Consider the following 223158-nt stretch of genomic DNA (forward strand, 5'->3'; position numbering starts at 1 on the left):
CGCCGGTGGCCTCGGTGGTACAATGCCCTCCTCAGTTGAGCACGACACAGTTGACCTTGACTGACATGCCCACCGAGAGGGCCTCCCGCCAGCTCCCCTAACAAATGCCCGTCACCAAACATAGCATGAGTGTCCGGATTCCTAACTCTCCCATCACTCCGCTTCCTTGGCCTTCCTTACTGCAAAGCTCCAAAGAGTTCATTAAATCCTCTCCCTCATTTCCCCTCCTCCTTCTCTCTCTCTTTATTTGATGTTAGACTTTCAGCTGTATCTTATTGTGTTAGAGCCCAGAGCTCGGTCCCTGGCCACCTATGCCCAGCTTCACTGCGTCCTTGGTGTCCTCAGCCGTCCCTCCGTGCCTGGGACTCACACGTCCATCTCAGGCCTCGCCTCCCTCCCAAACTGCAGACACTCACATCCACGGCTCCGTGACGTCTCAGGGGAGTCTCTGCAACGCCTTGCACTCAACACATGCAGCAAGTAGCCCCTGGTCGTTTCCCAAGAACCGGCCCTACCTCCTGCCTTCCTGCTCTGCTGAGGGCAGCTCGGGGCAAAGTCCTCAGGGTCAACCTCTCTCTCCCAGATCCCACTTTCCACCTGTGGGAAATCTGGTTGGTTCTACCCTCAAAACACTCAGAAGCAGACCCTTTTCACCTCCTCTGCTATCCCCACCCTGGTCTGAGCCACCTCCCTGTCTCAGAACCTTCCTGAAAGATCCTCTTGCTCCTGTCCTGCGAGCGCCCCACCATCAGACCTCAGCACAGCAGCCAGCGTCCATCAGGTCTCCGCTGCCCCCCAATTCCCCGAGGTTTTCGTTTCACGCAGAGTAGAAGCCAAGTCCCTACGGCAGCCCGCGGGGGTGCCACGTGCCCAACTCGCTGTGACCTTTGACCCGGCTCTGACCTCCTTCCCTCCACTCCCGTTTTGTTCCAGAAACACTGGCCTCCCCCGTTCACCCCGCAGGCCAGACAAGCTCCCGTGGGGAGCTTCCAGCTTCCTGCCTGGAAGGCCCTCCCCGGGGCTTGTTGGCTAATTCTCTCACCCCCCTCCAGTCTGGGCGCGGTGAGGTCCGCCGGGCCACCCCTTCATGCTGCAGCCTGACACCCCCCGTGCCGTCCCGCACTCTGCTTGCCCTTCCGTCCGCCCCACTTCCACCTTCCAACGCAGTGTTCACTAAGTGCCTTACTCGTTCCGTGTCATCTCCCTGTAGGTGTCATGGCTCATCTCATCACTGTGCTGGAACGTAAACCCCAGAGGGAACCCAGGCCGCTTGGGGCTCTGATGTCACCCAGTTCCCGGGACAGCGCCCAGCGCCGGGCCTGCACCTCATAATACTGGTTGAACAAGTAAGCAGAACCCTTCACCCAGGCCACCCACCACTGTCCTCGAGCCCTGCAGAAACACCCTCCCCCGTGGGGACCATCCCCCACTTCTCCACAGCCTGCCCTTGACACTCCTGCCTGGGAGCCCACCCAAGGTCAGACGCACTGCAGCCGACCCTGACAGGCGCGTAACCGCAGTACGTCCTGAAGTCATCTATTAATCTTTTTGAAAACCCTGAGCTGCTTTTAGTCTGTCACTCCGCCCCCCATGCCCATTGGATCAAGTTCAGACTACAGGCCTGCAGGCCTGCCTCCACCTACGGAGGCCCTCCGTCCAGGGGCCGCCCGGAGCGCAGCTGTCCGCACACCTCCGTCGCCGCCGCCTCTCTGCCTGTCACCTGTCCCACTTTTTGCATCCCCCATCCTGCACTCCTCCTCCCAGAATGCTCACACTTTTGGCTAAATTATACTCATCCTTCAAAGCCCAACTCAAACTCTCCTTCACGACCCTTCCCGGGCACTCCAGTCCACATTCACCTGTGCTTTTTCTGAATTCTCATAACCTCAATTGAGGGCGGCTTCTGATTTAAAGCCAGATCAATGCAGCGGCCAATTAAGGACAGCAAACCTTTTCTCGTTTGGAAACCCAGAAGAGGCTTTGATAGAAACCTGGCTTGCTCGCTATCACATACATTGCATTTAAAACTTTCTGTTGACCTCTTAATCGTCCTCGCCCAGCATTTTGCCACTTTATTTATTGCCTTCCTAGCTATTCCTTCTGTCTGTGTTCTGTCTTTCAAACAAGGCAATAAGTTCCTCGAGGGTAAAGGGTGTTTTATAGAGCGATACCTTGATTAGAAATTCCTCAGGAGCAAAGCTCATTTATTCAAAGTCGACTATCTTCAAAAATAAAAACAAAACCTCTTCAGGACTTCCCTGGTGGCTCAGTGGTTAAGAATCCACCTCCCAGTGCAGGGGACATGGGTTGGAGCCCTGGTCCTGGAGGATCCCACATGCTGCGGAGCAACGGAGCCCGTGCACCACAACTACTGAGCCTGCGTGCCACAACTACTGAAGCCCACGCGCCTAGAGCCCGTGCTCCACAACAAGAGAAGCCCGGGCACCGCAACGAAGAGTAGCCCCCGCTCGCAGCAACTAGAGAAAGCCCGTGTGCAGCAACAAAGACCCAATGCAGCCAAAAATAAATAAATAAATTTATTTTTAAAAACCCCAAAACAAAAAACCTCTTCATAAGTCATTCTAAGCAGAGCTGCCTGCTTACAGCTGCATGTCAGAGATACTTCAGTGCTCTTCCTGCTTGTCTCTACCCGTCCTGGAGTCAGCAGGGCCTGCTGAGGGGGTGTGGGAGTCTGGAGGTTCGCCCTGGATGCCTAGAACCGCTCAGTTCTCATCTGCAGCCTCAGCAGCGCCCTCTTCAGGCCTCTCGGGCTGATCTCCGGGACCCACCTTCACCTCCCCACTCCACAGCCCAGTCTGGAGCAGAGGGACCTGGGGGGCTGCCCTTTCTGTTTGGTGATGAATTGAAACCCATTTCCTCTGCCTTGTACACACTACACTAGAAGGTATGAGATTTTTCTGAAGGCAGAGATTTTTCTCTGTGTTCTTCATCCATGTTCCCAGTAATCTAGAATAGAGCTTGGCAGAAAGTGCATAGTCACAAAAGTCTTTGCAGAATGGGTGACTCAGCTCAGTGGGAGTTTATACTTTGAACCCTTTACCCCCCCTTACTCAATGAAATGCTCAGCAATTATCTTCTTGGGGGAGAAATGTGCTCCCTTCCTGTACTCTTTAAGCAAAAATACCCCCAGAAATGACCCCTAGGCCTGTTCACCTGATCCTGTAGCTGGCCTGACCGGGCCGGGGGTGAGCTGATTCCCAGACCAGCTGTGGCCGCCCCCACCACCAGCCGAATCAGCAGTCTGCAGGCTCGTTAGGCCTCTCCCTCCGGCCCTCTTCTCTCCAGGACTACCTCGTCCCTCAACCCTACAGAAGTCAAACCTTTCTTCTGCTCCTTCCTCCTTAACATTGACCCAGCTCTGCCCTCACCTCCTTCCTGGGACCTCTAGACACACCACGGCACGTGTCCAGCACCTTTGGCCTCACTTGGGATCTGATTCGAGAATTACTTTAGTATAACCTCTCTTTTCTGACATTCTGGGACATCCTGGAGTATTTCTCTTCCTGGTTAAGAAGTTTCTAAAAAGACATTCTTCTTGGGGATGAAACATCTCTGCTAACAGAGGTATGGATAATTTAGGTGTTTTGTGTGAACCTCCGAAGGAATTAGATCCAGAGCAAAAAAATGCTGTGGAGCTGAGTTTAATCCTTAGCAGCTCGAGAACAGGAACCCCACAGTGTACATTTTTGGTTCCCTTTCACTCTTTAGAGAAGTTCTAAACCCAGCACAGACCTGTGATAAACAAGTGTTGAGTAACTGATTGACAGACAGCCGGATGTTTCTGTCTGGCTGCAACGTGTGAGTTTTTTTCTTCTTTTTTTATTTAAGGAAAAATTGTGATTATTTTCTCTGCAATTATTCTTCAGATTTCCCTTCTTTTTTCTTTATTCTTTTTTTCTCCTGAGTTTTCAGTTTGAACATTTTTAAATAAACAACGTTGAAAGAATAGGATAGTAACCCCATTATGCTCTCCATCTGGATTCAACAATGAACATGTTTCCATATTTGTTTTCTCCCTATATGTTTATAACTCTATATGTTTATAAATACTTCTTCGCTGGGTCATTTGAAAGTAAGTTGCATAAATAAATTTATTTTTAAAAAAAGGAAGAAAGGTGCAGACATCACGACACTTCACCCCTTAAGTACTTCAGCCTGCATCTGCTAAGAATTAGAACATTTGTCGACATAACTACAACGGCATTATCAGAGCTAAAAAGTAATAACCATTTCAAAATATAATCTAATATCCCTTCATTTATTCTTCAATTGGAGACGTTTGCCTTTTGATTACACAATGACTTTGTTTTCCAAAATTGAATTCTACTCACTGTTCCCTACAAATTCACCAGATTTCACAGGGGTGGGAAAGACCTATAGTTCATTGCAGTCTCTGGTTCTGGGGTGATAACGGGTTAGTCAAGCCCAAAGGATGGGTTGTTTCTGGAACAGGCCATGTCCATCCTCAAGTACGAGCAGGAGTGTTGTTTTGGGCCACTGGGGGCTGCCTGGATCCCACATGGCTGTCGCAGGCTCTGAGCCCTACAGCTGTAAGTGTACGACCTCGCTCTCTCTTCAATCTGTTACGAGTGTCCTTTACCTACTTGCCTTGCAGAATTTAAACACTGTAAACGAGCCAGCTCCCCTCTTGCCAATTCTGATTTGGTAGGTGTGGGGTGGGAATCTCAGGACATCTTATTTTTACAAAGCTCTCCAGGATTAGAAGTCTGGCGGGGGGAGAGGGGGGATGGAAAACCCCCATGACACGGTCTGCCCACACAACACTTCTCTCTACATCTTACGTGTATGTGTTTGTGGGTTTTGTAAGATGATTCCAATTATCTTCGGATGTGAGTGGTGTATAAACTATAAATAAATGAGAGACTTTCCCAGCACACCATGCACACGTTCCAGTCTTGGGACTCTGCAGCTGAAGCAGGGAGGGGGCGTTGCTGTGAGCTTAGAGTGAACGACCTGGTTCTGCACTTGGCCCTGCTAGGTCGTAGTTGCATGGACGATTTGGAAAACTTACCTGAACTCTCTGAGCCTCAGGTGGTCCTCCAAGATGAGCAGAGTAATACCTCATGAGGATTCAGTGCCATGTGTCTGTGAAAGCACTTTATCAAAGATGCAGTAGGAGTCCAGTCGAGCTGGAGGTCTACTCACCCAGACCCCAGCTGTATGCAGGGGACCGCTAGGGCAAGTGTGCCAGGGGTTCAGGTACCCCAGGAACCGAGCCCTCCTGGGAAGAAGCCCGTCGTAAAGGAGGGCAGCAACCGTGGGCTGGAGGGGAGGAGGGAGAAGAGTACTTCTGAGGTTAGGGGAGTATAGCTGCTGGCCACCAGAAGGTTCTCCCCCAAGCCCCCGCTCAGGATGTGCAATACAAGCGTGTACAACAACTCGTCAGCTCTGCGGAGCGTGGACAGGGCAAGGCCCGCAGTGCTTGCTCGGCAGCTCTCGGGCTCACTCTAACCACGGGCAGCCCGCCCTGCACACGCTCCAGCAGAGAGGGCACTGCGGGGAGCGCCGGTGGCATCGCCACCCCCGGGACGGGTTTTCTGGGAGCCCTGGGTGAGAGGATTCACATGGGCGGGAGGCGGGCGAGAAGAACACCCTGGGCTGACAACAGGGCTGTCGTGGCGATGTTCTCCTTGTCCCAGGCACTCAGTGGGGGAAGAGCCATCTGGAACGAAAGGGGCCATTGTGCTGACTCCCCAGCTCTAGGCTGGACCAGGAGAGGCTGGGGTGACTCCCGGCAGAACGATCCAGAATGAAGAGCAGGGATAAGGCGTGTAGCCTCCCCATGGCTTGATGTTCCCCTAACGTGGGACGAGGAGGCCGTGTGGACGCTTCCGGGATGCTCTGTTCCCAGAGGGTGGGTTGTGATGGCTGTTGAGGACGGGAAGTGGTGACGGGGGCGGCGAAGCTGCCAGGGTTCTGGACGGAGGCTGATGAGCGAGGCTGAGTTTCACTGACGTGTTACAGAGACTGAAAGGGAGGCAGTGATTCCTCATCCTTTCTGATTATGTTACTAAAGCATAACTTACATATAGCAAGTGCATCTGTCATAGGTGTCCAGTCCATTGGACTTTTTCACAAACTCAGCACATCCGGTAACCAGTGCCCAGACCCAAACCCAAAAGGTCCTCAATTTCCCCAAAGACTCTCCTGTGCGCTGAGCTGGCTTGGGCACGTAATACAACAGCGCTGGGCCGCACGATAAAACTGGAATAATAATAGTGTTTATTTCATCAGGCTGTTGTGAAGATTAATAATAATCACGGAAAGTAATACACGAACAGCACTTGGAACAACGCCTGGCGTGTAGTAAGCACGTCGTTAATGTTTACATCTTCAGGGCAATTGAATTCTTTAACCTAAATGACATCGATGAATTATTTCTCAGTCTCAATTCAAGTCAGGAAATTTCTGGGAAGATTATAGCAGGTGGTCAGTGTATGTATCCACTGGGTATGGGAGGGACAGCAGTCCTCGACTCGTCGTGGGTGGGACTGTTGTACTTCAAAGTGTCCCCTCGCATTAAAGCCAGCTCATGGGAGGACCCAGGCAGCACTCTTTAGTATCTTCTTTTTACAATAGCCTCTGTATAAACACACTTCAAATTTTGCGGGGGAAAGAGTTCAGATTATCCAATTTCAGTGTATAATATTTTAGTCCTATTTAAGCAGTTAAAAGTTTGTTTTTCTTTTCTCTCCTAATTTCTCTCCTTATTTTCCTCCTATTAAAATATGTTAGAAAAAGGAAAATTGAACAATCAGATGACAAAAAAGGTTCTTGTTGCGTAAAGACACAATATACCAGCAAATTGTACAGGGCTCCTGACATCTCTACCAATAACAACTGGGACGATGAACGGCTGCAGAAGTACCTCTGCCGCACTGATGTGTTGCTCTGAGTAAGCGCTGTTCCTGCTGTATCATACACTCAAGAAAAATGCCTGAGGGCTTCCAGCAGAAAAAGATGACCCGGAAGAATGACAGCCACAGAGCCGCCCAGGCTGAGCAGAGGACAAGGCAGCACTTAAGGAGAGTTTGCACTCGGCCCATCACCGAGAAAAACACAGGACCTGCGCACAAGCAAGTGTGTGTGGAGGTGTGTCGGGAAGGTAAACAGGCAAAAGAAACGGAAAGGAGAGTTCTATGTGTGCGAGCTGCCTAGGGAACCAAGACGCAGTGAAGTTTAGAGGCCTGAGTTGGGTAGCTTTACCCAAATGCTGTCAGGGTTCTGCATCTTTCCTAATTTGTAAAATGCAACCAATCATCAGGCTCAACCACACTGTCAGTTAAATCACTTTTTAAAGAAAATAAATCAGACTTGCAGGAAATTTGCCAGAACAATTCCTACACATTCCTTACCCAGACTTATCACCTTTAAAAATTTTGCCGTAGCTGTTTTGTTATCCTCTGTCTATATTTTTCCTGAGGGTGGCTCGTGTTTATCATGTCACTTTAACCTTTGATACTTCAGTTCCTATTTCCTAAGAACAAGAGTCTCCGATGTAATCCTGTTACAGCTATCACAACCAGAATACGTAACCCTCTACGTGAGCCGGCACGTGCTATAGCATTGAGCTATGCTATCGCCTATTCTGCATTTCTCATCCACTTTTGGTTTTTTTGTGTTTTTTTGGTAACTTAATTTTGTCGGCATTCTTGAATAAGCTAAGGACGTCTAGGTGTATATCTTTGAATTTTACAAAGAGAAAGACAAAGGTGAATAAGACAAACCAAGATTTGACTAAACTTTACTTTGTTTTCATCCATTTTAAAACCACAGCATTCTTTCACATTTCCAAGAAAATTCCTGTTCCAAAGCCATATTATCTCATTCCAGAACCCCAAAAAGATGCAAGGATTTTTCAAATCGTACTACACAGTACCAAAACTCTTACTCTTAAACCTGATAAACAACAAATATGTGATCCATGTCATTTATAAACTTGGATTGTGAATCTAAATAAACATTCTAGTAAAAGAAACAACATTTGAAAGATACTAGTGTAACACAGGAACGCAAAGAAGATATATATTATGATCTTTCCAGCCCAGCTTAGCCTCTCACTACTGAAAGGGTTGGCAGCGTTGGTCAAACACAAAGTGAAGAAGCTGCCTCAGACCTCACTAAGGGTGGGAGGAACTGCTAGACATGACCTTGGAACGCGCACTGGTCTCATCCACTTTTGTAAATTGTCCTCGTCACGTTTTCAGCCCCTTGTAGGGCATCACGTACTCATGCAGTTATCCCGTCTCCTTAGGTCCACTAGTCTGGACCAGCTCCTAACCCTTTCCTTGTCTTGCATCATAGTGACATTTCTGAAGAATACAAGCCAATTATTTTACAGACTGTTCTTCAATTTTGTTTTTTTTTTCAGTGTTTATTCGCTATGAGATTCAAGTTATGCATCCTTGGCCAGAATACCCAAATGGTGTGTCGTGTCCTTCTCAGGGTATTTCTGCAGACACAGGATGTCCACCTGACCCTCGTGAGTGAGTCATTTGATCACCTGGCCAGGGTGCTGCCCAGTCTCTCCACTGTACAGTTACCGGTTTCCCTCTGTAACTAATAAGTATTCTGATGAAAGACATTTGCAGCCCTTGTAAATGTCCTCCCTCTCATCACACTCCCCTGTTCCTCCCCTGCAAGCCCTGCCCCCCCCCACACACACACTTTAGAATCTATTGATGAGTCTTCTCCAATCATTACTATGATGGTTGCAAAACAATGATTTTCATCTTCACCTTCCCTTCACCTTTATCAGTTGGCATTCTACTGAAAGAAAGAGCCCTCCCATCTCCTCTATTTATTTATCTATTAATTATCAGCATGTACTCATAGATTTCTATTTTATTCAATATTTATTGTGACACATATATGTCCTAGATTTAGCCAATGGGTGCCCTTCAAGCTGGCTCCTGTGACCTTTTAACCAGCCCCTCCCCCTTTCTTTTGGGCTGCATGCGGGCTTTCTCTAGTTGCGGCAAGCGGGGTCTACTCTTCTTTGCGGTGCGCGGGCCTCTCACTGCTGTGGCCTCCCCCACTGCGGAGCACAGGCTCCGGACGCGCAGGCTCAGCGGCCATGGCTCACGGGCCCAGCCGCTCCGCGGCATGTGGGATCCCTCCGGACCGGGGCACGAACCCAAGTCCTCTACATCGGCAGGCGGACTCCCAACCACTGCGCCACCAGGGAAGCCCTTACTTTACTTTCGAATATGTAGGACATTAACATGTTTTCAGAAGTCAAGCCTAGAAGTAAGGTGACAGGTGTCAGTCCTCCTGTCCCTTCTGCCTCTTCCTACCACTCCTTACAGGTAACTCATTTCATTGTTTTCTGGTTTATCATTGGTGTGTGTGTTGCCCAAATAAACAGATATTTGTATGTTTTCTTATTTTCCCTTCTTTCTTACACAAAAAGTAGCACGCAATATATAAGCTATTGCACTTTGCATTTAATATTTCATTTCATATTTAATAATATATCCTTGAAATCACTCCATATCTGTTCACAAAAGTCTTCCTTAGTCTTTTTTATACCCCTCCCAATACAGTATCTGGTCAAGTTTTCAAATTTTTGCCAGTTTGTTGGGGGGGATAACCAGTACCTCTGTAGTTTTAATTTGCAACTCTTTTATGAGTAAAGTTTAACCTCTTTTCACATATTTATGAACTCATAAATCTTTACTGTGAATTGTCTGTTTATGTGTTTTGCCCATCTCAATGTTTAACTTCTTTATATATTAGTGATATAACCTTACCCCTTTATCTATGATAGGTGTGGAAACAATTTCTTCCAATTTGTCATGTCGTTTTATTGTGGTAAAATATACATAACATAAAATTTACCATTTGAATCATTTTTTTAAAATTAATTAATTAATTTATTTTTGGCTGCCTTGGTCTTCGTTGCTGCGCACGGGCTTTCTCTAGTTGCAGCGAGCGGGGACTACTCTTCGTTGCGGTGCTCAGGCTTCTCATTGTGGTGGCTTATCTTATTGCGGAGCATGGGCTCTAGGCACTTGGGCTTCAGTAATTGTGGCATGTGGGCTCAGTAGCTGTGGCTTGCGAGCTCTAGAGCACAGGTTCAGTAGTTGTGGTGTACAGGCTTAGTTGCTCTGTGGTGTGTGGGATCTTCCTGGACCAGGGCTCGAACCCATGCCCCCTGCATCGGCAGGCAGATTCTTAACCACTGTGCCACCAGGGAAGTCCCTGAATCATTGTTAAGTGTACATTTCAGGGACTTTAAGCATACTCACATAGTTCTGCACCAGAGTCTATCTCCAGAACTTTGTCATCTCCCCAAACCGGAACTCTGTACCAATTAAACAATCACTCCCCCTTCCTCCCTCCCGCCCCTGGCAACCACCCTTCTACTTTCTGTCTGTGAATTTGACTCCTCTAGGTACTTCATGTAACTGGGCTCATAGTTTTTGTTCTTTTATGCCTGGCTTATTTCACTTAGTATCATGTTATAACTTACGTCAGAATTTCCTTTCCTTTCTTTCTTTTTTTAGACATTAAAAATTATTTAATTATAAAACTTTGAAAAACAGAATCCAAACTTGAATTTAACTGAAAACATAGTTCCAGTCACAAATTATTCATGAAGAATTGATCATAAAACCTGTAAAGACAGAAAGTAGGTCTCTCATTATGTAGGGCTAGGGGCAGGAAGAGGGAGTCACTATAAATGGGTACAAGGTTTCTTTTTTGGAAGGTTAGAAATGCTTAAAAACAGATTTTGGTGATGTTTGCACAATCCTGTTAATGTACTAAAAATCACTGAACGTTACACTTAAAATGAATCAATTATATCTCAATGAAGCTGTTAATAAAAAATCAGAGCATTTTAAACAGAGGCAACTTGTCTTCTAAAGGGGTGTGTGGCCATTGAGCTCTTCTAATGGCATGCATTACTTTTTTTTTTAACATCTTTATTGGAGTATAATTGCTTTACAATGTTGTATTAGTTTCTGCTGTATAACAAAGTGAATCAGCTATATGTATACATATATCCTCATATCCCCTCCCTCTTATGTCTCCCTCCCACCCTCCCTATCCCACCCCTCTAGGTGGTCACAAAGCATCGAGCTGATCTCCCTGTGCTATGCGGCTGCTTCCCACTAGCTATCTATCTTACATTTGGTAGTGTATATACGTCCATGCCACTCTCTCACTTCGTCCCAGCTTGCCCTTCCCCCTCCCCTTGTCCTCAAGTCCATTCTCTACGTCTGCGTCTGTATTCCTGTCCTGCCCCTAGGTGCATCAGAACCATGTTTGTTTTTTAAATTTTCTTTCTTTTTAAAGTTGAATAATATTCCATTGTATGTCACATTTCACTGATCCATTCATTTGTTGATGGACACCGGGCTGCTTGCATGTTTTGGCTCTTGTGAATAACGGTGCCATGAACATGGGAGCACATGTTCAAGTCCTTGCTCTCACTTCTTTTAGGTATGTACCCAGAAGTGGCATTGCTGAATCATATGGTAATTCTAGGTTCAAGTTTTTAAGGGACAGCCAAAGTGTTTTCCACAGCAGCTGTACCATTTTGCCTTCCCACCAGCAACACACAAGGGTTCCAATTGCTCCACATCCTTTTCCTCTTTTTTTTTTCACATTCAGTATTTTCATTTAATTTTTTAGCAGACAATTTACATACTTCCCCCACCCCTTCCTTTAAGCTAGTGTGACAATTTTCCATAATATACTACTTAAAGAGAAGCTTTGGTCAAGAATGGAATGAAATAGCAAAACAAAAAAAAAACAAAAAATAAAACCCAAATCACTGCTGCTTTTAAAAAACCGATACTTTCACCAATTATTCTCAAACAAAACACAGAACAAGGTTTGCGCCATATGTGTCTTCAGTGTTTCCTGGCGGCTGGCTCTCCTCCCCATGATGCGAATGGCGGAGCTGCCTGGCGCAGCCTGTCCGTCCTCATGCTGGATCTGGGAGGCTCGCCCTGGATAGAAGACTCTAAGGTCTTGAAATCCCAAAAGGTCATGGCTCCATCGATGCCAGTAGTGCAATATTTGCGACAATCTTGCCTGTCTGCCTCATAAATAGACATTTGAGTGATACTGTCCTGGTGCAGCATCTCCAGGGCCGGGTTGCAGTCCTCGGTCGTGGCCCGCTTGTCCATGTTGCAGAAGCGCTCCGTGGCTGACACGTTGCGGTGGATGCTCTGTTTCGGGATGTCTAGCTTGGAGACAAAGGTCAAGCAGCCGCGGTCGGCGCAGCTAAAGAGCATGGGGCAGCAGTCATGGCCAGCAGCCAGGACGCTGTCCTCCGAGATGAAGGACACACTCAGGAGGGGCAGGAACTCTGTCTTCAGAGTTGAGATCTGCATGCTTTTTGAGGCATCGGCAACGGACACGGTGCCGTCGTGGCTGACCCAGGCCAGGCGGCTCCCGCTGGCGGAGAAGCTGACCTTGCGCACCCAGCCGCCAGGGCCACTGCCACCAAACTCTGACATCAGATGACCAAAAGGCATCTTGCTGCCCCAGGGCGTACTGGCTGGCTTCTCATCCACTTCTTGAATGTAAGCAGAAAACACTCTGCATTTGAAATCACAGGATCCTGCTGCCAGCAAGACGTTGTTGGGATCCAATCCAAGCTGAGGACCGTGGAGCGAATGGGTTTTTTAACGTGCTTGCTTACCCACCGGTCATTTTCAGACTCAGAGTAACAAACAGAAATGAGTCGTGCTCCGCTGCCCACAGCAAATTTGTTCTCTAGGGGGGACCACTTGACAAAAGTGGCCGCACAGTTAATTCTCAGAATCACCAGGGTCGGCTTCCAGACACCATCCTCCTGACCCCAGACGTAGGCATTGCGGTCAACCCCGCAAGTGACGACGCGGTCACTCTTGGGAGCCCAGTCGATACCTGTGATGTGTCTGTTGTGCTCCTTGAGTTCATGAGTTTTCACCCACTGCCTCCCGTTCTTCTCATAGATGTGGATTTCGTGGTTATTGGGGCTAAGGGCAATGGATACGATCCCTGTTCCAGGCATGACAGGTGATTGGCTCTAGCAAAAATTGATGCAGGGACATTATTCTTCGTGTTTTCAAAGGACAGAAAGCTGGGGGTCGGGGCCATCCGGATGGGCTCGGAGTGTTAAATTCCCAGATTCTGGTCAATCAACGTGAACAGGCTCCTGCGGGCTTGGGCAGAAAACCGAGGACCACATCCTTTTCAATATCTGTTATATTCTGGTTTTTCGTTTTCATTTTTGCTTTTTTAAAAAGAATAGCCATGCTACTGGAGAGATCTCATTATGGCGTTTGTTTTGTTTTGTTTTTTGCATTATCGATGTTGGAGGTAGGTTCCAGTTTGCCCTCATGGATTTTAGTGGCTGTCATGAGGTCTACTTTATTCTTGCAGTTTCTTTGTCCTTACGCTTCCCCACGTCACTTCTAGCCTTTCTTCTGACTTCAGATTTACAAACTACAGTGCTTCAGATCCACTGCCATGCACAATGGAGTTGAAGCTTTGGCCATAAATCGTCCTTCTTCACCTCGGATGCTCTTTAGCCTGTCCTACTTTGTTTGATACCAGGATCACAGCTTCTGCTCTTTTAGAGTTGGCTTTTCCTTTATGACCAAATTTGAAAATCTTTGAACAGGCAAATTAAGTGCATTTGTAAATTCATGTACTGGTATGGTTTGGTCTCCACTCTGTCCTGTTATTTTCTGTTATAATTACTGCATGTATTACGGTATACTTATTGTGTTTCTTTCACCACTTGGTGTGTATTCTTTGCTATTTAATATTTTTTTTCTTTTAGGGTTTTGGAACAGGGTTTCCAATATTTATGTTTTGCTTTAGTGGTTAAGTTTTTATATTTTTACATTAATTCTTTTCTTTTTTCTTAACCCTTTAACATTTGGCCTGTCCATTTTACATGGTGTCATTTGATTAGTAACTATGACCTATTTAACAGTCAGTTACATGATTATGTTTCCCCTTTTCGCTCTCCCTTCTCCTTCAGTTTTTTTCAGTTGCACCTGTTCTATTTGATTAGAAAGTATGTGTATCTACTAGTCTTCCCATCCGTCACTTGGCGGTTTCCTCAGTTAGCTCTTGTTTGGGGGAAGCTCATTCCCCAGGAAAGGCATAGGATGCTCTCTAAATTTCTGTACTCAGTCCTCATCTGTTTGTCTATAGCTTTGATCCTTAAAGGCTGGACACAAAAATCCTTGGCTGGTACTTTCTTTCCTTAGTGTCTTGTAAATACTGCTCCAATGTTGCATTGCTCTGTATGTTGCCAGCCTCAATATTTTTATTTCTATAAGTAATTTGCTCTTTTTGCCTTTAAAATCTAATAGTTTTACTAAAACATGTTTTGGAGTTGATTATTCCACTCAGTTTTCCAAGGTACATGGAAGGTACTTTCAATATATAATTTAACTTTTCTCTTATTTCTGGTTTATTTTCTGGGATTATAGTTTCCCCCCTAGTTTTATTGAGATATGATTGACATATAGCACTGTGCACAGCATAATGACTTGACTAACATATATTGTGAAATGAATATCACAATGTTTAGTTAATATTCATCATCTCATTTAGATACAAAAAAAGGAAAGAAAGAAAAAATATTCTTTTCCCGGTAATGAGAACTCTTAGGGCGCACTCTGTTAACAACCTTCAAAAGTACCATACAGCAGTGGTAACCATCGTCATCATGCTGTATGTTACATCTGGGATGATGGTGTTAGTATTAATTTTGCTTCACTGTTTGGTGTTTCTACTTTAGAGACTCCAGTGACATGTATTTTGGTTCTTCTTTCCTGGCTTTCATTTCAACCACCTATCTCTGAAAGCTTTTTACTCCTTTCTTTATTTTATTTTCAACTTCTTGAATATTTTCTTGCCATTCTTCAGTGTCCTTTTACATATCTGTATTTGATATATTCTCCCTTGGGCGTCTTGTAATTCTTCTTTGTTTCTGGGATAGTTTTGTCTTTATTTTCAATTTCTATCCTGAATCTTATCAACTCCTGCTGTATTTTTTCCTAATTTTTGCCTAATATATTCTCAGGTTTTGAATTTCTGATTCTATCTGTGTGTGTGTGTGTGTGTGTGTGTGTGTGTGTGTGTGTGTATGTTGGGGGGGGGGTGTATCCAAATATATGATACTTTGTTCAGCTTGAGAGTTTGACATAAGGTCTTACGATTTTCCTCTGCTTTGTCGTTTTATTGATGGGGGGATTTTCATCAGGTGAAATGTTATGATTCATCTTCTCATCATAAGAAATGTATTTTTTTTCTTTTTGCAGTAGATTTATATGCAGCTATTTTGATGTTTTAGTGCTACTAGACATTTTGACACGGGGTTCATAGTTCAAGAATGTCCTCTTCTCACTGTATACTGAAGTGCACTTTTTAATAGATAACCACACTGAGGGAGGGATTGGTTGTCTTTTATTTCTGCAGATCTATAATTCTCACTTTTCCTTCACCACAAGACCTCCGAAGGGCATTGCCCTTTCTCTATTTATCTGACTTTTCCCAGAAGCAAAGCTTCTTCAAGGCTGCCACCTCCTGTCCCATTCTCTTTCAAACCTCTTCTCTTTTCCACTCAAGTATCCAACCTGTGTTCAGTATTTAGTCCTTGGTGTTGGACTTTCTCTTCATAGAAGGATTTAAGCCTGGGTTTCACTTAAGTCCTTGGCAACAGTGGAGGGAGCTCTGTTGGAATTTGAGGTATTTTCTTTCTTCTACTGAAGAAGTAATTTGAAGTTCAGCTCGTGGCATTTGCTCTCCTAGTAGAGCGGAAGGCTTGTTTGTTTGTGCTTGTGTTTTATTGAGGATGTGAGTAGAGATTCAGACGCAGGCAGCTGCTTCTGTCCCCTGGACTGGTCAGCTTCCGGAATCCCTTTTAAAATATCAAGCTCTAAGTAACATTTCTTTCTTCCCTAGGAACACTGGAAACTTTGCTGTTACAAGGGCATCGTCAAGGTTACACAGATTCTGTTACAAGACAGGTCTGTCTTCTTGCATCTTTAAAGCTGTTTCGTGTGCTGCCTCTTCTTTCTTCTTTTAATACAGCAACCAGTCACAAAGAAAACAATTTAAAAATATATATTGCCTTCCTTCTTCCTCATTTCGTGTTTACTTAAAAACAAAAAAGAAAACCCTGCTATTCAGCACTCCGTACATCCCTGGAAACATGCTCCCCTGAAAAATCACCTCTCGGTTTCTACCTCCAGGCCGCCACCTCTGCCTAAATAAATAAATAAAATGGACACCTGGGGATCCAGCCCCACCAGGGATGTTTTGCTGCAAGATTAGTAAGAAAACTGCAGCGAGCGGCAGCCAAGTCGGGTCCCGGAGGGGGATTTGCACCAAAAAACTCAGGTCGGTGGGCCAATAAGAGAGAGCCTGCCAGGGGGCTGGGGTGGTCCCAAAGACCGAGGACCGCGGAAGTGGCGCTCCCGGCCGGGCAGCGCGCGGCAGCAGCGACCGGGGGTCCCTGGTGCGGGCGCCCGTGTGTGTGCGCACATGTGCGCGCGCCCCGCGGGCGCCCGGCGGCCACCTGTCACTCACGGGGGTGGCGGGGCGGCGGCCGGCGGAGGCCCTCCCCGCGGGGCCGGCGCGCCGCCGCGGTGGAGACGCGGTAATCCCCTCCTCCGCCCGCGCCGGGCCCCCGCAGCCGCCGCCGATTGGTCGCCCTTTGCTCCCTGACCCCCTCGCTGCCTCCGCGGCCGCCGCTTCCTGCTCGGGCGCGGCGCGGCGCTCCCGGCCGGGGCGGAGCTCGGGCGCCGGGCGCGCACCGCCCTCGCCGCCAGCCGCGCCGGAGGAGGAGCCGCCGCGCCCTTCCCCTTCCTCCGCTCCTCCCCGGCCCGCGCCCGCCGCGGCCCCAGGCAGACTCGCGAGCAGCGGCCGCGGCCGGCGGCCGAGTCGGGAGGATGCGGCGGCGCTCGCGGATGCTCCTGTGCTTCGCCTTCCTGTGGGTGCTGGGCATCGCCTACTACATGTACTCGGGGGGCGGCTCCGCGCTGGCCGCGGGCGCGGGCGGCGGCGCCGGCAGGAAGGTGAGTGGGGCGCCCGCCCGCGGCCCGGCCCCGGAACCCCCGGCGCCCACGCGCCCCGGCCGCGCCGCGGGGCACCGAGGGGGGTTCCTGGTCCTTTCTGCCCTTCTCCGCCCGGACCTCCGCTCCGGCCACCTGCCCCGGGTCTCTCGGCCGTGTCCCCGAGGCTGGGGGCGCCCCCGGCCCCTCTGCGCTCGCCTGGTTCGGGAGAGGGCGACCCGGCGCAGCCCCCGGGACTGGGGCCGCCGACGCCTCTTGTCGCCCCCCGCCCCAGCTCTCCGCTCCACGTAATTTGAGTTGAGTTTCGTCTGGCTGCCGGGAGCCTGGTCCCCTGCGGTGGGACATTTGGGGGTGGGGATGTTGGGAAGCACAAAAGCGGGTGGGGGGGGAGGGCGAGAGGCGGCCGCCTTTGCGACGTGTCACGTACCTGGGGAGACAGGAGTCCAAGTTTCTTTTCAGCCCTTTGATACCAGCCGCCGCAATGCCCCCTCCCCCTTGTCGCCGCCTCGCGGGGAGGGGGCAGTTCTGGGTCTCGGCTCGGTACCTCTGGGGACGGGGGCGCCGCCAGCCCCGCGCTCGACGGAACGGACCTCCCCGGTGATGCAGGCGGAGGGCCCCCGCGCCCCTGCGCCCCGGACGAGGCCGGCCACCCACCCACACCCCGAGACCGTCCCCTCCCGGCCCCCGCGCCCGACTCGGCCGGCCCTCCCGCGCGGCCCCCGGCGCCCGCCTGTTCCAGCCCCACGCCCCCGTTCCGCGGGGTGGTCCCTCTGCTGTGTGTGTCCCGGCGGGCTCCAGGGGCCGAGGGGGTGGGCCGTGGGGACCGCGTGAGCCGTTCTGGACGGCCGGGCGCCCTCGGGAGGAAATGGAGCGCCCAGGGCGCCGGGGCCTTGCGATCCCGCTGGGAGAGCGGGGCTCTGGGCTGTGCACTTGCCGCTAGCGGTGTTCGTGGGGTTTGGTGGCAACCAGGCTTTGAAAGCGGCCTCCACACGGTGTAACCCCTCTGCTGTGACATTTGGTGTCACCGCAAACCCAGGAAATTCTGAGTTAATGGAGGTGGACCGTGGGTTGGGCAGGAACCAGGGAATGGTGTCCTGGAACGAGCAAGCCAGAGTAACTGGATGAAAAGACTTTAGCCCTAAAGTCAGACCATAAACGTCAAGGCTGAGGTTCAGCTGCTTCAGAGGTTTCCTTCCTTCCTTCCTCCTTTCATTCATGCTTAGCTGAAGGTGTTAGATTCATGGTAAATTTCGTAGGCTTGCTTTATCTAGAGGGGCAGAAATGAAAAGTCTTTCCGTGTGCAGAATTGGCCTAGCTTATTTCTGAGCTGACATGTGCTGTTAGCCCTGTTTTTTCCCCTATTTTAATCCAGGGAACTGTTGTTCACATGTATGAAGTCTCCGTTCATCCTTGAATGGTAAAGAGCAGTGCGCCCAGCGGAAGCAGTGCAGCCCTTTGAAAACCGTGGCCGTGTTAAACTGGAATTATTTCAAAAGCTTTGCTTCCCAGTAAACTGTGCCTTCGCAGGTCCACGTAGCCTGGTGTGCTGGTGAGACCTGGCAGAGCTTCCTGCCTTTCATGTGAAAGAAAACCGAATACTTAAGCCATGCTTAGTGTTGCCTTTCCTTGGTCTGCTGCTTTCATTAGCACATGTGATTGGAAACAGCAACAGGGTGGCATTAGCATCCGGAAACAGCAACAGGGTGGCATTAGCATCTGGAGAGGTTGGCTTCTCCCTGGTGGGCTTCAGCTGGTGGATGGTTCTTGAGGGGTCTTCCATTTGATCCTTAGTTAAAAAAAAAAAAAAAATTCAAGAACTCCTTGTGGCCTGGTGGCAGTAGGAAGGTACAGAGACCTCGTAGAAAAAAGTGTGCAAAATGAACAATTATACGTGGATTGGTGATTTGTCAGCTGGGGAAGAGGTGTGTACATGCAATAGCTTTTGAAACTGGAGGAGCCTCGTTAACGTAGTGTTGCCCCTGGTATTAAAGTAACCGCCCTGAGACTGTCTCCGGAGGGGGGTCAGTAGAATCTGCTGTCCTGAATTTCCTAGAGTATAAAGCCGCCTAGTCTTTCTTCCTCCTGAGTTGTTTCCATGGATTCAGAGACCAGAAAGTCTCTTCAAATTTAGTTCGTCCTCGTGATAAAAGGAAATATATAGATTTTCTAGCTTGTAAAGTATGGACATAAAAAAGATACGGTAGCATGCGTGTGAAGGCAGAATTTGAATACTAGCTGTCGTTTTTTAGGTGTAAGTGGACTTACATTTCTCCTCTCGTTTCATGCCGTTCGAGTCAAGGGTCTAATTACATATTTAGCCAGTTTCTCTTCGCCCTGATTCTTTTCACAGGGCACCAGGCTTCAGTATTAGGCTTTGGGGGATTGTCTGATGGGAGCCTGACTGGAGTTTCTGCTGCTTCAGCACCTGGCCGGGGGTTGCCACTGTTAAATTACCCTGCCTGTTAGATTACTCCCTTCAGGATGGTTATTTATTCTCTGTTTGGCGAAACTTAGAGAGCCCACTCACCTCACACTGCAGATTTCATAAACTCAACAGGGGCAGGCGCTGCCCTGCTCGGGACTCAGCGCTGAAGTTCGGGGTGTGCGGTCAATCATTTTATGCATAATATTGTTTGAAATTATATTTTATTTACATTGGCAGAGAGCCTTCCCTCGCCCGTATTTCACTCTTTCCCCCTAAATTGATGATTTGCACTTCAAGGATGCCTTTCCTTTGAGCATCCTTAAATGCTTTAAAATTTTAATCATGTTCAGTCTCCCCTGGGCCTTGGTATGTTGGCAGTGGATGGAGCTGCAGAGAGAGGAAGAGATTTCTGTCGAAATAAACCTGCCTCTGGGTGAAGTGTGGCTCTTCAAGTTGGAGAGGGAAGGGTTTTCCAGCATGTGAAGCATGGTCTCTCCTGAGAGAGAGTGTGTGACGCCCAGGACCCCTTGTCTGTGCTCCCACCGCACGCCCTTGGGAGGCAGGGAGAGCATTCCCGAGGGGCACGGCCAGGGCCCGGTTACTCCCCTGCCCTTCCTCGATGAGTGGGTGCTGGAGGCCTTTGGGTAAGACCTGGAGGAGGCCTTCTGGGAGAGCGGGCTGGGCCTCTTCTTGGGGCGGTGGAGGGCCTCGCTTGGCTGGAGCAGGTACGCGTGGAGGATACAGTTGGAGGAGTTTGGGACTAAATCACAGAGGGCCTCGGATGCCAAGCTGACTTGTTGGTTCTTACTTCTGCTGACCACAGGGAAGCACTGGTGTTTTTTGAGCTGGGCGGTGGACACTTACGGGGAATGGTGTGGATACATTTATCGACATTAAGACTAGCTTTCTGCTCCTTCCTGCTTAGTGACCTTTACTGATTTACCGAACCTCTCTGACCCTCAGTTTCCTCATCTTTATAGTGGGGATAGTTCCGGTAGCCAAAGACCAGCTGCCACTAGGAGGTGCTGGCAAATAGTAGGCGCAGAGTAGATGCTGTTTGGAGGGCTGGGGGGAGAGGAAGAAAGCCTGAACATCTGCTTGAAGATGGAGTGAACTGTGACGCCTAACTGTCTTCTTCTTGATCTCTGGAGTTTTTTTAAATCCCTCATCCATTCCTCCCAGATCGATTTGGCTGGTTCATTTGGGCTGGCAGCGTGACCCCGACTCACATCAAGGACTGCCTTTTTGGGAAGTGACCCGGACGTCTTGCCGGCTCTCTTGTCCCCAGCCATGGTGTCAGAGCGGGGTTCCCGTCAGCGGACAGCCAGCGGGAAAGTGGGTGCAGGACACACCGTCGTTTGGTGGCCGTGTGAACCATGGGCGTGTTGCTGGTCACGTCCCTGAGTGGGGCTCCCGCGGTCGGGAGGCCGGCCTGCCGCCCACTCCCTCCAGGCTCTGGGCACCCAGTCGCCCTCTGCCCGCAGCCTTGCCCCTTCTGGTGGGAGAGGAGGTGGCTCTCGTCACCCATGCGCTTTCGTGGGCATCAGCAGATCTGTGAATGTGTCTGCTGGGGGTGGCGGTTGGGAAGGGGGACCCAGGCCGCACCCGGCCAGCTAGAGTCAGTTAAAAAAATTCCAGTTGAAAGGAGAGTTTGAAGTTGAGGTCGGGAGTGCAGGATTGGGGGAAAACCACCGCAGAGCCAGAGAAGCTGACAGACGGCCCTCTGTGAGAAACTTTTCTTTAAAGAAAATGAAAGTTTCGCTCTTCTGGAGTGATGCCATGCTGTCTCCGGGGCTCACACATGGTGGAAGCCGGCTGTGACTGACGGTGCGCAAGTGATGGGCTCACCCCCAGCCCTCTGGTGAGAGTGAGGAACAGCCTGCCGCCTCCTGCCCCCAGCACCGAGGGGGCCAGCTTGCCTGGGCTGCGGCAGACCTCGGGGTGGAGTGCGGGGCACCCAGGGGGCTGTTAGTGGTGTGGGGAGGCTTCAGGCCCCCTGTGACTCTCCCCACCCTAACTTCTGGCGAGTGGTGGGTCCCCTGTTTGGATCAGAGGAAGAGATATTTGAGAGAAGGCCAGAAAAACAATGGGACGGTGAGCGGGGAGATACACACATACATATATAGTTTCATGTGTATAATTTCTCGTTCCTGCCGTCCGTGTTTCTGAGATCTTTGGGGAGAGAGAAGTCACTTCGGGAAGGTGTGAGTTTCAAAGCGGGCAGTGCCCCGCTGCCTAACTTCCAGCAGATCCAGCGGCTGCTGGCTTAGTGGAAGGAGGGGCGTGGTGAGGCTGCCTGGGGCAGAGACCCGGCGCGCACAGGAGCTGACTGCCCAGGTTCTGGCCGAGATCCTGGAAGAGGCAGGGTGTTCCTGGGAGAAATCTGTGAAGTTTCCTCGCTGGCCCAGCAGAAATCATGGGGTGAGACAACAGCCAGACCTGGACGAGCCCACGGCCCCTTTCGGTTCTCCCACTTTCCTCCTCGTGGACCCTCTCCTGGAAGCTCTGCTTGTGTGGGTGATGCTGAGACAGACAAGCCGGGCGGATGTCCAGGTGGAAACACACCCACAGGCACGCTTACACATGCCACAGTGAGAGCCTTCCGTACGGATGTTAAATAAACACCACTCTCTGGGGACCCCCAGCCCCCAGCTGCCCTGTTCATCTTCCCTTGGGACCCCCGCTCCATGGGCTCCGTCCCCACTGCAGGGCCTCCGGGACCTGGCTCCGTGCCCGTGCCACAGTGGTGCTTAGACACGCTGAGCGCGGCTCCTGTAGAGATGCTGCTCGAATCCAAGCAGGTGTTGGCCTGGTCTCACTGGCGTGACCCGAAAGGTGGCCTCCCCCTCGAGGCCACCTTTGCCTCTGTGCTGCCGCCGGGGCCCCTCGTTCCAGTGCTGTGGTCTTGGGCCCTTGCCTCCGCACTGCCCTACGGTGCGGTTTCTCCGGGAGGACCTCCTGGCGCTTCCACAGGCGGACCTCCCAGGTGGCGTCTGGCACAGGCCGGGCCTGGCGAGGAGCCCTTCTCCGTGGAGCGTTGCGCTGAGTGCACTGGTGCAAGCCTCCCGTGGACACGCCTGCCCTCGCAGTAGAACTTGACCTTGCTTTCTAACTGCTGTGAGGACGCTCTGACCTTTGGCCACGTGCTTGAGCTTAAGGGTGAACCCCCAGTGTGGAGGTTCCTGTTTATCTGTCCAGTCGGGAGAGCCTCCCCCATAGGCTCGAGGAGCCAACGAGTCCTCCCCTGGGGGGCACCGCCCCCCCCCCGCGTCCCTTGCCTGAGGCGGGCGGGTCTGGGCCCCTGCTCGCATCTATCTGCCTCCCGCGGGGCAGGCTGAGGCACTTGGCATTTCTGCATTTAGTCATGACCGGTATCGTAGGCCCGGGAAGCATGTGTCATTGTGCACGGATTGAATTTCTTAGCGTGCTGGGACGAAGACGGCAGTGATTCATCGTGGCTGGATTTGAAAAAACCAAACATGGTCACATTGAATCTCACTCCTGGCCTTCCATTTACATAGCTTTCCTCGGCTTTGGGAGTCCTGTGGCCCTTGCTACGGCTCTTACGGGGGCTGCCTGGTCACCCGTGGCTCAGCCTGCCCTTGGGCTGCCCGCCCCGGCCCCCCAGGCCCCTCCTGCTGGCCACCTGGTCCTGCCTGCTGACTCTTTGGGAGGAGGAATGGCCTGGACGGCTGGGGATAGAGTCGCTGAATTCCCAGAGCCCAAATCATGACCAGCGTTTTGGCAGGGACGAGGGTGCTGGGGGGGCAGCGGTCACTCTAGCTCAGGGCCTCTCAACCTCCACACGGCTGACACTTTGCGCCGGGTAATGTTTGTTTTGGGGGCCGGAGGTGCTGCCCCGTGCGCTGTGGCCAGTTAGTAGCTTCCACCGGATGCTAGGGGTACCACCCGCCTCAGTGGCAGCCACCGACATCGTCTGCAGGCGTTGCCGGGTATCCCCAGCGGGCAGGGTCGCCCTCACTTAAGAAGCACTGCCGTGGTCAGTGTTAAGTGTGATTTCTTTTTGTTTTCTGCTGTCTTCCTGGAGCCGGACTGCTTCTCTGTATGGTCTGGGGTGGACCCCTTGGAAAGGGTTTCCACTTTATAAACACACTATTAGCCTCCACTATGTGCCAGGCGTGGTCCTAATACTTTACAGATACTAATTCATCGACTCCACATCACGGTCCTTCTATTCCTCCCACTTTACTGATGAAGGCTGAAGCACAGAAAGGTTCAGTCACTTTCCCAAGGTTGCAGAGCTAGTGGGTGGCACCCCCAGGGTGGTCTGAGCGGGGGGGGGGGCTCGCTCTGGCTTCCCAGGCTTCCCGTGCCCCTTCCGTGCGCCGGCAGTGCCCGTGTCCTGCTGATGGTGGCGGGACATTCCTGGAAGGCGTTCTGGAGCAGATGCGCCCACAGTCATACTCTCATGGGAGGGTCCTTTCTCCGTTTTAACCCTGTGCTCTGTGGAAGGTCTCACGTGTTCTTGTCCTCAGGTCTCTGCCTGTCCTGAAGTCCTCAGCTGCCCCCTGGCAGGAGCAGACATGCAAACAGGCTGGGGTCCCTTTCACGTGTTCTTTCAATGAGTATTATCGAGCGCCTACTATGTGCCAGGCACTGCTTGGTGTTTGGGGTGCAGCAGTGAATAGAACGGAGACAGAATCTCGGCCCCTGGGGAGCTTTCCCCCTGGGTGCAGCTGGACTAAGCACCATAGGTAGTAAGTGACGTAGTGTGAGAAGGGGCTGAGTGGGGGCACGGGAGGGGTCAGGAGCAGGGGAGGGGAAGGTTACAGTGAGTGCAGGGCCCATGGGCGCCGTGGGGAGGGGTGGCTTGAGCAGGTTGCAGCCGAGACCCAGAGCAGGTGAGTCCCTGGCTCACTCTGCCCGGGTGCAGCCCCCGGCTTCAGGGCGTCCAGCCTGTTGGGTGCTCTCTGTGTTCCTTGGTTTCCTTTGCTAAATAAATGAGCCACTTTTCTTTCCGGGAGTCTATCGCCTCTGGTCTCCCAGTGGTGGAGTTTCCTCCATCCCGTGGCAACGTGGGGTCTTACATTCTTGCCCCGCACGGAGTCCTGGGCGAGGAGCGTTCTCATCCTGGTTAATAATGCGGAATGCACAGCCCCAGGCCCAGGCCACCGCCCCCACCTGGGGCCCGGGACTGCTTTAGGTGCCGCAGGTTAACTTGCTGCTTCACTTTGTGGAGTGTGCTTATGGAACGGTCGCGTGGTGTGATTTCTGAGCTGATCTCTGCAGGGCCGGGCTGGACTGGGCGAGCCTCCGTACCCTGTTCACCGTCAGGCCCGCCGTTCAATCACATGGCTCGTGTGCAGGGTGCTTTCCACACACAACACCATTTAATGAGAAGTCCCGCTGGTCCCCACTAGGATGGCATCTCGGCGAGTTGCTGTGGTGATGGGACTTGTGGGTTTCTCATCTGCAGGAAACCGGAGGTCAGGGGCCTGCCCGGTCCCTGGGCTCTGGAGAGGTTGTTCTCGGCAACGGGGTCGTGGTGAAGCACTGCGATTTGTGATGTTTGTGGGAAATAAAATGGACGTGTGACTTCGTTGCCCACGGCCCCTTGAGGGAGTGGGACGGCGGGAAATCGCAGGTCCTCCTGTTTCTCAAGGGCGAACATCCAGCTGCTTTTCATAGTATCCAGCGGTGTTTGTGAGGGGCCATCAGATGCCTTATTGGGGTGTGGTGTGTGCCATGCGTCCAGCGTGTTTCTGGATCAGAAACGAGAACGTGGATGTGGCTGCAGAGAAGAGGTCCTTTTAAAGGCCTCAGGCTCGGGGGCCCTTCGAGGTTTCTTCGTCTCCGCTTCAGGGGCCAGCCCAGAAAGGGAGCACATCTCTTCCTGAAAGGGTCCTGCTCCAGAAGGGGGACACCCTTCCCACGAGTCACCCTGCGGGAGCGTGGAAGCTGATGCACAGTAAAGGCCTGTGTTTCAGCGACGCCCGTAAATTAACACTGACTCTCGTGGGGGGGGCTGTGTGTGACTGTCCTGGATGCGGAACCGGCTGGCCCGGCGTGGCAGCCTTCAAGTCATCGCCCTGGTCCTTCCTGCCTCAAGGGCTTCCCCATTGACCGCGACCCTTGCTCTGTGACCTTGGAGGCTTGTCCCCTTCCTCCTTTCCCTCCGCCCTCCCCCCACCCCCGCCCCAGTTCCTCTGTGCAGTGATGCACTGTTTTTCTTCCTGTCTCACTTTGGGTGATCGCTGACGTCCCCCTGTGTCTGGAATATACCCTTTTTCGTCAAACCTAAGATGCCATTGTTTGTAAAACCATCATTTTATGTACCACTAGGAAAGAAAAAACACTGTTGAACTGTGACGCAGTGGTTTCTTATCAATGTTTTTACTTTCTACTTATTTAAAGAGCTCTTTTAGATTTAATTAGACATCGATTTTTCCATTTATCCCTCTTGTGCACAGATAAAAAGGAAAATATACGTGAAATACATCGGGTAGCGTGTTCCTTAAAATTTTCGAGTGTCTGCTTTTTGCCTCAGAGATATTAGTGCCTGTTTTCCTGAGACAAAGTCTTCCTTCCCCTCTGCCACCAAGCTCTTTGGTGGATGCAGCATTTCCTACGAGCCCTGGGTTCTGGGCTCTCACCATCGCTTGGCATTTGATAGAGTTGGCCACCTTTTGACTCTTCTGGGAATTTTGCCCAGCTCCCCAGTTCACCGTCCACTTCTGTCCCACTTGATTTGCTGTCTGGGATTACTAGTGCTTGAGTGTTGCTTCTGGGATTTTCTTCCAAGGCACCAACATGCATCCCACAGACTCTGCTGCTGGCGTGTTTTGTGTTTGAGGTAGTGCTGGTCGTGACGGTGCGTCATGGCCCAGACCTGGCCACGGCATCAGAAGGTGTCACGAGCTGCACCCCAATTGCATGTCAGACCGTGAAGAAAAAGTGCATCTTAGAATTCGTGAGTTAGGGTCTTTCTTTTTCTCAAGTGTCAGTTACTTCCCTCTCTGAGATCCCAGCTCCAGGCCCCCTGGCCTCGATAAAGGGAAATGGTAGCCTCATCAAAGTGTGTACATTCGCATCTGTTCACTCCCAATCCATGTAAGCAGAAGGACTTCCTGGTTTTTATTGTTGAGAGATTAGCAGCTGATGAGTGTGAACCCGTGTCGAAAGGTTTTTAAGAATTTTCTGGCTACAAGTTACCCTCTTGAGTGCTGGGATCTGCAGAAGTGAGCACGGTGCTCCACCACCCTTTAAGGAGCTCACAATCACTGACCAAACCAACTAGAGAAAGATCTAAAAAAGTAATAATTAGGGGTAAGTTGACTAGGGACTGGATAATAGATGAAATTTAAGGCATTGTTATTAATTTTATTTAGTGGCAGTAATGGCCTTATGCCTATGTTTTTGAAAATCCTTATCTTTTGTATTGCTTGTCCAAAAAGTTTCTTTAGGTTTTTCTGTAAGATGGTATGGGAAAACCCAGATGAACTTTTTGGCCAACCCAATAGATACAGACTGAAGTATTTATGGATGACGCAGTGACGCCGAGCCTGTGGGAGAATTATGAGGGAACAGGATTGGCCGAGTGTGTTGTTGAATGACTGATGGGCGTCTGGAGTTCATCATGCTATTTTATTTTTGCCTACTTAGAAAATTTTATTTAAAAAGCTAAAGAAGTTTATAGATGTATGTAGCTTAAATTAGCAAAGCAGCAGAAAACTAGTATTTTTTTAAAAAGCAAATTTAAGGCTTTGTAATATGGTCAGTGAAAGGTTTCTACTCCCAATTTCCTGTGTGTGTGTGTGTGTGTGTGTGTGTGTGTGTGTGTGTGTGTGTGTGTGTGTGTGTGTGTGTGTGTGTGTGGGGTGGGGCTGGAGGCTTCCCCTACACAACCAGTCAGTGCTCAGACACTAGCTGAGTGTCCTGCAGTTCAAGCCAGTTCTGACACTGTCCACCCAGAGATACATCAGGTCCCACAGGTTAAGGGCTCAGTCCTACAGGACTGCCCCCCCGCCCTCTCCCGCCCCTTCAGATGCCCTTCGCAAGCGCCAGTGGTCACCTCTGCTTCTGACCAACAGGCTATCAATCAGAGGTTCCCATCAACCCCTCCTTGGGTTCGATTAGTTTGCTAGCGTGGCTCAGAGAACTCAGGAAACCAGTTTATTTACTAGATTTCTGAATTGTTACAAAGGATATTCAAGGATACAGATTAACAGTCGGATGAAGAGACATACAGCAGCTTGAGGTACCTCGTGGTGCTTGGGGTCCAGCATGGTGGCACATGGACGTGTTCTGGTTCCCCAACCTGGAAGCTCTCTGAACCCGTCCTTTTGAGTGTTTACAGAGGCTTCACTCCATAGGCATGATTAATCAAGTCATAGGCCATTGGTGATTGAGTCAACCTCCAGCCCCTCTCCTCCCAGGAAATCAGGGGGTGGGACTGAAAGTTGCACCCCTCTGTTTACGGTTGGTTCCCCTGGCAACCAGCCCCCATCCGCAGGTGCATTGACATAAGCCCAGTAGTGGTGGAAAGGGGCTTGTGAGTAACAGGACACCCGTGTCACCTTTGTGGCTCCGAGGACAAGAGACCAAGTAGAACAAAAGATGCTCCTGTGGCTCGTACTGTTCAGGAAATTCCAAGGGTTTTGGGAGCTGCGAGCCAGAATCAGGGAGAAAGACCAAAAACACATATGACAAATATATATTTGGTTACATCTGAATGACCAAATATATATTTCTCATAAATCAAAATGTCACAGTCAGTAAAAACATACACCAGCCTCGATACCGTCTGTAATTTAGGAATATCCAGCGATGATTCTTTTAAAAGGATACTTCACAGGTGACCTAAGATCCTGAATTGTCGGCTGTATCACCAGGAAAATATTCTTACATTTGGTACTGTTTCTTCTCTAAGAATTACCGAAGTTCTTTGGAAATTGCTACTTCTCGTGAACCTTTTGATGGTAGAGCAGCAATTTAGGTAGTTTGTCCGATTGCTTACTTTTGACCAGACCTCTCAGCGGCGCGGAGACCCCGTCGCACAGCAGCGTTTGGTGGGGGTGTTTTATTACATTGCCGACCGCATCTCATGTGACAGGCGTCCGGAGGGCAGAACACACACGCCTGTACCTTCACACATCGCAGGCAGTTTGCCTGCTGTCATACGGGACCCATTCGGGCTGAGGATGCTTTGGGAAGCCACAGTGGGAGACCTGTAATAAACATATATTATTCCTTTCTGTTTCCCCAACCGGATATTAATGTGAAATCCTCCTAGTTTACATTGTATTTGTAAATAAGAGGTTTTCGACAGATATACGGTGCTGCATGTTTTCTGTAAGGTATAAATTCCTGGTGCTGCAAATTTACACCAGCGCCGTCCCCGAGACACCTGATTGGAGCTGCCGCTTATTCACCTCTCCTCCCGGCCCTCTGCACTCACACTGCAGTGTCCTGTGGAACCCGAGGTTCTTAACTTGCTCCACCGGTCATGTGGTAGCAGGGCTGGGGCTGGAATGTGTTTTTTAACATCTTTATTGGAGTATAATTGCTTTACAATGATGTGTTCGTTTCTGCTGTATAACAAAGTGAGTTAACCGGGCTGGAATGTTAACGTTCCCCAAACTGCCTTCGGCCCTGGAGAAAGTCCGGCTGCGGCCATCCTGGTCTCAGAACTGCAGTCCTGAGTCACCATCAGCTTACGAATGGCAGGTTTCTCTCTTGCTGTTGCAGAGCTGCCACTTCAGCTTGGAAGGTGCTGATTACCTGGGCCGGTGATCACTCCTTAACCTTTATATTGCAAAGTGCTGATGTCAGGATCCAGCCCGAGCTGTTCTTGGGTGGTCTGAGCTGTGGGTCTGAGGCTGGGTGGCAGGAAAGGCCACCCAGATGGGCCCCCCAGAGGCAGAGGAGGCCTCACGAAGAGCCCCCTGTGCAGAGGGCTGCTGAGACATGTCCTCTGTCTGTGCTTGGTGAGTTGCAAGGCCCCAGGCCAGTCTGCATCAAGATGTGACTCTTGTTTTCAAAAGAAAAGGAATGTAGGTGAAGTATCCCATCCCTGGGGAGTGAATCCAACGTGGCTGTAAGTGTTTGTACTTGAGGTATAATTTTTAGCTGAAAGCGTTTTTCTCGGTCCCCAGTGGAGAGGATGGGGTGGCATCTTGTCCCAGAGGGAATTCCTGATTCCTGATGACCTAACGCTCCTTCCCGCTGCACGAGGGGTGTTTGAAAGTCAAGCTTTCCTGCTCCTGGGAGAGTTTAGCTGAGGTTTCTGCCGGGGGGGGGGGGGGGGCTGCCTGCGCGGTGAGTCCAATGCCCTAGGCGCCCCCGGGTGCTGAGGGGCAGCTCAGCGCCCCCACGCCGGGCGTTCGGAGACCGTCCGCTGGCTTCTGGCTCCGGTGCAGGGGTCTGCCAGGAAAAGCCCAGGGCGATGCTGCCGGGTGGGTGGCTGGCTCAGGCGATGAGGCCGAAGGGGCCCACAGGATGCGTCGCACAGGGGCCACCGCCTGGGTTTGAACTTGCCTTCTCTATTTGGCTCTGTAAACTCAGGCAAGTTACTCAAGCCATCTGCGCCTCGGTTTCCTCATGTACCCGTCTCCTCACTTTTTTCAACGGGGAATAAATCAGAGCAGGGCCTGGTACCCATGGCGTAAGTGTGGATGTGAAGTCTCCTGGCGTCAGGGCAGGAGGGGCTGGTGCCCCGGCTGGCTGGGCCATCCTCTGGTTGGCATCACCAGCCCAGGGCATCTGGGCCCACTGAGCCAGCCCTCCTTGGCCGCGTTTGAGCCAAGAGCCTCCTTTCCCAGGAAGCACCTCCACCTCTGTGGACCTTGTCCGGGGCTTTTGCCCTGGAACGAGGGTGAGGCCAGGGGGCCTGCAGCCTTTGCCCCTCTAGTGAGGAAACCGAGCCCCAGAGAGGGTGGCTGAATGCCAAGTGGACCCCAGGTCTCTGGAGGGAGAGACAGGAAGCTGCAGGCCAGAACCCTCTCGATGCCCCCCGCCCGCCCCCAGGACATTGTTTCCCAGTTTTACCCCTTAGTCTCTTGTCTTTGAAAATTGTTCCGGGACGTGGTTTTTCACTACGTGGCTGTGTAATTAATTTTTAAAAACTAATTGGCGATTGGTTGCTTTCTGTATCTCGAGCTGTTATTATCTGAATACGGCATGTTATTTGGAAACTTTCCCACAAGGTTTTAATCAGTAAATATTCTTTTAGTTTCATGTGTTCAGTTTCTGACTTGCTTTTGAAACCGTAGGTGAGTGACAAGTGGAAGACAAATTAATAATCGTGGCAACACTGCAAAGCACCCCTGTGAGGGCCTTGGACTAGTTCTGTCAGTTAGATCACTGTTCATGGGATTTCTCTGATGGCCCTGATTAAGACAACTTAGAACTAGATTGCAGGTTAGTAGATACACTGTGTGATGATTTCAAGGGGAGAAATCCACATGAAAACCTGGTGTTTGGTTATGATAATCCAAGGAGCCCGGCTGTGACGTCAGACCCGGATGCAAATGCCGCCGTTGCTGCCTGTGACCCTTCGTGTCTTTGTCTGTGAGAAGGGGGTTGATGGACATGAGTGAGTTGGTGGGGATGATGCCGGTGCAGTGTAATGAGGGCTCCTTTTATTTTCACTGGCGCGTGTACTCACCCTTCTTTCTCACAGATACTTCTGGGGCGACGCTGGGCCCCTCTGGCGGAGCAGGGGCCTGGCTGGGGGCAGACACCCAGGTGGAGCGTAGCTTCGCGGTGTGCCTCGGTGACTAGGATGTAAATCAGGGCAGAACGCTGAGGAAGGAAGCTCTCCCGCCCTCTGTGCTCTCCCTCCCGCTCTCGGGCCTGCCGTGGACCTGGGAAGCTCCCTGTGTTTGTTCAAGTTGAAGCTGTGGTGCTGAGTGGGGCCAGAAATGTCACGTTTGGGGCACGTTTAAGAGAGAGAGACTGTACTTGGCCAGAGTGCAGTGTACGTTCCCAGGGACACCGAGAGCAAAGCAGACCTAATGGGTTAATGGGCGTGATGGAGCAAGCTGGTAGGATGGTAGTTTCCTGGGTGTCTGGCTTCAAGTCCTGCCTTTGCAGTTTGCAGATGTTCCGGCGGGCAGTCTCCTCCCGGGGCCTCAGAGCCGCCCCCCATGGGATCCCCGTGCTCCATGCCCCTCCCCCTTAGTGCTGAGCGGGGGGACAGTCTGGCTCTGGTACCTTCCGTATTTTCTTGGTTACTTATTTATTCCGGGAAGGGAGTGTTGGAGCTGTGAGGAGAGTACTAGTTTCAGAGGTCTGCACACGTAGAAACAGTGGACAAAGCCTAGAAACCTAGCTGTTGCCCCAGCTGACAGTCAGGGGCCTATATGCACAGACCATGCACTTTTTTTTTTTTTTTTTTTTTTTTAAATTTTTGGCTGCGTTGGGTCTTTGCTGCTGTGCGTGGGCTTTCTCTAGTTGCGGAGAGCGGGGGCTACTGTTCCTTGCGGTGCGCGGGCTTCTCATTGCGGTGGCTTCTCTTGTTGCAGAGCACAGGCTCTAGGCGTGCGGACTTTAGTAGTTGTGGCACGTGGGCTCAGTAGTTGTGGCGCACGGGCTTAGTTGCTCCGCGGCATGTGGGATCTTCCAGGACCAGGGCTCGAACCCGTGTCCCCTGCACTGGCAGGTGGATTCTTAACCACTGTGCCACCAGGGACGTCCCCAGACCATGCACTTTTAAGTGCTAATTAGGGACCCGGGATGTTGGAGCCGTGGGTGGGCCTGAGCTCTGCTCCACCAGCCCTCGGATGTTGGGCCAGGTGTGCGTGGGTGGGGGGTCTGCATCTCCGAGATCCTGCTGGTCCAGCAGAGAGCAGGGCTTGCAGGGGCCCCTCGCCAGGCGCCGCTGTTGACCCCCAGGACTCCGCAGGCTGCTGGGCATCTGCATCCACTAGACTGTGAGCGCCTTGGGGGCTGGCACCTGCCCAGCCCCTCCCCTTTCAGCTCTGCTTCCCCACGGAGATTCAGCAGCAGCTGCAGTGATGCTCCTGCCCCAGGGCCGTCAGGGGAGTGAGGCAGATGAGGGCCTGGGAACGTGCGTTCTGGGAGGGGTGAGGGTTGGGGGCCACCAAGGCAGCATTGGGTATCTCTACGTGGAGCTCCAAGGGAGCTCACAGACTCATCACAAAGGACCGAGGAGGGCACCTTTGAGGGAGAGCTCATGACTAGAAGGATCCAGCCATGAGGATGTGGTGGAAGACTGTCCAGGCATGGAGAACGTCATGTGCAAACGTCCTGGGGCCAGAATGAACTTGGTGTGCTTGGACAGTCTAAAGCAAAAAGGTCAGCGAATAGAAGTGTGGTGGGCAGGGGCCACACAGGGTCAGAGGGTGCTCGGGGCATGGTATGCATTTAGGAATTTATTTGTGCATGTCGCCGTGTTCCCTGGGTGTGGCCTGGCACCTGGCACATCGTTGGTGCTCTGGTTGGTGTTCCGTAATATCGGTAAGCGAGACGAGGCTCAGACTGGTGGGGTCGTGGTGGTGAGAAGGGCCGCGAGCCTGGGCTCAGCAGAGGGTCTTCTGCACTGTTGTGAGACGTCCTGGCCCTGCCGTCCCTCCCCCCTGGGCTTTGCTCCTGCCGCTGTTACAGCCTGGGGTTAGAGAGCCACTGTGCCGCAGCCTCCCGTCTGCGACAGCCGTGGTCTGGCAGAAGTGCTCAGCGTAGGGAGTCGCCGTCATTTCTGGGTGCAGATCTGGCTTCTCTGCACTTGCAGCGAGAATGTGGACCTGAAGACAAGGACAGCGTCCCCCTTTCCCTCCAGAGGCGCTGCGTTGATGCTGCAGCTGCGTGGGCCTGGCTCTGTTTGTAGGTTAAGCTTTTAAATCATCGCCCCTTAATTGGTGTTGCTGCCGCTTCACCTTGTCTAAGGACAGGGGGCTGTGCAGGGACTCTGGGGACAGGAGAGAGGTCGCGGGTGATAGGATTTAAATTGTGTTTAAGCAGCCTAGTCCCTTCCGGCTGTGTTTAGAAAAGAGTTTTTCATTGTTAACCCTCCTTCCACTGATTCATCATCGTAAAACGCTTCTACGTTTAGACGGTCATCTCTGGACAGACACCTGGTTACAGTGGGTTCTGAGCAGCCTGGCCTGCCTGTGTGGGGACAGACCGCTAGCCTGGGGGTTAGGCATCTGCTGTTCTTGTGTCATTACATTCCTGAGTGTTTGGAGCGACCCCTGGCTTGTCATTTTAACGCTCTGTGCCTTGGATGAGCACTTGTAAAACTGTGGATATACTGCTGGCTGGTGGTGTAGGGGCTTGGAGCTGCAGGGACATTGGACAGACAAGATGGAGGTGGATTTATGTTTGTGAAATGTTGGGGCACCTCTAGGCAACACTTTGAACCCATGGGGGTGGGCACCCAGTCCGCACTTCAGGCAGCGGGCCCTTCGGTAGCATCTGTCGGAACGCTGCAAGCGACCTGTGGAGGATCTGAAGCCAGCCTCCCAAGTTGAGGGAGGAATGCGGGTGCCGCCAGACGTGCCGAGGGACCGGCGAGATTTGTCCACCTTCGTGGACTGTAGAGAACCAGTGATAGGATTTATCCCGGGACTTGGCGTTCTGAGGTGCGAGAGGAGGAACTGAGGAAATTGTGCCCTCAGTTATTTGGAGGGGGGGGCACAGAGTCCTGTGAGCCGACGGCATCTGGCGTCGTTGGAGCGAGAATTTAGCGAGAGGGCATCATGGCGGTTAGTGGTGCAGCAGCTAAGTGGTCAGCTCGGCCTCTAAGAACTAGCAGGGCTTCTCCTAGCTATTCTCCCAGTCCTTTGGTCGTGGGCATGGGGGTTGGAAAAATGCATAGGTCCAGGGGAGAGAGACGGGAGGACAGCATAGGAGGGGAGGACTTCCTACAGCAAGACAACTCACCCTTCGAACATCAGACTTTCTCTCTCTTACATTTTTTTGGTGGGGGGGGGGTTCTTCATCGGCCGAGGAGGAAAAGAGCTGTAAAATGAGCGGGTTTCTTTGCGTGCTCAGGAGATTTATTTTCCTTTTCACCCCTTGTTCCTCCTCCTTCGTTTCACCCACATACAGCACAGAACTTTTGCAGCAACAAGGATTCAGTTGTAGCCTGGCTCTCTGGGCGGGATCTCTTGGAGCGGGTCATAACTTGTCATTAATAACGGCTTGCTCAGGGCACAGCCCTGTCTTCCCAGCTCTGTGTCTGCCCTGCCCTGGTGCTTGTGGGACACTGAGTGTGCCCTGGGGGAGGGGGCGGAGGGCGCCTGGTCCCTGGATCCCCCTGGATCCAGTCTCAGCCCTCCTTCCTGCTGTGTCCTCGCACAGGTGCCCTTCCAAGACCTTGTCACCTCAGTCTGCGAGGTGGAGACAGGAACAGGGCCTACTTCACGGGGCTGTTACCAGGATTAGGTGAGGTGTTGCCTCTTAACCCTTTGCCCATCGGTAAAAGTGTTCCGGACATTGTGTGTGTGCAGGGGGGTGGGGTGTGTGTGTTGCGCGCGTGTGTGTGCTCGCACCTTAATTCAGCTGCTGGAAAGTTGTTTTGTGTCTGCAGCTAGAGACACGTACACGTGTGCACACAGATGCCGACATGTGCCTACCTCTTTCCTTCTTTCTGGCCAAAAAAGGCGTACACGGCAAGTTTCGTTAGAAATGCAAAGTTGTTTTGTGGAGGTCAGCACGTTTTCTTCCATCCCAGGGAGCCACGTTGTTTCACCTGGGAAGGTGCCGGCAGAGGTGCAGGTGGAGGCCCCCAGCCGGGTCCTGGTTTCCGCGCTCTTCTTTCACGTGCCGGACGCACAGCCCCTTCGAACCCAGCACACAGGCGTGCTTAGGGTTCATATTTTAAGAGCCGTCTCATCTGATGACCAGCCCTAATCACTGAATTTCACATATGAAAAATCTGCAGGGTGAAGGACTTTGCCTGTTGATTGCACTCACATTGCTGCATTAAAGTGAAATCTCAGGACTGCAGTAGCCTCAGACCGGCTGCTGTCACCTTCTCTCTTCTCGCCCTGGTCCTTCTCCCCTGGGTCTTCGTCGGTTTTCCTTGCAGCTTGTGTCTTTCATCCTTTTACCCCCCTTCCCCCGCCCAGCCTGGGTGCTGCGCCCCGCTCCCCCCAATTTACACTGTAGACCAGTGGTTTTCAATCTGGCCACATGTTAGGAACAACTAGGGAGATTTAAAAAATACAGATGCCTAGAACCTACCCCAGGCCAGTTAAATCAGAACATCGGCTCTTGAGCCGTGTTTTTAAAAACTCATGGAGTCCAGGGACTTCCCTGGTGGCCCAGTGGTTAAGACTCCGCCCTTCCACTGCAAGGGGCATGGATTCGATCCTTGGTTGGGGAACTAAGATCCCGCATGCCACTCGGCCAGAGAGGGGAAGAAGAAAACGCATGGAGTCCTCACATATATATTTGGTCTATTTTGTAGGGCTTTGAGCTTGAGTTTGGTCTTTCTTTTGGAAGACTTGGGTGCTTGCTTTTATATTCAGGGATGAATATTGATGGGCATACAGTGAAGTGCCCGTTGGATTACTGAGTGGTGCTCTTGTCATAAGCACGTATTCAGGAGGCTCTGAGAAGCTTACTGTTTACAGTAAAAGTAACGAACAACAGATATGAAAATGACAGTTTGGAGCTTAAAGAAACGACAGCTTCCTTGCTGGACTGAATGAATATCCGGAGTGACCTGAGGTGTTCGGTAGTCGAGCAATCTTGGATTCTGTTTTCCTACCTTACTTTAATCTGGGGTTGCTCTGTTTTCGTTGTTGTTTGCAGGGGGAGGTATGACCCCGTGTGTGAGGGTCAGTGGCCACGTGGATGTAATTCTCAAGGAAAACTCTGGATCAAGTACCAGCTGATTGGAAGGAAGCACTGGGAACTTTTTCATGATTAGAGGACTCTGGTCATTAGTGTCCTGCGAGCCACTCAGGGCAATGAACAGAGCCATCCCTTCCAGTCTGACCTGGAATCGGTGGGTGACACGCAGCGCCCCGCACGGCACCCCGTCTGCTCTCCCCATAGCCCTGCACGTGCCCCCTTGAGTGAAAGTGGAGGCTGTCCAGCAGGGTCCTTTGCCCAGTAGCCGAGACCCTCGCTCGGGAAGGATCAGGTGGTGCGGGCTGGATGTGAGGGGGCGTGTGGAGTACCTGCCCTTCCGAGGTTTCTGACATCCCTGGACTTGGGCTCATTCCTCTGTTGGAGGATAATAAACTGCACAGAATTTACAAATGGCGAGGTAGGTTTTCCAGGGGGAAGTTGGAGTTCCTTGTCTGTTTTCTTTACTTCTGTCTGTACCATTGTGTGTGTGTAACACATTTGTAGAAACAGTCGAGGCTTACGTGATTATTTTCTTCAAAAGACTTCTCTTTACCCACTGGTCCGTTTTCCAGTGGGTAAAGAGAGGCCAGCGAGCTGTTTCAGACAGAACTTAAAGAGAGAATCACCCTGGGTCTCTGGGTTTCATAGGTTTGGAAACTAGATGGTATTAGTTCATCTAGAAGGTTATCAATCAAAGCGCAGGGTTTCCATGAACCAGTATTGTAAAATGTTGGTAAATAAGGATTCTGGGTCATGAATTGCTGATGGGAGCGGAGCCTGGGGGAGAGGGCTCCGGGGTGCGTGTGCTCAGGGAACCAGCGCCGCTGGGCGAGCAGCTGTTCTCCTAGGCATGTTTCCCCTCCCTCTATGGAAGCTGGATCAGCCTTCATTCTGGGGATGTTTCCGTGCATAGAATCAATACCCTCTCCCTAGGGTGCTGATGGAGATCCATTTTTCAAAAACCCAGTGCGTAGCTTGTTAAACTGTTGTCTCAGCTCCAAATCCTTCTAGGCTCCCCTCTGTGCCGCCGGAGCTAGGACTCTGCACAGCACGTCTGTGCCCTCGGGGACGGGCGGCGGTCCAAGCACCAGCCGGGCCGGTAGGCAGGGAAGGGGCTTGGTCCCTCCTCTCTGTTCCCCCGTTCCGGAGCAGCCCCCGGGGACACGCCTCCCCCTTAGCTGCCCCGGAGAACGCGCTGTGCCCTCCTCCCAGCACAGAAAGAAACAGCCTCATCGCCACCCTAGAGACCCCAGCGCCAGCTGAGCAGACCCCCTTCTCGGGGCAGCTCAGGCCCTCCCTCTGCGTTTGTAAGGCTCACTGATTCCACTGATTCCACTTCTTCCCTTGGTTCCCTCCAGCCCAGGGGTGGTGGCTGCTTCCTGCACTCGCTGCCCGCCTGATGCCTCAGAGTTTTCCTCGTGCCCTTTCAGTTACCTAGTTAACAGCTTGATACCGAGTTAACGATTGACGGTGAAGCCTCTGTTTAAAAGCTTGTCCGTTGTCTGAATTCTAGAAATCGGATCCTGACGGACGCATCTGGCATTCTTCTTAACATTCTTCAGTAAGCAGTCAGCAGAACTATTTCCCAAATGCATTATGGTTAGATTACAGCCTACCTTACATTCCTTGGGTGTTTTGCTTCAGTTCTTCTTTGCGATAGAGTGAGCTGTTTCCTGGAAAGATGGCCACAGATGGCGCGCATCATTCATTCTGTGGGTTCTCTTTGGCTGTATTTTTGGAGGGTGACGTCGTACCACCTTATCTCCCACTTCTGTGTCCGTTATGGGACAGCTCTGAAATTTCCTTCCACTTCTAGATGATGGCTGTTGTGTACTTAAGCTACGTATACTTCTGAAAAGATTTGAGGCACTTTATGGGAAAAAAGCATATTATGTGTAAACACAGGTTCATTAGAACAAGAGTCCAAAGATCTAGGGCCGGCCTTGTGGTAGAGGCGTAGAGTTGGTGGGTGGGCTGGGATGAGCCGCGCTCCAGGTGGCGCCTGGGAGCCCAGCGGGAACCACGGCCAGTACGGTGGTAGCAACTGGACTGAGCGTTGCTGCTGCAGGGGTTGCAGGCCGTTACGCTTTGCAAGCCACGAAACACATGGAGCCTCAAGGAAAACAAGTTTTTCAAAGTCTACCGAAATCTGCCTTCAGTGGTGGCTATTACAGAGGTGGGTTTGAACCCCAGATGGCAAAGCGGGAAGCAGCATTAATACTAGGTGTAAGCCCTACTGCTAATAAAGGAAAAGTACGAGATGCTCATCGATGAGTTATGCTTTTAAATCACCCGGACGAGGGAGGATCTCCTTATATAGCAGCCAGAATCAGTGACGCTGAAGATTTACTAGAAGGTCAAGCTAATGAGTGAAGTAAATGTATGATGAATTTTGAGTTCTTATTCATTTATGTATAGGAGTACCAGCTTTTTATAATAAAATAAAACTACAAATTTTAAAAATGATTTAGCACAAGCTAAGTCAAAGCCTTGGTATAAATTTGTTTAAATTTGAGGATTTTAAACTGGATTATAGAATATTGATAGGTTAATACTCAAGAATTATGGATAAATGCATACCAAAAAAAAAAAATCTAGGGCCATATAATGGGGGAGAGGGGTAGGGCAGGCAGAAAAAGGAGAGGAAGAAAAGAAGAGGATGGAGAAGAAAGGGTGAAGGGGCACCGGTACTGAGTGTCTCCCTGGGCAGGTCCTGGGGGTGTTCCTGTCTGTGTTGAGTCTGGTACTCAGCGTAACCCTCGGGGGAAGGTGGTTGTGGTCCCCGTTGACAGAGCAGGAGCCCGGGCCCCAGAGAGCCGGCCGAGCAGGGCTGTGTACACATGCCTCTCAGCGGGCCTGCACCCAAGAGACCAGGGCCGGTTCTTCAGTGCAACGCGAGCTTGTATCTTGGTAGCCGAAGCACGTGGGAACCGTGGTGGCTGCATAGCTTTCATTTTCTAATAAAATGAAGCATTTCTTGTGAACAATGAACATTTTCTTAGCCCTCATACTTGATAAGAATCTCGTAGACTTTAATTAAGATCAGTGAACATCCTAATGGCGTTGGGGAAAAAAATACCAAACACCAGATGGAGAGATGCAGACGTGGCCATTTATTTAAATCAGTACCTATACTGATTTAATAAAATCAGTATTTTATGTTATGTATGTTTTACCACAATTTTTAAAAATTTTTAAATATTTTTAAAAAGAAAATGAAAAAAGGTAAGGAAATCTACTTGGTTGACTGAAAACTGATAATCTCAATATGATAAAAATAAAGAACTCCTTATCAGCTGAGCCGAGGCTGGGAGCATCGGGTCATTGTCGTATGAAGGCAGGTCTGTGGAGGGGAGATGGTGCCTCTGTCAGTGGCCAGACCCGCAGCTCTGACCTGGTCAAGGGCAACGTGGGCTGCATCCCTCAGCCTCCATGTCACTTCACTCCTCACAGGCAGCAAAGCGTGTTGCTAAGAGGGCAGGCTTTTGAGAAGTGGGTTTGAATCCACCCTGCACCATTTATTGGCCACGTGAGGTGCTTCATCTCTCTAACCTTAGCTTCTCCAGTTATTAAATGGGGGCGATCATAGCGTTACGGTTCTTCGGATCGAAATACATGTGCTTTTCCCGAAACATCTGGAGAGCTTATGTTCAAAGGAATATATCTGGTAGAACTAAAAACTATCAGAAGAGACATAAACAGTCAGAGCCTGACAATTTGGGGAGGAGCGATAAAGATGGGGCGGGCGGGGGCTGACCCTGAGTGTGGTTAGGTGCCTGGTACGTGTTATTCCCGCTTTTTAGACGGGAAACAGGCTGAGACATGCAGAATCTAACCCTGCGTCCGGTGTGCTTGCAGCCCCCTTCGTGGTGGCGAGGATTAAATAAAGAGATGCAGGTACGGCTCTCGGGCTGGAGCCCCTCGCAGAGTCCATGGTCCCTGGGTTTTCATGGTGACCTATGCCGGCGCCTCTGTTCCAGATGCTCTGGCTTCTGAATCGCCCCTCCGCCTCTGGTTCCAGGGGTTGGGTAGAGCCTGGCTCTTCCCCAGGCCCCCAGCCGGCGGGGAGCTGCTGCAGCAGGTGGCCCCCGGGTCTGTGGCTGCCCTTGCTGCCCTGGATGGGCTTACAGTGTGACCCCTGCAGCGGCGAATGAAAAGCAGCGCTCACTGCAAGCAGGGCCAGCGCCCGCGTGCTCTTAAAGCTAAAGCTGTGTGTATGCCTGTGTGTGCGCATGTGTGTGCGTGTGCGCGCCTGTGTGTGCGTGAGCACATTTAGTCCTTATGAGACTGCGAGGTGGTGCTGTCATCCCCAGGTTGTGGATGAAGTGTCCGCCGGGTGGAGAAGGCTATATGGGCTGCCTTGGCACTCGCGTGGACGTGGTGGGGTTGGAGCCCACCCGTGCCGGCCCCGGATCGACCCTCTCCACTGCGCTCTGCCCGGCGCCCACTCAGACCAGCCGCCTGCTGGGAGAGATCTGGGGGGAAGTGGCCTGCGGGACACGGCCACGCCAGTGCCCGTGGTGGCAGAGGCCGTCCGGCCCTGTCCCAGCAGCCCCCTCTCCCCCCTGCCTGTGCGCTCTGCCCGCCGCTTCCCCATCCACCAGCCTTCTGGTGTCTTCCTTGCCCAGTGGCTGCGGGGGGGGGGGGCGGGAGGTGGTGTGACCCCAGGCTGGCGTGGCCCCGCCGTGAGAGGCCTGGCAGCCGCCCTTTGCTCTCCTTGAGCCCAGCCGCCGGCCTTGAGCCGTCCAGGCTGCTGCACCAGAGAAGGGAGCCTCCGAGCTGCCCTGGGGCGAGAGGGGCCCCGGGAGGATGGAGCAGAGGCTCCGCCCCCGCCAGGTGCCACCCCAGGAGGACAGGGTGGCCCCAGGGCCCTGAGAGGCAGGAAACCGCGGCTGTTTTCTCGCAGTAGAGTGGCACGCAGCGTGCAGAGCGAGGCCCCTGCTCAGCCTTGTGTCAGAAGGAGTGTTTGCTGGAGTGACTTCTCACTGAGCCGTGCCAGCCCCTGCCCCGCTGGCTGTCCGTTTTAAGAAGAACTACACACCAACTACGTCTGTGGAGTCTGCTCATTCTAGGACCTGCCGATTTAGGTTGAGCCATGGTAGAAAATTATCCCCTTTAAGAAGATTTTAATTACTGAACCAAACATATTAAAAACGTACTTATGTGTGATAATTATGACTAAAGAACTCCTTATCAGTGCAGATCAGTCATTTGCTTCAGTGATTTCATCGTGATGTTTGTTAATATGAGGATCTTGTCAATGTGAATCCCGAGCGGCAGGTAACTGTGAGAAGGGATGGCTGCTTACTGCTGAGGGCGGGGATGGGGCTCGCTCCCCTCCTCCGGCCCTCCGGCCCTCCCTCCCTCCGTCCCTCCCTCCCTCCCTCCGTCCCTCCGTCCCTCCGTCCCTCCGTCCCTCCGTCCCTCCCTCTTGCTCACCAGGACCTCTTAAATGTGTCTGCCTTTGACCCTCATCTTATTTGAAGTTTTTTTTAATCTATTAGGCAAAGTCCTTCTTAATTCCCAATTAATTCCATTTTTCCAGCCTTCCCTGGTAATCCTTAGCAGCCTGGGGGTGCCGGGCTGGGAGCTGCTGTCCCTGTTGAGTCTCCTTAATATCCCTTCTCTTCTCAAAGCTAGACTCGGTTTGGTCTGAAGTATGTACAATCACAGAATCAAAGAGATTTGAAACCTCGAAGGCATTTTTTCTTTTTGGGTCTAATTCATGCAGAGGTCCTCCAGTTCAGTGAAGACTTCCCTTCAGCAGCAGATGGTAAACAGATTCTGTGGGATGAGTAATTCTTTCATTTCTGTCTGAATGGTTTGTTTAGAAGCAAACAGAATGATTCCCTTTTCTCATTAAATATGTTATGAGAACATCAGGATCATACTGAGTTACCGTCCAAAGCTGCGTCTGGGAAGGGGGGAAGGAAAGTAACCAAAAATGAAAGGGCTCGTCTGGCATTTCACAGCTCAGACCCAGGATCACGGGAGACCTTACACACCAAACTCTTAATTTAATGAACCATTGATCCAAATTGTTAAAACACTGTGTACTTGCTCAGGAGATACTTTCTTTTTTTTTTGGCTGAATTAGGTCTTCGTTGCTGTGTGCAGGCTTTCTCTAGTTTCGGCGAGCGGAGGCTACTCATTGTTGTGGTGCACGGGCTTCTCATCGCGGTGGCTTCTTTTGTTGTGGAGCACGGGCTCTAGGCACGCAGGCTTCAGTAGTTGTGGCATGTGGGCTGTAGAGCAGAGACTCAGTACTTGTGGCGCACAGGCTTAGTTGCTCAGCGGCATGTGGGATCTTCCCGGACCAGGGCTCGAACCCATGTCCCCTGTATTGGCAGGTGGATTCTTAACCACTGCGCTGCCAGGGAAGCCCCGAGATACAATTTTTATCATATTGAGATTATCAGTTTTCAGTGAACCAAGTAGATTTCCTTACCTTTTTTCATTTTCTTTTTAAAAATATTTAAAAATTTACAAAAGTTGTGGTAAAACATACATACCATAAAATATTCCTTAACTGTTCTTAAGCGTGCAGTTCAGTGGCATTAAGTAGGTTCACGTTATTGCTGCAGCCATCACTACCATCCGTCTCCAGAACTTTCTCATCTTGTAAAACTGAAACTCTGTCCCCGTTAAACACCAACTCCACATCCCACCCCGGCCCCTGGGAACCACCACTGTACTTTTTGTTCCTATGAATTTGACTATTAAAGGGACCTCATATGAGTGGAATCATAGAATATTTGTCCTTTTGTGATTGGTATATTACTTCATTTAGCATAACGTCTTCAAGGTTTATCCATGATGTAGCATGTGTTAGAATTTCCTTTTTAAGGTTGAATAATATTTCACTGTATGTATCCATTCATCCGTTGGTGGACAGTTGGCGTAGTTCCGCCTTCTGGCTATTGTGAATATTGCGATTTCTTATATTTTAACATGAAAATGAAACATCATAGTTTAATCTCTGCTTGATATCAGCAAAGTTTAGAATATCTTTTTAATAGTGGAAAGTTACAGTAACATTACCAAATGTACATTGTGTCACTGATATTTAACTGGCTGGCAATTTCAGGCGGCTTTTACATTACTGAGTCGTTAGGTTTGGCATCGATAAAACAGATAATGATACTAATTCTACTAAGGTCTCAGGGGTAAAAATGAGTTGATATGTATGAGTGTATCATGTAAAAAGAAGTACATAATTCTTAGTAGTTAATACCGGAGTAAATTCTGAATCTTCTTGTTTGTATTCTGGTGAGCAGATGTTCATAGTAGAGATTTGGAATAACTTCCTTCTTCCAGAAACTTCAAACCCTTACACTCACTCTTTTTAGCACAGACTTGAACTGCATGGGGTAGTTCGTGGGATTGGGAGGTTTGGAGGCCTGTCTGGAGGCAATGTAGGTTCTGTCGAGTCAGCCCCCGCCGAGTCAGTCTTCTTTCTTCCCCGTCACTTGGTCTGTCTGCTTTTATCCAGTGTGCGGCCCCTCCTGTGAGACAGCATCTCTTTAGACTTCGTGGGCGTGAGTTGTGAGTTGTGTAGCTTGTGGATTTGCCGGGGTGTTTCCAGGAATCTGCTTCCTGAGCCCAAGGTGAGGCAGGGCGGTGGGCGGGGTAGCTTTCACTCCAGAATGGGGCTGCAGTTCTAGCTGAGCTGGTGTCTAGACCCAGTCATTAAGCGAGTCCACTCGCCCCGCCCTGGCTCAGATGCCCCCGGCTGTGCCGAATCGCTTCCTCGTCTGAGCCCTCGCCGCAGCCGTCTTCTGACCACGTGCTTGCTTGCTTGCTTTCTGAGAAGAGTTGCGCTCCTGTTGCCCGTATCCACCGGTGGTGGTTCTCTGATGCGGGTGTTTCCATGGAGCGCAGGCGGCCACCGTGTGCTTCCGGGACGGGGGCGGGGTGGGGGGGGAGGGAAGGGGGCTGCCCTGGGCTGCAGCAGTGTCGGTGCCCCCGCATGGCTCACCCGTTTCCTCACCCCTGTCGGCAGGAGTGGGGGCACCCAGGCTGGCTGCCATCCTCGGGAGCCAGCCCGGGGCACCCGGGGCCGGGGTGGAGGGTGCGTGGCCGGGGCCCGGGGTTGGGGCTGCCGTCCTTGGGAGTCTCGGGTCGTCAAGAGGCTAGTGCGTTCATTGCTGCGAGTTTCTCGAAATCATTAACACCCCAGTGTGTTTCCGGAACCTCCAGCGAGTCCACACAGCTCTGGCTTGGCCCTGGGAGGGCTTTCCTCCGCCGTCTGAGCTCTGAAGCCCAGGAGGTGCCGGCTGGAACCGGGCTGGAGGCGCCGCGGCCGCCCAAGGCCCAGCAGAGGGTGCTCGGCTGAATGACATTCTGGCCTTTGTTCCTCGAAGGAGACGTTTTCTTCCTCCTGTTGTGACGGCTGCCAGGGGGGCTCCCCCCAGTCATGTCCTGGAGTCCCCGTGCCTTGGGGCCCTGCAGATGGCCTTGCGCACCCAGGCCCGAGGGCCCGGCCCTCCCCTTGGGCCTGGCCCCTGTAGGAGGGGCCAGTCTGGTTCCCGGCTCTTCTCGGCTTCTGTCCCTTCCAGGGTCTGAGGCGTCCGACCCCCAGGAGCTGCCATACCCGTGGCGTCACCAGTCCTGCACAAGTGAAGACTTAGCGCCTTCCCCGCCACCAGGCCCGCAGCTCCTCGAGGGCCAGGCCCGTGGTTGTCTGCTGGCTCGTCCCAGCTGCCCACACGGTCCATGGAGAAGAGCAAGGGGTTCAGTGTCTTGGTTGTTCAATGAACGATTTAGAAAATGAAGGATTGAGTCCCGGAAGTGGTTTTAATTTGCTACGATTCCAGGCCGCTTGCCCCATCGCTCTGTGCCTCAGGTATCTAAATTCTGAGGTGTGGCTAATACACCTCAAATGGTTCCACAGGGCACGGGAGACGCTTCCTTGTTGTGCACCTACTGTGCGCCTCGTGCTGTGCACAGTGGAGTCACCCAGCGCTCCTTTTCACCATCGACAGTCCTGTGAGGCATAGGTATTACGGACCCAATTCTGCAAATGAGCAGCTATAGGTGCTGAATAACTTACTCAAGGTCACACGCTCGTTCGGCAGAGATGTGTTCCAACGATGAAAATGCAGGGCCGCCTCACTCCACAGCCTGTGTATGTATATGTATAGACACATGTACGTACGTATGTATAGCTACACACTCAAGTGTCTGGGGGAAATATACATGGACACACAAACCTACACACACACACACACACCCATGTAGGACACACTTAGGAAGTGCAGGAGGAAAACATACACATATCTATATACACGTGTGTGTACATACACACGCGTGTATACATCCATACACATGTATGTAGATGTGTGTAGATGTATATTTCCCCTGACAATTCCTAAATGTGTTGTACACATGCATGCATGAGTGTGTATGTGTGTGCGTGTATGTACGTATATATGTATACGCGTGTATGTATATATAATCCACCCCTCCGCTTCCTAAACATGTCACGCCAGGGGTGCCTCCTTGTAATTCCGGCTTTTGCAGTAAATGTTAAATAAGCATCTTCCCCCCGCCCTCTACCCCTGCCCGTTCTTTCCTCCCTGGGAGGGGCTGGGACCCTCGGGCCTTGTGGTCAGCTCCGTCAGGGCTGCCGGGGGCTGGCCGCTCTCGCCCACGCCCTCCCCACTCCCAGGTACGCCAGGTGCCAGCATGTGCTTATGGAACTGAAATTCTTAAGCCTGCGGAATATACTCCCGGTCTGTCAAGACAGACACAAACAACGTGCCTTTTTTAGACTACTTAAAGGCTTCTTGGCATGATCCTGATGGTGTTTTAACAAGTTTTCAGGTCCTGGTCAGCCAAGCTCAGGACCAGGAATAAATGTTTAATAAACAACGTAAGGGCGAGGGAAGAATAAATGTGTCATAAGTGGGACTGTGAGTTCTGTAAATCTGTGATGGGCTATTGTTCCTGCTGTTTTTTGTATGTGATGATTCCTGTTCTGATACTTTCCTCTCTTCCCACATGAAACTCTATAATGTGGACCCCTTTCCTGGTCCTTTGGAGCAGGGTGGCCTGGGGCCGAGGATCGAAGTCCGTAGCAGAGATTTGGGGGACAACTTCCTTATCTCCCGTTCTGCCCCTTTGCCAAACAGAAGTGCAAAGAGTGGATGGAATGAGATGCTGCCTCCTGAGATGAGCTCTCCCCGGTGGTTCCCGATGCTTGCTTGGTTGGCAAGGCACAGTTCGCCCTTCCCCTGAGCCGTCTTCATTGTGTGAAAGTGCAAAGACAAATTGTCTGTCCGAGGAGCTAATTTTAAGTGCTAGTACGTTTTAAGGGCTTACAAGGCTCAAAACTTTTTGGTTCTCTTAGAAGAATCTCTTTTTCTCCTGAAAAACAGGCTCGACTCTTCCTTTTAAAGTCAGGAAAGGGGAGATGAGCTGAAGCCCCTTTGGGGACAGGTATGTTTTGTTTACTGTTGAGTCTCCGGAGCCCGACTGGTCCCCAGCACAGTGGGCACCCCCAACCGTTGGTGGGAGGTCGGATTTTCCATGCTGTAAACGCAGGAGCGAAGAAGCATCATGAAGGGAGCGCCTGCTTGGGACGTAACTGCGGCTTCACAACAAATGCAGCAGTTTTGGTCTCAAGAGTGAAGTTGTGTCTCTCTGGAATTATAAGCCTAAATGGTTGACTTCCTGTTTTAGAATTCCCAGTTTATTTTCTGGAAGAGTTTGCAGCAGATGTGGTTCTATGGAGAAGGTTTATACCTCGGGGTTCCAGTTTGGGGTCTTTGAAGTATTCGTATTTGCAAAAGCCAGGTAGAAGTTGCTTATTGATCTGACGTGAGGCCCCACGGGCTTTGTGACAGCTGCCTCTGCGTCTGGGTAGAATGACACGTACTTAGTGTGATAACTGAGGACAGCTTCTTTTCCCCCCAAGAGAGACAGAGCAAACTAAGGCACTCCCAGTTTTTCCCCTAGGCATTGATGGAAACAGATTCCATAGGGGAAATAACAAAGAGAGTGTTGGGTAGTGGAGAGTGAAAACATCCAGCTGCTGTGACAGTGGAACTCCAAGGCACTCTGTCTTTGGGGGGGGCGGGGGGGCCACAGGAGGAGCATGGACAAGGTGTCATCTGAGGACTCCCTCTGGGGCTGGAAGAAGTGACATTTTGCTTCGATGGGTCTCACTGAGGCTGAGACCGGCATCTGTTGGTCTTCCTGAGATGGTGTTTAGAGCACGACGCTTCAGAGATTCTCATGATCCTAGTCATTTGCTTTGCAGAATTTTTAACAGCCTCAACTTCCTCCGGGGTGAGGCTGTCCAGAAACACAGTTGCTTGAAAGAGCCATTTACGGAGGTAGAGAGACAGCTGTGGTCCTTTTTCCTTTAATAATCTTTCCTTAGGTTTCACGGAGGCCAAAATCCCCTTAATAGATTTTAATAACATTCGTGGAATCTCGGTTTGCGCGGCAGAGACCCTTAGTGTGGCTTTTACTGTCTCCACTGCGGTTTACTTTGTATCCATGAGCGACCCTGCTTTTGTGCGAAGGTGACTATCTTTATTCAGCAAGAACTGGCGCAGGGGTGAGCGTGGAGATGCTCTCCCGCATCCGCGGTCTTTCCTCCAGGACAAGAGTACACCGCCGCGACCACGTTTCCATCCTCAGCCCCCGGGGTTGGGAAGAAATGCCAGTCGGCTCTCCTGCTCGGTTTGAGGCAGGTGTCGGTGGGCTACAAGGCTGCCTGCATCAGTGGGGCTCTCCGAGGACGCATTTCTACTTCCAGGAAAGAGCTCCCTGCAGGATTTTGTGTGTGGCTCTAAGGAAAGGAGTTGGTGGCTTTTAAAAACACCAAAAACCAAAAAACACGTAATTATCGTGTCGGCCCTGTTGCAGTTAACCCTGATTTTGGCCTCAGTTCTGGAATGAGTCAGCCGATGTAGACGAACCCTTTATCAGGTCATGGGTTGTTATTTATTCTTTCCCTTCCCCTAGTCATTTACTTGGCGAGTGATGACCTGACCTTCCCCGACTAACGATTCCCTCCTCCAGCAGCGTTCGCTGCTCAGGGTGGAGGCGCTTACCCCCCAAAGCCACGGGCTTGGTGTCGTGAATTGACTGATTCAGCCGCTGCTCCCTGTACACCCACCGTGCTGGGCGCGCACCCTGCCCCTGCTCAGTAACTAGCGCCTTTTCCCTCTGACTCCCGAGCCTCCTTAAGCTCCTCGTATTCTCTCAGGATGTTGGATGTTGGACCTGCACACACTGGGGGCTCTGGGACTGGAAGGGGCAGCTGGAGCCGGGCGGGGGCCTCTCTCCCCACCCCCTGACCCCCGGTGTCTCCTCCACTCCTTTCTCCAGAGCTTAATGGAACCACTATCTAAAAAGGCTGAAATCCTATTTTCTGGGGGATTTGGGCATAGACAGCCCTGCAATCCTTTCCTATCATGGTAAAATAGGTTATCAGAAGCAGCTGGTGGGCCTCAGAGAGCAGTGGCTGTCGCTGTAGCCTGATCGTCAGGCATTCAGCCCCCTGGCTCTCTAGCCTCAGAAATGGGAAGCTTTAAAACCCCTGCCTAGTTGGATGCCTTGAGTTATAAAATAAGTGAGATGTGTTGAGTGAGGGCGGGAGGAGGGAGACGGGTGGCCGGAGCTGCATCGTGCTCGCTACCCACGGAGGCTCTCCTTTCTTAATAGGCTTCAGAAATCCTGGAGTGCATAATTCACCAGCCACGGAGTCCCACCCGTGTCCCCGTTGCTCAAAATGCAAATGAACTTTGCCGAGCTGGGAAAAAGGAGCTGCGCGCCTGTTCTTTCTCTAGGTCTCTAGGTCTCGGGAGGTGCTGGCGAATGTGCTTTGAGCGTTGATTGGAGCCTGTGATTACTGGTCTTTGCTGCTCGCCGAGCTAATAAAGGGGCAGAAGGCGGCCGCTGTAACGGCGCTTGGGGCTTTGCCAGGCTGAGTCACAGCCAACTTAGGGAAAGGCTGCCTAGCACGCCTCCAGCCCCCCGTTCTAATTGGAGGTCTGCAGCGGCACACTCAGAAGATGAATCAGAATCGGGGAAAGTGTGCAGGAGAGACGAGCCGGGAGTGAGGTGTGGGAGGACCACAGAGCGTGCGGGGTTGGATCCCCACGTCTGTTCTGGTGGGCCTTTCTTCACCAAAGGGGTGTCCTGATGCCGGAGGCCAGGGGGAGAAGGGGGGCTCTGGTGGGCAGACCCTTCCTGTTGGCTTTTCTGGGCTCTGCGCACTGACGGGCACAGGGCGCCATAGGCACAGACACCTTGCACGTTCTCAGCCCAGGGCATGGCAGTGGGCGGGGCATGAGAGGGCTGGCTGGTGGGCGGCAGGAACCCTCTACCGTCTACCCCTTCCAGCGCATAGCGTGTCCCTAGCCCAGATCCACTGAAGGAGAACCTCCATGAGGGACAGGGAGCCTGGAATTCAGACAAGGTCCAGGGTTATTGAAGAGCGGCCCCTGCTGGACGCCATCTCTCCATGGGCTCAAACTGGCCTTGGACGTTGCCCAGTCAGGACTAGACCCTGAGCTCTAGGGCCCCCTGGGCTTCTCCTCGCACCGTGCCTCATTGATTTGAAAATGCACTTCTTCCCGCTCACATTTTACCATCTCTGGAATCAGGTTGCGTCTTGTCATGGATGGTGCCTCCTGGTTTGCTTGCTAACATTTTTCCTCCTGAGCGTTAGGTGAAGTCAACGGCCCTGCAGTTGGTGGGTCTTGGATTCGATGAGCTTTTTGCTGCCTCAGCTCTGGTGGGGACGTGGTCTCTCTCAGCCTCCTTGCCCTCGTGGCGGTCAGCGTGGATGAAGGTACACGGAGAGCAGCGTACAAAAGTGAGGGCTTCTGTGGGTGCCACTGCAGCACGGCTCTACAGGACACTCACCTGTATTTGCATCTGCTTCGGGGTTAGCGTCCTAGGGCTCATAAGTACGATTTCCCCTCTTTTACTCGTTGGGGTGTGGGCAGCAGACTCGTTTAGGATGGACAGCTAGTAAGTGACAGAGACCTAGCTCTGTCTGACGCCAGGTCCAGGCCTGTCACCTGTCAGCGCGCGCACTGTATCTTTCCAGCCTCTCCCACTCACCTTTCTTTCTTCTCAGCCCTGTCGGTGCCTCAGCGGCCGTCACAGCGGATGCAGTAGAGATGATTCATTTCTTTAGGTCAGTCTTCGAACCTGACTTCTCAGAGGCTGGTCTTGTGCGATAGTTGCGTATTAACCACGTGCCAACTCCATGCCAGCTTCTCCTGCTCAGCGCTGCGCACGCATGGTGACTGGGCATCGTCCTCTGTCTGCTGGACTCTTGAGTGATAGCAGAGTTCTGGGCTCTCCCCATGGATGAGGCACGTGCCTCTGGACAGCGTGTTTATTCCTCTCTGTGAGGTTAGCCATGCCTGTGGGGGAGGGGTCCGTCGCCCAGGGAGCTGCGGAGGAGGGGGGGCGCCAGCTGGAGATAACAGCACGGTGCCTGCTGCTGGGGGCTGCAGCATCCTTGGGGCCTGGGTGGGTCCCTGGACACCTGAGGCCCTGCGTCCCTACAGTCTGCTGAAACCAGGGGTCATTTGGCCACTGCCTTGAAACCCAACCACCCCGGAGGTGCTTCAGTGCTTTCGTTTTGTGTTCGGCTCTAGTGCCTGTTCATTTCAGTTGACATCAGGGCTTCTGGGGGGTTGAGGTGGGACGGGATGATGTAACAGGAATGAGTGACCGGTGAGCGTTTCCTGTGTGCCGGGCGTTCGTGAGAGGGCATCTGCTGATAACGCCTATGGCTGGTTTCTTCTGTCCTTGGTCCTCCTGTAACAGTCAGTCTTGCCGAGCACGTGCCAAGTCCTCGGACGGCAGGCGGGCCGTACGCGCTGCTGTCCCAGCACAGTGCCTCCGGCCCTCGGTGGTGGCCAGCGAATGTTCTTCGGCTGACAGAACATGCTAGAGAGTCTTAGTGCTTCACGTGTGAGGGTGATGCGCGGCCTGAGGGTGCCCCCACCAGGTGTGGCCGGAGCTGGGAGCAGCAGGAACGGCATGGGGATGGCGGCCTGTTCAGTGGGGACCGGGAGCTGGTTCCAGAAGTGGTGGTGGAGAGTTCCGTGGGCTGCGAGCCCTGGTCCTGGGGAGGCGGCTCTTGAAAACTCTGCCCGCCACGCCTCTGCAGGCTGCTCGAGCCATTGTCCACTGATGACCTTTGATGTAAAGGGCATTGTCTTTGGGACCCCGTTGCGCTGTGAAACTTTGCTGCTTGGCTCCCAGGCTTGGTCTGGCCCTAGTAGAGAGGATTTGATGATCAGTCAAATCATCCTCCGGGAGGGCGATCCAGAAAGCGTCCCTGGGCGGGGAGCGGCGGGGCCTTCTCTAGTGGGCGCGGGGGGCGGCGGGGCCTTCTCTAGTGGGCGCGGGGGGCGGCGGGGCCTTCTCTAGTGGGCGCGGGGGGCGGCGGGGCCTTCTCTAGTGGGCGCGGGGGGCGGCGGGGCCTTCTCTAGTGGGCGCGGGGGGCGGCGGGGCCTTCTCTAGTGGGCGCGGGGGGCGGCGGGGCCTTCTCTAGTGGGCGGGGGCGGCGGGGCCTTCTCTAGTGGACGCGGGGGGCGGCGGGGCCTTCTCTAGTGGGCGCGGGGGGCGGCGGGGCCTTCTCTAGTGGGCGGGGAGCGGCGGGGCCTTCTCTAGGGGGCGGGGAGCGGCGGGGCCTTCTCTAGTGGGCGGGGGGGGCGGCGGGGCCTTCTCTAGGGGGCGGGGGGCGGCGGGGCCTTCTCTAGTGGGTGGGGGGGGCGGCGGGGCCTTCTCTAGTGGGCGGGGGCGGCGGGGCCTTCTCTAGTGGGCGGGGGCGGCGGGGCCTTCTCTAGTGGGGGGGGGGCGGCGGGCCTTCTCTAGGGGGCGGGGAGCGGCGGGGCCTTCTCTAGTGGGCGGGGGGGGCGGCGGGGCCTTCTCTAGTGGGCGCGGGGAGCGGCGGGGCCTTCTCTAGGGGGCGGGGAGCGGCGGGGCCTTCTCTAGTGGGCGCGGGGGGCGGCGGGGCCTGCTCTAGTGGGCGGGGGGCGGCGGGGCCTGCTCTAGTGGGCGCGCTGCACGGTTCCCAGGGAGGGGCCGGGTGTGTGTGTGGGGGGGCCTTGGAGGTCGGGGCGTTGGATGCAGCAGGAGAGGCTGTGGAGGCAGAGGAGGCCGGCAGGGCTGATGGAGAGGTGGTAGCCGGGAGGAGTCGCAGAGGTGGGATTGGTCTGTGAAGCAGGCCCAACACCACCCCGGGCGAGCTGGAAAGAAGGGCCAGCAGCTGTGGGGTGGGGAGGGGAGGGGGCGCAGTTAGGCGAGCAGGCCAGGAGCCCCGAAGGCAGGAGGCCAGCACGTTCATCTCATGAGTTTGCTATCCTCTGGGTCTTTGGACACGGTGTCCACGTGCCAGGCTTGTTTCTGATTCCTGCACTGGCATCACGGGTGTGGAACAGGACCCCGCGTGCAGCGTGTGGCACCGGCTGGTGGCCTTGCGGGCAGAGCTATGCAGGGACCAGCGCCCTCCCGCTCTGTGCCCGCCCGTGCCGGTGACCGCGACACCCTGACTCAGGGTGGAAGTGTTGGTCTGAGTTGGGTGGCCTCGGGCCCCGCCTCGTCCCCCCCGCATCTGGCTTGCAGCTCTAGGTTCCGGTGCTGCAGGGCTTTCGGTTCTGTGGCCTCCTCCTTCATCCCCTCTTTCGCGTCTTCCTGTGCAGAAGGCTCATCTGGAGGAAGAAAGGTCTCTGTCTCTGAGGATGGGACGGAGACCGTTCTGGGCTGTCCTTGTCTGAGTCACAAACTCTGAGGGCCGGGGCGCCCCCCATGTCCCACGGGCCAGGACTTGTAAAGTGGCTGGAGCGTGGCTCCTTGGGGTGGGGGCCTGACCCTGCCGCCAGGTGCCCTCCCCCTCCTGGGAGATGCCAAGGCGCGTGAGAGGGTGGGTGCGTGAGTGATGGGAGCACGTGGGGCAGTGTGTTGTGCACGGAAGTGACACGGTACGCTGCTCCCTGCTGCTGCCTGCACGTTATTTATCTGTTTCTAACTTCTTTGCCTGAGCCCTGAGGGTCCCTCTCAGCTGTGCTTTCCTGGGTTTTATTTTTTCTCCAGCGGATCGGTCTGGGGACTTTTCTGGTTGAGGTCAGACTGGGAATGCGGGTGCATCGAGTGTGAGTTGAGAGGTTTTGGGCATCAGCCAACCTTCCTGGAGGGTAGCGGGGCTGCTGCAATGGGTGGGGGAGGGGAGGTGCAGGACAGGACCATGCGCGCAGCATCTGCCCTTCCGGCTGAGCTCTGCACAGGCCAGGAGAGCAGGTTACTGGGAGACCGTGGGACCTCGGGGGGGAAATTCACGCTCTTCTCTCCAAATGCAGGAAGCACCACTACCAGGCGAGGCTCATAAAGGATGAGTCGAAGGTGTTGGTCATCCGTGACTTGTGGGAATGTGTGTGTGTGTGTGTGTGTGTGTGTGTGTACCTGTGCGTGTGTGTCTGTACCTGTGTGGAGGCACGTGTGTGTACCTATGTGTCTGTACCTGTGTGTGTGTGTACAGGTGGGTGTGTGCCCATGTATGTATGCTCCCAGGTGACTCTTCCCGGCTCAGTCTGACCACGATGCTCTCAGGTATTCAAAAGCGGCAACCCGAGAAAGCACTGCATCCTCAGGAAAGGAACCCAGGTAGGCTTCCTCTTGCCAGCTGAAATCACGAGGGCTTGTTTCAGAGTTTCAAGTTCTGATTTTCACTCCTTTAAATCCCAGACCCAGCACTTGGATGGAAACGAGTTTGCTGTTGTACCTTTTACTTTGATTAGCTTGTTGCATTGAATTAATTGTCAGGTTGCCTGAACCAGAACTTCTTAAAATGAAGACTGTATCACTCAGATAATTTATGTTAGATCGAAAATGGAAGATTGTGTCATTCAGGAAAGACAAAAGTATCTTGAATACAGAATCTAGAGTTTAGGACCTGAAATTTGGGAGCAAAACGTTTATTGCCCTTTTCCTGTATCACCTGTGCGGAGGCGCCCAGATTCTCATACCAGCAGTCTCTTTGCTCTTCTTTGATTTCTAATGTATTTCCTTTAAAAAGATCTTCTTGGTTACAAGTAAAAGCAGCCTATTGAAGGCTAGCTTCAGCAGAGAAGGGAGTTTATCGTGCGGCTGTTAGGGTGTCTCATGGTACTGAGAGTAGGAGGGCTTTCTGGCCTCAGAGGGCCGGGTGAGAATACGGGCCTGGGAACAGCCCAGACCACGGACGGGGCTGCAGCCCAGACCTTGGTGGCCACACTGCATGCCAGCTCCGCTCCTCCAGGCCTCCTGGCTGCTCTCTCCTCCCCCTGCAGAGGACCCCTGCGTCTGCTCGTTCTGAGCTCAGCCCCCAGCCCAGGTGGAGCCTGCACTTCCTGGGAGGAGCCGACTGGCTTAGCTCGGCGTGGGCGCCCACTCCCGGTGCGTCTGGAGGGGTGTGTGGCGTGCTGTCTGCGCACGCGGGGCAGGTGCTTCACAGAGGAAAGAGGCAGTGCCTCAGGAGGTGCCGGGAGCCCCGCATTTGAACGAGTGTCCGCAACGTCCAGGCGCTTTAGTTGTCCTGGAGTCTGAGGGTCAGGCAGCGCTCCGCCTCCATTTGTGGGTTGTGGGGTGGCCTCTGCTCTTGTGTGGATGGGAGGGCTAGGAGGGGACAGGAGGGAGGGGCGGGCGGGCTGAGAGGAAGCTCCATCGGGCTCCCTGAGCTGCAGGCCACCTTGCGCGGGCTCGCCCGGGAGCTGTCAGCCCTCGAGGTCCAGGTCTGGGCTGTCAGCGGGGCAAAAACCTAACACGGGACAGGTGTCTCTCCCAGGAAACAGTGTCTTCACGCCCCTCCGCAATGCCAGTCACTGTGGTCTGCCCACGGCGTTTTGTATTTTTTTTGCGGTACGCGGGCCTCTCACTGTTGTGGCCTCTCCTGTTGCAGAGCACAGGCTCCGGATGCACAGGCTCAGCGGCCATGGCTCACGGGCCTAGCCGGTCCACGGCATGTGGGGTGTTCCTGGACCGGGGCATGAACCCATGTCCCCTGCATCGGCAGGTGGACTCTCAACCACTGCGCCACCAGGGAAGCCCCGTTTTTTTTTTTTTTAAGGTTTTTTTTTGGATGTGGACCAATTTTAAAGTCTTTATTGAATTTGTTACAATATTGCTTCTGTTTTCTGTTTTGGTTTTTTGGCCGTGAGGCACGTGGGATCTTAGCTTCCCAACCAGGGATCAAACCCGAACCCCCTGCATGGGAAGTGCAGAGTCTTAACCACTGGACGGCCAGCAAAGTTCCCGCCCAGGGTTTTGTTGGGGTCTCTGATGACCGGGAGCGGGACAGGGCCCTGCAGAGACCACGCACGTGCTTGTGTGTTCCCAAGCGCGAGGCTCTCCTCCAGCGCTGCTGGCCTCGCGGGAAGCTCTGCACCCACGTGGCTTGGGCGGCAGCTGGACAGAGACCCACACGGTCCTTCCCCTGCCAGGCTTGAAAGCTGGGTGCGAGAAGGTCGCAGTGCGTGGGGCCCGGCGTCTGGCGGGAGGGAGCCCGAGAGCTGCAGGGTGGCCTGGCCTGGTCCCCTCGCGTGACGCCCAGGGCTCTGACGGGGGCTGCGACAGTCCAGCCTAGAGCCGGGGGGCCGGGGAGGGTGGGCCTCGTTCTCCTGTGGGCCTCAGTTTTCTGTGTGCAGCTTCTTCCTCTCTCTCCTCCCTCGTTCAGCATCTAGTCTGCCCAGCCTCTGTGTCCAGTCTATACTCGGAGCCAAAGGGTGCAGCCATTCTTGCCGGGAGCCCTTGGGAGGGGATGCGGGGGTCCCTCCCTCAAGGACAAGAAGCCTGCACAGAGCAGCTAGAGACCGTCTTGGGGCAAGAGCTGAGCTCTTGTGAAGATGTAGAGAAGCATCCCAGGCAAAGTGCAGAAGAAGGGGCTGGAGACGGGGCCGGCTCATCGCTGAGTGCCGTCTGGGAGCTAGAGGTGCCCGTTGGGACTTTGCCCAGCGCAGACAGCGGTGGGGTTTCAGATGCTCCTCCGGTTGCCTTCAGAGCCCAGGGAGTGCTGGCAACTTCTTTGTGCCTGATGAGGTAGGTAAGAGTCCATGTTCTCCGAGAAGGAGATTCTGGGGGGAGGGGACTGGTGCCTCCAGGCTTGCGGGATGGGGCACTGATTTGGGAGGTGGGGCCTCTCTTCCCGTTGCTGCTGTGACTCGATGCCATGGCGAAGGGCTGGTCACTCATCGCCAGGGCGAAGGGCTGATTTCTTTTTTGCAGAGTAATGTTGACATGTGCGGTGCACCTGGCAGACAGGTGAGGCAGTGGACGAAGGACTTACTCTCTGTGCTTCTCTGTGCAGCACTTGACGTGACAGCACGAAGGCCATTGTGTTACAAGCCTTGGGTGTCAGGAGTCTCATTCTAAGGGAAACCCGTTTTGTCATCTGTTTCCTTTAAGTTCAGAGCTGGCTTCCATTAGCGTTGGAGGTTCCCGTGCACTGAACTGCGTCCCTGGTAATCTGAGGTTTTTGAAATGGGCCACAGTGATTCCTTTTTGACCACATTGAACATCAGGTTTTCTGTTGAGTTTCCTGTTCTTTTCACACCTCATTCCAGTGGGAGGTTTAGTCATTCTTGCCCTTTCTCTGCGGTCACCTGGTAGCTTCAAGCTGTTACTTGTGAAGGAATTTTCCCAAGTGAATCTTCCTTGCTGAAACTCAGGAAGGCATGTGAGGTTAGTAAATTGACAGAGATTTTTCCATGTTATTACCTCTTTAACTTTGAAAGCATTATTTTTGAGTGGTAGTGAGGTGGAGGGATTTCTTAGCCAGAGGAGGGTGAGTGGGCTTAAGCGGCAGCATGATGACCTCAACACTGGTGATGGGGTGGGAGGCGGACGGGCAGGAGTCCACTGAGCTGGTGGTCCTGGACCTGACAGTGAGCTGGCCTGCTGCGGTGGAGTGTGTGCCTGACCTGGGAAACGTGTCCTCAGCCCACCTTCATCTGGTCTAGAACAGGATCGAGCTCTCGATCTCTGTGGTGAATGTGGTGTGGCATTAATAATAGCGGTAAGGACGGGCCACCATCTCCAGCCTGCAGGCCAGCCGTTGACAAGGGGCGTTAGTCATGCGTAGTGGCCGGTGCCACCATCTGCAGGGTCACCACAGTGACCTGCGGTATTTCAGTCATAAATAAGGCCAGTCACCCCATCGCGGAGTCCCAGCTTAACAGCTTGGGAGGAAGGGCCCTGCGTGACCAGGTTTTCCCTGCCCTCCCCAGCCTCAGCGTGGCCTCCCTTCCACCCTGTGAGGACCATGTCTTAGTTTGTTCAGGCTGCTGTGACACAACACTGCAGACCAGGTAAACAGCAGACGTTGGTTTCTCAGGTTCTGGGGGCTGGAAGGCTGAGCTCAGGCCAGCGGGGTGTGTTTTGTGGGCGGCCCTCTTGTGGGCTGCAGGCTTCTGTGTCCTCACAGGGGAGGGGGCAGGACTCTTTCCTTTATAAGGACATTAGCCCCGTTCGTGCCAGCTCCCCCCATGACCTGATCGCCTCCCAAAGGCCCACCTCCTAACACGTTGCGTGCTAGGCTTTCCACCTGTGAATCTGGGGACACAAACGTGCGGATGGCCGTGGGCAGGCTGGTGGTTCTCCTCTCGTGTCGCCCCTCCGGCCCTGCACTCAAGCCCCCTCTGTGAGGATGCCACCCCAGCCTGCAGTTCTGATCTTGCAGGACTTGCTCCAGATCTCACCTCCTCTGGGTGGACCTTGCTCTTAGCCCAGCCTGGCTTAAAAAAAAAAACGTCTTATGGAGAAGTTCAAATAGACGTAAGTAGACAGAATGGTATTATGAACCCCACGCACCTGTTACCCTGCTGCAATCACCAACAGCCTGTGGTCACTCCTGCCCGCCCCCAGGTCCACTCCAGGCAGACCCCAGAAATGACTTTTTCATCCGTAAATATTTTAGTATGTATCTCTCAAATATAAGGACTCTTTAAAAAACCTAATAATGCTGTAGATCATACCGCCAAAATGAACAGATTCCTTAATGTCATCAAATATTCGATTATTGTTCACATTTCCAGTTGGTTCATACATTTATCTTATAGTTTTTCCTTAATTCAAAATTCAGATAGAGAGGGAGATTGGTTCAAGATGGAGTAGACGGATGTGTGCTTACTCCCTCTTGTGAGATCACTGGAATCACAGTTAACTGCTGAACAATCATTGACAGGAAGACAATGGAACTCACCAAAAAAGATACCCCACATCCGAAGACAAAGGAGAAGCTGCAGTGAGATGGTAGGAGGGGCGCAATCACAGTAAAATCAAATCCCGTAACTGCTGGGTGGGTGACTCACAGACTGGAGAACAGTTATACCACAGTAGTCCACACACTGCAGTGAAGGTTCTGAGCCCCATGTCAGGCTTCCCAACATCTGGCAATGGGAGAGGAATTCCCAGAGAATCAGACTTTGAAGGCTAGTGGGATTTGATTGCAGGACTTCGACAGGACTGAGGGAACAGAGACTCCACTCTTGGAGGGCACACACAAAGTAGTGTGCGCATCAGGACCCAGGGGAAGCAGCAGTGACCCCATAGAAGACAGAACAAGACCTACCTGCTAGTGTTGGAGGGTCTCCTCCAGAGGTGGGGGATGGCTGTGGCTTACTGCGGGGACAGGGACACTGGCGGCAGAAGTTCTGAGAAGTACTCCTTGGTGTGAGCCCTCCCGGAGTACACCATTAGCCCCACCAAAGAGCCCAGGTAGGCTCCAGTGATGGGTCGCCTCAGGCCAAACAACCAACAGGGAGGGAACACAGCCCCACCCATCAGCAGTCAAGCGGATTAAAGTTTTACTGAGCTCTGTCCGCCAGAGCAACGGTCAGCTCTACCCACCACCAGTCCCTCCCATCAGGAAACTTGCACAAGCCTCTTAGCCTCATCCACCAGAGTGCAGACAACAGAAGCAAGAAGAACTACAATCCTGCAGCCTGTGGAACAAAAACCACATTCACAGAAAGATAGACAAAATGAAAAGGCAGAGGACTACATACCAGATGAAGGAATAAGATAAAACCCCAGAAAAACAACTAAATGAAGTGGAGGTAGGCAACCTTCCAGAAAAAGAATTCAGAATAATGATAGTGAAGATGATCCAGGACCTCGGAAAAAGAGTGGAGGCAAAGATCGAGAAGATGCAAGAAATGTTTAACAAAGACCTAGAATATTTAAAGAACAAGCACCTCGATGAATTAAAGAACAAACAAACAGAGATGAACAATACAATAACTGAAATGAAAAATACACTAGAAGGAATCAATAGCAGAATTACTGAGGCAGAAGAACAGATAAGTGACCTGGAAGACAGAATGTGGAATTCACTGCTGTGGAACAGAATAAAGAAAAAAGAATGAAAAGAAATTAAGACAGCCTGAGAGACTTCTGGGACAACATTAAACACACCAACATTCACATTAAAAGGGTCCCAGAGGAGAAGAGAGAGAGAAAGGACCTGAGAAAATATTTGAAGAAATTATAGTTGAAAACTGCCCTAACATGGGAAAGGAAGTAGCCATCCAAGTCCAGGAGGTGCAGCGAGTCCCAGGCAGGATAAACCCAAGGAGAAACACGCTGAGACACATAGTTATCAAATTGACAAAAATTAAAGACAAAGAAAAATTATTAAAAGCAACAAGGGAAAAATGACAAATAACATACAAGGGAACTCCCATAAGGTTAACAGCTGATTTCTCAGCAGAAGCTCTGCAAGCCAGAGCTTCTGCTTGTAGCACAATATATTCTGTGGCACGATATATTTAAAGTGATGAAAGGGAAGAACCTCCAACCAAGATTACTCTACCCAGCAAGGATCTCACTCAGATTCGACGGAGAAATCAAAAGCTTTACAGACAAGCAAAAGCTAAAGAGGATCCAGCACTACCAAACCAGCTCTACAGCAAATGCTAAAGAAACTTCTCTAAATGGGAAACACAAGAGTAGAAAAGAACCTACAAAAACAAACCCCAAACAATTAAGAAAATGGTAATAGAAACATGCATATCGATAATTACCTTAAATGTGAATGGATTAAATGCTCCAACCAAAAGACACAGGCTCCCTGAATGGATACAAATACAAGACCCATATATATATATATGTTGTCTTCAGACCTAGGGACACATACAGACTAAAAGTGAGGGGATAGAAAAAGATATTCCATGCAAACGGAAATCAAAAGAAAGCTGTAGTAGCAATACTCATATCAGATACAATAGACTTTAAAGAATGTTACAAGAGACAAGGAAGGACACTACATAATGACCAAGGGATCAATCCAAGAAGAAGATACAACAATTATAAATACATATGCACCCAACACAGGAGCACCTCAATACATAAGGCAGATGCTAACAGCTATAAAAGAGGAAATCGACAGTAGCACAAAAATAGTGGGGGAATTTAACACCTCACTTACACCAATGGACAGATCATCGAAACAGAAAATTACTAAGGAAACACAGCTTTAAATGACACAATAGACCAGATAGATTTAATTGATATTTGTAGAACACTCCAACAGAAAAGAGCAGATTACACTTTCTTCTCAAATGCACATGGAACATTCTCCAGGATAGATCACATCTTGGGTACAAATCAAGCTTAAATTTGGGTACAAATTTAAGCAAATTGAAATCATATCAAGCATCTTTTCCAAACCACAACACTGTGAGATTAGAAATAAATTACAGTGAAAAAAAAAAACGTAAAAACGTAAAAAACACAAACACATGGAGGCTAAGTAGTATGTTAGTAAATAACCAAGAGATCACTGAAGAAACCATAGGAAATCAAAAAATACATAGAGACAAATGACAGTGAAAACACGACAATCCAAAACCTATGGGATGCAGCAAAAGCAGTTCTAAGAGGGAAGATTACAGCAATACAGTCCTACCTCAAGAAACAAGAAAAATCTCAAATAAATAATCTAACCTTACACCTAAAGGAACTAGAGAAAGAAGAACAAACAAAACCCAAATTTAGTAGAAGGAAAGAAATCATAAAGATCAGAGCAGAAGAAATAGAAACAAAGAAAACAATAGCAAAGGTCAATAAAACTAAAGGCTGGTTCTTTGAGAAGATAAAGTTGATAAGCCTTTAGCCAGACTCCTCAAGAAAAAGAGGGAGAGGACTCAAGTCAATAAAATTAGAAATGAAAAAGGAGAAGTTACAACGGACACCGCAGAAATACAAAGCATCCTAAGAGACTAATACAAGCAACTCTAGGCCAGTAAAATGGACAACTTGGAAGAAATGGACAAATTCTTAGAAAGGTATAACCTTCCAACACTGAACCAGGAAGAAATAAACAATATGAACAGACCAATCACAAGTAATGAAATTGAAACTGTGATTAAAACTCTTCCAACAAACAAAAGTCCAGGACCAGATGGCTTCACAGGTGAATTCTATCAAACATTTAGAGAAGAGCTAACACCCATCCTTCTCAAACTCTTCCAAACAATTGCAGAGGAAGGAACACTCCCACACTGATTCTCCGAGGCCACCATCACCCTGATACCAAAACCAGATAAAGATACTACAAAAAAAAGAAAATTACAGACCAGTATCACTGATGAATATGCAAAAATCCTCAACAAAATATTAGCAAAAAGAATCCAGCAACACATTAAAAGGATCATACACCACGTTCAAGTGGGATTTATCCCAGGGGTGTAAGGATTCTTCAATATACGCAAATCAATCAGTGTGCTACACCATATTAACAAATTGCAGAATAAAAAACATATGATCGTCTCAGTAGATGCAGAAAAAGCTTTTGACAAAATTCAACACCCATTTATGACAAAAACTCTCCAGAAAGTGGGTATAGAGGGAACCTACCTCAACGTAATATGACAAACCCACAGCAAACATCATTCTCAAAGGTGAAAAACTGAAAGCATTTCCTCTAAGATCAGGAACAAGACAAGGATGTCCACTCTCGCCACTGTTATTCAACATAGTTTTGGAAGTCATAGCCACGGCAGTCAGAGAAGAAAAAGAAATAAAAGGAATCCAAATTGGAAAAGAAGAAGTAAAACTGTCACTGTTCGCAGATGACATGATACTATACGTAGATAATCCTAAAGATGCCACCAGAAAACTACTAGAGCTCATCAATGAATCTGGTAAAGTTTCAGGATACAAAATTAATGCACAGAAATCTCTTGTATTCCTATACACTGACAATGAAAGATCAGAAAGATATATTAAGGAAACAATCCCATTCACCATTGCAACAAAAAGAATAAAATACTTAGGAATAAACCTACCTAAGGAGGTAAAAGACCTGTACTCAGAAAACTATAAGACACTGATGAAAGAAATCAAAGATGACACAAACAGGTGGAGAGATATACCACGTTCTTGGATTGGAAGAATCAACATTGTGAAAATGACTACACTACCCAAAGCAATCTGCAGATTCAGTGCAATCCCTATCAAGTTACTAATGGCATTTTTGACAGAACTAGAACTAAAAGTCTTAAAGTTTGTATGGAGATACAGAAGAGCCCGAATAGCTAAAGCATTCTTGAGGGGAAAAAATGGAGCTGGAGGAATCAGACTCCCTGACTTCAGACTATACTACAAAGCTACGGTAATCAAGACAATATGGTACTGGCAGAAGAACAGTAATATAGATCAATGGAACAGGATAGAAAGCCCAGAGATAAACCCATGCTCCTATGGTCAACTAACCTATGACAAAGGAGGCACGGATATACAGTGGAGAAAAGACAGTCTCTTCAATAAGTGGTTCTGGGAAAACTGGACAGCTACATGTAAAAGAATGAAATTAGAACACTCCCTAACACCATACACAAAAATAAACTCAAAATGGATTAAAGACCTAAATGTAAGACCGGACAGTATAAAACTCATACAGGAAAGTCATAGGAAGAACACTCTTTGACATAAACCACTGCAAGATCTTTTTTGACCCACCTCCTAGAGTAATGGAAATAAAAACGAAAATAAACAAATGGGACCTAATGATACCTAAAAGCTTTTGCACACCAAAGGAAATTATAAACAAGATGAAAAGATAACCCTCAGAATGGGAGAAAATATTTGCAAACAAACCAGTGGACAAACGATTAATCTCTGAAATATATAAACAGCTCATTCAGCTCAATAGTTAAAAAGCAAAGAACCCAGTCAAAAAATGGGCAGAAGACCTAAATAGACATTTCTCCAAAGAAGACATACAGATGGCCAAGAAGCACATGAAAAGCTGCTCAACATCACTAATCATTAGAGAAATGCAAATCAAAACTGCAATGAGGTATCACCTCACACCAGTTAGAATGGGCCTCATCAGGAAATCTACAAACAAATGCTGGAGAGGGTGTGGAGAAAAGGGAACCTTCTTGCACTGTTGGTGGGAATATAAACTGATACAGCGACTATGGAGAACAGTATGGAGGTTCCTTAAAAAACTAAAAATAGGGCTTCCCTCGTGACTCAGTGGTTAAAAATTCGCCTGCCAACACAGGGGACACGGGTTCGAGCCCTGGTCCTGCAAGATCCCACATGCCGTGGAGCAACTAAGCCAGTGTACCACAAGTACTGAGCCTGCACTCTAGAGCCCACGAGCCAGAACTACTGAGCCCGCGTGCCACAACTACTGAAGCCCACGTGCCTGGAGCCCAGGCTCTGAAACAGTAGAAGCCACCGCAGTGAGAAGCCCGTGTATCGTAACGAAGAGTAGCCCCCGCTCGCTGCAACTAGAGAGAGCCTGTGCGCGGCGACGAAGACCCAACACAGCCGAAAATAAATATGAATAAAATAAATAAATAAATAAAAACACAACTAAAAATAGAATTACAGTATGACCCAGCAATCCCACTACTGGGCATATACCCAGAGAAAACCATAATTCAAAAAGACACATGCACCCCAGTATTCATTGCAGCATTATTTACAATAGCCCAGTCATGGAAGCAACCTAAATGCCCACCGAGAGGTGAATGCATAAAGAAGATGTGGTTCATATGTAAAATGGAAGATTACTCAGCCATGAAAAGCAACGAAAGTGGGTCATTTGTAGAGACGTGGATGGACCTAGAGACTGTCATACAGAGTGAAGTAAGTCAGAAAGAGCAAAACAAGTATGGTGTATTAACGCATATATGTGGAATCTAGAAAAATGGTACAGATGAACCGGTTTGGAAGGCAGAAGTAGAGACAGATGAAGAGAACAAACGTATGGACACCAAGGGGGGAAAGCGGCAGGGGGTGGAGGTGGTGGTGGAATGAATTGGGAGATTGGGATTGACACGTATACGCTGATATGTGTAAAATAGGTAACTCATAAGAACCTGCTGTATAAAAGAAAATAAGTAAAATAAAATGCAAAATTCGGATAGAGTCGCCCTTTACAATTGAAGTGTGTACGTTTCTTTAAATCACAGTTGCCTCTTTTCTCTCCTGTGTTGTGTGTTTTGGGCTTGTTGGTTTGTTTTTGTGATGCGCTTGTTCAGTGAGCTGGGCTTTGCCTACTGTTTTCCGTGGTCTGGGTTTTGCAGGGTGCATTCCCAGGGTGGAGTTTAGCCAGTTCCTCGGTGATCTTTTATGTCCTGCAAATTGGAGCTTGGATCTGAAGTATGGTGAGATTCAGGTTTGGGTTTTATTTTGGTTTTGGAGGGGTAGGCTAGCCGCCCTCGTGGGTGGGGTTGTGCTCGTCAGGCTGGGGTCTCCAGTTGAGCAGCTGTTGGCGTCTGTGCCTGCACCCCCCCTCCCTGGGTTACAGCACCTCATTCTTTAGCCACTTTACTTCCTTGTTAGAGGACGTCTGGAAAGGACAGCTCTCTCTCGTCCGACTGTCTGCTCACCTTGGGGTTCTGCCTGGCTGGGAAAGACCGCACACTTCTGGGTTCTTTCACTCTTATTTATCAGTTTCCAGTCAATGGTGACCAAGTAGGGCTGTGTGTTTGGTTTGGTTTTGTATCATTATGAACTCGTGGATTGAAACATTTGTGTTTCCGTTGATTGCTGTTACTGCTCTTGGTCACGTTAGACTTGTCCCAGCTTTGCTCAGTCGGAGCGTCTTTAGGTGGCCCCTGGGTCCTTTTGCTGTGATCCTTGTGTCTTGCTGTCTGGTACGACAGGGTTTCCAGGGTCACGGTGTGTATTTCCTGCCCCAGACCTGGAATCGGCCTCTTTCAGGGAGTGGCGTTTGCAGCCCCCGTCTGGGCCCTCCTCCCCGGTGCTCTCTGTGCCCCGGCTGATACTTCTGCGGGCAGTGCCGCCATATAACGTGATGATCTCTCATCCCGTGGTCCTTTCCTGAGATGTACGTGTCCGGGCTCAGTGTCAGGTTGGTCCGCCTTTGGGTTCTCAGCACGTCAGTGCTGTCACGCGGTCCCATCCATCGTGCCGGGCGCCGCTCGCTAGCAGCCTTTGAGGTGCTTGGGTCTCACGCCGCCTTGTGGACGAGTGCCTGCGCCCGTATCAGCCCGGCCAGGACTTCTCCTGAGAAGGGTGTGGTCCGTGCCCAGGGCCTGTGTCTGGAGCTGCCAGGCTGCAAATCCTGGTGCCTGAGCCCCATCCGTGTCTCTCCGAGTCTCTGCTCTGCAGAGCGCTGTGTTCTGTGTTAAATGGAGCCTGTGCGCCTCTCCCCTCTGGCGTCACCGGGCCAGCTGGACACACCGTTTAGGCCCTCGTGGCTCAGAGCTGGACACAGCTGCTCCTTCAGCTTCCCCTCTGCGCTTCCCTCCGCAGGACTCAGCACTCACCCTTCCTCCCCTCCCCAGGCTGCCTCTCCCTCACACACACACACACACCCCGTCCACGGTATTGCTCCCCAGTGGCCATGCCCCGGGTCATCAAACGTGGCCAGGCATGGCGAGGCTGTACCAGCACAGCTTCTGCCCGGTGGTTAAAATACGATTTCCAGTCATTTCCTTACTTTTCGGCAGGCCGAGCGCCTCATCAGCAAACTTCGGTGTAGGCGTCAGGCTAGATGTTGATTAACCTTGGTTTACATGTCTCAGCTTTTTGCACGTTCATCAGAAGCCCCCTTAGGATGGGTGCGTGGCAGGTGCCTCTCCGTGGCGCTGCCTTGTGCTGGCCACGCAGTCCCCGTGCAGGGGCGACCTTACAGCAGCTGCAGCCAGTGTCCCCGTGGGACGGAGCCACTTCCCTGTCACCTGGGCGTCCGCTCTGGCTCATCCCTCTTGTCTGCTGGGGTGGTGGTCCTCCGTGCAAGGACGTGAGGGCTCCCAGAGCCCCCTGGAGGAGTGCTGTCTCTGCCCCGGGCCAGGGAGGTGCCCAGCGCTGGAAGAGGCACCAGCAGGGTTTTCGCCCGTGAACAGACAACTCTGTTTGCTTCCTGTGCTCTCCTCTTCATTTTCCTGATTCCCCCCTTATTCTTCTGCTTCTGCCGCAATCCGAGTTTCACTCTCTGGATCTCACCTTCCTTTTGTTCATCAGTTTTCTGATTGGCTGCGTCGCTGACAAGGAGAGCTTTAGCGCTGTCCCAGCATCCTCGGGGCGGGGGTCGGAGAAGAGAGGGTTAGGCAAGTGCGCAGTTAGGCGGCTTGCAAGGCTGTGTGTTTGTTGCAGGGGCCACCAGCGTCAGCCTCGGTTCTGGGCAGAGATCTTTTCTTCATGTTGAGCCTCTTGGAGATGGGTGGTCTGACCTTTGGAACCATTAGTGCTATGTGTCCCCTGGGAGGAGGGCCACACTGGGGGGACTTGTGACATCATCATAAGGACGATGGGTTGGCTGGATCCCAGCTACGTCTTTTCTTGGAGAAGAAAGTGGCATAACTTTCCCTTGAAAAAACTCACTCTCCATTAGATCAGGTTTACAGAATCTGAATCCCAAGCCTTGAGGCTCCCAGATCAGTGACCCCCCCGCTGCCCCTGCCTCTCCCCCAGCCCCATCTTCTCAGTGAAACCCACACAGTTTCACGTTGGGAAGCAGGTGTTCTGGGGAGGTCCTGCATTAGTGTTTGTGTTTGCGCTTTATCTCATGTTTCTTAGTTGCACCTTTTTAATGCAGATTTTTTTCTTCCAGGTGTAGAGAAACCAGAAAACCACAGCCAGTCAGTGTGGAGGGATGTGCAAGGTGGGGCTGCGTGTGTTTTCCTCCCGAGGACTCTAAAGGTCTCAGCTATTATTAACATTGAATTTATTGTCTATATTTAGGATAAACCCACTAAAGATGATTGGGATGAGCTAGGGGTTAAGTCTGTGCAGCGTGTGTGTCTGCCCCCGTGCATAATGCACACCGGGTCTGCACGGGCTCCTGGGCCCTGGCGTACACCCGTGTGGCGCTGGCGTCTGTGCAGCGTTGTGTTTACTGACCTTGATTAGCGGTTCGAGCACTCGGTGTACCCTCGTTAATAACAACTCATTAGGGGTTGCTTTGAGTTGAGGGTGTGCAGTAGTGATTTATCACGGGTGACTGTAAACCGGAGGGCTGGATCTCAGACTCATCAGAATGCGTGGGTGCAGAGAAGGGGCGACCTCCCCCACGTCCTGCTTGGGGAGGAGCCCCCCTCCCCCCGCAGTATCCCTGCCCAGAGCGAGGTTGGAGGGCTGCTCTCGGCGTCACCACCACAGCTGGGTTACGAGCCATGTGAGAACACGCACTGGTTGTTTTCAGCCCACTGTGAGTTTCTGACCAAGAAAGAAATTACTGAGCTGAGTCACCCACCTTCTTCATGACTCTTGGCTCTGAGCGGTCATTAGCTGTTTCCAGAAAAACAAATAAGCCTTAAAGGATGAAAATTATGCTGTGGGCTCTGGGGGCCCCATCTATGAGAGGAGTTCCAGAAACGATCTGAGTCACGGCACCATCCCGGGCGTGCCAGAGGTCTACCCTGGGCCTGTTTGGTTCCCACCACCGGCATACGAGGTCCAGGATCTGAAAGCAGCCCACCTGTACCGACTCTCAGCGTTCAGTGCAGGCTCCCGAGCCTTTCCGGCCCCAGAGGGCTGCGTCCCGCACCACTGTCCATCTTGTCTTTCACTCTGTACCTATTTGAGATGGTCCCGCCTGAGCCCATGTTGGGAAAGACCTTTATTTCATTTTTTGGAGATCTTTTTTGCTTCTTCGTTTTCTGCTGATATGGAAAGGGGGAACATATATAATAGTTATAAGTCAGCAACTGTACTTCACCCTTCTCCTGTATTGTGGGAAACAGAATGTTTCAATTGCCTTCTTTTGTCTCCTTTAGCCCCACGATCATAACCTTTGTTTGTTTCTCGGCATCTGCAGTTTTGAAAATGACCTTAGCAAATGTGTTACAGAAACCACACCCCGAAACCACACTGTGCGAGCGCTCTGAACGTGTGAGAACACCGCAGCGCTGGTTTCTTAGTCTTCTGCTCACTTGGTGAACTTCGGAGGCCCCAGAGCGCAGTTCCCACCGTGTAATTAAAACATGCAGGTGGCAGCTTGCAGGGGAGCTGAGATGCTGGTCCCTGCCCTCTGGACTTCCAGCAGCACTTAAACTAGCCAGGTGCCCGGCTCAAATCTGAAAAGAAAAGATGATGTTGTCATCAGATCTGTACAGTGTAAACAGTATTACCCAGCGTAGCCTCAGAGGGAATTAAACTAAGTCAAAACACTGATAGGTACTTTCTCGGAGTCAATTTGATTATTTCCTTCTCTTTAATTTTGCTGCAAACTTGGAGGTGGGGAGAGGGGACGATGCCAGCTCTGAAGAAGGCAGTGTGATGCTGTGTTGGTGATCATTGCTGAAAGGGCTGTCCCTTGACTGGAAGAGCCCTTCTGAGCCAAGCTGTGGTTGTACTGGGCTGTGGCAGACTGGCATGTCCCCTTGTCACTAGTGTTATTAAACGTTATTAAAGAGCAAAGAAAGTATAATTAGGAATTCTCCCCAAATCTGCCCATGGCGTGAAAAATCTCCCTGCTTGCACTGTGTCCGAAAGTCGCTGAGGCATAGCGTAAAGGGGGTTAATTTCAGGTCTCTGGATGCCTCCCGGGAATAGGTGGCAGTTCTCGTTAGATTGGGTGCTTGCGGTATTCCTGAACACACTGACTGGCTTCAGGTCCTCGGAGAAATAAAGGCCAGGGTCTTGGAACCTTCTGCTTACTTTTGGTCGGAGTCCTTCCCATGAATCCAGCAACCCAAATGGGGGTCATGGGGGAGGGCGAGACCTGCTTTCACGGCCCCGCCTAGGTTCCCCCGTGGCAGGTTAGGGTCCATTTGGTCTGGGAATATGGTCTTTCCCTCCAGAACCCACCTGTGTGGTTATTAAATTCAGGTTACTGCACTCCAGTCAGTGGTCTGAGTGTTGGAAGATGCCAGCTTTTCTGCACCACCTCCCTTCAGATTCTGCTTTATTTGTTGAAGAAGTTGGAAAAACTTGACTCATCATGTAACCTGATTTCCACCAAGTCCTTATTCTCTATTCTTGTCAAACGGGAAGACGTCTTAAGCCTGGTTTAAAGTCAATGGACGGCAAGAGAAGACGGCCAGACGTTTGAAGATGTGATAACCCATCGCAGAATTACAGTGTTGGCTCCCTTTCCCCAAATCAAACAAACTGAAATGGGGCCAAGGATGTTGTACAGGGTGGGGAGAAGGTGCGGAGGAAGAAAGGACATCTGGTAAAAGGTCCCTGTGCTTTTCAGATTCTGCAGTTCGCTGGGCGCCCCTCAGCCTCTTCCTGAGGAGTGTCACGCCAGGCCCGGCTGGAGTTTGATAGCATCACGAGTTTTAAATTAAAGGCAGATCAAATAATGAAAGATGAAAAGTTGACTTACTGCATTTGGCTTGTGAGCCTTCCAGCCAAGATTGTGTCTTAAATTTTGTATCTTGTAATGTCGCACGTATGGAAATGTCAGTAGATTTGAAAATATCCCAAGTTGTATAGCAGGAGGATGGGGGTTTCTCATCAGAGGTCGTAAATTTCGGTGACAGGAGAGCTGTGCATTTGGAGGGGGTTGGTCGCAGCCTTCAGGCACTGAAAACTCTGAGAGTTTCCAACAGTGACGTTCCCGTCTTCCGTTTCCGTGAAAACCTAAGCTCGTTTTAAACACTCTTGTCATGCTTCATGTCATCTTTTCTTCAGGGCTGGAACACACGTGCCCAGCCCTTCTAGAAAGGATTTTCGTCAGAGTTCTGATTTCTCCTCCTGTCTTTCCTCGATTCTGTGTTTCCGTGGCCACAACTTGCCAGACAGTGGGGAAGGGGGTGGCTTCTCCAAGTGCCCAGAGGCTGGCGGAGGCCACATGTGAATAAAGGGACTGATAGGGAGGGAGATGAGGCCACATGTGAATAAAGGGACTGATAGGGAGGGAGATGGGGAAGCCTCTTGGAGAGGGGACCCCGATGAGGGGCATTACCCAGACGGTGGGTGGGGGTGAGATAATCCTGGCTCATGAAGCAGTCCAAGGGAGACCCCGGGATGGGGAACCTCACAGGGCGAGGTGCCTGGGCAGGGGTGGGCGCCCGGAGCTCGTGGTCCAGAGCCCAGAGCGGGGGCACGGTCAGGGAGAGATGGGGGAGGCAGGTACCCCCTGCTCTGCCAGGTGCACAGAGGGGCCTGAGGAAGAGTGTGGTCCAGGACGGGGGTCAGCCTGCGGGCTTTGGAGCTCCCTGGGGCGCTCTGAGGAGGTCAGTGGGACACGGAGGCTGCAGCCCAGGCAGCCCGTGTTGCTCTTGGATTATAAAGGGGCTGCAGTTGAGGACCAATGGATGCTGATGCTGTGAGAAGATTGGGCTGAAGAGGAGAGGACCCCCGATCCCACCCGACAGCAGGAAGAAATCTGTTGGTGCTCCCGGGCCAGAGAGCAGGCGTGAGAGCACAGCCCGGGGTCCGCGCCCTCGGGCAGGCTAACCTGTCAGCTCACGGGCGCACCTGGCCTCCGTGGTGCCCTCCCCTGAGGCCAGGAGAGGGACTCCAGTGGATGACGCCGTCCAGCGCGGGGTGAACAGTGCCCAGGACGGCCCTGCCCTCAGCGTCAGGAGGAAGGAGAGGCGGGGCTGAGTTTGTCCCCAGACCTCAGCCCTTCCCTCCTGTAAACGCACAGCCCCGTTGCTCCTGCTGGGGCTTCTTGTTCCTGGTGGCTGGTCATGGGCATGCCCGGGAGTGTCTCCTCACTCGGAGGATGCTGATCTCTGCACATCAGCAGAGCCCGAACGAGAGGCAGAAAACGCACGCTCCCCCTGCAGGCCGGCAGCACCTGCCCAGGGGCCAGGGCACCCCTGGGAAGAGGGCCCGGAGCAGAGGCTGCCGCTGAGTCCCGCTCTGTGACAGGCTGACCCCTCCTGGGTCCCCTCGGGGGCTCTTCCGGTCGCCTGCTTTGGAGGCCTTAGTGTTTGATTTCAGATTCATTATGAAGTTTTCGAGAGAACGGGCCGTAGGCGCCCTAGCTGCGTGCCCTCCTTGCCGTTGGCCGCCTGCCTGCCCCATCCCCTCATCAGTGCCCTGCAGCCGGTGCGGGGGGCACGGGGCCTCTGACAGGGGTCATCGGGCTGGATGCACTCGTGGTCACAGCGTTGCTTCCGCGGTGTGTGACACAGCGCGTCTTCGCAGGAGCAGACAGGGTGTCCCCGTGCTCCTGCCCCGAAAACGGTGCCGTGACCTCAGTGCTCCTGCAGGCTCCCTGGGCCCCGGACGGCCTCTGCGGGCTGCGCTGGAGGAGCGAGAACAAGTAGGACCCACCGTTGGCCTCAGAGGCGGTTTTTCTGTCCCTTTTCTGGCGTGTCTCATCTTTGCGGGGTTCGTGTCCACGTCCTCTAGGCCGTGGGCGCAGGACTGTCATCCCCACTCATCACGGTCCCAGACTCCTAAGTGCCGGGGTACCCGAGCGGGGCCTCTTGTAGGACCTCAGCGGTCCCAGCGATGACGGGGTTGGGGGCACTCTGTGCTGGCCCGGGCGCCGGGGGTCGACGCCGTGCTGCCCAGAGTGTCCCCCCGCTGGGGCCGTGGAGCCCAGGCGTCTGCGTTCCTGACTGTGCAATAAAAACCCCCAGTTGGTTCTCATGCCCTGGGGTTGGAACCACTGGGTTCCAGTTTGTCTCCAGAGAGCCGCCACTTCTTGGGGGAGGGGAGGAGAGAAACGCGGAAACTGTCTCGGAGCGGAGAAGGGAGTTTGCCAGGACATCCGTGTGGGACTTTGCTCTTTCCCGGGTGTGTCTCCCTGCGTGGTCCAAGTACCTGGGCTTCGGCTAGGAAGCCTCTTTCTCCCAGACCCTTCCGTGCTCAAGTTGCAGTCTCCCCTTCTCTGGAACCCCCTCTTCCCTATGCTGGCGTGCTCCCCTTGTCTCCTGAAGGGGCCCCGCCCAGGACAGCCTTCTCGAACCCCCGTCTTTCCAAATCTGGGCTGGTGCCCCAAACCACAGGGCAGAGCACCTGTGCTCTCCTGTCCCCCCGTGCCTTTCAGGGCCGCTCGGCCCAGGCGTCCTGGGCCCATAGGGTCAGCGGGGTCGGGGGAGACTTTCTGGGGGACCAGCATTACTTCTGCACCTTTTCTCCTGGGCCCCGGGACACGGGTCAAGTGCCGGGTGCATTTTGAGCGCACGTAGTTCCGTGATGAGTTTGCTGTTCGTTTGTAGTCTGTTCTAATCTGGCTCGTTGGGAATTAGCAGACTTGTCTCATGCTCAAAATAGAGTCTGTTGCCAGGGTTTAAAGCCAAATTCTGACTGCAGATATGCTGTGAATTTTTCTATTTCTTACTACTTGTTTTCTTTCCTGTCCTATAGCCTATATGCTATTTGGGGACAAAATCCACACACCTAAATCTTTCGAGAGGAGACAGTGCGCCCGAGTGTCCTTCGGGAGTGGCTGCATGTCTGGTTCCTCCCTCTTGCTCATTCAGCATCAGAGCATTAGGTCTGCGAGCTCCCACAGCTGGGCGCAGTGCAGCCGTTTCCCCCTCGGCCCCCCGAGGACCCTCCTGCTGGAACATTCTGAGCAGGCAGGACCACAGTCCCGTGTCGTCCAGTCTGTGCGGAAAGGTGTGTGTGACCTCAGTCTTCTGAGCTGTAAAGTGCAGGGCTCAGTAGACAGTCCTCTCTGTCTCCGAAGCTTACTGGCTGGCCCACCTCTACCTCCGTGGAACTTTCCGCTCCTAATGCCCATGAAAATGCGCATGAAAATCTCCTGAATGTCTGGAAAGCGCCACCTTCTCCGGACACCCACATCTTCCCTCTGTAAGCTGAACGTCTCTAATTCCTTCACACTTCAGGGTTTGAGAAGTTCTTTCAACAGCCCCTCCACTGCCTACCGCCTGCGTTCACCTGGCGGCTTCTGAGCTGGGGCCAGAGCCCTTTGTATGGGAGTTGCCCATCCGCGCAGAGCACAGGCCACGACGGCCTTCCGTGTTAAGGAAATAACGTGGCCTCAGAGAAGCCTCATGAATTGCCCATTTCTGGCTGCCGCTGTGCGTGGGCTCGGGAGAAGGACGCGCTGTGCTGGGAGCGTGGCTGGAAGGGGTCTGGATGCCTCGTGTGGAGCCCAGATTGGGTGGGGTGCCTCAAGGGGCACCCAGGGGACACAGGCCAGGAGGTTCGGGGTCCACGGGGGAGGCAGCCGGCTCGCGTGGCACTGTGTCTGGAGCACGACGGGCCTCGCTCCTCCCACGTGGGGCGCTCCTGCCCACTTGCCGCGAGGGTCCTCTGCAGACGGGCTGTCTGGAATTTCCGCTTAGCCGGATTGGGAGGTCTGAGCTCTGTGTGTTTAGTCGAGCTTGACTGAGGATGGCTGACCCACTTTGATGAGTTTGTGGGCCACCAGCGGAGCAGCAAACCGGGTCAGGATGGAAGCTGGGGGGATGGGGGCAGAAGCAGCAGAGGGGCTGGCCCCATGCCCCACCCCCAGCTGACTGCTCTGTGTTTCTCAGGGGAGCAGACAGCTGAAGGGTGAGTCTCAGAGAGATAGCGGGGGCTTGGCCGGGCCAGGTGCGGGTCCAGCCCTCTTCTGATCTGGTTTCATAGCCCCAGAGGGGACAGAGATGGGGGGATGCCAGGACCTCCGACCCAAGAACCCGGGGGCTTCTGGGGAAAGAACGTCCCGACTCCTCTCCTGGGAGGGCTAGGTGGCCGTCTGTCCGGCTGATGCTGGCGTCCGCACAGTGGGGCAGGCTGCCTGGTGGGCATCGAAGCTCCTGGAACCCGGGGAAGGCCCCTCCAGCTGGCTCCCAGCGTGGCTGTGGGACGGGAGAGTTGGCTGCCAGCTTGCCCCGCCCCCGTCGCCGGTTTTGCTGCAAGGCTGGGTCCTGCTGATCAATGTGAAAAAGGAGCCTTAAGGAAGGGACTTTGTGAGCCTGGTGACTTGCAGAGTGTCTTGGCGCTAGCTTGGGGAAAAGAAGGAGAAGATGGTGATACTTAATTTAAGAAAAGGGACGTCTGTGCATTTCTTGAAGCAGGTAGAGCCGGTGGTTGAAAGAATTGCGAAGCGGTGATTAAAAATGTTTTGAGCGGTTTGTTGCAAAATAAAGAACGACTATGTTAGATGTTTCTCTTCTTTCTGAATACCACTAAAAATATTCTAGTGTTTGTTGTGACAGCCTCCCTTTGCCTTGGATGAGAAGAGAAGGATATTCGTCCCTTACCCGCACCCCCGTTGTAGAACTGATGCATTTAATTATAAAAATAGGGAAGAGCATCGTAGGACGCAGCAAGAAGTAACGCGTAATCCATACCTCAAAAGCAGCACTGCCATGGCTCCTTCTAAGCTTTATTCTCTTTGTTTCTTAATATCCTTGAGATAATAACATGTACAGTTTTTTTCCTGCCTTGAAAATTTTAACAGTACATCATAAGTAAATTTTCTTGATCTGAAAAGCTATAACAATGTGAGGATATCTCCAGTCTACCCAGCTAGTTCTCTGTCGGTCATTTAACTTACAATGAGCACCTTTTTACACAAACCTTGGCTGCATTTTTCACTGTTTCCTTAGAATAAATTCCTAAGAGTAGAGTTACCGGGTCAGAGAGTTTGAACTCTTCCGAGGTAGATGTTGTCACCTCCTTTTCAGAAAGGTTGTACCAGTTTATCCTTGGACCAGAAGACTCTTTTGTACCTTTGCCACAATAAATGTCAACATTTGCAAATAAAATCTTTGTTCATCGTGTGCATGGTAGTTGACGTGGCCATTTTCAATTCTTTAATCCTGTTGAATGGGACGGCTTCCCACACGTATTAACTGATCTCATAGCCTGTTTTCTCTCATTATTTTGTATTCGCTGTTGAATAAATATTACAGATTAGATCCCTTTGTCTATTTCTAAGGGCTAATATTTCCCCTGACTTTCTTTTTCTTTTTCTTTTTAAACAGGAGGCCTAACTGTGTGTAGTTAAATTCTCATTCTTTTCATTCGTGGTTTCTCCCATTGCCTTCAAGCTCAGAAATGCCTTTCTCGTCTAGAAATCAGGTATCTAGTATTTACTTACACAGTGTTCTGGTGTTTGGTTTCTTTGCTTGCTTTCCATATTTAACTCTTCATCCACCTGCATTTGTTGGGTATTGTGGGAAGGGGAGCTCTAAGTCCACCAGACTCCCAGTAGCTACCCTGTTGTCCACATGTGACAGCCATTCACTCTGTTTCACGGCCCATTTCCAACCTTCCCTCCCCAATCCTCGCATCCTTCCAGGCGGGGGCCAGGTGGAGGGCATCCCAGGCTCGGTGGGGAGATGATTTCCTTGACTCAGCCTCTTTTGAGACCGGCTCTGCACACCCCCTCCCCGCCCCCCGGGTCAGCGCGCAAGACGTCTCTTGGTTTTGATCTTCAGGCGGCACGTGGCACGGGGGTGAGGCAACCGCCAGTCCACCTGCATTTCACCTGCGGCGGTGAGGCAACCGCCAGTCCACCTGCATTTCACCTGCGGCATCTACGCTGAACTTCCAGGCTCCTCCCCACGGGCCCAGCTCAGACAATTTCAGTCCTGTCTTGGTGCTGCTACTTGTTTAAAAATATCCCCGAGCAGTCTGCCTCTGTTTCTCCACTTTTATTTAAGAACAGTGGGAATTAAAAAACCTATTTGACTTACCTCTGGTGAAGCTCCAGTGAGACAGAGTATTTGAGAGGGTTTTGCCTCATCTAAATGTTAAGGAATGAAACATTATATAATTTCAAAGCTATATATTATAACACATAAGTTCAGTCTTAGGTGTGAGGGATTGTAAGCTTCACCCTCATTTTATTATCTCTAAGAAATAGACCATGACACAGTGTCCCACCGGCAGTGTTCAGACACTCGTCTTCATTGCAGAGCTGTTGAGATGGGAACAGTCCTGCATCCAGGAGCAGGTGACACTTGGTGTGTGGCCCTGACTCTCCTGAGGAGGGAGCGATGGTGGAGATCCTGTCCTGGCCGCAGGCGTGGGTCTGGATGCTCGTGTAAGAATTGCAGAGGAGGACAGTCACCGATAAACCCATACTTACAGGATCTTCATTTTGCACCGATTCGTGAGGTTTGACCTTTCTCCTTGTGATGCTACTTGGTGATGCTTGTTTGAGAGGAGAAAGTATTTTCCGTATTTCTTCACCTCACTTCCATTGTGCTGACAGAGAAACTCTGAACTTAGCCCAGGTGCTTTCCCCCTTTCTTCCTTTGAATTGTCAGGCCACAGGTGCCGCCATCGTACCTGCCTTCCCCGTGGAGGGAGGTGTCGGGAAGGTGACGGTGACTCGCCCTTCCTCCTGCCCCCTGCAGGGCGGGGGTGGGGGTGGGGGACGGAGGGGCCTTTTGAGCCTGCTGGGCTGGGCTGGGCTGAGAATGTGTGAAATCTGTCTCTGTCATTTGTTGCTTGAGGGATCTGAGACAAGTGGCATCTTTCTGACCCTCAGTTTTCCCTTCTGTAAAATGAGGATAGAAAGATTTACTCAGGAACCTTGTCAGGAGAGTGGAGTGAGCTGAAGTGTGTAAAACCCTGGGCCTTCGGGAGACACTGCAAAGCATCACTTGCCTCCTCGCCTGTCTTGGGAGTCGGGGGCGACACAGCGGAGAGCAGGGTATGTAAGTCCCACTCTCGTAACCGCTGTTGAGCCCGTACTTACTTTTAACACCGGATCAGAACACGCCTGATCCGTTCGCTCCAGTCTTACTGTCCAGATGTCTGGCCGCCCACCGTCTGCAGATGACCCTGCCGTCGAGCTCCGAGGGAGGTGGGCTCTGTACCGTGTTGATTAGGCGTCGGGGTGTATGCTTTACATTTCACCGAGCATTTCAGGCACGCTGCGGCCCTAAGGCCCGTTTGTCCCGGGTTCCCTGCCCGCTGTGGTTTCTAGGAGGCAGTGTGGCCTCCCGACCGCCACCTGGCCCAGGCCACGGCCTCCCCTCCCTGGGAGAGTATGTCCACCCCGAAGAGGGGGGCGTCTCATCATGGACTTGGGGGTCCTGCTCGCCCTGGAGACCTGGGCACCAGAGCCCCGTGGAGATGATGGGCCGAGTCTGCTGACGCCGGCCTTAGACTCTTCAGAGCACCGCTGGTTTGGAGCCTCCCAGGACTTGGAGCGGACCAGTGGGAGGACGTTCCTGGTCGTGCCCTTTACAGGAAGCCAGGCTGTCAGCATCTGGCCCAGTGTCATCCTGCAAGAGCCTGTGGAAATCACCCTGAGACCCAGAGCCTTTCCTACCGCTCACTGTCTCCTCCCCGCCTTCCCCCGCGTCTGGCTCATTCCTGCGTTAAGACTGTCCTCCAGGCAGAGGACTGGTCCTGCCCCACGGGCTTCTGCTTCACATCCCTCTCCTGGGGCAGAGCTCCTGGCCAGGGGTGCGAGCAGGGAGGAGGCAGGATGCTTGTGCAGATGAGTCGGGGTAGCTGGGATCCCTGCTGTGCAGGGGTGGCCGATGCAACAGGAGGATTTCTCTGGGAGCCGCGTCCAGTTCTGAGTCACACTGTGCTCAGGCGGATGTCACCCTGTGCTGTTACCCAGAAGGTGAACTTGGCCAGGTGCCGGGGCCAGGCCAGGGAGAGGGTCTTGCCTCTCCTCACCTGCTACTGCCCCAGGGGCTACCTGCCCTCAGCTGGGCAGCCTGCAGCAGCTGTCCCAGCAAGCAGGGAAAGAATCACTGTCTCTCCCAAGGCTGAGGGGTGGATGTGAATTAATTATTTGCAGAAAGGCCATTGCTCTCTAGTTAAATTCTCCTGGCTCTGGGGCCCTCCCTGGCCGGAGTGTCAGGAACCCACTGCTGCAGACCCCAGTGTCCTGACACAGCCGAGGGTATCTTCCGGCCTTTCTGGAGGTGTCCAGCTTGGATTGCAACCCAGTTAACTAAACACACTGAAAGGAGGCAGGAACTAGTGATAAAATAAGATTGCCTCAGCGTTGATGTTGTACAGGGTTCAGCTTTTATTTTCTTTCATGAATGAAAATGGAAACACTTTCTTCTTTGACTTCTATTGACTTTATGGAAATGAAGATTTCCTTCAAGTCTTTCAACATCATCGTTGTTTTCCCGTTATTTTAGTTGCGATTTGTTTTACCAAACAAATCGCCTCATTCCAGTCCTTCACTCGTCCCTTTTACCTTTTTCTCCTTGGACTTTGTTCAGTGGCGGCTTGATGGAAAGCCCTTGCCTGTCACTGCTGACACCTTTCCCAAGTCCTCTGGTTGCAGCCCCCCTCCGTGGTACCATCAGCTGTCGGCGATGACCGCCGGCATCCGCCGGTATCCACTCTCCGAGGGACTGTCGCCTGTTGGGACCAAGCAGGAGCCTCGGGCTTTTTCTAGCTGCTCTGTACCATGGACCGTTGCAGTCACCTCACTTCCCTGACCCCTTTCCTCACTGTGTGAAATGGGTGATTCATCCCCATCTCTGTATATTTAAGCAAGGAAATTCAGGTGAGGGCACTGAGGTCTCGTTGCTGCATCTGAAGAATCGTGATTGAGCATTGAAGCCCGAGCGCTTTTTCCTGTCTGTGTGTCTTTCTGATGATGAGGCATGCATCCATCTGTGTCTGCTGCCCCGTCGCCACCCCCAGCTGTGTGGGCTGCACAGAGACGCCTGCTCTGGGCTGTGTATCCCGCTCCCCCCGCCTCGAGGGGAGGATGGTGTGCAGTATTCTGCGCACGGAGGAGGAGATTCATGTACTAGTCCACAGTCCCTGCCAGGGAGGTTTGGCTGAGAACTTGTGTTTGGTTTCTACCCCTGCCGCTTCCTGGCTCTGCCACCTGGGCCGAGCTCCTGACCTTTTTACCACGGTCTGTGTCTGTGTCCGGCAGTGCCCGAGTGGACGCGCCTCGGCCTCTGGGTGCCCATGGGGGTGGAAACACAGTGACCTGTGACGTCCCTTTGAAGCCCACTGCCTGTTGCTATAGCAATTCAGAATTGTAACTGTGAGCGATGCAGCGGTGCTGGGGAAACTTGTCATTTCTTCAGGCTGCATTTCCTGGGCTGGCTCCCTCCCACCGCTGGAGGCTTTTTTGCAAATGTATTATGGTTTCATCCTTCCCCCTCCTACCCTAATTCTTTCTGCACCGGTGTTTAGGTACCATCTTGTTTAGGAACCTCCCCTAAGCCCCGCCTTCCTCTGTTCCTCGGGGAGAGGCTGTGTGGGCCTCAGTGGTAAATGAATTGTCTAAGTGATTTAGTGAAGCGTACAGTAAGGTGGCTCTCAGAGGTATGTGCCTTTATATACCCACTTATACAGTATTTAAATTCAGAGGATCTCCTGTCTGATTACCAAATGGTGGTGTTGAAGGGAAGAAAAATTAAGACTTCTGCTTTCCTGGGGTCTGAAAGAGCTGTATCCTTATTTCTCTGGTTTTGTGTCATCATGGAAGAATTTCAGCATTCCTTGCAAACGTGTATGTTTTGGAGCAAACTACAAACTAAGCAAGAGTGCGTAGCTATGTACATAAAGTTTCTTAACAACATTCTGTTTTTTAGGGGGTGGGGTGGGTGGGTGAATTAGGTCCCGGTACAGGAGAAGAGTAGGAGCTGATATGTTTTGGAAACAGTGTGCCGTGGAGTCTTAACCTTACAGCTGAAAGGAGAGACCTTACCCATCATTCAGGATAGCCTCCAGCTCTGGGTCAAAGCTGCACCCCCTGCATTGGAAGGCGAAGTCTTAACCACTGGACCACCAGGCAAGTCCCCCACCTCCAGAACTTTTTCATCTTCCCGAATTATAACTCTGTCCCCATTGAACATTAACTCTTCATTTCGCGCTCCCCCCAGTCCTGGCAGCCACTCTTCTACTTTCTGTCTCTGTGAATTTGACCACTTTGGTACCTCACATTCATGGAATCATACGGTATTGGTCCTTCTGTGACCGGGTTGTTTCACGGAGCATAATGTCCTCGAGATTCGTCCCTGTCGTAGCAGGTGTCAGAATTTCCTGTCTTTTTAAAGCTGGATAACATTCCATTGTATGGATATATCACATTTTGTTTGTTCATTCCTCCAATCAGAGGACACTTGTGTTGTTCCTGCCTTTAGGGTATTGTGAATGATGCTGCTGTGAACTTGAGCATACGAGTCTCTGCGGGATCGTAGTTCTAATTTTAACTCTCTGAGGACCCTCCATGCTGTTTTCCACAGCGGCTGCGCCATGTTACACTCCCACCAGCAGTGCACAGGTTTCAGTTTCTCCACATCTTTGCCAACACTTACTATTTTCTGGGGGGTTCGGGTGGGCTTACTTTGCTTTTTGACCTTGGGTTGTTGAAAGAAATGAGTTAACACATGTAAAGGGCTCAGAGCCTGGTAAACACTCCAAAGCCTTGCCAAGCAGTTTGTGTTTGAGTTTCAGCCTGTGGACAGGGACGCCGAGGAGAGACCCTGGCTGCACCCCACGTGCCCTCCCTTGTGGCTGCCCGCTGAGGGCCCATGGCAGCGCTGCTGTCACCCCAGGGCCGTGTCCTGCTGGTAGGTGGAGGCAAGTGATTTCAAAGGGTCCGTAAAGGGTTTTCACTTTTCCGTGAGTTGGTTGTTTGGAACTTGGAGAATCATCGTACTTGGTCTTGGTGTCGGTCAGTCCATCCAGAAAAGCCATGCACTGCTTAGCAAGAGACAGGGCTGTGTTTCAGGACCAGGAAGCCCAGCTGAGGCCAGAGCTGGAGGAGACAGAGGCCTTTGTGAGGGGGAGACTGCAGACAGGCGGGGCCTGTGGCCGGGGAGCCCCATCTGCCAGGCTTTGGGGGGGTGGGATGGTGCGCTCCCGGCCAGTCTCCTTTCCACACCTGCAGAAACTCCAGGTGTTTCTTGGGGGTGGTGGGGAGCCGTGTGGTCGGGGTCAAGGCTGGGGTCTGGAGCCAGAGGCTGAGTTTACATTCCACCCTTGGGGAGGTGGCCTAACCTCCCTGTGCCTCTGTTCCTCCTGTGTGAATGGGACTAAAGCAGTCCCTGCCCACGGGGCTGTTGAGGCCCAGCTCAGCTGGTTTAGCTGAAGCACCTGCCGTGCACGGGGGAGCACCATGTAAGCAGGGACTCTGCTGTGGGTGAAGGTAGGCCTGCTTCTGCTGCGCCTGCAAGTCTGGAATTTATAAGCAGAGCGTTGCCTGTCTGTTCACTTCCGTAATAAAATACATTCGCTTATTTGCTGAGTGCTCCCTGGGTACTTACAGGACAGCGACTTGCGACTTCTCTTCCCCCTGCCTTACCTGGGGGCCTGCGTATGCTGGTTTTCCTGAATACTCACTTATCAATTATCCTTTTAATGTGCACAGCGGGGGTCGGCTTGGGTACACCCTGGAGGAGATGCTGCACCCTGGCCGGGGCTGCCCAGCCAGCACCACGTGGGAGGCGTGGGCTGCAGGGCTGCCTGTGTGCCCGTGGCTGCAGGGACAGGGGACGTTCGGCGTGGCCCCGGTATCCAGGAGCCCGGCCTGGAGGCAGGACCCCCAGGGGTCTCTGAGCGGTGGACCCTGGGAATCGGGGGGCCAGACCACTCTGCCTCATTGCCCGGGAGCCTGGTGACCGGGGCAGGGTCCCCACTTTCCTGCTTTTGGTTTCCACCCCTGAAAGCACAAACCAGGCGGGCTCTGTGATGCATAGTTACCTCCTGGTGAGGGATTCGAGGGGCGCCCTGCCCGGGGGTGAAATGCACAGAGCCTGTTCCGGACGTGTGGGTGTGGGTAGCTCCCGCCTTTCTCGGGTGACCCTCCTGCCCCAAAGGCAGCACTTGGGGCCAGCTGGCATCCTGTGAGTGCCAGTGCCACTGTTGCTCTGTAAAGGGTGTGACAGATGCAGAGGGGCCCGCGAAGGAAGGCAGCCCGCAGCCGGGCCCTGCTGTTTGCTCCGGCCTCCCTGCCGCTCGCGTGACTGCAGCGCTGGTTCCCCCAGGCCTCTACTGCGCTCTCGTCATTCAGAGGGTGTCACGCCTGCCTTTATGTGTGGCACCACATAGGGGACGTCCGTGAGGCGCCCAGACTTTCCAGCTGCACCAGCTGTTCACGGATGTTTCTTCGGGCGCATTTGACTGGCGCCGAGCTCGGCAGTAAACAGCTCGTTTTGTTTCTCCCTGGTGATGTCCCTCCGGTCATTTGGGCATTTGTCAGATTCCAAGAGTTTTATTTTTAGTGGCTTTAATTGCTAACCTTTCAATCTTAATCGTATTAGAAACAGCACCCTTTCCAACAGAGGTGGGGCTTTTTAAAACGTTCAGAAATCTGAATGCTCCGAAAGCTGCTGAAATGTACTTGATTTGCAAAAGCACCACCCGTGAACACTTTGCAGCCTGACGCCGGCGGGCGGAGGCGTGTGAGGGAAGACCTGGCCGGCATTTGGACCTGGATCGCTACGTACCTACAGCATTGGGGGGGTGGGTAGACGTTACTGTGCTGCTTTGGGGCCACATTTCAGAGATGACCCTGTTGTTCCCCGGGTTCAGTGTCCGACCAGGTGCTTCTGAGCGTGGAGGCCGTGGGTTGTTAATTACACGAGGACAGTGGCTGGAGGCCAGGACGATGGGGGCCACTTGTCTGTAACCCAATGACCACAGATCCAGTGGCCTCCATCCCCTGCCTGGCATTATAATTATGGCTACAGATTCCTAGCATTTTTTCTTTAAAATATTTTTATAGACTCCTAGCATTTTTTCTTTAAAATATTTTTATTATGGAAAATCCAGAGAAGTTGATACTGTGAACTCCTGTGTAGCCACCACCCCCCTTCGGCAGCCATCAGGATTTGCGGTGCTTGCTTTGTCTTTTCCTGTATATGCTTTTCTTTCCCCTTCGGCCACTGTACTTGCAAGCAAGTCCCAGGCATTGTCTTTCTTCTTGTGATGCTTACTGCACCATTAACGTGTGTCTGAATTCTCATATGGGCCCAGAAGTACGGGAGGATTAGTGAGAGGCCGGAAGGTCTGTTTATGAGGTACTGGAAACTTACGAGAGGACGTGGCTGGGCTGGCAGGGGGTACGCTGAGCATTTCTGAAATGGCGGCTTCCAGACTTATTGTGGGGATGATGTGACTCTGAGTTAATCTTCTGCAACCTTCAGACACCTGCCCTCGGGCCTTTGGGAGAGACCTTTGGGAGTGACGTCGGGCTTGTCTCGCTCAGTAACCTATGGGACCAAGGAGAGGAGGGGCCGAGGCCCCAGCAGCAGCCCTGGCGGCACCCCAGAGCCAGGGCAGCTGTCGTGTGATGGCCAGACTCTCACTCATCCTCCTTCTTCCCCTTGGTACCGGGCTTGTCCTGGGACCACCGTTTCTCAGAGTGTGCCCCGCCCCTCAGCCGTGTTGCCTGAGAACAGGCGGATTCCGGTCCAGGCCCTGGGGTCACAGTCCCTGGGGTCACAGTCCCTGGGAGTAGGCCCAGAAATGTGCATCTGAACCTCACCCTGGGCACCCAAAGCTTGGAGTCTGGGTCTAGCCCAGGCCTGCCAAGGTGCTTTGTCCTGGAAATCTGGTCTTGTCTTCTGCACCCCGTGGTTCCCTGCGTGTCTGGTGTTCGAAGCCAGTCTCCAGCTCCGGTTATCTTCTGTGCTTAGAACGCTCTGGTGCTGGGTGCGAAGATGCAGCCAAGCTGCTGGTCTTCAGCCCGTCAGAATCCCCTGGGGGTCCTCAGACCCAGCTGTCGCATCGCAGGGTTAGGGCTGGGGCGTTGGCCAGTGGATTCTGATCCACAGATAGCGGGACTTTGCTGCATGGTGCCGGGGGGCGGGGAGTGGGTGGGAGCCCCACAGACCATCAGCTGTCGTCCGTGGAAAGGTCACATTAGAAACGTAGACCTTGCCCTGGGTGTGGATGGCTCTCTGCAGTCTTCCCCCTGGCAGCACTGGAGGGAGGGAGGGCATCAGGGAAGCCGGCCTGGGGCCAGGTGAGCCATTGGGAGGGTCTCGCAGAGTCCAGGTAAGACAGCAGATGGGCCTTCCGTGCGGCTGTGAGAATCGGGAGGGAGGGGCCAGAGCTAGAGAAATGGGAGGCCGAGTCCGTCGGGCCAGATGGGGGGTGTGGCATGGGGTCTGGGACTGGGGCTGGGTAGGGGCATCACAGGGCGGGGGGCGGGGAAGCAGTAGGGCTGATCCCACGTGATGTTCTGAGATTTTACACCGTCCTCAGTTTGGAGGAATTGCTGTGCTCCTTCCTGGATGTCGCCGCTGGATGACAAATACAGCAATTAAAACGAACACCCCCAAAACCCTTTCCTCTGGCGTCTCCTTCCCTAGTTTAACTGGCCATGAGTTGTAACGATCTCATTTTATTAAAAACATTCATTATGGTGAAAACATTTCACAGCACGCTACCTACTTCAAGGTGACGGTGTGGTTTTGCCTGTGTGCCCACTTTGCGAATCCTTGACTCCTGGTGGAGATTACTGGAGAGCTCGTCATGCAGGGACGGCCCCGTGATCTGAGGCTGGTTGGGCCTCTCCTTGGGAGGGAGGAGAGGAGCCCCAGGACTTATCCTGCTGTGTGCATCTCCTTCCCTGGCCCTGCCCACCGCTTCCCCTCCCCTGACCACTTCCTCCCCTCCCCCTCCCCCTCCCCCTCCCCTCCCCCTCCCCCTTCCCTTTTAAAAACTCAGACGGAGCTTGCTGGCTGGTGACCTCGCCCACTCCTTTTTGGGGGTTGAGGCTGCCTTCCCCCCTGCCATGCCACGTTCCTCCTTCTGTGGTGGGCTTGTCTCCCGGGAGATGCCTCAGCCTCAGCTGGTGGGTGGGCATGCCATTGGGGGCTGGCGGTAAGCTGGGTTCCGAGGGGCCATTTCTCCTCACCGAGGCTGCCCTGCAAGTGCTCAGGAGCGAGCTTGCAGCCCAGGTCTCCACGGCAAACACTCCCCCGCCCCCCCCAAATCCCGCATCATCCCTCTTTGTTCCTGAAACTGTCCCCACTTGCTGACCCCAGGACGGGTGTTGACAGTAATAAATACAGGTGCGACCTCTTGCACACCTGGCTGGTGTACCCGGCCCAGTGGACACAGGCCTCCTTCCCATTTTTCGGCTTCAGGTCTTAAAAGACAGAGACGCCGTCTGGCCGAGAGGTGGGCGATGGATTGTGTGAAGGCCGCCCGCGAGGAGCGAGGTCACCCGGGAAGCTCATGTGCCGTGCGCTCTGCGGGGGCCGAGTGCTGGCGGGGGCCTTCTTCAGCTCCGGACGTTTCAGCACAGTCTCTGTGACTGTGGAGTCCTCCTTGGAGTCTATGAGCGGGGTAGTGGGACCTCCAGCCCCACAGGACTGGACCAGCCCTTGTCTGGCAGGCTTGTGCTGCCTCCATCCCCACCCTCCTTGCTGCAGAGGCAGCCGGAGGCCTCGTCCTGAAGATGCCCCCCTCCCTCCTTCCTCCAAGCCAGCGCTCGGTGCTCAGCCTCTTACAGGCTCTCCTGTCTGATTCGCAGCCGCCTGGCTGCAAACGCTGCTGCTGCTTTTTTTTTTTTTTTTTTAATTAATTTGTTTTTGGCTGCGTTGGGTCTTCGTTGCTGCGCACGGGCTTTCTCTAGTTGCGGCGAGCGGGGGCTACTCTTCGTGGCAATGTGTGAGCTTCTCACTGCGGTGGCTTCTTCTTTGCAGAGCACGGGCTCTAGGCACGCGGGCTCAGTAGTTGTGGCGCACGGGCTTAGTTGCTCCGCGGCATGCGGGATCTTCCCGGACCAGGGCTCGAACCCGTGTCCCCTGCACTGGCAGGTGGACTCTTAACCACTGCGCCACCAAGGGATCCCAGCTGCTGCGCTTTGACTGAATCTCGTCTCTCCTGGGAGGGGTAGTGCGGGACCACCTAGGGTGTAGGAGCCTCGGTCATGGTGGCTGCCTAGTCACCAGCTCACAGGGTGCTCTTTCATCAGCTGTCTGCAGTGTGTGTAGTTACTGGGGTGGCGCTTGGGTCTGGGTCTCGGGGAGGGAGGTTCCCCCTCCTCCCAGTGGTCCTGCGTGGGCCATGCTGGACTGGACTCCTTTGGTGTACGGGAGTCAGCAGAAGGTTCGAGGACCCTTGCTTGTATTAAGAGGAGTGAGAAAACCACTCGTGTGTGTGTGTGTGTGTGTGTGTGTGTGTGTGTGTGTATCCTGCACACTGTGCTGCCTAGGTCGGCTTAATGAGGCAGGTGGCAGGCTTTGTTTTGGTTTTGTTGTTTTATGTCTCAGCTGTGTAAATATAAACAGATTCATTGAATAATTCCATGTCCAGGGTGGGAGATTGCAGCCAAGCACCCTTCACGCTCAGAACGGCGCAGTGGGATGGAGCCCCCAGGACACCGCCTCCAGTCATGCCCCCTCCAGAGGACTGCCTCGCTGGGGCCGGGCAGTGGCCCTGGGCAGATCGCTGGACTAGCTCCTCAGAACTTCTCTGGAGGCTTCGGAGCAATTGATCCTGACGTGCAGGGTGCCTATTCGGGCCTCCCACCCTCGATTTAGTCCTTAGAAACACTTGGTATCACGCCGGTGTCGTCCCTAATTATGCCACCATGTAGCGTGACGGCTGCACGGTGTGACAGCCCCCAGGGTGAGGATGACTGCCGGGCTCAGAGCCCTGCGGGGCTGCGCCCCATCCCAGGGCTTTGGAGCAGGGAGCATCAGCTCATTTGGTGACTCGTGTGCTGCCTGGCTGGCGGCCCACCTCTGTGCCTCCGTTTCTCTTCCCTCTCGTTCTCATCAAGGAGGCCGGAGATAGGACACCCAGGAGAGACTTCACAGGCAGTATTTCATACATCTCCCAGAAACTTACGTTTGGACAAAACAAACGAAAATCCTCTTTGGAAACTTTTGAACCTATTCCTGAAAGCCACTTTAAGAAGATGCACTAAAACAACTTCAGTTTCCTCTGTCCTTACGGTTTGTTTTTGTCCGCAGCCTTCTCCGAAAAATGCATGTCTGCACTGGCGTTTGAACTGGGGACAGGGAGGGGACGTGTGTCTTATTTTATTCTGAAAGCAAAGTCTCATCCCCTCTCTGGCATGAGCCTTTCTTACAGAGTTCCCTTTTCCCTTTACAGTAGTTTCAGAGCTCTTCGGGGGCTTTTTTGCTTTGTCTTGTTTTGAGACTTCGCGCTCCACTTACCGTTCTGTCCAGGGCGCCTCTGTAGAGGGGCTGCGGGGTCTGGCCGCCCACCAGAGGAGGTTTGGGGACATCCAGCCCTCCCCTCCCCCTTTCGAGGTGGCGCGGGGATACAGGAGCAGCCGTCCAGGCCGTCAGCCTTCTGAGCTGGGGCTCTGCAGCTCATTTCTGACTGTGTGGCTCTGGATGGAAGCCTGCTGTCCTCTGAGCACAGAGGAATCCACCCACCTTTGCTCCTCCTTCCCTGGGGAATCTGTCCTCATGGCCTCAAAGCAACTCCCAGAACCCCCAGGTAGGGCCGCTGATGGCAGCGCTGAGGACCAGGCTGGATGCAGCGGGAGTGCAGGTGTGCTTTTGTGTGTGTCCACTCGGCTTTTCTCCCCTTACGCTACACTACCCGAGTTGCTCCCTGGAGCGGTGGATTCTTTCTCTTGCGAAATATATTCAGGATTTTGTGTGGCCTCGTGGACTGGACTTTGTCAGCATAATGATTACAGGGCGGTTGTGTTACGGAGTCCAAGCTTCCTCTGCTCACTGCACGACAGGCCAATGAATTGGGAGACGAGGTGCTGAGGCAGGGAATGTGGACACTTTATTTGGACAGCCGGCAGACCGAGAGGGTAGCAGACTAGTGTCTCCGGAAAACCATCTTATTGGGGCCTGGTGCCAGTTTCTTGACGAGCATCAGAGAGGGGGAGGCGGTGCGGGGGTGAAGTAAAGGGGCCGTTGGTCTTGCAAAACGTCTCCCGGAGTGACCGGCCTCGGTGAGGGGATGTGTTAGCTTCTCCTTTCTTGCAGCCACCCACAGGTGGACAGGGTCAGATGATCTCCCTGTGAGCTGAACCCCAGAGGGGCGGGCTCCCCGAGGCAGGCCATCATGTATGATTATAGTAACAAAAGCAGCGAAAAGCAAAGGTTAAAGTCTAAGAAACAGATCCAGCGTGGAGTCCCATTTAGCTCTTCCCTGTCACAGGTGGGGATCACCACGGCCTCTGTCTTCTCTCTGCTTCTCCTGTCCCCTGCACCTCACAGGGCCGCCAGGATGTCCCCCTGCGGGGACGAGCCCTGAGGGTGTGTGTCCCAGTAGAACCTCAGTCGTGCGTCTCTTGCTCTGACTGCCGTTTAGATCCAGACCCGGGTGAGAATAAAGGTGATAAAGGGTCTGATCCTCCATATAGGTGCCCCCAGGAAGCCAGGGGGGACGGCCCTGCCAGAAAGGTAAACTGCCTTCAGAGCACAGGGTGCCACAGAGGAGATGATGTGAGGTCCTAAAGCTCTAAGGCCCTGACCCCTGTCCTCTCCACCATGGCCCCCCAGGCGGTGGACTTCCTGTTCTCTAATTAGCTCAGACTTACCCTCCCTGGGGCATCCTCCCTGCTTTGTCAGGGCTTCTAGCGGCAGGCCTGAGGCCGGGCCGAAGGGCCCCTGGAGCTCATCTGTGATCTCAGCTACGGGGGGCACGAAAAGAAGGCTCTCCGAGGGCTCAGACCAATGGCTTCTTCTACCTCTTGGCCTCGGGCGTGGACTCGTGTTGTAAGCGGACAGGCTAGAATCTTGAACGTGAGTTTTCCGAAGACGAGGGCAAGCCCCAAATTGTTAAGTCTCAACCCACTGAGTAGATCATGAAACTGACTTGGGAGTATTTAAAACAAAAAAATAGAGAAGAGAGAAAATACTAGCGCGTCGCACAGTGTAAACGCAGGTAGTATTTTATGAAGCTTGTTACATGCTTATGTATGTGTGTGCATATGTGTGGGTATATACGTATGTATCTGTATATTTATTATATAAATTGTGTGCTGTTTCTCGACATCAGATTTCTCTCTTACTGTGCGTTTTGACAAAAAAGTTTGACGGCTGCTGGGCTGCTGGTGCGTAGCCAGGGGAGCACGTGAGGGCGCTAGCTCATCGTCTAGCTCATCCTCTTGTTTTTGTGCGTGACGAGTGTCATACACCTCCCCAGCCTCGGTCCAACCCTAAGATCCGCCTGTCTTCACGGGGCAGGGCCTGTCTACTGCCCACCTGTCCCCCCACGTCTCCTGGTCCCCAGTACTGGCAGGAGGGGACTTGCCACCTTCCTTACGTCCCCAGGCTCTGGCTTGCTTCCCTGTCACCTGTTCTGTTGTCGTCTTCCTGGCTTTGGCTTCTGGAAAATCACTCCCATCTTCCTGTGCCTCGGGGTCTTTTGTCCACCGCTGTGAGTAAAACTTAATACTTGACTAAATGCATTCAGTCCTTTTAAATATATTTAAATGAGATAAAATTAAATGAGCTAATGAAACCAAATATGCCTGGTGCCCTGCCTGGGACCGCAGATTTTCACTGGTGGTCCCTTCTGTTTTTCTTACATCCAGGAGTATTTCTGTAGTCAGATTTGACAGACACGCTGAAACAGTCATTTATGAGGGCTCACCCTTAAACATTTTAGAGATTTTTCTGTCTTCTTTTAAATCTCGGCCAGTACACTTTAATTCTCTTTGTTAGGGAAAGAGAGGAAAAAAATACCCATAATACTTTCCACAGAGAAGCAAGCATTACAATGACCTTGGTGTTAATTTACCCAGTCCTTTCAAAAAATAATTTGTAGAGAACGTCCAGTTTTGTCTGAGGACGCCTTCTAATTCACCAATCATCAGCCCCCCATGGCGCCCTCCCAGCCCCCAGCCCTGCCGTCTTTTCATAATTCCAGCCCCAGGGTCTCGGTTGTGAACCTTCTTTTGTGAGACACAGTGAGCTCAGCCGTCTCCCCGGCGGCCTGCTCCCCACTCTGGCGAGATGGATTACACCCTTTGTCCCGCAGCCCAGCCCTCCTGGCAGGCCGGCAGCAGCAGGGGGCCAGAGGGCCTGGGGGCTCCCGCCGGGACCCCTTATCGTTCCATTCATTATCATTCAGTCGCTTCCCTTCATGGGGGGGGGAGCTGGTGGAATTGATACGTTAATAAAAGCTACTGGTGCCCCGGCCCTCTTACCAACTTTTATGCAGATTGATTGTGTGGGCCTGTCTGCCTGGGTGTCTGTCTTACAAAGACTCAGAAATGGTTTCTTTTTTCACCCATTATTTGGAGAGAATAATAAGTCTCTGTCAGATTAGCTTCTTGGAGGCTCACAGCTTTTTGAAAAGACCTTGCATAATCAGTGCCTGTTGAGCTGCTTCCCGAGAACTTATCCCTGTTGTGCAAGGAGAATGTGTATTTTGTATGTTTTAAATTTTTGAATGTCCAGTCTCCTCAGAAATCACGCAGCCGCACACCCTGTGCTCGAAGGCAAGCTGCAGCCCGAGTCGCATGGCGGGTGATGACTTTTTTTTTCCGGGTGGGACACTTTCTTAATAGAGAAGAACCTCAGCCCGTTAGCACACTGGCCGCTCCAGCTTCCCTAGGAGATTCAGAGCCCGGGTCACCCACCTTTTTAAGGAACAGTGCTCATTTATTTGTTTGTTTATTTATTTATTTTTGGCTGCGTTGGGTCTTCGTTGCTGCTCATGGGCTTTATCTAGTTGCGGCGAGCGGGGGCTACTCTTCGTTGCGGTGCACGGGCTTCTCATCGCGGTGGCTTCTCTTGTTGCGGAGCACAGGCTCTAGGCGCGTGGGCTTCAGTAGTTGTGGCACATGGGCTCAGTAGTTGTGGTGCACGGGCTTAGCTGCTCCGCAGCATGTGGGATCCTCCCGGACCAGGGCTCGAACCCGTGTCCCCTGCACTGGCAGGCGGATCCTTAACCACTGCACCACCAGGAAAGTCCTAAGGAACAGTCTTGAGTCAGATGGTCCCTGAACAAATAGCCCAGGTCAGTGAGAGAGAGGTATTATCTGTGTTCCCCCAAAAAACAGCCCCAGGACCTCAGAATGTGACCTTATTTGGAAGAAAGGTCTTTACAGAGATAATCAAGTTACAGTGAGGTCATTAGGGAGGGCCCTGCTCCATTGGGACTGGTGTCCTTATAAAAAGGGGACATTTGGACACAGATACAGACACACAGAGGGAAGTCGACATGAAGACTCTGGGGCCCCAGAGCAGACCCTTTCCTCGCGCCTGCAGGGGGAGCGGGCGCTGCCCACACCTTGACTTTGGACTTCTTGCCTGCAGAACTGAGACAGTAAACGTGTTTCTAAGCCCCCCGGTCTGTGGTGTGAACTGCTGGCGGCCCCAGCACACGCATTCAGGTAGTGTTTGTCAGTTTATCATGAATCAGCTTTATGGAAGGTTTTACCATTCGGCATGCTGGTCCAAGACCTCTTGCAGTTACGGTAGTTAACCACTAGTACTTAAAAGGTTGCTGTGACCTCGCGGGGTCTTTGCCAGGTGGGGCCTTGGTTTGGGGCTTTGCCTTCCGAACCAGGGCCCTCGCAGCTAGGGCTGGCCCTCTGCTCGGTTCTCAGTACGTTCTTCAGCTGAAGTGTACCGCCTCCGGACAGTTTTCTCTAGAAGTATTTCCCCAGATCCGTGGGTTCCCTCCTGTCTGAGAGCATCACCACAGGGCAGCAGAGGGCAGTGTCCCCCGCCCCCACGCCCCCAGCCCGGGCTCTGCCTGGGGCTTGTGGAAGCCCCGGTGCCGAGCTGGGCTCTCCTGGCCTCTCCTGCTGCCTCTGGCCTCTAGAGAGGGGCCTCCTCCGCCCACCGAGTCCCACCTCCCCTCTGACTCCAGGCAGCGCTGCAGCTGGGCAGGAGCTTTTTCTAGAACAGCCATTAACTCAGAAATCTAAGGTAAAATTTTAGCTTATTCCAGGACCTTCAGAAACAGGTCGGGAGTTGGGATGCCTTGGGAGAGGTCATTCAGTCCCCTTCCCCCCGAGCGTTATGGGTGGAGGGGTTGACGGCCAAACAGGGTCGCGTCCCAGGGGCCGGTGGCGGCAGTGCAGGACCCTCAGCACAGCCCCACAGGCAGAGCCAGGCTGTGGGGGGGCTGCAGCACGTGTAACCCGAAGACCGTTCCTGAGCTCGCGTGCTCGTAAGCCCAGAGCGGGATTCCCAAGTGAACAGCCAGGTAGAGGAGCTCAAGACTGACCAGAGGAGAGCGATGAGACGAGCGGCCGGGTCCAGGGAAGGCCGCGGGGGTTGCAGAGAAATGAAGCCTCAGCGTGCAGACGGTTGCTTGCGGGATCCCGAGCAGGGCTGAGAGTGTTTCTTCCAGGGGCCTGGTTCCGTAGTGGCTCGCTAGACAAGAGAAGAGGGAACCGTTGAGTCAGGCCGGGGAAAAGCACCGAGTCCACACCGGGGACTGGGGCGCACTGGTCCATGGGGTGGTGAGAGGGAGACCGCCGTGGCACCTGTGGAACGTGGGTCCCTGATCGGGCAGGAGGGGAGGGTGGAGGGAAGGGTGCCGGGGGCTTCTGTGGGTGATGATAGAGGATAAGGCTCTTGTTTCTTTCAGCTGTGAGGGCATGTGTTTGGGGTCGCTGCTTTGAACAGCAAGTAGGCCTGGCCTTGGGGAGGTGACGCCCTGGGGCCTGGCTTGGGAGACGGGGAGGGGCAGAGTCTGGAGAGGTGGGCGTGGAGCAAAGCCCTGGCTCCTGCATCCCGAGGGGAAGAGTGACCTCGTGGGGACAGCACGTGAGGGATCGCTGCGTGCACCATGGGGCTTCCCGTGGGGCTGCTTTCTTTCCATCACCTTCCAGGGACAGGGCTGAGGCCGGCTGTGTTGTCAGAACCATTTCTGGCTTTAGCCCTGGTTTCCATCATCATCCTGGGGTGTCTGCTTGTCCCTGGGAGGATGTTAATTGCTTAATTAACTCTAGGAGGCTCCGTCTGGTGTTTCTTTTGCCTTTAATGTTTGTTTTTAAAACAGTGATTCTTCCCTCATGATGTCAACAGCTGTTTTTACCCTGCACTGTAGACTGGGTATTTTATTACCATTTGTCATGAATCAGTTTATGGTGTTTTCGGGGGTGGGGTGGGGGGGGCTTTACCTTGACCCCAAACCTACCACATTTTCTGCAACTCACCTGCCCTAAACGTCTGACGCCCCTGGCAGGGCAGATGCGACCCGCAAGTTGTGGGACCCCGGGGCCATGGCGCGCAGGTGGGCAGCGCCCGCTTTTTAGAGCACACCTCTGCCCTTGGTCTCCACACACCTTCTACATATTCTGATGCATTTCTGTCAGTCCCTGAAATGCACAAGATGGAAAGGGTAGTGGTGGGGAGACAGGTGCTCTGGCCCCAAGAAGAAGCATCGTGCTTGGGAGACCAGAAGCGTGAGTTATTTTGAGAATACTTTGGTTCTCTATCTAGAGATCAGTGAGGCAAATTAGGGAATTGAATAAGTGCAATAAATGGGAGACTGGGATGTATTATGTTATGATTTGGAGAAACTGTCACACAGGAGGTAGAGTATTAGCCAGAGCACGAAGGAGCGCGGGTACTTCCTGAAAGAATAAATAAGGTCGTCCTGGGAGAGATCTCGCTGGAGACCGTGGATTTTGCAGTCATTTGACCCTGGATCAGGGGTCACCTCAGCGTCCTCATTTGAAAGCACTTAACTGTATAGAGTTCAAATGAGCATTTATTGAGATATGTGTGAGCCACTAACATGGTACTTGGTGTGTACTGAGTACAACTGCAGCAAACAAGAAAACTGCGTTATGTCACGTACACCTATTAGGATGACTTAATAAAAAACCGAAATGGTAACGGCACGTGTGGTGAGGGTAGAGCAGTAGAGCCGTCACTCCCTGCCGTGGGAGTGCAGAACGGCATAGGCGGTTTGGAGGACAGTTTGGCAGTGCTTACAGAGTTAAACACACGCTCCCGGCCACGCGGCAGCCCCACGTAGATACTTACCTGAGGGAAATGGAAATGTATGTGCTCCCAGAATTCACAAGACTTTATTTGCATTTGCCCCAAACTGGAAACTCTTTCACTCGCCCTCCTCCAGGGAGTGGATGACCCAGCCGTGGGCGCCTGTACATGGGACACGGTGGCTGGCGGTGGAGACGGCCTCACAGCTCGAGGGAGCAGCACACGCGGTGGATCCCGGGGCGTCATGCGAGCCGAGGAAGCCAGGGTCAGAGGTCACGTGCGGCCTGATTCCGTCTAGATGACATTCTAGAAAAGGCAGCGCTCTAGAGTCGGCACAGATCGGGCTTGCCTGGGGTGGGGTGAAGGTGCGCGGGGACTTTTTCTGGGTGGTGAACGGCTCTGTACCTTGCTTGTGGTGGTGCTTGTGAACAATCGTCAGAACTCAGAGTTGTACACGAGAGTGAATTTCACTGTATTTTATACCTTACTCTAAAAATGAAAAAGAAAATCTCGAGCCTAGGCAAGGAAGTGAGAACGATCTCGGTGTATCTGGGGTACCTGCGGAAACTGGCCCCTCTTACTGAGGGGTCCGTGAGAAATGAGCTCAGGGGGTGGGGTGGAGTTGGGGTCTGACTGCAGGGACATCGAAGGAGCAGCTCTACCTGATGGGACGTAACACGGTGGGCCCTCCGCACTGCCCGGGCAGCGGGTGGCAGGGTGAGGGTGGCATTGTGTGTTGTGCAAGGACAGATAAGGGCCCAGTCAGGGGCCGGTGTGTTTCTCCAGCACGTGGGTGCGGCCTGAACACAGCGCGTCTAGCAGGGGACCGTAGGGAGGCATGAGGCTGTCGCTCACGTGGACTCCCTTCCTTAGATGGGGAAACTGAGCCGTGAAGTCACCAACTTTCGTTTTGGAAAAACCGCCAGAAACAGGAGTGAAAGCCAGGCCTCCCAGGACACTGTGCTGGACGCTGGGCCAGTGGACGGTCTGCAGGATGATGTGCGCCAGGGACCCCCTGTTGGCCGAGGAGCAGAAGTGGTTGGCTGAAGCCGCAGAGCCCGAGCTCCTCATTAGACGGGCAGCCAGGCCTCCTGCAGGGGTTCCCGTCATTCCTCCCTCCGTGTAAATCACATCAGGTCGCGAACCGCCAGACTCGCGGGGCCTGTCCTTTTCTCTCCCTCCGGAGCTCTCGCGTTTTCCGTCCCAGTCGCGGATGCAGATTCTGCACCGTTAGCCTCCGAGTCAGTTGGACGGATGCTGCCTGGAGGGCGTGTCCGTCCGCAGAGGGCTGTGAGTCTGTGGCGCCGGAGTGTTCTGAGCAGCGCCCCAGCCCCTCGCCGTCCAGGTCTCCACCGCCGGGCGGGGACTTGTTTACTGACAGAGGATGTTTGAAGTGGGTGAAGGGGCAGCTTCCACGTGTCTGGCAAGGCTGCCACACCGCTGTTAGAGGTGGCGGGGAGGGCCAGCAGGTGACGTAGAGCTTCGCACAGAACACCCTCTGACCCACCGTCTGTCAAGTCTGCTCTGTGCTTGCCCAGCCCTGGAAAGGGCACCCTCCATCCTGCACTTGGCCGCTGTGGGCGTGCTGTTGTGTTTACCTCGGGAACTGCCTTTTCTCTCACTAGCTGCCCCTTCCTGCATAGAAACGTGAACTGTCCCATGACACCAAGTCCCTGTATTGCTTTTCTCCCAGCGTGTTTACTGCTCCCTTCAGTTTATTAGGGTCTCCGGGCCCTCAGTGTGAGGCCGGGGTCAACCAGAGAATTTCACCCAACTCCCCTCCTTTATCTGGATCCCTGCTTGGCATTTTGGCCCAGTCTGAAGAAGACCCTGAAAACTAGTCTAGTTTGGGACCAGATGCGCCCGACTTTTCTCTTCGGGGGAGGGAGGGTTCTTTGCTCGTGTTTGGCCCTAGGGCTGTGTGCCGCACGGGACCACACACGGAGCCTTCGGGGACCCTAGGGTGTGCTCTGGCCTCAGGGGCCCAGGTCGCTCAGGGCCTTCTTGGTCCTGCCCAGGCAGGCGGCACCACTGACCTGAGGGGAGGCCTGTGCAGGGTGAAGGCCGCCAGTTGTGGAGCGGGGCCGGCTGAACACTGGTCAGCACAGAGGGAGGCCTCCTCCCGCCAGGCTGGCCACCTCTGGCCACAGCTGCTCCCTCTCTGAGTCCTGGGCCAGCGTCCTAAGTCTTTGCGCCCTCAGCAGACCTTCCTCTCTTTCTCCCCAGGCAGACCACTGCCATCTGCTGACAGCCCCTCCTCACGTCCTCCCTCCTGCAACTTCTCCAGCCCATCTCCGTGTCACAGCGCAACGATGCCACCATTAGTATCAAGATTTTACTTGACGCTACTGGTGATATCGTTAGTATCAATGCTAGGGTTACTGAACATGTAGCACGTGTCATTGGTAACATTAGTATCGATACTAGTGTTATTGCACGTGTAGTGTGTGTCAGACCCTATACCAGGAGCCTGCAGAGATCCTGTGCAGTGGCCATTAACCGCTGTCCCCGGGGAGGGCACAGATGTGCCCAGGATCACACACCAGGTGTCTGATACTCTTGAGGGCAGGGCCTGACCATGTACAATCATCTCTTCATCTCTGCCTCCTAGGAGAGGACCTGGCCTATGGTAAACATTCAAGGAAATACCTGTTAAATGAATAAATTGGTTATATCAGAGACGGCTTCTAAAACTCAAAAGCTCTCTCTCTCCGCTCTCTTTTTTTTTTTTTTTTTAGCCCTGCTGATGCACTGGCTCCCTCAGATGCTTTTTTACATTTTCCAGGGGTGGGGGGTCTAATATTCAAGATGCAGGCTGTTGCTCAAGCTGTGTGTTTGGCACTGGTTTTGCTCCACGCGGAATCCTTTGCCTGAACTGCCCTGGCATGTCTACGCCCAGGGTGTCTGTGGGCAGCAGCCATACCAAGGTGGCTTCCTGATGCCGTGGAGCCGTTGTTGGGGATTTCCTACTTGGGCCTGTCCTGCATCCTTGTGGCCCTTACTTGAGGCTGCCCAGCCCACCCTCCTGAAGCAGGGCTGGTGTATGACTTCCCACAATCCTGTAGGTCGCCGGACAGTTCTTTGCTGGGCTCCCCGAGGCTCACCTGCGTCCCTGCAGTCAGGTGACGGCTGAGTGGTCTGGGTGTTCGAAGACGGCCTCACCCGCGTGTCCTTGCTGCCTGTTGTCTGGGGCGCCTCGGCTCTCCAGGGTCCTCAGCCGGCTTTCTTACGTGTGGGGACCACAGGGCCGTGTTCTGAGGGGCTGACGAGCCCCTCCTTGCTTCCTGGTTTCTGACACACAGTCGGCTACAGCAAGTCACAGGGCCCAGCCCGGGGTCCAGGTGGCTTGGGGCCGTGCACTACAGCTCCTTGGGCGGGGGGAGCAGCGAAGAAATGAGGCCTCAGGACTCCCCTGGTGGCGCAGTGGATAAGAATCGCCTGCCAATGCAGGGGACACGGGTTCGAGCCCTCGTCCGGGAAGATCCCACATGCTGCGGAGCAACTAAGCCCATGCGCCACAACTCCTGAGCCTGCGCTCTAGGGCCCGTGAGCCACAACTACTGAGCCCGCGAGTCACAGCTACTGAAGCCTGCACGCCTAGAGCCCGTGCTCTGCAACAAGAGAAGCCACCGCAATGAGAAGCCCACGCACCGCAACAAAGAGTAGCCCCCGCCCGCCACAACTAGAGAAAGCCTGCGCGCAGCAACAAAGACCCAACACAGCTAAAAATAAATAAATAAATTTATGTAAAAAAAGGAAAGAAACGCGGCCTCTTTCCTCCACCACCACCCGTGATTTCCAAATCCGTTTCGTTCATGACAGATTTTAGGATTTTCCACCAGAAATCCAGTGCGTGTTAAGGTACTTAGCACTTCACGTGTGATGAGAACGTCTGGTCTGAATTGGGCTCTTGCCTGATCATGTCCTGTTCACCTTGGGCAGATTCCTTGCCCTTGACTGGTCCTCATTACATCTTAATTCCCGTTCCTGTTACTTCTTTTACTTCTGTTTCTGGGAAGCTCAGAGTGAGAATTCAGATTTGCTTCCTCCTTCCCTCAATCCTGATGTTCCATTTCTTTTGTGTTTCTATTTAGATCTTTTGGTTTAAGCTACCCAGTCCCTTTTGGAAGAATATGAGCGTTTTGGTGAGGCTCCCTAGCGGAATTTCTTTAAAAACAGATCCTGGCGCTCCCAGTTCATGGGCTTTGCCGGTGGGATGCAGGATTTCGTGCTGTTGCGTAGGCCTGGGTGCACATGAATGAGAGGGAGTTTGCATGTTGTGCTTGATTTCACTCAAGTCGACTCTGCGGTTTCACACCCGTGTAAGGCCCGCCAGCCTCCTAATGAGTTCTTTCCGGCGCGTCATTCATCTGGTCCAGCACATCCTCAAGGTGGTAACATCTACTGTGTTCAAAGTGTTTCCCATTTACTTTCCTTAATCCTCTCAAAATCTAGCATTCTGGGTAATGCTACTGAGAATTTGAAAGATGGATAATTTATACATTTCTGGAACCCAGATTTGAATCTCGTTCTTTCTAGTTTCAAAGCCAATGGACATGTGAATCTTTGGGCTGCAGAGAGTAAATTAACAGGTAAACTGGCTCTTTGAAACTCAACATTTAAAAATACCTGTGTCAGAAGAGGTGGTTCAATTCTCAGACTTTAATTAACATGCATTAGCAGTGAGAGGCAAGCACCGCGTGGAACACACTCCGTGGGGTTGGCATATCTCGCTGATTCCTGAATGCTACAGACTCTGGGTCTGCAGTGGATAGAAGTCTCACGACTGCTCTTTGTAACTGTGGGATCTTGAGTAATTTGGGTGATTTTTTTGTGGTTTACTTTGCTCTGCCCTAAAATGGAGTGCCTTAACCTTCCAAGGCCGTGGTGTGGGACATGGCTTACTTTTTTTTTTTTTTTGTGGTACGCGGGCCTCTCACTGCTGTGGCCTCTCCCGTTGCGGAGCACAGGCTCCGGACGCGCAGGCTCAGCGGCCATGGCTCACGGGCCCAGCCGCACCGCGGCATGTGGGATCCTCCCGGACCGGGGCACGAACCTGTGTCCCCTGCATCGGCAGGCGGACTCTCAACCACTGCGCCACCAGGGAAGCCTCATGGCTTCCTTTTTATTGAGAACCTACTACGTGTCACACTCAGCTAGCATCCTCCGCACACCCTGTCTCACTGAATTCTTGCAGCGTCATCATGGGTAGCCGTCATGATTCCTGCTGCTCTGAGCTCCAGCGCAGGAATCAGAATTGGTCTGTGAACCCTGAGTTCCATGCAGCAAATCACCTCTACCCCATTTCTCCTTGTGATTAAACAAGATAAAGTGTGTGGGCAGGAAAAGCAACCTTGGAAAACAAATATTAGTATAAGATGATAATTTTCTGAAATTGAATAAAAGAAGAGGGAGGGTAGGCTGCCCCCATTTACTGTCTGACCAGCCGGGCACATCAGGCCACGGAACTGGGCTTAGTTATTCTAACTTCCGGGGGGGCCAACAGTCCGCCCAGAGCTGGCCTGGCCTTGTGGACGGAGCATGGACCCTGGGCCGGTCAGACCGGGGTGTGACCCTGTTGCGCTCACTACCCGTTTGTTATGTGCTCTTGATTCAGTCTCTTTGGTTCTCAATTTTCTTGTCTTTTAAATGGAGACGTTAATACTGCCCCTCAAGGATGCCATGAAGAGTGACTGAAATACGTGCACGCAGCTGCCCTAGGGCCCCTGCTCACAGGGAGTGCTCAGTGAATGTCAGGTCTGTGGAGACGGCATCACTGCCATTGTGATCCGCCCCCCTGCGTTCTCTGTCGAGTTAGGGACGGGCCTGGTAGGACAATGGGCTTTGGTCTCTGCACGTAATCACCAGGGAACTTGTGGGAAGGTCTAGCTGCCCCTTAGTTTAATAGGTCAGTGCCAGCCGTGGCCACAAGCCCGCAAGATCAGTTCGGTCTTTCGTTGTCCAGTTTCTTGGAAAAAAATGCTCAGTAGGGAAAGGGTTGGACACAAAGAGCTGGGCCCTTCAACAGGCCTGTCGGGGCAGAGTCCAGCAGTCCCTGCCTGGACAGCAGCCCTCTCTGGGCCCGTCTCCAATTCCAGGGCAGGGGAGACCTCCGCGGGTTCTAGAACAGTGCCTCGACCTCACACCTTAAAAGCAGGGCCAGGCTCACACCTGTTTCTAGACCTTGGGCAGCTTTTGTAGCCTCAGGACATACGTGAGCCTGATGCCTTAATGATATGAAATAGTGTGTAGGTTTGAAATTCCAACCTAAACACGCCTGTGTTAAAATTTATTATTCTTGAAGGTAATTTAAAAATATGATGGAAAGTCTGAGAAGTGGAAGACAACAGTCATCCTTCTCCACTCTCAACACAACCATTTTTATTTTAGTGCATTTCATTCCAGGCTAATCTATATGGATAACCTTTTTTTTATAGTTTGTTTTATTGTGTACATAAAATTTTGTCTCCTGCTTTTCCATTTAATGTATTATATGCATTTTGCATATGGTTGTGTGGTCTTTATAATTCTTAATGGTTGCATAATATTCTTTTGAGGGGCTGTACCGTAATTTGACTCACCTCCTATTGGTGAATGTTTTAAGTTTCTTCTTTTTTTCTTTTATAACCAGTGCTGCAATATCCATGCATAAAATCTGTTTCTTATTTTGGGTTAGTTCATGAGGATAAATTCACAGAAATGACGTTTCTCAGCTTAAAAGTTACGTGTCTTTCTAGTTCTTGGTATGTGGTGTCAGATTGCTTTCCAGTCGAGTTCAACTAATTTACATTCTATCCTTTTGCCTTTTTTTTTTTTTTAAGATGTTGGGAGTAGGAGTTTTAGTAATTTATTTATTTATTTTTGCTGTGTTGGGTCTTCGTTTCAGTGCGAGGGCTTTCTCTAGTTGTGGCAAGCAGGGGACACTCTTCATCGCGGTGCACGGGCCTCTCTCATTGCAGAGCACAGGCTCCAGACGCGCAGGCTCAGTAGTTGTGGCTCACGCGCCTAGTTGCTCCACGGCATGTGGGATCTTCCCAGATCAGGGCTCGAACCCGTGTCCCCTGCATTAGCAGGCAGATTCTCAACCACTGCGCCACCAGGGAAGCCCTGCTTTTTTTTTTTTTAAAACATCTTTATTGGAGTATAATTGCTTTACAGCGGTGTGTTAGTTTCTGCTGTATAACAAAGTGGATCAGCTCTACATATACATATGTTCCCATATCTCTTCCCTCTTGCGTCTCCCTCCCACCCTCCCTATCCCACCCCTCTAGGTGGGCACAAAGCACCGAGCTGATCTCCCTGTGCCATGAGGCTGCTTCCCACTAGCTATTTTACGTTTGGTAGTGTATATATGTCCATGCCACTCTCTCACTTCGTCCCAGCTTACCCTTCATAACCTTTTGCTTTTAAATAAGGGAGTGAGACATCTGTAGCCCGTGTTGTAATAGCACATACTTGGAATCGCGTGGAAAATGCCCCCGGCAGAGAAGGGACATGTAAATAAGCGTGCCAGAGGTGAAGGATCCAGCAGCCTGTCCCTGGCTGGGACCGTGCACCTTGTCCCAGGGCAGAACAAAAGAGGGAGGGGCTTCTGTGCAAACAGCACCCCTGGAACCTGCTGGCGGCCAGTGCCCAGCGGGGCTGGCTTTCCTGCTCATGGGGGCAGGTCTCTCCACACGGAGTCCTGCTCTCGTTAGGGGCTGGTCACTCACGTTAGGGGCTGCATGTGAACGGTCCACCTGGCTTCTGTAATCTGATCTAAACAACCTTGGAGGAAAAGGGCTTGGCACTGTAGAAAAACCAGGGTTTTGGAACAGGCTCAAGTGGAATCCAGGCTCCGGTGGTACCGCCTCAACCCCCTTTCCCAGGTATCACTTCTCTGTGAAATGGGCTAATGGTGCATGAGTGTTCAGTTTGCACAAATCCATCGTGAAAGAGGAATCTGTAATTAATAAAGACCTTATGAGAAAAATAGATTTAGGACAACCCTTCTGGAGTGTGTGGGTAATATTCACCTGGCAAGTAGCCGTTGAACTCTAAATCAAGAGAATGTTGATGAGAACATGTGAATTTTAAATTAATAACAATGCTGAACAGTTCCCATTTACTGTTGCTCATATGCTAGAAATTTCAGAAATTCTCTCCCTGCCATCTCACTGAGATGCTCACGAGTTTATTTCCTTGGTTGCGGTGACATGCATCTTTCAAGATGTACCTCCTACGTGGTGTTTCTGGTACTCTAGGCACACCACTAATTCCCTTTAAAAAAATCCACGTGGTCACCTTCATTTTACCTGCTGACCTTGACGTGAATTATCACAGATCCTTCAAACACCTTCTCCTTCCGCCTTCAGGCTGCCGGGCCTTGCCTGGCCTTGGCCTTGGCCGTGGGCGTGGGCTGGGCCCTCTGCCCTCCCCTCTCCCAGGGCGGCTCTGGGAAAGCTGCCTCCCTCCCCTACTGCACCACGTCTTCCCTTTTCCCGACGCCAGGTCTCTGTGATTCTGGTTGTCTCAGAAGAGAGGTGGATCGACATCCACATCCTGCCTGAACTGAGACTGTTCCCCCAGGACCGGCTGCGTGCACCGTGGTGGGCGGTTACCTGCTCCTGTGCGTTGGGTGTCACTGGGTGATAGGCCTTCCCGCTCATGCTTGGTCAGCTGTTCCTGGGCCACACTTATAGGAATTTATGATTCTGTGAGGGTTTGTGATTAGAGAAGGGGAAAAACACTTACAAATTTTACATTTCATTTGTAACCCTGGGCCCCCTTGGAGCCTTCGCATCTCATTCTAGGACCCACTTTTCCCCTGGAGCCACTCTTCAGAAGACTCAGGATCTGGTGCCCATGGAGGGTCTAGTCTCACCCATCCCTCCCCGGAGCCAGTTCTGACTCAGGTGTTTACCGAGCTGAGCAGGGCAGGGACCTGTGGGATGAGGACCCGAGGCCCCAGTGGAGGGGACGTAGTGCGAGCTGGCGGCACCTACTGGTGACAGGGCGGCGTTGCAGCCGGTTCTGCGAGCCCGCATACACCTGGGAGCCCAAGCAAGTGGGGAAGCCGCTTTGCCAGAGCATCGAAGCCGCCAGGCCGGGCGTGGAGGGGGTCCTGGAGGAGATGAGAATGCGGGGAGTGGGGTGGCGTGGGCGTGGCCTCTGGAGGTGGAAGGGAGGACGTGGTGGTGCAGGGCCGCCGAGGAAGCGCTTGCCTCTCCCTGCAGCTCTGCCTGGCCAGGCGGCTACCTGCTAACCTCTCTCCTGCCACTTTTTTCCTCATCTATTGGGAATTACTGTTTTTCAATATTAAAAAACAATTGACTTTTACATAAGTCATGGGGGAAAGAATTTTCTAAAATACATTGGGGGTTTTTTTTTTTTTTGTAAAAAGACATTTTCTAGTCAAGTTTGCTGCAATTCATCATTTGCCTCAAGCAAGAGAACCTGCTTCAGCTAATGTTGAGAATCCCAGAACATGAGGGGCAGCAGTTAAGAAGGGGCTTTGTCCAAGACTCCTAACAGGAGAAGCCGTTTCTCTGTTTACAGGAAGAAAGAGGTGGAATGAGAGCCCGTGATAAAGGAGGAGGCCATAAATGTCAGGCGCTTAGCCCAGCTGTGGCCTCTCCTTTGTCATCTGCTTTGGGACCCGGAGCGGTCTTGCATCGTAAACTCTTGAGAGGAATAAGGAATGTTAATAGCCCTCCTTGTATTCCCCACCTGCCCACCCCGCAGGGCCACCTGCCGCTCTGCCGTGAGCACAGGCGTTAGGATTGATGGATTGCTCTTGAAAAGGGATTGTGGCGTGAAATAGGTTGCCCCTGGGTGTGTGTCTCATTGCAAAATTGGCTTTAAAATCAGGAAATGCTGACCCACACCTTAGTTCCCTGAAGGGAGAGGGCTTAAAATTGCCATTAAAAATGGAGACACCCTGGAAATACATGGTTGATAGGCGTTGGCTCAGGAGTGTTTAATATGATTATTTTCCTTTTACGTAAATAAGATCTACGGGCACACTTTATCTTTAGAGCTGTTTTAGATTTACAGAAGAAAATGGGAACACAGTGCAGCGTTCCTATGCACCCCTAACCAGTTTCGCTTATTATTAAAGAACCAATGTCGGTAATGTTATTATTAACTATGGTTCTTACTTTATTCTCATTTCCTGAGTTTCTCCCTAATGTCCTTTTTCTGTTCCAACAGCCTATCCAGGTAGCACGTTTCATTTAGTTGTCGCATCTCTTCAGGCTCCTCTGGGCTGTGACAGTTTCCCGCCTTCCTTGTTTTGATGACCTTGACAGTTCTGAGGAGGCCTGGTCAGGGATTTTGTAGAATATCCCTCATCTGGGGTTTGTCTGATGTTCTTGCCAGGAGGCTGGGATGCAGCGGGCGGGGGCAGGACCAGGCCTCGGAGAGACTGGCCTTGCTGTCCTGGCTCGCTGGCCGCGCAGGCCCTGATCCTTTAACCCCCAGCCCGTTGACCGTCGCCTGAGTAAGGGTTGGGACTCTGGCGGGAGCTTGCTGTCGGAAGCTCACCTGAGCTGTTCCAGCTCCTGCAGCCTGTTCTACCAGCTCTGCCCAAAATGATGAGACAGGATGGGCTGGGCCAGGACTCACTGCCACCCACACAGTGTTCAGAAGCGGTGGGGTGCCTGGGCCCAGCACTACCCCTTCCTCTTCCAGTGACGACCAGCAGGGAAGAGGACATTCTTCCTCTTACACCAAGTCACCGTTCCAGCGGGTCTCTTACTTAGAAGCAGCAACCACGCTCTGACTTTATAAATGCAGAGATGTGGGTGTTTGCGGACTGCAGGCTCCCGGTGTTAGGAGACGCCTAGCCTAGCTGAGGGGCCTCCCCAGGCGTTCCGGCCTTCTTTCCTCAGGACCCTTTCCCAGTGAGTTAAAACTACCTTTGTCACTTTGTCAGTGAGTTACATGCCCTAGGTAGAAAGCAGAGGTTTAGATGCTGTCACCTTGTATCAGAGCCTTCCTCACCCTCTGGAGAGAAGACCTCGGGATTGGTCCCCACCCTGACCAGTTAGAAACAAGGATGAGCCTCTGTGGTTCCCCTGTGGTCACTTCAGAGGGAGAATGCTGGGCGGGGAGGGTCTAGGTCTTCAGCCGGAAACTAAAGCCACTCTTGAAAATGTGCTTTCAAGCAAACCCCTTAACTAGTTTTCAGTGTCTTAGCTTGGCAGCGCGCTCTTAAGAAGTGGGCTGTGGAAATAGAAATTATCGCATCTTTTTAACACATCTGGCAACGTGGCTTTCTTTCCCCAACCTGGCATGTTGCTGTACAGATTGGTCATGGTGGTGGTAATCACTGAATAGTCATCAAATAACGGTGAAAAGTAGACAGTTGGTGAGAAAGGAATCAAGTAGTCATTCAGATGGTATTTTTGATAACTTGATCTGCCTCTGAGCATACGGTCTAGTCAGCTGAAGGAATTTGACGGTGACAACATGTATTTCCATGAGCAGAGGGTGAAAGCAACCTGTTTGTTTTCTTTTTTCCTCCCCAGCGGATGTTTTTACCTTTGCTAACAAAGCGTTAGGCATTTAAACTTAATGAAGGCACCCTTTGATGGTTTAGCTGTATACATTTGTTCTTTGTTATCTAGTTTTCCATGTGTAGGCATGTTTATTTTGGTGGTGGTTCGTAATTCAAACACGTTACCATAGGCGGGAATAGTCTTTATATCGGGCGGTGGGTAAGGGGGCAGCGTGAGGTGCAGTGACGTTTTTACCGCACAGACGTGCACACGCGAATCGCCTTCGGGGTGCAGTGGTGTTCCGTCTGCCTGCGGGATACTTTGGCCTCATCGCTGCCATTGTCATGTCTTACGGCGTCGGTGAACGTGGTGGTTTTAGAATCTGTGCACCTCCTCTCGCCAGGGGGTCTAGGCCCCTCCTCTTGGGTGCAGGCTGGACAGGACTGGTGACGCGCCTCTCATGGATGACGCGGAGCTGTGACCGCGTGTGGTTTCCGGGACCGGGCCTGGGGTCCTCCTCTCTCCCTCGACTCCGCCTCCCCTGCCCCTCTTCCCCTCCCAGGTCACTTACTGGGGGAGGCCAGCGGCTGTGGGTGAGTTCTTGGTGAAGAACTGGGCCTCCAGTCAGCAGCCCTGGAGGGACCCGTCCTGGAAGCATCCCTGGGCCCCGTCGGACCTTCAGATGGCGGCGGCCCCAGCTGACTCATGGGCTCACGAGAGACCGTGGGCCGGATCCAGCCAGTTTCTTGACCCTCTGAAGCTGTGCAGGATACTAAGTGCTTTCTGTTTTAAGTTACTCAGTTTTGGGGGCGTTGGTTTGGCAGCAGGTGGGAACACAAGAAGTCACCTGGCCCTTCTGGTTCTCTCCTCATCTGTGACATGAGGGTTGGCCTAGTGCCCTTAACAAGTTGACAGCTGTCTGCCGAGCCTCAGGGGCAGCCCTGCCAGCCGGCTGTGCCCGCCCCTCCCACGGCGCCCTCCCCGCCTCTGTCCCACCCGCTTCCCTCTTGGCCCTGGCTCACCCACTGCCGGGACTGGAACTTTGTCTCTGGCAAAAACCAAGTGCACGGTTTATTTATTTCCTCTTTTTTTTTTTTTTTTTTTTTGGCTGCGTTGGGTCTTCGTTGCTGCGCGCGGGCTTTCTCTAGTTGCAGCGAGCGGGGGCTACTCTTCCGTTGGCGGTGCACGGGCTCAGCAGTTGTGGCTCGCGGGCTTCAGTAGCTGTGGCACACGGGCTTCAATAGTTGGGGCTCGCGGGCTCTAGAGCACAGGCTCAGTAGTTGTGGCACTCGGGCTCAGTAGTTGTGGCTCACGGGCTCTAGAGCACAGGCTCAGTAGTTGTGGTGCACGGGCTTAGTTGCTCCATGGCATGTGGGATCTTCCCAGACCGGGACTCGAACCTGTGTCCCCTGCATTGGCAGGCGGATTCTTAACCACTGTGCCACCAGGGAAGTCCCTTTTTCCTCTTATTTTGAAACAGAGACAGGATCACATTGGGAATAGAGTGGAGAAAACCATTTTAATAACTAAACCTATAGTTACACTTAATTTTCATAACTGTTCAAGAAACCAACCTATCGGATTTACTGTTTCTGAAAATAACGTCATTTTGTTAAAAGTCGTTGCTGCTTTACCTACTTAGAAATAGGATGGATTTTGTCGGCCGAACCCTTTACTTATGGTAGATAAATAGACGTTCCTCAGTCGTTTATTTTCATTTGGTCTCACTCATGGCCTGATTTAATTCCACTTGTGCTTCAGGTAATAGACTGTTTCTGTTGTATGCATCTGTAAGAATAATGCATGCCTTGGGCTCTTGGACTGAAAACTAATCAAATTCAAATATCTAATAACTACCAGCTAGGTAAGTTAGTGAGTAGGGAGAATTAGCGTTTGCAGTATCTGGCCCAAATGCCATCTAACAAGGAAGAGAGGGTCTCAGTGCGCTAGTCGAGGCTCTCTGGGTCTTTCCGGAGGCTGCATGTGGATGTAGCAGCCAAGGCTGTAAAGTCGAGTAGGCGGGCAGCGGAGTCGTCTCAGTCTGGTCGGTAGAGAATCCTAGTTCTCGGGTTACATTTCCTGACAGAATTCAGTTTTCAGTGAGAACCAGCGAGCCTTCCCTGGTCTGCATTTGTCTGCAGCGTCTTCTGTGTGTGGGTGAGTCATTACGTATTCATAGTATCAGCATCCCTCTGAGGGCGGGAGAAGCAAAGCAGAGATGGGTCTGCATCCTGGGAAATAATAGCAGGCTTACGGATCAGATCACAGGCTTTGAATTCTCTGCAACTTTTGACCCAGCATCAAACCACGTCATTACTCCTCTAATCCCAGCAGTTTATGGTTGTCACTAAAAAGAGGACCTGTCTGTCCCTGAGTCTCTGAACACGGAGAAAACCAACAGCTCAGTTGTGGCGCGTCCTGGATACCAGCAGGTACTGGGCGAGAGAGCCTCTCCCTATGTTTGTATTCGGTGCATTTCCATTTGTAAACGGAGCCTCCACTGGTGTAAATTAGTCTTATAACGTATGCAAATGTATGGGAGGGGGATGGTTATAATGAAAAGCTTCCACTGCGAAGTGAGCAAAGCCAGTTAAATCAATCTGAGTGAACAGGATGAGGGTTTTCTTCAGCTGCATTTATTACTGAGCAGTTACCCTAAGACCACCACCACACTTTTGTGGGTGCAAAAGAAATGTGCCCGAGCGCCTACCTTGAAAGGACACCTGCAGTGCTTCTAGATACCGACCCTTAGCGGATTACAAGCAGCAGGAGTGATCAAGTGCTCCTGCGAGGGGCTGCTCCCTGGGACTCCGAGGGGACCTCCAGGCACTTAGCCCCCGTCCCTGCCTTCGAGAAGATAGGCCACTTGCTCAGCCCCCCAGGGTCACCGGCAGAGCCGTGGCCAGAACCCGAGGCTCTGGCTCCCAGGCCGGGGCTCGTCCCAGCGTGCCGTGTGTCCTACTTGTCCCTGAAATGCTGGCCTGTCCTGCCACCCTGGACCCTGTCCTCACTCGGGTCACCCCCGCCACCCCCCCACTCCGGGCCATTCCAGAGCTCCAGTCACCGGTCCCCATCTCTTTTCCGGCTCTTGGTATCTCGCGGTAACCCCAGCATTTCTAGAACAGACCGGTCTTCACTTCCTGGCGCCACCCATCCCCCACCCAAACGACTTCCCCCGTTTCTTGTGGGTGACTGTCACCCCCTGCCAGCTGTGCCGCCCCGCCCTGGCTGCCTCGCCCTTCGGGCCTCCTGGCCCCTCTCCTGTCCCCTCCATCACCCCCTCACCACGACCAGCGTGACGTTTCCAGAACACGAGTCTCAAGTCTCTGAGTGTCTCGCCTCTCCTCCCTGTCGTTCTGTTTCCTTGTTTCTCTTGTGGGGTCCGGTCCGGACTCTCTGCTGAGGGGCGGTGACACGGGCACGGGCCATGCTGTCCCACGGGGGTGTCCCCTGGGCCCTCGGCCCTTCCCTGACGTCCGGCAGAGGCGCGGGGCGGTGACCCGCAGAGCAGGCATGACAGGCGAGTGGCAGGCGGTCGTGCGGGCACCGTCTCAGCCGGTGGATCAGGTGGGCCGGCCCGAACTAGAGGAATTTAGAGTGACCTGACGTGTTCTGACTGGGAAATGCACTGTTTTCCTCTACTTTGGGCTGCCTTGGTGCTGGAGGGGAACTGTATTCTCCGAGGGCGGGGCACTGGGATGATAGAGACCCTGGAGGCCCCGGCACTAAATTTCCTGCAGCTCATCTCTAACCTCACTGTGTGTTCTGTGTGACTCGGTGTTTGGTGCACCAGCTTCCTCAGCTGTAGAATGGGGCAGTACTAGCGCCTTAAGGAGGATGAACTTGTGGGCGGGGTCTAGAATGGGGCTGGGCACCTAGGAAGTGCCCTGTATTAGCGGCAGAGGTGTTCCCCCTCCTCCCCCTGCGCCTCCCTCCTCCCCTCCCTCTCCCCCTCCCCTCCCCCTCCCCTCCTCCCCTCCCCTCCCCCTCCCCTCCCTCCTCCCCTCCCCCTCCCTCCTCCCCTCCTCCTCCCTCCCCCCCTCCCCTTCCTCCCCTCATCTCCCCTCCTCCTCCCCCTCCTCTCCCTCCTCCCGTCATTCTCCTCCTCCCCTCCCCTCCACCCCCTTCCCCTCCCCTCCTCCTCCCCTCCTCTCCTCTCATCCTCCTCCTCCCCCTCCTACTCTGGGAATTGGCAGTGAACATGGTGATTTGCACTATTTGACTTGGAGTCCAGAACAAAACAGTCCTTTGTGGGTGACTCCCTAGAAACGTATTCTTGGATTTTTCTGACATTGTGAGAATCTCGCTCTTGTAACTTGGTTCAAACTGAGCCCTGGGCTGCCATTCCCATCCTGATTTATAAAGGGCCAACTCGAGCTGCTCGCCCGCTGTGTAACCTGGACAATTTGCATAACCTCTCTGATCTTCTATGCCCCCATTGTAAGATAGGAATTATAAAATGGCAGGCTTGTTGCCAGGATGAAAAAGTATCTTTGTACGGTGCCTGGTGCATAGTAGGCATTCATAAATAGCGCATAGCATCATGTCGCCTACTGGGACCTTGCGGTGCCCTCGTTATATAGAAGGTCCTCATCCTCGGCCTTAGTTCTATGGTGGGCTCAATTCATTGTCCCGGGGAGTGGGGGGGGGAGGGGAGACAGGTTAGGGTGTGTTACATATGGACCAGTCAATCTTGTTTGTGGGAAGAGGGAGACATTTATTTTCTAAGAAAACATTGATGATTGACTTACACATGTTGATTTGGTGAATATTACAGTGCGGTGGCCACACCAGCAATGTTCTTATTTTTTTCATTCACTTTCGATTTTATTCGAGTACAAGGTTAAATGGTGTGATCCATTTGCCAGTGTGTGTAGTAGGCCAGATGCCTGAGGGAAAAAGTTGTTAGCCACAAAATGTTACAAGCAAGCTGCAAAATAAAAATTAATAAGCTTAATTAGAAGTCTACCCAGTGTGGCTCTGCTAACTTCATTACTTGCTGGATTTAGTGTTCGCACGTTTCTTTATGTCGTGAAGGCAGAGAGTAGGTCAGATTCTCTCACTCCACTGCAGGTGCCAAGATTGCCTGGAAATCTTTGCCAATAGTAAATTGAAAGTTTATTTATAACCAAGTCATCTCAAAAGCCAAATTACAATTCAAAACATTTTTTTCGCAGCAAAAAGTATTTAAATTGGGATACAGATGCATTTCAATACATTTGTTACAGTGTGGGCTAGGATCTTCAAAAGTCGGAGCACCTGGGCCCCTTGAAAGCCTGAGAAGGCCTTGTGACAGGTTGCCGGGGTGGGCTAGGACCACCCAGGTGCTGGGCGTCGCTGACCTGCGCACTGTGTCTACAGGGAGTCATCCTCCCAGTGCCCCCGCCCATCATCCCCATGGTGGCCTTGAGGGGATAAAGCAGCTTCACTTCACCTCAGAAGCAACTGAAGGAAAAGCTGGCCTCCAGAGGAGGAGACTGAGGCCGTTTGTCTTTAATTACTCTACTTTTTGAGTAAAAATGCAGATTATTGGGAGAGCAAGTTGCCTTTGGGAAAAAGATGTCTGATTTGGCCTAGCCCCTGAGAATTAACGCTTCCTGCAGATCTCGCTTCACGTCTTAAGAGCCAAAATGCCCCCAGCAGTCACGCAGCCCATGCTGGTTGGAGGAATGTTAGTGGAACAGACCTGAGCAGAACTGGTTGGGTCTCCCCTGAGGGAGGGGACCTAAGGCCGCCAACAGCCTAATAGCATCTGCTGGGGAAATGGCCAGTTGACAGGGCTTGGCCCACCGAAGTCTGTGTGGGAAAATTACTAGCTGTGGGGTATTTCTTATCTGGGTTATATACAGAAACCTTTCTTATTGTATTCACAGAAATCAGGTCCCAAGTGGTTGAAAAATATACTTAGCTCTGTGGTCATGGGGTTGTTTGATTCATGTTGGTAGATTAAATTGCTCGTGCGGATGAGTTGAATAAATTCTACCAGAGTCTGTCTTCTTCTGGTTTTACATTAAGCCCTTAGTTTGCAGCTCTTTTCCACTGGCAGCCCTTCTAGAGGAGCGGAGGAAAAGCTCCGCCATCCTTTGCCCTTCCTCCGCTGTTATTCAGTGGGATGAAAGGAATCATTTAACAACCTCTGAGCAGGGCTCAATGGCCCTTAGGGAGACTCTCTGATCCTAAGGTGCCCTTAAGCCATAGAAGACGTCTGGAGAGCTACCCTTATTTTAATGGCTTTGATTTAACCACTATTGAATTCTCTTATTTAATCCAGTTTCCCTATCTCCCTTCCCCACCCTCCCAGATCCTCAAAGCCCAGGGAGTTTCCAGAGTATTTCTTTCCATAGATAAGTGATACACATAGACAATGGAGAGAGAAACACAGGTCCTTCCTTGGAAAGTTCACGCCAAGAACTTGGACAGAGTCACTTCTGTCCTTGGGTCTCCACCACTGAGCAGGTCTGGGGTGCAGTCCTCCGGATGGGAGGACTCATTGTTTATTAACCTGATGAATGAAGGTGGGCTCCAGGAACCTGTCGACTCATTTGGTGTCTTTGCTCCCCCAGGAGGACTGGAATGACATTGACCCAATTAAAAAGAAGGACCTTCATCACAGCAACGGGGATGAGAAAGCACAGAGCATGGAGACCCTCCCTCCAGGTACTGCAGCAGCTCCCAGGGCCAGGCCAGCCTTGGGCTGCTGGTGGGTGGTGGGGGCCTGTCTTGCCCACTAACTGTGAATGAGCTGAGTGTGGCATCTGGAGTGTATCGCCTGTGGGGTAGGGAATGCACTTCTAGGGCAACTGGAGGCACTGCCCTAGAGCAGTGTTTTGCTGTCTTCCTTCAGGCCTTTAGTGGGTGGTAATATGAGTTTACTGGGAGGTGACAAGAATTTCTTGGAAGAAAAAATATCAGTAGAATAAACTAAAAAATACAGGATGGGATGTATTGGTTCACAGAGTTTTGTTTTTTTTAACAGACTTTATTTTTTTAGAGCAGTTTTAGGTTTGCAGCAAAATTGAGCAGAAAGTACATAGGTTTCCATAGACCCCCCACCCCACCCCCACCCCCGCACAGACTCCGCCACTATCAGCATCCCCCACGAGATGGGACATTTGTTATCATCAGTGAACCAACACTGATGCATCGTCATCACCGCAGCGTCCATAGTTTACGTTAGGACTCACTCATGGTGTTGTATATTCAGTGACATGAATTCACCACTACGGTATCCTACAGAGTAGTTTCACTGACCTAAAAATCCTTTGTGCTCTGCCTATTATCCCTTCTTCCCCCAATCCCTGGCAACCACTGATCCTTTTACTGTCTCCCTGGTTTTTGCCTTTTCCAAAATGTCACATAGTTGGAATCAGATCAGACGTAGCCTTTTCAGACTGGCTTCTTCCACTTAGTAACATGCATTGAGCGTTAATCTATGTCTTTTCACGGCTTGGTAGCACTTTTGTTTTTATCGCTGAATTGTATTCTGTTGTCTGGATATATCACAATTTATTTATCCATTCACCTCCAGAGGACATCTTGGTTGCTTCCAAGTTTTGGCAGTTATGAATAAAGCTGCTGTAAACATCTGTGTGCAGTTTTCTTGTGTGGACATAAGTTTTCAATTCATTTGGGTAAATTCAAGGAGTGCCACTGCTGGATCATATGGTTGGAATACATTTATGTTTATAAGAAATCGCCAAACTATCTTCCAAAGTGGCTGCACCATTGTGCGCTCCCACCAGCAATGAATTAGAGTTCGTTTTGCTGCACACCCTCACCAGCAATTGGTGTTGTCACGGTTTTTTTTTTTTTTTATTGTGGCCCTTCCGATAGTTTGGAAGTGGTAGCTTATTGATGTTTTAATTTGCAATTCCCTAATCTGTAAAACTTTGTGGAAGTGTCCGTTCAGGTCTTCTGCCCACATTTTAATCAGGTCGCTCCTTTTCTTATTGTTGACTTTTAAGAGTTCTTTGAGTATTTTGGATAATAGTCCTTTATCAGATGTGTGATTGCAAATATTTTCCCTCAGTCTGTGGCCTGTCTTCTTATTCTCTTGACAGTGTCCTTCCCAGAGCAGAAAGTTTTAATTTAATGAAGTTTAGCTTTATGAGTTCTTTCGTAGATTATACCTTCGACGTATCTAAAAAGTCATCGCTATACCCAAGGTTACCTAGATTTTTTTCCTATGTTGTCTTCTAGGAGTTTTATCATTTTGTGTTTCATATTTATGTCTGTGATCCATTTGGTTGTAAGGTCTGTATCTAGATTTTTTTTTTCCTTGCACGTGGGTATCCAGTTGTTCCAGTATTATTGTTGGAAAGGCCATGGTTGTTTCATTGTGTTGCCGTTGCTCCTTTGTCAAAAGTCAGTTGACTATATTTATGTGGGTCTATTTCTGGGCTCTGTTTTCTCTTCCATAGACTTATTTGTCTGTTCTTTCCACAGTACTATGTTGTCCTGATTACTTTAGATTTATATTTGATCTTGAAGTTGTTGAGTAATGTCAGTCCTCCAACCTTGTTCTTTCCCTTCAGTATTGTGTTGGCTTTTCTGGGTTTTTTTTGTTTGGCTGTTTGTTTTGCCTTTTCATGTAAACTTTGGAATTAGTTTGTTGATACCCATAGAATATAGCTTGCTGAGATTTTGATTTGGATTGTGTTGAATCTACAGATGAAGTTAGTAAGAACTGACCTTGACAATATTGAGTCTTCCTATCCATGAACATGGAATATCTCTCCATTTATTTAGTTCTTTTTAAATTGTTTCATCAGAGTTTTATGGTTTTGGTCATATACATTTTGTGCCAATTTTGTTAGACTTGTACCAAAGTATTTTGATTTGGGGGATGCTAATGTAAATGGTATTGTGCTTTTAATTTTAAATTCCACTTGTTCATTTTTCATATATAGGAAAGCAATTGACTTTTGTATAACTTGTATCCTCCAATTATAACAAGCATTGCTATAATTACTTATCGATTCCAGGAATATTTTTGTTTGTTGATTCTTTCAGATTTTCTACCTAGACAGTCATGTCAAGTTTTGTCTCTTCCTTCGCAATCTATATTATACCTTTCGTTCCCTTTTCTTGTCTTACTGCATTAGCTAGGACTTCTAGTATGATGTTGAAAAGGAGAGATGAGGGAGGACATCCTTGCCTTGTTCCTGATCTTAGCAGGAAAGCTTTTAGTTTCTCACCATTAAATATGGTGTTAGCTGAAGGGGTATTTTTAGATGCTCTTTATCAAGTTGAGGATGTTTCCCCTCTATTCCTAGTTTGCTGAGAGTTTTTATTCATAAATGAGTGTTGAATTTTGTCAGATGCTTTTTCTGCATCTATTAATATGATCATGTGACTTTCCTTCTTTAACTTCTTAATGTGGTAGATTACATTAATTAATTTTCATATTGAACCAGACTTTCATACCTGGGATAAATCCTACTTGGTCATGGTGTACAGTCCTTTTTCATTGTTGGATTCAATTTGCCAATATTTTCTTGAGGATTTTTACATCTGTATTCACAAGAGGTGTTGGTTTATAGTTTTCTTTTCTTGTCTGGTTTTGTTATTAGGGTAATGCTGGCCTAATAGGATAAGGTAGGAAGTGTTCCCTCTGCTTCTATCTTCTGGAAGAGATTGTAGAGAATTAGTATAATTTCTTCCTTCAGTGTTTGGTAGGCTTCACCAAGGAACTCAGCTGGGCCCGGTGCTGTTTGTTTGTGGAGGTTAATAATTGTTGATTCAATTTTTAAAATAAATATAGCCCTGTTGAAATTGTCTATTTTTTCCTGTCCTAGTTATGGAGATGTGTTTCAAGAAATTGGTCCATTCATCTAGGTTGTCAAATTTGCAGGTGTAGAGGTGTTCATAGTATTCCTTTGTTCTCCTTTTAATGTCCATGGGATCTGTATTGATGTCCCCTCTTTCATTTCTGATATTCTAACTTGTGTCTTCTATCTTTTTCTCATAGTTAGCCTGGCTAGAGGCTTATTGATTTTATTAATCTTTTCAAAGAACCAGTTTTCAGGGGTTTTTCCTATTTCTTAGATTTGTAATTTTTATTATTTATTTTCTTTTGTTTACTTAGGGTTTATTCTGCTCTTCTTTTTCTAGTTTTCTGAGGTAGACGCTTAGATGATTGATTTCAAGTCTTTCTTCTTTTCCATATTGTATTCAGTGCTGTCAGTTTCCTGCCAAGCACTGATTTCACTACATTACACAAATTTTGATAAGTTGTATTTTCATTCTTATTTGGTTCAAAATATTTTTAATTTCTTTAAGATTTGTTCTTAACCTGTGCATTCTTTATAAGTATGTTGTTGAATGTCTAAGTAATTTGAGGTTTTCCAATATTGATTTTTAGTTCCACTGTGGTCTTAAAGCAGATATTATATGATTTGTGTTCTTTTAAATGTGTTCAGGTGTGTTTTATGGCCCAGGATGTGGTCTGTCTTGGTGACTGTTCCATGTGAGCTTGGAAGAATGTATTCTGCTGTTGGATGAAGTAGTCTATAGATGTCAGTTATATCACCAGTTGGATGATGGTGTTGTTGAGTTCACCTGTGTCCTTACTGATTTTCTGCCTGCTGGATCTGTCCCTTCCTGAGAGAGAAGTCTCCAGCTGTGATAGTGGCTTCATCTGTTCTGCCTTGCAGGTTTCTCAGTTTTTATCTCATGTGTTTTAATGCTCTTGTTAGGCTCATACACATTAAAGATTGTTATGTCATCTTGGCAAACTGACCTGTTTGTCATTACGTATTGCCCTCCTTTATTCCTGGTAACTTTCCTTGTTGTGAAGTTTGTTCTGTCTGAAGCTAATATAGCTCCTTCTGCCATCCTTTGATTACTATTAGAATGGTATCTCTTTGCCATCCCTTTACTTTTCATCTATGTGTGCCTTTATATTTAAAGTGGATTTCTTGTAGACAGCATGTAGTTAGTTGGGTCTTGTTTTCTGATCCATTCTGACAACCTCTGTCTTTTAATTGGTGTATTTAGACCATTGACAATGTAAAGTGATTATTAATATAGTTGTATTAATGTCTACCATATTTATTATTCTTTTCTATTCCTTGCCCTTGTTCTGTGTTCTTTTTTTCTTCTACTCTTTTTCTGCCTTTTATAGTTTTGTTTTTTGTGTTTTTTTTTGGCGGTACGCGGGCCTCTCACAGCTGTGGCCTCTCCCGTTGCGGAGTACAGGCTCCGGACGCGTAGGCTCAGCGGCCATGGCTCACAGGCCCAGCCGCTCCGCAGCGTGTGGGATCTTCCTGGACCAGGGCACGAACCCGTGTCCCCTACATCGGCAGGCAGACTCCCAACCACTGCGCCACCAGGGAAGCCCTAAATTTTTTTTTTAATATAAATTTTATTTACTTATTTATGGATGCATTGGGTCTTCGTTGCTGCACGTGGGCTTCCTCTAGTTGCGGCGAGTGGGAGCTACTCTTCATTGTGGTGCCTGGGCTTCTCATTGTGGTGGCTTCTCTTGTTGAGGAGCACAGGCTTGTGGGCTTCAGTAGTTGTGGCTCATGGGCTCTAGTGCGCACGCTCAGTCGTTGTGGCGCCGGGGCTTAGTTGTTCTGCGGCACGTGGGATCTTCCCGGACCAGGGATCAAACCCATGTCCCCTGCATTGGCAGGCGGATTCTTAACCACTGCGCCACCAGGGAAGTCCCTGCCTTTGGTAGTTTTAATTGAACATTTTATATGATTCCATTTTCTCCCTTTTTTACCTTTTTTTTTTTTTTTTACAGCTAATCCAAGTCTAACTTCAGACAACACTGTCCTGCTTCACAGTTAGCACAAGTGTATTACAGCAAAATATTATGAATCTCTCCCTCCCATTCTTTGTGTCATTGCTGTCATTCATTCCATACGCCATTCATATATATAAACATGTATAAGCATACAGAATCAATTACACAGTTGCTATTATTATTTTGAGCAAACTGTTATCTGTTAGATCAATTAAGAATAAGAAAAATGGGACTTCCCTGGTGGTACAGTGGTTAAGAATCCGCCTGCCAATGCAGGGAACACGGGTTCGAGCCCTGGTCCGGGAAGATCCCACTTGCTGTGGAGCAACTAAGGCTGTGTGCCACAACTACTGAAGCCTGCGCGCCTAGAGCTTGGGCTCTGCAACAAGAGAAGCCACCACAATGAGAAGCCCGTGCACCGCAATGAAGAGTAGCCCCCGCTCGCCACAGCTAGAGAAAGCCTGCACGCAGCAACAAAGACCCAACGTAGCCAAAGATAAATAAATAAAATAAATTTATTTAAAAAAATAAGAAAAATTATAAATGTAATTTTACTTTCACTTATTCCTTCTCTGATTCTCTTCCTTTCTTTTTTTTTTTTTTTCTTCCTTTCTTTATGGAGAGCTGCATTTCTGACCTAAATCAGTTTCCTCTCTGAAGAGCCTCTTTTAACGTTTCTTGCAAGGCAGATCTACTGGCAACAGATTCCCTCAATTTTTAGAAAGTCCTTATTTCTCCTTCACTCTTAGAGATTAATTTCACAGGGTCCAGAATTCTAGGTTGATGAATTTTTCTCTCAACCCTTGAGTTATTTCATTGCATTCTCTTCTTGCTTGCATTGTTTATGAGGAGTTGGATGTAATTCATACCTTTGTTTCTCTAAAGCGGTATTTTTCCCCTCTGTCTTCTTTCAAGATTTTTTTTTCTTTATCATTAATTTTCTACAGTTTGAATATGCTGTGCCTGGGTGTAGTTTTTTTCGTATTTATCCTGCATGGTGTTCTCTGAGCTTCCTGGATCTGTGGTTTCATGTCTGACATTAACTTGAGGAAATTCTCAGTTATTATCACTGCAAATATTTCTATTCCTTTCTCTCTTCTCCTGGTATTCCCATTACACATGTTTCACCTTTTGTAGTTGTCCCACAGTTCTTAAGTATTCTGTTTTGTTTTGTTTTGGGCTTGTTTTTGTTTTGTTTTTTTTTTTTTAATCTTTAATCTTTGCTTTTTATTTGGGAAGTTTCTATTGTCATAGCCTCAAGCCATGAGGTTCTCACATCAGCCATGGCCAGTCTCCCAATGAGCCCCTCAAACTCATTCTTCATTTCTGTTAGTGTTTTTAACCTCTAGCATTTTTTTATAATCCTTCCTTAGAATTTTCATCTCTTTGCTTACAGTATTCGTTTGTCCTTCCATATTGTCTACTTTTTTCATTAGAGCTCTTAACGTAGTAATCATAGTTGCTTTAAATTCCTGGTCTGATAATCCCAACATCCTGCCATATGTGAGTCTGGTTTTGGTGCTGGCTTGTCTCTTCACGCTATGCTTTTTGCCTTTTAGTGTGCCTTGGAATTTTTTTCTTAGGAACCCAGATACGATGTCCTAGGCAAAAAGAACCCCAGTAACCAGGCCTTTGGTGATGTGCTGATAAGGTGTCGGGGAGGGCAGGCGTGCTGTCCTTATGTGGCAGGTGTCAGTCTCCTAGTGAGCCTGCGCCCCAGGTGTCAGCTTCACAACCGCTTCTCAGCTGTCCTGCCACTCAGGTGGGACAGGATGGTTAGAGTCCCCCGGAGCTGGGCATTCCCCTTCCTCCGGGTTGATTAGCTCTCTCGAGGGCTGGCTTTGTTAACAACGGAGTGCTTCCGCTATTTCAGAACGGCTCCTTCCCCCCACCACTGGATGCCTGAAGGGGTGAAAGTCACGGAACTGTGGGGTCCCTGGGCCTCCCCCGCTGGAGTTCTTACCCGTCAGGCTCGCCCACAGTGAGCCTCCGGTGGTTCATTCTGCTGCTCGGGTCCCTCCCCGGCTCTACCTCCTGCAGAACTTGCTGCCCCGGAAATTTTGACCCTCTGTATTCACCTGCTGGTCTCCCCAGTTCTGGGAGCAGCGGTTTGCCCTGTGAGCTCACTTCTCCGAGGGATCTACGAGGACTTGACTTTTCAGCCTGTTCAGCTTTTTATTTGTTGGAATGGAGTGATGACGTCCAGACTCTTTACATGCAGGACTGGAACAAGGAAGTTAGTTCATGAAATTTTGCTTTGATGGTGACGGAGAATTTGATTGTTAGCGTTTCTTTTTGGGGAGGGACGGCGTCAGCCCAGGGAGTCCAGACCCTCCTGTGTTACACCCTCCACATGTCCCAGCTGCACTAGACTTGGGAGCATGTGTGTACGTTGGATGTCTCCATTAGGTCTGCCGCCTCCTTCCCCCCCGACTGCGAAGCCCCGAGTCACAGTCCCTTCCTGTGTGATAGGCATTACCTGTGCAGTGGAGAGCGTATCTGCATGGAAGAGTTAGCTCTTAAGCGTTTCTTTATTATAATAATAGGATGTACTTCTGCTGTGTGGATTAATGAGAGATTTCCTGTGGGTTGTCTCCTATTAGCAAAGCCAAGTGTTCTCTTGGAATTTTAAGGCATATGTGGGGAGTGGGGGAGAAGTCATGTTCAGGGCATGTCCTAGACGTGACCACTTAGAGTCAGACCCCATAGTTAAAATCAATGTGGCATTGACCCGGGCTTTCATGTCCTTAACTGTTATACAGTTGATTTCCCTATCTTCAAAGGCATAGGAATGTACTGGTTTTCCTCTTTTTTTTTTTTTGCGGTACGCGGGCCTCTCACTGTTGTGGCCTCTCCCGTTGCGGAGCACAGGCTCCAGACGTGCAGGCTCAGCAGCCATGGCTCACGGGCCCAGCCGCTACGCAGCATGTGGGATCTTCCCGGACTGGGGCATGAACCCGTGTCCCCTGCATCGGCAGGCGGACTCTCAACCACTGCACCACCAGGGAAGCCCCTGGTTTTCCTCTTTTTTAAGTTATTACTAATAACCTTTGATGAATGCACCATGTCCTTTTATTTTGCCTTTGAAGGACTTTATCTTCTTTTTTTTGTTGAAACCTTTTTTCTTACTCAGCCATCATACACATGGTTTTTTTTCCTTTAGAAACTATTTTGTTGTGGTTAAGAAATACATTTTCCCCAAGAATCCTGGGCACAGCCAGAATTCTGTGGTCTGCAAGGAACCATGGTCACAGCACTTTCCACTCTGTGAGTAGGCTGTTCAGGAACTCAGCGGCTTCCTGTGTTCTAGGTGTTGGGTATCTGGTATGTGTAGATGGATGGATGGGAGGAGGTAGCACTCAGTCCAGCGTGGGCAGGAAATCCACTGGCAGATGGAGAGCCTGATGTAAGAGCGCAGTAACGCCCCCAGGCAGTGGCCTCCAACCTTTTTTAACCACGCACCCTATGAGGGAAAAGCATTTGCTCCACATTGCAGGTCCAGGGTGGAGGATGTGCCCTTAGATTCCGTGATTATTGTTTCTAACTCAGCATCATGTTTTCTAGCTTGAACCATTGAATTTTTTTTTCAATGCTGATTTTTAAAGTGTTGTTTCAAATAGAGTATTTATTTGTCAGTCTTTTATTTTTGAAAATCTATCTGATGGAGATGAGTTTTATCTTTTTTTTCCTGGGTGCAGAAAAATGCTCTTGGGTCTGAAAATCAGTTTCTCCTCGTAATTCTCCCTCCTGTATCCTCTCCTCTTGTCTCCGCAGCATCTCTGATCTGACTGGTGAGACCAGTTGGCAGGGTAGTGGTGACGCAGAAGGACCGGTGAAGGAACAGGCCAGCCAGGGGTTGAAGGGCCGAGGTCTGGCTTTGAGGACGGCTGTGGGTGGAGGGAGCCAGGGAGCTCCCATCCTTAGAAAACGTGGCCTTTGAGAGCAGATTTTCTTCTGGCCTTTATGAAACCTCAGGGTCACTCTCGTCATGTTCATTGGGAACCTCGTGTGAGGGGGTGAGCCTGAGAGAGCAGGTAGGGAGAGCGTTGAGGAAGGAGAGTCGTGATTAGGTTTTGGGTCTCCGGGAGGTCCCTTCCGCCCTTGGCTGGGTCTTCACCCCGCCCCTCTCCCATCCGCTGCTGCTGCATCACCCATGACAGTTGATGTCTCAAAACAGAAATTGCTCGGGCTTCCCTGGTGGCGCAGTGGTTGAGAGTCTGCCTGCCGATGCAGGGGATACGGGTTCGTGCCCCGGTCCGGGAAGATCCCACATGCCGCGGAGTGGCTGGGCCCGTGAGCCGTGACCGCTGAGCCTGCGCGTCCGGAGCCTGTGCTCCGCAACGGGAGAGGCCACGGCGGGCCCGTGAGCCGTGACCGCTGAGCCTGCGCGTCCGGAGCCTGTGCTCCACAACGGGAGAGGCCACAGCGGTGAGAGGCCCGCGTACCGCAAAAAAAAAAAAACAAAAAAAAAAACAGAAATTGCTCACGTTCATGTAAAGGTGAATGAAATGGGAATGGCGAAGTGTGGAACAGGTCTTCAATCCCGGCTGTGAGTTGCCTCTGATGCTCACCACACTTAACTCTTCGGCTTCCCAGCAGAAGGTGAGGTGAGCCACCTGTGTGTGTATGCAGCCCATATGATAAACTTGACTTGAACCAGTGATGTTTCAGATTAGTTAGAAGACCTTGAATACAATTGGCCAGAATTTCCACTGTACATTTTCTCAAACAGGTTTTCCAATACTAACGCTGCAGGGTTGTGGGGGGGGGGGCGGTGCTCCCCTGACCTCTCGCCCTTCTTGTTACCAAGTGCAAGCTCCCTCTGCTAGCCAGTGAATCGGCGACAAGGTACTGAGGTAGAGAACAGAGAAGCGGGGAGGGGATGAGGAAGTAAAGTAAAAGGGCCATCGATCTTGCAGAACGTCTCCTGGAATGGCCAGCCTCCGAGAGGGGATGTGTTAGTTTCTTTTTCCTTGCAGCCATCCACTGGTGGGCAGGGTTCCCTGAGGCAGGCCATTGTGTATGATTATAATAACGAAAGCAACAAAAAGCAGAGGTTAAAGTCAAAGAAACAGGTAATGCGGAGTCCCAGTTAGCTCTTCCCTGTCACATTCTGAGAGGTTTTGTGGGTTGCAGCATTGTGCTTTTTAAAAATTATGGTAAAATATATATAACATACAATTTACCGAAGTGCACAGTTCAGTGGCATTAAGTGCGTTCACCTTGTCTTGCAACCATCACCGTCATCCCTCTCCAGAACTTTCTCATCTTCCCAAACTGAGACTCTGTCGCCATTAAACACTGACTCCCCGTTCCCCTCCCCAGCCCCTGGCCCACCATCTACTTCCCCGCTCTCCTCCAGGCACCTTGCATACAGGAGAGTCACACGGTATTTGTTCTCCCGTGACTGGCTTCTTTCCATTGGTGCAGCGTCCTCAGGGTTCCTCCGTGTGGTAGGTAGCGTGTGTCAGTGTCTCCTTCCTTCTCAAGGTTGAACACTCTTCCCTTTCGCCCCTGCACCTGGACACTGTGAGCGCATCCTCCTGGGTAGCACGTGTGACGCCCGGGGGCGGCAGGGCAGCTAACACCACACAGCTCCTGCGACCCGGGCCTGAGGCCCCGGGGTCTGCACAGTGTCCTTGCCAGGAAAAGAAGTACCTCTGAGTATCCCAAGAGAAACATCGCAAAAGCAAGCAGTGGACTTCCCTGGTGGCACAGTGGTTAAGAATCCACCTGCCAATGCTGGGGACATGGGTTCAAGCCCTGGTCCGGGAAGATCCCACATGCTGCGGAGCAACTAAGCCCATGCACCACAATTACGGAGCCTGCGCTCTAGAGCCCGCGAGCCACAACTACTGAAGCCTGTGTGCCTACAGCCTGTGAGCCACAACTGCTGAGCCTGCCTGCCACAACTACCAAAGCCCACGCACCTAGAGCCCATGCTCCTCAACAAGAAGCTACCCCAATGAGAAGCGCGTGCACCGCGATGAAGAGTAGTCTCCACTCGCCACAACTAGAGAAAGCCCACGCGCAGCCACGAAGACCCAACGCAGCCAAAAAAATAAATTAACAACAACAACAATAAAAGCAAGCAGTATTCACACATAATTCGATCACCTCTAAATAACCACTCTTCTTCTCCCACTGCAGTTCCTCCGGCCTCGTCCTGAGCGTGCATCTGGGTGCACTCACCCCCGTGTCCGAGGTGAGCTGTCTCTGCAGCCTCTCGGTGCACCGGCCCCAGCACCGGAGGCCCCGAGTCCTAGACACCATCTCTGAGTCAGCTCCTGGGCCTTTGGGTCCCTCTGTCCGCTCGTCCATGTTATCCTGCCTTCAAAGTTCAGTTTTCTCATGGATTCTTAGAAAAAATATACAAGTCGTCTACTAGCTGGGTAACATTGCCAAAGACCTTGGGCATAACTGGGAAGTCTGCCCACACATGCCCCTCTCTCCCGTAGTATCACCTCGGGGTTCTCCCCAAGTCTCGTGGAGCGCCCCCTCCACCTTCCTCCTGAGGCAGCGTGGCGAGGGCTGCAGGCAGCCCCTACCAGCTGCTTACATCGAGATTCTTGCAGCTAAGATACGACACTGTTCTTTACCTGTTTCTTCTTAGGGTAATATGGCATTAACACCTTTTCATGTCCTTAAATATCTCCTACATTTTAAAAAAAATTTTGTTTATTTATTTATTTATGGCTGTGTTGGGTCTTCGCTTCTGTGCGAGGGCTTTCTCTAGTTGTGGCAAGCGGGAGCCACTCTTCATCGCGGTGCGCGGGCCTCTCACTATCGCGGCCTCTCTTGTTGCGGAGCACAGGCTCCAGACGTGCAGGCTCAGTAATTGTGGCTCACGGGCCCAGTTGCTCTGCGGCACGTGGGATTTTCCCAGACCAGGGCTCGAACCCATGTCCTCTGCATCGGCAGGCAGATTCTCAACCACTGCGCCACCAGGGAAGCCCTCTCCTACATTTTGAATGACAGCAATGTATCCATTACTATAAGCTTATGGAACTTTTCCTATAGTATAGGACATATGCAGGGTTTCCAGCCGGTATCTTTATATGTAAGCCTTATAAATCTTTGTGTGTCCCTAATTATTTCCTTGAAACAAATTCCTAAAAGTGAAATTGCAGGGTCAATGGCAACGCATGTGTTTAAGGATTTTTTTATATTAATTGCCAAGTTGTCTTCTGAAGGGCGCCAATCCCTTGCACCATAGCCAACATTAAAAACAAATCTTCCGGGACTTCCCTGGTGGCGCAGTGGTTAAGAATCCGCCCGCTAATGCAGGGGACACGGGTTCGAACCCTGGTCCGGGAAGATCCCACATGCCGCGGAGCAACTAAGCCCGTGCGCCACAACTACTGAGCCTGCGCTCTAAAGCCCGCGAGCCACAACTCCTGAGCCCATGTGCTGCAACTACTGAAGCCCACGTGCCTAGAGCCCGTGCTCCGCAACGAGAAGCCACCGCAATGGGAAGCCCGCGCACCATAACAAAGAGTAGCCCCCGCTCGCCTCAACTAGAGAGAGCCCGCGCAGCAACGAAGACCCAACGCAGCCATTAATTAATTAATTAATTTTAAAAAATCCAAAAAACAAGTATTCTGTTGTCCTTCCCCCATTCCAACGAGTAAGAAAGCAAAACCGAGGACTTAGATCAGGTTGGTAGCCGGAAAACAGGTGGAGCTCTTAAAAGAGCATGATTTTGAGCTGGGTTAGTAGAAATATAGCGCCCAAAACAATTCCCGTAGCGTCCAGTGCCCTCCGTGCTGTCACCCACCCCTCCAATATTTCATTCTGTTCTGGGCACAGGGTGTTCAGAGATGCTCGTAAGTTCGAGTTGGTCCAGATGATGGTGACTCAGATGGGCAGGAGGCTGGAAACAGCATCCAATGAGAGCACTTAAAATAAAATGGATGTTTTTACGGCGGGCCGAGAAGGGCGAAGTGGGATCGTGATGCCCAAATATTTGAAAACGTGCTACAGAAGACGGGCTCGTCGTTTTCCTTTTATTTGAGACTGGAGAGTGGAAGTTGCAGGGAAGCAGCATTGCTGTAGAAGGGAACCAAGGCCGGCCGCTCCAGCTGGCTTCATGTGAGGGGTTTAGTGGGGAGATTTTCACACGTGCATCCCTGGGGCCTTCTGCCTCCAGCGTTCAAGAGAGGCCCCACGCCCTCCATCCAGACTGCACTGGGCCGGGGCGGGGCAGGGGGCGGGTGCGCTGGGGAAGGAGTGGGACCTGCATTGTGGCACTGCTCCTTGGTGCTTGGTTGCAGTCCCACCCACTTCAGAGTGAGTTGTCATCCACAGTGGGAGGAACACGGCTTTGGGAAGAGAGAGACCTGCGTTTGACTTGTGGTTCCATCTTTTTTTTTTTTTTTTTTAAATATTTATCTGGCTGCACTGGGTCTTAATTGTGGCACACGGGATCTTCGTTGCCATGTGAGGGATGTTTTTAGTTGAGGCTCTCAGCTGCGGCATGTGGGATCTAGTTCCCTGACCAGGGATTGAACCCAGGTCCCCTGCGTTGGGAGTGCGGAGTCTTAACCACTGGACCACAAGGGAAGTCCCATGGTTCCATCATTTTAGTTTAACTTCCAAGTCTCACTTGCCCCGTTAGTACAATGGAAACAGTAGCGGTCACATGTACTTTGCAGGGTGATGCTGTACTGCGTTCGGTCTGTATGCAGCACCTGTCCTGTGGGCGCTGGTTAGCAACGCCCTCTTGCTGTCCTCCTGCCTTTCAAGTATCAGCCCCAATTCTGCGTAATAGGTTCACTTTGATATTTTTATTAATATTTGGGATGAAAAACCATGTACAACAAACTAAATTTATTGTGTTTAGACACTATCACACATAGAGGCAGAGAGAGGTGTTTCTATTTAAAATTTGGAAAAGAAGTATGTATAGGAAGATTCCGTCATTTCAAGGCAGGTGTAGATCTCATAATGCAAATCAGACTCTTCCATGGTGGGTTTTAGTTATTTTGACAGCACAAAGAATTTTAAATAAGTTGAGTATTTACCCTATAGCGTCTGATTTTTTTCTTATATTTTCTTCTAACTAGCTTTTAATCACTCCTTTGAATTTTCTATTTTTTCATCCTTAAAAATGAGTTGTGTAGGATCCCTTATTTCAGGAGACAGTTTCTCACAGGTGAACAAGCCTGTCACACCAGCTATCCAGTGACAAATAATAAAGTATTATTTACATATCTTTGTTACCGAAATGGATATATTCGTCTGTAATCCCGGCCTCGCCCTGGTCTTCTCTGTTTTGGTGTAGCATTATGACCTCCTAGAGGAAGAATATGAGGAATTTTTTTCCTTTTAAGCCTAGTAAAATTACATTCAATCTGAGATCAGCTGAGAGGCTCCACTAAATCGGAGAGCTTTGTCCTGTGATTTAGAATTCATTCTCTTTCCCTCCTCAGCCCCTTTCCTGGAAGAGGCTCGCTGTTTCACACAGGCTAGCTTTCAGTTTGTTCAAGCCGTCCTTCCCGGGGAGGACTTGAGTGAAGGTCTGCAGCCTGGCCGTGCTGCCCCGTCCCCTGGCTGGAGGGACCCCAACATCGGGGCCCTCCCTGCCCCTCGTGCACCTGTGGGTGTGGACAACAAGGCTGCTCTCGGCGGGTGTGTCAGCAGAGGGTCCTGGTCCCCCAAAGGACTGTCACACCTGAGCGGTCTCTAATCTGAAGACCACGTGTGTCTTGGTGTTGCCATATGTCTTGTGGGGTTAATCCTCTGAACGTTCACTTTCATAGATTAACATCATTGTTTCTTTAAATACGAGGTTTAGTAAAAATGAAAATATTAAGAAAGAGACGATGGTGTTTGGAAATGTTTAAACTTATTTTAAAGTTAATTGAACAAGTCGTCCAAAGGCAAGCAGTTTCTTGAACATAAAAGCGTCTTTTCTAAGAGGTAATTGGAGGATTGGGTATTAGGAGCCTAGAATGAGCTTTCCCACGGCAGTGATGTCCTGAGTGGTGCCTAGGACCCTGCATGAGCCAGCCTTGCCCTGAACCCACAGGGCACAGAGCTGGGGCCCCCCGACCTCTGCGCCCTGTGCAGGCTCCATGGACCATGCGTGGTGGTGATTCCCGGCTGGCCTCAGCTCCAGGGATGCTGTGCTGTTCTGCAGTCTGGTTAAGAGGGGCAGAAGGGGAAATCCCAAAACTCCACTAGGGAGAAAAAGATTCTGGAAAGACAGATGTAACTCAAGGCCTGGTGGGTGGATAAGGGGAGAGAGAAGAGACTCTGGGTTCCAGAAAGTAAGTGCAAAGGCTTGTGAGGGACAGCAGGGGTGACAGAGGAAGAATGTCAGTGGCCAAGTAAGTCGGAGATGGGAAAGGAAGAAAAGAAGAATTGCTGGGCCAGGGAGCTGCGGGTGGTGAGGGCGGGGCGGCCAGTGGACAGGTGTGTGTCCCGCGGAGGGGGCCACGGCAGGAGTGGCAGGAAGCTGTCTTCCCAGCCCCCCCCTTTCTCCTGGTCCTGGCGCTTTTCTCCCAGAGGCAGCTACCCCGGGCCCCGGCTTCTCCCTGCCTCTGGACGCTGTGTGTCTTGGCTGGAGGGCCGGAGTGGCTGCACCGCGCCCTTTCCTGCTGCCCGCCTGGACGGCTCGGGGCCGCTGGGTGAGGAGCTCCCAGCAGAGACCAGATGAGCAGAAGAGGAGGCCAGAGTGACCGCGGGGCCCTGGGTCTCTGGGTGCGTCCACAGAACTATCGGAGGCTGTATGGGATGCCGAGGTCGGACGTGGGCTTTGCAGGGTGTGGTTTTAAACAGTCATTAAACGTGTGCTGTGCGGCGGGTTCCAGCCCTGTCGGCTCCGGAGAAGCAGAGAGCTGGGGGTGGTTGGTCCCCGAGCAGGTGACCGTGCGGGGGAGGTGCTTGGGGCCAGCAGGGGGGGGCGGGTGGGGGGTGACAGGCTGAGTCGTCGTCCAGCCCGCCCCACCCCCACCCCACCCCCGCCCCCTCCCCCGGCAGGAGGCAGAGGAAGCCGAGCTGATCTCCGGCCTCTCCATCTAGACCTTGATGTCCAGACTGGAAAGCCTACAGCGATTCTGTTAGGAGAATATTGAAGGCTGAGCGGCTGAAGAGACCTCAGATGCTTTAAATGAATGCGTCTCCGAGTCCAGACCGTAAACAGACAGGGCACGTGGTTCCTGGGGACGGCAGAGCAGGGCAAGCAGCAGTTAGAGGTGAGCCTCGGCAGGATTTTGAGTTAGTTATTAGATGGAGGAGTGGTAAACCCTGTGAGGCCCTGCGACAATAGGTGTGTGAGAAAGCCGTTGTGAGGATGGAGCAGCGTGTGAGGAAGGCCCTGGGGAGGGGCTGCAGCTGGGGATGCCAGGGAGGCTTCCTGGAGGAGGTGGCCGCCCTGCGAGGCTGCTGGCAGCTGGCAGAGCGGAGTAAGTGCGTTAAAACCAAACAGCCCTGGGCTTCCCTGGTGGTGCAGTGGTTGAGAGTCCGCCTGCCGATGCGGGGGACACGGGTTCGTGCCCCGGTCCGGGAGGATCCCTCATGCCGCGGAGCGGCTGGGCCCGTGAGCCATGGCCGCTGAGCCTGCGCGTCCGGAGCCTGTGCTCCGCAACGGGAGAGGCCACAGCAGTGAGAGGCCCGCGTACTGCAAAAACCCCCCCAAAAAACAAAAACCAAACGGCCCTGCCTTCTAGTGTCGCAGTTTCGCCTGGGCTCTGCGTGGATGGTGGGTCAGGGAGGGTTTAGTAACAGCTCACAGGCCTCGCTCCATGGAGGGCCGAGGGGCGAGGCTGGCCAGAATGGTGATCAGATCTCTGTCATTAACGTTCACAGAGCCAGAGGTCCTGTCCCTGGGGCCCGGGTTCTGCGGTGGCTCCTGGCCGAGGGGACGGGAGGCCGGCTTGAGAGGGCGCCATTTAGAAAAAGCCTGTAAACCAGTGGAAGGAGGTCTAGGGCCCACGTCCAGCGCGTTCGAGAACAGTCCTCAGGTGTGGGTATCAGCAGCGGGAGACCACGTGTGGGAGCCGGGACTTCTTCCGAGAGATGCGCTTCCCCACGATAAGCCCGGGCCGCGGGCAAAGCAGGAGGCTGGTCCTTGCCCGTCAGAAGCCCCTTCCTGACCCTGGGAGAAATGGAGCCACAGGGCCATCAGGGGACGATCTTGGCCTCGAAGGGTGGTTGGCGGGGGGGACTTGGGCGGCCACGGGTGTCTGTGGAAGGGGCTGGGAGGCTGCCTTAGGGCTGTCACTGGGGCGGGGGTGTCAGCCTGACGGAACCATCAGGAAGCCTCACCTTCGTACAGAACCAGAGGTGTCAACACTCAGGGTCACACAGCCCCTCTTTCAGCTTCACAGACCACGTCTAGGAAGGCCTGTCTTCGGGAAATGAATCTCCTCGCAAAGACCTTCAGAGCCTAGTGTAAGAAGCGAGCGGTTTCCACAGCCCTCCTCAGGGTGAAGGTCCCTTCCTCCCCTCCTGTTGTTTCAGCACCTGTTCTCTTTTCCTGTCATCTCGGTGATGAAGCTGGCTTCTGTCTTCTCATGAGAAGTTTCATATCTGGGGGGTATTTTCCATCCACTGCTTCTGCTTAGCCAAGTCCATTTTCACTAGATTTTCATGTATTTTTTGGAAACTTTTATTCTAATGCTCTTTCTAAGATTTTAAAGAGGTGATAAAAATACAAGATGTTCTATAAGTGTCGTTTTTAAAGAAGTCACTATATTCAGACGCGGTATCTACAGTTTTGATGGTTTCTCTCCAGCCTCTGACTTGCTGCTTCCCTTCCTGCCTGGGGTTGGACCCAGGCATATATTCCCTCCGAGAACCCTGCTCTCGCTGCTTTTTCCTGACTCTGCTCCAACCCTAGCAATTCTGTGTAATACAGAAATAACTGAGATCTATAATGGTTCTTCAGCCCGGTGGGTCTGACCCATTATTAGACTGTGGAGCCAGTTTTATGAGTCACACCCACATAAAACAATAGAATATTATGTGTTCACATGTAGCAAGGGGAAGACCTTCGTTTCAGCTGTGTGTGCGTTTACAGCATGACGTCCGGGCCACGATGTGAGATGTATGTCATAGTCGAACGTTTTTGAAAGTCCCTGCTGCGCTCTAACATATCACTAAGGTATAAAGTCATTTATAATCTGTCTCCAGTAAAATGGTGTGTGCCTTGGGAAATTAACTGTCACTGGGTCAGGCAGGGCCCCCAGGAGTGCTATAGAGGATGTCGTGTCAGAGGGCAGGGGTCACTGTGGGGTGCCTCTGCTGGGGGGGTGCGTCACACCCTCTTTGGAGGTTGAAGAAACATGTGTTTCTGTGAAGTCACAGAGGGCTTCTTCTCCACTGCATTGCTGGCTGCCGAGCTCTCAGCTCAGATGCTCCTTCCCCAGGAGGCTCTCCCCTCCCGGCACCCCCTTTCCGTCCAGCCCGGGCTCCTCTGTTAGGTGCTTCCGTAGAACTACAGTCCTCACCATCTGAGCACTTAGCTCAGGCTTCAGTGGTGCAGTTGTTACCATGGTCATTATCTTCTTGTCTATTGCAGCCCCCCGCAGTCTCCCAGAGCGTGACCTCCACAGGTGGGCATCAGCTCTGTGTTCGCTGTTGTACCCGCAGGAGCCAATGAGATACCTAGCGTGTAGTCGACACTTAGTACACAGCAATGGCTTGGGGCCGAGGCAGGGAAAACCCCAGCCCCAGAGTGGATTGACATGAGGCATCCATGAAACCCCGTGCTGCCTTATTGCAGAAGGGGGTCGGGGGTCTGATGGCACAAAGAGATTGAAGGTCCAGGAGCTCGGCAGAGGCCTTACCCCCCACCCCCACACACAGACGCCCGGCGACCAGCCCTCTTCCTGCTGACCCCAGTTCTCCACGCGAGAAGCAGAACTAGAGACGAGCGTCTCTTGGGTGACGGTCCTTCCTCTGGCCTTGGATGGGGCCACGTAGTTCCAAGCTCTTTGTGGCAGTGAAGAGTTTTCAGGCCATTAAACAAATCCGCGGGAGCCGCTCATCTGGATTCTGTGGTCGGCGCAGCTGGGGTGGATTCTGGCCGAGGCTCCTGCTTCACGTAGCCTGTGAGGGGTGAGGTCACGCAGTGAGAAGGGCTTGGTGTGCTGAGCACAGGGTGAAGGCAGAGAGGTGGGGAGAGTGGATGATCCATAGGTATCTCTAGGGCTGTCAGCGTGGAAAACGTGTGCTGGAAACATTTCATCTTAGATGGAAGAGACTGCGGCAAGCGGGCCAGCTCCCGTCGCCAGACGTTTATCAGGGGCACGGGATCACCCCGGAGCCTGGGAGCTCGTGGGTTTTGGAATTGCTTTCCTATTTGAGAGGCTGGACCTTTGTGACCCTGAGCATCATTTCCATGGCAACCAGCTATGATGAGATGGGGGTTTTGACCTCGCAGGACAGTTGTAACAAGAAAGCGGATGGGCTTTGAGATAGAAAGTTTCCTTACGACCTGGAACAAATCGCAGGTGACTTGGAGCTCAGTTTCTTCATCTCTGAAATAGAGAAAGGAACATGGCATTCTTTTGATGGTGTGCGGAGGGACCTTTGTTGGGCAAGCACGCCTGTAGGTACACACGCTAGTGCCGTGACTCACTGTTGATCTTAACCAAACGCCCAGCATTTGATGTGCTGCAGAAGGGGCCCTGCCCCACCCTGGGGCCTTGGTGCTGCGGCTCCCCGTGCTCTTCCCCAGGGCTACAGGGCCACCCTCCCTCGTGAGGGCATCTCTCAGTCAGACCAGCCCTTGCAGAACAGCAGCCCCCAGCTGACCGCCCCTTGGCCTCCTGTTTCTCTGTTTCGTCACGGCACTGTGACCACTAGAGCGTTACCACTTCAAGGGGACAGGGGTTGTTCTTACTGTTTTTCTTTCCCTTTCTTTTTTTTTTATTTTTTAATTTGGTTTGAGTTTGCACATCTACTGAATTGGCATATTAAATCCTCATGAAAAATCTTTTTTCATTTTATGTATTTATTTATTTTTAGGAAACTTCAGTTTCAAAGAATGAATAACTTGCCCAAGGTCATAGAGGTAGCAAGTGATAAACAGATTTCAACCGGGGGTGGGGCAGGTGGACAGTTAAGTCCCAGCTCTGTTTGGTCTCGAGTCGCTCTTTCCTCCCACTGTTCTCCCTCTGAGTATCGGTGCATTTGCTCGTCTCTCTGCCTTCTCACGCCCGGGCTTGTCCAGGCTCACCCCACCGCGCAGTGCCCTTCCCTCCAGATCCCAGGCTACACCAGCACTGCCCCTACCCAGCCCTGGCGCAAACTTCCCGGCCAGTGCGTGTTCTTGGAGAACCCTGTGCTGGGTCCTGGAGCCGCAACAGCTAATCCAGGCGGTGGAGTCAAGGTAACGTGTGTGTGGCCAGCCCAGACTGCCTCGGTGTCCGTCCCCTCCTGCTGAGGACATGAGTGTGATCAGGGTGAGCGTGCCAGGGTGTGAGGCTGCCGGGGCGTGTGTGTCCCAGGGCATGAGTGTGCAAGGATGTGACCGTGCAGGGGGTGTGTGCCGGGGCGTGTGTGTCCCAGGGCATGAGTGTGCAAGGATGTGACCGTGCAGGATGTGTGTGCCGGGGCGTGTGTGTCCCAGGGCATGAGTGTGCAAGGATGTGACCGTGCAGGATGTGTGTGCCGGGGCGTGTGTGTCCCAGGGCATGAGTGTGCAAGGATGTGACCGTGTAGGGGGTGTGTGCCGGGGCGTGTGTGTCCCAGGGCATGAGTGTGCAAGGATGTGACCGTGTAGGGGGTGTGCCGGGGCGTGTGTGTCCCAGGGCATGAGTGTGCAAGGATGTGACCGTGTAGGGGGTGTGCCGGGGCGTGTGTGTCCCAGGGCATGAGTGTGCAAGGATGTGACCGTGCAGGGGGTGTGCCGGGGCGTGTGTGTCCCAGGGCATGAGTGTACAAGGATGTGACCGTGCAGGGGGTGTGCCGGGGCGTGTGGGTCCCAGGGCATGAGTGTGCAAGGATGTGACCGTGTAGGGGGTGTGCCGGGGCGTGTGTGTCCCAGGAAAGGCTTCACGTCCCATGTCATGGGGTCGATGTCATGGAAGTACCTCTGAGGAGGTCTCTCCGGGGTTGTTTTGGTGTCCTGTGCTTTGCGGGTGTTAGTTTTGCGTAAACACTTACTTTGTGCCGCCTGGTGTCACACGATGGGGTGCCTTACTTTCATTTGTTCAGGATCTTTGTCACCGTGTCTGAGGTGCTTTTTCGCAGTACTGTAATCGCTGGAAAGGCGGGACAAGCAGAGCGTATCTCCTTTTGTACGGAGTGTCAATGATGCCATTCTCAGGGATACTTTGACTGGCGTAGAATTCCGTTCAGGGACAAATAATCGAAGTCTTGGTTTTAACTTTCACGCTGCACACTGTTGCCAGTTTACAGGCATGATGCTGCCTGCTCTCAGGTGGTTTGCTGGTTAGAACTGCCAGCAGCGGCAGCCCTGGCGCTGTTCCTTGAAGTCTCACTGACGCGTGGCCTTGGGGCCGAGCGCTCTGCTCCCTCGTGCCCTCGTCCCACACCCTGTGCTCTGCTCCTTGCAGGGAAAGTGCGATGGCGGGACTTTAACCAGGAGGCTTACGTTGGCGGGACGATGGTCCGCTCCGGGCAGGACCCCTATGCCCGCAACAAGTTCAACCAAGTGGAGAGCGATAAGCTGCAGATGGACAGAGCCGTCCCCGACACCAGGCATGACCAGTAAGTGTCAGCCCGCGGCCGGGCGCCACCCTGGCCACTTCCTACCTCACAGTGAGTAGCTTCCCCCGGGATGCTCCTTTTTTCTGTTGCTCTGCAAAACAGCGTGTGCCGTGTCTTTATGGGGCCGGAAAACTAGGAAAATTCCGAGGCACGTGGTAATGGAACTTCACCCACAGGATGTGAAAGGGCTCCTTGGGGCCAGGTTCCAGTCCTCACGACGCACCCGGCATGTCCAGAGGCCGCAGGCTGCTGGTCAGAGCATGAGAGTCACCGAGGGAAAGTGGTGTGACTGCCCTCCTGTGTACTGGTCCCTCGTTGTTTTTAAAATCCATTCACAAAATAGTTTTGCATCGTTCACAAGCTCAATGGGAGGAAGTGCTAAAGTCTTGCTTACTGGGAAGCTTTCGTTGGGAATGTTCTAGAGACCAGAAAGGGGAAAGAAACAGCCCCGCAGGGTCGACGTTAAACTAAGCAGAACTCAGAGGCGGGGGCCCGGGGCCACCTCCCCACTTCGAGTGCTGGGGCTGGTGGGAGGCTCTGCTCTGCGTCCTTCCCTAGATTCCTCGGGGACCTGGGGGTTCTCGGGCCTGCAGACGCTCAAATGTGCATTTGTCACCACTGACTAGGAAAGTGACAGCATGACCCTCACTGCCACTCTGTGCCTCTGAGCCTTGCTGGTAACGATCTTTGATTGGGAGGCGTCCACAGTGGGGTCCTTAGACGGTTAGTCTTGTCGTATTAAAAAATAAGGAGCCGCATTTGGAGGGCAGCTGTTGCCCTGGGTGCCGCTAGGCCTTCCTGCTCACCTGGCTACTTGTAGAGCCCTTCATCCATCACGTAAAGGTACGTGGATGCCACGTCCACCGCAACTGAGACGCTGCACTCGGGTCCCAGGATTCCAGCCAGAGAAGCCTCCCCTGCTCTGGCGGATGGGGAGGTGACGGGGTGGCAGGAGGTGAGGGGGCAGCACTGCCCTTGGACAGTCTGCTCCAGTCCAGCGTGTTCAGGGCACCCGGGTGACGGGAGTCCAGGTGAGTCCTGAGCTGGAGGCATCAGGGCAGGAGGCCAGCGACCGGGCTGTGACAGGCAGCCCTGGTCCCCCAGAGGGTCAGCCGGGTCCCATTTCTCTGGGTGTGAGTTCCCGGGAATGAGGGGCAGGTGAGCTGAAGACAGACAAGAGCGACCAAGCTCCCCGTGAACACGTGTTGATGCCTGGCTTTGGTTTCTAAGTTAGATAGCACGCCTTGAAAGAGGATTTTCCTCTCATGCTTTCAGGGGAACTTTGTAACCGTGTAAACACCACCTAACCACACAGGCGCTGTCTCCCTGCCCTTACCAAGCTTTTGGGGGGTTGTAGTCAGCTCTGTGTACCCAGAACAGTTCACAGGTGTGTGGAATTACAGTTCTTTCAGACTCAGGATGTGTGTGTGTGAGAGAGAGAGATATATAATATGTGAAACATATGATTGATATATAAACATATATATTGCACATGATACTAAGAATCTCATCATTTTTCTGAATCCAGCCCAGAAGATTGTGTTTGCTTAATATTCCCTGTAACCCATTAATTTATATTTAAGGCAGCTTTGCTCGGCCCCTGTGCCAGGCTGCTGCTTCAAGTCAGCCCGGGTAACTGGTAAACACCCATGTGGAATAGGGGTTGCTGAGCAGGGGTCCAGGGACCGCGCGGGCTCCGGGAGAGTCCTGAAGCCGCCTGCACGTCACGGGAGGGTCCCAGACGCACGCGTACCCGCCACCCTCATCCCCAGGCTCGTGGGCCCACTGCAGCCAGCCTGTGCCAGCCACTCCCCGCAGCTCATGGACGGGACACGAAGGTTGTCCTTGCTGCACAGAGAGCAATGTCCATAACTTGCCTGGTGGTGACGAGCAATGGCTGAAGGCCACAAAGGGCCAGCGCGGCTTTTCAGAGGGGCTTGGCCTAAACTCAGGAGCGGGTTCAGGTTCTAGCAGAATCTAGCTCAAAAACCGTGCCTGGGGCTTCCCTGGTGGCGCAGTGGTTGAGCGTCCGCCTGCCGATGCAGGGGACACGGGTTCGTGCCCCGATCCGGGAGGATCCCACATGCCGCGGAGCGGCTGGGCCCGTGAGCCATGGCCGCTGAGCCTGCGCGTCCGGAGCCTGTGCTCCGCAGCGGGAGAGGCCACAACAGTGAGAGGCCTGTGTACCGCAAAAACAAACAAACAAACAAACAAAAATCGTACCTGGCGACAGGAATTGACCTCTTTGAATTACATCTCCGTGAGATGGTGTGGGTTTCACCTCACTGGTTTAAGAGCTGTTTTCCTGCTGTGACCTTCCCTCAGAGCTGAGAGAAAAGGGTGTCCTTTCTGATGGCTCATCAGCGTGTGGGCCGGGGTTCTGTCTCCACTGCAAGTCCCTTAAGTGTCCTCAAAACTATATATATATACATTTTTTTTCCAATTTTTGAAATACGAGTTTGTCCAAACAGATGTTTGAATATTCATCCCACAGTGGGCTGTGTTTTACGTGGCTTTAATTTTAGTTCCAGCTACTGTGTCACGTTCATTTGCATGTGTGAAAGTAGCAGCTGGGATGCCTTCCACGTTTTTTGGGTTTGGGCTAAATTAAAATCTCCCCAGAGTCAATTTGATGCCTGGAACTGAGGCCATGTCTGTCTTCAAAGTATCAGCTTTAGAACAACCAAGATTATTGACTGTCAGGTTCAGGAGGTCAAGTGACTTCTCTGCATCCATCCCGTCTCCTTCCGTATCTAACAGAGGGCTGTTAAAGTGTGTGACCTTCCTATATAAATACAATAGTTTTGGGCTCTGCAGTATCTCTCTTTCTATAGACCGATGGACATGCTTGCCCAGTAGAGTTCAGTCTTCACTTGTGATAAATCTGACAGCAGTGCAGGTGGAGGTTAATTAGGAACAAGGGATTTGGAGTCATACAGACCTTGGTCGCAATCGGGACTCTCCAGTTCCTGATCCTGTGGCCTTTGTCTTTCATGAGACGCTGTAACATGATGACGTCTGGTCTGGCTACCGTGAGGGTTAAAGAAATGTTCCCAAGGGCTGTCTCCTCCTCCCCTGAGATTTTGTTCCAGACCCTCCCTTGATCTCCTGCCCTAGGAGTGAGGCCCCGGCCCCAGCATCTCCCTACCTGATTCTTCTCCATGACCCTTATCACCGCCTACACAGCATGTGTCTTACCTATTTACATGGTCATTTGAATGTCCTCATTAGAGCAGTGGGCTGCACCCGGGCTTGTTACTCGGCCACCTCCCGGCACTTGGTAAACTCGGTATTTGTTGAGTGAATTGCCTGGCCCAGTGGCCAGTGTATGGTGAGTGCCCTGTGAATCACTAATAATATGAAGAGTCATAAAAGAACAAAGGCGGATGAAGGGGAGATTTCTAAGCAGTAAGGGAGGTCAGAGGAACCCCCAAGATGAGTCTTCTGTGTCGGGTTCTCCCAGGACTGGAAAGTGACACGGTTACTTACAATCTACCCCTTCTTCACTGTCCTCTGGGGTAGATCCCAGGAATCAGGTTCAGAGCCTTGCAAACAAACAGACAAAAACCCCATACTTTGGGGTTACGCTTTAGTTACCTTTTTTTAAGTATATAACAAAGAATGTGCCAAGAAAAAGTATTTACGTGAAGGAGGAAGCATAGAAAAGCCTTCTGTGAGTGAAATACTTGATATGACGTATAGGAATTCTTAGAGTCTCTTAGAAATTAGAAAGACGGTAGCCCACCCTAGTCTTGAAAGTACAGTTGAGAAGTCAAAAAGAAAAAAGAAGAAAAAAAAAGATTTTCTACCTCATTTAATGTTATTTGAAATTTCAAATAAATTATCAAGACTTAAAAGCAAATTAAACCAATGGGAATTTAGAAGGTGCCTTTTCAGACAGCTTGTTTCTCCCCGCCTCACCTTTGGAAGCTGTTGTTACTGTCCTGGCAAAAGGTAATGGGACTCAGCATCGAAGGTGGGAGTCAGTCACACCTGGGCGTATTCTGAAGGCAGGGCCAACAGGATGGGCTGATGGGTAGACGAGGAAGGTGGCTCGGAGAGAGGGCCCTTGTGAGACGGAGGAGCTGTGGGCGAGCAGGTCTGGGGGACACGTCAGAGGGTGAAATCCAGACACGTTAAGTCCAAGGTGCATTAAGCATCTAAGGTGGGCAGACCTGCTGTGTAGGTGTTTGGAAATGTGTCAGGAGAAAGGTCTTAGTGGGGACGTGAGTTTGGGAATGCTCAGTGCACAGGTGGTACTTAAAGCCATGATGTGGGGCATCATCCCCCAGGCAATGAACAGAGACAGGGAGGAGAGCGGCCCAGGACCAGCTCCGGATGCTCCAACACTGAGAGTGAATTTAAAGCCCAGGCTGACCTGGAGTCCATTCCAACACTGCAGGGGCTCAGACCTCACGCGGCGCCGAGGCCCCGGCAGAGATGCTGTGCTGCCTGTTTAGAGCAGAGCTGTCGTGAGGGGAGGGTCGTCTCCCTGCTAAAGCCTTTCCAGAATCTGGCTCAGAAGGGTTTTGTGTTGTGTTGTGTTTTCTGGTGTTCCGTTTGTCCAGAGTTGCGTCTGATGGGGAAGTGAAGCGTAGAAGTGGGGCGGAGCCCGGGGGGGTTACGGAACATCGTTCTGTCTTCCGGGGAGAGCTCGAGCTGGTTTACTTTAAAATTGTTTATGGAAGTAAAATCGAATAAACCCTTGGGGGAGAAACATTATCTTGTTTTCTTCCCTCCCCCGTCAGCCAGCACTGTTCGTTTTCATTTACTTATGTATTAAGTCCCTTAACAATGAGAACCACTTGGTCAAGAAACAGATTTCCTTCGGCTTTCAAAAGTTAAATCGTTAGAGAGTTCCATCTTTTCCCTTTTCTCACGAAATTAAAAATGGAGGGTTTTGAAACATCTTTGTGTCTAAAACTGAAGTATTGCTCCTGAGACCAGAGCTGCCTCAATCAACCACGACCCCACGAGGGTCCTTCTCTGGGAGAGGACTTCTTGCAATTCCCACACCTGGTGGGTTTATCCGGCAGCCTTTCCATCAAGGACATACTGTGTTGACTCAACTTATAAATTACAGTCATAAGGTTTTGTTTTGTTTCCTTGAAAAGAATCACTAAAGGACTGTGTTTTGACCAGCTTTTTAAATGTCTGGCTTTAATGCCGCCCACACAGAGGTCAGAACTCGTGAGGGGCTGGGTTGTTTTTTTTTCTCTCCTTTTCTTTTGTTTTTTAGAAAATGTCATCCAGCGGGCAGGCCCTTCAGCAATGGGCTGTGCTGATTGCTCCGGTGGAGCGTCCGGGGGGATGTCGGTTGTCTTAGGAGAGCAGCTCATCAGGATGAAGGGCTGTAAGAGGGATGCCGTCCAGGCTCTTCACTGTTACTTGCGAAGAGTAAACATTGTTGAGGCCAAGGGAAAGTTCTCAACGTAAACTCAGCAGCTTGGCGTGAAGCTTTGAAGGCCATTATTGTGAGATTCTGTTTTATTTTTAGGAGAGCAGATCTAGGAGAGGAAGAGGAAGCCCAGCTCCGAAGGGCGTCTCCGCTTCTTGTCAGTGGGGTACCGGAGGGGCTCTCATTTCGGGGGCCGAGAGCCTTGTTCGCTCGTTACATTTTTCTTACGGAAGTCGTGTTTCGTGAGCACGCACAACCAAGCCTCCGGCGTGGCCGCTGCCCCACCTGCTCCCCATTCGAAGGGCCAGCCGGGGGCCGGGCGGACCCGCTCCGAGCCCACGGGGCCCCATGGGCAGGGTCCTGGTCGGTGGGGCTGGCGCTCCGCGGAGCGGGGCCCCCTGCTTGCTCTGGGCTTTGCTGGCCTCGGAGGCATCTTGGCTGTCGGGGCAGTGGGTTGGCTGTGGCGTGACAGCAAGCCTTAAACGCCTGTTCCACAATGACCACAGCCACCCACTGTCGGACACTGGGTGGTGTCCTGGCCTGCACTCAGCTTTTATGTGCTTTCACTGTATTCAGTCAGCGGAGGCTCCTTCAGAGTCAGCAGGGAGATTCTTCTCTGGGTGACATCGCACGCCAGTCCCCAGAGGCCCCCGACTGCGGAGCCCATGTCCGGGAGGGCAGCTCAGGCAGGGTGGCCCCAGTCTGCTGGGCAGAGGCAGGTGAGATGGCCCGAGGCCCCTGTCCAGGCGCCCCTCTGTGTCTGGAGCCCTTCCCCAGGAGTCCTGGACGTTACTGTCATTGTGCCATGTGCTTTATCCCGGTCCGTACGGCAGGTGGGAGAGCCGGGCCACCGCTGGGGCATGGGACCACCTGCCTGAGGTCGCACAGGGAGGGGAGGGAAGGAGGGATGGAGCTCTCGGTGGCCAGGTTCCTGCTGACAGTTGTACGTTCTAGACGTAGCGCCTCGCCATCCGCTCTGCACAAGTGTCTTGTCTGCTCCCAGTTTTCAGGCAGGAGTCTTCGGCATGAGGCCCAAAGGCCCCCAAAAAGCAAGCAGGCCTGGGTGTTGGTAGCTTGCAGCCAAACTCCTGAGAAATTGTGTTCCCAGCTGACCACATGCGGACAGAATCCCGAGATACTGAGAAGAACCGAGGCTTTTGTTCCTCTTTTTCCCGCCTCAGGTTCTCCAGGGCAGTGTAATGGCAGAATGTGCTGTTTCCGTTCCCCTGGAACGTTCTCGTGCCCTGAGGGAGGTGAGGCTGCTGCCTGTGCGCCATCAGTGTGACCTCCCTGTCCCGGCGTGAGAGGCGGCCAGGTGCAGGAGCCGGTGTGGCCAGGCAGTGGGAGGGGGCCAACTGCAAGGCTCTTTGCTTCACACCTCCCCCCAACTCAGTGCAGGGGCTAACGTGCACCTTATGTGCAAAATTCAGACCAAAACCATGCCATTATTCATCATCTGCCGCTTTGCTTTCTGTTTGTTCAATTGTTTTTATTACTTTTAGTGTTTTTATAAAACCAACTCCAAGTTTTTAGCACCAGACCACTCTTTTTTTCCCTTTATATGTTCTTTTGGGACCGTTTCAGGCCTTGTCTGCATCTCGATTAAAGAATACTCTGGGCATTGAAGGAACATATCTCAGTGTAATAAAAGCTATTTATGACAAACCCACAGCCAACATAATACTCAACAGTGAAAAGCTGAAAGCCTTCTCGCTAAAATCTGGAACAAGACAAGGATGCCCACTCTCACCACTTCTATTCAACATAATACTGGAAGTCCTAGCCACAGCACTCTGATAAGAAAAAGAAATAAAAGGTATCCAAATTGGAAGGGAAGAGGTAAAATTGTCATTATATGCAGATGATATGGTACTGTATATAGAAAACCCTAAAGACTCCACACAAAAACTATTAGAACTGATAAACGAATTTAGCAAAGTAGCAGGATACAAGAATTAACATACAGAAGTTGGTTGCATTTCCTTACACTAACAATAAAATATCAGAAAGGGAATGTAAAAAAACAATCCCTTTTAAAGTCACATCTAGAAAAATAAAATACCTAGGAATAAACCTGACCAAGTAGATGAAAGACTTATATTCTGAGAACTACAAAACATTTAATAAAGGAAATTGAAGACGATTCAAAGAAATGGAAAGATATCCCATGCTCTTGGATTGGAAGAATTAACATTGTTAAAATGGCCATACTGCCCAAAGCAATCTACAGGTTTAATGCAGTCCCTTTCAAATTACCCATGACATTTTTCACAAAACTAGAACAAATAATCCTAAAATTTATATGGAACAATAAAAGGCCCAGAATTGTCAAAGCAGTCCTGAGGAAAAAGAACAAAGCAGGAGGCATAACCCTCCCAGACTTCGGACAATACTACAAAGCTACAGTAATCAAAACAGTGTGGGGCTTCCCTGCTGGTGCAGTGGTTAAGAATCCACCTGCCAATGCAGGGAACACAGGTTCGAGCCCTGGTCCGGGAATATCCCACATGCTGCGGAGCAGCTAAGCCCAGGCACCACAACTACTGAAGCCCGTGTGCCTAGAGCCTGTGTTCCGCAACAAGAGAAGCCACCGCAATGAGAAGCCCACACACTGCAATGAAGAGTAGCCCCTGCTCGCCGCAACTAGAGAAAGCCCGTGCGCAGCAGTGAAGATCCAACACAGCCAAAAATAAATAAATTTATAAAAGAAAACAACAGTGTGGTACAAAAACAGACATATGGCTCAATAGAACAGAATAGAGAGCCCAGAAATAAACCCACACACCTATGGTCAATTTTCAGCAAACAAGATAAGAATATACAATGGGAAAAATACAGTCTCTTCAGCAAGTGTGTTGGGAAAGCTGGACAGCTGCATGTAAATCAATGAAGCTAGAACACACCCTCACACCATACACAGAATAAGCTGAAAATGGCTTAACGACTTAAATGTAAGACATGACACACATAAAACTCCTAGAAGAAAACATAAGCAAAACATTCTCTGTTTTCTTAGGTCAGTCTCCCAAGGCAATAAAAACAAAAGCAAAAATAAACAAATGGGACCTAATCAAACTTACAAGCTTCTCTACAGCAAAGGAAACCATAAGCAAAATGAAAAGACAACCTAAAGACCAGGAGAAAATATTTGCAAATGAGGCGACCGACAAGGGCTTAATTTCCAAAATATACAAACAGCTCGTGCAACTCAACAACAGAAAAGTAAAAGAACCAATTGAAAAATGGGCAGAAGACCTAAATAGGCATTCCTCAAAGAAGACATACAGATGGCCAACAGGCATATGAAAAGATGCTCAACATCGGTAATTATTAGAGAAATGCAAATCAAAACTACAATGAGGTACCACCTCACACCGGTCAGAATGGTCATCATTTAAAAGTCTACAAATTAACAAATGCTGGAGAGGGTGTGGAGAAAAGGGAACCCTCCTACGCTGTTGGTGGGAATGTAAGTTGGTACAGACACTATGGAAAAACAGTATGGAGGTTCCTCAGAAAACTAAAAATAGAGTTGCCATATGATTCAGCAATCCCACTCCTGGGCATAGATCTGAATAAAACTATAATTCAAAAAAATACATGCACCCACCCCTATTTCACAGCAGCATCATTCACAACAGCCAAGACATGGAAACAACCTAAGTGTCCATCAACAGATGAATGGATAAAGAAGATGTGGTATACACACACACACACACACACACACACACACACACACTAGAATATTACTCAGCCATAAAAAAGAATGAAATAATGCCATCTGCAGCAACATGGATGGACCTAGAGATTATATTAAGTGAAATAAGTAAGAAAGAGAAAGACAAATACCATATGATATCACTTACATGTGGAATCTAAAATATGATACAAATGAACTTATTTATGAAACAAACAGACTCACAGACATAGAGACCAGAGCTGTTGTTGCCAGGGGGGAGGGGGTGTGAGGGAGGGATGGATTGGGAGTTTGGGGTTAGCAGATGCAAACTATTACATATTGAATGGATAAACAACAAGGTCCTACTGTAGAGCACAGGGAACTATATTCAATATCCTTTGATAAACCATAATGGAAAAGAATATGAAAAAGGATGTATATGTGTGTATAACTGAATCACTTTGCTGTACAGCAGAAACTGACACAACATTGTAAATCAGCTATACTTCATTTGAAAGAAAATTTAAAAAAAGAATGCTCTGGGCCTGGGAGAGAGTCTAAGGCTTCCACAATAGCGATCCAGCTTGTGTCTGTGTTGGCGTCTCTGAAGGACCCAGCATAGGTCTCTGGAAAGACCGTGAGCAAACATTTGCAAAGCTTCATCCCCGAGTGCCTGTCCACACTTGTGGCCCCGTTTCCCAGCTGTGCCTCCGGGTGAGCACTGGGGCAGAAATGGTCAGATCGCTCTAAACGAGCAATATAGTCTTGTGTCTTTATCTTTGGTGCCCCTTCCCACGTCACCCTGGGAACCCAGCGATGACAGGAGCATCATCTGTGGACTCCAGGAGCTGGCCATGCGGGGGGCAGAAGCAGGAGGGGTGACACCCGGCTCTGCATTGGGCTTCATGGAGCTCTCTCTAGCCTTTGTATTTAGACCTGTTGGTGAGTTTCTGTTGTGTTCGTGGGGACTGTGCCCCTTTGTCGTTACGGAGTGCCCTCTGTATCACTAGTAGCGCTTTTGTCTTGTTCAGCATCAGTGCAGACACACCACCTTGCTTTAATTCAGTGTTTTTGCAACTTCCAGTCGTTTTGTGTCCTTATATATATTTCAAGTGTATCTCCTATAAGTAGCAGATAGTTGGATTTTGGATTTTGATCCCTCTGACAGTCTTGTCTTTTAATTGGAGTTTTTAGTCCTTTCCCGTTTAGCGCAAGTGCTGGTGGGCTGTTGGGGGTTATAACACTAGCATCTCGCTGTCTGGGTTCTATTCGTCCCACCTGTTCCTTGTCCCGTCCTTTCATGCTTCCTTTGGATTAAGTATCTCCCCAGCTGTTAGCTTGTTAATTAGAGTCTAATATAAATGAATACTCTTGTTTTCTCCTGGATAATGCACAGACCACTTCCCCTCCTCTCCCGTTTATGCTTTATTGTCATATGGTTTAATTCCCTTTTTATGTGTAAACGCTGCTGGACATCTTTTATTGTTTTTTTGCAGTAAATATCCCTTAGATTCACCCGCACATTGTTATTTCCATTTTGCCTCATTTCTTACCTTTTCATTTTTCCCCCGAGACTGTTTCCCCAGTTCTCATCCAACTTGTGTATTTCTCTTAGTGCCAGTTTGTTGGCAATGAATTCTATCCTTTCATTTGCCTGAAAAAACCTTTTATTTCACTTTCATTTTTGAAGAGCGTTTTCACTGAATAGAGACTTCCAAGTTGACGGTTACTTTCTGCGCTCACGCATCGTCATTTACTCGTCTTCTGGCCTCCACTGTCCCTGGAGAAACAGCAACTGTTGGTCTTATTGTTGCCTTTCGAAGGCATCTTGACCTTGTCCTCTAGTTGCCTTGAGGATACTTAAGCCTGGGTTGAGCCTGGGTGGGGCTTGTGCCTGTTCCCGAATCTGTAGCTTTGTGTCCGTGTCAGTTTTCTTGCGCCCCGTCTTCTCTCCCCACCCTGGATGTTTCCACATGTCCTGTGTCCCCCTTTACACTCTTTCCCATATTTTTTATCCTTTTTCATTCCCTGAGCTTCAGTCTGGACATAATTCTCTTGGCCTTCCTTCCAGTTCACTAATTCTTTCCCCTGCTTTGAAAATCTGTTCTGCCTTCAACTCCACCGATTGAATTTTAATTTCAGTTATTGTATTTTGTTGTGTATGAACAGATACGGAGATATTTAAAGTCCATAGCTGATGTTTTCATCCTCCGAAAAGGATCTAGTTTTGCTCTCTGGCAGGCAGTTAAGATAGGGCAGATGGCCTTGATCGAGGCTGGAATTGAGCTGGAATAGAGCTGGGGTTCTGTCTTCTGTGAGAGAGCTGGTGAGTGTCCAGATCTCTGTGCTGCTGGGCAGCAGCCCTTTGGGATCCTCCCTGGAAGTCTGGGCTGTTTATCAGAGGCCCTCTTCCTCGGCGCCCTGACCCCCAGCCCCATGCCTCTGGCAGGAGCCCGGCATGGCCGCCACCTGCAAAGCCATCGCTTCCCCGGGCTGGTTCAGCCTCTGGGCTCCACACTGCTTAGGGGAGGAGGGTCAGAGAGCGTCTGACTCATTCTTAGGGCTCCTGTTCCTTCCTGGCACCTGGCCCTACAGCCCCAGGCTGCCTTGTTAAATAAACTCCAGTGCCTTCAAATAGATGTTCTGGTGTGCTTCATCAAAAATTTCTAGTTGCTTTCAGCAGGTAGGTTGGTCTACAGCAAGGAACTTGACTATCACTGAGAGCAAGAAAAAAACTGAGTATTTTATTTGGAACTAAATTCAGTATGAAGTTCACAGGTCATAAATTTTGCCCTGAGCCGCAGTGTCTGTTCCAAATGAGAGTGCATCGAAATAGCAGTGGACTTGAAGTTGGGAAGGGTAGCTTTTGTCAATGGCTCTACCGCTTACTCCCAGACTCCCACCACTTCCCAGAAGGTGGAAGTAATCTCTCTAAACCCTGGACTTGTGATCTACAAAACAATGCCTGCCCTGCCCATCTTACACATTGTTCTTAGGCTCAGATGTCTATGAAAGGACTTCATAAACTGCCAGTAACGACACAAATCTAGGATGTAATTGTATTGTTGTTGTATGTGCCTAATGGCATGTGAGTTTGTGAAATCGGCTTTGAGTAGAGAGTGAACCGTTATTCTATTGAGCTTTGCTCCCGACGTGTATGTGGCGTGGAGGGCAGCCATTCAGCCTCCCGCGTGTGACACCTGTTACACTGAGGGGCACCTGGGTCTTCTCACTGCAGCGCGAATTGGAGGGTTTCATTATTGACCAAGAGCAGTTGGAGAAACACCTTTGAAACAGCAATCCTACCTATTTCACAAGAAATCAAAGCAACTCAAATGGGGTCAGCAGAGTATTGCTTTGTTCTGTGGGTCTGAGCAAACCATCCTGTTTGAGCCACACTTTTAAATGAGTTGCTTCACCATCACCATGGAACCATTAAAAAAAAAAATCTTTTGTATATTTTAGGAAATAGCCAAAGCAGTATAAAATGTGTTTCAACCTCGTCAGTCATCTAGGCCCCCATTTCACCTTTTCTGAGACAGTGTGACCTCAGGGATTCCTTTTAACTTTTCTTTTGAGCTTGACAGCAGCAGTGTTGTCAGTGGACATACCCACACTCTTACCCCAGAACATCTGCCTGCTCACTCGTGGAACTGACCCGTCCAATTCCACGGACGGGGAAGTGGTAAGTGCTAGTGATGGAATCTGCAAGAACCCAGATCCCCTTTTCAATCTGTAAAATTAAAAGTACAGACTTAAAATAACACTCATCTTTTCTTTTATTTTTTATACAGCAGGTTCTTATTAGTTATCTGTTTTATACATTATGAGTATATATATGCCAATCCCACCACCGTCAACACTCATCTTAACTATATTGGATCAACCATGATTTCCTCCATCTGATGATGATGAGAGAAGAGAGAAAATTCATGTCTTTGGAAATTCAGTCTGTTAAAAAAGGAAATACCCCAATAGGAATATCGCACTTGGATTCAAAATTTTATGTTATTCAGTGTTGATTTCTTTTGATTCTTGCGTCCTTTATTCATCCTGCAAGGATTTAAGTGCTTGCCATGTGACAGGTATTTTTCTGGTCACTGGGGAAACAGCAATGAACAAAACTGGTAAAAAATCTCTGCCTTTATAGAGCTTACAGTGAGGGAGTGAAAGTAGAAGAGAATAATATAAATGATCAAATTATATGGAATAAGACAATGTTAAATGCAATAGAGAGAAAATAAGGATGGAGGTCACGGAGCATGCAGGTCAAGGTCAAGGGTCCAATAATAAACAGGTGGTGAGCACAGCAAAAGGAACAACCAGCAAAATGAAAGAACAACCGACAGGAAATATTTGCAAATCATGTGTCTGATAAGGGGTTAATACCCAAAACATAAAAAGAACTCATGTAACTCAATCGCAAAAAAAAAATAATAATAATCCTATTAAAAAATGGACGGAGGGGCTTCCCTGGTGGCGCAGTGGTTGAGAGTCCGCCTGCCGATGCAGGGGACACAGGTTTGTGCCCCCGGTCCGGGAAGATCCCACATGCCGCGGAGCGGCTGGGCCCGTGAGCCATGGCCGCTGAGCCTGCGCATCTGGAGCCTGTGCTCCGCAACGGGAGACTCCACAACAGTGAGAGGCCCACACACCGCAAAAAAAAAGGGCAAAGGACCTGAATAGACATCTTTCCAATGAAGACATACAGATGACCAACAGGTACATGAAAAGGTGCTCAACATCACTAATCATCAGGGAAATGCAAATCAAAACCACAATGAGATACCTCACACCTCAGATTGGCTTTCATCGAAAAGACCAGAGATAACAAGTATTGGTGAGTTTGCGGAGAAAAGGGAACCCTTGTGCACTGTTGGTGGGAATGTAGACTGGTGCAGCCACTCTGAAAAACGCATGGAGTTCCCTCCAAAAATTAAAAATGGAACTACCATAGAACCCAGCAATTCCACTCCTGGGCATACATCCCAAGGCAACGAAATCACTGTCTCAAAGAGATAATCTGAACCGCCGTGTTCATTGCAGCATATTTATAATAGCCAAGACATGGAAGCAACCTAAATGTCCATTGATAGATGAAAGGATAAAGAAAGCGTTACACTCACACACACACACACACACACACACACACACACACACACAAAATATGGGATGTTATTCAGCCGTAAAAAGAAAGAAATCTGCTATTTGTGACTACATGGATGGACCTTGAGGGCATTATGCTAAGTGACATAATTCAGACAGAGAAAAACAAATATTGTATGATCTCACTTATATGTGGACTCTTAAAAAAAAAAAAACTCATAGAAAAAGAGATCAGATTTGGTTACCAGAGGCAGGAGTAGAAGGCGGAGGAATTGGATAAAGGTGATCACAAGGTACAAACTTCCATTTATAAGATAAACAAGTTCTGGGGATGTGATGTAGTTAACACTGCCATGCGGTATATTTGAAAATTGCTAAGAGAGTAGATCCTTCCTGAACTGTCTCCTATATCCTCCAGTAGTTAGATGCATGTCGTTTTATATAAACAACACGATACTGCAGTTGCTGTTGGGCAGCCTGCTTTTTTCACTCAGTACTACATAGGGAACATTTTAAATCTAGCTTTCTTTTTAATTAATTTATTTTTGGCTGCGTTGGGTCTTCCATTTGCTGCACGCGGGCTCTCTCTAGTTGCGGCGAGCGGGGGCTACTCGTTGTTGTGGTGCGCAGGCTTCTCATTGCGGTGGCTTCTCTTGTTGTCCCTGGGTCAATCGATATTTGATGGGTGTTTTTTTTAAAGGCCAGTAGTGTCTGTCATTGTTTCAGAAATTCAGAATCTACGCATTAAACCAACCTGATTAACTGCATTCAAAACCTCTTGATTCTTATTACCGTCCACTTGACAGGAGAGTTTGAAGTACCTGCTGCAATTTTGGGACACCTGCTTATTTCTGAGTGTTTGCTGGATATGTTTGAATACAGTGATTTGGGGAATAGAAGTTATATTGTTTACCCTTATTAGCATAGAATGACTCTCTGGCATTGCATCTAGTGTTTTCCTTTTCTCTATATGTTTTACTTTTAAAAGAAAAATTTTTTTCCCACACCGCACAGCATGCGGGATCTTAGTTCCCTGACCAGGGATCGAACCCGCGCCCCCTGCATTGGGAGCACAGAGTCTTAGTCGCTGGACCACCAGGGAAGTCCCATTTTTGTCTTCTATGAGTTTCATTTTTTGGGTGTCATTTTGATTTAGGTTTGCCTCTTGTAAGCAACCTAGTGGTGTATTTTTATTTTTAGATCAACGTGACAGTCTGAAGTTTAATAGGACAAAACTATTTTCGTGTTTGGTCTTTAATTTTTTTATGTCATTCTACTTTTTCCTGCTTCCTTGCTTTTTCTACCATTTTCATTCTTATCTTAATGGAAAAAGTGTTCTACTTTGTTGGTCCTTAGTTTTGTTAGTTTTTTTTTTCTCCAGGGGTTAAGAAAGTTTGTTTCCTACATTTAATTCAACTAGTTGCAATTTTTCATGTTTACAAAAATTCAACAAAAACATTGAAAATTAGAGAAATGTTGGTTTAATGCTAAGGATAAATACCAAGAATAAAACAATATATATTTTAAGATGAAGAATGAATATGTTTATACTTTCTCCCACCCACTTTATGGTTTTATTGATTTATCTGGACTTAGATACTGTTTATTGTTAATATTATATTTTATGTAATTATTTAACAAAATTATATTTTATTAAATATCTTCTTTTAAGAAATTTTTCATTTGTATAAACATATTTACACATGTCTACTAGGCTATACTGCTGAAATAGTTTTAATGCATCCTAACATTTTATGTCATAAGTTGAGTTCTTGGGTTGGTTTATGTAGTTATTTATTTTGAGGGTAGATCTTCACGTGGTTTTTCAGATGGCTCAGATAATTGAAACACTTTCCTGGCTTGCTTACCTGAGAACTACTTTCCATTCCCTTCATACGAGAATGGTAAATTCACAGCGCATAGAATTGTTGCGGCGGGTCTGTTTTTCCTTTGAAACTCTGTATACGTTGTTCCACTGTTTTCTGTTTAGTTCTGTCACTGAGAAGCCTGGAGCCATTCTGATTTTGTTCATTTATTTTATTCTATCAGTTAGGATACTTAAAGCAAAAAAGACATTAAATTGTTTAACATGAAGTCTGGAGGTCGTCCTCTAAGTCTTCTTCAACTGGGCTGGGAGCTCTTTCTGATTCCCTTACCACCCTCTTCCTCATTTTGGGTTCTTTGCCGCATCCTTTTTGCCTCGTGTGGTTGCAGGAAGGCTGCCATAGCTCCATGCATCATGGTCACTTTCAAGGCAGGAAGCAAGGGGGTCAGAAATGGCCTTTTCTTTAGTGACTCTCTGCTTTGATCAGCAAAATCCATCTTTTCTGGACGCCCCTGTAGACTTTCTGTTACTGTTCATTGGCCAGAACTAAGTCATGGTTATTTGTGACCATGACAGGGTCTAGGGAAAGGAGTTTGTCTTTGGCCATGCAGGACTTGCCTCTGGGGCTCTGCAATTCACCGAAAACAACATCTGTAAGAAAGGAGCGAGAGGGGAATGATTTTTGTGTTGCCAAGATAGGTGTACTCTTCTTCAGGTGTGTACAGAAGAAATTCCACGATGTTACAGAGTCAGAAGCACCGAACATACATCGGTAACTGTCAGTGTCGGGGAGCGTTTATCAAATAACCTTATCATTCTGTCATTAACTAGAAGTTAATTTTTTTTTTCCTGAGAGTCCAAAAGGATGCAGTTACACTTGACATGAGCAAAGTCTAAAGGAACCAAACATCATCCTGGCTTTTGTTGGAGTGGATGGGATCATGCCATGCCAAGTCAAGTGCTGGGTGTTTGTTTCTTTCTTTCTATGGAACCCTGATAGGCTGGGGCCAAGGAGGGGAGTTAAAGTAGTGACTCTTTTGCTTCCAGTTTACATCCTGTATCAATACTTATCCAGTGACAGGATGATCTGTTTGCCTTTCGTCCTTGTGAGGAAATGGGTCCAATGCAACCTTTGATTACTAATAACAGTGTCATTAAGTGAAAAGTTGATCTTTGTACAACAAGCAAAAACATAGAGCAGGGGCTTCCCTGGTGGCACAGTGGTTAAGAATCCCCCTGCCAATGCAGGGAACACAGGTTCGAGCCCTGGTCTGGAAAGTCCCACGTGCCGCAGAGCAACTAAGCCCGTGTGCCACAGCTAGTGAGCCCACGTGCCACAACTACTGAAGCCCGTGTGCCTAGAGCCTGTGCTCCGCAACAAGAGAAGCCACCGCCATGAGAAGCCCATGCACTGCAACGAAGAGTAGCCCCCGATCACCGCAACTAGAGAAAGCCCGTACGCAGCAACAAAGACCCAACACAGCCAAAAATAAATAAAAATAAAATAAATTTATTACTAAAAAAACAGCAACATAGTGCAGTTCACTGTCTTTGAAAAGTACCCAGAAGCATCATCCTTGGCAGTATGTCGGCATCCTTAAAAGTCAGAACCACTGCTAAGTGGCCACACAAAGTCAGTTATTTGACTCGGGTTTGCAGGGAGGACTGAAAGAGAAAGACGCAGGGCAGAGAAGAAAGCCCCTGACTAAGTCCCAGAGGGGCTCTGTTGAGACAGCAGGGAGCACGTCTCTTCACAGCAGTGCAGAGAGCAGCTTGGAAACACCAGTGCGCGGTCCGGAAGGGAGACTGAGGCTCCGAGAGACGCCCCGAGTCTGGGGGTGGGGCAGGGACCCGCGGCTCTCATCGTCCCGAGAGGGCGGCTCCCGGCATCGGGAGGGATGAGAGGCTCGAGCACTGGGTGGCCTCTCTGCACTGACCCCACCCCCGGCGGTGAGCCGGAGGTCCTGCCTGAAGTGAGCTTGGAGGGATTAGAAAGTTCAGATGGCCTCATCCACGGCTGTTATTTCACAACTTTCAATAGCCCTCGACTCTTGAAAAAGTTTTCAGTTAAAATTTAGTGTCTGTAAAACTGGAGGCAAAAGGGCAGGTGATGCTTGTTGCAGGAGAAAACATCTCTCTTTCACCAAAAGGTGCTGGCTGAAAGCAGCAAGTGGAAACCGGACGTCCACCCCCTCGGGGCGAGGGGAGGACCCTGTGTGTTCAGGGTGGTGTGTGTTTTCCATGGCTGGTGCTGCAGTGACTGCGCAGCAATGAGCCCGTGCTCAGGACTGTCCGCTGTCCTTTTAGCCTCTGGAGCCCTTGGCTTTTCCAGGGGATCGGAGGACTTCAAAGGGAGAGCAGTAAACACGACAGGCTCCCGTTTCTGGTGTCTCGGGAAGGGTAGGTCCTTGGTCTAAGAAGACACTCCTGTGTCAGACACAGCACAGGGCACCAGAACGCGACTTCAGACCGAGAATTTCAGAGTGAGACAGACCTGCCGTGATTCCTGGGGCTTGCTGAAATCTCCTGACAACTGGGTTTTTAGGAAGCTTAATTTCAGATGGGTCCTGCAGAGGTTTTAAAATATCTTAGGATTTGGTTCTCTTCCATTTTAAAAGACCTCTGTAGAATAAGCTCTTTAGCTATTAGGACTGATCAGAAATTAGTTGATTAGGTGGAATATTATGTCATCATCACTGTTTGAAGGATTATTAAGAGTGTATTTTAATTCAATGAACATTATACAACAGCTGCTAGCCTTCTTTTTTTTCCTTCCTGCTTTGTTTCAATTTTAATTCCATTTCCAACTCCCATTTTATCCCCCGGCCCGCCCATCCTCCCCAGACCCTCCAGAGCAAACGTCCCATGGAGATGGCAGTGTGAAACTGACCCCTTGTTTCCCTTGTGTCGGAGCAGAGGTACCTGAGGTCGAGGCTCTGAGGATTCTTCCTGCTCGGAAGAGCAGAGAGGGGTGGCCAGGGTCAGGTGCACGGCCCGTTGCTGTGAATCCAGCCTCCAGCTGTGACTTGGTCTCCTTCCAAAGGGCTCTGAGTGCTGGGGCCTTATTCAAAGGCCTTAGGCCCGACTCTCTGGGTGGGAGGGCTTGAGGGGTGCAGCACAGGGAGAGCTTCTAAAGCTCAGCTCCCCAGGCATCACCCAGACCTACTTACGTGGGCAGAGCCCAGGCATCTGCACGTTAATAACATGCTGCTGGGAGAGTCTGGCACTCACAAACTGTCCGAGCTTTGTGGTGACCGTGAGTCCATGCCAGGGCAGCTGGCAAAGCAGGGCGTTCCCTGCTGAGGAGTCTGCCCAGCCCATGGTTGGCTCCACAGCTTGTATGGGAAGCTCCACCTCCTGTGGGGACAGCTGTGTCCGGCTACCAGGACACAGTCACTCAAACAGCAGACCTGCCCCTTTCTTCCTTTGAAAAGGACATCATGTCAGCATTCCCTGGGGGTGAGGGAAGAGAGCAGAAGGTGCGTTCGGGGCCTCATCTAGGTCACCTGCTGTTCAGAGCCTGCATCCCAGGGTCCCTGTGTGGTAACACCCCTACACACACACCTCCATGTACAAGCAGGGGGCAGAGAGCCTGAGAAGTGACAGTCTACTTTGATCGGTTCTTTATTTTTTTTTAATTTATTTATTTTTGGGCTGCGTTGGGTCTTTGTTGCTGCGCGCGGGCTTTCTCTAGTTGTGGCGAGCGGGGGCTACTCTTTGTTGCGGTGCTCGAGCTTCTCATGGCGGTGGCTTCTCTTGTTGCCGAGCACGGGCTCTAGGCGTGAGGGCTCAATAGTTGTGGCATGCGGGTTCGGTAGTTGTAGCACACGGGCGCAGTAGTTGTGGCACACGGGCTCAGTAGTTGTGGCTTGCGGGCTCTAGAGCGCAGGCTCGGTAGTTGTGGCGCACAGGCTTAGTTGCTCCGCGGCATGCAGGATCTTCCCGGACCAGGGCCCACGCCCATGTACCCTGCACTGGCAGGCGGATTCCTAACCACTGCGCAACCCGGGAAGCCCTCTTTTGGCTTTTGAACCCTCCTGGCCCCACCGTCTGAGCTTGACCCCCACACGAGCCGTTTTGGTTTGTCTCACCTGGACTGAGGGTACACGTGGAGACTGGCGCCTTTTCAGGTGCTGGGTCTGCTGGAGAGACCGAGGTCAAAGCAGCCCAGAGCTCTGTTTGCTGTCCATCTCCCCAGGCACCGCCCTACGTGTGTACCTTGGTGCAGGGTAGAGGCAGGTGCCACGTCGCTCTGTCCCAGAGTTAAAGCTACTCATTACACCTACTGGCACCTCTCCCCGGTTCACCCTACCTTCCTCTCTGTTGAGTACAGAACTGCCTTTGTTTCTCCAGTGATTGAATTCAGTTGGATTTAAAGCCGTAGGGCAGCTCTGTGAATCAAGAAGTTACAAAGAAAAACAAAAAACCAGGGTAAACCTCAAAACAGAAGGAAGGACGTAATGAAGGAAAAAGAAAAAATTAATGAACTAGAAAAATAAGAAACAATAAGAGGATAATATAAAGCTTGATTTTCAAAAATTAGAAATCTCTAAGAATACTGATAAAAATAAAAACTACAATTAAAAAATATCAGGAAGGCTTCCCTGGTGGCTCAGTGGTTAAGAATCTGCCTGCCGATGCAGGGGACACAGGTTCGATCCCTGGTGTGGGAAGATCCCACGTGCCGCAGAGCATCTAAGCCCGTGTGCCACAACTACTGAGCCTGCGCTCTAGAGCCCGTGAGCCACAACTGCTGAGCCCACGTGCCACAACTACTGAAGCCCACACGCCTGGAGCCCGTGCTCGGCAACAAGAGAAGCCACCGCAATGAGAAGCCCGCGCACCACAACGAAGAGCAGCCCCTGCTCGCCCCAACTAGAGAAAGCCCACACGCAGCAATGAAGACCCAACGCAGCCAAAAATTAATTAATTAATTAACTATAAATAATATCAGGAATAAAAGAGCAAATGTAACTATAGGTAGAGTTCGTAAGGATCGTAAGAAAATTGTAAGCATACTTTTATGCAAATATAATACATTTAAAAACTTATTTGGAATGCTTAATTTTCTAGGAACATGAAAATTACCAGAGTCATTCAAGAAATAGAAAAGTATGAAAATGTACAATCCATGAAAGACATTTTCAGCGATAAAAAGTTTGCCTTCCCGGGTTCACAAGGCTCAAGTGGGTTTGCACAGAACACAGACTGTTTTAGAGAATTTGTAGGAAAAGAGGGAGAGCTGCCCTGTTTGCTTCTTGAGAACAGGAGTGCCTTGCTGTGAAACTGGAAGAAGAAAGTAGGAGAACAGAAAATTGTAGATCAATGACTGTTATGGTTATAGATTGAAAAAATTCAAAGCCAAATACTAGCATATCTAACATAGCTATATATTTTTTAAAAAAAGCCATAGCCAAGTAGAGTTTATTTTAGGAATGCAAGAATGATAGAACAGCAGGAGATGTATTAATATAGTATTCTTTCTCAACGGATTAAAGGAGAAAAGCTATATGATCCCCCTAAGAGATGCAAGGGGAAAAAAATCATAAAATTTAGCACTTGTAAGGGAATTTCCTTAACCTGATTAAAGGTGTCTGTAAAACATCTGTGGCAAACATTACACTTCATGAAAATCTAATTGCATTCACCTTGAAGATGGGACCAGGGCAAGGGTGTTCTCTACCACCTTTTTTATTGCATGTTGTGTTGCACGCCATGAGCAGTGCCTTATTAAGGCAAGAACCGCAGACGTAGAAGTGTAAAGCAAAGGACAAAATGTGGATGAATTGATGAATGGAAAAATCCAAGAGAACCTACAAATTCTCAGAACTAAGAGAGCTCAGTGAGGTCGCTGAGTGCAGGGTCCACAGCCACAAGCCAGGGCCAGCAGTAGCCTGTGAGCAAATGTAAGAGGAGAGACCGCGTGCACTGTAGCAACAGGGCTGTAAGGCTCTTAAGAGCAAATGCAACGCAAGATGTGTAAGGCTTTTATGGAGAAAATTAGATAATCACAAAACATAACTGAAGGACGTTGAAAAAACAATATTATAAAGAAATTATTATAATAATTCCCTTCAAATTAATCTATAAATTCAGTGCAGTATCATACAGTGCTTAAAGACCTGATCCTTAAATTCATAAGGAAAAGCAGATGGCCACAAATAGCCCGTGAAGTCTTGAGGAACACTGCATGGGGATCAGCTTACCCGTCAGATGTGAAGGTCTACTTCAGAGCCACAGCCAGGCAGCAGTGGGGGACGCACAGAGAGACGCATAGAGCAGGAGGGGACCAGGGGTCAGCGTACACACATAAAATGTGGTGTGACAGCAGTGACAGCACAAGTCGGCAGTGACGTAGCAAACGGTTAAACGACACTGGGACAACAGGCTAACCATATGGGCAAAAATGAGATTACTTAGTCATACCATTCATAAAAATACGTCTAGGCAGGTAGATGGGTAACCTCAATGTTAAAAGCATTTGTAAAAGTTAAAATATTTAGAAGAAAACCTACTAAATTATATTAGAGACCTTAGGTTAGAAACCCTTTTTCTGAACATTACCCCAGGGCCACAGTTTGAGAAACCAAAATTTAAAAATATGTTTGACAGAAGACATCTTAAACAGAATTACAGGATCTGCCACAGACTTGAAGATTTTTGCAGTGCATATGGCTGACAAAGGATACTACCCAGAATATATAAATTCCTATCATCAAATAATAATGATGGGGCTTCCCTGGTGGCGCAGTGGTTGAGAGTCTGCCTGCCAATGCAGGAGACACGGGTTTGAGCCCTGGTCTGGGAGGATCCCACATGCCGCGGAGCAACTGGGCCCGTGAGCCACAACTACCGAGCCTGCGCGTCTGGAGCCTGTGCTCTGCAACAAGAGAGGCCGCGATAGTGAGGCCCGCGCACCGCGATGAAGAGTGGCCCCCGCTCGCCTCAACTAGAGAAAGCCCTCGCACAGAAATGAAGACCCAACACAGCCAAAAAAATAAATAAATAAATTTATTAAAATAATAACAATAATAATGATGTAAAAACCTAACAGAGAGTGGACAAGGCTATGAGCAGGCAGTTAACAGAAGAAACTATCTAATCATCTCATAAACATATGAAAAGATGTGTGCCCTCGCTAGTCATCAGGGAAATGAAAATTAGAATAATAAGAGGCTATTTCATACCAACCTGGTGGGCACAATGTAAAAATCTGATGCTATCAAGAGATGGTTAGAATATGGAGCCGTGTGAACCCTTGTGGATGAAGCTGGGAACAGCCTTTGGAGACCAGCTTGCTGAAGCAAGTAAATCTGGTAGTCCTACCTGTGGGCAAATGATGCAGAGAAACCTTCTCACATATGTGAAAAGACAGTGTCCATGGCTGCATTATTCCTAACAGAGAGAAATTGGCCATCAGCAGAAAGGGATTGGATGTGGTGTGTTCCTACAAGGGGCAGCTGTGCAGCAGTGGGTGTGAATGAAATAGAGCCGTGCATGTCAAGACAGGTACATTCCCAAAGGCAGAGAAGCAAAGCACAGTGCAGTGTCCCCCATACACGTTTTGAATATATGCAGAACACGGCTCTATGTTACTTGTGAAGATGTACACATGTAGTTCGTTGAAGACATACATAGGAATACTGATTTACCAAATTTAGGGTAGTGGTTACCGCTGGTGAAGATGGGATTTGAGGTGGGAAGGACATCCCAGGCCTACAACTATTACATGTCAGGTTTTGTTTCATTTTAAAATCTGAATCAGGGACTTCCCTGGCGGTCCCGTGGTTAAGAATCTGCCTTCCAGTGAAGGGGGCGCGGGTTCGATCCCTAGTCAGGGAACTAAGATCCCACATGCCGCAGGGCATCTGAGCCCATGTGCCACGACTACTGAGCCCACGCGTGCGCCTCAACTAGAGAGAAGACCGCAATGAAGAGCCCCACGTGCCGCAACGAAGACCCAGTGCAGCCAGAAAAACAACCAGTTCTTTGTGGCACTCTCAGTAACAGTAAAATAAAACTTTGAAACATGCTAAGAGAAAAAGCTACATCAAATGCCAAGGTTGCAAAATATTAAGATTTGAAAAAGCCGAGTGGAGGGTGCGTGGGCACTTGTATAACATCTTATAGGTTTTTTTGTTTTGTTTTGTTTTTTTTACGGTACGCGGGCCTCTCACTGTTGTGGCCTCTCCCGTCGCGGAGCACAGGCTCCGGATGTGCAGGCTCAGCGGCCATGGCTCACGGGCCCAGCCGCTCCGTGGCACGTGGGATTCTCCCGGACCGGGGCACGAACCCGTGTCCCCTGCATCGGCAGGCGGACTCTCAACCACTGTGCCACCAGGGAAGCCCCATCTTCTAGGTTTTACGTTTGAAATATCTTGCACACGTAACCACGATGATGGGGGTGACGACCTGGGAAAAACAGGCCACAGGACATTCGTTACCACGCTGAGTTGATCACGACCCAAGACTTGATCCTTAGCTTTGTGAACCCAGGGAAATACATTTTTATGTTTTTTGCTTGTTTATTTTTTTCCCCCATGCTTTGCTTTGCTTTGTTTTGTTGTCAGCAAATCAAAGCTAAGTTTTCTGTCAGGGGCAGACTCAAACTAAAATCATCGGCTGAATGAATCCAGAAGGCCAGTTTAATAATTGGTAAAGAGAAATGCATGTGACAGCAACCGGAACCTTGAAAAACCGTGACTGATCCTGGCGTCTCCCCTTGAGGTGTCTCCTGAGGAGCTGAGACATGGTGGGAAGACCTGCTGTGGGTGCGCAGTAAGAAGTCACTGCCGTGGAGCCTGACACTCAGGGTCCCCATTTGCCAGAGGTTTCCTCCTACGGGGGACTCCAGAGCATGGTCAGAACGCGGGCTGGGTATTGAATGCCCGGGTCGTGGGGTCTACACACCGCTCTCTGGGGACCCTGCTGGCTTAGAGGGGTGGGAAAGATGCCTGGGTGACCCCCACAGGCACTGTTGGCACACAGCTGCCGCATGCGTATGGTAACCCTCATTAGGACGACAGGGACCTTTCCAGTATTCAGAGTCCTTCTTCGCTATTTGATTGTCCCAACAACCAGGCAAGATTGTAAGGGCCAGGCCTCCCTGGTGGTCCAGTGGTTAAGACTGTGCTTCCACTGCAGGGGGCGCGGGTTCGATCCCTGTTCGGGGAACTAACATCCCACATGCCACACAGTGCGGTCAAAAAATTTTTTTTTAAATTTAAAACAAAAAAGAAGAATAACATATTAAAAAGAAAGGATTGACAGGGATGAAGTGCCTCGGATCACTCAGTTACCAAGGCTACCACAGGCCGGATGAGCTGGGGTGGGGCTGGGGAGGCACCCTGGGGGCGTGGCGTAGAGGGTGTGTTTCTGTGCCCCTCTCCACACCTCGGAGCAGCCTTCCACCATATTAAACGGAGCCTCTCGCTCCCCAGTCTGAGGACGTGTGTTTGATTGTGTCATCAGTGTCTCGACCAACCGCAAGTGTAGCATCTGCGTCAGAGACAAGCCTCCCCGGGTTCGTTCTGCACCCCGAGGGCTCAGGAGCTCCCTGCACTTGATGTCCGCTGATGGAGAATTCAGCTTTGATGGCCATCTAGTCTCAGAGAAATGTAAAGCTAAATTAGAGATTTAAAAAAAAATCACTGTGTCCAGCTTTTCCAAGTCCCCATTTGACTGGACAGGGAGTTACCAGAATGACCCTTGGAAACCCAAGTGAACTTGACCCAAAGCCCATCTTCAGCGTCACGCTGCTTCAGCCACATCATGCGGGAGGGAGAACAGAACTGACTGCAGACTCTCCTTGATGCCGACTCCAAATACGCCCCAGCTTCTGTCAGTTCCCAAAGAAGCTCAGGGATGAAGGTGCCCCCGGCAGCCAGCTCCCCTGGCAGGTTTCTGTAGCAGGCGGGTGTTCTTCCCCCAGCTCCGGAGCAGAGAATTCTGCTTGGCAGGGACAGCGCTCTTTACATGCAAGATTTATTCTGTTTCTTTTTAAAGAAATTCTTCAAATACCACCCTCCCCTTTTATCTTGGCACAGTGTATGGACTTAGGATCCGAATTCATATGCTAAAGCTGTAACACTCAGACTCACGGGGTATAAGATACTCTTCAGTCTTTACTTGTCATCCCTCTTTACCTTAGGAATGGGATATACCTCTGAAATTTCCTCATTGCCAGTTCCTAGCAAAACTAGGTGCCTGAGGCCCTGTGTTATGGAATTTTAATAAAACGATGTGAATGCAGCCAGCCCTGTGTGTTCTGAAAAATGTTTCCAGAGCCCCTGGAGAATTCCAAGTGCGTGGAGATGAGGCTTCCTGCAGAGAAACAGAAAATGCGAGAATAGGACCTGATTGGATCGGCTGAGTTTACTATGATTTGAGCCTGAAAAATGCTTCCTTCTCTCCTTTTGATTCTCACGTGGCCTCTCCAGCCCGAGCTCAGCTCAGCCCTCGCCACTGGGTGGGTTGGGGCCTGATTGCAGAGGGCGTCCCATTCTGGGGTTCTTACTTCATTAGCATTACAAGATTGGGTTCTTGGGAATGACATGCGTTGGTAATTTGTTTACAGTTGAACCTTGCAGCGTCTTACTTATTACTTCCTTAATCTAACAATTGGCGGATTCTTGAAATTAAAAAACAACAACAACAAAAACCCAGCCTTATCAGTCTACTTGTCGTTAAATACTTAGCCGTCAGGAGCTATAATGATCAACAACAGTAATTCCAGAATTCTTTCTTTTCCCAAACAACAGCGACTGGTATATTACGTTGTTTTCTCGTGGTTAATTAAAACCCAGCTATCCACATAACTGACATAAACAAAAGAAGCCCATTTTGTGATCTGACCTAATTGCTTTTTAATTTTGCTGCTTTTCTTGTTCATTTTCAAAATTTGCTCTGAAGTAGTTTTACCAGTCACGAGGGAAAATCAGTGTCTGTTGACTCTCTTCCTCTGAGGCGCAGCTGAGCACCAAAGGTTTTTTTTTAAATCTTTCTCCTTTTCCTACTGATTTCCCATTTAAGATAGATACCTTTAATTCTGGGAGCAGATCACTTACAGCTGTGGTCAATTCTATTAAGAGCTAAGGAGTAAAACAAGTTCTTGAAAATGTATTGGCCCCATGGAAGGTTTTCCAGCTTCTCCAGTGGAAACCACTGAAGTGATACCTGTGCAGGGACCCCCAGATGGTGAGTGCAGCCTGGAGGGACCACGTCCTGGGCGCCGGCTGGTGTTCCCTACCCTACTGCAGGCAAGACCGTCACCTTCTCCACCTTGGGTACAAAATTACTGGTTGAGAACTGCTTCCAGAGGCCAAAGATACTTTAGCTGTCCGCCCCACCCCTTCCCCCTCCCGGCTTCAGTAGTACCACCAGCCTGGTAACTCCCTGAATGCACTCACGCCACGATTTGACTGTTCAGAGACGTCCTCGCGAGCTGTGAGCCCGCCCAGGGGTCTTGTTCTCTCATGGGAGCATCACCTCGACACCGGCATGTTCTTCAAGTTCATGGAGCCTTCAGGGGATTGAAGGGTCCCTTAATGATGGGTTCTGCAGAGCCCAGTCTCCCTTTACTAGTCCTTTCTGTCGCCTAGTGGGTGATGCCTCAGCATCTTCAGCCCAGGGCTATAGCATCCTGTGTTTTCAAGCAGCCATTTACGGCCGTGGCAGCCTTGTGTCTGTCTGCAGGGACCAGACGTGACAAGTGCCTGTTGTGATCTGCCCGTAGTTTGCAGGCTTTATTCAGAGCGCTCCTGGGTTCTTTCAGTACTGCCGCAAGTGGAAGGGGGAGCCGACGGGCTCAGGTGCCCACCCATCCTTCCCTCGCTCGCAGCAGCCTGCACCGCTGTCACCTACGTCGTGTGGACGCGGTCTGGCGAGGCGAGGGGCGTGTGTCCTGCATTCCAGGATCGGGGGCGCCGTCAGTGGGGTAGTGCCAGGTACCACATGCAACTTTGGGAAGAATCCCAGCGGTTCACGTGCTTGCTGCAGGCAAAGTAGGAAACGAGAAAAGAGCAGCGGTGCACAGTTGGTTCCACCGCTCAGAAATAACCACTGTGAACTGTGAAAAGCACATCCGTAGAGGTGTATCTGCATGTGAGACTAAATGGGCTTTCACTGTTTTGAAACACACTTTTTTTTTCAACATGTTAGAAAGATGTTCCCAATATGTTACTTTTCACTGAAATCTCTCATCTTTTAAAATGTTGCTCTGGTTGTGTTTTTCTGTGTCCTTATGTGCCGTTGTCGCCGTATCTCGGAATAGGCCAGGGCCCCCTGCAGACGACAGGTCCACCCCGAGTGCCCGTCCTGCAGGGCCACCTGCCCACACTGTCGGGGGCGCGCCAGGCTCGTCGTTCAGGTCACTCTTTCTCCTCCTTCAGGTGTCAGCGGAAGCAGTGGCGGGTAGATCTGCCGGCCACCAGCGTGGTGATCACGTTTCACAACGAAGCCAGGTCGGCCTTGCTGAGAACAGTGGTCAGGTGAGGCCAGCGGCTGCCATCTGTTGCCACCCGTTGCCACTTATGCGGGCAGGGGACGTCCCCCGGCAGGGATGCTGAACGAGGGCCGGATCCCCAGCACAGCCGGGCTGGGGCTGTCTTTGGGGGTGCAGACAGGGCACCTGACTGTGCAGCCCCGCAGGGGCCAAGGGGTGAGAATTGCACACCCCAGTCCTAGCCTGAAAGGCCTGCAGCTTTATCTTTCTGCCTTTCCTCAGTGTGCTTAAGAAAAGCCCACCCCGCCTGATAAAAGAAATCATTTTGGTGGACGACTACAGCAATGACCGTAAGTAGAGACCAATTGCCCCCCCCACCAAGCATCCCCCTCCATCTGGCCCTCTGGACCCAAGCCTTCCTGGGCTGCGGGTGCTAAGCATGAGTTTCAAGAAAAGGCCAGAAGTAGGGGCCGCAGAAAGAGGGTGCCTCTCTGATGCCCCGAGGGGCTCACCAGCCCGAAGGTGATGGAGAATCACTGTCCCTGCCCACCGAGCCCTGCGTTAGTTCACTTGAGGTTCAAAAGCTTTGCTTCTTTTCTTTTCCTAGCGGAAGACGGGGCACTCTTGGGGAAAATTGAGAAAGTGCGGGTTCTCAGGAACGATCGGCGAGAAGGTAAGACTTTTCTCAATTCAGTACCAAGACAGCTGAATTCTGACTTTTCCTGAGCCCAGTAATAATGTGAAGAAGCGTTTCAGCTCCAAGAACAATGAACTGTCTCATGTTTTGTCTGCCTTCCTCCAACAGAGCCTCTTGGGAGCCTCTCCCAGCAACCCTAGGAAGGATATGGAAAGCTTAACTAATTGAAATTGTTTGTGCACCAGGGCAATAGTTCAACTTACGCTTTTATTTATGTATTTAGAAAACTGGCTTCTCTCTTTCTTTCATTCACAACCTACAAAGTCTTATCAGTCCCTTGAGTACTAGGATTTAGAAGAAAAACAGAGATTTAGCAATGAGAACTTTAATGACTCCATGCTGCAGGCATCTGATAAAATAACTGGGGTTCCAGTTTGACAGCCTGCCCAAGGTGAACCATCGAAAACAAGGGAAAGCCCACCGGCGTTACGTGCTTACTGGATTTTGCAAATGCCAGCCTCGAAACCTGATATCAGTCTTGTCTTTGCTGGAGCTGGGCTCATCGAGCCCACTTTATTGGTAGTTATAAGAGAAGCTCCAGAGAGGAAAGCATTACTTTGAAGTGTCTGGAAAGGAAGCCGGACTCATAATGTAATTAACATCCAGCGCATCCATGCTGGTACAGAGCTGGTGGCTGGATTCTCAGCTCCTCCGCGGTCCTGAGAAATCTTTCTGTAGGAAAATGGCAGAGCTTTAAAACATGTGCCGTTTTTGCTGTTTGAGGCTGACTGTTGATCTTGGAGTGGTGGCTGTGCCGTTTGGTCAGCGAACATTGTCTTTCTTCTGGTCCCCTGTGCAATCCAGCTGGAGTCGGGAAATACAGTTTTTCTTAGCAAGAATCTAATCAGCCAGTGAAGTGGGTGAGCCCGTTAGGGCGATGTCATCAACACCATATTTTAACCAACTAAGGTCATCAATCCAGATGTTCAAGATGCATAAACAATGGGGTCAGCCTTTCCCCTAAGCAGGCTGTTTGCTGGACTCACATCTGCCCCCGAAGCTGAGATTAAACCAGAATCTTGCATTGTATTTGCCCCTAAAGAAACTACATGATAACTTGCTGAATTCAAACCCAAAGTGTCTGCTGGTACAGGGGAAACAAGAAGATGAGGCGGGAGGAGGGAATAAAAGAAAGAAACTAGCTTTCATGTGGGCATTTTGTAACTGACAAACCATGTGCTAGCTTTCAGAGAGGGGCTTTAACCTGCCTAGAAATCAAAAGCAGTCCTTCTAAATATAAATTTGCATTTGCTTTACGATAGGCTGTTCTTGTGGGTAAGAACCCACATTGAGGCATTGTTTTGGGAAGGAATGAAGAGAGGCAGCTGTGGGAAGCCAGATTATGGTAGAACTATATGGAACAAGTGAGGAATGTGACAGTCGAGTGAGAAAATGCACACACACAAATGTATGTGTGCTTGTGTGTGTGTATCCCAAACAGTTAAACATATACACAAATGCTCATAGCAATGCTACTAGGTGACAGAGAAAATCAATTGCATAAAATCACGGCCTTGGGTTCATTTAGTGTTGGGGATTTAATTGTGCCAGCGATTCTTAACCTGGCTTTTCATTACAATCACTTGGGGAATTTAAAAGAAGACCATGGGGCGTCCCTGGTGGCGCAGTGGTTGGGAGTCCGCCTGCCGATGCAGGGGACACGGGTTCGTGCCCCGGTCTGGGAAGATCCCACATGCCGCGGAGCGGCTGGGCCCGTGAGCCATGGCCGCTGAGCCTGCGCGTCTGGAGCCTGTGCTCCGCAACGGGAGAGGCCACAACAGTGAGAGGCCCGCGTACCGCAAAAAAATAATAATAATAATTAAAAAAATAAAAGAAGACCATGCCTTGACCCGACCCACAATTGAATAAAAATTTTTGTTTTTCTAGGGGTGGGGCCTGGATATCTGCATTTCAATAATACTGATGTACTTTGAAGGTTGAAAGCCTAGTCCTTCTCATTGTGCAGATGGACATATTAAAGCTGAAAGAGGTTAAGTGTCTGTTTCAAGGTCATCCAGCTATTTAATAATGGTAGTGGAGCCAAAACCGTGTTCATAGGCCAAGTTCTCTATTTGTCCTGTGTGCTTTTTATTCCTCCATTCCCACTGTCCTGCCTGATTAATTTATTTTTTCCAGTTTATTGAGATGTGATTGACATATAACACTATGTGAGATGTACAACATAATGATTTGATATATGCATATATTGTGAAGTGATCACCACACTAAGTTTTTTGGGTTTTTTTTTTTTTGCGGTATGCGGGCCTCTCACTGTTGTGGCCTCTCCCCTTGCGGAGCACAGGCTCCGGACGCGCAGGCTCAGCGGCCATGGCTCACGGGCCCAGCCGCTCTGCGGTATGTGGGATCTTCCCGGACCGGGGCACGAACCCGCGTCCCCTCCATTAGCAGGCGGACTCTCAACCACTGCACCACCAGGGAAGCCCTACTTTTAATTTTTGAAGACCCTCCATACTGTTCTCCATAGTGGCTGCACCAGTTTACATTCCCACCAACATTGCACAAGGGTTCTCCTTTCTCCACATCGTCACCAACACCTGGTATCTCTTGTCTTTTGATGACAGCCATTCTGACAAGTGTGAGGTGATATCTTATTGTAGTTTTGGTTTGAAGCCCCTGATGATTAGTGATGTTGAGCACCTTTTCATGGACCTGTTGTCCATTTATATGTCTTCTTTGGAAAAAAAAGTCTTTAAATTCCTCTGCCCATTTTTAATCTGATTATTTTGCTTTTGTTTTTGTTTTTGCTGTTGAGTTGTATGAGTTCTTTATACATTTTGGATATTAATGCCTTATCAGTTATATGATTTGTAAATACTTTCTCCCATTCCATAGTTGCCTTTTCATTTTGTGAATACTTTTTTTTGCTCTGCAGAAGCTTTTTAGTTTGATGTAATCCCGTTTGTTTACTTTTGCTTTTGCTACCTTTGCTTTGGTGTCAAATTAAAAAAATTATTGCCACCACTGATGTCAAGGAGCTTACCTATATTTTCTTCTAGGACTTTTATGGTTTCAGGTCTTAACGTTCAAGTCTCTAATCCATTTTGAGTTTATTTTTGTGTGTGTTGTAAGATAGGGGTTCAGTTTCATTTTCTTGCATGTGTCCAGTTTCCCAACACCATTTATTGAAGAGACTATCCTTTCCCCATTGTGTATTCTTGATTCCTTTGTTGTAAATTAATGGCCATATGTGTGTGTGTTTATTTCTGGGCTCTCCATTTATCCCATTGATCTATGTGCCTGTTTTTATGCCAAGGCCATACTGTTTTGATTACTATAGCTTTGTAATGTAGTTTGAAGTGATGTTTTGTGTTTTTTTAGTGTTTCATTTTGAATTTTCTCGTAGCTTTTTAGCTATACATTTCTTTTAGTGGCTTCTTTGAGGATTACAACATGCATCTTTAACTTATAACAGTCTATTTAGAGTCCATACAACTTTACCTTAAATGTAAGACCTTGCAACAGTTTTAATTCCATTTCTGTTTCCTGTCCTGTATACTGCTGTTGTCATGTGGTTTCCTTCATATGTTGTTAATGATGGTTTAAACCCCACAGTGCAGTGTTAAAATGTTTGCTTTAAATAATCAGTTATAAAGAAATTAGAATGTATAAATGGACTCTAAAATTTATCCTCGTATTTTTCATTTCTAGTATCTTCATTTTTTCCCACAGATTCAGGTTTCCATCTAGTGTCATTTCCCTTCAGCCCAGAGAACGTTTAGAACTTTATTTTTTCTTGTAGGCAATAAAATCTCTCAATTTCTGTTTATCTGAAAAGTCTGTCTTTCTCCTTTATTGCTGAAGAGTATTTTCTCTGAATGGAATTCTGAGTTGACCGTTAGTTTTTCTTTCAGCACTCTGAAAATGTCATTCCGATGTCTTCTGGCCTCTGTTTTTCTGTTTAGAATGTAGCTGTCAGCTTATTGTTGATTCCCTGTGTGTTATGGGTTGTTTCTTCTCACTGATTTCCAGATTGTCTCTTTATCTTTAGTTTTTAGCAGTTTGACTGTGACTTGCCTAGATTTGATTAGCTTTTTATTTATCCTGCTCCAGGTTTGCTGATCCCTTTGAATATGTAAGTTGAAGTTTTCACCAAATTTGGGAACTTTTTGGCCTTTTATTTCTTCATATATTGTTTTATGCTTATTCTTGGACTCTAGGTGCACATATGATATACCACTTGATATTGTCCATAGGTTACTCGGGCTTTTTTTCTCTTTCAGTATTTTGTCTCTGTTCACCAGACAGATCAATCTCTATTGATCCACCTTCAAGTTCACTGGTCCTTCTGACATCTCTAATCTCCTGTTACGCACCGTCAGTGAATTCTTTCATTTCAGAAAATTGCAGTTTTCAGTTTTGGAACATCCATTTAATTCTTGTGGTTTTCATTTCTCTGCTGAGATTCCCCATGTTTGCTCATTCCAATGATCATTTCCTTGGAGTTCTTGGGTATAGTTATCACAATAGCTGCTTTAAAATCCTCATGTGTTAATTTCACTCTGCGGCATCTCAGAGTGAGTTTCTATTGATGTTTTTTCTCTTGGATATGCATCACATTTTTCTCTTGTCTACTAATTTTTTAAATTTTATATTGGATATTGTGAATGGTATGCTGTAGAGACACTGGATTCTGTTATCTTTCTCTAGGGTGTTGATCTTTGTTATACTGGGCAATTAAATTACTAGCTCATGACTTTGAACTTGTGTAGGCTTGTCTTTATACTTTGAAAGCATATGTGTATCTTGGATGAATCCCTTATTCCTGAGACGTAGTCCGTATTCCTAAATGTGTTCCCTCTGGAGTTTCTGTAGAAATGAGGTGTTTGCCAAGTCCTTCTAGGCACAACTCAATTGCCAAAAATTGTGTCCCTGATTCCAGCTGAAATCTTAGTTCTCTCTGTCTTCTAATTGTTTCTCTTCATGGACTCCTTGGGGTCTCCCCTGTGCCTGCAGGTTCAGGCGTCCGCCAAGGATTTAAGGGCAGTTATCACCAGATTTGGGACTTAGCTCCTTCCCAGGATCTCCTCCTTCTGTTTCCAGCCACTCTCCAGCCCCAAACTCTACCCTCTGATGCCTCAAGCCAAAAAAGGCTGCCCTGCAGTGGATTGGAGAGTAACATCGGGGGCAAATACCATGTTTACAGGGATTTCACTCTGTGATTTTCTTCTTTTAAGGGTTGAATGCCCTCTAGGTTCTGCCTGCCCTCGGCTACTCTAGCCCTTTCCTATAGTTGCATTTTCTATTTTGCTCAGTTTATACTTGTTCTCTGAGAGAGAGTTTGCCTATTACAAGCTGCTCCGTAATACCAGAACTAGAAGTCGTTGCCCTTTTTCCTACTCTGTCATGCAGCTCTTTAAGAACCATGGAAAACCCTTCCTGACCACTGTGCTGCATAAAGAACTCACAACACTGTCCTTACCGGTTGTGAATAATCTCACATCTCCATGGGTAGATAAAAACCCTGCATACACAGCGGAAGCCACTCATGACCACACCATCTAGTGATGAATATTACTGTGTGTGATAATAAACAATGATGTTACTAACAGATCACAGCTATATAAACTGTGTAATGTGACCAACAGTGTTACTAATTTTGTGTAAAAGCCAAACAACTGGGCTTCATCATTTATGTTAATTTGGCTCGTGATGAGTCTTAGAACACACAGATACTCACAACACTGTTATCATTAAATTTGGCCCCGTTAGCACTTAAAGTGTCTGGGTGACACGTGCCTTAGCCCAGTTAATTAGAAAACTCTGTTGCTGTGTCAGAGGAGAGTAGTTTTAGAAGTTCCACATTTCCATTGCTTGATAAAGGAGACTTCAGTTATGTCAAAGCCTTCCTCATAAGGCAGTAGTTCCAAGTTGTTTTCTCAGTCATCCAATTAACTTAAAAAAAAAAGGTCCCGACGGAACTCTTACCTGGGTAAACTGCAAGGCGGTATTGATCCCTCCACGCACGTTGGCGATAAACTCCGTGCTCAGCAAGAGGGCCGCGTGGGGAGGTGTCGGTGCAGGTGCTGAGGGTACAGTTCTTGTTTGGTTTTCTCGTGTTCCCTGGGCATTCCCCCGCGACGTGTTTTTGACCTCACTCCACAGGCCTGATGCGCTCGCGGGTGCGGGGGGCCGACGCGGCCCAGGCCAAGGTCCTGACGTTCCTGGACAGCCACTGTGAGTGCAACGAGTACTGGCTGGAGCCCCTCCTGGAGAGGGTGGCCGAGGTGAGGATGCGGGCCAGAGGAAGGGCCTCTGCGACATGGTCCTACGAGGATTTTATCCTCCACAGGAATCTATCAATAGGGGAAATTCATTTGTCAGGTAGGAGGCCAGGGTCAGCAGAGGCTACGACAGCCCTTCCCCTACGGGGCTCTTCCTTCCCTGCCTGAAGCTTTGCACTGACTCTCGGAGCTCAGAGGGGGCAGAGAGCTGAGGACAGAGGCCGCGGGGTCCCCAGCCCGGCCGTGCTGCCCTGAGACCCAGGCTGCGGCTCGTGGGGAGGGGCAGAGTCCCAACCACACAGGGGCGCGTGAGGCTGTCGGTTGACCCGAGACTGTGCACCTTCGCCTTCTAGAAACATCATCACTAGGATGACCTATGGCCTCTTGTGATATCTCTCTCGCCTTCTGCTTGCTTTATTGACTTTCTTTCCTCCCTACTAAGAAAGCACTTCCTTGAGACAGTAAAGTAGATGTAATGAAAGTACTAGAGAAATAGTAAAGTCATTCTTTTTGCACCATAGCGGGGATCGCGGTTGGACAGTGAGTCCTGAGACATGAATAAGACAAACTACTAGTGCTGTGACCCTCACGTTCACTGCCGTTTACTGAGCGCTAACTACCTGCTGGATGCTTTACACGTTACCTTAATCCAGGGTTTTGCCCCCATTTGACAGTTGAGGGAACTGGGGTTCAGGGAACTTTAATCACTTAACCAAAACTCATACAGGGGGCAGAGCCCAGGCTGCAAAATGGGATTCGCTGAGTCCCTCCCTGAGTCCTCCCACACACACACACGCATGCCCATCCCGGGGGCCCCGTCCCCGGCTACTCACTCCACCAGGCTGTGCGTCCCAGGGACGCAGAGGCAAAGTGAAACCTGCCAAGATACCCGGGCACGTGGAGGCGGCGTGCTTCGTGGTCAGGCTGCCATGATACCTGGGCACGTGGAGGCTGCGTGCTTCGTGGTCAGGCTGTCAGGGTTATTTAAACAGGCCCCCACCTCCTAAAGAAAGAATGGGAAGAGTTGAGAATGGTCATTCTCCCTCATTCTAGTCCCATCAAAAGAGATCAAAATAAAGGGAGTGGACTTGGACGCGGGGCAGTTTACGATCTGCGGCACCATCCCAGGCTGCGCCGGGCGTGGAGGACGTCACCCTCTGCGCTGGGGGCTGCACGCTGTAAACCTGCCCCTGGTGGTGGCTGAACTTCGCCCTCTGTTCTCTGAGCGGGGTCCTCTGACGTGTTACTAATTTGTTTCTCGAAGTCTTTCTCTGGCTGATTCAGGTTCTTGCCGTGGCTCAGGGAAGCGTCACCCTTGTGTCCCCTGTCAGCGTGGGGCAGAGTTCCTCCCCAGCACCAACTAGCCCGGTTTAAAGAGGGCAGGAGAGTTCAAAGGTCTTGTGTTCACAGACTCTAACCAGAGCAGCGACAGTGTGGCCTAAAGAAAGGCCTCAGCCTAAGGGAATGTTTTGTGTTGGGTGGAACCACCGGTAAGACAGACTCGGGCTCCGGGTTCTCTAGTCAGTTCGGTCGCCGTCCGCCCGTGATGCGGTTGGAACCTCTACACCACACTCGGCTCCCAGGCCCGGGGTCGCATCTGAGTGGGCGTCGCAGCCATGAGTCCTTTCCTGAGGCTTCCTGCAGCTCACACATACTGGTGTGTTTAAGTACAGCCGAGCTTAGATCCTGTTAGAATGAAAATTCCTCCATGGTTGAGGTTTGACATTTGGGAAAACACTAAATAAAACACTCCAGTCTCACGCTGGCGAGCTCTGAGAACTCCTTCTTTGGAACTAATAAAAATCGACATTTGCTCCTGGCTGTTTGGGGGAAAAAACAACAACTCAGGAAGGGTCCCGGGAGAGGCTCTCAGCCAGTGAACACCCGCAGGGCGGCCCCGTGCGCTCGGGCGCCTCCTGGGGGGCAGCGTCCTCTGCACCCCCGATACCCAGCGCAGCGCAGGGCTGCAGGTGCCCAGCCGGGCCCCCCAGGGCGTGGGGTGGCAGGGGACCGGCGCGGCCGTCTCCCCGTGAGCGGTGACGCTCAGACCTCCACCTGTGCGGGTCCCGGCTGCCTCTGACACCTGCTGTTGCCTTCGCTGCGTTGCAGGACAGGACCCGCGTCGTGTCCCCCATCATCGACGTCATCAACATGGACAACTTTCAGTACGTGGGCGCGTCTGCGGACTTAAAAGGCGGTAGGTGCTGCGCGGGTCCCAGGGACGGCGACGGCGCCTGCACGCGGCCGAGCCGGGCCGCGGCCAAGAGCGCCCCTGTGTTCAGCTGGCGGGGTTCACCAGGGGACAGACACGGCCTTGCCTCCCCTGGACGGTAGGCGTGGTTCCCGTCCCTGGCACCGGCTTGGCGTACGGAGCCGGTGTGGAGACGCCAGGCCGATGGGGGTCTGCCCTCTCCACCCTCCCCCTCACCGCAGCGTCCATCGCCTGCTGGAAGCCCATCCGCCCCGCTCACCCGTGACTCCTGGGCCCCGAGGCCTGCAGAGCGCAGCCCTCCCGCGGCCTGGCTGTCAGCCTCTCCTGCCCGCCGGCCACCCACGTCCCGCCGTGGTGGAACCTTTCTGGGGAACCTTTATCTGAATGACCCTGCCAGTTTCCGGGGGGTCCTCGTGGCTCAAGTGTGACCCCTCAAACCCTCCCGCCGCGGGGTCCCACAGTGATTTGTCTGATACTCTCTTTACCTTCTTAAAACTTCACATCGAAGGCCCCAAAGAGCTTTGTTCACGTAGGCCGTAGCGATCAGCGTTTGCCGTGTTAGAAGGTAAGGCTGAGAACGGTGAGAGCACCAGGTGACGCAGCCACGTGGGCGCTGCCCGTCCTGCAGCTTCCGGAACACTCCTTCCTGCACTTCGGAAAAATGAGATTGAAAGGGGCCTGTAGAGCCTTAGCATAAACTGAAAGCAGTTTTCACGTCACACACCCGCTGAAAGGGCCTGAGGACCCCAGGGGCTCCTGGACCCCAGCTGGGTAAACCGTGTTCTCGCGAGGAGCTTCACGAAGCTGCTGGGCGCACGGGAGTCCCGCTAGCCCTGCCTGGGGAGCTTCTACTGTTGTCCCTGTGACCCCGGGACTGTGTGTACGTGGGGGTGACCTGTGTCCCCGGGACTGTGTGTACGTGGGGGTGACCTGTGTCCCCGGGACTGTGTGTACGTGGGGGTGACCTGTGTCCCAGGGACTGTGTGTACGTGGGGGTGACCTGTGTCCCCGGGACTGTGTGTACGTGGGGGTGACCTGTGTCCCCGGGACTGTGTGTACGTGAGGGTGCCCTGTGTCCCCGGGACTGAGTGTACGTGGGGGTGACCTGTAGCCCCAGGCTCCCCTGTGTCCCAGGGACTGTGTGTACATGGGGGTGACCTGTAGCCCCAGGCTCCCCTGTGTCCCAGGGACTGTGTGTACATGGGGGTGACCTGTGGCCCCAGGCTCCCCTGTGTCCCAGGGACTGTGTGTGTATGGGGGTGACCTGTGGCCCCAGGCTCCCCTGTGTCCCAGGGACTGTGTGTGTAAGGGGGTGACCTGTAGCCCCAGGCTCCCCTGTGTCCCAGGGACTGTGTGTGTATGGGGGTGACCTGTGGCCCCAGGGCTCCCACACAGCCCAGTAAATGCCTCCTGCTCTGAATCTCAGCTGGCCGGCAGCCTTGCCTCTCAGACCTCGGCTGAGAGCCAAGAATTCAGCGAAGCCTGCTGTAGAGAGAGATATAACAGAGATGTCAGAGCCTTTACCTTCCGTGTGTAATTTATTCACTATTGATTTTTCATACCTGAGATGAGTGAACCCTTTTTCCAGCATCCTAGCACCCCTGTTTCTTTCTCTAAAATGAGGGGCTTCTTTTCCCATCTCCAACATTTTGAGCTGATTAGGAGATGGACTGTTCCAGACAGACACACAGACTGAGGGTCAACGGACATCCAAAAAAGAACACAGCAGAACCGTGGCCTTGGACGGAACCTCAGAAATCAGAACCCTGGGACCGGCCAAGGAGGCCCGGGCTCTGGTGCCTCTTTCGGGCGGTGTCGCCACGGGAGCTGTTTTTCCTCTGCCCCTCGGCGTCCCTGTCTGAGAAACAGGTTGATAATAGTGCAGCCGCACAGGGCGGCCGGCAGAGGGCAGGGCTGTGACCAGGCAGCTCCCCAGAGGCCTCTGGCCAGGCCGTCATGCTGGGAGGACGCACTTAGGTTGGGAAACAAGAGTCAGGAGAGTCTTAGAAGATGGTGAGCACGCTGGGGCTATAAAGAGTTCGGAGCCTTGGCTGTCAAGAAAGCGTTAGTGTCCAGAGTGTGTCCCCGCCCCCCGAGGATCTGCCGGAGCCGAGATGTGACGGTTCTCCATCTCCCGTGGCAGCTGCTTACGTCGGAGCCGGTGCAGGACAGTGAGACGCCCCGCGTGGGAGCGGCCTGCCGCTGCGCCAGGGCCAGGCCAGATTCACTCTAAGAGCATTTCACCAAACCCCTTTTAGGAAAAAAGAAAAATCAAGGAGGATGTTTTTAGCTGATTTTTAAAAATCTAATATAGCTTGGCTCTTCGGACCAAATTGATAAGCTAAATAATAATGAACATTCCCCCCAAAATGCAGGTAATGTTACATCAGCTGGCCAGTCGAGGCCTTTGTGTTGTGTCAACAGTGCACCGGGACGTCTGTTTTTCCCTGGCTGGCGGTGCTTGTGTGCGCAGCAGGCCGTGTCTGGGGAGAGCCAGGCTCCTCAGGCAATCAGTCTGTGTCTGTTTCCTCTCCGTGCACCACTGGTGCCTGGCCCTCCAGCCCCTCGCTCCCATTTGCCAGCCCGCTGCGCTCTACAGGGACAGCTGGGGCACCTTTCTGTCCTCTGGTTGAGCCATAATGTGTGCCACGCGGCCTAGGAGCCCCCGAGCCCCTGTGCCATCCTACCCTGTTCAGGCTGCAGGGCAGATAAATGCTGGATTCAGAGCACACAGACGGCAAGTCTGAACTTAGGCATTGCACCAGCCCTGCGGACAGAAAGCCTGCTGGCAGAGGGCTGAGGGATGGGCGGCCCTGGAGCAGTGAGGCTTGGCTGTCAGACCCTGGGCAATGCGGCCCATGCTCTGGGGAGCGTCCGCAGGTGGGGTGTGCCAGGTACCTTCTGAGGAAAGACAAGACCCGACAGCTGTGGACCAGGGGCCAGGCCCGGGCTCTGCCACCCGCACGGCCTGTGGATTCTAGAAGTGACGTGGGGCAGGTGCCATGTTATCAGAAGTGAAGCTCGCTTGCCCCTTCATTCCCACCTACTCCTGCTCCCCCTGCCGTCCCTTCCCTGGGACCGTGTTGGGGGCACCTGGCAGATTTTTTATTAAATCGATCCCTCTTCTTTGTCGCCTCCTTACAGCCCTTGGACATGTCCTCACAGACTCCAGTTCTCTTATTTCACATTTATTCTTATGCATTCTGGTTTTAGGAAAGTCTGACCCACACCTTCTGTTTTGGGTAAGCTTCTTGGGGAAAGAAGATTTCAGTGTGCGTCCTCCCGGCTGGCCTCCCTGCCCCCCCCCCCCAGTCACTCTCTTCCCTCTGCGTCGTTTTTGTTTGTTTTTCCTTTGTTTGGGTTACAGTGAGTCCATTCCAAATAACAAATATTTTTAAGCTGTGACGGACAGCGGTGCCAGGAGCAGACAGCCTGTTCTCACAGCATCCTGTGTTTCTTCTCTCTTCTGTGACCAGCAGGCTTTGACTGGAACTTGGTGTTCAAATGGGATTACATGACGCCTGAGCAGAGACGGTCCCGGCAGGGGAACCCGGTCGCCCCCATAAAGTAAGTGGCAGGCAGACGTCCTTCGGGTGCCCTTCTCTGGGGTGGAAGATGAGACAGCAGGCCCCATGTTCCCTAGGGACCTAGTCGAGCTCTCACCTTCCAGCCACACCCCCATTTCCCCTCATGCTAGCTCAGGGGAGAGTCTCTGCCTCCAGATTATATGGTAAAGTATTTTGAGATTTTTTTTCTATGTACGTGTATCAAATCTGCCAGTTCCCCGTCCTTCGTGTCTTGGTGGCGTAGAGCGTTTTCCCGCACAGGGTGGGTGGGGTGTCGGGCTGCCCTCGGGGACTGGGGAGGTGGTGGGCAGCAAGTGGGAGCCTCCTGCCCGCCCCCGGTGGGCTCCGCCCTCCTGTCCCCCGGAGGAAGCACTGGGTTCACTACCAGCTGGCTTTGAGCCGCGCCCGGCTGGGGTGGGGACGCCTCCCCAGGGACGCGTGGTTACAGGGAACTCTGCGGACGCCGGCGCCGTCTGCACTGCGGTGATTGTCCCCCGTGAGCAGTGAGCTCCAGACGTGCGGCCCGGGGCCCTGACTTACCACGGTGACTCCGCAGGCACAGGGCTGGGGTCCTGTCGCCGGCCTGTCCCCAGGCTGATGGGGACGCGAGAAGATGACGGTCCCGTCCAGCAGAGGAGGAAGCTGTCCCAGGATGAGGTTGCGTTCCCTACGTGCGCTGGGCGCTGTAGCCTCTTACTGTTTGTCATCCTCCAAGGAGACCGCGGCACAGAAGAGCCGAGCACCGGCCTAGGGCGCTGTCAGCGAGTGGCCCAGCCCCGGCGGCTGCCCTCTCGTAGGGAGGCTCCACGCAGCCCCTCGCCCTTGGGAGCATCTGAGCATCCGAGCGGGGGGCACTTGAAGACAGCAGGGCTCAAGCAGAGAGGGGCACCCGGAGCTCTGAGCCAAAGACCATGGCTGTGCTGTTGTTCTTAAGGTCGACCTGTAGGCTTGACCTTGGCATTAGAATGCTGGCGATCTAACCTTGACCTTCGACCTCTCCCTCTCTTCCCTTCTACCCTCTCTGCCTCTTTAGAACCCCTATGATTGCTGGAGGGTTGTTCGTGATGGATAAATTCTATTTTGAAGAACTGGGGAAATATGACATGATGATGGATGTGTGGGGAGGAGAAAACCTGGGTACGTATGAACCTTGTGTCTTCGGACACCAAACCGTTTCCAATTCTGCTGAAACCGTGGTCTTTTCCTGCCCACCAAGGGGGGTAGAAATGAAAAGTGGAAGCTTTGGAAGGACTGGTAAGCAGGAGTTTGTGGTATGCAGGGTGCCACTTGGAAAAGGTTTGTAAAGACATTAAAGTGACGGTTTACTGAACACAATTAGTCCCCCATAAGGTGCAAATAGCACCCTTTTTATTCTTAAAAGTGTCTTGGGTTGGGCATTATGCTAGACACATAGTAAGTCTTTGAAGGGAAATGCACACTTTTTAATGTCACCTGAATCCAAGGTCTGGAAAGCACGCTGACAAAAATGGGGGGAGGATTTCAGCTTCTAAGATTCATTTTTAGCCACATGGGGTGGAAAGTGAGCCCTGGCGAAGCCTGTCGGACTGGCTGAATTGTGGTCGTGGGAATCAGCTGGGGTGGAGAGGCCGGGGCACTTGTCCTTTCTTGACTACTTTGTGAATGGTTCTAATTGGTTTTCGTGTTGTTTTGTTTCGTTTTGTTTTTTGTAATCACACAAATCATTCTACCTATGTTTACGGACATTGGAACTTGATAGACTTTGGTCCCTATTGGTAGCTGCATTGTATTTACTCCATAAAGATAAAAAGACTCTTAATTTATTTGTTTGTTTAGGGGTTTTTGTTTGTTTCACTTTTGAGTTGTCTCCTTGGCTATTGGATGCTGTTAAATTACACTCTCCCCTGGTAGATGTACCCTGGGAGGAGGGGAGGGGGGCGAGGAAAGGAGGTAGAAAGGATGCCACTGTCACTTTTAGTAGTTTTTACTTGTAACAGAGACTTTGATTTTTTTTAAGTTTAAGAGACTAGACAAGCCCATTATTTTTCTCTCATTTTGTGATATCAGTGTTAGTGATAGCGTCTCACCTGTGGAGAGAGGTTGTTGCCTTTGTGGATTCTGAAAGCTTCTTTAGACTCAGTAACTGCACCAGGACGAAGGTTCAGAGCCAGATGCCTTTCGGTTTTGTTAACAGTACACTGACAGGCAGGGCTTGATTGAAGGCTGTGGAGCACGGAAGGCTTCAGAAGGATTGTTAACCTTCTGAAGGGAATTCTGAGTCACCCTCGCCCTGCAGACATCCCTGGGGAAGCCCAGCCAGCCAGGACCGCCACTCGGGGGGACCAGAACGCCGTGGGGTTCGCAGCAGTGTGTGCCATTAGGCCGACGTGGTTGGAGGGCAGGTGGCCTTTTGTATCAGGGTGTAAGGAGAGTGTTGATTTAAGTATCAAAGGAGATCTTGCACCCAGAGACCAGTGGGAGGGGAAATAATCTTTTCTGTTACCTAGTTTATGGTTGGTTTGGTTTGTATGTTTATGTAGCTGTGCCCTGTGCGAGGTTCCCTGGAAGGGCTCAAGGGGCTCAGGTAGGGTGACGCACGGTGGGCGGGGAGGAAGGGCTGGGGCCACCCGGCCTGAGCATCCTGGCACCTCCTCCCGTGACAGGCTCTGACACGGCCGCTCTGCAGGGTCTTCTCTCATCAGGGTTAAACAGGCACAAGGGTTTCAGCAGGCAGAGTCCGTGATGTGAGTCTCCCTCTCTTCTTGGTACTGCTCAGACTGGATTTTCTGGGTGCTGCCTGCACACCCCCAGCAGTTGTCCAGCCTGAGGGCTTGTGTGGGCCCAAGTTAGGAGAGGCAGGGGACAGGGATGCCCAAGTCAAATCCAAACACCCCCTCCAGGTGCGCCCCGCCAAATCCACTAGTGCTGCCAGACTGCCTGACCAACAGTGTAAGTCTAATTGAAGCAATTAAAAAGGACAAAGAGGCCTTCCCTGGTGGCGCAGTGGTTGGGAGCCCGCCTGCTGATGCAGGGGACACGGGTTCGGGCCCCGGTCTGGGAGGATCCCACATGCTGCGGAGCGGCTGGGCCCGTGAGCCATGGCCGCTGAGCCTGTGCGTCCGGAGCCTGTGCTCCGCAACGGGAGAGGCCACAACAGTGAGAGGCCCGCGTACCGGAAAAAAAAAAAAACAGTTTTAGAGGAAGATGGCGTATATGATTGACTGTTACATCAACCTTAGGGCTGATTGTGGGCATTTCATGCCTTTTGATTCACGGCCGTGCGCTGTCCGTTGCCTTTTCTAACTCAGGGCTGATTCCCAGAAGGCGCATGTAATGCTCCATGATGGAGAACCGTCCAGAGAGGAGTTCAGGCCATGTCTCATGCACAGTGTTTGTGACATTATAGGGACGCATGGTCTGATGCCAGGAGTCTTTCTGTTCTCAGTAGACCAGGGAATCACTCTTGTCTCAGGGCTTCTAGTCTGAATTTGAAAAATGTTTCTGTAGGCTTACTCTTACTTCTTTTTAAATTTCAGATAGAATTCTTTCATGAAAACATGGGATTTGGTGACACAGGTAGAGCTGGCATCTGTAATTCTGATCAGTGCTAAAATCAAAGGGAGTACATGTCCCAGTGTGGGTAGTTTGTTTGGCATGAATTATTTCTTTTTGTCTCCACTACTTTACGTTGTCTGTAAAACGACACTGTGCTGTGCAGACACCCTCTTAGTGAACTGAAGTAGGACCTTTCATTCAGTCTTTTTTTTTTTCCCTCCACCTTTATCGAGGTTTCAGTGACAACTTAAAATCGTACATACTTCGGTATACAGCTGGACGGTTTGACGTGCGTAGGCACGCCCCGCCCCATAACCCTGGAGCCTAGAGACGTGGTGTCAGAGGTCCCCACGCGGGACGTTCAGGACCCTCTGGAAAGGGAGTGCTCCCTGGGCATCGCCTCAGGCCACGGGGCTGGGGTGGGCATCCGCACCCCATGGGGGTGGCCCGGGCTCTCGGTCACCCCGTGTCGTTCACCACCTCAGAGATCTCGTTCCGCGTGTGGCAGTGCGGCGGCAGCCTGGAGATCATCCCCTGCAGCCGCGTGGGACACGTGTTCCGGAAGCAGCACCCCTACACCTTCCCTGGCGGCAGTGGCACCGTCTTTGCCCGGTAAGTGGCCGAGAGGCCGAGCAGGGCCCAGTGCACCGCTGACCGCCCCGTACGCAGGGCTGACCGTGGGCTGTGTAGAAACGTGTGCTCTAAGGGGCCGCCGCTCGGCAGTGACGAGGGCAGCTGTGGGGACTGAGGACAGCGGCATCCCGCTGAGTGACAGATGCTGGGCTCGGCAGGTTCCATGGGGCACGAGGTCACGTGCAGGACAGCCTCAGAGCGACACAGCTGTCCTGGTGGAGAGCAAACAGGGGTGGCCGGGGGTGAGGGTGGGGCTCAGGGCGGGGTAGGGCCAGTGGGACTGGTCACCGAACCGGGTGCCAAAAACGTGTTATGGGGAGATAGGAGAGAGGAGTGCTTGGACTTTTTAAATCACATGTTACCCTTCAAGGTGCAGTATATGAACAGCGCTAAAGGCAGCCACACAAGTTCAAGCCCAGGACCCACTGGGCTGTAGAGGCAGATAACGCAGGATAGATAATAGGTAGATTTTTGCAAACATGAAGACACCAAATGAAGAGTTTTCTGAAGAAAAAACAGCGAATTACCAGTGCGGGGGGACGCCGTTTTTTCCTCAGGAATTCTTTCAGATGCGCAAGACAGAACCGTGCACAGGCCAGCCAGCCTGGCCCAGGGAGACGGGGGCGTTCAGCTGAAAAGATGACTTCAGACTCCGAGAGATGCTGCGAGCTAGGCAGAATGTGGTCACGCAGCCAACATGCTGGGGCAGGAGGACGGGTTTGCAGGGTGGGCGGGCGCTTGTCCCAGAGCCAGAGGAGCCCGTGGGGAGCAGCTCCTCAGTGCCGAGACGAGCCTGCAGAACAGAAGGCTGCCCAGTATGGCTGGAGCCCAGAGAACGAGGGGACGGTAGGCACCGAGGGAGACTAGACCAGCTGGGTCTGCACCCTGTGGGTTGAGGGAAACTGGGTGTCTTTCGATGCAGGAGGAGGGGCAGCTCCTGTGGGTTTTACGCAGATACTCGACTTCTCTGTTGTGAACTTTAAGGGGGTCCTTCTGTCCCCTGGGCGGAGGGCCGCGAGGATGATGCCAGGAGGAAACGATGGTGCGAGTGACGTGTCCCCCCTCCACTGCGGGGCCGGGCAGAGCCGGGTGGCCAGGGCCAGGCACCAGCTGCGGCCCCAGGCAGGCGTGTTTACCAGTGGACGGGAGGGGGCCGGGGGGACTCAAGGGTGACCCCCAGGCTGCCGGTCACACACTTTGCTAACGGGATGCCCCTATGGACACAGGGAAACCTCAGAGCAGGGTGGGCGTGCACGGGGGGAGGATGGCCAGCTTATCTTTTATGTGGCATTTGAAAACTACTAAGTACAGATTGTAAGTATACCTGTCCTGTACAGAAGGTGGATTCTTAGCGTAACGTATCAACTTTCTAGGGAACCTTAATAGAAGCCAAATGTCAAATGATGCTTCTGACCAAGTTACCTTCTCCTCAAAAGTGTATCCTTTCCCAAATGTTGTCTAAACATCATTTCTGCTCTGTTAGAAACAAAAATATGCTCTTATACGATGAATTCTACAAAATCAAACAAACGGTGATAATGTACATTTCCTCCGGGGCAGCATGAGATGCTTCCCAGAAACCTCTCATTAGAGACATCAAATACTTGGAATCAAAGCACTGATACCTACCAGCAAAGCGTGGGATTTCAGAAAACAGTGTTAAAGCGCACAAAACATTGCTTTATGCACTTTTTTTTAAAGGAAAAAAGAGGCGCTCGTTTTTAGAAAGAAAACTTTTCCGTTGTATTTTACAGCCCGGGAGTCCCATACACTGGAGATGCGGGGAGGGAAGGGACCCAGGCTTCAGAACTAGGGGGCAGCGTGGGTCTGTTAGGCCTTCAGCACGGCCCGTCGCGGCCCCCGCCCGCCCTCCCTCCCTCTCTCTCTCTCTCTCTCTAGGTTGACTCACCTAAAAGATAAAGAGGTGGAATGTGTTATTTCTGAGGTCCCTTTCCAGTTCTCTTTAATTTCCTCTAATACGTGGCATTCAATGTATAAGTATTTCACCACTAAAAATTGGGACTTAACAGCAATAGCTAATATTTATAGAGTGTTTCACGTGTGCCAGGCTGTTGAGTGCCTTACAGATATTCACGTACGTACTCCTTATAAAACCTTAGGAGTTAAGCACTATTATTAATTTGCACTTTGGGGGCAAGGGAGACTGAGGCACAAAGAGGTTCGGCTCCTTTGTCTAAGTTCACGCAGGTGGAAGGTGAGCTTCATCTCCGGCCCCTTGGCTCTGGAGTCCACGTTAGGTTTTATCCGGACCCCTAAGCACAGTTAGTGCCTGTGGCTGCCGGAACTCCGGGATGAGGTACAGGTTCTAAAAGGCATTCTAGCGTAGCAGGTAGAGGACCACCTCATTTGTGTAGGGTCACCGTGTAAGAGAAGCAGGGGAGGATGAATGAATGGAGAAGGGGCCTCGGGGGGTCCTGCCTTGTCTGCCCCCCAACCCTAGCTGTGCCCTGGGTGTGCCCTGGGTGCGCGCTGCTGTAGGGGGACCCAGGTGATGACACACCTGCAGGCTCTTCCATCACCTCACGTCCCTGGAGACCAGTTGAGAGAGAACCGTTGGGCGGTTCCTGCCTCTGTTTTTTACACAGCTGCGTTTCCAGTTGGCCCCTTACAAGCCTCTTAAATAGCCTGTTTGGAGAGTGTCGCGTGTGTGCTTGCGTGTGCGTGTGGATTAGAGTTTCCCCAAAGGCCAGGGGGGCTCCCGGTCAGAATAGCCATGGGGCAGGCGCCTTAGAAGGGTATTTGGGTTCATGTTGAGTAGTTAATGGTGAGACTCATTCATGGCGAGGGAAACTACAAATAAATTAAATACAGGAGACAGCGGTTTAAACTTACTCTCTTACTAGACGTTTTTCTGTTAATACCACCAGGCAGTGTAACTGGCCAGTTCCACCCTCTCTGTCTCCTGCTTGCTCCCCGCTAGAGCTGCCTTACCTGCACCTAGTGGGGGCAGGAAGGGAGCAAAGGCGGGAAGAACCCGGATAGACGAGAGCGGGCCCAGGTGCCCAGTACCTGCAGCCCCTGGAAGACCGCGTAGCGTATAGGAGGCGCCTAAGAAACATGTGAATAAATGACTTGAAACTAGTGCTGAGCGGCACGTGAAGCTCATTCTCTGAAGCTACCTACGTATCTTTTTTGTTAAGTAGACAGAGAAAGGGTGGTTTTGCATTTAGGAGTTGAGAAATGACTTAATCACTTAATGACTTAGGTGATTTAAAACCACTGTGTGATTGCAATTCATAAAACCTTATAATTTGGAGAAAACATCCTTCAATCTCCCTCTTCCTCTGTCTCCCTCCGCCCCACCCTTCTTTTCCCTCCACACACGTATGGACTGTGTACTGTTCTGTTATCTATTGTAATTTCACCCGTCAAGTCAGGGCCGTCAGTCCATGGCAACGGGCAACATGTACACCAGTATCGTTCATGGCCACGGAGGAGTCCATGTGTTTGACCACTTTACTGTTAACGGTCATATAGTTTCTATTTTTTCTGCCATTATACACTGTGCTAAATTGAGCGTATTTTCATTCCTGGTTGATTATTTCCTTGAGGTAAATTTCTAGGAGGCGGAACTGCTGGATCAGAGGACGGGTGCTCTCAAATTGTCTGCCTCTTACGGGGCTTTCTAAACAGCAGTCCATCTAGGTACATACGTCACTTTATACGAAGGATATATGCCCCAAACAAATTATTTTAGTCATTGTAACTCAGATGATTGGAAAGGCTCACCATTTAAAAGAGACCTTTCTAACAGAAGGAAGGTATTCTTGTAAAAGGTGGATGTTGCCTTCCTAGTGTGTTTATCTTGGAAGAGCAGAGCGCCTTCTGTACGGGTTCTGAAAGAGCAGTGGCTCTATCTAAACCTAAGGTGGACCAGAGTCCAGGGGTACGGATCACAGACTCACTGTCGTAACGCTGCCTCACAGATGCTCTAAAGAGAGCTCCGGCAGGAGAAGACACTGATGCCGTGTGTGCGTGGCAGCCTTTAGTACATGTCACACACTCGAAGGCAGCTTGTCCCGGTGGCCTTGCTGATCGTGGGTCATGGTACTCTCCACAGCTGTGAGATGTAAGCACGGATGCCTCTGGCCTTCTAGAGGAGCCTGTTCCATCTTTCCCCTTCCGGCGCAGGGCAGTAAGAACCCCAGATGTGGGGCACACACTGCTGTCCCCCACTATTCCTGGTCCAAACAGGACAGTCCCTCAGCTCAGCTCTGCCAAAAGTAATTTTTAGAGTAACTGTGGTGTGCTCTTAGCTTCTCCCCGGAGCTGTCCAGTAGTAGCTCTATCGCAGCCGCCTGAGAAGGGCTGCAGAGCAGAGGCCAGGGATTTCTTGGCCGTGCGCCCTGGCACCAGCCTTCTGCGGATGCACAGTGAGAGTTACTGCAGAGTGATCCACTTCTGTCCTTTGCGCAGCCCCTGCTGTAACATACCTGCCTGTGCTGTAATTCTGACTTGGACTTGTGCTCTGTGACAATGTGTGTTCTGTGAAAGATGAGGATGCGGGTTCTGTTGTTCAGTGAGCGCCTGGGAACGCCAGCTACCCCGATACAGCCCGGGGGCTGGGGAGCAGCCTGCCCTTGCTGCTCCGCGCAAGCACCACCGCCGGGCCACCAGGCCCCCCGCCCCGCCAAAGCACCCTCCCCAGCAGCACTTCCTCGGTGCAGACAGGACGCCGCTGACAGAAGGATGGCAACGCGCAGCTCAAGGAGATGTGTTTTGTTTCTAGTAACACCCGCCGGGCAGCAGAGGTCTGGATGGACGAATACAAAAACTTCTATTACGCAGCAGTGCCTTCTGCCAGAAACGTCCCGTATGGAAAGTAAGTGTGACTCGTGCCCTGTCTTGCTGCTTTGCCTGGGATCCGTGCATGTGCGTGCATGTGTGTGTGTGTGTGTGTGTGTCAGCAGGGTGGTCAGCCCACACCCCAAGCAGCGTTCTGTGGCCAGAGTTGAGAAGAGCCACCAGGTGTTAAAGGGGGGCCCTACCCAAGGCCGGCGAGGGCCCTCTCGGGAGGTGCTTGGGAGACAGCGGGGTCCTGGGGACAGAGGTGTGGATGGTCCGGTCTCCACCGCCTGCCCCAGCTCTTGTCTCATCGGCAGATCTCCGGCTTTGACGTAGCGCCCGTCTGTTCTTTGCATTTATAAAGAAATCTTGTCCCCTTCTGCAGTATTCAGAGCCGACTGGAGCTCAGGAAGAAACTTAGCTGCAAGCCTTTCAAATGGTACCTGGAAAATGTCTACCCAGAGCTAAGGTGAGGCCCCGGGGCCAGGCTCTGCCAGTGGGCGCGGGGCCTGGAGGTGGTGGAGTGCAGACCATGCTCGGGGCGAGAGGCTGGGAGCAGGGCCCCAGCGCTGTCCCCAGGCCGCCCCCACCCTGTTCCTCACAGACCTGGAAACCCTCCCAGGTGTCAGTTCATGCAGCTCGTCCCCCTGGCGAGATGACGGGGCTCCGTGAGTGGCCAGAGGGGCAGCCCCCAGCCTCCCGAGGGGTGCCCTGTGCCTCCAGCCCTCAGGCCCTCCCGGCCCGGGCCTCACCCTCCCGGCTCCTCTTGCCCTGGAGACCCCAGGCTAAACCAGCTCCATCCCCTCCCCACCCATGGGCCAGCGGGTGACGGTGCCCGGCAGAGGCCCGGAGGATGGCCTGCCCGGGGTGCCCCCTCCTCCAGGCTGGTTTTGACCTCACGTGTCACGGGAGTGACCACGCTGGCCCCCTGCTCCCCTCCACGAGGACTGATGACACAGAAATACTCCTGAGCTGCCCTCTTCACCTGGCCTGTCCTTTTAAAGGACTGCCCGCTCGAGGCCTGAGGGAGCGCTCGGAGGACCTGCCGGTCTGCGGGCTTCAGGCTGCACCTGAATTTCCTCTTCTTAAAGGGCTTTTGCCGGACGGGTTTTGCCTCCAAGCGGCACATCCCTTTTTCCGAATATTCCAGCGCACCTTATAGCAGGTCGCGTGTCTCGAGCATGGGGTCTGTGTCTGCAGGAGTCACCACCATCCTCTTGCGTGCTGACGGGCCCTTGAGAGCCCTTGTCGCAGAGATTTGAGAGCCGCGTCCCGCAGCCTGTCCCCTGCTGTTCACTCCCGTCGCTCTTTGGCTCCCTGTGCTTTTAAAGGGAGGCCGTGCGCCCCGTGCCCCGAGGGGAAGGACATCACCCTGGGGCGCCCCCGGCCGTTGCCTCTCCCCTGGTCGGCCAGGGGCTTCACAGCAGTGGGCTCCAGCCCCTAACGGCGCCCACTTCGCTTTTGCTGTCACGGTGGCCTGTGACTTGGTGACGAGACGCCCGATGCAGTGACATTAAAGCACGGTTTCGCCCTGAGGCCCCTGTGATTTGGGGCGACTTTGGGCCCTGCACCACCTGAGACCACATCTCAAGCGTTCACGCCACGGCGGTGGGTGGACCTGCTGCCCTGTCCGTGCCAGGCAAGGGGGGCGCCAGCCTGATGTTCGCGTGTGTCAGCGACACCTGCTGCCGTCCACTGCCTGCTTCCTGCGGGCCCGGCCCTGCGCTGAGTGCCGGGGTGCGGTGCTCCATGGCTCTCGCGGCGGCCCTGCGGGGAAGGACCGTGCGAAGCGGGCACGGGGCTGGAGAGGATGCGCCTGGCTGGCGCACGGCTGGTCCGCGGCCAGGGCGGGGCCCGGGCTCGAAGCCTGCCCCGTCCCCCCGTTGTGCTGCCTTGCCCTGTTTATACTAGGCCACCCGACAGACCCACCTGTGGTCTCCCCTCTATTAGATAAAGGCCAATCCTGAGTCTACTGGAAAGTTCCAGGCAGCAGGATGTGACCACATTAACTGCTTTCCTCAATGCCTGTCAACTAACCCTGATGAGACAAGGGGCTTTTTCTTTCCCGAAAACTGTCCCTGGTACGAGATAGAAAGAATGCTTAGACTTAAAACCTGCACTTAGGGTTAGGAGTCGAGAGGCTCAGAGCCGTGCTGTCTCGGGGCACGGCCGGGCCTGCGCTGGGGGCACGTGGCCTGGGGGCAGCCTTCTTGCCGCCCGGCCCCGTCGTGAGGCAAGGGCTCTGAGCACGGGGCGGGGTGGGGCGCAGGCACGGAGCCTGCGGCCCTCGAGCCCAGCGAGTGACTCTCTCCTTGGCTCCAGGGTTCCCGACCACCAGGATATAGCTTTTGGGGCCTTGCAGCAGGGGACCAACTGCCTGGACACTTTGGGACACTTTGCTGACGGCGTTGTCGGAGTTTATGAGTGTCACAACGCTGGGGGGAACCAGGTATGTGCACGGGGGCACCAGGGAAGGGGGCCTGAGGCCATATGTCCCCTGCCACCCTCCTCCTGCGATGGCTGCCCCCTCACAGCCGGCCTGGGGCCAGAGGGGACATCCTCCTGGAGCTGCCTTCCGCCTCGGCGGGCTTGTCTGCGGCTGCAGGGCCAGGTGGCCCCCCCTCCCCATCGCCTTCCTGCCCCCTCTGTCCTGCCTGGCCGTGTGCTCCTCCCAGGGCCCCTGTCTGCGTCTGCACCTGCCCGTGTCCCTGCTCACCGACGCTTAACCACAGCCGCCAGGGCTGCCTATTAGATGGTAGAAGCTTAGATCTGAAACGCCCACCCCCTCGGTCCTCGTGGAAAAGGAGGGAGGTAAGTGAGGGCTTGACAGGCCCAGCCGTGGCCTGTGTGTCCCAGAAGAACAGGGCTCTAGAAGGTGCTTTTCCCGTGAGACAGTAACAGGTATTTGGTAAAATGAGGGCCTCGTGCCCCAAAATGGCCGGGCAATGCTGGGAGCGCTCATCTACTGGGGGGGCCGGCCGTTTTAAACAAAGGCTCTTTAACTCAGTGTATCCCAGAGCCTCCTTTAAATAGAACCGTTTCAAAAGGGCGCCTGTCTTTGTGTGAAGCTGGCTGACCCCATCCTCCCGAGGAGCATCCTAGCAGACGGCAGCCCCGGACTCTTGGCCTCCTGTGTCTTGGTGGTGCTGTCTTCGCAGCTGCCCGGCGTGGCCCAGGCCTGGTAGATTAGACAAGCGAGGCACGGGGAGGGGGCAGCCCCCAGCCGGCTCTGGCCGCTGTCCCAGGCAGATGACCTCCTTGGCTGTCAGCGGAAGAGCCGAAGAGCTTCTGGGAAACACGGGTCCCAGGTCGCCCGCCCGGATGGCCTAATTTCATGAGTCTGGGGTCAGAGAGCATCAGGGTATTTGAAAGTCCCCAGGGTGGGTGACCCCACGTGAGCGCTGGGCAGGAGGGCTTCCCAGCAGGAAGGATGCAGGGGCAGGTCACAGCGAGGTGGTGCGCCGCTTCCAGCCCCGCCGTCCCCCGAGGACCAGTCTGGGCCAGCGAGCCACTTCCGAGATCAGGCCGCCCAGTAGTCCTCTGTGTGCTGACGAGAACGTTCTAGATCTGCACCACCCAGCACAGCAGCCACCAGCCACCTGTGGGTGGCGAGTGTGACGGGATGTACAGTTCTCACTTTGTTTAACTGTAATTCGCTTAGCCACGCGCGGCTGGGGCCCCGGGGAAGCATCCTGTGGAGGTAGGAAGCCAGGGCCGCGGCGGCTGCACCAGGTGGTACCCTCGCGAACCTTCCAGAGCGAGTCCCGTCTGAACTGAGGGCAAGTGGGTCCTGGGGATGAGAAGCGAGGGGTAAACAGCATTTTCTTATGGTAAATCGGGCCCATGCCCTGGAAGAAAAAGGAGTGTCATCTGGTTTCTGGCTGGGCCTCAGCAGAACACAGGAAACGGGGATCTTTAAGAGTGGCAGCTCAAAGGAGCGTTTCTTAAATATTCGTGCACTTTGTTTTGCAAATTCAGATCGCTGAAATGCGCCAGAAGAAGAAAGTGCAGCTCGCTCTGCTGTTTGCAGAGCTGAGTTCGTTTTTCTGGAATTCAGTGTAAAGCCTGCTTTAAAATAATGAAGCACGCCATAGCAAGAAGGTTGTAGCAACATTCAGACGTGAGCTTTCACTGGGGATCAGCAGCCCCCCCAATACCTTCCAACACCTGCTTCCAAGAACAACCGAAAACCCCTCTCCGTACAGAGTCACCCCACCCGTCACTCCTCTTACCCAAGTGGGGACGGGGTCTTTTTGTCACTGGATCACACAGATGGTCTGCTCCTTCCTGGGACCTCTGTGGTACCTGGTGGTGCTTTGAAAGCACCCCATTCCGCCCCACCCCCCTGTGGAAAGAGGACATTGTGGAAGATTGGAACCAACCCTCAGGGCCCGGCATGTGGCCCTTCTGACGAGGCACTGCAGACTCAGAGCCAAGAGCCCCCCAGGGACAGGTGGACACAGGTGTGCACAGGGCGTCCGAGTTTGGGCAACGGTGGAAAATAGGCTGGGCAGGACCTTTCAGAGCCTTTGGTAGGCTACTAGTGAATCTGCAAGAGAGATGCGGGGTCCAAATGCAGTGTTTCCCTAATTTACTTGACCTAGAACCAACTTTTCATAGAATTCCTCACAGAGTACGCTTGGAGAAACCCTAATTAAAAGGTGAGAGGGCTTCCCTGGTGGCGCAGTGGTTGAGAGTCCACCTGCCGATGCAGGGGACATGGGTTCGTGCCCCGGTCCTGGAGGATCCCACATGCCGCGGAACGGCTGGGCCCGTGAAAAAAAAAAAAGGTGAGAAAGTTGAAGCTGAGGGGACTGCCCAGTCTGACTCCCTGTTAGGGGACAAGGAAGGCTGCCCACAGGCCAAGGGGCTTGCCCTTCCTCTCCTGGACAGTGACCCGAGCCCACCCCTCCCAGCTGGACCTGTGTCTCACCGCTGGCTGGGGGAGGGGTGCGCGTGTGGCCTCCAGGTGTCATTGCTTTCTTCTTTTAAGATTTGATGAAAGTTCATAATAATGCAATTGACAAGGAAATTTAGTTATTTCTGAGGTATACATTTTAAAGTAATAACTAGAATTATGACTTCTAACATTATACCAGAACAGAACATATAAGATTTTTAGAAATTTCATGTAATGTCTGAAACATTTATATTAACATATTTCCATACAAATAACCGAAAGAAAGTTCTAGTATTAGTTGTTTTTTTGACATGTATGCACTGATGTGTATAAAATTGATGACTAATAAGAACGGGCAGTTAATGCTTTCTTGATAACAGAGCGTCTGCTCCAAGGTGACTCAGGTACTGAGCAGTGAGGCTTCTCGGAACGGAACGTTCTGTATTCCTTCCCTTAGCTCTGTCCCCTGAGGACAGAAAAAAGAAAAACAACGTCTCCCTAGCACTTAATCGTGCCTAAAGTTACATGACACAAGCACTAGTGTGATACCCGCCCTCCCACAGGGGAGGGAGCCTCCAGGGGGCAGGGCCTGGCCTGTGTGCTTGCTGCCAGGAGTCTGAGTCATTGCAGGCGCTCAGCGGACAGTCAGTGGGTGGATGAATGGACAGACGGATGGACAGATGACTTGCAGCAGCTTTCCTGGATGTCCAGCAGAAGCGGGGCATGGGGAGGGCACCCCCTGTGGGATTCTGAGTTGGAAGAGGCGTCGCTGCTTCTAGATCCTGAGGGCTCGCGTGGGTTTTATCCCTTTGCAAGGGTCAAGTCCTCGAGTGCCGGTCAGAAGCCTCACCCTCCTGTCTCCGCCATAGCCCTGCCAAGAGCAGGCTCCCTACCTCCTCTCCCGCCTTCCACCCTGTGACCCCACTCACCCATCGTGTCCCCTCCCCGGCCTCCTGCCCTTTCAGACGCTTTTGTTTCGTGTTCAGAATACGTAGTTCCGCTCTCAGCTCTTAAGGGACGTGTGTCTATCTTTTAAGATCATAGGCAAGGTATTTCAGCACTCTCTGCCTCAGTTTTCTCATCTGTAAAATGGAGATAATAGTAGCTTCTCACAGGGCTGCTGTTGAAGGGCTTAGAACAGTGCCAGGCACATCACAGGCACCCAGGGTGCAATACTGGATCCAATCCTGGGGACCTCACAGAGCGTCCCGAGCATCGGTAGGCCAGCTTAGTGCTCAGTGATGAGGCACGTGGTCTGTAACTTCACACGTGACAAGCCACAGTCACAAATGCTGTTTCCAAAGCACACCCGTGTCGGGGCAGCCAGTCCAAGGAAATGCCGACCCTGAACCGTCCCCCTTGGGGGTAGCCAAGCTGGACCTGCAGCGTTCACAGCCCGCGATGCATGACGGGACATGGGGTGTGGAGCTCTCACCTGCGTCTGGGCTTAAGTTCTTCCTACTGTTGGCCGAGTGCTCAGTCAGTCATGAGGCTCCCCGACACCCCCGGCTGGAGACTTGGCTCTTAGGCACAAAGTCCTTTGTTGGCCCTGAGCTGGTCAGGGCTTCTGAAGCCTGCTCCCCGCGTGCCGTCCCCTCCGGGGCCCTTCCTTGTGGCATCCTTCACCCCGCGGCCCCGCGGGCCGAGCCCTGACCTTGGCTTTGTGTTGCAGGAGTGGGCCCTGACCAAGGAGAAGTCGGTGAAGCACATGGACTTGTGCCTGACCGTGGTGGACCGGGCGCCTGGCTCCCTCATAAAGCTGCAGGGCTGCCGGGAGAACGACAGCCGGCAGGTAGGTGCCGGCCGGGGGCCAGCCCAGCAGGCCCAGCTCCCCCGCCCCCAGGGCCTGGATCCCAGCGGGGACGCTGGCTGTTCACAGGCGGCACCTTTTGACTCGCGCTGTTCTGCGTCCCCGCGTGGAGCCCCTGGCGAGCGCTGGGATGCCTGAGGGGCGCAGGGCGCGGGCTGGTCCTTCTGCCGGGAGGTCACCGTCCTGGTTATTATTCCTCCCCGCCTGCATCCATCTGTTTATGTTTGGTCTGTCCTCTAACAGCCTGCAGAGGCAGGGCTGTGCTTTGAGGCTGCGTGTTCAGCTCCTTCGCGGGTCTGTAAGGGCCTCCTAGGCTGGGCACTGGGGCAGGGGGTGGTCCCAACACCAGAGGCGGCTCCCCTCACCCTGGCGGCCAGCTGAGCCGGGCGGGGCCCTTCCTCAGACGTGGCCCTCGTGCCCAGCTGTGGGTACTGCGCCCAGAAAGGCTCTGTCTGGTGATGCCCGAGAGCACCCAAGGGACGGGGATGCTGGTGGCCAGCGTGCGTGGGTCAGCACGCCACCGACCCCTGCGTGGAGGCACAGACCCCTGGTCCAGGAGGGGGTGGGGTGACCAGCGGTGTCCCTGGCCCCTGGCTTCTCTGTAGCTGGTGCAGCCCAGCCAGTGCACCCTACCAGGAGCAGTGCTGGCCCGAGCCAGCCAGAGTTCAGCTTGGCTTTAAAAATGAAAATGTTTGACTTTACTCACGAGAAGTTAATGAAACACTGACCTACAAACCAGCCTAGAAAAGGTGTTGAGGTTCATGATAATGTCTCCAGAGGAGGTGTTTCACCCCGGTTCACTTCCATTGCTGACGAACCCCCCAAGCCCGAAAGGAAGGCCTATATTTTATAAAAATATATATAAAGCGGCCTTTATTTCTGAAGCCAGAGGCCTGCTGTGGCTTATTTCCGAGTATGTTCTCATTCTCTTCCCCACACCACTGGCCATATTAAAGAGAAATTCCGCGCGTTTTTGTTTATTCATTAAGTATTTTTCCTTTTTAAGTTTACAAATTGTAAACGATTAAGGTGCAACTGGATGAAACATTACACGCACACTCGTGTTACTTTTTTCCAAACGGTTCAGAACCTGTGTTTACCTCTTTGGCCGGTTTTCTCTGACCTGCGCCCTGGGGGTACCTTGGGGGCAGAGCCTTTCTTGGGCCTAGGGGGAGTGGCTAGTGCAACCCCCAAAGGACTTTCCCACGTGCCCACACGGGGAGCCGGGCTTGTCCTCTTCCGTCCCTCCTCACGAGACTCACGGGTCTGGGGAAACTGAGGCCTGGGGCTGGCTGGAGCCGGGAGCCCACGTGGGCTTCCCACCCACCACTCCTTTCACAGAAGGGAAGCTGAGGCCCAGGGTCCCCCAGGAGCACCGAGGCCCACACCAAGGTCCCTTGCTTGGAGCCCAGTTGTCAGGAAACACTTGAAAAGGGCCGTCTCTCCTCTGTCCCTGCCCCCACCGCCTGCTTCCGGGTGCCCCCCGCCCTGCTCTGCAGAACCCCAGCAGGTCCCTCAATGCCCATCTGTGTTGACAGCTGTGGCTCCCGAGTGAGAAGGAGAGGGGCTGGTAAACACGGAGGCCACTGTCCCCAGCCCCAGCCTCCTGGGACCTGCGTCGGGTGAGCGAGGTGCTGGGCCAGGTGCCCTGCCCCGGCTGTAAAGGCAGGGGCGTCTAGGGTAAAGGAGGGATAGAGTGATGACTTTATCCGGGCTCCAAACCTTCGTTAAGAACAGACAGATGCTCCATCTCTGGAGGGGTCTCCTTCAGTGAGAGCTTGCTGTACGCCAAGGGCTGACGTGTTCCTGCCACCTTCTGGCTCTCACCCTGAAGGGCTCACGTCATAAGAGGGAGAAAGGCCTGCAAACAATGAGCTCTTCTGGGTGTGTGGTGAACATAAGTGGGGATCTCTTAACCTGTCAAGCCCGAGCCCTTCCTTGCCTGGTAGAGAACGTGTGGCCCTTTCAGTAGAGCCTCTGCATCTGGGAATCTGCCCACCCCACCACAGCCGTCTGGGCCCAGGACTCCGGGCTGCCGAGGCCGCCTCCCACGGACGGAGCTGGGGTTTGGGCGTTGTTGAGGCCTTCCACCTGGCTGATGCTGTGACACAGGCAGCGCTCCCCAGGGAACGGAGTCAAAGTCCACCCATTCCAGATTCTTTGTCAGGCAAGCCCTGGCCACTCAGTGACACGTGGACGTTGGCAGCGTATGACAGCGCAGGAGGAATGGCAGCAAAGAGGGAACAGGAATGAAGGAGGAGGTGATGGGCAGGTGACGGGCGGCCCCTCTCCCTGTGCCCATCGGATTGCACTGCGTTTCACTGTTGGCAGAAACTCCAGGCCGGCAGGCTGACTTCACAGGCGGCCCAGGGTCCCCACGGGGGCGTCCTTGCAGGGCCCCTCCCTGCCTTGCTTTGCCTCCTTTGCACCCCATTCACTTGCCCTTTGAGAGGAGGCTTCTCGGCTGGTTCTGTCTCAAAGCTGCACTCCTCTTGCCAGTTGGAACATTGGCTTTCCAGGCACATCTGTGTGTTTGTGTTAGGTGTGCATTTGCAGAGTCAAGGGGGAAAGGAAAGCAAGAGTAAGAAAATGTAATTCCACGACGTCCAAAGGATTTGCAAAAATACCAACGGAAGGGAGCTTCTGTGCATACAGTGTAAAAAATTAACTAGAATCACAGACTGCATTAATGAAGGGAGAGCTTATGTAAGAAAAAAGCATGTTCCTTTTTTTTTTTTTGTAAAGAACAGACATTCGAGATTTTTACATGGGGATAAACAACATGAGAGGCCCTCAGGTTTCCCACGGCTGGGCTGTGGGCCTGTTCGCTGCTTTGCCTGGCCGGTTTGGGTTTAGTGGGGCACAGGTGCGTACCCACAGGCGTACAAAGGCGCTACGCCCTGGACTGTACGGGTGGCACACACAGAACTCGGCAGGTAGCGCTCGGGGACTTAGGGTAGCTGGGACAGGCTTCCACAGCCGCCAAGGTGGAGAGGGTGCAGAGACAGACAGTGGAGAGGTGGTCTCCGCAGCAGGGCATTCTGTCCACACAAGCATCCCTTTCCCTCCCACTGGCCTCACCCCATCCCTCTGGCGCAGCACGAGGCCCTACGTGTACGCGGGCACGCTGAGGGGCCCGGGCCCGGCACCGGCCTCAGCAGGGCTGCTTTCAACAGCCAGGGGCAGGCAGCCTGGGCCCTCCTGGAGCTGACCTGGTTCCTGTGGCTGCTTCCTCGAGGGGAAATATCCGCAGATGAGGCCGTCTTGTGAAAGAATGCCAAGTCTCTGCAGGAAATTCCCCCATGTGTCGAGTCCTTAAGACCGAGGAGGGGCGGGGGCCCAAGCATGGGGCTTGGTCGAGGAGATGCCCGAAGAGGGTGAAGGATGGGTCAGGGAAGCGGCCTCCAGCAGGGCCCGGAGATGAGGTTTGGGGCTGCAAACCAAGCAGAGAGTGCTGGTTTCTTCCTGGGCCCTCAGCGGACCCTGTTTTGTCCCCGTGAAACAGGAGGGAAGGGGGCAGGGCACAACCTTTGAAAGAATGACATAGCCCGAGGACACGATATAAACTGATTAGAACCAAATGGGTCCAAGATGGCGGACGAGTCGACTTCCACTAGACCTTGAGCCTCAGTATACGCTCACTGTGACACATTAGCAAGCTAAATGACACACCCACAGGCGCCATGACAGTTCCAAGAGCGACCACAAGGGTCAAAAAGAGGGCGGCGGCCCAGTTCCTGGAAATCCCCGCCCCTTCCCGCAAACAGCTGGAATACTCCTGCCACTCATTAGCCTGTGAAATGACCCACCCCTATAAAAACGGACAACCCCAGACCCTGGTGCCACTGTCGCCTTCTGAGATGGCCCACAATGTCTGTGGAGTGTGTGTCTCTCTGAATAAATCCACTTCTTACCCATCTGTCACTTTGTCTCTCGCTGAATTGTTTCTGCGATGAGACACCAAGACCCGGAGAAGGGAAGTGTGATCTCAGCTGGAAGCCTGTGGGTTTTGGCCGGGTTGGAGTTCCAGCCGCGTGGGTTCAGGTCCCAGTCTGAGGTGCGTGGTTCACCCGGGCTGCTGCGGATGCCCGTCCGTCCTGGTCAGAGACCTTGTGGTGAGTGCAGCCAGCAGACCCTGAGAGCAGCCCCGCTGTGCCCTCTCCTGGCGACGGCCCTGCTGTAAGGTGTTCTCCTGTCTTTTGCAGAAATGGGAGCAGATCGAGGGCAATTCCAAGCTGCGGCACGTGGGCAGCAACCTGTGCCTGGACAGCCGCGGGGCGCAGAACGGTGGCCTGAGCGTGGAGGTGTGCGGCCCCGCGCTGTCCCAGCAGTGGAAGTTCTCGCTCAACCTGCAGCAGTAGAGCGAGCCGCCCGCGTCCTCCCGCGCCGTCGGGCCCGACGACGAGCCCGACCGAGCCCGACGTTATTGATTCTGTTTCTTAAACTTTTGGAGAAACTATATACCTCAGTATTCCATCACGGTCTGAAGGTCGGAGGACCTCGGCGCGGGGCGGGCGGCACCGGGGCGGCGAGGAGGGAGGAGCTGGCCCACCCCGACCCCGGGCCCCGCCGCCTCTCCCCGCCCCGCACCACGCGGATGGATGCGGGAGCCCCACGCCTGCGGGCGGCAGGACCGGGAGGGAAGGGGCGGCGGCCGCAGCACAGCGAGCGGAGCTCTCCAGCCTCCACTCGGATCCGCGGATAGCACGTCCGGTTTCCATCCGGGTCACGGTCACGTCACGGCGTTTGCCCTGCCCCGCCCTCCCAGCTGTCTTCCCGGTGCAGACCCCCTTCCACGTGGCGTACCTGCTCTCTTTGGATATGAACTTTGCTGTGGTGGGACACTGCACACAGACATGTATGAAGAAGGAATGTACGGTCAGTTCCTATGGTTTCTGTAGGTCACCCTCATCCTGTAAGTTGTCCACAAAGCGGATCACAGCGTCAGGAGGAGGGGCTGAGCCCTTCGGCGCCCGAGGGAGGAAGCGCCTCCTTTGCCCCCGGAGCCTTATAGGTGGGTAGGTCCTGCTGTGGCCGCCACCCCGGGAGGCTCGCCCTGCCCCGAGGCCCGGACCCCGGCGGCATCTCGGTTTGGCTTCAGCTGGAAGTCGTGTCCTGCTCGGTGTCGGCATCCACTTTTCGTGCCCTTGGTGTCTGTAAACCCTGAATGGGTTACGTAATTTGACAGAGTATTGCTTTGGGTCTTTGTAAATTAGGTTATTTTTCTTTAAGGATAAAATGAGTGAACAAGCCTCTGCCGGCTCCCAGTGACGGTGGGAAGCTGTCCCAGGCGGCCCTGGGCTCATGGTGAGGGCCCTGGCACCGCTGTGAAGGTCACCTGGGCCCAGTCCCGCCTGCCTCAGGGGCTTTGGGTCAAGAGGTAGGAAAAGTGCAAACCAAACAACACCCGCTCAATGCCGCTGACGATTCGGGGCACAAAACGGGAGCTTTGTGGCTTAGGAGGCGCAGGTCGGCATAAACCACAAGACGGTCGTGAACTAAAAGTAAAGCAGGAAGAGCGGCCTGGGCGCGGCCCTGACACCCAGGCGTGTCCCCGCAGAGCCCTCCTTGCCTCCGAGGTGCCCACACGCAGGGGTAGCCCAGCCGTAGACCCCACGGGGCGCCCCGGTCACTCTCGTGGTCACTGCCCTCCTGCCTTCCTGCGCCCCCCTCACCCAGCACTTCGTCACACAGATGCCCCGTGTCCAGGAGGCGTCACACGGGCACACCTTCAGGCCCCTCTGGGAGGGCCTGGGAGGTCACAGAGAAGTGACCCCAGAAGGTTCTGCCAGGTTGGCACTCGGCCAGGTGCAGCTCTCTCCTGCCTGTTTCTTCTAGGAAAGGGGACGTTGGTTTTTCTTCCTCCACTGCAGAAGCCCCCCATGTGTTTGCTTTGTGACGGGGGGCTCGGGCCTGGAGGCGTGGCTGGGTGACTTTGTTCTGCTTCTTTTGGCCCCCTGCCGACCAACCAGGTGTATCTTCGGTGGACCGGGAGGCCGTAGCTGGATTAACTCGGCACAACTGTATCTTCAGAGGCTGATCGTGACCACCCGTAGGCTCTTAGGGGGAGTCCTGGGTACCTGTACAAGGCTGCTCAGCACAGGTGGGGCAGGAAGCAGCCACCCAGATCCTGGGTTCCGTTGTCAGGCGACTTCTACTGTTAGGAAAAAAATCCCATGGACGGAAAACAAATTTGGCTTTAAAGTAACACAAATTTTAATCAGGTTCTTGACAAATTCTTTGCCCACCCAGAAGTCTTACCAACCTTTGTACCATTGAGGTGCGTCCCCCCGGGGCCCTTGGGGGGCAGCTCCGCCATCCCTGAGGTGGTAGGGTTGGCGGCCTTGGCAGGCGTGGGCATTGTGGGCTGAGGTGGGCTGGGAGGGCTCCCTTGGGTGAGCTATGTTTACATGACACAGTGTGCCAAAGTGACTTACTGTGGCTGCATTACTTTCTAGTCATCGGGACTGTCCCCCTCTCCCACTCTTGTTTTTACGAGTAAAGATCCTTTCCTAAAAGCCCTTGGAGCAAAGCGTGGCGAAGTTAGTTGTCTTCTCTGTGCTGGTCTTTCTTATGTCTTCATAAAAGCTAAAATGATGGTATCTGTGATATGTTTTGCAAATTCAAAATATAGTTTGGTAATTTTTTTTTCCAGTTGATTTTTAAAAAGAACTGCTGTACAGAGCTTGTACTTCGTCCATTTTATAGATGGAAACCATCCTTGAAAATTGTTTAACTTAATAAAGAGGAGATACTTTATAGATACGCTCTGCTGGCGGCTACAGTCACTCTTGGTCTTCATAGGATGGACTTGACTGGTGTTTGGGGGCTGTGATGATGGTCTCTCTTGGGAGAGGGGTGCTGCTCGATTACCATGTCTTATCACACTTTTAAAATGCGTTCACCTTTTACTGCTGCACCTTTTGATGTTTATTCTTTTTTTTTTTTTTTTTTTTGCGGTACACGGGCTTCTCACTGTCGTGGCCTCTCCCGTTGCGGAGCACAGGTTCCGGACGTGCAGGCTCAGCGGCCATGGCTCACGGGCCCAGCCGCTCCGCGGCACGTGGGATCTTCCCGGACCGGGGCACGAACCCGCGTCCCCTGCATCGGCAAGCGGACTCTCAACCACTGCGCCACCGGGGAAGCCCCCGATGTTTATTCTTATTTGGAATAATAGCCGTTATCATCTGTGGAGTGTTTATGATGTGCCAGGCCCCACTCCAGGCACTTAAATACATCCTCATTGCCTTCTCACAGTCACCTGGGAGATAGCATTACCGGCTGCATTTTACAGTTGGCTGGGGAAGCTGCTGCTTAAAGCTGCCGGCCTGCTCAACGTCACAGGCTAACCTGCCCAAGGTCACGCCACTCCTAAGTACGCCCCTGGCCAGCCCCAGGCGCTGAGAGCCAAAGCCTGCCCTCCAAACCAGGGCAGGGGAGAGGCTGAAGGGCCAATATCATCACAGCTTTTAGAGTGTTTTAAATGCTTATTTTATTTACCAGTTACCCGGGCTCTCCAGTTCCATTCCAGGCGAACTTGAGTCCTTGCCCCTCTTCCTGGGCCTTTAAAACTACCTTCCTTTGGACAGCCCCACAGATGTGTCAGGGAAACACAACACTGACCAATTCTTTAGCAATTTGGGTTGCAACTGGGGAGGCTGAAAAGATGGCCCCGATGAGTGTTTTGAACCTTCTGGAGGCCCTGTTTCTGCATCCTCTTTCTCCATTATTTGAGACAACCAAAATTTGCTCCGCTGCCATCTGAGAAACAGGAAGAGCTCTTAGCGTAATTGTGCAGGACCCATCAGAGGCCTTTAGGAACTCTGTGTGTGTGTGTGTGTGTGTGTGTGTGTGTGTGTGTGTGTGTGTGTGTGTGTGTGTACCACTTTGACAACAGGAATTTTCTGAGAAACTCTCTATGTTGCCCTGATGCCCTGGAGACCTAAGAGCAGGGGGAACGTGTTAAATGCCAGAAGAAGAGGATGAGCAGAGTGTCTGGCAGGCTCAGGTTGGGGTATTTGGAGACAGGATTGGGTCAGTCTGGCCAGAGGTGGAGACCCGCATGCTGAGGAAAGACTTTGGGCCAATTCTGGGGGGAGGGGAGCTATATGAGCCTTGGACTAGAGCAGGGAGGATCAGGTTTGCAAAAATATTTAGAGTAAGGGACTTCCCTGGCGGTCCAGTGGGTAAGACCCCGCACTCCCAGTGCAGGGGGCCTGAGTTCGATCCTTGGTCGGGGAACTAGATCCGGCATGCATGCTGCAACTAAGAAGCCCGCGTGCCGCAACTAAAGATCCCACGCGCCACAACTAAGACCCAGCGTGGCCGAAATAAATAAATATTTTAAAATATATATTTAGAGTAAAATACTTAACCCACCTCGGCTCTTTGATTCTGCAGTATATTTCACGTTTTATAAAATATTCAGCCAGAAAAATAAGATGTTTGCACACCCTCTTCTGTCCACGGACTTACCTGAAAGAAAAAAGAAAATTTTCTTCCTAGATGTTCTTACATATTCCTGAGCAACTTACTAATAATACAATATATATGTATTTGATTTTATGTATTACGTGTGCCTGTACATGATAAACATGTTTCCAAAAGCCCTTGCATCTGTGGGGTCCCAAAGAAGTAATGAGAAGTATTCCCCCAGCAGTTCCTGCCTGAGCACCCGCGGGGCCTGGCCCTGGGTGCTGGGCAGGGGCTGCGGAAAAGACCGTCATGGTCCCCGCCACAGGTTACACCCCCAGGGGAGGCCGACTTGGACCCAGATCTTGAACACAGGAAGATAGACTGAGTCACAGCAAGGTGCTTGCCTCCTGAAGGTCATGGAAGGAATCCTCGGGGTTGACGGGGGGCAGGGGGGGTGTTGAGGGGCGGCGGTTTGGTTCACCGTCAAGGGCCAAGATGTGAGAACTCAGAGTGGCCGGTGCAGGCTCACTGAAGAACTTCCAGAAATTAACTGTCCACGGTGTTCTTGAAGTTGCGCAGAATTCTCTGCTGAAGCACTTTCAGTGAAGAGTGTCAGAAATCCAACTGAACGTAGTATAAATGGAGACATTTATTATCGCATATGACAGCAAGGCCCAAGGTGACAGGGTTCTGGATTGGTTCTGGGACGTGACTTCATTGTGAGCAACTACCCTCGTCTGCCCGACCGTGCCCTCCCCCGTCCGTCCCAGACGCGGGAAAACCCTCCGCGAGAAGGAAGCGTTTCCTGCTGCCCTGTGCGTCTTTCTCCTCCTTTCCTGCCCTCCCGCTAGCGCAGATGCCCCTTTCCCAGTGATCACCGCCCCCTGCACAGAACCTCTCGGGCCCCACTGCCCAGAACCCGGCGCCCAGGTGCCAGGGCAGGGGGCAGCAGTCCCCTCCCAGCGCCACCGCCCTGTGTCATGGGGTGCGGGTCTGCGGGCGGGGAGGACAGGGCGGGGCAACCGCTAGGGCGGGCGCAGCACCTGCCGCATTTGTCGTCCCTGAAAGATGGCTGCACGGCCGAACGGCCGGGGCGGCCACGTGGTCACAGGCCCCTGCGTCCTCGGTGGAAGGCGGCTTCACCCTGGTCCGCTGGCGCCTGCTGGCCACGTGGGGCCTCTTCGTTTTCAGGTGAGTGAGATGTATGGCTTGGGGTCGCAAAGACAAATGATGCCGAGACGGTTATCAAAATATGTTTATAATATGTGTTTCTGAATGCGTTAAATAACGAGGCCTCATGTCTGATTGCTGCCATAATTTCAAAGTAGTAATGCGCGTAAGCAGTAGTTTGAAAAATCTAGTTAACGTGATGTGAAGATACCTGTGATGTGTGTGTGTGTGACCAAGCTTCCAGTTCATTGGCTACGTACGTTCAGTTGGAGGCAAAACAAAATAAAGCTTCTGGAAAACTCTAAGAATCTCGGAGTAGATGACACCTGTCACCCACAGCTGTGCTCTGGGACCAGCTCTGCGCCTCGGCGGCCGCCTCTTCTCCTCCCAAGCTGACCTTGACCCCGGGCCTGGCTCCAGCCTTCTTTCTGAGGGCCAAGTGGGACAAGCCTGTTGCCCAGGTTACCCACAGTGAGACTGTCCTCCGCCTGGTCCAGCGGGAGGGCAAGGAGCCCGGGCAGGACGCCGTGGGGCGGGGCGGGCTGGCGCCCGGGAAAGCTGGGGGGGGCGGGGCGGCGGGGGGAGGGAGGCTTGGGGTGCGCAGCGAGCGTCGAGGGGCCCTCAGCGCCGTTCTTGCCTCCCAGCCCCCGGGTCAGCACAGGAAAGTCACTTCACCGGGTCTGAGAGGGGGGCACGGTCACGGTGAGATGCGGCCCGTGAGATGTGAGAGCACCCCCGGCGGGGCGAGCCTCACGGCGGGCGGGTGGTGGGCGCGTGCGGTCGTACAGGGAGGGGCCTGGACGGGGGCCCCGGGGGAGGCTTGTTACAGGTGCTGAGTTGTTCGCGACATGTCACTGCCTGGCTGGGGGGCGTGGAGCCTGCTGTCGCGTCGCCCCCAGCGGCCGCAGAAGAGGAGGCGGGAGGCACGGGCCCGACGGGGAGGCTGAGTCCGGGCCGGGGAAGGAGAGACCCCGACGAGGGCCGAGCGAGGCGGGGAAGGGGCGCGCCAAGCCAGGCCCGGCCGCTGCCGAGCGAGCGTGGGCGCAGGGACATCGCGTGGGCTCGCCTCCAGGGCCGACGACCAGCGGGCAGCGGGTGACGGCGCGTGGGGTGGGCGGACAGAGGCCGCGCACGCAGTCAGGCTGGGGTCTGCGGGCCAGGCCGGCGGCCCTGCGGGTTTGCAGAAGACGGGAGGGAGGGAGGATGGACCCCACTGCCCTCCAGCCCCTCCGACAGGACGGCTGCCGGGACTCAGGGCGGCTAAGCGCCCCTGGGTTTCCAGGGCTCCCCTCCCCATGGCCACGCGCCACCGACCACAGCGAGAACGTGGCCCACGTGTCTCCCATCGGGGACAACAGGGGCCTGAAGGGCTGGGGGAGGGGGACGGGGGACACAGCTGCCGAGTGACGGCACAAAACCACTGGGCCAGCTTTTCGGAAGTAGGAAGTGTATGGAGGCTCGTTAGGGACTGAACTGTGTCCTCTCCAAAATCCATATGTTGAAGTTAGGACCTCAACATCCTAACCCCCAGGACCTCAGAATGTGACTATTTGGAGACAGTCTTTAAAGACGGGAGTTAAAATGAGGCCATCAGGGTGGCCCTAATCCAGTATGACTGGTGTCCTTATAAGAAGAGATTAGGACGCAGACAAGCACAGAGGAAGGACCAACAGGAGGACACGGGGAGAAGACGGTCGTCTAATAGCCAAGGAGGGAGGGCTTGGAAGGGACCGACCTGCCAACCCTTTGGTCTCCGACTTTTAGCCTCCAGAATCCTGAGAAGATACATTTCTGTTGACTAAGCCACCCAGCCTGTGGTACTTTGGTTTGGCAACCCTAACAAACTAATGCCAACGTTGGTACCAGGAAGTGAGGTGCTACTGTAACAAATACCTAAGAAGTATGGAAGGGGCTTTCGAACTAATAGTGGGCAGAAATGGGAGAGTTTCGAGGAGCGTGTTAGATAAAGCCTGGGTCGCCTTGAAGAGACTGTGGGTGTGAAAGGTGATCCAGAGAGAAGAGGGGGCCTGCAGAGACCGCCTCCCTTGTCTTGGAGGAGCACACACACCATCACAGACAGGATACAAACATAAACGCTGAAGGTGCCCCCGGTGAGGTCTCAGAGGGAAATGAGGAACAAGAGACGGGAAGGGGAAGGGAACCTGGAGGAAGGCGCTCCGTCAGAGCGGCAGAGATCTCAGCTGCTTCACGTGTTCCAGTGTTTTGTGGAAGTAGAAGCTGCAGGTGACCAGCGTGGATGCACAGCTGAGGAGGTTTCTTTTTCTTTTTTAATTTTATTTATTTTTGGCTGTGTTGGGTCTTCGTTGCTGCACGCAGGCTTTCTCTAGTTGTGGCGAGCGGGGGCTACTCTTTGTTGCGGTGTGTGGGCTTCTCATTGCGGTGGCTTCTCTTGTTGCGGAGCACGGGCTCTAGGCATGTGGGCTTCAGTAGTTGTGGCTCACAGGCTCAGTATTTGTGTCTCGCGGGCTCTAGATCACAGGCTCAGTAGTTGTGGCACACGGGCTTAGTTGCTCCACAGCATGTGGGATCTTCCCAGACCAAGGCTTGAACCAGTGTCCCCTACATTGGCAGGTGGATTCTTAACCACTGCACCACCAGGGAAGTCCCGCTGAGGAGGTTTCCAAGCAAAGTGTTGAAGGTGCAGCCTATTTCCTCCTTGCTGCCTATAGTAAAATTCAAGAGGAAAGAGATAAATTGAAGAGGGAACCAGAACGTGTAGATTTGGAAAATTCCCAACCAATCCACACTATAAAAAATGAGAAAAGCTTGTGCTCTGGAGAGAGCACTTAGAGTGGTGCTGGGCAGTGTTTGCTAAGAAGCTTATGGACATGTGCCTGATGGATCCAATCAGCCGTCTCAGCAGAAGCCAGGGTAGAGGGGAGCTTCTCCAGGGGAGAGCTGCGGAAGACCCTCTTGTTTGGTGGCTTAGACCCACCAAACGCAAGGTTTCTGAGAGTTTTATATCAGCAGAAATGCCACCAGCTTGGACTGAAGGAGACCGAGACAGGATGAGATGAAGGAAAGGCTGTCCAGGATTCTATAGGACAGGACCATAGCGCCAGCCCGGCAAACATGCCTCATCCTCCAGACAGAGGGAAGAATGACCCTGAAGAGTGGTTTAAGGTTGCCTGTCACACGGCCCAGGGCACCGCGGGGGGGCAGAGCTGAGCTCTCTATTTCACTCCAGGGCTGAAGGGTCAGGGCTGCCACCCTGGTGGACCCAGAGAGAAGAGCATGGAGCCAAAGAGGATTTAAAGTATTGTATTAGTTTCAGGTGTACAACATAGGGATTCGATATTTTTATAGATTACACTTCATTTAAAGTTATTATAAAATAATGGCTATGTTTCCCTGTGCTGTACAATATTTCCTGGTAGCTTATTTATTTTATACATAGTAGTTTGTATCTTTTAATCCCCTCCCCCTATCTTGCCCCATCTTCCTTCCCTCTCTCCACTGGTAACCACTAGTTTGTTCTCTATATCTGTGGGTCTGTTTCTGTTTTGTGATATTCATTTGTTTTATTTTTTTAGATTCTACATATAAGTGATAGCATACAGTATTTGCCTTTGTCTGACTTATTTCGCTAAACATAATACCCTCTAGGTCCATCCATGTTGTTGTAAATGGCAAAATTTTATTCTTTCTTTTAAGGCTGAGTAGTATTCTATTCTATACACACACACACACACACACACATATATATACCACATTTTATGTATCCATTCATCTGTTCATGGACACTTAGCTTGGTTCCATATCTTGGTAATTGTAAATAATTCTGCTATGAACATTGGGTGCTTGTATCTTTTCAAATTACTGTTTTCATTTTTTTCAGATATATACCCAGGAATGGGATTGCTAGATTATATGGTAGTTCTATTTTTTGTGTTTTGCGGAACCTCCATACTGTTCTCCACAGTGGCTGCATCAATTTACATTCCCCCCAACAGTGTACTAGGGTTCCCTTTTCTCCACATCCTTGCCAACATGTGTTATTTTTTAACTTTTTGACAATAGCCATTCTGACAGGTATGAGGTGATATCTCATGGTGGTTTTGATTTGCAGTTCTCTGATTAGTGATGTTGAGCATCTTTTCATGTGCCTGTCGGCCATCTGTATATCTTTTCTGGAAAAATGTCTATTCAGGTCTTCTGCCCATTTGTTTAATCAGGTTGTTTGTTTTTCTGATACTGAGTTGTATGAGCTGTTTATATATTTTGGATATTAACCCCTTATCATATCATTTGCAAATATTTTCTCCCATTCAGTAGGTTGTCTTTTCATTTTGTCCATGGTTTCCTTTGCTGGGCAAAAGCTTTTAAGTTTAATTAGGTCACATTTGTTTATTTTTGCTTTTGTTTCCTTTGCCTGAGGAGACAGATCCTTAAAAATACTGCTACAGTATCTCTCAAAGAGTGTTCTGCTTATGTTTTCTTCTAGGAGTTTTATGGTTTCCAGTCTTACATTTAGGTCTTTAACCCATTTTGAGGGTTTTTTGTTGTTGTTTTGTATATGGTGTGAGAAAAATGTTCTAATTTCGTTCTTTTAGATGTAGCTGTCCAGTTTTCCCAGCACCACTTACTGAAGAGACAGACGGTCTTTCCTCCATTATATAGTCTTGCCTCCTTTGTCATAGATTAATTGACCATAGGTGCGTGGGTTTATCTCTGGGCTTTCTATCCTGTTCCACTGATCTCTATTTCTGTTTTTGTGCCAGTACATACTGTCTTGATGACTGTAGCTTTGTAGTATAGTCTGAAGTCAGGGAGCCTGATTTCTCCAGCTCTGTTTTTCTTTCTCAAGATTGCTTTGGCTATTCAGGGTCTTTAAGTTTCCATATAAATTTTAGGATTATTTATTCTGGTTCTGTGAAAAATGTCAGAGGTACTTTGATAGGGACTGCATTAAATCTGTAGATTGCTTTGGGTAGTATGGACATTTTAACCATATTAATTATTTCAATCTATGGACATGGGATATTTTTCCATATCTTTGTATCATTCAGTTTCCTTCATCTATATCTTATAGTTTTTAGAGTATAGATCTTTCACCTCCTTGGTTAAGTTTATTCCTAGGTATTTTATTATTTTTGCTGCAGTTGTAAATGGGACTGTTTCTTGAATTCTCTTTCTGATAGCTCATTATAATGTATAGGAAAGCAACAGATTTCTGTATATTAATCTTGTATCCTGCAACTTTACTAAATTCACTTATTAGCTCAAAAATTTTTTTGGTGAAGGCTTTAGGATTTTCTATATATAGTATCATATCATTTGCAAATAGGGACAGTTTTACTTCTTCCCTTCCAATCTGGATACATTTTATTTCTTTTTCTGGTCTCATTGCTATGGCTAGGACTTCCAATACTATGTTCAAGAAAAATGGTGAGAGTGGGCATCCTTTTCTTGTTCCTGATTTTAGAGAAAAGGCTTTCAGCTTTTCACTGTTGAGTATGATGTTAGCTGTGGGTTTTTTTGTTTTCCGGTACGTGGGCCTCTCACTGTTGTGGCCTCTCCCATTGCGGAGCACAGGCTCCGGACGCGCAGGCTCAGCGGCCATGGCTCACGGTCCTAGCCGCTCCGCGGCATGTGGGATCTTCCCGGACCGGGGCACGAACCTGTGTCCCCTGCATCGGCAAGCAGACTCTCAACCACTGCACCACCAGGAAGCCCTAGCTGTGGGTTTTTAATAGAGGACTTTTATTATGTTGAGATATGTTCCCTCTATACCAGCTTTGATGAGAATTTTTATCATGAATGGATGTTGAATTTTGTCAGATGTTTTTTCTGCGTCTATTGAGATAATCATGTGATTTTTGTCCTTGCTTTTGTTACTGTGGTGTATCACGTTGATGGATTTGAGGATATTGAACCATCCTTGCATCTCTGGAATAGATCCCACTTGATCATGGTGGGATCCCTTTTATATGATCCCTTTTATATATTGGTGAATTTGTTTGCTAATATTTTGTTGAGGATTTTTGCATCTATATTCACCAAAGATATTGACCTGCGATCTTCTTTCTTTGCAGTATCAAAGAGGATTGTTCTTAAACCTTAAAAGCTAATGGAATTTGCCCTGGTAGGTTTCAGACTTCCTTTGGGCTGTCACCCCTTTCTTCCTTCCAGTATCTCCCTTTTGGAATGTGAATGTCTATCCTATGCCTGCCCCGCCACGATACTTTGTTATAGCAGTTCTGACTGGCTAATACACTGTTGCCCTCATGAATCCCCAAAGCCACATGCACAGCTCAGCTTGGCCTCCTGCCAGCTCCAAACCAGATGTCCATAGGGTGCACACATCTGCAGGGACAGCCCTCAGCACTGGACAGGGCCTCTAAGCTCACAGCCCATGATGAGCTCCAAGAGCGCAGGTTCAATCCCTGATTGGGGAACTAAGATCCTGCAAGCCAGTATCCTTAGGGTCAGAGGCCTTTGAGTGACAGAACTTATCATAATGCTAAAGTAGGCAATAAAATGAAGAAGGGTTACAGAAAGCATTCAAATATAGACAGTGAGAGCTTCTTGGGGGAAAAGAACGGCTTGATCGGAGCAGGGACCAGAGAATCCAGTTCCATGTGGCCCCTGGGCTCAAGCCTGAGGCCGACGGCTCATTCCTGGACTCTGGGAGAAGGTCTGTGTGTATCTCCGACACCTCTAACCAGCCCTGCTGGATCGGGGACTTAGGTGATAAATAAACTAACATAGACAGGCCCACTTCCATCACTTCCCTCAAAGGGGGAGGAAGTGGAACTGAGAAATATATTTAAAGAAAGTACATTAGTGCAAGTTCTTCTTTTGGTCTATGCTGACAGCTCAGTCGGTTTCTTTGGTATCAACTCCTTAAGGAAGCATATGGACTTCAGGCCAGTTCTTTGGGGAAGCAGTGAGGATCCGATTGGGACACGGGTCCTCTTTCCGGGTGGCTGCTCTCACAAGCCCTGCAGCCAGAGCTCACCACGTGTCCCTCTGTCCCTGTAATAAACGGGCCTTTACCCCGTGCTCTCAGCTGCAAGGAGCACGTGCGGAAGGGGAGGAGATGCATTCCTGAGGCCCTGGGCATGTTGGCCGAGCCGACCCCTCCCTCCGAGAAACACCCACCGTGTCCTTGCCTTCCTGGGACAGCAGGGCTCCTGAGAGGGCCGGTGGCTCCCACCCAGGGAGGGCCGGAGGCAGAGCTTGCCAACGTGATAAGTGCTCTCGTCTGTCAAGTCTCTTTTCATGACGATAGTTTTGGGGAAAGAGCTACTCAGACCATCAGCTTGAGTCCCACATGCCGGACCTGAATTTTATTAGCTGCATCTCTCTCTCTCACTCAATGAAAACTCAGACTTTCCTCCCAACACAGTCTTTCACTGCTGCATCCTTTTACTTTAGCCAAGTCACCCCAAGAGACAGAGGATCCAGACTGTGAGGGATGTCTCCAATATTTAGAAGCCCAGCGAGGGCCTCCAGCATGCCCGTGGTCACGCCACTGCAGAAGCACCGGATGGCCAGGTCCGTGTCTGCATTCCAGTGGCCAGCGTCTAAAGCCAGCTCTTACACGGAGAGGTTGCCTGGGTGACGGGATTTTAAAAGATCGCGTCACCTCAAACTATCATGACCTGTCAATCTGTCACACCACCAGCAGTATTATCATTAAAATCCATTGTCCCTCAATGGATATGAGTCTTATAGAAGGGAGGACCACGGTGCTTTTTAACTTGACCATCAACTACTCACAGACCGAGCTCCCCTGACAACCAGATGACAGCCTCACAGGCAGCGAGAGTGGGCAGACACCTGCAGGGGAGCCAGAACCCCCGAGCAATCACAAGATGGGGCAGTGGGGGTCCTGACAGACGCTGCCTGTGCCCCGATGCCTGGCCCAGGGCTCTTTCTCTGAGTCACCCGTCATCATGGAAACGAAGAGCCCTCACTTCCAGGAGGCTCGTAGAAGCTTCTTCCTAAGACATTTTCTATTAAGGCATTTTCCTGTTAAGAAGACACACGGCTTCTCACCTCACACAAGGCTAAGCCAGATGCCATGCTGGCGTCCAGACTAGCGTGCGGGCTCTGAGGACACGGGCAGGTGAGTTCTGAAGAGGCTGAGGGGGCACTGGGCAACGGAAGTCACCTGGAGAGAAATCGAGGCAGAGGTGAGATGCTAGGCAGAGGGCAGCGGGGACACTGCTGCAGGGCAGAGCCCTGGTCACCCCTGCGGACTCGGGACATCCTGGTCTCGCGGCAGCTGAAGAGGACATGGATCCGTGATTGGGCCCGTTGTTCCCAGGAACGTTCACGCCACGAGGCCACGCCCCAACTTGCCTCCTTCCTGCCCTGCACGGACTCGGCTGGCTTCCTCAGAGCACGTGACGTGTGGGTCCTTCCAAGGCACCGTGTGCGGGGAGAGGCTGTGGATGGGGTCTCAGAGGAGGCTGTCGTTCACGTAGGAATCCATGGAGCTCCTCCTGGGAAATTTGGGGGCCAGGATGACGGAAGAGCTCAGACTTGGCCCGGCAGGGCTGGGTGCCCAGCTCAGTGGTCACTTCCCTGTGCAAAGTGATTTGCCTCACAGGTCACTGTGAGCAAACAGGTGGCCAGTAGAGGAGAGGCGGGCGCCCCTGCCCCTGTCTTCCTCAGCATCCAAGGGGGCCTGCGGAGGGCCGGGGCGGCCACATTCGCCGAGGCCCTTGCTCAGAAGGGAAAGAAACAGCTGTGGGGGCTTCCCAGGTGGCGCAGTGGTTGAGAGTCCACCTGCCGATGCAGGGGACACGGGTTCGTGCCCCGGTCCGGGAAGATCCCACGTGCCGCGGAGCGGCTGGGCCCGTGAGCCATGGCCGCTGAGCCTGCGCGTCCGGAGCCTGTGCTCCGCAACGGGAGAGGCCACAGCAGTGAGAGGCCCGCGTACCGCAAAAAAAAAAGAAACAGCTGTGGACGGCTACCCCAGAGCTGACCCACAGGCCAGAAAGAAAAAGGGGCTGGAAAGTCTAGTTCAGTAAAGGTCAGGCGGCCTGCATAATAATCATCAGTCAGGCTTGTCTGTTATTAACTAAGATACAATTGTGCTAAAATGTATTCTATTAACTAAGATACAATTGTGCTAAAATGTATTCTATTAGCTAAGATACAATTGTGCTAAAATGTATTCTATTAACTTAGATACAATTGTGCTAAAATGTATTCTATCAGCTAAGATACAATTGTGCTAAAATGTATTCTATTAACTAAGATACAATTGTGCTAAATACTCTTAATAAAGATACTCTTTGACACAATAATATCAACGGACACCAGCATAGTGCTAGCAGCAGAGTCAGCAAATAACCACCCAAAGATAATAGGTCCTAATCCCTGGTGCCTGAGCCACGGGACCAGAGGATGGAGCCTCCAGCCCCAGAGGGTGACTCCCAGACCTTGAACCTAATGGAATCTGCCCTGCTGGGTTTCCAAAGGGCTTGGGACTGGTGGCCCCCTTTCCCCTTTCATTTTCCGCCTTTTGGAATGAGAATTTCTGTAGCTGTTACTCTAGGCCTGTCCCACCATTTGTATTTTGGAATAAAGAATTTATCTTCTAGTTTCGTAGGTCCAGAGGTGGAGAGGCAATTTCCCCCAGGGTGGTTCACATCCAGAGTCTTACCGAAACCTGATTTACATGTTGTGCTTTGAGGCTTTTGAGCTGATAGATTTAGATGAGATTTTCAACTTGAATTGATGCTGTAATGGGTTGAGACTTTGGGGGATGTTGGGACGAGGTGAATATATTTTGTAATTGGAATGGACATGAACTTTAGGGGCCAGAGGCTGGACTGCTGTAGGGTGGCTGAATAATGGCCACCCAAAGATATTAGGTGCTAATTCCTGGAGCCTGTAAATGTTACCTCATAAAGAAAAAGGGTCTCGCAGTTGTGATTAATTTAAAGATCTTGATATGGGGAGATGACCCTAGATTGTGCAAGAGGGCCCTAAACCCAATAGCAAATGTCCTTATAAAAGAGAGGCAGGGGAGAGATGCCACCAAGGAGGAGAAGGCAATGTGAAGACAGGCAGAAATTTGTGCTCACAAATGCCTGCAACTTTAGGAAGAGAAATGAAGCCTCTGGGTATGGAGAGATCGGATTCCTGTATGAGGGAAGCTGCGGTGCAGGGAGGATCCGGGACACCTCTGCTTAGAGACGCCCCGAGAAAGGTGCAGCTGAGGGTGTTCTCAAATTTGTTGTTGTGAAAGAAAAAGCATCAGCTCCGGCTTCCTGGGGCTGTATTAACAGACCCCTCCCATCTCCCCACCGCCATCCCACCTCTCCGGGGTCAGGAAGCCCCGCAGACCTCCTCCCCTCGCAGAGCCTGGGGAGAGGGAAGCGCTGGCCGGTGGCTGACCTCCCAGGAGAGTCAGGGGTCAAAGCCCCCCTTTCCACCCTCTGAACTTCCACCAGAAAAGAAAAAAGAAAAGAAAAATAACAGCGGGGGGTTTGCTCAGTGCGAAGCTTTAGCATCACCGGTTGGTGACAGAATCGCGTGTGCAGGTCACTGCTTGGCGGGGGCAAGGGTGCTGGGCGCTGCTGTGTCCCGGGCCTGATCCCCGGAACCAAGGGCCAGACGCTGTCCCGAGGGGCAGAGGCCTCCCAGGCGCCTCTCGGAGGTTCCTTGGCTCCCGGGCTGCTCAGGACGCAGGGTCAGGTGGTGCGGTCAGAACCGCTGGGTCCCTGTCACGAGATGCCCGGCGCGAGCCAGCTGACCGGGGCGTGGGGCTGGGGTCCTGTCTCCATGCCCTTCCGGAGCCTCCCGCCCGCCGGCGCTGAGCCAGGGCTCCCGCAGCCCCCCTCCTTTAGGGAAGCAGCTTCCCAGGCCCCCTTACCCCTCGCTATGTGGGGCAGGGGCTCTTACTCTGAACCTTCGCTTCTCTCAACATAAATTGCATTTTCATTTAGTTATTTTTATTTTGGCTGCACTGGGCCTTAGTTGCCGCAGTCAGGATCTTTCTTAGTTGGGGCGTGCATGTGGGATCTAGTCCCCCGACCAGGGATGGAACCCGGGGTATTAGGGGCACCGAGTCTTACCCACTAGACCACCAGGGAAGTCCCTAAATTGCATTTTTAAGAAGTCACAACAACCAACCTGGATTTTGTGTTGCCTTGCGTGTTTTCTAAATGGTCTCATACGGTGAAATCCTATTTTCCCAAACTGGCTAAAACGGACTTGAAGCCACATCTTAGTGATGCCATGTGATAGCTGAGGGTGAGGTCAGGCTGCCTGAGTTCACGACCTGGCTTCATCACTGACTGGCTGTGTGATTTTTGACCAAGTACATAACCTCTCTGTGCTTCAGTGTCTTCATCTACAGATTAGTGACCATGACAGTGCCTGCTGCTGGGGCTGTTGTTAGTGTTAAAAAGAACTAATTTATGTACAGCACTTAATATAGTGTGTGGTACTTAATAAGTGGTATGAAAACGATGTCAGCTGTTATCATTAAAGTTTTCTATAAGCCCTGCAGCACCCAGAAATATACTAGGCACCCAGTGCCTCCACTCCAGTAACTATTAATGATTCCGAAAGAACCCTTGTGTGAAAGCACCTGCATAACTTTACATAGCGTCTGGTCTCAATTCTCCGTCTACGGATGGTGAAACTGGAGTCTAGGAAGAGTCCAGAGCTTGGGGTCATAGTGGACCTCACCCTCCATCAAGTCTACCCTCACTTTCTTTGAGAGAAGCCCTTTCGAGCCATGCCAGCAGCTCACCATTCAGTGAGCAGATTCCCAGCTGCCAGGGTGGCACAACTCACAGCAGATCTTCACATTATCAGAACAAGTTCTCTTACACGGAGCCCAGCTCTGCCCTTAACTCTGACCACTAATTTTACTGAATTAGTCCATTTGCTCTTGATCTGACAGCACTTCAAATACTTGACAACTAGGAACTCTTCAAGGGTCCACAATGGTGCTCCAAGTTCCAAGTCAAGAATAAGTGATTTAGCTAAAAGTTAAGCAACATAGTCAAGGCCCCTCTGCCAGGCTCATGTACCTCCGGAAACAGAGGCTCTGCTCCTGACCCCCAGTCCACACATGCTCCCCAAGGCCTGGGAGTCAGGCTTCATCACTCTTTCCTCCAAAACATACCCCAATTCAGGGGTGGCGCTTATCTTCCACAGCTACCCCAGACCAAGCCCCTACCTCTGTGGCCGGCCAGCAGCCCCGAGATGGGCCTCTTTGCATCCATGCTTGCCTTTCTTCAATACTGTCTTTCCCAACATCTAAAGTGATTTGTTAGAAAGAGATCACAAGCAGAAAGATACTCGACCTCAGTAATCACTAGGGAAGTACGAACTGAAACCATAAGAAGACACCACTTCATACCCACTAGGGTGGCTATAATACAAAAGACAATAATAGTAAGTGTTGGCAAAGGTGTGGAGAAATTGGAAGCCTCACACATTGCTGGTGGAAATGTAAAGTGGCAAAGTTGCTTTGGAAAACAGTCTGGCAGGTCCTCAGAAGGTGAGCTATAGAGTTTACTGTATGACCCAACAATTCCACTCCAAGGCATCTTCCCAAAAGAAATGAAAATATATGTCTACCTAAAAACGTGTACACAAATGTTCATAGCAGCACTCACTATTCAAATAGTCAAAGCGAAAACAAGCCAGACGTCCACCAACTGCTGAACAGATACATAAGATGTGGGATATACATACATGAGAATAGTACCCAGCCCTAAAGAGGGGTGAAGCGCTGATACGTGGACGAACCTCGCTAACATTACGCTGCGTGAAGGAAGCCAGTCGTAAGAGACCACGTATTGTCTGATATGAAATGTCCAGGATAAGCAAATCTACAGAGGCAGAAAGTAGGTTAGTGGTTGCCCAGGGTTAGAGGGTGAGACGGGGGTGGGAGAGGGGAGTGTTTGCTAATGGGTAGGGGGTTTCTTTGGGGGATGATGACAGCGTTCTAAAATTCGATTACGGTGATGACCGCACAACCCTATAAATATACTAAAAACCACTGGACTGTATACTTCAAATGGGGGAATTTTGGGGTATCTAAATTACGTCTTAATACAGCTATACACTAAAAGGGAGTTTTTGTCGCCATTTATTTTTTTATTCGACAGCTTATACGCTTAAGATTAGTGCAACTGACACAACTTACCACACACGTTTTCTCTCTTAAGAAAAAAGAAGAAAAAAATGAGCCATTTCTTTGTGGAGATGGAACTATCCTGCTAGTGGTGGTGGCATCTGGGGGCTGCACACGTGATGTGGCGTCCCAGAGCTGTACACACAATTTCTACACGGAGAGAGAATCTAAATCAGGGCTGTGCCTGAGTTAGCAGCACTGCACCAACGCCAGCTTCGTGCTCTAGACGGTGGACGGTTGCCCAGGGGTCCCGAGGTCCAGGAGGAAAGGCCTGTCTGTGCCCGGACGCTCGTGGTACTGCCGCCGTCCTGCTCTGGCCGCGCAGCTGTCTGCCAGGCCTTCTAGAGCGCGCTGTGTTTCTGTACAGACACACCGCTACTCAAAAGCTCCCAAAGTCTTGCCCTCACACAAGGCAGGGGTGCTTACAGATTCCTTTGCAAATCTGATCAACTCTACAGCCTTCTTTCCAGAAAACAAAAACAAACATATGCATACACAAAACACTATTTTCCTTTACCCTTGGAGCCCCTACACCTGCCCTACAGGGGAACAGAACAAACCCTTCCCTGCCCTGCCGTCCCCACCAGGTCCCTTTCTCAGCGCTCCCTCACCCCACAGTGGCTGTCCAGCGGACATCTCTCCCGGTGGCGCAGCGGGTTCCCCTGAAGCCCCAGCTTCCTCTGTCAGCTGCTCTCCCTAGGGCAGGCTTTCAGGTTTCGAGGCACTTTGCACAGAACTCTAACCTGAGTGTGCAAGTGCTCACTGCTTCTGCATCAGGACGTCCCCTCCTGGCAGGGCCGCTGCTGTGGAGGATCTGGGTCTCACCGAGGGCTGTCGCTGGCATTTAGGAAATAGTTATGATCCTTTATTTGTGCAAGGTTCTTCCTTGAATGACTGGTTGAATGTATTGAATGAATGATGGCAATGAACTAACTTACATTAAACAGTTAATGGAAGACATTATTGTTTTTTTACTTTATTTTTTAATATGCTGTTCTTTTTAAAAATTTTTTCTTTATTTATTTTATTTTTTTGGCTGCGTTGGGTCTTCGTTGCTGCGCATGGGCTTTCTCTAGTTGCGGCGAGCAGGGGCTACGCTTCGTTGCGGTGTATGGCCTTCTCATCGTGGTGGCTTCTCTTGTGGAGCACGGGCTCTAGGCGTGCGGGCTTCAGTAGTTGTGGCGTGTGGGCTCAGTAGTTGTGGCTCATGGGCTCTAGAGCGCAGGTTCAGTAGTTGTGATGCACCGACGTCATTGCTCCGCGGCACGTGGGATCTTCCCGGACCAGGGCTCGAACCCGTGTCCCCTGCATTGGCAGGCGGATTCTTAACCACTGCGCCACCAGGGAAGCCCGGGACTTTTTATCTTAAATGAGAGACGGTGGGCAGTGAGGTGGGCAGGGGACAGTGCAGGGTCTATGAGATCATAGGGATGAGGCCCACCCTGCCCACTGCCCACTGCCGGGCTCCTTGGCTAGAGCGTGGTGTCAGCTGTGACTGTACCCTGCAGGGTACCATCTGCAGGAGCAGAGAACTTGCTTATTCTAACGCACTCCTGCTGAGTGAGCCAATCCTCAGATAATCAGAGACCCGCGAGGTCCCTGTGTCTGCGCTGTTCATTCTCAGTTTGTTTACGCTTGTCCCAAAAGACATCCCGAAAGAAAGGCACCCAGTCCTTCCTGCAACATCCCTGAGGCCGCAGCCCCCCTGGACGGCAGGGAAGCCCTGCTGATTCAGCTGCTGGAGCTCAGCACACAGTGGAGACGGGTGGGGAGCGTAGCTTCTCCCTGCCGGGTGTCTGGCTGCTGCGTCTTCTGTCTTTACATTTTATCTTATTGTGGTAAGAGCACAGCGGGAGCGCGAGCCTGGAGCTGACGGGTTTGTACGCGTCCAACACGGTGCTGTTGACCACGGCCAACGTGACACAGGATGTCGTACGGCAGATCCTAGCGCCCACTCCTCTCGCCCCCCTGAGACTTTACGCCCCCTGACTGCAATTCGATTCCCCCCCCACCCCCCGCCAGCCCCAGCAGCCACCATTCCCCTCCCTGATTCTGTGAATTTGGCTATTTTAGGGACCTTATGTAGGTAGAGTCCTGCCACTCAGGCTAAGGTCCTCAAGGTTCATCCACATTGTCACTCTTGCAGAATATCCTTCTTTTCAAAGACTAACGTTCCATCTTATGTTGACGAAATAAAAATTCTTTTGAAGGCAGGACAAGCGAAAGTTTTAAACATAAAATGCTCTCTCTGTCCGTTTGGGCCCTACCCCTCTTTAGTGTGCGTGGCGCATCTGCATTACATGTTAACCACGTCCCTTAGAGGACGCAGGAAAGCCTGCTCGCCAAAAGAGAAAGGCAATTTCCTCCCGGCGCCAGCGTAGTAAGTGTTCAAGAGATAACATTCCCTTCTCAATCCTGGAAGGGGTCACAGTGACCCGCTACTCACCTTGCTGGACTATGTACTCTGTCCACATGTTACCGTGATGTGGGATCCTTTGTCTCAAAAATGTACACAACTGTGCTTTGTCCTCAAGGCTTCAGGAATGACTGTCTCCTGGGTTATAATCCTCATGTTGGCTTGAATAAAAACTTCCACTTCTTTCTTAGGTTGACCATTGATTAACTTTTCATCCACAATGTATGTTCCATGTTTTCTTTATCCATTCATCTGTCGGTGGACGTCAGGTTGTTTCCACATCTTGGCTGTGGTGAATCGTGCTGCAATCATCATGGGCGTGCTAATGTCTTTTCAAGATCCTGATTTCAATTCTGTTGGATAAATACCCGGAAATGGAATTGCTGGATCACGTGGCAGTTCTATTTTTAATTTCTCCAAAGGAGACATACAAATAGCCAACAGGTACACGGCGGGCGGGGTTGGGGGGGAGCTAACATTGCCGTCATCAGCAAAATGCAAATCAAAACCACAATGAGACCTCACACCTGTTAGACTGGCTATTATCAAAAAGACAAAGACGGCAAGTGTTGTCAAGGATGTGGAGAAATTGGGAGCCTTGGACGTCTTCTGGGAGGATGCAAAGCGGTGCAGCGGCTGCAGAAACCAGCCTGGAGACTCCTCTGTTTTCTACTTTGGACTCTGGTGGTAGTTGGTCAAGGGAGCACAGTCTTAATACCTAATTAAAGCCTTTTGATTTGACTTGGAGGCAGACCCTCTTCTGAAAGCACCTGGACATCCACAGTCAGCTTTGGGCCCCTGGGTGTCCTCTATCCATCCCCATATTTTGAGTACCTTCTCTTGTGCCCTGAGATGTGCACACATTAGTGAACCTTTTAGTAGCAAATGTCACCTGTTACCAAAAGGAAGGGTGGGCACTCTGCAAGCAGGGGCGGCTGGTGAAAGACACAGATTTAGAAGAAAGGAACCCCTACAGGGCTGGGGGTGGAGGGACCTAGGAGGCTTCCGAAATCTGTTCCGGCCTCCCAGCTCCTAAGATGTGGACAGGGGGCGCCCCCTATGGCGCCCTGCCCGTTGCCGTCATCCCGCTGCCCACATGCCTTGGACCCGTGGGGTCCCTCGGCTCCCCTAGCCCCAGCCTGAGCCGGACTGTGTCTCCACCGGCTTCTGCTGGTGTGCGGCTTGGAAGAAAAAGGGGACACGGGATCCCCCATGAAACCCCCCCCGGGATCTCATCTTTCAGGGGGTCTAACTTTTCACCCTGGAAAGATCGGCCTCTTCCTGGAACGTGCCCTGCGCGTTCCATCCTTTACTTGGCCTTCCGTTACCGGGGGCTGGGGAGGTGGGGGAATGGGGGGTGTGCGTAGCTGCACACCAGGCCCCCGGAGGGCCTGAGAGCAGGAGGCCTGGGACAGAGCTGACCTCGTGTCACCGGGTTTGTCACTCAGCCGGCCGAGCTCGCGGTCGTTAATGGGGGCAGCAGTGCCTGGGTGTCTACACCCCTCACATCATAAGGGTAACCTTGGGAAGGAAGCCAGGTAGGTATTTTATCCCCAGAAACCGAGGCCCAGAGAGGCCGTGGGCGCGTTCAGGGCGGAGCCTGTGCTCGGCTGGAAGCTCCGAAACCTCAGAGAGCATCCCCCCTGCAGGGGGTCATCCAGCACGGGATCCCCGGGACCCCCGCGGCAGGGCCAGGCTGTACGGGGCCGGCAGGACCTGGGCTTCATAGGAGACACCTTCCCTCCGCCTCCCCCTCCCTGTGGGCCAGTTCTCTCTGCCCCGGGACGGCCCGGCCCTGCAGCATCCTGTCCTCCTTTCCCGCTCGGCCACTGTCACGATGGTGGGGAGAAGCCTCCTGAGATGCTCCAGGCTGCCCCTCTGAGGCTGCAGGGACACACAGGGGACACGCAGAGAGCTCTGGGCAGCCCTCTGGAAACTTCCAATGGGTGTCGGGGCCCCACGCTGAACCCACCAGCTCTGCGGGGTCAAACTCTATGTTCTCCTTGGTCTTTTGGGGGTGTGGCCAAAATGGAAGCTGGGAGACTCCCAGTCAGAAGTCAAGGCTCACCTGGCTCGCCCAGGGGGGACCCCAGAGGAGGGGACGGTTCTGGAAGCTGAGACCACCCGGAGACCAGGGCAGCTTGTTCGAGGGGGCCCGACCCGCAGCCCTCCCTCCCTCTCCCTCCCCCCTCCCCTTCCCACCCTCTTCTCTCTCCCTCCCTCCCTCCCCTCCCCACATCCAGGAACCACTTCCTCTTGATAGTGGATCAGCAGGTCAAGTAAGCCAGGAAACTGTTAAAGTCGGTTTCCTCTATCATGTGCAGGTGTTTTTTCTAACCCAAATGCAAGAGTGCATTTATATTTTATTAACATTCTTTGAATGCCTACTACATGCAAAACATGACGCTAGCTTCTGCTCCGACACCCTCCGGGGTCCCTGAGTGAGTCTTCCCCGTCCTGCTGGGCTGGTCATCTCCTCCACCGCAGCCTGTCCGGCCTGAGGTCATGCTCTTCCCCAAGGGCACCGGGCGCTGCTGCTCTAGACCCGCAGCGCCCAACCTCGGCCTGGGATAGGCCCAGCAGCCCTCGCGCCCCCGCACAGCCCGGCTGAAGACGAGGCTGTCGTGGGTCCCTGAAGCTGCTGGGCCGACTCTCCCCTTGGGACTTGCCCCAAACAGACCCTCTCAGCCTAACCTGACCACCTGCTGCCTCAGCGCTCCCCAAACCTGAACCTTCCCGTCTTCTGCAGAACTGGATCTCTTCACAAATACTATACAGGCACTTTTTGGTTTGCTACGTCCTCTCCGCCCTTCGGGAGGGCAGGGGTCTTTGTCTTGTACCCACAAGGGCCTGGACCTAGGAAGCACCCAGCACACATCTGCAGGAGGAATGAACGTGGAATTCAGCACCAAGTTCCCTTCCCACTCCCGCCCCGTGACAGCACGGTTGGAGGTCTATGACTTGTTAATGGTTCTCTCTCCTCGCTCTGGAGCAATAGAGACCTCGTGTGTCTTTCTTACCTTGGCATCCACGGTGCCTTAGAACCCTGTGGGACCCTAACTCAGCACCTCTATGGAAGGAACGCGCTGTGTCTGCAGCCGCGAGAGGCGCACGAGGTGTCCTTTGCCGCCCTCTGCTGGGCGGACGTGGAGAGGCTCACGGTAGGCAGGCGGATTCTGGGAAGGCAGGGGCTGGACCAAAGACCAGGTGTGAAAACATCGTTTTTCATTCTAACACTCTTGAAAACAAACAAAGCTGCCCACACCTTCCCAGCGCTTGTACAGTCTACAGCAGGACAACAATCCTTCCAGGGTTTAAAATATTCCGTCCTGTTATCTTCATGAATACACTTATCTGGCCGGCCGTCTCAATTTAGGGCTTTGCTTACTTGTGGTCTCTAGACTTTCTGCCTTGGAGGATGGTGACTGTGGATAAAAAAGCCACTGCTACCACCTGGCTTGATGCAGGCTGGCCAAGGTCAGGCTGCTGCTAAGAGCTGGGGCAGCCATGAGAGGGCAGAGCTCACCCCACCTTTTTCCAGTTCCTGGCATGGGGGGAGGGTGACAGGGAAGGTGGGTCAGCCGCTGCCCCCAGACAGGATCTGCCTAGCAGAGACCCTGTGTCCAGCTGCCAGCAGGGGTGTCCCACCCAGTCCCACCTCCTGCCCACCAAGAACGCTGCTTCTGGTGCGGGATGTTTAGCAACAGGCAGGGTGTCCCCTGCTTTCGGAGGCGTCCTGTGCCCATGTGGGGCAGCTCTAAGTGCTGGAAAGCGCTTCCCCACTGAGCTGAAGGCTGCCTGCTGGTGATGTCCACTGTATCCCAAGAGGGACTAGGAGCCCAGAGACCCCTGGCATGCACCCCTGCCCCGAGTCAGCGCTGCACCACACTCATCACCCCGTTTGCACAACTGCCACTCGTAGCATTCAGCTTTGATGTGGACCCACTGTCCTTGCCTGCTGGACCCCTGACTGGTCGATGTCTCCTGCTGTAGGGAGGAGCCAGGACTGGACATGTGGCTTGACTGGTACAGGAGCTGACAAGAGCATCCGTCCCACTTTGGATACTGTACTTCTAGTGATGAGTAGTGATAAGGGGACAAAACTTCTGAGTCACATCATACTATGCCATTATGTTGAAATGGATGAAAGTTACCCCAAAATGCCTCAATCAAAAACCCCACAATCCCACAACTCCAGATCTTAAATTCACACCTAAAAATGTATCCAACTGTTCTGAGTCCACCTTTTTAATCTACTGAAATCATAGAAACCCCTTCCCCTCCTTCCTTCTGTGTTCTACTCACAGAAAGGAAGCTCCCAACTGCGAAGCTAGATGCAGTTTTTTCTTTTTAAACAGCTAAGTCTAGGGAAAGAGCTAATTAAAAAAGCTAAAACTCTCATTTGCCCAATTAATCATTTTTTCCACCACTTTTCTGCCTAAGCTGCGGCCCTTTCTTAGTGGAGAAAGGTGGGGAAAGAGGTGAGCGCACCACGCTTCCTGGGAGAAAACAGAACCAGGTACAAGTTGCTGGGGGAATGAAAGGAAGAAAAGGTTCGTAACTGCATATGAGTACTGATGAGATGAGAAACTTTCTTCGTGCTTGGTGATGACCTCTTGAATAGCTAAGACCACTTTTTGCCTTGTTGCCCCACAGATGCCACGGTTTCCAAAGACACTTATGTATAAACCGGCAAGTCCTGGTCAGAGGCAGTCTCGTCCCAGCCTTCCGAGATGCTCAGATCCCATCTTTCCGGGTCTGTGTAAGCAGGTGTGTCTGGTGCCTGCAGACGTGAAACACCCCACATTTCGGAGGGGGCTGTGCCGTGCACCCAGCCGCAACGCCGACTGCCACCTCCACCACGCGGGTGGCTCGCCCCTCATGGAAACCTTTCTTCTGGGCAGACCTCAGCCTCCATTGAGCCCCGACGTACTTGCACCCCAACGCCCTCGAGGCAGAGACCGTGCAGTGTGGCTCTTGGTACCACGCCTGCCGGGAAAGCTGAGCCGCCCGGGCGTTGGTGGGAGTGACTGAGGTCCACCCCGCGCCTCTGCCCCCTGGAGCCCTCACGGCTGTGAGGCATCACCTTCCCCCCCTCAGGAAATAAGGATACAGTAAGGGGAAGCTGGGATGAAATGAGAGAGTGGCATGGACTTATATACACTACCAAACGTAAAATAGATAGCTCGTGGGAAGCAGCCGCGTGGCACAGGGAGATCAGCTCGGTGCTTTGTGACCACCTAGAGGGGTGGGATAGGGAGGGTGGGAGGGAGGGAGACGCAAGAGGGAAGGGATATGGGAACATATGTATGTGTATAACTGATTCACTTTGTTATACAGCAGAAACTAACACACCATTGTAAAGCAATTATACTCCAATAAAGATCTATCAAGAACAGACAGAAGGTGTTTGGGTGTGACAGTGAAGGCTACAGAAATGCAGGGGCTACTCGACATCGCTCTTTTCCAGAGGGGGCTGTGGCGTCCCTGGGGCAGGGCTGGGGTCACTTCCTGGGAACCGTGCTGTGATCTTTTGGGGGTTCCCTTTCCTCTGGTACCCTGGCTTTCTACACCCAAGACTGTTGACGAGCCTTTACCCAACACGGGGACAACACCAGACACATGCTGGCCAGTGGGCAGCACCTGAGGAGGAGGGACCGAGGCCATTCTGGAGATGCACCCCCTACCCCCGCCCACCACCCACCATGCACCTGGGCACCTGCGGAGAGGCTCCAGGCCGGCCTCCCCTCGTGCTGCCTGGTGAGGAGAGGCCAGCTGCAGCCTAGGGCCCTCCTCTGGCCAACGCCCCCCAGACCACAGCTCACCACCAGGTCAAGTTGGGCTGCATCAGGCCTTCAGCCAAAAAACACCCACCTGGTCCAGGGCAAGAAGGGAACACGAGTGAGTGAGAACGACGCAGGGAGGGTGTGCACCTTGACGGTCTGCAGTATTTGAGGTCAGAAGACAGGTTTGACCTCTCTTTTCTGTAAAGCCCCAGACAGGAGAGAACACCGTATAAAGGCGTTACGTGAATCAGGCCTAAAGCTGCCGCCCTCACGGTGGATCTGGGCAGCAGTGTGTGCAGTGGCGAGAACGTGGCCTCGGTGTCAGGTCCACTGGCTCACCTGGGAAAGCTGTCCAACAACCCCCCCGCCCCTGCAAGCTGGGGATGGTGATGGGAGGAGGGAGCAGGGAGCCTGGAAGGAGAAGAGCTGGGGCACAGGGAGCTCTCTGTGCTGCACGGACGTGGCCCTGGCTGTCTGCCCGTGGCCGCCCGTGGTTGCCTCGTGGTGGACGGCACGCCCTTCCTCTCTCCCATCACCCCATCGCTGAGTTGCTCTCCTGGATCTCCAGGACCTGCTGTGGTGGGGGGGATGCTTTTTCCCTTAACCGCAGGCTGGAGGGGCATCACTCACTGGTGATGGCGAGCCTGCCTCACACCCGCCTCGCTGCAGATGCCGGGGCGGGGTTCCGGAGGGTGACAGCGGTGCCCGGCCACACACTGTGACCCAGGACCTCCCCGCTCCGGCCGGGCTCTGCGACCTTCTCACGTTGGCCACAGCTGCAGAGTCAATTCGATTTTGGTGGCCAGGCCTTGTCTAATTTAGTCAATAAACTGGATACCTTTGCCCAGAATGATCCAGACACCAAGGTTTTCCTATGTCACTCACCTGAGTTTTGAAATACTCATGTAATGTTCCCGTGACCGAAGTAAGATATTGTTCAAATCTGAGACTTTTGGGGAAGCAGAGTGCGGGGGGGGGGGGGGAGACGATGCGTCTGGAATATAGACCCAGAGAAAGAAAGCACCAAATACAATCAGAAATTCATCC

At 51.7% G+C, this 223158-nt stretch overlaps 2 protein-coding genes and 1 pseudogene across 3 annotated transcripts; 2 read left to right on the forward strand and 1 right to left on the reverse strand.

The window, feature by feature from the left end:
• Nucleotides 1–11284: 11284 nt before the first annotated feature.
• LOC132507044 (actin-related protein 2/3 complex subunit 1A-like) lies at nt 11285–13790 on the reverse strand. The gene is given in 2 exon segments (XM_060126002.1): nt 11285–12646; nt 12649–13790. Coding segments are annotated over 2 exon segments (1149 nt in total). The 5' UTR covers nt 13055–13790; the 3' UTR covers nt 11285–11903.
• A 3075-nt stretch (nt 13791–16865) lies between these two features.
• GALNT2 (polypeptide N-acetylgalactosaminyltransferase 2) lies at nt 16866–197951 on the forward strand. 2 transcript variants are annotated; one of them, XM_060125516.1, is made up of 16 exons: nt 16867–17081; nt 112462–112555; nt 134183–134336; nt 162734–162832; nt 163069–163136; nt 163394–163459; nt 169607–169728; nt 171835–171922; nt 175417–175504; nt 176537–176640; nt 179523–179649; nt 184421–184513; nt 184862–184945; nt 186799–186925; nt 191049–191168; nt 195392–197951. In XM_060125516.1, exons 1-16 carry the CDS (start codon nt 16956–16958, stop codon nt 195545–195547), a joined length of 1716 nt encoding a protein of 571 aa, XP_059981499.1. In that variant the 5' UTR covers nt 16867–16955; the 3' UTR covers nt 195548–197951. The 2 variants fall into 2 exon arrangements, with proteins under 2 accessions (XP_059981500.1, XP_059981499.1); XM_060125517.1 differs by lacking the exon at nt 191049–191168 and having other exon boundaries at nt 16866–17081.
• Nucleotides 34182–38658, forward strand: LOC132507175 (mitochondrial import inner membrane translocase subunit TIM14-like; annotated as a pseudogene).
• Nucleotides 197952–223158: the final 25207 nt, after the last annotated feature.

The sequence above is a fragment of the Lagenorhynchus albirostris genome, chromosome 16, assembly GCF_949774975.1.
Source record: "Lagenorhynchus albirostris chromosome 16, mLagAlb1.1, whole genome shotgun sequence".
Taxonomy (NCBI): domain Eukaryota; kingdom Metazoa; phylum Chordata; class Mammalia; order Artiodactyla; family Delphinidae; genus Lagenorhynchus; species Lagenorhynchus albirostris.

What these genes read in the sequence shown, in the direction of transcription:
- GALNT2 (XM_060125516.1), top strand. Translation starts at nt 16,956, where the DNA reads ATGCGGCGGCGCTCGCGGATGCTCCTGTGCTTCGCCTTCCTGTGGGTG. An exon ending in CAGGAACGATCGGCGAGAAG is followed by an intron (nt 163,460 to 169,606) that starts GTAAGACTTTTC and finishes CTCACTCCACAG; the next exon opens with GCCTGATGCGCTCGCGGGTG. An exon ending in ACAACGCTGGGGGGAACCAG is followed by an intron (nt 186,926 to 191,048) that starts GTATGTGCACGG and finishes TTTGTGTTGCAG; the next exon opens with GAGTGGGCCCTGACCAAGGA.